This window comes from Erinaceus europaeus, chromosome 20 (assembly GCF_950295315.1).
Source record: "Erinaceus europaeus chromosome 20, mEriEur2.1, whole genome shotgun sequence".
NCBI classification, from domain to species: Eukaryota; Metazoa; Chordata; class Mammalia; order Eulipotyphla; family Erinaceidae; genus Erinaceus; species Erinaceus europaeus.
In genome coordinates this window covers 26,801,856-27,090,213 of record NC_080181.1, presented here as the reverse complement: position 1 = coordinate 27,090,213, position 288,358 = coordinate 26,801,856, and the positions used below count along the sequence as shown (strand labels likewise).

The 288,358-nt window shown below is 39.5% G+C and overlaps 2 long non-coding RNA genes and 1 pseudogene across 2 annotated transcripts in view; 2 read left to right on the top strand and 1 right to left on the bottom strand.

Annotated features, from left to right (window-relative positions):
- LOC132534914 (uncharacterized) overlaps nt 1-39,192 on the top strand; it is a 119,525-nt gene extending 80,333 nt beyond the window's left edge. Inside the window, exon 4 of the long non-coding RNA XR_009546671.1 lies at nt 39,097-39,192. This is a non-coding gene — a long non-coding RNA (uncharacterized LOC132534914). The remainder of the gene's footprint in view (nt 1-39,096) is intronic.
- A 25,143-nt stretch (nt 39,193-64,335) lies between these two features.
- Nucleotides 64,336-272,931, top strand: LOC132534915 (uncharacterized). The gene is made up of 4 exons (XR_009546672.1): nt 64,336-64,673; nt 64,797-64,933; nt 67,195-67,270; nt 272,213-272,931. It is a non-coding gene; the product is annotated as an uncharacterized LOC132534915 (long non-coding RNA).
- Nucleotides 226,078-226,169, bottom strand: LOC132535196 (small nucleolar RNA U3; annotated as a pseudogene).
- Nucleotides 272,932-288,358: the final 15,427 nt, after the last annotated feature.

The window sequence follows — 288,358 nt, the reverse complement described above, 5'->3', positions numbered from 1 at the left end:
ATCCCAGCTGGAGAGTACCCTGTGTATTTTGGCACAAAAGCAGGGATGTCTCTTGGAGTCTTCTTGTTGACTCAGATCCTGAGAAAGATCACAGTAATATCTGGCTTTTCTTCTAGAAGGAAGTTTGGGTGCAGGTGGGCTGGCTTAAGTTTGGTGCAAGGAGGAAAACTACTAATAGGATGGCTGTAGACCCCTCACAAGCATCGTTCCTTCATCAGAAGTAAGGACAGCACAGAGGTGAGACTGAGTCTGTGGCATAGCATGCAGTGTAAATCACAGAACTTTCCAAATGTGTAGCCAGGCTTCTCCGGGCTACTTCATACAAATGTGGAGTCTCCTTTTCTTCTTGATCATTCTCAGGCAAGAGGCTGCAGTTGTGAATTCCTCTGTTGACACTGGTGTGGTTGATTAACAAGTAACCTGAGGACAAAGACCATGTCTTAGATACTTTAGGATCCTGAATACTGAACCAGTAATGAATACAGCATCTATTTGTCAAATGAATGAATTGTTGGAAAGGAGGCTACTCCTCCAGGCTCTAATGTGGTTGATTCCCGTCCCTGTTGATTTAGAAAGACAAAGTGTCTTGTGTGCTCCAGTCAGTTACTCAAGACTCTGCCTGTCCAGCTCTAATTGCCAAACACTGGCCCATCGAAACATGTCAATGACAGTGCATCTTACTGGGGGGTCATCTCCTTCAGGGCAGACCCCCATGGCCCACAGGACACTGACAGATTCTGTTTTACATCTGGTTTTACTTCAGGCAGAGCTTTTGAGGTCACTGGCTTGGCCCAGCGACCTCCCTTTTCCCCTTGGTTGCTCTCCAGGTCAGGACAGGGAGACCTTTTCTCTCTTCCCCATCCTCCAGAGCCTCTGTGTGCTTACAGATTGGACTCCACAGGAAGGCTCCTGTCAGCTGGCCCTGCAGAGTCTGCCCTGTCTCCCCGCACAGGGCACAGTTCCCACCAGCTTGACCTGATTCTTGTTGCTCTAGAGAGTCTGCATGCTACTCAGATGTGCTCATCCTGACCTTTGGGTCTTGGAATGTCAACACATACACACACACACACACACACACACACACACACACACACACACACACACACACACAGCAAAAAGAATTCAATCTGCTAGAAGCATTAAGTCTTAAAGAAATCAGGATGAGGAAGGCTTCTTGACATTAGCATTGTGTCATCTGTTTGTTTTCTGAACTTGTCACCCTCATGCCCCCAATCATTTGGGTCATAGTTAAGGCTACATGCAGAGGTACTGGGCTGTACTGTTTTCAGTAGAAAAGGAAGAACATAGGATCCCCTGCCCTTTCATACTTCTTCCTATTCTTTGAACACTTCATTCCAGAGGGTTTGTAAAAATTACATTCACTGAAGAATCTTACTGGCTTGAGGGTAGGAAGTCCAGAAGCTACAAGTAAAGAAACACAATTAGAATAAAAGATGCGGTCTGTGACCTTACAGAGTTGATAATATAGTCATGAAGGCAGAATTAACCAATGATACTAAGTGCCTAACTGGGGAGTAAAGGTCAGCAATGTGACATCTTGGAAATTGTCTAGATCTGAGAATACCGCATGGAGGAGATGAAGTTTGAGGCGGTTCCCTAGAGAGGTGTGGGGGGGGGAAGGGGGGCTGGCTATATATTTTAGCACCCTCACCCAGTACAGTGTCTGGTAGCTCATAGATGACCAACACATTTTGTAGAAATCAATACAATGGAAAGAAAAGAGGGGAATGTGAAGATGGAGTTGAACATGTCATGCTTATGACCCAGCTCCTAGCTGCTGAGTGTAGAAATCTGGCTGACTCGGTCAGGCGAAGGGAGAAACAGGAAACCTGTGCTAGTTGTGCAAGTTTCTGCTCAGCCCTGTCAATGTTGCTGACCATTTTCACTGGGGCAAAGCATGCTAAGCTCAGATCGCTTTTCACTTTCTGAGCCAGTTTTCTCATTCCCGGAGGTTTGAGGGAAATGTTGCTGGTATCACAGAGATCAGAAACACAGGGCTGGAGATAAGGAGGGTAGGGTGACCACAGGTGAGCAGTAAGGGCCACTGAAATAGGCCTTTCTTCCATGGCAAAGCCAAACAATTCAGACCTTCACACTCACAAGCTCAAACCAAAACAAGAGTATAAAGTGGTGGGGGGAGGAGGGCAGTTATGTGACTACTGTGCAGAAATGCAGCTGGACCAGAATAACTGGGAAAGACAACTTTTATTTAATATCACAATGACTATAGTAAGTGTGGGAAATTTTGAAAATGTTTGCCCTACATGTCACATTTAGAGTATAAGCATCAGAATATATCTGTCACACTTGGAGAGTATGTTTGCATTTGTTTGTTTATGCCTTAAATATCTGCGTGTCTGTTATGTACTAACCCTGCATATCTATATAAACTGATGATTATATCTGAACCATGTGCTCCATCTTTATGGAGCTCACAGCCTATTGGGGAGAGATATAATAAACAGATAAATTAAAACTAAGGAGAAAATCGAAAAAATCTATTTTTCCCCACAGATAGGTTGCACTGGCACCATAGCTCACCTGGTAGGGTGCCTGTTTTGCCACATGTATGACCCAGGTTCAAACCCAGTGGGGAAAACTTTAGTGCTGTGGTATCTTTCCCCTCATTCTGTCTCTGTCTTTCTATCTAAAAACTCTGAGCACTACAAAACCCCAGCAATACCAAAAAATTACATGTGTACACATACACACACGAATAAAGGATAGGAAATTTGAGAGTTGCAAAATAGAACATAACTCATTATCCCTTCAGAAATGGGCATTTTCTTGTACTAGAAATAAAGCTGAGATTGAAAACAAAAAGAGACCTTCTAACACAATAAGCTAAGGTATAATGCGATTCTGAGTAGGGCTGAGGCTGCTTTCAAGCAGATTGTTTTTCCAAACTAAATATGAGAACAGGAAGACAAGGGTGAATATGCTTTGGGGGAGGATACTAGGGGGTATTTGAGAGTAGATATGCTTTAGGAAATGTAGCTGTGTTGAATTGGTGGCTATACATGAATGAAAAAGTGAGGGTGTAGGAAGGAGGCAGTCTGACTAGTCAAGTTCTCAGGAAAATACCTGGGTTTCAATCTTGGATTTCCAGCTGTGCAAGTTAGAATAAGTCTATCCTCTTTAGTTAATTTTCTTTCTTCCTCCCTTTCTTCCTTTCTTTTTTTCTTTTTTCTTTTTGCCTCCAGGGTTATCTCTTAGGCTCAGTGCCAGCACTATGAATCCACTGCTCCTGGTGGCAATTTTTTTCTCTTTTATTTTATTTTATATCATTTTATATTGGATAGGACAGAGAAAAATGGAGAGAGGAGAGGAAGATAAGAGAGGGAGAGAGAAAGAGAGAGACCTGCAGACCTTACTTCACTGCTTGTGAAGCATCCTCTTCTGCAGGTGGGGAACCAGAGGTTTGAACCGGGATCCTTGCACGTGTCCTTGATTTTAGTGCTATGTACGCGCTTAACTGGGTATGCCACTGCCTGCCCCCCCCCGAGTTTTCTTATTTATAAAATAAAGACATGAATATCTCTTGAGCAGTTACGTTATAGATGATTATGTACTATATCCAGCCCAGGCCTAGTATATAATGTGTGCATCCATCCAGTTAGTTATATCATTCATGTCTGAACATTTAGACTTCTGATATGTTGTGAGAATTTCAGTTAACTACTGGAATTAAATTGATAAGGAACATAGTGCATAGATATGTCAGGACTGACCTAGGAAAATAGAAAAATCCCCAAAAGATAACGCACAAGTCCAGATCAGATCAGAAGGAAGACGGGAACAAGGCAAGAGATAACCTATGCAAAAAATGTGAATATTTAATACATTTTTTAAAATTATGATAGTGGCTAAAGTGTAGAAATGGGCATTTTAGGGGAAAAAACATAAATCATTATCATTACAAGAAAGAACTTGATCCTTAAATTCTACTTAATTGTACTGTGTTCAGTATCGATAAGGTACTAGTAAGAGACTCTGTTAGCCAGTTTTCAAATTCTATCGTCAATCCATTAGAAAAATTTAACTATAGAATAAAAAAGTAATTGCCATCTACTTTGATGACGTGAGAGAGAAATATGTGAGAAATTGAGAGATAGAAGGAGGTATGAAAGTGGAGAGGCAAAGGTAAGATTAGGGATGCAAATATTCTTATCTGACAGCATAGCCAGATCAAAGGATACTGTCTTGTGCCAGAGTGCTGGCTCAGCTGTTACAGTATCTGCCTGGCATGTGTGAGATCTGGGATTAGACCCACATATGAGAGCAGTAGTTCTCATTCTCTCTCTCTCTCTCTTTCAAATTAAAAAAGAACACACTCTTTAGTTGAAGGATCAAGAAATAAAAATAATGATGGTAATAACAAGTAACATACTTTAATATACATTATGTAGCAATATGACAAGAGTTCCTAGAAAAATACAGCCCAGAACTGAAAGTGTTTGCTCTGGGGAAGACCTGGATGGCAGGAAGGTCCCTTTTTATTGTTTCTTATTTGAATCCAGATGCTCATATACCATTTGTTAATTGAAAATGCACTATAAAGAGTGCTGTAAGGCAGACACGTTGGTGTTATGTGTTGTCTCCCTACAGCTGCAGCGTTAGCATTTTCCCTTGACATTGTATGCCCTTTATAATGATTCAGTTCAATTAAAATGTACTTATTGTCATGATTTCTTTATAAATCCGGATCAGTCAGACTATTGAATAGTTCTCTCAGTCGCTGGGTCTAAGAAACAACAACAGAAACTATATATATAATAAGTAGACCATGCTTGGGGAGAGCTGTCTAGTACCAAGGAAGAGAGCTTTACCCTTTCTCATGAAAGAAAAACAGTCTTGAGATGCCTCTTTAGCAACTGGCCTTAAGCAAGTTCAAAGCCTCAGCAGAGCTGTACAGAGGTGCTTGCTCGTGGCAGTGACTCCGGGTGGTGTGCACACACCCTGAGACCTCCAAGGCCAGACAGCTTGGAGAGCATCAACCCAGGGGCGCCCTTTGCACTGTCACTGCCCTCAAGTTCACTTGGAATGGGGGCTGCTGGAAAGAGAGGCTTCATTTGCAATGCAAGGGTATGGTTTTCATTAGCCTTCAGATCCTTAAGAAAAGCAAAGGGGTGGAGATGGATTTATGGCTTTAAATTCTCTTCCTTGCCTGTTGGTGAAACAGTATTTATCAGGTGTGGGGCACATGGCTGCTCAGGGAAGTGCCAGATAGGATCAAAAGCAAAGCATAAAAACCTTCCCCTTTCAACGTACCTAATCTCCTCCTTCTATCCATAAATGGCTACATTAACCTTAGGGCTCAGAAGAGAGATTCATTCTGGCACTTTGCTGTCTGAGGTATCAGGAGCAAGTGAGAGGCTAGCTTCTGTATGCCAGGCCTGTCTGGCCTCCCCTTTGATGTTTCCCTCAAAAGAACCAAATCCTGGCCAGCAGAACTGGGCAGATGTTCTGCTCCGCCATAGTGTGGAGAGCATCCCTTCCATAGAACAGCATCCACAACTCTTCTACAGACCTGGTATGGGGCATGGCTGGGAAATGGCCATTTATCAAGTGCTCATTCATTTGGCATCTTTTAGGTTTTTCTCCTGTGTCTACCATAAAGTGAGGTTGTGGTAGATACTAACTAATGAAGCCTAAGGTAAAATTTCCTTATGGCCCAGGAGGCAGGTGTCTCAGTGCATGGGGTGTTGAACTCTCAAGCATGAGGTTCTGAGTTTGATTTCTGGCAGCATAATGTGCCAGTGTGATGCTCTAGTGTTCTCTCTATTTATTAGAAATAATACGTTCTCTCTATTACTAGAAATAAATAAAGTATCAAGAAACCATAAAGGGCAACTGATCTCCTTGCTTAGAAAACTTCCATGTTAAATGGCAAGACAGTCTTGCGCACAGTAGAATTGTGGGTTACGAAAAAGTATTGCTGACATTGCTGAGTTTTGGGAAAGAAGATTGGTCACAACATGTCTTTGGGGCTGAACTGGGTTTTGTCAAGAAGGTGTGATGCCGGTTAGGCTTTGTCAGGTTAGCCAGATTTGAATTCAAAAAAGAAAGGTGATATGCCAGAAACCGTAAACAAATTCCTCAAGTTAGCATGATGACAGCATGCATAAGGGGCAAGAGAAATGCAGAGAGCACACACTGGAAACATCTTTTGGATTCAGTGGTTTCTGAGTATATATCCCATTGTCTTCGAGGTATATAGTCTTGTTGACCAACACAGCGGGCAGATTTAGGAGGTATAGGCACTTTGGCATCTAAAGAGTAAAAAACCTTTTCTTGGACTTTTCTGTACTCACTATGCTAGAAGACAGTTTGCTCTCCTTTTTTTTTTTTTTTTTTTTTTGCAAACTGGGTATGTGCCTTCCTTGATTTTAGAGTTTCACAGTTAAAAATATTAGAAGCATAGAAATCTGTGCTGAGAAGTCAAACTTTGTCAAAGTAGGAACTTTGGTTTTATTCTCTTGGTGTCTAGAGCAGCGACTGTCACATAATAAGAGCTCAATTAGTAATAAACAAGAACATCGAAATCTAGCCTCATGTATAGTTCAGAAATATGTAGCTCCTGTACTGGGAATCAGAAGATTCTTACTAATTGAGATTAGGGGGACATCACTATTTATAACTCAGTTTTTGCATCTTTAAAATGAAGATATCAAGACATTTTTTTTATAACCTACAACCATATTTTTTTGTGAGGGTCAAGTTTCTGCTCAGTGTATTTTAACTTAGTTTATATCTCACCTACAGATGCAGGTCTTATTTGCATCAGCTCTGATGTTCTTGTCTTTGTATGCCTTTTATATTATAGATTTTCTTCAAATATCTGACATTCCATGAGTTTCTGTTGATATTTTAAAATGATGCACTCAAAACTACTTCAGGAATATTTTTGTGCTGGAAGTGGGTTCTTGGTCCGGTGAGTTTCACTGTAAGGTAATTTGATTAGCTTTTTTTTTGTTTTTTTTTTGCCTCCAAGGTTATTGCTGGGGCTCAGTGCCTGCACCATGAATCCACTGCTCCTGGAGGCTTCCCCCACTCTTTTGTTGCCCTGGTTATTTTATTGTTGTTGTGGTTATTATTATTGGTGTTGATGTCATTGTTTTTGGATAGGACAGAGAGAAATCAAGAAAGGAGGGGAAGCAGAGAGGGGGAAAGATAGGTACCTGCAGACCTGCTTCACTGCTTGTGAAGCAATCCCCCTGCAGGTGGGGGGCTGGGGACTGGAACTGGGATCCTTACAACATGTGCGCTTACCCTGTTGCGCTACCACCCAACTCCCTTGATTAGCCTTTTTTTTTTAGATTTCTCATATATTAGAATTTCTTTTAGTGGGTTAAACAGTTTCTCAGAAAAGGAACTGGGAGTCGTGCTGTAGCGCAGCAGGTTAAGCGCATTAGACGCAAAGCACAAGGACCGGAGTAAGGATCCCGGTTCGAACCCCGGCTCCCCACCTGCAGGGGAGTCACTTCACAGGCAGTGAAGCAGGTCTGCAGGTCTGCAATCTTTCTCTCCCCCTCTCTGTCTTCCCCTCCTCTCTCCATTTCTCTCTGTCCTATCCAACAACGACGACATCAACAACAACAACAATAATAAAAAAAATAAAGAAAAGGAATTACTGTTCTTTTGTAGGAAATAAATATAATTGATTATCTACTAGAAGCCAGCTTTGGGAAACAGTACAGAAGGTGCGTTATTATATAATATGATTTAATTTTATTCCATATTTTTGTTTTCACTGTAGCATTCCCATACTCCTTGGATTTTATGTCTTCGATTCTATTATGTCTTTAGTTTAACATACCCGGATGATAATCCTTTATTCTCCTGGTGGAAGAAAGGATGGGCAGACACCCCGCTGAGGGTGAGGGGAGAAAGATCCAGGCATCTGGGAATCTCACTATTCTCATAAAACATCAATCATCCCATTTTTAGCATTGTTTCTGTGACCATTTCCAGAGGTATCTTGTCATCTCTGATTCTAGCTGCTTTTTCAGAATAAGGTAAATCTGTCTTTCGTTACTGCCAGAAGAGGCTTTCTCTTTTCTCTGCCATCTCCATCAGAAGTTTTACTTGTTGCCTGCTTTGCCTCTCCTTGTGATGCCATTTATATCTCAAACTCAATATTCTAATAGCAGATTCAATTTTCTCTCCCAAATTTAATGCTCTCCAATCCCCTCATGCCAATAAATGGTGGAACAATCTCCTGCTTACTCAGGTCACCTTAATTTTTCCTTTTTAAAATTTTCTTATATTTATTTTCCCCTTTTGTTGCCCTTGTTTTTTAAATTGTTGTTGTAGTTATTATTGTTGTTACTGTTGTCGTCGTCGTTGTTAGGACAGAGAGAAATGGCAAGAGGAGGGGAAGACAAGGGGAGACAAAGAGAGACACCTGCAGACCTGCTTCACCACCTGTGAAGCAACTCCCCTGCAGTTGGGGAGCTGGGGGCTGGAACGAGGATTCTTACTCTGGTCCTCGCGCTTTGCACCACCGATGCGTAACATACAGAACCCACTGCGCTATTGCCTGAATCCCTTTCTTTGTTTTTAATATCTTTTAGGGTGTATTATTTATTTTTAGCATATTGCTATTCTTTTTTTTTCCACTTTATGGTGGAAATGTTAATTTACAGGACTGTTGTCACAGGGGTATAGTGTCATATTTCTTCAAGATAGGTGTCAGAACACCTCAGCCTCCACCAGACTGCAAAGACTATTTCAGCTCTGATATCTCATCATTTTTACAACTACTAATATGATATATCTCAATATTAAGTCTCATTTAAATTTTCCTAATTGCTAATTCCATTTTTTGTTCTGCCAGGAATGCCTTCTATATAACAGAGTAATTAAAAAAATATGACCATATGTCTGCCACTTAAGGTACTCTACTGATATGCTTTCATCTTTAGAATAAAATCTAAGGCTTCTCTTTGCATTATAAGCTCCATATACTCAGATTATTTATGTCCCATCATGATCTCCTGTACTTGTTCCTTTCAGCCATACCAGAATTCACTGTTTATTAAAGTTATCGAATATTGTCTTTCCTCATCACTTTTGCTAGTTAGGCCTATATCTGAAATTGCCTTCCTATAGGTATTATGATTTTGAAACAAAATTTTTAAAAAATTTATTATTATTATTATTTATTTTCCCTTTTGTTGCCCTTGTTTTATTGTTGTTGTAGTTACTATTGTTGTTGATATCATCGTTGTTGGATAGGACAGAGAGAAATGGAGAGAGGAGCGGAAGATAGAGAGGGGGAGAGAAAGACAGACACCTGTAGACCTGCTTCACCACTTGTGAAGTGACTCCCCTGTGGGGAACTGGGGGCTCAAACTGGTATCCTTAGGCCAGTCCTTGCACTTTGCACTTTGTGCCACCTGCACTTAATCCACTGTGCTGCCGACCAACTCCTTTTTTTTTTTTTTACAACCACTGAAAGGGAAGAGAATCTGAAAAACTCTAGAGAAAGTCAGACACTGTTTCACTTCTCTGAAAGGAAAGAGGAAAAAAAAAAAGGTCACTCAGATGTAGTAATAGCTGTGGGTATGACAGTATGACTTAGAAAGGAAGTGTAGGTAGGGCCGTAAAAGTGAATAAAAAACAGAGATAGATATATATCTATCACCTTGGGAGAAAATATGGCAGTTTCCAAGGGAAGGGGGTGGGGGCACAGAACTCTGGTGGTAGGGAATGGTATGGAATTATACCTCTATTATCCTATGTTTGTAAATCATATTAAATCACTACAAAACATAAAGGCAGAAAAAGCAAAGTAGGTGCTCAATAAATAGGAATAAATGGGTCACCAATGTAGTGATGTTTCAAGTGGGAATGTCATTAAATACATGCTATTAAATAGTTGCCTTACCAATGTGTCCTGGAACCCCACCTCCCCAGAATGCTACCCCACTAGAGAAAGGTAGAGACAGGCTGGGGGTACGGATCAACCTGTCAATGCCCATGTCTACTAGAGAAGCAAGTATAGAAGCCAGAACTCCTATTTTCTGTGCCCCATAGATCTTTGGTCCATATCCCCAGAGGGATAAAGAATAGGGAACATTGCAATGGAGGGGATGGGATATGGCACTCTGGTAGTGGGCACTGTATGAATTGTACCCCGCTTACCCTACAGTCTTATTGATCACCAGTAAATCACCAATAATAAATGAAAAAATAAGTTGAAAAATAAGAAAACATAAATCAGAACTTGGAATGGGTTTGGTGTATTGCACCAAAGTCAAGGACTCTGGGTTGGGGTGGGGGTGTGTTCAGGTCCTGGAACATGATGGCAGGGGAGCACCTAGAGGGGGTTGAATTTGTTACGTTGAAAACTGAAAAATGCTATACATGTACCAATTACTTTATTTTTATTTTTTATTTATTTATTTATTTTTTTATTATTATTTTTTATTTCATTTCATTTTATTTTATTTTATTTATTTATTCCCTTTTGTTGCCCTTGTTTTATTGTTGTAGTTATTATTGATGTCGTTGTTGTTGGATAGGACAGAGAGAAATGGAGAGAGGAAGGGAAGACAGAGAGGGGGAGAGAAAGACAGACACCTGCAGACCTGCTTCACCGCCTGTGAAGGGACCTGCCTGCAGGTGGGGAGCCGGGGGCTCGAACCGGGATCCTGACGCCAGTCCTTGAGCTTAGTGCCACCTGCACTTAACCCGCTGTGCTACAGCCCGACTCCCCAATTACTTTATTTTACTGTTAACTATAAATCATTAATTCCACTAAAGAAAAAAAAAGTTACCTTCTGACTGTGGGAGAACTATTATAGTTTCCAATGGAGGGGGTGGGACACTGAACTCTGGTGGTGGGAACCATGTGGAATTATACTCTCATTATCTTAAAATTTTGTAAATCAATACTTAGTCACTAACAAAAAATAAATTTTTAAATATTTATTTATTTTCCCTTTTTTGTTGCCTTTGTTGTTGTTTTTTATTGTTCTTGTAGTTGTTATTGTTGTTATTGATGTCTTCATTCACCGCCCGACTCTCCACAAAAAATAATTTTTAAAAAGTTACCTTTAGGGAGTCTGGCGGTCGCACAGCGGGTTAAGCGCACATGGTGTGAAGCACAAGGACCAGCATAAGGATCCTGGTTTGAGCCTCCAGCTCCCCACCTGCAGGGAGTCGCTTCACAGGCGGTGAAGCAGGTCTGCGGGTGTCTTTCTCTCCCCCTCTCTACCTTCCCCTCTTCTTTCCATTTCTCTCTGTTTTATCCAACACAACGAGGACATCAATAACAACAACAGTAACTACAACAATGAAACAACAAGGGCAACAAAAGGGAATAAATAGATAAATATTTCTAAAAAGTTACCTTCAACTGAACTATAGGTGTTAATATGTGAAATCAATAACATTAATAAAGAACTATAATCTCGGTTTGTATTTGAATGTCTCAGTCATAAGCATTGCCATCTCAGAGGCAGCTAATTTTACCTTTAGTGAAAGCTAATGATTTTTTTAAGTTGCAATGAGCTTATAGCTCAACAACAACAATAAGAAAATGAACAACTTGATTAAAGATAGGCGGAGGACTTGAATAGACATTTTTTTCCAAAGAAGACAAATAACTGACTATATAAGCACATGGAAGAGACTCAAAATCACTAATCATTAGAGAAATGCAAATCAAAGGCATAATGATTAGCTCATATAATGGGTTACTCATATCCATTAAAATGACTGCTAACAAAAAGAACAGAAAATAGGAACTGTCAGTGGGATAAGGGGAAATTGGAACCCTGTCTAGGCATGTAAAATGGTGCAGCTGCTATGGAAAACAGTATGCTGATTTCTTAAAAAGGTAAACATGAAATCACCATAGGATACCACTGAGTCCTCTTCTAGCTGTATTCCCAGCATAACAATGCAGGGACTCATATCTTTGCATACTCACATGCATAGAAGCATGATTTACAAATGCCAAAAGATAGGAGTAAGCCAAGCTTTTTTCATTGATAAATGAAGGGAGAAATGTATGTATACAATTAAATATCATTCAGTCTTAAAAAGGAATTAAATTAGGATACATGCTACAGTTTGGATGAAAATTAGGAAGGTTGTGCTAAATAAAATAAGTCAGTTAAGCATACTTTGCCATTCTACTTCTAGGAGGGGACTAGGGTAGCCAAATTCATAGAAACACAAAGCTTGCCAGTAACTAAAGGAATAAGGTATTTGGAAGTTATTAAATGGGTTCAGAGTTTCAGTTTGAGAAAATCAAATCTTACTATGTATCCATGGTGGTAATGCCTGAAAAACATGTTAAAAACCATAGTTAAATGCCATAACAATAGTTAAAATTGTTACAGTGGGAATTTTTGTGTGTATCTCGCAATCATTAAAATTGGTGTAATGGTAAGTATTGTGTGTATCTCATATTAATTAAAATTGTTCAATTGAAACCTGCAAACCAGAACATTTAAATTTTATTTATTTATGTATTCCCTTTTGTTGCCCTTGTTTTCCTGTTGTAGTTATTGTTGTTATTGATGTCATTATTGTTGGATAGGACAGAGAGAAATGGAGAGAGGATGGGAGGATAGAGAAGGGGAGAGAAAGATAGACACCTGCAAACCTGTTTCACTGCTTGTGAAACGACTCCCCAGCATGTGGGGATCTGGGGGGGGGGTGTCGAATCAGGATCCCAAACCGGGATCCTCACGCCGGTCGTTGCGCTTTGCGCAACCTGCACTTAACCTGCTGCACTACCGCCTGACTCCTGAAACCAGAACATTTTACTACAAGGAAGGACCTTTATTCTTCTCCTCTACCTTTACCACAGAAGGGACCTTTTATTTAATGGGAACATTTGAATAAAGTAATTGGTGATAGGTCAGAATATTTCAAATATTTTCTTTTCCAAACTTATCCCCTCCCCCCCCCGCCCCCCCCCCACACACACACACGCTTAAAATCTTTTCTTCATTGCCTGGTTTCCTAGTTGTCCTCTGAGTCGCCCTTCTCTGTCTGTCTGCCAGTTGAGGAATGGCAACAGTCCCTAGCAAAGTTCAACTGGCAGCCAGTAACTTTCTCTGTGTTTGTTTTAATGAAATGCTAATATATATTGAAATGTCATATAGTATATTTGGAAATAATGAGTTCTGTGGTCTAATGAGCTCTACAGATAATATTCATGTTATTGCTTTTGCAGAATGTTCCAGAACAGTTAATAGATGTGCACTATTTACTTCCAAGAGTAGGATGGAACATTTGAGGCTTCTTGAGCCCTTTTGTACTCAGTCTTCTTTTTCATCTAAGTTCAGTTTTCTGTGGAATATCATTTAGTAAATAGTTCACTACTATAATTGTTAACTTTGTTGTATTTTCTGAGTCTTCTCAGTTCATGAATTTTCATGTGTCCTGTAAGCACTAAAATTTTTTTCTGGATCTAGGCTGGGATTTTTTTTTTTTTTTTTTTTTTTGGTCATTGGAAAGAATTTCCCAGTAATGTCCTCTGTGAAAGTCATTGTGACATTTATGATACAGAAACGTAAGTGTTGCATATATAGGAGTCACTGCCACCCCAAAAAGACCAAAATAGACTCTTGCCTCAAAACTGACTTACATTATCTTATGTGCCACAAATGATGCTTTGAAATTTTTTAAATTTTCCCATGGCCTTAAAAGCATATTTTATAGAGAGACCCACAATCTCTTATTCAAACCCCCAGATTTCTATATGCATCTTGTAATTGGGAGATTTTATGAATTTAAAAGTGATAATATAATGCCCATACCAGAACATTATGCCCCAGCCCTGCCTAGAGTCATATCCAGTGAACAAATGTAGTGCTTGCTGGGCATTCACACTCAGATATATGAAGACTTTAAATGGATGTGATAGTCATATCAGCTTGTGTTACCAAACAAGTTTCAGTGACTCACAAATTACTTTTAGTTTCAGGTTTTATTTTTAAAGTGTGAATAAGAGATCATAGGCACACTAGTGGAAATTAAGGAGGTTGGGTAAATATTACCAGTCTTTTTTCTAACAACAAGCTCTTATACCTTTCAATATTTGAGTCTTTGAAAGACCATGAAAATGTTTCCAAAGAGAACACACTTTTGGGCAAAAGGTGGGTTGATTACTCTTAACATCTTCCTTCACTGTTTAACTCTCTTTAATATAATATTAGATGAAATTACTTGATCTAGGTCAAAGATTTCAACTGAGGATAGTGAAAACCTCCAGTTATTGGAAAGCAAAAGAAAACAGTCAGGACTGACTAATTGTGGAAACTATGAGCATACAACAAGCTGAGGACAGCAGACTGCTACTGGAACTTTCAAAAAGCAAGCATCAATTAGTTTAGATACTGGAGTAAACCAAGAGCCAGAAGTTAGTAGGTGTGTCTCTGTTACTTACTACTTATATTGCCCTTGGCAATATCCATGCCTTGATGTCTCAGTTTTTCTCTCTCTACAATGAGGATCAAACAATTCTTTTATGGTCAATTTAGTATCTCTAATCAAACCAACTGTATGCACTAACAGGTCAACTACAGGTGAAATATCTGTGTGGTGAACAAACAAACTTATTATGAACAATGGCAACTTTCAGCTCCAGGGGGCTATCCTTTCAGAAAAGCATTCAACTCTTAAAGACATGCATGGAAATTAATTTTCTCCATACTTTAGGACATTTTTCTCTTTTCACTACATATTGTACTACATATTGGATGTCTCCAATAAGGATTTAATAAGTCAGAATTGCAAACGTTAATGAAATGCCACTATAGTGATCAACAACACATGCTTTGAAGTTCTTCAAATAGGCACCAAAAAAAAAAAAAAGAGAGAGAGAGAGACAAGAATTTATAAGAAAAATGCTCAGACATGGAACCTTACCCTGCAGTTTGCTTATGTTTTCTTTTTCAGAGTTGAAATAGCTTTTAAATGCTTGACTCTGAACAAACAGAAAAACAGCAGGAGGGTAAAAAAAAAAAAAAAAAGGCTGAATTTCAGTCACACAGATCTCAGCAAGAAGCAAAAATAAACTCTTTAAATGATGCTCCTTTGCCACAACTCCCAGAGGCAGGTTTGGTAAAAAGTAATTTGAAAACAGACAGATTCATCTTCTCTCTACCCTCCCCTCTCCTTGGCCCCTACTCTGCCCTGGTCTTGAATCTGCTGACTCTGTCATTCTTCCATATTAATTAAAGATGCCTGATTTTGCTTTTTTCTGCTCCTCTCCTGTGAGCTTCTTAAGAATACAGTTGTGGAACAGAAGCTGCCCACTCAGTTTATATTATCCGAATTCCAGGAAAACAGCACAAAATCATCACCTCAGGGTTTACCTGGTCTGAGAATCCTTTCATTTTCATAGAAGTCTAGAGACATGAATGATTGGTGGAATAAACCTTTAGTTTGTGAAGAGAGCTGTGATGGATCAGAGGTCCAACATTAGTACGTTTTCTCCCCAATGATGCATGCTTTCTGCAGTGTTAAATTAAAACAAGATAATTTTCTTCTTAACTCACTGTTGTAATAAATATTAGTACCTTGGGGTATGGCATCAAGTTAGGCAGCTTTAACCATGACACAAGCTCCATGAAGTTGGGTTCTTACAAGTTCAGCACCTGAAAAAAATTAAGAGAACTGAAAATCATATCCAGCTGGGCGTTAGCATGTGTTAAACAGGGTTTTGATGTTAAAGGGTTTTAAGTGTGTGACTGGTACACCTCAGGGCAATGTCCAATCTTCCCTGAGAATCTGTTCTTGCTTTTCTTTCTTTTCTCATCTAATCAGTCCCATTCAAGTTTCAATTCTTTTTCTTACTCTGCAAAATGCCAGACAAATTACGGGTATCCTCCAGGAACCTCTGGTTTCTCTTTTGGTTTCTGAATACAAACCTACTTGAGAATATTTCAGGTTACATCTTGCTGGAGATACACTTAATACAATTTTAGGAACATGATTAAAACAAAGCCTTTAACATAACCTTTATAGCTCTTGGATCTTTCATGTCTTAATCCTTTTCCAGAATTGCAGAGTCCTTTAGTTTCAATACCATGCCTTCTGAATTACAAACTGACGCCAATTTGTGACTGGTGCGCCCCCACCTGTCCCCCACCACTTTGCTTTTTTGCACCTAAAATTTCTGCCCAGGTTTCTTTTAGTAGTATAAATGGAAGTCTCAGCTTGGTGTACAGTTAAGTTGTTCTGTTCAGACAGGATCGGTAACTCCAGTTTTTAGGGGAAAACTTTCAAGCACTCAGTGAAATGTGTTCAAGTCCACATAGTATGAGATGGTAGCATCTTTCTGCTCCAGAGTAGTGCTGGGAGAAGCATTTAAAGCTGGTTCCCTGTTAGTGACTGGGTTTGCCACCCAGATGTGACAGGGTTTGTCATGTCTCCAGTGGTGCCCTGACAGAGGCATAAAACCACCAGGTCACTAGTTGGCAGGAACAATAACAACAAGGGTAGAAAAATCTTTCAGGTGTATGTGAAATGTGTGCGTGAACTAACAGCTGGGTGGGTCTATGTAGATAATAGAATGAGTTAGTGTATGAAGGCTTTTGCTATGGTGATTTTGTTACTATATGAAATAGATCAATAGCCAGACTCTTTTTTAAAAAATCATCTTTATTTATTAGATAGAGACAGACAGAAATCTAGAGGGAAGGGGGTGACAGAGAGGAAGAGAGACAAGACACCTGTAGCCCTGGCAAAGCTTTCCCCCTGCAGGTGGGGACTGGGGGCTCGAACCTGGGTCCTTGCTCACTGTAATATGTGTGTTCAACCAGGTGTGTCATCACCCGACCCCCAAGCTGGACTCTCCACAAAAATGTGACTCTTGGGAGTCGGGCTGTAGCGCAGCGGATTAAGCGCAGGTGGCGCAAAGCACAAGGACCGGCATAAGGATCCTGGTTCGAACCCCGGCTCCCCACCTGCTGGGGAGTCGCTTCACAAGCAGTGAAGCAGGTCTGCAGGTGTCTTTCTCTCCTCCTCTCTGTCTTCCCCTACTCTCTCCATTTCTCTCTGTCCTATCCAACAACGACAACAACAATAATAACTACAACAATAAAACAACAAGGGCAACAAAAGGGAATAAATAAATAAATAAAATAAATATTTAAAAAAATGTGACTCTTGATTAGGGGCCATATAGCCACTCTTCTGTGATCTTCTCGGGTAACATGAAGATCACACATCACCTAATGGACTATTTCCCAAGTATACGTCTTGAGATGATGATGATGATGATGATGATGATGATGATTACTACTATTAAAATATTAGTGAGAAACTATAACGAAGGCTTAGCTCTAGCTACTGATGGTGCCAGGGGACTGAGCCTGGGACTTTTGGAGTCAAAGACATGAAAAGTCTGGTGTGCTGTTGGTTATGCTATTTCCCCAATTGAGGTTCTTATAATATTATTAACTTATTTATTTATTACCAGAGCACTTCTCAGCTTTAGCTTATGGTGGTGTAGGGGGATCGAACCTGGGACTTTGGAGTCTCAGGCAGGAGAGACTCATTGACTATAGCCATAATCTCATTAGTTGGTGATTTTTATTTTTTGCAGTAAACCTTCTTGACAGAAATCAGTTCAAAAGGAGGAAAAGTATCCATGTACTAAGGGCTACATTTAAGTACAAAGTCAAGAAAGTTGATGATGAATATGTAACTTACACAAAACGTTTGTCTATGTTCCCCTTCAACCAGTCACCCCAGAGGCTATGATGCTATCACTGACTATATGGAAACGTGAAAGCACAAATATGCTAATGAAGCATCAGCATTCACCAGAGAATTGGGAGTTTGAGATGACTATTCCTCAAGACAGCGATTTAATAGATTTAATAGCTGTAGTTCTAGAAGATATTTTGCATACAGCAATGTAAATTCTGTTTCTTCAGGTATATTTTGAGAATGATTTCTCTGAATTAATTTCCTTTATTTTGTATTTCAAGTTTGCTAGTGTATATAAAACAGACAAGTGAAATATGAGCCATTGTTGTCTTTGGTGACGTTTACAGTAAAATTATATGCTAGCAGTCCCTTGATGAGAAGTTTGTTTCAATGTAATGGATTACATTTCTCATCCATTGCACAAAGCATCCAAAAGTGATTTGAGACACTTTTATTTCTCAGTTCTCCCCAAGATGGTACCATTCTAGATGTGCAACCTATTTCATATAATAGATGCTCTGAAGCACTTGAACTTCCTTCTTTTTTTTTTTTTTTATTAAAGAAAAGATTAATTAACAAAACCATAGGGTAGGAGGGGTACAACTCCACAGAATTCCCACCACCCAATCTCCATAACCCACCCCCTCCCCTGATAGCTTTCCCATTCTCTATCCCTCTGGGAGCATGGACCCAGGGTCATTGAGGGTTGCAGAAGGTAGAAGGTCTGGCTTCTGTAATTGCTTCCTCGCTGAACATGGGCGTTGACTGGTCGGTCCATACTCCCAGTCTGCCTCTCTCTTTCCCTAGTAGGATGGGTCTCTAGGGAAGCTGAGCTCCAGGACACATTGGTGGTGTCTTCAATCCAGGGAAGTCTGGCCGGCATCCTGATGACACCTGGAACCTGGTGACTGAAAAGAGAGTTAACATACAAAGCCAAACAAATTGTTGAGCAATCATGGACCCAAAGCTTGGAAAAGTGGAGAGGAAGTATTAGGGAGGTACTCACTGCAAACTCTAGTATACTTCTGCTTTCTTACTTTGGTGCCATACTCCAAACTCAGTCAATTTCTGCTTTGCGTTTCTACTTCTTTTTTTTTTTTTTACATGCATAACATTCCCCAGATTCCCATTTAGCAGTACAACCCCCACTATTTCATTCATCATTTTTCATGGACCTGTATTCTCCCCACCCACCCACCCACCCCAGAGTCTTTTACTTTGGTGTAATACTCCAATTCCATTTCAGGTTCGACTTGTGTCGAAAAAAAAAGAACTTCCTTCTTTTAAAGACAGTGGTTGAAAATGAGCAAATCATATGTTTCAAACTGAAAATCACTAGAGATAAACCTACAGTTGTATGACTGAGTAAAGTCTTTGGAAGTTTATTACTGCAAAGGAAAAACTTCTCATTCTATTTCAACTGGCACTGTGAATTCAATTATAATTTTCAACACTGAGATAAAATTATATGTTTTTGATGATAATACTTAGGCCATGTTTGGTTGAGCAGTGTCTTAATGTGACCAGTGTCCTTACTAATTGAAGAAACCTATGAAACAGAAATGCGTGTGGAAAAATTATATTACTCATACATAATACACATAATGTATATAGTTACTATAAAATATAATCTATTCTTTTTTTTTTTTTTGCCTCCAAGGTTACTGCTGGGCCTCAGTGCCTGCACCATGAATCCACTGCTCCTAGAGGCCATTTTTTCTTTCTAAAATTTTTTTTAAAATTTGTTATTGGATAGACATAGAGAGAAATTGATAGAGAAGGGGGAGATCGAGAGGAAGAGAGACGCCTGCAGACCTGCTTCACCACCTGTCAAGTGACTCCCTGCAGGTGTGGAGCAGGGGGCTCGAACCGGGATCCTAACCGGTCCTTTTGCTTTGCGTCACATGCTCTTAATCCGCGGTGCTACCGCCTGACTCCCAAGGCCATTTTTTTTTACCCCCTTTGTTGCCCTTGTTGTTGTAGCCTTGTTGTGGTTATTGTTGTTGTTGTTGTTGATGTCGTTCCTTGTTGGATAGGACAGAAAGAAATGGAGAGAGGAGGTGAAGACAGAGAGGGGGAGAGAAAGGTAGACACCTGCAGACCTGCTTCACCGCCTGTGAAGGGACCCCCCTGCCATGGGGAGCAGGGGGGGGGGGGCTTGAAATTGGGATCCTTACGCAGGTCCCTGCACTTTGTGCCACGTGCGCTGAACCCGCTGCGCTACCCCCAATATAATCTATTCTTAACAGTAGATTTTATAAACGGTAACCATGTAACTTTATCGTATATCTTTATAGACAACTTTGAAAATTCAGTCATGACTTGAGGAATAGCTTCCTTTCTTTTCCTTTCTTTTAGTTATGCCCTCTCATTCTTTTAGTTTAAGCCTGACCCTGTTCACAAAGAAGACCTCTGAATATTTTCCCCCTTATACATTGCTCATCATATCAATCATATTTGAGTTTTTGCTACCCTGCACTATTTTTTTTTTTTTTTGCCTCCAGGGTTATTGCCGGGGCTTGGTGCCTGTATCAAGAGTCCACTGCTCCTGGAGGCTATTTTTTTTCCTTTTGTTCCCCTTGTTTATCGTTGTTGTTGCTATTATTGTTGTTATTGCTGTCGTTGTTTTTGGATAGGACAGAGAGAAATCAAGAGAGGACTGGAAAACAGAGAGGGGGAGAGAAAGATAGACACCTGCAGACCTGCTTCACCACCTGTGAAGCGATGCCCCTGCAGGTGGGGAACCCGGGCTCGAACCAGAATCCTTAACGCCCGTCCTTGATCTTTGTGCCATGTGCGCTTAACCCCCAAATTTCATTTTATATGCTATCTGTGGCTTTTAGGCGGTGTGTATATGTCACATCTCACAACCCTTGTGTCCCTGTACAAAAGCCTGATATATATATATATTTATATATATATTTATATTTATATATGTTGCTGATGACAACATAACTACACCACATCTAAGGAGGACAGGCTCCATAGTGTGGGATCTGATGGAAGGTGGGGAGGCAAACATGAATCACACATGAATATAACAAAGCAGTCATTGTTATAATCCTGTGGCAGCAGAAAGTGTTTTACAACAGCGCTGAACTTACAGATGATAAAACAGACAGGAAACGGAGTGAGGAGTCTGATGTAGCTTTTACTTTAGTTGTAGCATGAGAGTAAAAGGAGGGTATGTAGGAATATTAAATTATTAATAGTCCCTGAGACAATAACTATCTTGTAAACCCAAATTTCCCCCTAATAATTAAATTAAAAATACTGACATTAGATGTGTTCTAGAATAGTAACATCAGTAAATCAGAATCATCATATTATCTTCCCAGCCCTTTACCAAACTTTTTTTCTTTTTTGCCTCCAGGGTGATTGCTGGGGCTCAGTGACTGCACAATGAATCCACCGCTCCTGGAGGCTATTTTTTTCCTTTTTGTTTATTGTTGTCATTGCTTCTGGACAGGACAGAGAGAAATGGAGAGAGGAGGGGAAGACAGTGAAGGGGAGAGAAAGATAGACACTTGCAGACCTGCTTCACTGCTCATGAAGTGACCCCCCCCCCCCACAGGTATGGAGCCTGGGCCTTGAACTGGGATCCTTAAGCTGGTCCTTGCGCTTGGTGCCATGTGCACTTAACCCACTGCGCTACCGTGCAACCGCCACCAAACTTTTTAAATATCATGATTCCACAAAAAGACTTTCATGCCTGAGGCACCAAAGGTCCCAGGTTCAATCCCCACCACCATCATAAGCCAGAGCTGAGCAGTGATCTGGCAGAAATAAATAAACTAACTAAAAATAAGTTAAAAGTATGGTAGATATAAGAAAGTTCTAGTCAAGGGCATGGAGGAAAAGGAAAAATTTTATTGTGGAAATATGAAAGAGGAAAAATGAAGGTGAATATAGAAAATGTGTATTTACTTTGACAGTATTTCACCACAGCACAGTCTAAAATATGTTGTGTTAATACTCATTAATATTATAGGTCCTGCTTGATATGGTAAGTTTTCAGTGTAATAACACTGAAGAGAAGAATGGATTGGTATTAGAAATGCTACACTGAAGTAATTGTCAGCATTAGCTTTCCTCCTCCCTCCCTCCTTCCCTCCCCTCTCCTTCCCTCTCCTCCCCTCCCCACCCCTCCCCTCCTTTCCCTTCCTTTCCCCTCCTTTCCCCTTCCCCTCCTCCCTCACCTCCCCCCTCCCTCCCTTTCTTCTCCTTTCCTCTCCTATCCTTTTTTTTTTTTTTTTTGCCTTCAGGGTTATCAATGGGGATAAGTGCTGGTATTATGAAACCACTGCTCTAGCAGCCATTTTTTCCCACTTTATCAGACAGAACACAGAAATTGAGAGAGGAGGGGGAGATAGAGAGGGAGAAAAAGATAGACACCTGCAGACCTGCTTTATCACTTGTGAATAAAGCAGGTGGGGAGCATTAGCTTTCAATAACAGCAGAAACTATAGTAAAATATCTCAGTGGTTATAAAATGAGATCACTGCTGTAGACATATACTGAAGGTCATGAGACAGTTGCTGTTCAAACTTTACTTTTTTTTTCTTTTTTGTTTCTTTTTCAGAGTTGAGGTCTCACGAATGCATGATTTCACTGCTCTAGGTTACTTTTTCATGCAGATACACAGAGAGAAAAAGGAAGAAGGGACTATCTCTCTAGCTGTCAGAGATCTCTTATTAGGTTAAGAGCATTTTGAACCAAGAGTATCTAATATACATGTAAGATAGTGTCTTAGAGGAACTGTAACTTCCCATTTACAGCATGTGGGGCATGTACCTTAGAAACATTAATTTTATGATATCTTCATACCCTAATAATCTACAGAGACATTGGAAAAATAAAGACATAAAGGAAAGAGAGAGAAAGAGAGAGAGTTACAACCTCATTTAAGCATGAAAAACATGTAAAGAGAGACACATGTTTCTTCTAGGCCTTACATTTTAGATTAAGCATATTTAGAGTCTTATAAATTTTTCAATTTCTCTTATATTTTGGATAACTTTTAAGAGGATATTAGGAAGCCTTAATGTGGTGTACAAAGAAGACTGCTGCATTTAGGAGACCTTTTTTTTTAATTTTTTTTTTTCTGTGCTCAATGCCAGCACTGTGAATCCATTACTCCCAGTGGCCAGTTTTCCTTTCCTTTTTTTTTTTTCTCTCATCCCTCTATTTTTGACAGGACAGAGATAAATTGAAAGGAAGGCAGGGTTGGGGTGGGGTAGAGAAAAAAATAAACACCTGCAGACCTGCTTCACTGCTCCTGAAGAGACCTACATTTAAAAAATCTTAAACAAGTAAGTGGCCTAAAGACAAAACAATTTACCCCTGGGTCTCAGACTCTCCCCAAAGGGATCTGTTATGAGTGTCAATAAAGATATGGTCTGATATATCATTTTAAAACTATTGTGATAATATGACCTATTTATCCCAATGGGAAGTTGGCAGGTATTGGATTGATGAGAACAAAGGAACTGTCCAGGGTGCTTAGAAAGATTTGGTCCTATTTCTTCTCTGGAGTTTTGACCAGTAGCAACAATATGGCTCCATCTGTTATTCACCTAGCATTTCCACTATGCTAAAGATACGGTAAGCTAGTCTGTAGATAGCAAGAGGATATAACTCAATATAAGATCAATTTCTTTTTGCTTATGAAGAGAAATTCTATATCTGGAGCCATCTCTGTTCTATCTCCAACTATGTGTTGGTCTCCAGGCCAATTAGTCATTTTTTCCATTTCCTATCTACAGCACCATATAATAATAACTTTCATGGCCTACTTGCAGTATTGGTTTTCCAAAAGTCATCTCAAAAGATGAAGGAAAGAGGTAGAAAGGAAGACTAGAGAGATAGCTCATTGGTCAGAACACATGACTTGTCATACAAGAAGCCTAGGTTTGAACCCTGGCACCACCTGTGCTAGAGCATTAGCAAAATTTCTGGTGCTGTGGTGTCTCTCCTTGTCTTCATATATCTCTCTGAATGAAATATTAGTGAAGTTGCTCAGGCATGAGGTCTCTGCTCTGAAAAACAAAGGAGGCAAAGAGACTTTGAAAAGCACACCATGGTACAAAAATGAAGATAACGGAAGGAAGAGGAAGACATGAAAGACAAAGAGAGGAGCTAGTCATAATGAAGCAGCCCTTGCTTGTTTGAACAGGCTACATTGAAAGAGGTTGGTCCATGTGTGAGTTAAATGGCAGTTAGCTCCTTACAACTTAACCTTGTATTCTAACACAAGTTACCACAACTTCTTGTTGATCACTGACTTTCTGGGGGTGGAGAGGTTTACGGAGAATGTGCTGCTGGTAGATCTTAATGTGAAGTAGATTTACTGAGTAGAAAGAGGGAGTGGTGATAAATCCCTGAAGCTAAGAAATTTGAACAAAGTCTGCATCTTCAAATGCCACTCTTGTGTTTATTACTTTGAGTTGGATTTTCTTGCATCTCAGGTCACCTGACCTTTCTTCTCTTTCCTATTCTGTGCTGAACTTACAAGTAGAGATTCCATCCCATGACCTCTGGGGTATTCAATTATTGTGAGAATCATTGGTTTCTTTCCCAGTCAAACCCCCCACTTACTCAGACTGGAGATGACTTTTTTCATATTTGAATACACAAGAGGGCAAACAGGAAGTCAGCCTGGTAATTATTACAGTGCTAGAAGTCTTTTAACTCTTCACTTCATACTTCAAACTGACACACTGTCCCTACAGAGGCCACACCCAGTATTTCATGGGGAGTGAAATTGATTTGGGGGGGTTGATATACAAGAACCTAGTGCTTTGTCAAACTCAAGGGTTGTTACTTCTTTTCAGTGTCCAAGGACTTATCTCTTAGTCTATATTCCCTGCCTTCCTTCTCTGAGATGTTAACCTTTTGTTAAGATGCTTATCCCTGAGATGTATTTTCCCTAATATTCCCATCTGATCCCCATGCAAATGAACTCTGGGCAGGTACAATCAGACCCGATATATTCCAGCTCTCTAATACATGCCCAAGAATACTCAAGTCCCAGTAGTTGGTGGAATTTAAATAGATGTCGTAGTTGTCTCCCTATAGGTAACAAATATTCCCATCAGAATAAAGGAAGTAGTAATTGAAAATACTATTTAAAACTGATAAATTTGCTGGTATCAGTGTCCAGGATAAGGGTGATGGATATGTCACTCTAGGCTCAGTATGACAGTAAGATATTTAGAACACTCAGGACAACATGGCAGTTTCTCTGACACAGAGGATTCCATAGAAGGATTTGGTAGGAATTAGTGTGTCAGAATTCCTACAAATCACAGAAGGATTTGGTCTCTGATGAAGGTTTGGAGAATGCTTAAGATAATCAAGTATAGAGCCCAGACATAAGGACTTAAATATGAAAACCTGATAGGAATCAATTGTACAGACACAGGGGTTCTAACGCTGCACTCCAGTTTCCCTGGAGAGTAGGTTACCTAAAAACTGAGGAGAAGGATGAGAAAAGAAGGCTCAGAGGTTTTGGTAATGACTGGCAAACCTGTGATTCTATTTGTTAAGCCACAGAATAGACAAGAGGGCTATTATGGAAGAAAAATGCTTTGTCCCTTTTTTCAGCATACAGAATTTTTCAGTTTTTAAAATTTAACGAGAGGCTGCTGGCAGTCAAAAATGGAAGGTTGGATTCTGCTAAAGAAGAGGGGTCTCAGGCATATTTAACACCCGGCATACCAGTTTTATTTTACTCCCATTATCATGTCTTTAGGGGGCTGTTTTTCCTTTATCTAAATAATTTTTTATATGTTTATCCAGTGCTTTAAGGAATTTCTTTTATCTGGGAGGTATTATAGATTCTCAGTTTGCCAAGTTATCAGAGGCTGCCCTGGCATTATTGAATACTAAGAGAGCATGATTAGATGAATAAATGAACTGAAGTTGTAGATAATGAGTACATTTGATGGGAAAATTAAGGTAAAACTTTCAAGGAAATAAGAGTGGAAAAGTCAAACTAAGTGGCAGGGAGCCCAGTGATGGGTTAGGTGACAGAAAATGATGGGAGAGATGGTGAAGTTGTCTCTGTGGAGGGTTTGTAAGCGGTGGGCTGGGATAGGCTTACAATGGGGGGTAGAGCTCAGGGATTTTTCAGTCCCTTCTAAGAAATTGGCATCTGCGGGAGAGGAGAGAACTCAGGTTATCAGGGGTTAGGGAATGTGTGGGAGGAGAACAAGAAATGTGAGTGTGAAGGGAAGGTGAGAGGTAAAACGGTAGTTTGAGTGGGAAGCAAATTTCAAGAGTGTTTCTTTAAGATAAGGTAGATCATGAATTTGAAGTTTTATTCACACCTCCACTAAGTGTTATCTAGAGTTTCAGAATAATTAAGTTTCAACTTAATCAGGTGACTTCTCTGTTTAATATTGGACTTGAAATTATTCTTAGAAGTTTGAAATAGTTTGTATAAAAATATAAGACACCCTGGGAGTTGGGCGGTAGTGCAGTGGGTTAAGCGCAGGTGGTGCCAAGTGCAAGGACTGGCGTAAGGATCCCGGTTCAAGCCCCCAGCTACCCACCTGCAGGGGAGTCACTTCACAGGAGGTGAAGCAGGTCTCCAGGTGTCTGTCTTTCTCTCCCCCTCTCTGTCTTCCCCTCCTCTCTCCATTTCTCTTTGTCCTATCCAACAATAACATCAGTAACTATAACAATAAAACAACAAGGGCAACAAAAAGGAACAAATACATAAATAAAAAAAACTAAAAGAAAAAAAAAACACCCTAAGTCATAGATTAGAAAATAGTAATTATAGTCTAAAACCTGTAAAGCTTTCTATCATTTAAGAATACTATTGGGAGTCTGGTGGTAGCGCAGCGGGTTAAGTGCAGGTGGTGCAAAACGTGAGGACCAACGTAAGGATCCCGGTTCGAGTCCTTTGCTCCCCACCTGCAGGAGAGTCGCTTCACAAGTGGTGAAGCAAGTCTTCAGGTGTCTGTCGTTCTCTCCCCCTCTCTGTCTTTCCCTCCTTGCTCCATGTTGTTGTGTGCCACGGAGAAGAGAGAGAGGAGGTCCGGAGTGAAGAGGGAACACAAATCTTTATTTGCGCTGGCACCTCAGAGTTGGGTGCTAGAGAAGCAGGTTGGGCCACGTGGAGGTAGCAAAAATGGCCGCCTCGCGCAGTAACCTTTCCTGTATCTGAGCACCGAAGTGAAGCACTGGCAAGAGAGAGAGGTGCAGAAGAAGAAGGGTTTTTATAGGAGCAGCTTTCGTGAGAATGGGAAGGGGGAGGAATAACCATAGCACTCCAGGATAGGATAATAACTCTCATGAGAATGGGAAGGGGGAAGAGTGACAAAGCACTCCAAATATTGCGGGGAAATAGACAATGCCCTGAGGGCACAACATGGTGAAACAGGCACTCTGAGAATGTCCCAACTCTCGCGGGAACTAGCAGTAGCCTGAGGGGACAACATGGCAGATGTGACTGCATCTGCACAATTTCCCAGCATCTCCCCCTTTCCTTTTATCTAATGCCCAGGGCAACAGTGTGTAAAGTCTATGAACTACTCAGGGTCAGTCTATGAAAAACCAGCAACATGAAGGGAAGGAAGCTGCTGTAAAATTGTCTAAAGTGTCCAAAGGGTATACCAGCAAGTCCGATAGAAGTCTCAGTCCAAAGTAGGTGACTAGGGGGGGAAATGGCAGGGGATGAAATGCTTCATGAGGAAGGTCAGGCTCTGGAATTCTGCTTTTCTGTAGAGAGTGAGCTGAAACCGCCAAAACGTGACAGGTCAAAGCAGAAGCAGGAAAGGCAGACAGGCAGTAAAAAAGTTCTGTCCTTGGAGTCTGTGAATCAGGTTCTTCAGATCGCGTCAGGTGACATCTAGGGTTTCGGGGGGGTGTGCCACTGTAGTCGTGCCATCTAGTGGGTGATGTCAGGGTGTGCAGGGGTCCAGATGTTTTTTTTTTCAGGATTCCTGTGGAAGAAACACAAACAATCTGCTTCTCGTGGTTAGCAGGGCATCTGATTTGAATGCTTTATAGAAAAAGAGGTTTGGTGTCTTAGCCAACTGAGTATTGGGGGATTTATATTTCCTATTCATTTATTATTATTATTTTATATTATTTGTCATGGTAGTCAGCCGTTATCTGGAAGGTCCTGGGTGATTCATGGGGAAAAAGAACTTATCTTTTAACAAGGACTCTAAGGTGTAGGGAAGCGGGATCTTTTTTTTTTTTTTTTTGGTATTTTGCCTTTTGTTGCCCTAGTTGTTTTATTGTTGTAATTATATTGTTGTTATTACTGATATTGTGGTTGTTGGATAGAACAGAGAGAAATGGAGAGGAGGGGAAGACAGAGAAGAGGAGAGAAAGAGACACCTACAGACCTGCTTCACCGCCTGTGAAGCGATTCCCCTGCAGGTGAGGAGCCAGGGGCTCAAACTGGGATCCTTAAGCTGGTTCTTGCACTTAGCGCCACCTGCGCTAAACCCGCTGCGCCACCGCCTGATTCCCAGGAACTATCTTTTAACATAAACTCTATGGCCATGCCAATAGCAACCTTGAGGGCACATGTGGCTACCCACATGTCCCCCTTTCTTATATCATGTTTTGATGTTTGGTGGACTTTGCTTTGTGGCAGGGCGGAGTGTGCCTGTCTTAGGTTGGGGATCAGCCTTCCATCTTACCCGTCATTGGAACACCTGGTTATTTTTGCCCAGTAGAACCAGGTGCCCTGTCTTAGGTTGATTGGATAGCGCTAGTTTCCCTTTTACCCGTCATTGGCTAGCCAGCCCTCTACATGGTGGATGTTCTTATGGAGGGGGGCAAATCCTCCACAGCAACTCAATATTCTGCCATGTCCAGCCTATGATAGTGAGTTTGTATAGGTTGCATCTTTATGGCATCAATCTGTTGTTGCAAAAAGGCCATGAGCTTATTAAAAATTATAGGACCGTGGTCTGGGAGGTGTCGCAGTGGATAAGGCATTAGACTCTCAAGCGTGAGGTCCCAGGTTCAATCCCTGGCAGCAAATGTACCAGAAAGATATCTGGTTCTTTCTCTGTCCTCCTCTCTTTCTCATTAATAAATAAATTTAAATCTTTTTTTTTAAGAAAAGAATTATAGGACCTATTGTGAAAAGAAGTAAAACAAGCTAGGGTCCCACAACTAAGGGTAGACATGTAAGGAAGGGGGAATGTATCCATTGGTATGAAGAGGTGGGATCATATCTCAAGTCTAAGGGAAGCAGTCAGTGGATGTGATGTCTAGGGGAACAGCCATTTGTCTTTGGGGGTAGTAAAGGATGTCCGTGGCATGGGTGATGTTATAAAGGGAAACATCTTTAAATTGTTGGCTGACAAAGGCATGGCTTATGGTGGCAAGACAAGATACCCCAGTTAAGTTTACAAGAATATGTGAATGTTGTTAATTTACATAGGCTGTGTATGGAGGAACTTTTTATAGTTTAATACCTTACCATATGAACAGATGATTCTTCAAATGAAGGCTTGATAGCTGTACTCACTTACTTTTAACAAGTTAGAGGTTTACTATAATTGATACCTCGATGATTATAATTAGTTTGAATATCTTTATGATTTTGTTAAAAGGTCATCTAATGTGACCTCCTGTAGCAGTCTCTACAGCAGGATATTTAGACCAATTATAGTTAAAATATATATTGATTTTTAACAATTTTTACTTTGGAGTATAAACAGACTCAGGTTACTTAGAGAGTTAACGTATGTTAGTGACAATGGTTTTAACATTTGCAGTGCCAGATTGATGCCAGATCTGTTGTGAATTAATTTCCACAAGATAGTTTACAGGGCACTTTTGGGGGCCCTCCAAAAGCGTCCTGTATACAGAATTTGCATTTTAGTTTTGGGGCTATATTGTCATGTTAAATATTTAGACTTTACCTTAAATAGTTAGTAACTTTAGCAAATTAACTTTACCTTTCCTGGTAGTGATATAGCTTCAAGGTTACACTTTTAACCGTTAAGTTAATGTTTTACCAAACTTGAAACATACATATAAACATTTAGTTATAACACACAGGAGGAAAAAAAAACTTTTGTTATAAAAACATATCATTTGAAAAAAAAACAAATTTATATCTGTCATTACTCACACAGTTTAAGACTAAACACTTACATATATACCAAAACTTATATATAAAATCAAAAGAGAGAGAAAAAAAATTTTGGAATTTTTCTGGACATCTCCAGAAATTTTGGCTGCATCCAGCATTTTTATATAAAATATAAAATTACCTTATAGAGTACTCTGTGCAGATGGGTCATGCAAAAATTTTTGGTCATTCAACACACTCACTCACAAAACACAACTGGCCAGTCATAACATAAGACATTCAGGGGTGGGGTAGGAGAGAGGGCTCTGTGAGCCAACTTTTGTAGGTTCTGCCATGTCATATTATGTATCCTGGGATGTATCCTGCGGCTAGTCCTCTTGTATTTCTTGTTCTTCAGGGATAACAGTGCCATCATGAGGGTATTGTTAGACATGTCGGGCAGGAACCCAGACAGGTTTAGAGTAATTATGTGGGAAAATGCATGCAAAACCTCTTCCCATGGTCAATAGAGGGTCAGGCCCTTTCCAAATTTTATCAAGTGGGTCTTTCCATTTGACCTTAATAGATGGGAGAGTAGATGGTGTTTGTCAGTGAAGAATAATAGGAGGTAGGTCCGAGTTATTGTAAATATTAAAGAGATTTAATGTAGTTAAGGCTTTTTCTAGCTGGATATTGGGGGTACATTCCTCCTTTATCTTTATTTAATTGAGCTTTAAGGGTTTGATGGGCCCTCTCGACAATGCCTTGTCCTTGTGGATTATAGGGAATGCCTGTGGTATGCTGAGTTCCACTTTCAAACTCTCCTACTCCAAACAATGTATCAAAATTCCATGCTATCTATTTGTTACTATTTTCCTGCGATTGTCTAGTGCCCCGACCAGCAGGGCGGTGAACAGGGGCTAGGAACCCAATAAGACCTGGAAAGAAAGGGACACGAGACACGAAGAATGACAGCAAGACAGGTTTCTGATCAAGCTGCAAAATTTTATTGTGTTCACAGGCATTATAAGGCTTTGGGGAAGGAGAGGGAATGCTGGAGGAGGGAGGGGAGGGAGCAAACTTCAAAGCGGAATGTTCCTTACAACAAATGGCGGAAACCCAACTGTGTGTTGACTCACTTGTGTTGACTCACTTGATTACTGATAAATGGTTTACCTAAGGGGAAATGGCCTGCCCAGGGGGGAATTAACACTTGTCTTGAGGGGTTCCATTGTCTCAAAGCTTATCATCTATAAAGCAGAGAAATGGCTCCTGGCAGTCTAGAGCATTCGTTGCAGAAGCATGCCTTCCATTGTAGATAGAGGGGGTCTGGCAATGCAGCACAAACCAGGTCTTTCCAGTCCTGGGGTGTATTTAGATGCTGGTAAAAACTCCTTAAAATGGACTTGGTCCATGGAGCATGAAATCCGTCCTCCTTCACGGCTTGTCTGAGTTCCCTGAGATGTTTGGAGGAGTATGGGTGCCACACCTGAGGGTTTTGTCTATTGGGGCCACATTTACCAGGAAGGTGTAGACTTGGTCTGATGACGCGGGGGAAAGAGTTACAGAAGTGAAAGCTGCCGTAGTGGTTACAGGGGAAACTGAGTGCGTATCTATGGGGACGGAGCTCTTGGGACAGACTGCAAAAGGTTTAAGGTCTCTAAACGCTGAAAACATATCCTTTAACTGCTGTATCTCCACCACAAGGTCTCTTAATGATGAGGTATCAGCAGGGGGCGGGGTTAGAGAACCGGAAGCCTCAGGGGAAGCCGAAACCATGGCAGCTGGGGGAGGGGTCAAAGGAGGAGCGTCTGAACACGTGTATGTGTCTGTGGGGACAGAAGTTTTGGGACTAGCTGCTGATTGCTTAGGGCGTCTAAGTCTTAAGCACATATGCTTTAACTCTCGTATCTCAGCCTCAAGGTCGCTTATCCTCATGGCAGACCACGTTGTACATATCTTGTAAGTAGTGATTATAGCTATGAGAACCCACAGTGTAATGAAAATTAAAGTGTCTCTGAGAGCGAGAACCTGTCCCAGGAGAGAAGGAGATAATGTCTGGGACACCTCCTCATAAAACGAAAAAAATCCCATGGTGAGGGGAAACGCAGGGCGTTTCAGAGTCAGGCGGCTGCCACTTAACCTGTAGTCTGGGCGGCTTTTCTGGACTTCAGGCCAGGCGTGAGTGCGGGACATGTCGGGCGCCAGATGTTGTTGTGTGCCGCAGAGAAGAGAGAGAGGAGGTCCGGAGTGAAGAGGGAACACAAATCTTTATTTGCGCTGGCACCTCAGAGTTGGGTGCTAGAGAAGCAGGTTGGGCCACGTGGAGGTAGCAAAAATGGCCGCCTCGCGCAGTAACCTTTCCTGCGTCTGAGCACCGAAGTGAAGTGCTGGCAAGAGAGAGAGGTGCAGAAGAAGAAGGGATTTTATAGGAGCAGCTTTCGCGAGAATGGGAAAGGGGAGGAGTAACCATAGCACTCCAGGATAGGATAATAACTCTCATGAGAATGGGAAGGGGGAGGAGTGACCAAAGCACTCCAAATATTGCGGGGAAATAGACAATGCCCTGAGGGCACAACATGGCGAAACAGGCACTCTGAGAATGTCCCAACTCTCATGGGAACTAGCAGTAGCCTGAGGGGACAACATGGCAGATGTGACTGCATCTGCACAATTTCCCAGCATCTCCATTTCTCTCTGTCCTATTCAACAACAATGATATTAATAACAATAACAACTACAACAATAAAACAACAAGGGCAACAAAAGGGAATAAATAAATAAATATAAAAATAGAATGATATTGTTGCTTTTGATCCTCTTTGGCATAAACTAGAGATAATTACAATGAAGTCAGACACTTTAGTTAATGGAGCTATAATAAGTGTAAGCAGTCATCACTTTAACTTTAGAAATGCTTAAAGCACTGAAACAGGCCCTGTACATATATGGGTCTGGAGATTCCTTGTGTGTATTTCTTTTTTTTTTTAATTTTTTTATATTTATTTTATTTATTCCCTTTTGTTGCCCTTGTTGTTTTATTGTTGTAGTTATTATTATTGTTGTCGTTGTTGGATAGGACAGAGAGAAATGGAGAGAGGAGGGGAAGACAGAGAGGAGGAGAGAAAGATAAACACCTGCAGATCAGCTTCACCGCCTGTGAAGCGACTCCCCTGCAGGTGGGGAGCTGGGGTTCGAACCGGGATCCTTATGCCAGTCCTTGTGCTTTGTGCCACCTGCACTTAACCTGCTGCGCTACAGCCCGACTCCCCCTTGTGTGTATTTCTATAGAAGCTTTCAAGGACCATGGAACATTTACTCAAAGAGATGCCATAACTTGATTTTGCCCAGGAATATTTAGCTCTACTCACTGAACTCATTAAACAGCTGTTTTTCTCAAAGGACCAGCTGAAGGAAGTGGCAGAAGTGGTGACAGAGAGGTAGAAATATAAGATGAGAAGAGGTGCAAAAGCAAAGTGCAGAACAGTTTCACACTGTTTACCTCATTTATTTACTCTTGAATTCTCAAAATGGGTGATTTATTAAGTAAGGCCCTTTGCAATCACACCACCAAATTCTTCACTAATAATAGGAACAGGCAGGTCTGAGCTTCTTATAAATTCCATAAAAAGCAACGTGGGATACATTTGCTGCTCTCCTGTGGTGTAGTTTCTGACTCCCTGTCTCCCTGGCTGTAGAGTCAGTCAGTACCCTCATTAAGACCCATCTGTCTGGCAGGCTCCCTTGGGGGCAAGGCTCTTTTATGAATTGTGGTGATCCCAGCTCTGGTGATAAGCAAGGCACTTGCCACAAGGACACACCAACATTCCACATGGTTGCCAACTGCTGTGAAGCATAGAGATGTTTGTGGTAGCCTGCTGTTTGCTAGGATGAGATTAATTAGGGAACAGGATAAACATGCGTGTTGCTTTTAGATAAGTGGAGGGCAGCCAACTGAGGCCAGGCTTTCAGCCGGCTTCACAGAAATATTTACCCTCAGGGTCCATGTAAACACATGCACTCACACTTGCTTATGAAAACTTTCCTCCAACCCATATATAGCCAGTAGACAACACGGAAGTTCAAGATAGAATAAAAATCACTTGCCTTAATTTCTTGTAATTCTATTATGCTTATCTGAATAAATGGATCCTAAAAGTTGGACAAGGTTCTGAGAGATAACTGCCCTGGTAGGGTATCTGCCTAGTTATGCATATAGCCCAAGTTTGACTTCTGGCACCACTTGGAGGGCACTACATTAGCAGAGGAAGCTCTGAAGCAGCAGTCTCTCTCTCTCTCTCTCTCTCTCTCTCTCGCTGTTTCTCTGTATGTATCTGAATGAAAAAGTGGCCCAGAATGGTGAAATGCATGCATGAGGTTCTGCTCTGAGATGGGGCAGGAGGAAGGCTGTATGTTCAACTGACAAATGCATATCTGCTCAGGATGTTAGAAGACAAATCATTACAAAAAGTATACCTGGGAAACAGGTATAAATAGAAACATTGGACATATGACTTATTTCAAGATTATTAGACTAGTACTGAGACAGAGATTTCGAATGTTATTTTATAGGACTGTTCTTTCTGTGAAGCTCATATGTGTCAGGATAAGAAATGATAGTATAGGGAGCTGGGTGGTGGTGTAGCAGGTTAAGCACACATGGCACGAAGCACAAGGGCCGGCATAAGGATCCCGGTTTGAGCCCCCGGCTCCCCACCTGCAGGGGAGTCGCTTCACAGGCGGTGAAGCAGGTCTGCAGGTGTCTGTCTTTCTCTCCCCCCTCTCTGTCTTCCCCTCCTCTCTCCATTTCTCTCTGTCCTATCCAACAACAAGACAGCAGTAACAACAACAACAACAATGATGATAAACAATAAGGTCAACAAAAGGGGGAAAATAAAAATAAAGAAAAAAAGAAATGATAGTATAGCATATTAAGGAAAATAGTAAGCTGCAAAATCTGAATATGTAGTGAGGGTTCCCAATTTGCCAGGAATTGCATTAAGCACTAGACTCATTCACAAAAACCCTTCAAACATTCCATTATATCTGGTTTACAGATGAGACCATTGAAGCTAAAAGAAACTAATGTTAAAGGGAAAACAGAATTAAGAGCCCAGATCCTGCTGCTAAATTCTTTGATTTCCAATCCTAGGTTTCCCCCCTCCCCATTTGTCAGTTAGAGAATTCTGGGCAAGTTTCTCATCCCTTTGTGTCCCAGTTTTCTCAGCCAGGAGTGGGGATAATGATGGAGCTGACTTCATCTTATGAAGATTAAATAGTACAAGACATGCCAAGTGCTTAGAACACTGACTGGCACATAGTGAACACTAAATAAATATTTGTTGGAATGGATGTTAGGGCTTAAGATCACAAAGCTGGTAAACAGATGAACTGGGAGTCCAATCAAAATTCTGTCTGGATGGAGTCAGTACACTTCTGTCATGCCATGCAAGGCTTTTTTTTTTTTTCTTCCCAAATTTGTTTTACATTTGTCTTTCGGCCAAGTATGCAATGTTTCCAAATTTCAGTTTTTACATCCAGAAGATATAGATGATGGTAGTCATACTAAAAGCTCCCTACTTTATTGGGAGGAGTACAAAAAACAACAATAAAACAATAAGTACAGGTTAGGAAACTGTCAGGTACTGTGCCAATAGCCATTGCCATTGTGTTTGGTGATTAATGATATCATCAGGTTCAAAGGGGTTTGCATTATCACATCTACACTTATCTCTGTCATCACGGAATTAAATTTTATCACATGTACTCACCCCAATTTATCTTTTTGGAGGATGGTCACATAGCTGAAAAGGAGAAATCTACTATTTTAATGCCTCTCCAAGTACAATTTAAGTGAAAGGTTCATCACTCCACCAAATAACGTTTGCCTAAGGTAGGAAGAAAAAAAGTGTTTTTATTAAAACAAATGTTTGGGAATCACATTTACGTTTATCAGAAAACCAAGAGCATAGCAGGAGCCAGCAAGTTCATTATGTTGGCACAGAAACTTACATTTTTTTTTTAAACACCAAGTTCATTGTCCTCAGCTGGAATGCATGATTTCAGTTACTTTTCGAAAGGTCAGTTTATTTCTGGGAGTAATATTTCTGCAATGTTAAGAATCAGAGGCTAAAAGGGCAAAGAGGACAGCGCCTGTGGAACAGATTATATCCCTTTTTGGATCCCTTCGGGAAACTTAGAAACTAGAGCTGAGCAGTCCTAAAGTAAAAACTTCCACTGCAGAATGGAATTATGATGTTGCAAGAGCTTTCGTTAATAAAATTTAGTTCCATCTTGTTCACAGAGTACAATTCCCAAGACATCAAATCAGGTCTTCTCTCAGCCAATTCATGTCTATCAGCTCCTTTAAATATAATTCATGGTGTAACATCAACTGACCAAATGTATGTCAAGTTACTAATACATATGATGCCTGTACAATAATCCACCATGAAAGATGTGGTTTCTGTACTGAAATTATTTGGCCTAGTGGAGAAGATGGCCCTGCTAAATCTCAGCTCAAGTCTGGCATTGTGCTAGGTGCCCAGTAATTGCCGGTGGGAAGGGTGAATTCATCAAACAGAAGTACATGGTGTGGTCAGAGACGTACTGCTAGGAAAGTTTCTCTTCTTGTGGTTGGAGGTGGTTAGAAAAGAATACCCGAGGAAGTGACGTTTGTACAGCTTTGTTGGAAATAATGGGGTTTGCTGGATGGGAAGTTAGCGGGAGCTGCATGGGAAGAAAACCAAACTATGAAGCTTCTGGGTGGACTGAGGTCCCTCAGGGAGCGCTGCTTTATCGAGGTGTTGCGTGAGGGAGGAAGGGAAGGACAGTGAAGAAGAGGCACAGCAGGGAATTGCCAGTGCTTTAATATTCTACATACAAGGGTGTCATAATTTACTCTGGTCTTTGAGGAGCTCCAGAGCATTTCACTTAAGTTCTCTCTGTTTTTTGTTTGTCCTCTCTGTGCTTTGCACTCACAGAAAATTATCAATATTATGCCCATAAAGAACAGACAGCTTTGTAATGAGTGAGGTTATGTGTCTGGCTTTTTGAAGACTGTCTGGGGCCAAGTGGTGGCACATTTGGTTGAGCGCACATTTACAATGTTCAAGGACCTGGGTTCAAGCCCCCAGTCTCCACCTGCCGGGGGAATGTTTTGCAAGTGGTAAAAGCAGTATTGCAGGTGTCTCTTTGCCTCTCGTCCATCCTCGCTATCACTCCCTTCCCTCTTGATTTCTGGCAGTTTCTGTCCAATAAATAAATAAAAAGATAATAATAAAAATTTTTGAAAAAACCCACCCTGTTGAGTCCAAGAACTGAGTTCACACCCTAGTGATTTCTTCTCTAGGAGATATTTTATTGTTATGTTTCTTCTTACATGATGGCGACAGGGGCTCCAATGTCAAGTGGCTGATGCTTGCTGGTGGTGTTAACAAAGCTGGGACTAGCTAACAGCAAGCTATAGTGTAGCTTCTGCCAGCACTCACTTGAATTGTGGGCAGGTGACTGCTTTCACTGTTAGTCTGAAGGAGTGCTAACTGTTAGTTTAAGCCAGGAGGATGAGTGGAAAAGGAGATGAAAGACAGAGCTGTGTAATCAAGACTTATAAGAGGGTTCAAGGAGATAGTAGGGGTGGAGGTTTGGCAAAGTAGCTCACTTGATTAGTTCCTTGCTTTCCCATGTGAGAGACCCAGGTTTGAGCATAGCCCTCACCACATTAAGGGAAGCCTTGATGTTATGGTCTTTTTTTTTAAATTTTTTTAAAAATTTTTTAAAATATTTATTTTATTTATTTATTCCCTTTTGTTGCCCTTGTTGTTTTATTGTTGTAGTTATTATTGTTGTTGTCGTTGTTGGATAGGACAGAGAGAAATGGAGAGAGGAGGGGAAGACATTGAGGAGGAGAGAAAGCTAGACACCTGCAGACCAGCTTCACCGCTTGTGAAGCGACTCCCCTGCAGGTGGGGAGCCGGGGTTCGAACCGAGATCCTTATGCCGGTCCTTGTGCTTTGCGCCACCTGCGCTTAACCCGCTGCGCTACAGCCCAACTCCCAGTGTTATGGTCTTTTTCACTTTCTCTTTCTGCTTCTCTTTCTCTATCTAAAAAAAAAAAAACAGAAGGGGGAGAAGATGATGATATTGAGGAGGGATGAAAAATTTGGAGGAACTTCCTGACTTGGTTTTAGACACCTGAAATGCCTTTTGAAGGCTTGTCTGTTGCCTCCTGAGGGGATAAGCTGTGACTGGAAATCAGTCCATGTGTCATGTGTACTGCTAGTTTAGCACATTTCTTTTCTTAACTTTCTTTTCTTCCCTTCCTTCCCTCCGTTTTCTTTTTGTATAATTTCATGATGCAGCATCCTGTACAGGTCTATTAAGTCTGTTTAGTTATTGTGCATGCTGTATTTCAACTTTGTAAGTTTCACATCATGAGTTGCAGCTGCTGCTCCTTTGATGTTGATCTTAGTAACTGGCTTAATAGGTGCTCAATAAATGATACTGACAGGATCCTAGTATGGTGTGTGGCTGGACTTGCTCTCCTCTCTAGTCTTACAGGGTATGTACTTGGTAGTTTTGTTCAGTTGAAAATATTGTGTGAATTTTTGACTAAAACTTGGACTCATTAGAGTTATTTCTCTGAAGGAAGTGTTGTGACACTATTCTTTTGAGGAAGAGTTGTTGCCTTGAGAAATTGTACCTGAGGGACCCATTACCCACTCATCTACCAGAGAACATGGTTCCCTCATGAACTTCCTTTTTCTGTGCATCATACACTTGGGAAATACCTGACTTCTTGATGTGCTATACAAGAAAACAGTTGAACACTGCAGATTTGGAAGCTGAATTATGGCACACCTGGTAAAGTATATATGTTCTCATGCACAGGGGCCCAAGTTCAAGTCCCCATCCATATCTGAGTAGGGGAAGCTTCATTATTGGTGGAGCAGTGCTGCTAGTATCTCTCTTTCTCTCTGTCCCTGTCTATCAAAGAAAAGGAAAAAAAAAAGACCACAAGGCGTGGTGGAGACATAGCGCAGTCACAAACCCCCTACAATATCCCTGGTGTCAAACAAAACCAACAGCAACAACAGCAACAAAGAAAGACACTTCATATTTTTCTGAAATAAAGCAAACAGTTTGAGAAGAGCCATAAGAAGGGAGAAGGTTCATAGAGAACTATATGAACAAACTTAGATTTGGAAGTTAGTCCTGTGCTCATTTTTTATATACAGGGACCCTGAGCCCCCATGGGAAAAATGTTCTGCTCATCTGCGCTCATACAGTGGACCCAGTAAACCAAATGCTTGTCCCCAACTCTGTCCTCTCCTGATGAGGAGAAAGAAGGTCAGCACACCTGGTCCCTGAGTGGAACTCACAGACTGAAGATGCTGAGGCAGCTGAATAAAGAATCCCAAGTGTGCACCTTATTAGCCTTGATTTCATCTTAACTTTGAAGTTGTTTCCATGGCTTTGAGAGTTATTTTATTCACACACATACAGCTCTGTGATTCCAGACAGCTCTCTGACTATACACACACATCTCTGTACTTTCTACACACAGCTTTGATGGATATCCGTAAGACCACATGTTCCTCCATTCATGCTTTTTCTTGCCCTTAAATATTTATAAAGGTTCACAGGCAGAAATAAAAGTCCCTCAGATTCAGAGCCAACTAAAAATAGCATTTCTTCTCCTTGCCAGGCAATCTGGCATCAATCAAGGCCATCGGAAAGATGCGAGGGAGGAAAGAAGAGGAGCTGATAACCTTTTAATCTAGGTTTTTTGTTTTTTTTTTAAAGTCATCCCTCTCTGTTATTAATAAGCTTGTGAGATTGACAGCTTGTTATGCAACACAGATGTTTGGGGGCTCCTGTTATTGAAGATAGCTTCATCTTCATAGATTCTTTGATAAAATGTGCCCAGGATGAGAGAGGGCTTTGAACTAGCTATCTGTCAGAGAACTCTAGTTGATGGGGAAGAGGATGGATGGGCAATTTGGGTGGGGTAGAAACTTCATGGAATTTATCAATAACTACCATATCCACTGGAATTAGAAAACATGTACATGGGGAGTCGGGCGGTGGCGCAGCGGGTTAAGCGCACGTGGCACAAAGCGCAAAGACAGGCGTAAGGATCCCAGTTCGAGCCCCCGGCTCCCCACCTGCAGGGGAGTCGCTTCACAGGTGGTGAAGTAGGTCTGCAGGTGTCTGTCTTTCTCTCCTCCTCTCTGTCTTCCCTTCCTCTCTCCATTTCACTCTGTCCTATCCAACAGCAACGACATCAATAACAATAAAATAAAACAAGGGCAACATAAGGTACTACATATACATACACATACACATACACACACATACACATATACACACACACACATACACATACACATACACATACACACACACACATACACATACACACACATACACATACACACATACACATACACACATACACATACACACATACACACATACACATACACACACATACACACATACACATACACACATACACACACATACACACATACACATACACGCATACACATACACACATACACATACACACACATGCACACATACACATACACACATACACATACACATATACAAAAGAAAACATGTACATGGGGGACCATTGACTCAGACACCCACAAGGAATTATTTTATAGCTCAGGTGCCAATAATGGTCTTTTTTTTTTTTAACATTTATTTCTTTAGGAAGAAAAGAAACCAGAACACTGCTCAATTCTGGCATCTGTGGTGCCAGGGATTGAAACTGGGACATCAGGTTTGTAAGTCCTGTCCTCTACCATTGAGGTATCTCTCCATCCAGCCCTAATGACTTTTTAAATCTCTTAACTCCCAAGCCTATAACATTGGGAAGCCAGGCAGTCACTCCTTCTGCTCTAGAATTGCCGCCCCTCCGCTACCTTTAGGAGACAGGCTTGAAAATTGGCCAGGCGATTCTCATCCCTTTTTCTCTCCCTCAGTGTCATTGCAAGAGGTGGAGGGTGGGGGGTCCTTTTCATAGAACCACAATATTGAATTCTGGTTACATTTCTTTGATTCTCTCTTCCTACCTGTGGTCAGATTTTTATCTTCTTTGGGGTGGAAAGATGGTTTTAAATCATAATGCCTTCTTTTCTGGTTTTCCTCCTGCCTTTGAAAACATTGGTTTATAATGTCTTTGACTAGTTATTATGCTTTTACTACTGATAAGGATTTTATGGGGAAATCTTTAAATTTAACTCCCTGGATTTCATTTTTAACTGAACCAACTGCTTTCTACAGAGCAGTATATTCTCCTGATAGAATGGTCACAACAACAATGAAAAGTGGTGAGGGTAACACATGCAAGAGAGAACCATGGGGACCACCTCATTAACAGTTCATAGTTTCAGCCTGTGATACAGTGCATTGAAACTTTCTGTCATCTATTTTTTTTTCTTTTAAATTTGGTTATAGTCATTTGGAAAAGGGAAAGAAAAGAAACAAAACACTTATCCACAAACGAATTTGCAGTGGGGAAAAATCAGGATATTTGAAAAAGAATCTAAATCTGGACGAGTGACTTTTTTAGTATCTACAGCCTACATATTGTGGACATTGATCCCTCCCCCCCCCCCCCAGAAGCATTCAGATCTTTTGGCTTCCGTTAAATTGGGTGAGTAAAAGAAAAAGAAGTGTGCAGCTTCTATTGGGAATCAGTTTTTCCAGAAGATTTCTTTATTTATTTATTTATTTTTCTTTCTTTCTTTCTTTCTTCCTTCCTTTCTTTCTTTTTTTGTTTAAAGAAGAATGCCTTTCATTGGCAGAAATAACTGACAAACAGAATAGACTAGAAGCTCCTAATTATGTCCACATTCCACTTTCTATTACATAGTTTTGTTTTTTTTTAAGAGTCAACAACTTGTGGACAGCTCATTTTTGTGTTTTTTTTTCTATTTGGTTTTCCACTACTAAGACAGAATTGGATTATGATATTACCAAGAAATTTAAAGAAAAAAAACAGATATGAAAGTGCACCAAAAGTGCTGAAGTACTCTATCCATGGAAGAAAAGTAGTGTGATTATTGATATCATTGGCGAGGATGATAAAGAGAGGGATGAGGTATATGCTTAGTATTTTTGAACCATTTCACAATTTTACCTCCTATTATCTGACTCTTGCCAGCCCATACTATGCAGTGTTCTAGTGTAATTTCTCAGTCTTCACACAAGTAAGCAGGTAACTTTTATGTTTTGAAAACTGGTAAGACCTCTCAAATTCCTGAACAATCAACTGGCATCAACTTATTCGGGCATCTCTTGGACCCGTAAGTACTGCCGTTTGATTACAAGAAAAGTGCATAACCCCAGGCCCTCCACCCCCCATTCCCTCAGCCCTATGGAGACATCTAGTCACTCAACAGTTACACAATAATGAAGGTAGGCTAGGGTCTATGTATCAGTGAAGCTATAGAAGACACTTATAATGCAATGTTTCACAATGTGTGTGTGAGATTGACTTTCCTACATTTCTTGGTGTTCTATTCTCAAAGGAGACTTAAAATTTGAGATTACTATCATTTCATATGTACCTGTGACAAGTAATGTAGAGCAGTACCAAATAAGTCCCTTGTATCCTTTATACAGATCTTCCTAGTGGTGACATCTCAGAAAACTGGGATATTGACACTGATACAGTTCTGGCCACATATGCAAAGATCCCATTTCCATTTGTTCCTTAATTCCTGCAATCATTAAGGTTTTTCTCTATCTTGGTTATTTAAGAAATGGTCTCACAGGGGATTAAGTTAAATTCTTTAAGTTTCAAATTCAATGGGGCAGAGGGAGATAAATATTAAAAAAAAAGATAGCTAACATCATTGTAAAGTATAACACAGTGTGCTATGAAATAGCATTCAATAGTGCTGTTTCTTTTATAGCCTAGACTCACAGATCTAGGAATTGAAAAGTGGAAATGGGAGGGGCACCACTCACTAGTATCTCCAGTGACCCACTAGTTAAATTGTAGCTTCCTGTCTCTATGACTTTATGTCCTGCTGGCCTAGATATTTTAGGTCCAAAGGGAGGAATTCTTCCATCACGCAATATAACAATGATTTTAGTGAACCGGAAATTAAGACCTCCACTTGGTCTTTTTTGTCCACCTTGTGCCTCTGAACCAATAGGCAAGGAAGAAATTATTACACTGGCTGGAGAAATTGACTCTGACTACCAAAGGGACATTGGTGGTGGATGAGTATGTGTACAACACTTGGAAGGTCCTTAGGATTTCACTATGCCCTGTGACTAAGGCTAATGGGGAACTAACAACCCAGTTTAGGCAGGGTCACTAACAGCTCAGAACCTTCAGGAATGAAGGTTTGGGTCAACCTGCCCATCAAAGGAACATGACAAGTTGAGACAAGTTGTCAAAGACAAGACAGAATGGGTAGCAGATGGCAGAGATAAACACTACACTAATAATACTACAACCACATGGCAAGTTATAGAAATAAGGACTATTTGCCACAAGTATGTTATTTGTACACATTCGTGTGTATATCTACGCACAGGGTTATTTTGTTTCTTATACTCTCACTAAGTAATATAAAAATATTGATTTCATATCAGCACTTACATTTTAATATTACATCGTAGTTTCTAGGCTATGGGCTGTCAAGAGAAGAGTAAACATCATTCAAGGACTCTTGAATGAAAAATTTGTTAACCTTTAATAGGTTACCTTCTCTTGGTGAGGAAGGAATAGATTTTTGGTTATATAAGATGATTGTTCCATGTTAGGCAGAATTACTGTCTGGTTATTGTTTCTACTTGGAGTAGAAGTATGGTTTAAGGAGATGCATATTGGTAAGAAGTTAACGAGGTAGATTTACAATGGTCAGTTTTATGTGTCACCCTGATTGGGGCTATTATTTCCAGGTATGTGTGTGGATGTTTCATCAAAAGATTTATATTTAAATAAGAAGACAAGAGAAGTATTCTCACCTAATGTGGACCAACATTATATTCAATCCCTTGAGGGCCTGTCTAAATGGAACAAAAAGGCTGTGAAAGGGCAAGCTTGCTCTTTCTGCTTCAGCTCTTGGACACTGGTGCTTCAGACTCTAATTAGGTACTATTTACACCTTTCAGGTCTTTGGACACAGATTAAATTACAACAAGGCCTCCCTGATCTCTAGCTTACAAATGGCTAGTTGTGGGACTTCACAATCTCTACAATTGGGTGATCCAATTCTTATAATAACACTCCTTTAATGTAAATATCTATATATACTCTTGATTCTGTTCTCTGAATAATTCAAAGTAGTACATCTAATTAAACGCTATGCAGAGTTACAAAAAAAAAGTAAATAAATTAGAAAAATCTAGCTGGAGCCAATTGAAACATTTTATGGAAAAGGTGAGATTGAAAACCCAATTTTTGTTAGAGGTAGGTGTTTGTTCAGAGACAAATCCCACTCAAGGCTAAGGAAAAATGTGACATGTGGTAAGACACTAACTACGGAAAGACTTACAATGGTCTATTTTGTGTGTCAGATTGACTGGGGCCATTATTCCCAGGTATGTCTCAGGGTGTTTATGGTGAATGCAGTTATGAGGAATATATCAGTAAAGCTTTCCTCAAAAGTGTGAATCATAAATATTTTAAACTTGTAGACCATATAGGATCTGTTTAAACTACTCAGCTCTGTTATTGTATTGCGAAAGCAGGCACAGACAATCTGCAAATGAATGTCTTCTTTTTTTTCTTAATTTTTATTATATTTACTTATTGTATAGAGATAGCCAGAAATCAAGGAAGGGGGAGATAAAGAGAGGAAAAGAGATAGAGACACCTGCAGCGTTTCTTCACCACTCAGAAAGCTTTCCACCTGCAGATGGAGTCCTGGGGCTTGAACCTAGGTCCTTGCAAATTGTAATGTGAGTGCTCAGTCAGGTGTGGCCACCACCTGGCCAGTGTTTTTTTTTTTTTTAAACAAAGTTGCATTTATGGAAATGCCTGAAAAAGGCTTAACTGTTATGCAGATGAATTTCCTGCATGAGGCTACAAAGTTCAATCCCCAGCACCATCAGAAGTCAGAGCTGAGAGGTGCTCTGGTCTCTCTCTCTGATAAGACACAGACACACAGACACACACACACAGACACACACAGTGATTTGGCTCAAAGACTAGTTTGTCAATTTTTGGGATTGCAGAATTAAGAGTAGTGTACCTTGAATAAGCTGAAAATTAATTAATGAAGGATTTGAAATCTGAGATAAAATTATTGACATTTTCCTTTAAAGATCATTTATTTAGTTAGCTATGCTTATAAAAGAGAGAGATATACACAGAGACAGAGATAAAAACCAAAGCAAAGCTTAGTTCTGGAATAAGGGGATTGAACCTGTGACCTCTGGGTCCTCAGGCATGCAGGCTCTGTACACAAATAAGCTCCCTAAAAGTCTACTTTTTTCCCCTATGGTAATGTGATACAGTTAGAGGATTATAATGCCGTAAAAACGGTAAGAATGCACAAGGACCGGCATAAGGATCCCGGTTCGAACCCCGGCTCCCCACCTGCAGGGGAGTCGCTTCACAGGCGGTGAAGCAGGTCTGCAGGTGTCTATCTTTCTCTCCTCCTCTCTGTCTTCCCCTCCTCTCTCCATTTCTCTCTGTCCTATCCAACAACGACAACAACAATAATAGCTACAACAATAAAACAACAAGGGCAACAAAAGGGAATAAATAAAATAAATATAAACAAATTTTTTTAAAAAATGGTAAGAATGGACAGAAATAGAATACACTAGCTTATGAAGTTATAAGTAGATTCTAATTTATCAAATTTCTAGTTCTTCTCAACAGTTAAATGACTAACCTCCCTTGTATCTCCATCTGTCAGATATCTTATCAGAAAATATCTCCAAACCCCTTAAATTGAGCAATTATTAGAGATTATGAGACTACTTATAGAAATGTGGGCAGAGAATGGGGAAAGCACAAGGAATTGTGTAATACTCCTAACTTAAACTGGAGATTGTAGGCTTACTTAAATGAGATCAGGGGTCCTAGTAATTCCTTGAACCTGAAAGAAAGAGCTCAAGTGAGTAATGATAGGACCTCAGTCCCCACCCTGGCTATAACACAGGAATAGAAAAAAAGAAATCGTGAGGGCTGGGCAACGGCACACCGTTAATCATGTGCAAAGACCCAGGTTCAACCAGTGAGGGCTCATCTGCGGGGGGGGGGGGGGGGGGGGGGGGGGGGGGAGCTTCCCAAGTGGCGAAACAGTGCTGCAGGGTTCTCGCTCTCCCTCTATCACTTTTTAACTTCTCTCTGTGCTAGCAAATAAAAACAGAAAAGAAAAAAGAAAGGAAAAAAAAAAGGCTGCCAGGAATGGTGGCTATGTCATGCAGGTACGAAACTGCAGCAATGGCCCTGATGACAATAATAATAATGATGATGATGATGATAATAATAATAACCTTATTTTGACCTTGTTCTTCTCTCCAGCAGTCATCAGAAAGTAGAGCATTCCTGTAAAATCCTTTTTTCCTCTTAGTAAAATGTTGCTCCCTATTTTCTCCCTTCCCCAGCTCCTGCCCGCCCCCCCAAAAAAAAAGTCTGTAAAACTTTCTTAAAGCTGAAATGATTACACCTTGAAAACAATTATGAGGGCACACAGACTTGTGACTCACATCAAGTAACACCTGAAATCTAAAACCACGCAGGCACACAGCGCCAAGCAAGAATGGTTTGAAAACTGCACACCTGTAGGCTATGGTTCCCGGGATGGAGCTCGGGCGCTCGTGTGTATGCTCGTCCGCACGTGCCGGTGAGCGCACCCTTTAAAGCGCCAAGCGCCAGTTTAGCTGTCGTCTTCGCTCCTGAAAGAGAAATCCATTGTGACTTCTTAGGGTTCACAAGCACAGCAGTTGCTGTGTGCCTTTCATGAAAACAGGGATTTCAGAAAGCGGGACATACCAGGACGCACAGTTGTTCCAGTACAGCACAGGTGAGCATTTCAAGCGGCCTGCGAACTTCAGTCTCCTGGGGTGCAAAGGGAGGAAAGAGGCTCCTTGACAGAGTAAAAGAAAACTCCATTTGTTTCGTTTGAAAACATATTTTATTAGTGACATAGTATCGATTTATAAAATTATAACGGGGACAATTCTTCTAGCGTTTGCCCTTCTTTCGTAGCCAGTCAACAGCGTCAGGTTGAGCCTGATATAAAGTTTCGAGACCTCCTTTGAATCTGGAGAGGTGGCAGTCGTTGACTATGTGGGTCATAGTCTGTAGCCGCAGGGGCAGTTCGGGTCGTCTCGGGCTCCCCAGCGATGGAACATAGCTGCGCACCGGCCACGGGGACAATGATAGCCAGGAGCAGTAGATTCCTAGTGCATTTTTTTCTTTCTACTTGTTGGATAGGACAGAGGTAAATGGAGAGAGGAGGGGAAGACAGGGGGAGAGAAAGACAGACACCTGCAGACCTGCTTCACTGCTTGTGAAGCGACTTCCCTTCAAGTGGGGAACCTGGGGGCTGGAACTGGGATCCTTGCGGGGGTCCTTGCCCTTAAAGCATCACCACCGCCACCGCCACCGCCACCCCCCCCCCCCCGCATAATGAACCCATTACTCCTGATAGCCATGTTTTGCTCCCCCCCCCCTATTTTTTTATAGTACAGAGAGAAATTGAGAAGGGAGGGGGAGAGAGACATCTGCAGACCTGCTTCACCAATTGTATAGCTTGCCTCCTGCAGCTTGAAGGGCGAGGGGCTTGAACCCGAGCCCTTGAGCATGTTAATGTGCAGGCTTGAAGCATTTATGGTTCAACACTTGATTCTGTGTTTTTTTTTTTTTTTTTTTTGCGGTGGCATCCCTACTGCCATGGATGGTGGTAGTGATAAATTAAGAAGCAAATTGCTTCATATGTATCTTTTTAAAAGAACATCTTTTATTTTTATGTTACAGAAGTACATGTCAACAGGGGTTTGAATCCACACCATTCCCACCACCAGAGTTCTGAATCTTCACTCTCCCCACTGCAATCCATGACAGTTCCCCTAAGGTTGTAGCCATGGGCCAACCATCTTCTCTACAACTGTCTGTCCACATTTATACATAGTTTTCCCTTCTTCTGATTCAATCCTCTTTCCCTCTAAGCCACTCATGACATCATAACTACCTCCATATGTCCCTCTCCTTTTCCTTCTCTCTCTCCGGGTGCTGATGGAGCTGGAATGCAGAGCCCTTGTATCTTCATCTTATCACTTCTCCCCCACTGTGAGTATGGATCAAGGTTGTTTATTGGGAGCAGAAGGTAGGAGTTCTGGCTTCTGTAGCTGCTTCTCTGCTGAGCATGGGTGTTGACAGGTCGATCCATACCCCCCTGTTACTATCTTTCCCTAGTGGACCAGAGCTCTGGAGATGCGAGGGTCCAGGACACATTGGTGAGGTCATCTGCCCAGAGAAGTCAGGGTGGAGTCATGGTAGCATCTGCAAATTGGTGTCTGGAAGGTGGCATAACCTAAGTCGAGACAAGATGGTTAATGGACAGGAACCAAAAAGTAGGATCAGAGCAGATGAGCTTAGGGATTTTAGGGTAGAAGAAAGCTAAGGAGAACCATTTTAAGCGTGTTCCTGGGGACAGACAGCTATAGTAGTTTTGCTTGAGTTTGGTAGCTAACCTGAGCTTCATATGTATCTTATCAATGAAAATTGGCCTAGAGAACTACTGGCCTGCTGGAGATAGAGCTTAGTGAGAAACAAAACTTTGTTGTTGTTGTTTTAATTGAGACTTTGAGGGGAAAATTCCCCTTCCACCCTACCCCCCCCCCCACACACACACAGTATAGCCTAACTGTCCTGACTAATGCAACTAGGAAACACTCAACTTTGAACTCTCAAATGTGTAGTTGGCTATTGACCTTTTGCTGATGAAGAGTTTAAGAGGGTGGCTTTCCTACTAGTTACTATGTGTAGTGGTCCAGTTCAAACCCCCCAGGCAGGAAGTTTCAGGAACAGCAGAGCAGTGTTGCAGGTACCTCTCATTCTCTCTCTCTGTCTCTGTCTCTCACTCTCTGTCAGAAAGATAAGGCCCCCAGGAGTGGTGGAGTCATGTAGCCACCAAGCCCCAAGATAGCAGAAAAAAAAATGCAGAAGGAATGCCAACCACTGCTACCTGGGTAACTTTTTAATTAATTTTTCTTTCTTCCCTCCCCCTCTTTTCCTTTCCTTCCCCCTCCTTTCCCAGGGCTTTACTGGAGTGTGGTGGTATATAAGACTGCACCATTCCTGGTGGCTTTTATTTATTTTTTTAGCTAGCTTGTGAAAGGCAGAGAGGAAGACACAGAAGAGGAGGCTTCACAACACTGCTTTACTATTTGTGAAGCTTCTTCTTTAGCTAGTGGTGGCTGGAGGGCGGAACATGGATCCTTATGCATGGTAAACTGTGCTTGAGCCCATATGTATTTTCTTTCTTGTAGGAGTGTAGTAGGGACTTAGGGATCTGGCATCCTTGTCACCCCACTTGATTGATTCTTCTATTTCTGACGGTTCCTTTCCCAGATATCACTTCTCTATACTTTCTACTCATATATAACTAACAACAACTGCCTGTGGAAAGATAGAGACCCATTTGTTGAAGTGCTTGATATGACTGGAACCCAAGCCACCCATTTGGAGTCATGGAATCTCCCTTTGAACTGTGGGAGTTTGTAACCAGACATCCCTGTGTTTGAGTTCTCTCTGGTCACTTACTGACCGTGTACATATTGCTTCACTTTTCTCATCAAATGATAAACACCTACTTTTCACAGGGTAAGCATAGCATTTTTAAAAGATGCATGTCAGGAAGAAAGCACAGTGACTGCCTAGTACATAGTAGGAAACAAATGGATGATGGTCTTATTTTGGGTCTGTGAAAATTCAGGTAAGTCTGTGGCTGACAGTACTTGAGTTAACCATAATAACAGTCTCAAGTCTTCGTGTTTGGTTATGCGGGCTTGCCCTCATTCTCATAGACTTTGTGAGGTTTTTGTAAAGATCAAAATAGACATTTTTGTTTGGAGAGTGTTCTGCAAAGAATAATGGTCAGTTGAAAATGCAGAATATTATTTTTTTTTGTGAGGCTATTCAGAACAGTGGATCTGAAATTATTCCAAGAGCCAAAAGATGTGGTTCCTGCTCCCATCTACCATGCCATATAACCACTGTTAATTATTCATCCTCCCTAATTTATATATCTTCACTATTAAATGGGACCAGGCATACTTGGCCTGCCTGTACCCACAGGGTTATTGTGAGGCTCAAAGAGAATAACAGATAGAAAAGGCTGTGGAAATTTTTTTTAGCTGAGTACAAGTTATTACAGCTGTTTCCATATCTAACACAATGTCCTACATTGGACTAAATATTTGCTGAATGGTGATGGATGAATAAGTAAAGCCAAATCAACAGAAAGCAAAAAGAGATTTGGGCTATAGTCATTTTTTCTGAGGATGGAGATGTGGACATCGAAGTTGACTGTCTTAGAATACTGGAGTCATAGTAGCACAACTGGACTTAATGACTTAGCTACAAAAGTTCCAACTAATAAATAATTTTAAAAGTCAATTAAAAGATTTTGAAAATCCATTGAAGTGTCTCCTGATAAGGAAAGTGAACATAGAAGTGGAAAAATGTCTCACAAATAGGGGAACAATTAGATTCCCACCATTTGTCTTCTAAACTCAAGATAGAATATTTGCCTTCTACCAGGAATCATTCTTCCTAATTCAAGCATGTCCTCTTGTGATTGTGCAGATAATAGGGAACTATGTGTGGTCCTTAACTTTATTTTTATTTATTTATTTTCATAGATAGAAGCAGAGAAAGAGTGAAAGAGACCACAGCACCAAAGCTTCCTTCAGTGAGGTGGGGGTCAGGCTTGAACCAAGTCATGTACATGTCAAAGCAGTGTACTATCTAAGTGAGCTATTTTGCTGGCCCTGTCTGGTCTTGTTAACTCACACATATATGAGAGCTGATTCAGATGCTTTACTTTAAATACTCAAATATTATACACTCACCAACTTACATACTTTCTCCTCCGAAACAAACCCTGAGTGTCTTTACAGTTGTGTTAGAATAATTCAAGTGACAGGTTAGTTTTTTCATTCTCTTGGGCTCTGCCCACGTGCCCACTATCCTGAGGTACCTCTTCTATTGAGCGGAGGCCTTTACAAATCAAAGTAAACATGCCCCGTGTGGTCTTGCATTTCTAGGTGTAGGTAGAGGCATAGGGTATCTGCCAGTAGTTCTGGCATACACACATCTTCTATGTGAACTGTTCATGTGTTAAGGATCCTAAGGCAGCAGAGTTTCTTTTCTATAGTCCAACCTTGACCTATAAGCCCAAAATGTCTCTGCTAATAAAGGCTGCTGAGTAGCTAAGAGCATCATTCTTGTTGGCAGTTTGACTGCAAAGTTAACAGCTTCTGACTCACCAGTCTCAGTCCAGAAGGTGTGAGAGTACACGTGGGTGTAGACAAGTAATCATTTGTACTATGACTGGAAGTGGGATATAAATAGGGTGATGTTCTTTTCTTGCTTTTGGTGGATTTGTGGCATAAATTGTAAATATACAACAATGGGTTTTTAGTATATTGGTTATTGTTTTCTCAAAAAAGATCTTGTGACTTGAATGTAGAGATTTTTACCTAAATATATGGCTTGAACTTGTGTTTCTTATTCAAAAGGCAAACTGAAACAATTTCAAACATCCTTGTGGCAAAAATGAGATTCAGTTTCATTTACTGAAGTCAGCATGAGTGTATTTAATAAAAACTGCCTTAAGTCAAAAAACATGCAGACAACTATCCTTACTTAGGACATGGGTCTATTTAGTAAACATGTCCTGAGGTGAAATTATACAAACAGCTACTTTTGGTCATGTAATTGTAATAGCTCCTTAGGTAGACAAAATAACCACTACCTGGGTCAAAGTTCCTCCTTAATCATTTTTTTTAAAAAGATTTTATTTTTTTAAATTAATGACAAAGATAGGAGGAGAGAGAGAGAGAGAGAGAGAGAGAGAGAGAACGAGAGAGAATGAGAACCAGACATCACTCCTGGTACATGTGCTGCCAGGCATTGAACTCAGGACCTCACGCTTGAGAGTCCAATGTTTCATTCACTGAGCCACCTCCGGGACCACGAGTTAATCATTTTGACATGATGGACATATGTTGTTGTTTTTTTCTTGTGTACATGTATATGTTCTAGGGCAGACTTAAAACTGAACATTGGTTGAAAAATTGGTTAAGGACTACTGGGTGGTGGCACACTTGGTTGAGTGTACATGTTACAAGGCACAAGGACCCAGGTTCAAGCCCCCAGTCCCCACCTGCAGGATGACAGTTTCACAAGTGGTGAAACAGTGCTGCAGGTGTCTCTGACTCCTTCTCTATCATCCCCTTCCCTCTTGATTTCTGGCTATCTCTATCCAATAAATAAATAAATATAATTTAAAAAAAGGAATTTTTAAAAAAGAAAAATTGGTTAAACATGAAGAATAGGCGGTGAGGCCAAGTTATTCATTCTGAATTCATGCTTCTGGTTTGTGGTGTCCCTCACCTCACAGAGAGGAGCAGTGGGCTGTAAAAGTGTGACATGTTGCTTAGCATTTTAGCTAAAAACTGCATTGACTGGAGGCAGATTGTTGGACCATAATTTTCTATTCCCCATGTGAATTTTATGAAAGCACCTTAATATCAATCACATGTTCACCTTTTTACCTAGTTAAGAAAAAAACCTCATTATTATTTCTAACCCTTTAATCTGTAAAGTAACTAATGTATTTGAGATAAAGATAATGAAGTGATGATCTTTGCTTTCTTACTGTCTGTGCGTCTAGGATATGGTATCTATGAATTACATTTCCCACCTTAACACCCTGTCTATTGGGGGATCTTTAAGATCAGACTAATGAAACTAATTTACATCTAGGTGTTAGATCCTAAGAAATAGCAAATTTCAACATTTCCTCCGACAGATAAGGTTGAAAGGAAGCAATTTCACCATACACTTATCAGGGAAACTGAATATATAAAGGCAAAATCAGTAAGAATTAACAGAGATGAAATAGTGGATTGAATCATTTTTAATTCTAAATTTTCAGAAGTCTAATTTGAAACATTAAGTGAACGTGCAAGTCAGTGCTTTTGATAAAGACAAGCAAGAGATAAAAAGACCAGAGCACGGCGAATCTCTTTTGATGAGAAAAAACAAATTCAGGTATCTGTGGTAACAGTCTGTTTGTCTCCTTGTTTATCTCCTCAACCATCCCTCAATCTACACAGAACCACCAGAGAAAAACCGCTGCAGAGTCATCGGGTTGCCCCAAATATGTCTTAAAAGACTGACCTGAAAATCAAGATGGAAACACTGTGTAATGAAGCACCACATTGCTCAGAATGTGTTCCTAGCCTTTGCTGAATGGCCACCAGTCTTGATGTACCTTCTGATTTAAGTGTCTTTGATTTTGAAAAGCTCTCTGGAGCCCTAATTCAGAATCCACTTCCTTTAATCTTGAAACCAGGCCAAGGAATTCTTCGAAATAAATCCTGAGATGAAAGGAATTTAAAAATATTAATTATTCTGTCTAATAAGTACAGTTTGGAGAAATACCTAAATTTCTCTGAAAGAAGCTTGAAAAGACGTTTCCTTGAAGGGCTGAAACTTTGAATTCTGCCCTCATATTGTAGATGGCATGTGGAAATGGGGAGTGTAGTACATTCAGTGTTTTTTGAGGAGGAAAACTGATATTTTAGAAATAAATACTGCTAAGGTCTTAGAAAAGTACATTTGAAGCCCATTAATATTCAATTCTGTCATACTAAATCTTCCATAATTCTGAATTTTTTATGGCATCAGCATAAGGGAAGATTCTAGTTCTAATTTGGATTCTCTCAGTACTGTTTTGGAAAACACATTAGTTTACTTACTATTATATAGTAAAGGACATACTTTTTCATTTTTATTGGAGAATTAATTGTTTATAGTCAACAGTAAAATACAGTAGTTGGTATATGTATAACATATCTCAGTTTTTTGCATGATATTCTAACCTGAAATTTAGGTTTTTTGGTAAATTTTTAAAATTTATTTTCCCTTTTGTTGCCCTTATTGTTTTTTATTGTTGTTATTGATGTCATTGTTAGGACAGAGAGAAATGGGGAGAGGAGGAGAATATAGAAGGGGAGAGAAAGATAGACACCTGCAGACCTGCTTCACAACCTGTGAAGGGACCCCCCCCCCCCCCGCAGGTGGGGAGCCGGGGCTTGAACCAGGATCCTTACACTGGTCCTTGTGCTTCACACCACATATGCTTAACCTGCTGCACTACCGCTTGACTCCAATTTAGTTTTTTCAACTACCCAAGTGGATTATTTTTTCTAATTTCTCTGAATCTATAAATCTTTAATCCTATCACAGATATCTAATTTATGACTATTCTTTATTTTTAAAATTATTTCAACTATTTATTTTAATGAAAGTGGTGGGGAAAAAGAGAGGCTAGTGCTCTTAAGTTGTCCCTGATTAAACCCTGACTCTGTGAGCCTTGGGCATGAAAGTGTGGTGTACTATTGCCTTGCTCTGTCCCTGATCCTTTATAGCTATAGTTTCACGCATTGGCTAGGTAGTGGGTGACATCTTCTCGGAGCTTCGAGTCTGCACTGTGTTCTCTGACAATCCATAGCAGTTTCTGTATTGCTCCTTCTCATGGTTTTCTCTTTGTCTCTTATGATACTGGCCATCACTGTGTTGCTAAATCTCTCTTTGGACTTTGAATGAATGACTCTGAAGCTGTGTTCTAAGATTCCCAACTTCTGCTTTACATACTTGCATGTATTTGAAGCTCAAACATTCTGACACTATCCATATAAACCTTCCCTTTTATTCTGCCAAAAAACTCATCAGAGCTTTCTTTATGTCTTCATGGCACCCCTATTTGAGTATCCTCTTCTCCCCTGGGTCCTTATATACAGAATGTCAGTAGACCTTTTAGTTAACTTCCCCATTAGCTCTTCTCTTCCCATGGCCTCCCCACTCTAATCTAATGTATCATTATCTCTTGCCTGCTCCAGGACTCACCCAGTTGACCCCCTGCTTCCCAACCATCTTAAACATCATGCATGCTTCCTAATTTCATTACATCCACCTCTTGCTCAAATACCTTTATTGATTCCCTTTTGTCTACAAATAAACTCTAAAATAAGTAACGCTTTCTGACCACAGTCTAATTCTGTGCCGATCACATATGATTCCATTAACAAATATATCATACTTATTGGTCTAGAAAGCCCCTCTCTGTAAATAAGTATTCTGATGTGCTATATTTGAATTTGTTGCTGTCAGAAATACTTGTTCTTTTTGTCTTTCCCTCAAGTTCCAGTCTAAGTATTGGGGTCCTTGTAGAATGTATAATAGACTTTCTGTAACAACCATTACTTGTGAGGTGGGTGTCACATGTCCTCACAGTATTCTTTTTTTCCATTATCTTTATTTATTGGGTAAAGACAGCCAGAAATCGAAAGGGAAGGGGGTGGTTGAGAGGTAGAGAGACGATGGGGAGATACCTGCAACACTTCTTTACCACTCGAAAAGCTTTCCCCCTGTGGGTGGGAACTGGAAGCTGGAACCTGGATCCTTGTGCATTATAACATGTGCACTCAGCCAGGTGTGTTACCACCTGACCCCCTCTCTTAATATTTTTTTAAGACTGAGCTTACTTTCTGCTTTTGTATTCAGATAGACTTGAGACAGAGAGGGGAAGAGATATTACAAAACTGGTAGTTCTCTTAGTGTCATGGGACCTTCCTATGGTGTTGAAGCTCAAACCTGGACCGTGTACATGGTGGTGGTGGTGGGGGTTGCACCCTTCCTGGTGAGCTCTCTTTCCAGCCCCCTTGTAATGTTATTATTTGGAAATACAGTGAGTTTTATTTTCCTCAAGATCTCTTTAGAGCTGCTCATAAAAATGGTGTTCTCTATTGTCATCCATAGAAATGATACACTATTTCAATCTGTTTATTTACCACAGCACTGATCAACTCAGGGGATTAAACCTGGGACTTCTGAGACTCAGGCCAGAAGAGTCACTTTGCATAACCATTATGCTATCTACTATTTCAATCTCTTGAGTCTTTTTTTTTCCTAAATAAATGAATATGACTACAACTTTTCAAAATCCTTTACTGCAGGGCATTTTTATTCTCCCTGCACCTGGCTCAGATTTTCAGTGAGGGACATCAGGCCTCTCAGTACAAGGCTGCCTCCCATTGCCTCCTGCTGCCAAAATATCTGCTCTCAGCCTTGCTTAGGCCCAGCCCAGGAAACATCTGCAAGGACCAGAGGTTTTGGAGGGACACATTCTCAGCATCACAAAGCCTGGCCCTGAACAGCCTGCTACTCACCTCTGCCAGAATGCGTGTTGGGAGGCTCAGGAAAGAGAACTGGGGCTAGGACTTGTCACCTGGGTACAGAAAACTCAGATAATGCGACCCTATTGTCCAAAGGCAGCTGCCTATTGCTTTGTTCTTTTTAGTAAAATAAATAAAACCTGTTTCTATAGTAATGCCTGGGCTGCCTAGCTAGTGCAGTCTGATGGACCCACCTGGACCTATTGCCTGGGCTCTCAGCCTAGGAGGGTTATGGAGTAAGTGGGAGACTAATTACTTGCACAGCTCCAAGCTAATGAATAGCTTTGGACAGGGAACTTCCTGGAGTCGACAGGGGAATACTCCACCCATGAAACTTGATTGCAGGGGCTGTTTTGAAGTTCATTTTTGGACTCTTCAGAAGGGTAGGTCTTTGGATAGAGGCAATTTTTCCTTGAAGGGCAAGCATGGCCTACCCACCTTACCCCTGATCTCTCAACAACTGGCTAGTGCCTTTCCCACCCTGTCGCCAGTTCCCCAAAGGGAGCCATATTGAGAATCTCTAAGTGATATTCTCAGTTGTTCACTTTCCCAGCCCTGTCCTATTTCCTACTTGTCTTCCAGTTTTTCTCATTTCTGCTGTGAATGGGTTTAACTCTGATTGAAGGTAAAGAAATATTTAAACGAGTTGTGTCCAGAAAACATATTCTCTCTTTCTACCTTTCTTTGCATTTGAATCACAGAAAAATCTCCCAGTGGCCTAAGGAGCCACTAGTTTTCCTTCCATACCCCAAAGGTAGACCACATCTGCTTTCTGGTATTTTATTCTATTAGATTCATGGCTTAACCAAGAGATTCTGACTTGTATTGCTTAAAGGGGATAAATGAAAGGATTGTGGGTAGTTGGTGTGTGTTTTGATGAACGGGTCAATAGATGATATGTAATTGGGAATGAGAAAAAAGTGAGGTCTGAGCTGCTTAAGCCTTCATTTTCTTCCTAAATGGGTGCCAGTGATCCTTGTTCTCTGACTCAGGACTCCTGTGGTCAGTTCAGTGCCCTTTGATATGGAGATGCAACACTGATCTGCTGTTAGACATGGAGCTCCAGGAACCCACAGCTCTGTGGAGGCCAGTCTCAGGTTGAAAGTAGGAGTGTGGAATTCATCTGGTCTCTGTTTCCACTTCCTTCCTCCGTACTTCTGTCTGAAGTTTTGTTTCTCTTCTGGTGTTTCTTTCCTATCTCACATTCCTCCTAGAGCTTAGGGACAGCTCCTTCCATTTTTAAAAGCAAAATAAACGAAGCCATAGTACATTTTGCCCTGTACTTAAAAATAGATGGGGAGGGGTAGTGTTAAAATGTATGAGTCTTGAAACTGAAGTATGATTTGGGAGATGGGTGCTCTGTGTCCAGCCCATAAATTATTCAGCATGACTGGGAGATTCCATCTGCTACTGAGTGGCTTTTAGATGAATTGAACTAAGACATTGGACAGGGTTTCAGGCAGTAGAGCCAAGGATGAGGAAACTCACCCAAGATAGCCCCCAGGGACTTGCTGCTGCATTTCCTCAGAATACATCTGTATTGTGAGACTTTGAAACAATGAGACTAAAGGCTGTTTTCAAAGTATAGTATTCATTTTGGGAGACTTGTATACTTTTTCTTTTAGTGTCTTTTTAAAAATTTTTCTTTTACTGTGGAAATCAGAATCTTTCTAACTTAAATATACAGACAAGCCATTATAGTTATTTAATCCAAAGTTTTCCAGTCCCTAATATTATTTGAACCTGGAAAATAATTTTTGGCTTCCAAATTAAAAGTTAAAAACTATATGTAGGAATAGTAAATGTTTATTACTTCTTATGGGAACTATTTATAGAAATTTTACACAGAAATTATAAGACATATTAAGGCTATAGGTACATGGTTGATGTGTTACACCATATCAAGTATACACCAGTAGGTCCCCAGACAGAGTGCTTAAGTTGTAGGAAGGTTAGACAATGGTCCTGCTGCAGGTATAAGTTATGAGGCATCACTAAAAATATACATATTTATTTTGGATGGAGACAGAAGTTGAGAGGGAAAGATGGGGAAGAGAAAGAGAGAGCTGTAGCACAGTTTCACTGCTTTTGAAACTTCTCCTTGCAGGTGGGGAAATTAAACCAAGGCCCTTGTGCACTCAGCCAGGTGCTCCACTGCTTGCTTGTCCCTGAGGCATCATTTTTAATTAATTAACTATATAACTATAAAATAATACGCTGGGGCTCAGTTCCTGCACTACAAATCCACTGCTCCTGGAGGTCATCTTTTCCCATGTTTGTTGCCCTTGATGTTGTTATTATTGCTGTTATAACTGTTGTTGGCTAGGACAAAGAAAAATTGAGAGAGGAGGGGAAGAAGAAGAAGAGGGGGGGAAGATAGATACCTGCAGACCTGCTTCACCACTTGTGATGCAAACCCCCTGCAGGTGGGGAGCTGGGGGCTGGAACCTGGATCCTCGAGCAGGTTCTTACGCTTGGCACCATGTGTTTCACCTGCTGTGTCCCCTTCACCTGGCCCCCGAGGCATCATTTTTAATCCTTGTGTTTATCTAGGTTTCAGTTTAGAATATCTATGTGACCCAGTGCAGGTTGTTTACTTCTCTGAACTTTTTAAATCCATTAATAAAGAAAGAATGAAAAGCATTGTATTTCCCTCTAAAGATTTCTATTAAGGACAAAAGTCATTTTGTCCAGTACTTGGAACGCAGAAAGCTCTTGACAAACTTAGTAGCAATTATGAACCTTCTGTGGCTGTACACTATTTGTCTTGCTCTGTTACTCTTGATGTTCTTCATGCTGAGTCTAAGTAAACTATTCACAGAAATCAAATTTATACCTAAAAGAATACAGATGAACCACTATTAAGGGGATTTGGGACAAAAGCCCAAGGTCTTGAAGACAATTCTAGATAATAAAGTGTCAGATGATCCCACGTAACATGAATGCTACTGACTAATGCACAGAATCTCTTCTTGGAGCAAAATCCTCTCACTTGACTGGTTTATTCTGGTACATTTGATGTAAAGAACAAAATTTCATGTAAGAAGTAAGTTACATTTTTCTCTACCTGGAAATATCATTAGGAATGAATGCTATCTCCAGAGAGTCTGGTAGTCTTCCAGAAGTTTCCCAGATCCACAATGTTTTATTTTTTATACCTGTCACTTGTGGCAACCTTCCTGGTACTCCCCCCCAATAACTTATTAGTGATTTAATAATGATTAACAAGATTGTAGGATAACGGGCACAATTCCCACCACTGGAGTTCTATGTCCCATCCCCTCCTTTGGAAGCTTCTCTATTCTTTCTCCCTCTCTGTGAGTATGGACCAACGTTCTTTATAGAGAGTAGAAGGTGGAAGGTCTGGCTTCTGTAATGGCTTCTCTGCTGAACATGGGCGTTGACAGGTTGATTAATACCCCCAGCCTGTTTCTTTCTTTCCCTAGTGGGGCAGGGCTTTGGAGAGGTGTGGTTTCAGGACACATTGGTGAGGTTTTCTGTCTAGGGAGGTCAGGATGGCATATGGTAACATCTGCAAGTTGGTGGCTGAAAGGCAGTATGATATAAAGCAAATTGTTCAATAAACAGACACCTAAAGGTAGGAATAGAGCAAATGAAACTAGGAGTCTTTGTATGGGAAGAAGCTAAGAAACCTATTTTAGGTATGTTCCATGTGGCCCATAACTTTAGTAATTTTTAAAATATTTATATATTTATTTTCCCTTTTGTTGCCCTTAGTTGTTTTTTGTTGTGGTGGTGGTTATTATTGTTGTTATTTCTGTTGTCCTTGTTAGATAGGACAGAGAGAAATGGAGAGAGGAGGGGAAGACAGGGGGAAAGAAAGACAGACACCTGCAGACCTGCTTCTCTGCCTGTGAAGCAACCTCCCTGCAGGTGGGGAGCTGGGGGCTCAAATCAGGATCCTTACTCTGGTCCTTGCGCTTCACACCACGTGCGCTTAACCCACTGCGCTACCACCTGACTCCCAACTTTAGTAATTTTTTCATGAGTCCAATAGCTAACATGTGGGTGGACAAGTATTGTCTAGGAAGATGGTGTCAGAGTTGAGAATAGGACTCAAAAGCTAGATTAGGGCAAAGAGTCGCTCAAAAATATGAGAAGAGTATATAAATACCATTAACTGTTAACCCCAGTGATCTGACCTTGGGCCCATGCCTATTCACATTTAGCATAGGGGCCTGTGTAACCTCTGGTCTTTGTCAGTCGTGGTGGTGGCTAGGAATATTTGAGGCTGCTCTCATTTCAGGACCAATTTTCCTTGAGTGTCAGAGTACATTGACTTAGCCTCCCTTCAGAGAGTGGGGCAGTCCCTACGATTGCTATTCTGTAGTGAGGGCAAGGTCCTAGAGAGGCCCACAGTAGGGCTTATGATGACATTCCTGATGGAAGTGAACAGTGATGGTAGAGAGAGGGATCTATGAGAGGTCTAGGCCCATCATGTCTATGTGGGAATCCAAGGATTTCCTGACTAGGACTCCTGGAGCTCTTGCACTAAATTGCCTCATTGCCATCCTTATTTTTTTGTCTGCCTTCTTTCCACCCTTCCTAATCCAGTTCAGCTGAATCTCCAAAGAAATCTTCTGTAATTCCACCAATTTTCACTAGGCATGTTGTTTGTCTACTTCCTGTGATAGAGTGTAATTTGTTATATCTCACTGCATCTGAAGTGAGTGTGCAGTCAAAGCTAGCAGATGCTTAAGGATGTGCAAATTATTACATCATCTAAATCTTGTCTACTGCAACTTGATCCACACAGTTCTACTAGTTTTATATTTAGTGTGTGATTTATAGGTATTTTAAAAATTATCTTTACTTCTTGGATAGAGACAGCCAGAAATCAAGAAGGAGGGGGGGGTCATAGAAATGGAGAAAAAGAGAAACATCTGCAGCCCTGTTTCACCACTCACAAAACTATCCCCCTGCAGCTGGGGACTGGGGGGCTGGAATGTGGGTGCCTGTGCATTGTAATGTGTGCTCAATCATGTGCGCCACCACCCACCCCCTGATTTATAGGTATTTAAACATGAACTCTAAGATCGGTCTGTCCCAAACAATTTTAGTGGATTTGGTATTTGTGCACATCTCTATGTTATCACACCAAGCTGTAATGTTTGAAGGTGTCTATTATCACTAAAAACTGTATGTACCAGTATATTACTCTTCAGAAGGATTCCCCTCTCCCTAGTGTCTAGCATAAAGCATGTTAGGAATCAATGTAGATCACACTCTGATACTTGTCTGGTAAGTGAAGGAGTGAATGAATGACTGGATAACCTTATATGTCTGTAGTAATAGGTATAATTATTTTATTAGATAAAAATAAAATCTATTTACTAATCTTATAGGCAGTGTACCTAAGTACAGGTAGAAGGATGAGTGTTTTGTCTACATGTAGCTATGGGTTTAACAAGGTCTACTTGATCTGTCTTTGTTTTTATACTGCTTATTACCTTGAGTCTATGACTTTAGTTTTGCTTAGAATATGTTAAAGTGAAATGTAGAGAAGAAACTGGTCCCTGTCTCTTTCCCTTACTTACAAAAAAGAATGTGTTTGTTGGCTTGGGGAGTACACTAGTGGAATTTTGCTCTCTATTATTTCAAACTGAAGCTGAGAAATGGAGATATCCTTATATCTGTAACTCATACTTTTAATTTCTTCCTCCCACCTTAAGGAGGCCTTTCCCAGACAGGAAACTCAGTATAGTGCTGAGGTCACTGGATGGGCTGGAGTGTTGGGTGCAGATTCCAGCAGATCACTTGAGCCCTCTGGACTTCTGTTTCCTCACTTACTAAAGGAGAGGTTGCTATGATCTTCTAGCTCTATCATTCTGTTATATGATGATGGTGGTACTGATAAAGATGATCTCCTAGTGGCAATAGCAATAGGAGAGAGTTAGTGGTGATTTTAGGCTCTTTGGACAAGTTCCTGGCCTCTGTGGCATAAAATCAAAGAGGGCACATTTTACTAATGTGCTTTATCTTGCCCATCACATCTGGGAACTAATTCCAGTGGGTGATCACAGTTATTGGGCCTCATCTAAGGAGATGCAATCCTAGGAGCAGCTGCCCTTTGACCTGTTGGCTGGCCTGTGCATTACTCACCCTGTCACCAGGCCTGAGACTGGCCCCTTGCCTGCTGGGAGCTCTACACAGTCTGGAATAGCAGCCTGGCCAGAACTGAGACAGGATGCCTGCTGGGAGAGGGAGCAGGGTGGAGACCGTTAGGCAGAGAGGATGATATAGCCCAGACCAAACACACAAACACACACATGCTTGGCTTGAGTGCACAAGGGAAGGCAACTGCATCACAATCAGGGACAAAGAGGGTGGTCAGCTGGCCCCTGGGACAAAAGTATTTGGCTGCTGATACCTGGATGCTAGGAAAAGATTATGGCTTTGCCAGACCAAATAGTCAAGGCAGGAGGAGCTGATATGCCAGAGCTCAAGTCACCTTTTGCCTGTGTTTCCTGTTTAATGCAGAGCTCTGCCTATAATAATAAATAAGGAGCAGCCAAAATCTCAGCTCCTGATAGGCTTCTTAGTGGGCACAATCACACACAACAAACAAGTCATACAGAGTCTGATTTAGGCAGGAATTGTTCAGCACTGTAGATGGAACCTTGGAAGGGCTCTAATGACTGTGATTCTCAAGGAGTCAACAGTGAATTCTTCTTACAGCCCAGGAGGTCACAAAATGGTTAAAGCAAGCCTGAAGTCCCAAGTTTGCTTCCCAGCATCACATATACTAGAGTGGTGCTCTGGTTTTATCTTTCATTAATTAAGAAATACAATCTTAAAGAAAAAATATTATAGAGGGTTTTCTTGGCAAACATAATCTCATGCATCCTACCTTGTTCTTGAATGTATGCATGGTGAAAGGAGGAGATGGGGAAAAAAGTGGGAACTGAAGTCATAGGAAAGATTTGATTGACTGTGCCAAGAGTAAGTAAATGAGCAAAGCTCTAAACCATAGGGCCTGTAAATGGGAGGAGGGCTTTGAAACTGGCTCACAACCTTGAACATGTTGCTTAATCGTACTGACTGGGTTCTTGTGCACCTGTCTCCTATGGGGAATGGAATAATTTCCTATCAGATTTACAAACACAATTCCCTCAAAGCTTGAAGTGTTACAGTCACAGATGATTGAAACTAGAATATTTCCCTTTCACAATGTACTAACTTAATGTTCTAATTCCACAACAAAAGATACTTTGAGGAGCAAGGCAGGAATGAAAGGGAACAAAAACAAATCTAGGAAATGACAGAAATGTCATATTTGACATATTTTCATTCCATGTTGTTTTTCTACAAGGACAGTGGTTTTTGTTTTAGGTTTATAACATCCCTGACCATATATTGGCTTAGGCCCTGAACTCAAGAACACCTAAAAGATAGAACCTAGATTGCAATCACCATCACATCCATATGCTAGAAAGCATAGAGAAAGAGGCTGTGTGTCTCTAAGCCCCACATCTCACCAGAAGCATCATCCAGAGGCTAAGACACCCTTCAAGGGAAGACCTGGCCCATTACGTGGAAGCCCTTCACCCTGTGGGCTGTTTTACTGTAGACAGACTTGTAGATTGGAATGTACTTTCTCTCCTTGCTGCTCACGCTGGGATAAATCAGTACTCAGGGACTCTGCTTGAGGAGTGGCCAGAGAGAAGCTTGCAGAACAGGGTAAACAGGACATGGAGGAAGCTGGGAGCTGGACTCAGGCTGTTAACAATTCACCCCTCATTGTCAGGAAATGTGGGGAGCTGAGGGCCACTGAGCACACAATGATGCTGCAGGAAGTGGCCTTTATAAATACCCAGGGGTCAGGGCCAGGCCCAGCAAACAATAGGGGAAATGATGATGGAGGGCAGTGGGTGTGCATTGGGGTGGGAATGCAGAGAAGGCCAGGATGATTCCATCAGCGACAATAGCTGAGCAGGCAGTTGGGGGTGCAGTGCATGGGGCGGCCCGGGGGCTGTGAACCGAACAATACAAATTGTCCAGAGACTCAGTAGTCACAACAGAGGGCAGTGCATTCTGTAAATAGTCTACATCCCATTGTTTTATTAAGAACTTCTCACTGAACCTACTTGTCAAAGAGCCCTGTTTTACTCCACTTAACTGGAAGCTACTCTGGCACCCAAAGGATGCCATTCCTCACCAGCTCTGAGAAAGAGACAGAGGACTTTCAGTGCATTAGGCAATGCTCTGAGACCCACACCTTGGTTTAATCTCCTTGGATCCATCTGGTATAGTGGATAGGGAAGATAGATTAGGATATCATCTTCATTTGACATGTAGAAAATGCATCTACAGAATATAACTTTGTAAATAAAAGCTAATGTGAGGATCTATGAGAAAGGTAATAAACCAAAGTAGGATTCACTTGTTTAGTGTGAATTATACTTGGTCACTGTATCATCAGCACAAATAGGTAAGCTCACCAGATCAAATATCCTAGTGCTCAGCATAAGATCTCCCATGTTAGTGACTATTGGCATTTATATAAGATTTGTTGAGAATTTTTTCTTATGGATGGATTCTTTCCTTTGTACAGTTTCTCTATAAGGAGTCTGCTAGACACTGGCTGGGCAGTGCTTACTGCAGAGACCTCAGCACCATGCTTCAGGCCTGGGAATGGCTTTGTCCTGTGTGTGCCCTCAGAGTGCCCTTGAGGATGACAGGGTGTGGCAGGTGAGTCTGGTGGCAGAGGAACTATTCCCTGAATACCTCATGGCATATATAATAAAGTGTTGTCCAAATCAAAGTGAAACAAAAGATGTAGTACATTTGAATGGAGTTTAAGCTGCTTTATATTCATTTTAGTATACTAATTATTAAAAATATTTTAAAAAATAAAAGCACAGACCGTTCTTTTTTCTTTTTTTCTTTCTTTTTTTTTGCCTTCAGAGTTATCGCTGGGGCTTGGTGGTGCCTGCATTACGAATCCACTTCTCCTGGAGGCCATTTTTACATTTTGTTGCCATTGTTATTGTTGTTTTTGCTGTTGTTATTGGATAGGACAGAGAGAAATGGAGAGAGGAAGGAAAGACAGAGGCGGAGAGAAAGATAGACACCTGCAGACCTGCTTCACTGCTTGTGAAGTGACCCCCCTAGAGGTAGGGAGCCAGGGGCTTGAACTGGGATCCTTTTGCAGGTCTTTGCACTTTGTGTCATGTGCACTTAACCCATTTTGCTACCGCCCACCTGCCACCCCCCCACCAGGCTTTACTTTTCAATGATAAAAAAAAAATGTAAGTTTAGAGCTTGCTAAGGTGCTCTGACTCTAACCTTGTTTTTTGAAATACTGTTTGTGAAAATATTAACTGGTATATTCTTTCTAGTGAACAACTATGTATTGAGGCTTATAGAGTTGTTAAAATAGCCTTATTTGACTTACCACTGAAAACCATTCTAAATTATGCACAAAAATATAATCAGATTATGTGCATCATAACTTTATAGTAATAATTTAAAATACTTAAACATTTTATAATAATTAAAAGAACTACTTTTCTAGTAATGGAGCATTTAAATCACTGGTATAAAATAGAGGACTATTATAATGCTATTGAATTAAGTTAATTTAATTGTATCACCAAAACTACTTAAATTTTTTTTTCAGAGCAAAGTTTTGTATTTCACATAAATAGAACTGTATATCACTTTTCTCACAAAAGTTTTCAGCAAAACTACTTTTTTTATATAATTTGGATAAGTAGCTATTATTTCATGGATAAAAAATGTAGAAGACAAAATTGTATATTGAATATGTTCTCTATAATAATGAATGCATAAATGTAAAAAATAATGTTATAAAGCTATCAGTAATAATGTTTTCCAAATGTTGGAATACTAGTTTCTTGTTTTATATATTTCTTTTTCTAGGATTAAGATAATAAACATATATATGTTTTAATTTAATTTTTTTCACTGCTACCATTATTATTATTAGGTCTTGCTTGGTGCCTTCATGATGATTCCACATCTCTCAGTAACCTTTTTTCTTTTCCTTTCTTTTTCCTCCTCCCTTCTTCCTGTGCCCCCTCCCTTTTTCTTTGATAGAGAAATTGAGAGTGAAGAGATAGACAGATAGAAAAGGGGGAAGAGAGATACCACTGCCTTGAAACATCCACCCTGCAGGAGGGAGCTAGACAGGGGCCTGAACGGTCTTCCATGAGTATGGTTATTGTGTGTGCTTTACTGAGTGCACCATCATCCAACCCCAATAAACATGTATTTTATAATCAATTAGAAATCTTTGCTTTGGTGAGTTTACTTGTATAATTAAAATGCATCTTTTTCTGTTAATTTCAAGGAGAAATGAAGATGTAGCAAGCAGTATATCTCTTTTAAAAGGACAAAGAGAGGACTAGGGAGATATTTTAACAGTAAAGCATAAGACTGAGGTTCCAGATGTGGTCTCAGTCATTACATGTTTGAGAACTGACTAGTGTTCTGGGCTCTTTTATATTCTCTCTCATAAAACAAAATTACGTAAAAGTATGGAAAAAGAAAGAAGAATAGAAGACAGAGATTCAGTTTTGCTGGAGAAAATAATCCTCGGGGGCTGGGCAGTGGCATACACATTACTTTGTACAAGGATGCATGCAAGGACACAGGATGCTTCGTCTTCACACACGTGGTGAAGCAGGTCTACAGGTGTCTTGTCTTTCCTCTCCCTCCCCCTCCACTCTCAATTTCTCTCTGTCCTCCTATCAAACAAGATGGGGGGGGGGGAAGAAAAGATAAAATAGCCACAGGGAGTAGAGGATTTGTAGTATGGGCACAGAGGCCCAGTGACTGGAGGCCAAAAAACAAACAAACAAACAAAACCATAAAAATAATCCTCTTGGTTTTGAGCAAGATGAATCACAATTGCAATATACAAAAACAACTCTTAAGTATCTATATCTGTACTCTTTTTTTTTTTCCCCTCACTGTTGACAAATTAGAACAAGAGAGAAGAGAAGAGGAGAGAAGAGAGAAAAGGAGAGGAGAGGACAGGACAAAACAGGAGAAGGAGATAAGGTATGGACACTGTCTTTAGTAAAGGCAGTAGAATATGGTGTACATGTGGCAACTGGAGGTGAGGTAAGTGCTCACATTTACTATTTCAAGACATTATGGCCAGTAATACTGTATGTACAGTACAGTTTTCATAACACTGAGTAAAACAAAAAAACTGGTATTTCTACATGAATATTTCAGAAGAGACATGTTCACAATGTGTGTCTTGCCAGGCATGAACCCTGGATTCTAGCGCTGGGACCACGGGGGTGTATTATGGTTGGCCCCGTGGGAGCTCCATGAATGATAAAGTGGTTACATGGTATGTCTCTTCTTATTCTGTTTCTCTTCCTAAAAATAGAAGAAAGAGGAATTTGACCCAGGGAAGATTGCTGAGTGGTGGCATATTAAAATAATCACAGTATTAAAAAAAACTAGGAGAAAAATGCATTCTGGATTGAGAAATTGCCTAATATTGTTGATGTTAAGAGGAAGGGGCATTTGCCATCTCTAAGCTTGATGGACAACAGGAAGGTATAGGTTTCTGCACACTAGAAAGGAATATGTGATGGGACCTGGCCCATTATCTAGGGTGCTGCCAGTGACCCCACATGGAAAGGGTAGAAGAATAACTGTAGCATATTAAACTTCTGGCCTTCTTCCATTCTCTTACCATTGCTCATCAAAGGCCAAACCCAACCAGCAACCAGAAGGCAGGAATTCTTTTGTTAATATCACATCAGCCAGTCTCCCTGGGCATGTGCTTGGGACAGATTTCTGTCCGGAATACATTTTTAAAGTGCATATGACAAATTAATGTAAATTTATAATAGGGAGTTATTACATATTCAACTGTGCAGAGAGGGTGAGAGATAAGGAAAATCTTACAGTTACCATTAGCTTATGGAGGTGAGAGTTGAAACCATAGTGGCAGATGAGATAAGTTGGGGAGGATATGTAGAGTGATTTGAAGAGATGACTAAGGGCTAGGGGAATCTCCAGTTGTGTTAAAAGCAAAGGGACCCAGAAACATAGTCTGATCCAACTCCATCTAACCTATTCTCTTCTTGTGTGCCAGGAAATTTAGGTCTGTATTTGTTTTAGACTGACTCCATTCCCAAAGTCTCAAGGGGAAAATACAGTGGTTGGAATTAGAAACTTCAAAGTTAAGGACCCGAGATTGTCTGCTGCGCCTCAGAATAGAATAGACCCTGGAACCATGACCTTTCCTCTTGAAGCCTTCCTTACCTTTCTGGGGTAGCATTTTTTTTTTTTTTAACCACATCCTACCTCTCAGTATATTTTCAAGGATAAATGAGATAGTGTCTGTAAAGCCCCTGGAGGGGAAGTGCTGATGCAGATAAGCCCGTGCTCTGGTATTTTTAGCAAAGAGTGTTGGGTGTTCAGGATATGCCATTTAGCAATTCCTGGAGCCCTGAAAAGGAAAGAGAAAGGGGTGGGGAGACCAGCAATCTGCAGCATACAAGTGTTGTTTTCGAGAAATCCCTCCCACCCCAAGTGTAAGAATCCACGTCAAAGGAAGTAAACACCATGTGTAGATAAAACAGGAAGGTGACAGGCTTGCTTGCTGGCAACCAAGTCAGGGTGATGCCAAAGAGTCAGTCCTAGCTCTTGGGTCACTCTAAGGGGTGGAGGTCCAACTGCTGGCGACTCCACTGATAATGAAAGCAAGGTTAAGTGACTCTCTGTCCTGTGCAGAATGGCAGGAAACATCTTCCTCACCCATGACTTCTGGAGAGAGTGCCCAGGCTGGGGTGAGGAGGGTGCATTTCCTGCTACTATTCCAGAAAGAGTGCTCCCACTCTAAGGAGGTCGAGTGCTGACCTACCAGGAGCGTGGCTACTGAATGTCCACAGTGCCTGGCCTGGCCTGGCCTGTCTTTCACAGCCCTGTATGCTTCATAAGCACAAAGCCTTTTAGAAAGTAATAACAGGAACCTTGGAAAGATAGCTTACTTAGACAGAGGTCTTAGAAGAGGTCACCCAACTGCTTCATCAATGCTTATTCCCCCCCACACACCGTATTTCATAGTGAGAAGGTTTATTTCTTTTTTTTTAAATTTTTTATTTAAGAAAGGATTAATGAACAAAAACATAAGGTAGGAGGGGTACAACTCCACACAATTTCCACCACCCAATCTCCATAACCCACCCCCTCCCATGATAGCTTTCCCATTCTCTAGCCCTCTGGGAGCATGGACCCACGGTTGTTGAGGGTTGCAGAAGGTAGAAGGTCTGGCTTCTGTAATTGCTTCCCCGCTGAACATGGGCATTGACTGGTCACTCCATACTCCCAGTCTGCCTCTCACTTTCCCTAGTAAGGTGTGTCTCTGGGGAAGCTGAGCTCCAGGACACATTGGTGGGGTCTTCAATCCAGGGAAGCCTGGCCAGCATCCTGATGGCATCTGGAACCTGGTGATTGAAAAGAGAGTTAACATACAAAGCCAAACAATTTGTTGAGCAATCATGGATCCCAAGCTTGGAATAGTGGAGAGGAAGTGTTAGGGAGGTACTCACTGCAAACTCTAGTGTACTTCTGCTTTCAGGTATATATTTTGCAGTAGTTTATGGATACGTGTGCACATAAGCTCTCTCTCACAGAAACTGGTGTATATCTAGGTTATGGGACTTTGTTAGAAAGTGAACTACCTGAGATGAAATTAGAGTGTACTATAAAAGGAAAGGTCTCACCCGAGTAATGAAGCTGAAGGGTTGTCATTCCACACGTGAAGTCTCTGGACACAGTCTGAGGTGAAGCATGTTGAGGTGGCAATCGTTGCGTTGGTTAGGTTGTGATCGGCGGATGCAATATTATTTGGTTTGGATTGGGAGATGCATACGGGAAAGTGGGCCCTATCCAAGGGTTCCAGGACTGGGGAAAGTAGGGGCTCTATAGTGGAGATGTGAGGTTCCTACTGTCTTAGGGTTCAAAAAGACAATCGATAGTTAATGTTATCATCACATTATTTGTTAATTGGGTTAACTTTGAAAAGTCCCTTTGTTATGGTTTGCTGTACAGTACGCAGTATCTTGTATATAGCTGTGCTATTGGGTGCTTCTAATCTACTTGGTCTAGGCTTTTGAGAGAGTCCGCATATCAAATACACAGCCTATATATTAAAAAGATTCAGTTTGTGTTTTGAGAAACTTTGAGACATACAATTGATTTTCCTCCTCTCATATTAATTAACTACTGATTTATATGTCTACATTTTGCTAGGAGTGTACATAAACACCATTCCTACCACCAAAGGACTGTGACCCATCCCTCCCGCCCACTCCCACCCCCCACTGGCCCAGGAAGCTGCATGTCTACCCCTCACCACTGGGTTTTTACTTTGGTGCCCTACTTACAATTTGATCAGGTCCTGCTTTTAGTTTCCCTTTCAGATCTTCTTAGTCAGCTTCTGTTGATGAGTGGGATCATCCCATACTCATCTTTATCTTTCTGACTTAGTTCACTTAACATAATTCCTTCTAGCTCTGTCCAAGATGGGTCAGAGAAGGTGGGTTCATTGTTCTTGATAGCTGCATAGTATTCCATTGTGTATATATACCACAGCTTTCTCAGCCACTCATCTGTTGTTGGGCACCTGGGTTGCTTCCAGGTTTTAGCTATTATGAATTGTGCTGCTATGAACATAGGAGTACACACCTCTTTTTGGTTGGGTGTTATGGATTCCTTGGGGTATAACCCCAGGAGAGGAATTACTGGATCATATGGAAGGTCCATGTCTAGCCTTCTGAGAGTTTTCCAGACTGCTCTCCACAGAGGCTGGACCAATTTACATTCCCACCAGCAATGTAAAAGGATTCCTCTGTCCCCACATCCTCTCCAGCAGTTGTTACTGCTGTCCTTTTTGATGTATGCCATTCTTACAGGAGTGAGGTGGTATCTTAGTGTTGTCTTAATTTGCATTTCTCTGACAATCAGTGACCTAGAGCAGTTTTTCATATGTTTGTTAGCCTTTTGGATCTCCTCTGAGGTGAATGTTTTGTTCATATCCTCTGCCCATTTTTGGATGGGGTCATTTGCTTTTTTGGTGCTTAGTTTGCTGAGCTCTTTATATATTTTGGTGATTAGTTTCTTGTCTGATGTCTGGCATGTGAAGATCTTCTCCCATTCTGTGAGGGGTCTCTCTGTTTGTTTAATAGTTTCTTTGGATGTGCAGAAGCTTTTCAATTTGATGTAGTCCCATTGGTTTGTTTCTGCTTTAGTCTTCCTTGCAATTGGGTTTGATTCATCAAAGATGTCTTTGAGCTGTATGTGGGAAACTGTTTTACCAATGTTTTCCTCTAAGTATTTGATTGTTTCTGGTCTGACATCTAGGTCTTTGATCTATTTGGAGTTGATTTTTGTTTCTGGTGAGATAAAGTGGTTCAATTTCATTCTTCTGCATGTTTCTACCCAGTTTTCCCAGCACTGTTTATTGAAGAGAGCCTCCTTTTTCCATTTAATCCTTTGGGCCCCCTTATCAAAGATTAGATGCCCATAGGTGTTGGGATTTACTTCTGGGCTTTCAATTCTGTTCCACTGGTCTGTGTGCCTATTTTTGTTCCAGTAACATGCTGTTTTGATGATGATGGCTTTATAATATAGTTTAAGGTCTGGGAGTGTGATGCCTCCATTTCTGTTTCTTTTCCTTAAGATGGTTTTGGCAATTCTAGGTGTTTTCAGGTTCCAGATAAATGATTTTAGTGTTTGTTCTATTCTCTTAAAGAAGCTTGGTGGAACTTTGATGGGCATTGCATTAAATTTGTATATGGCTCTGGGGAGAATATTCATTTTGATGATATTTATTCTTCCATTCCATGAACATGGGATATCTTTCCATTTCTTGGTATCAGTTTCTATTTCCTTGAGTAGCGACTCATAGTTTTCAGCATACAAGTCTTTCACTTCTTTGGTCAACTTTATTCCTAGGTATTTGATTGATTTTGCTGAAACAGTAAATGGGAGTGATTTCTGGATGTCTTCTTCTTCTTCTTCAGATTTAGTGTTTGCATAAAGAAATGCCACTGATTTTTGTACATTGATTTTGTAGCCTGATACCTTGCTATGTTGCCTAATAACTTCCAGTAATTTTCTACTGGATTCTTTAGGTCTTTCTATGTATACTATCATATCATCTGCAAATAGTGAGAGCTTGACTTCTTCCCTTCCAATCTGTATTCCTTTGATTTCTTTCTCTTGCCTGATTGCTATGGCAAGAACTTCCAATACTATGTTGAAGAGTAACGGTGACAGTGGACAGCCCTGTCTAGTCCCCGATCTGAGGGGGAATGCTTTCAGCTTCTGTCCATTGAGTATGATGTTGGCTGTAGGTTTGCTATATATAGACTCCACTATCTTGAGGAATTCCCATCTATTCCCATTTTTTGTAGAGTTTTGAGCATGAACGGGTGTTGGATTTTGTCAAAGGCTTTCTCTGCATCTATTGAGATAATCATGTGGTTTTTGGCTTTGCTTTTATTGATGTGGTGAATGACATTGATTGACTTATGGATGTTGAACCAGCCTTGCATTCCTGGGATGAATCCCACTTGGTCATGATGAACAATCTTTTTGATGTGTTGCTGTATCCGGTTGGCCAAGATCTTGTTTAATATTTTGGCATCTATGTTCATCAGAGATATTGGTCTGTAGTTTTCCTTTTTTGTTCTGTCCCTATCAGCTTTTGGTATCAGGGTGATGTTGGCTTCATAAAAGGTGGAAGGGAGTATTCCTGTTTCTTCAATCTTATGGAATAGCTTAAGAAGTATGGGTATTAACTGTTTCCTGAAATTTTTGTAGAATTCGTTTGTGAAGCCATCTGGTCCAGGACTTTTGTTGTTGGGGAGATTCTTAATAACGGTTTCAATTTCTTTGTCTGTGATTGGTGCATTTAGATTTTGTAGTTCTTCTTGGTTCAGTTTTGGAAGTGCATAGGTTTCTAGGAATTGTTCCATTTCTTCCAGATTCTCTAGCTTGGTGGCATATAGTTCTTTATAGAAGTTTCGCAGGATTCTCTGGATTTCTGTGGTGTCAGTTGTGATATCTCCTGCATCGTTTACAATTCTATTAATTTGAGTCTTCTCTCTTTTTTGTTTGGTGAGTCTGGCTAGGGGCTTGTCAATTTTATTTAATCTTTCAAAGAACCAACATTTGGCTTCATTGATCTTTTGTATGGTTCTTTTATTTTCGATGTTGTTTATTTCTGCTCGAACTTTAGTGATTTCTGTCCTTCTGGTTGCTGAGAAGGTTTATTTCTATCTTCCTTACTTCCAATCCATATCTCTTGTTGTATTTGAGAAGAAAATGATTGAGTGCCTATTATGCCACCAGTTCTGAGTTAAACATTTCTTTTTTATTATGTTGTTTAACCTTCTCTACAAAACTGTGGTTTAAGTGTCATTGATCTGTTTATTTAAATCTGGGACAGATTTCTAAGGTTGAACAGTAATTGTTAAATCTGGGTTCAAATTCTGTCTCCACTGTGCACAAGTAGCAGGTATTAGAGGAATAATTGCCAAACTCACTTTATCTATGAATTGGAGGACATTAGCTTACTTCATAGGATTGTTATGAAAATTAAATGAGATAGAACAGACAAAATTTGTTGTCAGAAAAGTCATGACATATTTTTCTGTTTTCCTATGCAAAAAAAGTGTCATGAACTTCTCTGAAAACCCAGTATGTCCTTTCCACGGTATACCATGTTTCGTTAAGATGCCAAAAATAACAGAGTAGGACCAACAAAATACCTCACTTGCATAGTGGGCTTGCTTTTTCATGAGCACAACCCGGTGTTGCAGAAATACTGGTCCTGGGTCTGAGAGGCCTTAGAACCAATTTCCTTCTGGGAGAAGTTGGGTCTCCTCACAGATGTTGCTTCAGAAGAATCACAGGTGACTTGATGATCAGGTGTGCAAAGTATGAACTTTTATTTCAAAGTAGTGAGTTAGACAGTGTGCAGAAACAGAATAAAGGGACTGGAGAGAGCATGATGGTTCTACAAAAGATTTTCATGCCTGAGCCTCCAAGCCCTCGGGTTTAATCCCCATCACCACCATAAGTCAGAGCAGAGCAGTCCTCTGGTCTCTGAGTCTTTTTTTTCTGTATTTCTCTCACTAAAATAAACAAAATATTAAATAAACATAATTAAGGTGTACTGATAGCTCATGTAATAGTTACACAAAGACCATTAAGAGAAATTGTCCCTCCCTCATGTGTCCTCCCCTTTATGATAGTCCTTATTTTTGTCCTACCTGGAGCCAGCTTCCCATAGGTCTGCTGATTATTTATTGATTGATTGACTGATTGTAGAGCAAGAGAGACATTGAGAGGGAATGGAGTGAGAGAGAGATAGAGATAACTGTGTTACTGCTTCCATCCCACCTATAGCTAGGGACTGAGGGCTTGAACCTGGGTCCTCATGCACAATAATGTGTGCATTCTACAAGATATACCACCACCTGGCCTGGAGATTCTGTCTTTTTTATTGGACTTCTGTCTTCCGGGTATGGTTACCTTTCTCAAGCTCCTTCCACAATGTAATGTGCTTCCTCTTGTGCGCTTGCAAACCTCTTCTTCAGTGCTACCTTAAAGTTCTTCCCCACTTATAGGGGAAGCAGTTGACAAAACAAGACAAAATGACCATAGTCTCAGACGGTCCTCGCTTACTAGGATTCTAGGCCTCCTATCCCTGTAAGCAGCTCCTACGTCTAGCCCCCACCATACAGTAAGAAACTTCAGTGTTGTAGTGCTTTTCTTTCTGCTTCTATCTACCTTAAAAAGACAGTCTAGACAGGTGAAGCTCTAGTGATGACTAAAAATAAAAGATGAAATAAAAGGCCAGAAAGGGAAGGATGAAGTACAATTAGATTCCTTTCTCAAGCTGTTTTGCCTAAACTATTCAAGTTTATTTCATAGTAAAATTAGTGGGAAGAGATTGTTCTCTTTTGGCTTTGGTCATCTTGTTCATTTTTGTCTTCTTAGAGCAGAAGTAATATGTCCTTTGTGAATACTTAGAGATTTCTAGACATGTTGTTGTTGTTGTTGTTGTTGTTGTTATTACTACTGAGTTAGATTACCCCTTGATTTGTGAAGCAATGGCAGCATATTTTAAAGAGAAGTGGTGTGATATTACCATTGTCTCTGGGTCTCTCCTGTTGAGGGGCTTCCTATCATCCTGACCTGTGCAAGACTGCAGAATGAGCATGGCACTTGGACTCATTAGGCCAGCAGTCATCTGGAAGCTGAAGTATAGGAGGATATACAATTCCCTCAATTGGTGGGGAACTTCTGGCCAGAAGGCTGGATATAGCACATGAAATCATTTGATTTGGCCTTGCCAAAACAACTGGAGTTGTTTTAATAGTAGCATTAGTTTAAGTCTCACAGCTAATTTTTAAGTTGATAGTTCTTTTTTTTAATTTTTTTTATTTAAGAAAGGATTAACAAAACCATAGGGTAGGAGGGGTACAACTCCACACAATTCCCACCACCCAATCTCCATATCCCACCCCCTCCCCCGATAGCTTTCCCATTCTCTAGCCCTCTGGGAGCATGGACCCAGGGTTGTTGAGGGTTGCAGAAGGTAGAAGGTCTGGATTCTGTAATTGCTTCCCCGCTGAACATGGGCGTTGACTGGTCAGTCCATACTCCCAGTCTGCCTCTCTCTTTCCCTAGTAGGGTGTATCTCTGGGGAAGCTGAGCTCCAGGACACATTGGTGGGGTCTTCAATCCAGGGAAGCCTGGCTAGCATCCTGATGGCATCTGGAACCTGGTGATTGAAAAGAGAGTTAACATACAAAGCCAAACAAATTGTTGAGCAAGGTTGATAGTTCTGTATGATCTGCAGTGATGGTCTAAATATCCAAATGGCCCTTGGCAAAAAAAAAAAAAATTCTTATCCCTATCTTAGAAGACATGGGTAGGTTTTGTTCACATTAAGCCATAAGACCTAAGCTTTACAAATAATTCATTTATGTTCATTACAAATGAGGAAATCAGGAGCCAGTTCAGTCTGGCTCAAATTCTTAGAGTCAGGTGATAGTAGAACTATTAATAAAGAGTGGTGTCCCCGACCTAACTTTACTACCTTATCATCGCTCTTCTTTGCATTTGATATGTCTTCTCTTAGCTGTTTGCTCTTATCTATGAATATTTACCACCTAAGACAAATGAGAACTTTAAAAAAAAATTTTTATTTATAAAAAGGAAACACTGACTAACCCATAGGATAAGAGGGGTACAACTCCACACAATTCCCACCACCAGAACTCTGTATCCCTTCCCCTCCCCTGATAGCTTTCCTATTCTTTAACCCTCTGGGAGTATGGACCCAGGGTCATTGTGGGATGCAGAAGGTGGAAGGTCTGGCATCTGTAGTTGCTTCCCGCTGAACATGGGCATTGACAGGTCGATCCATACCCCCAGCCTCTCTCTCTCTTTCTCTCTCTCTCTAGTGGGGAAGGGGTCTGGGAAAGTGGAGCTCCAGGACACATTGGTGGGGTCATCTGTCCAGGGAAGTCTGGTCGGCATCATGCTGGCATCTGGAACCTGGTGGTTGAAAAGAGAGTTAACATACAAAGCCAAACAAACTGTTGACAATCATAGACCTAAAGACTGGAATAGTGCAGATGAAGAGTTCGGGGGTCTTCCATTTTGTAGCTAGCTAATAGGCATATTTTAGTTATATTCCAAAGGGCCTGTGGCTATACTAGTTTTTTTTTTTCTTTTTTCCCCTGAGCCTGAAATCTGATATACAGGTGAATCCAAGTTGTTGTCTGGGGAGATGATGTCATGGTTGTTAAAAGGAACAGAAAGCTGGATCAGGGAAGAGAGTAGCTCCTTAATATGGGAAAGGGGTATAAATATTGTTGACTATAAATCCCACTGATTTGATTTGGTCTGGGGCCCGTATTCAGTTTAGGAGCCTATGTAACCTCTGCATCCCTGTAGATCTGAGCTCACATTCTGTGGTCATGAGTAGGAACATTCCAAGCTGCCCCAATATCGACCCATCTTCCTCAGATGTAGCATAGAATATGCTGTCCATTCTCCCTTGGGAGAATGGAACAATCTCTACCATTGTTGATCCAAGTTGAGGGCAAGGTCCTATGGGAGCCCACAAAGGGGTCTGTTGTGTTGTTCCTGATAGAAATGACCGGTAACAATGGAGAGAGGGATTTATTCGAGTTCTAGGCCCATCATGTCTGTTTGGGAATCTCAGGACTCCCCGATTAGGGCCCCAGCTGATGCAGTGGCCTGATAGTGACTAAAGAGTCATCATCACCAGTCTCTTACCCTTATTCAGCTTTTGCAATGGGAACTTGTAAACAGTATCTTCCCCTGGAGAATACTCATAAAAAGTATTTGTAACATAAATTTGAACAATAATATACCTAGATGCATTGTACTCAAATGATTTCTTAATCTTTGATTGGCTCTTCTTCTTATAAGAATTTGGTTTGAATCAGTTCAGTGAGTGTAGACAGCACATCACTTGGAGTTAGAGAATAAAGAGTGAATTTTCCTCTTTCTTGTTTTTAATGTATTATTGTTTTCTGTATTCCTGGGATTATACCTCATTTGAGGGCAATTAAATATTAAAATTGCTATGATGTGTAAGTAATAATTCTCTCGGTGATAAGTCTCTAGCATTGAATGCTTCTGACCTATGGAGAATTAGACAAAGTGACAGGGTTAATTCCCAAAAGGACAAAAAGGTATCGGTGGCGTGAAACTATTGCAGCTTGGGGAGACACATCAATTATTGCTTTGACAGTCTGAAAGGCAGTGGAGAAAGGGCTTCATCTGTGTGTAGAATATTACCTTCTTTCATCACTCATCAAGACCTTTGATGCTCTTCATGAGCTGTGTAGGAGGAAATCGAGGTGCTTTCTTCAAACCTGAGTTTGGAAATTCCATTTAAACGAAGTTTGAAAGTGACTGGGAGAAATGAGCTCCTAATGTGTAAGGTTGAGATGAGCATCAGCATGCCCGCTGGAACCTGAGTCTGAGTCTCCTCCTCCAGCAGACCTCAGCTAGACTCATCAAACTCAGAGGGAATGATAGGCCTATTGAGTGGAAAGGTTAAATGAGTTTTATCATCTCACTGAAATGACAATTCCTGTGTCAAGTTTCATTTGGATGATAAATGTCACTGAGGGGAGGGACAGCAGCTTGCCTGCAGCGCCTCTATAAGACGGCTGAGTGGGAGGACTTGGAAAAGAAAAGGCTGTGAAGTGGGGAGGAAGGCCAGTTGCACATTGTATTTTCTGAGTATGGTGTATGCTTACCTGAGACCACTCCAGTGATCCATAGGCTCAAAACATAGCCATGTTGAACTCCAAAACAACTAGAAATATAAATGTTCATAGCAAGTTATGTCATTTACTATAATGGTTCAGAAATCTTCATGCTGTCTCTGGCCTCTTGGTTAATTCCTCCTACAGATCTTTGAGTACTTACACTATATATGAAGTGGTTTCTCAGATTCCACATAACTGCATATTTTTCAGGCTATAATTAGTGAACACTTAATATTATTTTTTAATAGAGGACTGGCTAATGTTTAGTATAAACCAATTTCAAAGCGTTTCTTAAAAGGGTTTGACCTTCTAGACAGTAAGGATCATATTTCAGTTTGCTTCTATCTCTGTAAATTCACACAGAATAGTGTTTTATTTTAATTTTTAAAACATTTATTTATTTATTGGATATATTGAGAGAAATTGAGAAGCGGGTACAGATGGGAGGAGACAGAGAGACACACACCTGCAACTCTGCTTCACTGCTCATGAACTTCCCCCCTTGCAGGTGAGGACCAGGGCTTGAACCTGGGTCCTTGCACACTGAAATGTGTGCGCCTAAGCAGGTGCACCACCGCCTGGCCCCTGTTTTAATTTTTTGACCAGGTTTATCAGTGAGGCTTGGTGTCTGCATGATGAATGCTCCACTCCCGATATTCATTTTTCCTTTTTCTTTTTCTTTCTTTTTTTTTTTTTAGGATTGAGAAGGGAGGTAGCGATAGATATCTATAACACTGCTTCACCACTGGTGAAGCTTCCCCTTTCAGGTAGAGACCAGGGACTTGAAGCCACATTCTTGTGTGTGGTAATGTATGTGCTCAACTGGGTGCACCACTGCCTAGCCCTCAGAATAATTAGCTTAAAATGCTTAGTGATCAGACAGAAATGTCCATGTAAAAGTAGATTACCTTTTTCATAGCGTTTTTCGTAATTCAAAACATCACAATTTGTAATTTTATATTTTCAGGATGTATTTATTTAGTATTTATTCCCCTTACTAGTTCTTTTTGTTTGTTTGTTTGTTTAATATTTATTTTCCCTTTTGTTGCCCTTGTTTTTGTTGTTGTTGTTGTAATTATTGATGTCATCGTTGTTGGATAGGACAGAGAGAAATCAAGAAAGGAGGGGAAGACGGGGAGAGAAAGATAGACACCTGCAGACCTGCTTCACCGCCTGTGAAGTGACTCCCCTACAGGTGGGGAGCCAGGAGCTTGAACCGGGATCCTTACACCGGTCCTTGTGCTTTGAGCCATGTGCATACATAACCCGCTGCGCTACCGCTGGACTCCTGTTGTTGTTTTTAACTATATGGAGACAATGTTTTTCTCATTCATTCTTATATTATATCTGTCAGATAAATGAATGCTTACTAGTAATGTTTTCAAGGCTTATTTGACCAAGTCATAATTTGCTCTTTTATTTTGAGAAAATAATTCTTAATACGTGTTCTTATACAAAATTTTACTTAAATAAGAATAATTGTAAGATTTATCAAGAGCTGTCAGTTCCTGCCTGCTTCACTGTTTACCAGATTTGAAATCTGCCATTATCTTTTTGAAGGATCCTGATTTGGTCTTTCTTTGCTCCATCTACTGTCACCTTCAGAAAGAAAATATTTTCAGTTCTTCAGAAAGAAAATATTTTCAGTTAAGTCACAGCTCTTAGTTTCAAGCCCCAAGAACTGTCAGCCCACCCCCACCTCACCCCCCACCCAGTTCAAACAAAACTCTGCAGCACTCATATATACATTTTGTACGTAGCATAGGTCTGTTCTTTAACTCTCTCAGCTCAGCCAAACTTGACATTTTTTTTCTTCTTTTTCGACTTCCCTCATATCTCGAGATTTTAGGTTTAAACTTTTATTGGGGTGTGTATAGATGTGTGTATGTGCTTCTGTGTTTTGTGGTGTTTCTTCAGCAGCTTTTACCATTCTGTGGGTGTTTTCTCAAACTGAAATGGAACCATTGACGCTCAACAGCTGCTACTGTTTGTGCAATTCTCTGCAAAAATGGCTTCAAGTGTTACCTTGCCTGCTCTACTTTGGGGCAACCACAATGATGAATAGGCACGAACCCCTTGACACATGCACTTCACGTCTCTGACAAGGCCTGATAAGATCAGCCAACAGGGCTGCATGTGGTCTGGTATGCTCAGTGCACTGCACCCAGTGGAGGTGAGCACTGCACACCTTCCCTGGGGGCTATTTCCACTGCCAGATGAAATTCTGCTTCCAGGGGGACAGGTGGGGCTGAGTTTCCAGAGGGATCTCTTGGAAAAGTGTATTTCAGGAATGGACCTAAGAGACTTTTGATGTTTCTTCCTTGTTCTTATCATGCATTTTTTACCCCATTCCTCTCCATTCTTGGCTTTTTCTCTCTTACTCAATACAATAATCAAGAAGACTTCTCATGTGGAGTGAACATTTTCCCAGAGCTAGGTCCTTAGGTTAGGTAGTTCTAAATAAATGTGTTCTCTCTAAAAGGTTTCTGTCTCTGAGCTCCCAGGTAGAGTCCCAACAGTAAGATTGTCAGGATCAAAGTGAGACACCCTATACCCCTGCATCGAGTGGGGTATGTGCTTATGTGTCATGGCTGATGTTTCTGATTGACTTTTCACAATTTTATTTTTCATGCAATAAGGATTTCTTGTGACTCGAGAGAAAAGTAATCTCGACTGAGATAGGATTAGATCAGACTCGTGCTGTTGGAAGGGAGTATTCAGAACCTGCATTTATTGCAAAAGTCAAACAGTAACTTCTAACTCCCATGACCTGATAGCATAACACTTGATCTCAGGCATCTGACCACCCCAAACCTAAGGAACATGTGGAAATCATTTGTGTGCAGGAGAAGATGTGAGATACAGGCCTGTTCTGGTAGGATGGACAGATGAGGGAAATTCTTTTTAGCTGAACTGAAAGTGGTTGAAGGAGAGGGAGCTGTGTTTTTTACATATGAGGGATGCACAGTGGAATAACCAGCACAAAAGAGATAGCATAGTAAGGAGATATGTCACCCCTCCCCCTAACTATAAATGCTATGCCTAAGAAGAAGCTATGCACTTTGATTTTTTAATGTGGAGCTGAGGTAGAACCCAGGGTCTCATGCAAGTATAGCATGTACTCTACTCACTGAGCTTTACCTCTATATCCCATTTTTTATTGTATTTATGAAGGAGATAGAGTAGGAGAGAAAAATGAGAGAGATCAAAGTATCTTTGCATCTACTTCAAAATCCACTCGATTAGTCTTGATTTCTCTCATGTTGTGCCTGGGAAGGAATGCAGAGCCACACGCATGGAAAGCCTGTACTGTACTACTAAGATTCCTCCCCAGCCTCTTGTTTCAAAATTTCCCCCAGAAAAACAATGAATAACAATTATTGTGGGTTATTCAAAAAAAAGTTGAGAAACACCTTTGTGGAACAATTTTTAATTTCCTTAACTTTGATTAAGGTATTTCAATTTTTTTTTTAATAGAGAATTTAAAGCTTGGAAAGCTTAACTGTCCACAGTCACTAAGCAGTCAAATCATGGGTGTCAGGGAGAACACTATTGCTTACAGCTCTTTCGTCTCTGTTGCATTCTCTCCCGAACCCTTATCTGGCCTGCAAAATAAGTAGATGGGGTAGAACTCAAGACAATAGAGTCTCTGAATGACTCTGTTCCAGAATGTGTGCTGAGTCCTCGTTCTTTGGGGTGGGAAACTATGACCATCCCTGTGAGGGGTGTGCTGATGCCTTTTCTCCACTGGCCACTTCTCCCCAGCTTTATTTAGTCACTCTCTTTAGTTACAAGACTGTTGGTCCTTTTGGTCCCCAGAATCAGGGAAACGGTGCACTCCTGAGAATGCCTTGCTATTAATGCTGAAAGTATTCTTGCCCATCCCCATCCTCCCAAGGAATGCACCAGCCATCACAGTAGCCTTAGTAGTAATGGGAATGAAATCAAGGCCCCATAAGCTAGAAGACTGATATTTCATTGCTGAAGGAGAATCCAGAGAGTGGGCAGAGTAACAGGCAAAGTTCTGTTAGATTTATTGCACTGCTTACAAGATTTCCAGGGCCTAGAAAGGAGAATTGGGGGACATAATGAGGACATAAAGATGCCTCTCTAGATTGGACTAATAGAACTAATTCCATATGGCTGAGGGTTACTTTGGGGCAGTTCATTATTGCTGAATCAAGAACTCTCAAATATTTAAATATACAACTCTGGACACCTGCTGCCACCAAATCTCAGAATCCAAGATCCCAAAGACGGGGCCAGCTGAATCAAGGTCACGAGATGCCTTAGGGAAGCGTTTCTTGAAAAGGAGTTTAGGGCATCGAAAGATAGCTTATCTGTAGGAAGCCCTAGATCTGAGCTCAGTACCATGTGGAAGCACTATGATTGGTGCAGGGGGATGGTGGGGGATTGTAGTAGTGGCTCTCCTCTTTTTCTTTCTCTCTCTCTTCCTCCCCTCCCTTCCTCTCTCTAAAAAAAAAATACGAGGACAAGAGGGGAGGAGTGAGGCACTATAGTTCAGGAGAAAAGTAAGAGAGCAGCTGCACATGTAACCAAACCTTCCTCCATCTTGTCTGACCCCTAACTTGTTCTTGACTCAGTTTCCTTCTCTTCTCTATGTGATACGAAATTATACAGAGACCATTTGCACACACATGAAAGCACTTTTGTCTCTGAGTCACTTTCCTCTTTTCTCTAAAAACTCCTCCCTTTCAGAGGAGTTGGAAAAGTTGACTAAGTTACATGATTTTCTTGCTTTCAGAAGCTTATTTTGAGTCATCCGAGGGTCAGAGTTTTATTCAGAAATTTCGAGCTGCAAACACTGTTGGCCTAGGGTTTGGGTGGCGGCTCACTTGGTAACAGGTTCAAGTCCCTAATCTCAACCTGTTGTGGTGAGTTTCACGAGCAGTGGATCAGAGTTGCAGCTGTTTCTCCTTTTCTTTTCTCTCTCTCTCCCTCCTTTTCTACCTCTTTTTGTTTCTCCCCCTCTATTCAAAAGAAAGATAAAGGAAAGATGGCAGCCATTTTTCATCATACATGCACGAAACCCCGATGGTAGGTGATAAGCCTGATATGAAGCAAAATGGCCAATCTCAGCCCATGAGTTAGATGCCATTAAAATGTATTAGGTTAAGATGGGATGGCCTTCTTTTCTTTGACGCTGAAGGTGACCTAAGAGTGTCTCTCTTCTGTCATTTTACAAATGGTAAATGGGGGCACTGAATAGTGATGTGACCTGGTTTTCTAGAAGGAAACAGAGCTTTCCTTCAGAGCTCCCATCCCATGGCTTTTATAGCAGCCTCTTTCTTTTCATTGAGTAGCAGAGGAACTAGATGGGTTTAAAGCAGTGCAACAGGACTTGATGCTCTTGTCACCTTTTTTTTTTTTTCCTCCTTGTTGTTCTTGTATTCTGTTACAGATCTGGCTCTGACCCTTGTGAAAGGGGTCACTGAAAGTGGAGAAGGAAAGGGAGAGAAATAATCTTGGTCATGACCCAATCAGTCCATGGTTACCAAGTTTCTCAGGATTGAAGACTTATTTTTAGAAGGTTGAGAAGTGGAAGTAGAGAGGAAGCAAGAGTCACGGAGACAGGACCCAGGGAAGGGGCAGACACCTAGCAACACCATTAGTTCTGGGCTTACATTTAATTCTAGGCCCTAGCTGAGCTTCAGCCTGATCAGAGAACAATGGCAAGACCACATCTACACCAGAAATTGGTTGCTCAGGCAGCCTTTCTGCTACAGAATTTACTCCAGTGCATTTAAAAAAAAAAGGCAAGAAGAAAGGTAATATGTAAAAATAGTTGATAGAAATAGCCTTAAAAGGAGCTGTTCTTAACTTTTAAGGAAAAATTAAAAATAGGGTTTTTATAAAATTTCATTAAGAATGGAGATTCTTAGACATCTTTGTATCCAGATGTTCTGATACAGTTTTCTTTTCTCTTTTTTTTTTTTTTTAGCAGAGCCTTTTTTTTTTTTTTTTTAGCAGAGCCTTTATTTTGGGGGGAGGAGGTAATTTTATATTAACAAAACTAATTTTGCAAAACTAGTTTCAAGAATTATATATATACACCCTTCATATCATTTCTCCCACTGCTTATTTACTTATTTATTATTGGATAGAGCCTGAGAGAAATTGATAGGGGAGTTGGAGATAGAGAGGGAAGAGACAGAGAGACCCCTTCAGCTCTGCTCTACCACTCGTGAACTTTTCTCCCCGCAGGTGGGGACCAGGGTCTTGAACCCGGAAACTTGTGCACTGTAAAGTGTGCACCTAACCAAGTGTGCCCCCACCTGGCACCCTCCTGTTGCTTTTTTTAAAAAAAACTTAAGATATGTGTGTGTGTGTGTGTGTGTGTGTATCAGATTTTATTTATGAGTTCTCTCTTTGATGGACTATTTGATAACTCTTAAATTTTGGCTGTTGTGTACAGTGCTGCTACAAACATGGTATACTGTATCTGTTTAAGTTTATTCCTTTAATTATTTTGGGTATATACTCAGAAATCTAATGCTAATTTGTTACATAAGCATAAGCATGAAATACTGTTATTCACTAAGGTACAGACATTACGCAGATTACTCTTATTGTTTTCCTGCTATAATACAATTTTTTTCTGTGTGCCCCAAGAGACTTGGGTTTATTTAGATAATTATTATTTTAGATAGTTATGATTTAATAGAAAATTCAGTTCTGGCTGTTAGCAAAAGAGATCCCCCCTCAGACTGAAGGGTTGAAAGATGTATCAAGAACAGACTCAATGGCAGCGTTATCAAAGTTTATCACCTTTCACTTGGACTACTTTTCTCCAACTAGTAAAGAAGTATGGATGGGCTGAAAATTATCTGGAGATTTTCGAGAGAGAGGAAAATCTAAAATACAAAGTTGTTTTCAAGGTAGTAGTTTTCTAGATAGCTGCCGACAAAGAGGAAAATGGCCATTGTTTCCAGAATCTTCAAAGTAGACTCAGTAACATAAGAAAGGTTTAAAAGGACTAGAGATTTTCTGCATCTCTTGTTCCTCTAGTTCCTCTTGTTCCTCTAGTATTATCAAAACATGGGGTTCATTCAAATATGACATCTCTCTTCCATCATCGATGAACAAAAGGTCAGGAGGAATATTTTTTGCCTACAGCTGATATTATATTAGGCTTGAGGAAATACTTCCTGATGTGACAGTGGGTGACTTGAATCTTCAGTGACCTGGTTTTACTTTATCAAGTGAATGAATCTGCTGTAGTTCCTCAGGTAACTCCTACTAATACTTCACTTACTCAACATACATTTGTTTAAAAACTATGTATCTGAACTCTACTAGGCAATAATGGTGCCGAGATTGGGTAGTAGAGCCTTTACCCTTAAGACATTTGCAGTCCACTTACGGGCATAGATAGACACACATATCAGTACACGAGAGAATGGTTACTTCTATTTGTAAATTGTGTTCGCATCAGTTAAGTGTGATTCTGACTAAATATCAAGAGACCTAATATGCTGTCATAGCAGCATTAGCCATTACAAAGGGAGATACTTTTCTGCAGGACCCAGTCTGCTACAATCCTATCAAATCGAGCTTCTGAAGACATGAATCAAGACTAATTATAGTGGAGAAGAGCTTACAGGTCTGTCAACATGTTAAGTGGCCATTTTTACTGCTGTCCCAAGCATATAATATTCTTCAAGCACCCTTTTGAGTCAGTCTCCTTATGAAAAAATGAAAGTCAGTGAAAATTAACCCAGGGGACATATTATGATGTTGCATGGGATTATAGCACAGGAATGTGCCTTTTGTGTCATAAGCATGTGATATCAAAACTGGGCAAGTCCAAAGAAGTGTGAGAAGAGGGAAGCAAGGGGGAATTGTGGGTGAAGGGAGTACTTGGACTGAGAACTGGTTTGGAATCAATTAATCGCAGTGACTTAGGGGAAGCCTGAGAGAGCTCTTAACAAAGGGAGAAGTGGTCATGACCTCAGCACTAACATCTTTTGCATCTTTTCAGAGAGCAGTCAATTCTTGGGGACCCCCTAGTAAGCCTTGACTCAGAAGGAAACTCACCAACTACTACATCACATTACTACAGACCACTTCCTGTAGGGTTTTGGGTTTTCCCTAGAAGGCTCTGGTTCATATATAGATCCTGCCAGGAACAGATTGAAGACTAACAGCTAGGCAGGCCAATTTGAAACTGAGACATTCTATATATAAGCAATCTACATATAAGCGATCATTAAGATTAAAACAGCAACATAGCAGAAATTGTAAAATTCTGTAGATTCAGTGTGTTTTCATACATACACAGACACAATCAGAATTTGTCTGATTTACAATGCATAGGTAAAGGGAAAATAAAGTACACAAATATCTGTAGAAGGGAGAGGAGAAAGACATCAATGACTTGGGATAGCCTTTTACTAACCATGTGCTTGGGTAACAGGTATTATGCAAATAATTATACAATCAAATGCATTTAGGAACAGCTGGGTAAAACAAACTCAGATATTTAAATATTGCTGGATCTCTTGCTTAATAGAAATAGTGTGCTAGTAGGATTGTAGATCTCTTCTCATACCCATGGTCCTTAAACACATTTTTTGAAAAGCATCTTGACATAGAGCAACCTTTGGGAAACACTGACCCAGACTGATGCGGTTACTTTGAACATTAACTTTTCTTGGACTATCTGACAGGAGAGGCCATTTAAGAAACATGATGAACTATAATGTTTCTCTCGCTCTCTCACTCTCTCCTCTCTCTCCCTCCCATAGCAATTCAATATTGATTTACCAAATTGCATGTTGATAGGAGTATAATTCCACACCGTTCCCACCATCAGAGTTTTGAATCAAGCCACCACGGTTCTCCCAAGGTTGCAAACTGGGTTGTCATCTCCACAACTATCTGTCTGTATTTGTACACAATTGCCTCCTTTTTCTTCGAGGTCCAATCCTCTCTTCCCCTCCAAGCCACATATAACCCTATTACTACCTCCAAATATCTCTCCCCTTTCCATCCTCTCTCTGAGAACTGATGGAGCTGTATTTCAGAGCCCTCTTAGCCTCTTCCTCCTAGCACATCTCCCCCTCTGGGAGTATGGCTCAAAGTGTTTTGGGGGTGCAGAAGGTAGGAGTTCTGGCTTTTGTAATTGCTTCTCCCCTGGAGTTGGGCATTGGCAGGTCGATCAATACTCATTTCTATCTTCCCCTAATGGGGTAGAGCTCTGGAGAGGTGAGGTTCCAGGACACATTGGTGAGGTAGTGTGCCCAGAGAAGTCAAGGTGGAATCATGGTAGCATCTACAACTTGGTGTCTGGAAGATGGCAGGACATAAAGTGAGACAGAATGGTTAATAAATAGGAACCAAAAAATAGGAACAGAGCAGATGAGATTAGGGATCTTAGGCTAAAATAAAACTAGGAAGTCCATTTTAGGCATATTTCTAGGGACACATGACTATGGTAGTTTTCGCTTGAGTTTGATAGCTAGTATAAAGTTGGGTAAAAACATTGTCTCAGAAAATGGCGACAGAGTAAAGGGCTAGAAAGTTGATTAGAGCAGAGAGTAACTCCCATTAACAGCTTCTTAGAAAGTGAAGAAATGCAGAAAATCTTTTATCATAGTTACTGTACCCCTTTTATCTCTCTACTCCTTATTAGCACAGACCATTTAGAACAGTTACACTTAAGAGTCTCAATAAAGAGAAAGTAATCACTGTTAAACTAATCTAGTGTATCTATCATGTGATAATGTTATTAACAAGGAGGGTCTTGTTATTAATAATTATTTGTAATTAGAGATACAGCTTTAGTTCTACTATGACTATTTTCCACCACCCTCCAACACACACGCACACGCACACGCACACGCACACGCACACACACACACAGTCATTCCATAATCTGTGTCTGGTTCCTTTATTTGGTGCACAGTGTGTTTATCAGAAAAGTTACCACATGAATGTTGAAAGTAACTGTTTATGTGGCTTCTCTTCATTGAATTACCTATTCCTCAAAGATAGGTTCAATTTACTATCATCTAAACCCACAGTGACCAGTGTAAAAGGTGTTTAACAAATATGTTGAGTATGTTACCTCTAGATTAATTCCAAGAACTCATTTACACCATGTTCACTAATGAATTGAACCAGTATTACCATTTTTAAAGTTGAATTTAGGGGGTCGGGCGGTGGCGCAGAGGGTTAAGCACAGGTGGCGCAAAGCGCAGGAACCGGCTTAAGGATCCCGGTTCGAGCCCCCTGCTCCCCACCTGCAGGGGAGTCGCTTCACAGGCAGTGAAGCAGGTCTGCAGGTGTCTATCTTTCTCTCCCCTTCTCTGTCTTCCCCTCCTCTCTCCATTTCTCTCTGTCCTATCCAACAACGAATTGCGTTAACAAGGGCAATAATAATAACCACAACGAAGCTACAACAAGGGCAACAAAAGGGGGGAAAAAATGGCCTCCAGGAGCAGTGGATTCATGGTGCAGGCACCGAGCCCAGCAATAACCCTGGAGGAGGAAAAAAAAAAAAAAGTTGAATTTACTCTTTTTAAGATGAGTGGCTCATGAAAAATAAACTGTCTTAGTCTGACTATCGAGATAGAGATACCACCTTTAAATCACTTACATGTATTACCTTTTTTTCAGACAGCATGACTTTGAAATGTAAGCATAATATAAATTAAAGGTGGGGCTAGGTGGTAGTTCATGTGGTTTAGGACAAGTTACCATGCTCAAGGACCCTGGTTCAAGGCCTCAGTTCCCATCTGCATGGAACAAGCGTCACAAATAGTGAAGCAGTGTTGCAGGTGTCTCCCTTCCCCTCTTCCTCTCTATCCTCCCCATCCCTTCTCAACTACTCTGCCATAAAAATATTTTTTTTAAGTTGGATAAAGTCAGTTTAACTTGTAAATCCATTCAAATCCCCAAAGTCATAACAAATAGTAATTATTATTAATAAATAATTCTATTAACCTAACTTTAATTTAGGGTCCTGGCTCATGCTATTTTCCACTAAATGCCTTCATTTCTTCTCTGAGTAAAAAAATTAAAAACCTAAGTAAACAGTTTACTTTAAAGATTTTTTAAACACTTCAATATATAAATTAATTTCTTTTTTAAAATTTTTATATATAAAAAGGAAACACTGACAAAATAGCATAAGAGTGGTACAACTCCACACAGTTCCCACCACCAGAACTCTGTATCCCATCCCTTCCCCTGATAGCTTTCCTATTCTTTATCCCTCTGGGAGTATGGATCCAGAGTCATTACGGGGTGCAGAAGGTGGAAGGTCTGGCTTCTGTAATTGATTCCCCCACTGAACATGGACATTGGCAGGTCGATCCATACTCCCAGCCTGTCTCTCTCTTTCCATAGTGGGGTGGGGCTCTGGGGAAGTGGGGCTCCAGGACACCTTGGTGGGGTCATTTTCCCAGGGAAGGCCGGTTGGCATCATGTTAGCATCTGGAACCTGGTGGCTGAAAAAAGAGTTAACATATAAATCCAAACAAATTGTTGACTAATCATGAACCTAAAGGCTGGAATATCACAGATGACGATTTGGGGGGTGGTTTCCATTTTGTAGATAGTAGGACTATTTTAGTTATATTCCAAAGAGCCCATGGCTATACTAGTTTTTCTTTTCTTTTTTTTTTTTTCTTCTGAGCCTGACATCTGCTATGCAGGTGGATCCAAGTTATTGTCTGGGGAGATGATTTCATGGATAGAAAAAAGACCAGAAAGCTGGATCAGGGAAGAGAGTAGCTCCCAAATATGGGAAAGATGTATAAATATTGCTGACTATAAACCCCATTGATTTGATCTGATCTGGGGCCCATATTCAGCTTAGGAGCCTATGTGACCTCTAGATCTGAGCTCTATATCCCTCTAGATCTGAGCTCACATTCCGTGGTCATGAGTAGGAACATTCCAAGCTGCCTCTGTTTCAGGACCCATCTTCCTCAGGTGTAACATAGAGTATGTTGTCCAGCCTCCCTTCGGAGGATGGAACATTCTCTACCATTGCTGATCCAAGTTGAGGGCAAGGTTCTATGGGGGCCCACAAAGGGGTCTACTGTGTTGTTCCTGATAGAGATGACCAGTAACAATGGAGAGAGGGATTTATTTGAGGTCTAGGCCCATCATGTCTGTTTGGGACTCTCAGGACTCCCTGACTAGGGCCCCAGCTGATGGGATGGCCTGATAGTAACTAAAGAGTCATCATTAAAATATGCCAGTCTTTTGCCCTTATTCAGCATTTGCAGTCCTTGCTTTGATAAGGTTAGCTTTGGAGTGAGTGAGGGAAGTGTAATAGGAAGTAGGTGAGGAGGGTGTCTAAGTCTAAGTAGACACTGTTTCATTAGAAACCTTATGGCTTCTTTTTAGGTCTTTCTACTTGCTTGCTATATATACAGACTCACTGCAGACTATTTTGCACTTTCACTTCTCTAAAATTTTTATCCATTATTTGTAAATAAGATGAACTTCAGTAAAGACTAAGAGATTGGAATCTTCATACTTTTTACTCAACTTTTTCATATTAACATTTTCCTCCCAAATTGTTTTCAGACACTGGAATACTATATTGTGTAACAGCATTTCTCATTAGAAATCTGCAAACTACAAGGACTATTTTTAATTCCTAACAGCCTCATAAAATATGCGGACTTGATTTTAATAACATTTTATTTAAACCGACATATCAACATTTTATCATTTCAATATATAATCAGTGCATGAGATATTCTTGAGATATTTTGCATCATATCCATACTAATTATAAATTCAGTGTACTTTTTATACTTAAGGTTTATCACAATTTGAAGTTATCACATTAGGGATCCATAGGTACAGGTGGAAGGGAGCAACTCAGTTGATAAACATCATCACATCAGAAAAAGTTATCTACTTTTTTTTTTTCTTTTTCTTTTTTTTCTTCTTTTTCTCCTGCTACCAGTGCTATCTCCAGCCCTCGGTGCCTGCATGACTGCCACTCCTGATGGCCATGTTTTTCTTTTCCTTTAGAGGGTGAGAGACAGAGAGGGAGGGATAGTGACCAATAGAGACACTTTTGCACTGCTTATGGATCTCTTGCCCCCACATCTGCCACATACATTCCAACGTGATGGCCCAGAGTGGGGACCTGGGTCAACCTGAATGGCAACGTGTACTCTCTTTTTCTCTCTTATTTTTATTGCTGGGGTTTGATGCTGGCATTATGAATCCACTATTCCTGGTGGCCATTTTTTTCTTCAATTTAGTAGGACAGAAAGAAATTGAGAGGGAAGGGGGAAATAGAGAAAGAGAAAGGTAAACACCCTTAGACCTGCTTCACCACTTATGATGAGTCCCCCCTGCAAGGGTGTTGGGGAGCAGGGGCTTGAACCCAGGCCCTTGCGCTTAATACTATGTACGCTTAACTGGGTGTGCCACTGTCCGGCCCTGTAATGTATGCTCTCTACAGGGTCAGCTACCAAGCTCCTGCCACATCTGCTATCTGTTTTTCTTATGATATATATGATTTTGTTGAGAAGATCTTAGCACCAGAACTGATGGGTCTAATACTGTTGAGCTGAGATATAGTATTGGGTACCAAATATTTGAGTTATTAATGTATTTGAAATTTCCATGATAGTGGCACTGGAAATATTGGTGTGAACATAAAATTCAGTATTTCCTTCTTTATAGAGGCAACATTCTAGTAGTGAGAGGCAGAGATTTAAGTTTTAGAAACAGTTGTCTGGAAAGGTCTCATCAAGATAGTAATATTTGTGTGAAAAACTGAGAAATGCTATGCATGTACAAACTATTATATTTACTGTTGACTGTAAAACACTAATCCATCAATAAAGAAAAAAGTTAGTAATATTTCGTTATAGACACAATACTAGTAGTATTAGCAGAAAAAAGTTTTTGTTTCATCTGCTTGTTGTTTCAAAGGGTAAATTTCTATGTTTATCCCCAGGCTATTTTTTAATTGAAATGATTTCCAGATTGTTTATTTTGAAACTCTAGGTTATATCATGTCTGTGCTATACAAAAAAAAAAAAAAAAAGGAAAAGAAGCATCATTCTGAAAGTTTTACAGTTATGTGGTGATGGAGAGAAAAACATGGTTTAGTCAACTAGGACAATTAACAGAAAAAAAAGTTTGTGGTAGAAACAGACTTGTTAAAAGTAGAGATGCAGATGTAAAGTACCTCACTTTACTCCTTTCCTTGGGAATGACGTTAATAAAATAGTGTCTTATGATTCCTACTGCCTAAAAGTTACAGGGAAAAAAATCCCCAAAGGGAAGCAAGTAGGGCATACAAACTTAGAACTCTTTTAATAGCACCATCATAGGGAGGGTGAAGACCAAGGATTTAGAGCAAGGAAGGCTCTGCTGATGTCAGCAGATGACATGGATTGTACTTCTTTCTTTCTTATTTATTTTTGGATAGAGACAGAGAGAAATTGAGAGAGGAGGGGGAGGTAGAGAGGGAAAGAGACAGAGACACCTGCAGACCTGCTTCACCATTTGTGAAACTTTCTCCCTGCAGGTGGGTACCAGGGGCTTGAAACCTGGTTCGTGAGTGCTGTAGTATGTGCACTTAAAACCAAGTGCGCCATCGCCTGGCCCCCATAGATTGTACTTGTAACCTCAGTCTTCTCAAATGATGAAAGTCCTTAGAGATTTCCTAGGTTTAGAGTTGAGTGCTAGCTGAGTTCAAAGAGTAACGAAGCTATTTTCTGCTGGAGCTGCTACCTCCTCTTCTTAAACATTTATTAAAAAGAGTTATTGAGTTGGCCATTTATCCATCACTCGGATGACAGGGAGATTAAACCACAGTTTGTAAGGAAGGTAGTGTTTCTCATTGGAGTGGCTGATCATGCTCTTTTCCTGCCCCTAATAGTGCTCCTCCCCTTTACTTTCTCTCATGGGCATATGTGACTGTATGGCATGATGTCCTGGTAACCTCAGCATTGATTCTTTCAGAACAAAGAGCCCTGTGCCCTCAGACTCTCAGGATTTATCTTCAAAAATAAAAAAGCAGCATGGTACCTTTGCCTGGGTTGTAGGTAAGAATAGGGGGAGACCTCCAGGGCCACCTGTTTCTACCATTACTACTACTACTACTACCACTACCACCACTACCACCACTACCACCACTACCACCACTACCACCACTACCACCACTACCACTACTACTACTACTACTACCACTACTATTACTACTACCACTACTATTACTACTACCACTACTACTACTACTACCACTACTACTACTACTACCACTACCACCACTACTACTACCACTACCACTACTACTACCACTACCACTACTACTACCACTACTACCACTACCACTACCACTACCACTACCACTACTACCACTACTACCACTACCACTACTACTACTACCACTACTACTACCACTACTACCTCTACTACTACCACTACTACTACTACTACTCCTCTTCCTTCTCTTGGCCCAATATTTATTTCACTTTTATTTACTTTTCTTCCCCTTTGCTGGGAGTTGCTCTGAGCAGTAAAGGGCCATTTTGGTGTCTTTGAATGAATGTATGTGGAGTTGTAAAGTAGAGACACATAGAGATAGACTACCAGGACACATTTGATAAGGAGCAAGAAATGAATGAGACTGTCCTGTTTCTGTCACTTTGTCCCACACTATGTTGCCTGCCCCAGAGATGGAAAATTGTTCTTTGGTGTCACGAGTCACCTGGCTCACAAATAACCATCTTAAGAGACTCCGTTGATAATGATGATCTTTAAAAGAAATTCTAAGCTCACATGGCCGTACTGAGAAAAATTGAGGGCAATTTTCAGAAGGAAAACAGCAGCATGAGATATTGAAAGACCTGCGGATGCAAAGTGAAGGGCAGAGAAAACTGTTTGCATAGAGTGTGGCAATTAATTGGTCTGGGACTTTGTTTGAAACCAGTATTTAGTCTAACGTACTTTACTCTGCCAGTCCTCTGTCTATAGACTTCTCTTACATCAGCTAATGGCTTGATCTTTCTGATGGCTCTGCTCTTCTCAGTCCTAGACATTCTCTCTGTCTCTTTTCCTCCCTCTCCCTGTTCCCTTTCTCCCCTCCCTCTCTCTCTCTCTCTCTCTCTCTCTCTCTCTGTGTGTGTGTGTGTGTGTGTGTGTGTGTGTGTGTGTGTAGGCCACAAAGAATGGTGGAAAGGAGTTGATCACTTGGAGGAGATAAGGATGGGGGCCTTTGAAGCACATGGAAGTAGTTAGCAATTTCTTTACTCATTTTTATTTTATAGGATTCTTAAGCCAGGCCCATAAGAGCTTTTGTAGAGCTTGTGTAATAGAAACAAACCTTCAGCTTCTTTTCTTCCTCCCTTGCTGAGATATGTAGGTATAAACTGTGTCTGGGACTTGAGGCTTGCCCACCCCACCCTCATCTCTGGACCTTGGTTTGTTGAACAGATAAAGGCGAGTGATAATATCCTGCTTTTAGATGTTTAGTATTGTATTCCAGAGAGGAAAACCAGACCCGCTTATTACTAGCCTAGTCTGAAGTGCTGTTCCTTACCAGTACCTTTATTTATGCATTTATTCATTAAACTCACTTAATCATTCAGCAGATATTAACTGATTGGTCTAGTCCGTGCCAGATTTTAGTTTGGGTCTCCTGCTAGAGTAGGAAGCAAGACAGAGTTCCATCTGTATACCTTTTGCAGCCACACCCAACATTCATATCACGTAGCAGCTTTCATCCACATGTGTCAACACCCCAGGGGATGCCCTTTGCAGAATAGCTTCATCCTCCCACCAGCAATTCCTTAGCTTTAAAAACTCTTGAACGGGAGCAGGCTGTAGCGCAGTGGTTAAACACAGGTGGTGTAAAGCGCAAGGACCGGAGTAAGGATCCTGGTTTGAGCCCCGGCTCCCCACCTGCAGGGGAGTCGCTTCACAGGCGGTGAAGCAGGTCTGCAGGTGTCTGTCTTTCTCTCCCCCTCTATGTCTTCCCCCACTTTCTCCAGTTCTCTCTGTCCTATCCAACAACAACAACAATAATAATAACCACAATAATAAAACAATAAGGGCAACAAAAGGGAATAAATAAATAAATATTTTTTAAAAACTCTGTTGAAATGTCCAGGTTTTCTGTTGCTCTCGCTACATTCCTCCTCAGTCTCCTCCCATCACTGTTCCAGCTGTCTTTCACTTCTGTGATAACTGTCCCCTCACTCTGTTAGAATGTTCTCCCTTTTGTTTCTTTATTCTAGTTCTTGATGTGTGCCTATAATTGGCATTTTTTCTTATGCATAGCATTATGTCTAGCCAGTTATACTGAGAGCTTCCTGAATGCAGGGTCTAAATCTCTTTATTTTAACAGCTAGAGCCTTGGAGTTTTATTATACAGCCTCCTGTCTCCTATGATATTTTCAGTTCCTTATTCTGCTTATCAGGGTATACCTAAAAAGTTGTATTTCATCTCTTGATACTGTTTGATGATTTCTGTTAACAATGTTTGAACATCTGTATTACTCAATACCATACCCCTTGCATGTTGTACTGAGTGGTTGGGACCAGAATAATAGTTCAAACATTCTGTGGTATAACCAGTCATTAGAAACATAGTTGTATGTTTGAGAACAATTATGAGGTCTGTCCATAGCATTCCACACCTGCCCACTGACTTATTTGTAAACATCGAAGCTGGAGAAAAAACTTCTCCTCTCAGAGAATGTTGCTAAATATGAGTTTTAAAGGCCATCTCCTGCCCTATAGAATTTTTATTTTATTTGGAAGGAATATATGTATATGTATATGCATATGTATATATACACAAACATTTTGTATAATTTGACTATAAAGTTAAAGAAGAGAGGGAGTGAGAGAATGAGTAAAGAGTTAATAGAGGCAGAGAGTGACATCACACTGAATTCATACCCGGGCAAGGTAGGCAGCTTTCTGTTCTCAAAGTTTTATAAGTGATTACTTTTCTTTTTGACAATTTACCTCTTTTTTAATTGATTTAATAATGATCGACAAGACTGTAAGATAAGAGGGGTACAATTACACAAAATTCCCATTACCAGAATTGTGTATCCCATCCCCTCCATTGGAAGCTTTCCTATTCCTTATCCCCCTGGGAGTATGGACTCAGGATCATTATGGGGTGCAGAAGGTGGGAGGTCTGGCTTCTGTAATTGCTTCTCCACTAGACATGGGCATTAACAGGTTGATCCGTATTCCCAGCCTGTATCTTTCCCTAGTGGGGCTTAGTTCTGGAGAAGTGGGGTTCTAGGACACATTGGTGAGGTCATCTGTCCAGGGAAGTCAGGCTGGCATCATGGTAGCTTCTGCAGTTTGGTGGCTGAAAAGTATTACATTAAAAAGCAGAACAAATTATTTAATAATAGACCTAGATACCCTCCTCACCTACTTCCTATTTCACTTCCCTCTATCACTCTTAAGGCTAACCTTGTCAGATAAAGACTACAAAAGCTGGATAAGGGCAAGAGACCCAAATACTTTAATGACGGCTCTTCTGGTCACTACCAGGATACCCATCATCTGAGGTCCTATTCAGGGAAGCCTGGGATTCCCACATAGATATGATGGGCCTAGACCTGTAGCAGATCCCTCTTTCCACCATCACTGGTCATCTCCATCAGGAATAGCATCATGGACCCTTTCATGGGCCTCTACAGGAACTTGCCCTCAAGGTGAAACAACAGTGGTAGGGATTGCCCCTCTCTCCAAAGGGTGGCTGGCTCAATATACTCTGCCACTTAAGGAAGACTGGTCCTGAATTGGGTGTGGCCTAGAATGTTCCTAGCTGTGACCATGGAATGTGAGCTCAGACCTACAGCGATGCAGAGGTTGCACAGGCTCCTGTGCTGAATGTGTCCCCCAGATCAGATCACTGGGGCCTGCAGTTAATGGTATTTATAGACTTTTCCCATATTTGGGAGCTACTCTCCTCCCCATCCAGCTTTCTAGTCCTGTCTCTAACTCGGACGCCATCTCCCCAGACAATACCTTTAGCCCACTGGCAAGTTAGCTGCTGAGCTCAGGTCAAAATTAGTAAAGTCACACCCCCCCCCTTGGAATATAACTAAAATAGATTTCCGAATTCCTTCTAACATGAAGACCCCAATTCTCATTTGCTATATTCTTACCAGTTTCCCACTTTGTATGAACTCTCTGCAAAGAAAAATCACTCCTTCATGTAAGACTGCATTCCTGCAGTTCACTTTTTATGCCCAGCGCAGACACTTCCAATAGGTATCTTGATGAATGTTAGTGAACACGACTGGTTTGACAGGATGTGTTCCTAGAAAATTATGGCATTAAAAGAAGAGGGACCACATAAAGGTTCTTGGTAAAGAATCTAATGTCATATTTGGGCCTGAAATACTGAGCTCAGGCAGAGAAGGAAGGCCAGGTGTAGAGCTGTGTTATGGAGGCAGCTCAAAATCTCATCTGTCCATTAGGAAAAGAGGAGAAAGTAGAGGAAATTGAATTAGCTTCTCAGTTTTGTCCTTTGTGGCCCTGTTCACCCCTAAACTGGGCTTTAAAGATTAGGATACATTTTTCTTGGTGTTTACAGATACCTTGTTTTCTCTATTTTCTTGAGACTGTGTAAAGCTCCCCCCCTCTTTCTCTCTTCCTCTCCCCTCCTCTCCTCTCTACCCCCCTCTCCCCCTACCTCCCTCTCTCCAGGGTGTGTCTTGTTGTCACAAATTAGAAGTGTAACATTTTGACAACACCTTTGAACACAGAGTGAAGCTTTGTGGCTGTTTATCTAATATAGTAGTGCTTATGAAAACAAAACACAAAGCAGTAGACTATGTGATGCAGAAAAAAGTCAAGTTGATCCACCCAATAATTATTTGCAGAGATAAATTACTATTGCAAGGTCACACAATTTTCTTTTCACAAGCATGAGAAACTTTGTTGACTTCTTTGCTGTGACATGCTTTATCTCTTTCACTGGGGTAACTTGTGCTTGCCACTCTATACCATATGGAACTTTGATGACTACCTTTATAGTTGAAATACTCATGGGATGTTCTGTCTTATCACTAATAACCACTAGTAATTGAAGCATGGGACTTGATACTTCAAACCTTCATTATCTGTCAGTTTTAAAATATGTTACTTTAATGGTTCCCTTTATCTAAAAAAAAAAAATCCATCCATTCTTGCCATCCATCCTTAATCTGTTTGATTTAAACTGTGTTTAAAAAACATAGTTAAGACTTTGAGGAAGACTTTCCAGATATTCATATTCTGTTTCACTTAGAATCAAAATGCATGTTTTCATCAATCAGTTGCATTTTTGTAAAATTTATTGGAAAATTAAATGATTCTGAGGGAAAAATGTCTAATGCAAGGAGTAAAAACCAGAATTTTACACTGACCACAATAGGCAGTTGAGAAAATATGAATAATAGTGGTAGATTTTGAAAGGCTCTTTGAAGTATTAAATGTGTTTTCACATGTATTGTCTCATAAACTCGTGAGACTGCTTACTCCATTTCAGTAATGTGAAAAAGGAGGTTTGTAAAAGTGAAGCAGGACGCAAAGGGCGGGCCCTGCACCTGACAAGTCACTGAAGTGTGACCAAAACTTGACTGCAAAGTGTATATTTTAGTCTTTATCAACCAGCAAGACAGAAAGTCTGTTTGCTACCCAAATGTTTACTAAAATGTATTTTTTAATTCCAGGCCAGCAAGCAAACAAATCCCCCCCCCCCCCAGCTAAAGTTCAAAGCATCCCCAAATTCAAACACCCAGGGGGAAAATGATTTGTTTTCCTTTAAGGAGGCAAATAGAGATAACCACCTGCTGTTCACACTCAGCTCTGAGTGGACTTGTGGTCTGCTAGATCATTCTAAAACTAGACTTTGAGGCATTAATTAATAAGATTGAGAGTCTAGGAATTTATCTACTTTCCATTACTATTTCTGATAGCAGCTGATTTTAAGGTGGGAACCCACTTGATTATCTAACAGCTAGGGAGAAGTGACAGACCAAAGTCCAGGACAATACCTAATACTATGATTGGCAATTAATTAGCAGATAGCATCTTACATTTGGAAAAGACCTTAAAGGTCCAATCCAATCTCTCTGTTACTTTAAGGATCCTTCCACAGCAAGCCTGACAAATAGTCATCAAACATTTGCTGCTTGGGTCAGGAGTTTTCACTTATCTTGAGATTGTCATTCCAGTATTAGATGGGCATTTGTCATTAAAATGTCTTGCCTCCATGGAATTAAAAGTCTGTCTACTTTTAAACTTTAAACCTGCCTTTTTAACTTAATTTTTTTCGGCAGGCACCTTAGTAAATATGGACACTTGTACATTCAGTGTATATTTTTCCCAGTCTTTGAAATACCTCCTTTAGTCTTCTTAAAAATATAACTTCTCATGGTTAGGGTGTGTGTGGGGGGCATGGAGGCAGCTAGATTAACTACTCAAGCACTCGACTTGCATGCCTAATGTCCCTGGTTAGATCCCCAATGTCACATATACTGGAATAGTGCTGTGGTTTACTTTTCTTTCTCTCTGTCTTGTGCAAAACTCTCTCTTCTGTGTAATACATAAAGTTAATCCTTTTTTTTCCCTTAAAAACAAAGCCCTCTTTTATAGCAATATACATTCCACTTCCTTACCCATGTTCACTGACTTTCAGAATTCTCTCCATATAGTCACTTATTTGTACACTTTTTTGTTAGTGACATGACCATGGCTGAACAGGATCTGTTCTTCCTACTTAACCTTCTTAATTGGTCCCAACATTAACATACTTTCAGTACATTAAATGGTCATGAACGCCATACATTGATGGGGGGCTATGTGTATGGTGGTCAGCAACAGTATCAGTTCCCTCAGCTCTGTAACCCACCGCCGTTTACCATATGAGAACTGGTTTTCTTCATGCCATTGACCTCAGAAGCCACACCACCAGGAGAGAACCAAAGTGAATTGTCAATGTTCAGGCCACAGCTAACACACAATTGTCATTTAGAACTAGTCTTAGCTTCAGTAAGCTTTTTTCATCCTTCAGTATTGCATTTCTTAAGATACAGAGCAAAAACAGTAAGAGACTCATTTGCCAGCAATTTTGTTTGACAAATAGACCCTGAAGAGAGAATGAGTGACATTTAGAAAGCTGGTAAAAGCCACCAGAGTCAAAGCAGCATCTTAAAAAAAAATTGTGGCTATGCTATGTTCAGCGAGGCCACACCTGTTTTCAGAAACCACCAAGTGTTCTGCAGATAAACAAAGATGCCAGGTCTGACAGTCTCTAAGGCAACAAGATACTGATCATCACTGCACATGTAGGAGGCAGAAAGGCACCCTGGTGAGAAACAGTAAGCCTGGTTTTCTCATCTACTTAATAGAGTAGCAGCAGTGGGAGTAAGCTCTATCTGGAGAACCCATCCCATATCCAGTCTCAATCCCCAAACTCCACTTGTTGTGGAGGAGATCCTGCAGTTGAGAGAGGACCCTGAGGATTAGAGTCCCACCCAGTAAGTAAGTAAGTGACCCTGTGATTTAACATGGAGCTCAAAAAAGGTCTCTGGAAAGAAAATGGAAGGGAGGGAGGCAAAGAAGGAAGGATGAAAGAAAAGGAAGGGAAGGAGAGAGAAGGAAGGAACTATGTAAGATGTGCCTCTTCTCTATGTACTCATTTTCTCACCTGCAAAGTAAAAGAACAAAGTGCTTATTGTGACTCAGTCAAGAGTACAGATACTCAGTGCATTTGGATGACTTAAATTGATCAGTTGTCCAGTTTGGTCTCCATAATGAATGGGCTGTATTTTATATAAGAAATCACCATTAAAAATGTAGCCACATCTCTCTTTTCTGAACATTTACATTTATTCAAGTTGCAAATAACACACAGTGCTCATTGGTGCTAATTTCACTCTGATGTCATGTCCTGCAACTCCTTGGTACTCAAGAAATAATTGTTGCAACACTGTGTGGTTTTAGGAGGCATGGCCTGAAGATAAGCAGATAAAATAAAATCTTAAGGCTTAGGAAATGGAAAACACAGTGAAAAAGTAGACTAATTTATAACTTAATGAACCTCAAGAAATTAATCATGGGACTGCAGGGATCTTTCCTCAGGTAGGGTGTCTGTCTCACCTTGGGTGTAATCTAAGTTAGAGCTTCAGCATCACACAGGACTGCCACACACTGGGAGCAGCTCTGGCGTTGTGCCGCCTCTCTCTTTCTTTCTTCTCCTGCACCCCCTCTTTCTAGGTGAATAAAAAAAAGCATCTGTGGAGCAGAGAAATTGCTCATATGTGAGGTACTGACTTGTCAAAAAAATTATAAATTCCAATTACAAACACTGGTATGTGGAGCCTGATTATAAACACCAGAAGAAATAACTTCCGTGATCCAGTTAGTCAGATAGCAAGCATCTTTCTTAAAAGGTCTGGTCTCCCTGGGCAGACAACCCCACCAGTGTGTCCTGGATCCTCACCTCCCCAGGTCCCTGTCCCACTAGGGAAAGAAAGAGACAGGTTGGGAGTATGGATTGACCTGTCAATGCCCATGTTCAGCAGGGAAGCAGTCTTATAGAAGCCAGGCCTTCCACCTTCTGCACCCCACAATGATTCTGGGTCCATACTCCCAGAGGGATAAAGAATAGGGAAGCTATCAAGGGGGAGGGGATTGGATATGGAGCTCTAGGGGTGGGCATTGTGTGGAAATGTACCCCTCTTATCCTATGGTCTTGTCAATATTTCTATTTTATAAATAAAAATTAGAAAAAAATGAATTTTTAATTAGAGATGGATAAAGGGACAGTGTTTAGAATTATTACAGTATAGTAGAGACATAAAAATCAAATTCTTAACATAATCTTGTAAATATATTTTATAAATTTTATTGTCAGAAACTTATAAAATGTGAGACAGCAGAGATGACCCCAAAACCACACAGCACTACCACCAATAAATAATTGTTTTATTATTATGTGTGTATGCACATATGTGCACACATATGCCATCTTTGATAACATAACATTTACCACATATAGAAGCGCAGACATACTCTTTTTTTTAATATTTATTTTTCCCTTTTGTTGCCTTTGTTTAACATTGTTGTGGTTATTGATGTCATTGTTGTTGGATAGGACAGAGAGAAATGGAGAGAGAAGAGGAAGATGGGGAAAGAAAGACAGACACCTGCAGACCTGTTTCACCTCGACTCCCTTGCAGGTGGGGAGCCAAGGTCTCGAACAGGGATCCTTAAGCCTGTCCTTGCGCTTCATGCCGCATGCACTTAATCCGCTGTGCTACCGCCTGACTCCCAGACATACTCTTGATAACATTTCATTTGACAGTGGAGCAGTGTTTCCATATTATTGAATCTTCTATTTGTTATAGCTACATCTTGTTTCACAATATTTATCATAAGTATATATTGGCTGACTCTAAGGTATATTCGCCCTTTATTTCTTGTTTGTTTTTTGTTAAGGCTTCTATTAATAATGTTTTCTGGGAAGTTAATACAATGTATTTGTAAGCAAGTAGTGTATACATGGGACCTTTTATATTCTAATTTTAAAGGAAGTGTGACTAGCTGAAAGTGGAATGACATATCTTCCTAACAATTAAAAAATACTTGCAACTGGCTAGGAGTATGGATCGACCTGCCAACATTCATGTTCAGTGGAGAAGCCTTCCATCTTCTACGTTGTTGTGCGCGGGCCGCGGCGAAGAGAGAGAGGAGGGGTCTGGAGCGAAGAGGAAACACAAATCTTTATTTGCTCTGGCACCTCAGAGTTGGGTGCTAGAGAAGCAGGTTGGGCCACGTGGAGGTAGCAAAAATGGCTGCCTCACGCAGTAACCTTTCCTGCGTCTGAGCACCGAAGTGAAGCGCTAGCAAGAGAGAGAGGTACGGAAGAAGAAGGGCTTTTATAGGAGCAGCTTTCGTGAGAATGGGAAGGGGGAGGAGTAACCATAGCACTCCAGGATAGGATAATAACTCTCTGAGAATGGGAGGGGGGAGGAGTAACCAAAGCACTCCAAATATCCCGGGGAAATAGACAATGCCCTGAGGGCACAACATGGCTGAATAGGTACTCCGAGAATGTCCCAACTCTCGCAGGAACTAGCAGTAGCCTGAGGGGACAACATGGCAGATGTGACTGCATCAGCACAATTTCCCAGCACTTCTACACCTCAGAATGATCCTGGGTCCATACTCCCAGAGGGATAAAGAATAGGAAATTTTTCAAGGGAGGGGATAAGATATAGAACTTTGGTGGTGGGAATTGTACCCCTCTTATTCTATGGTCTTGTCAGCCATTATTAAATCAATAAAAACATAAGTAAAAATGCTTGCAATTAAAAAAGGATTTAGAAGAAATGACTTGTGAGATAAAACTGTATCGTTTAAATGCTCGAAGTTGACAGTACTAGTACTGCAACATTTTTTTAATCCTAAATGTTAGGATTTTAGGATTAGGTTTAGAGTAATATTATCTGAGAATTTTAATAGATTATCAAGAGTTAATGAATTTTGTAAACTATGAGAAAAAAAATCTCTAAAAAACATATTAAATGCTCAGCAGAATGAAACTGGATAGAAATCCTGAAATGCAAAACGACTTTGGTAAATGAATTCGGCCTTATAACGTGACTCTCCAACTGGTCTTACATCTGCTCTCTTTGAGTTCTTTGCATATGTTTTCTTTTACATGTTTCATATCTGAGAGACTATAGCTTCTCCATTTTCACATGTTTCTTCGCCTCTTTTCCTACAAAACTCAAAATGATGGTTCAGCTAGTAAAAACATGGAATTAGCTAGGGCTAAGTTGCCGTCTATAGACTATTTCGTTTTGACTAGAAGAGAATAAAAGTCTCCTCCAGAGACCTAGCTCATTTGTCACCCACATCTAGTCAAAATGGGAGTTGGATGGCTCAAGGGTGCTGGCCCCCACCAGGAGAAGTAATTAGCAAAGAAACCTGACTGGCTTTGGGTCTGGAGTATCATCATGATAATGCAGGACACAGCAGCTTTTTCCACACAACAGCTTCCTACCAGTCTGCAGGCAAATCCTTTGAAAAATGATAACCCTGCATTGTGGCCATAAGCACACTGAAACAGAAACATGACCTAATTGTTTCTATAGCATATCCCCACTTATAAAGGAAGGTATACTTTATTTAATTAGTAGTGACAGGGCTAATGTAAAATAATTACTCCTAACACTGTCCTTTATTCATTCTTTTAAAATTAATTAATTTATTTATTATAAGGAGAGAAATTCCAGAGCACTGTTCAAATTTAGCTTATGATCCTGCTGGGAATTGAACCAGGAACCTCAGAGCCTCGGGCATGAAAGTCTTTGCTTCACATTATGCTATCTCTCTAGCCCCTTGGTCTATTCTTTTTTTTTTTTTTAACTTTAAAAAAATATTCCCTTTTGTTGCCCTTGTTGTTTTATTGTTGTAGTTATTATTATTGTTATTGATGTCATTGTTGTTGGATAGGACAAAGAGAAATGGAGAGAGGAGGGGAAGACAAGGGGAGAGAAAGACAGACACGTGCAGACCTGCTTCACCGCTTGTGAAAGGACTCCCCTGCAGGTGGGGAGCCGGGGATTCTAACCGGATCCTTATGCCGGTCCTTGTGCTCTGCACCATGTGAGCTTAACCTGCTGCACTACTGCTCGACTCCTGGTCTTTGGTTTGTTTGTTTTTTTGTTTTGCTTTTAAAATTATCTTTATTTATTTGATAGAGACAAACAGAAATGGAGAGGAAAAGGAGATGTAAAGAGGGAGAGAGGCTGAGAGACACCTACAGCTCTGCTTTACCATTCATGAAGTTTTCCTCCTGCAGCTGGGGACTGTGGGCTTGAACCTGGTTCCTTGTGCACTGTATCATGTTCACTCAAGCAGGTGCCGCCACCACTGCCCCTACCTGCCCACCCCCGGTCCATTCTTGATATCCTGAAAAGAGGTAGAACTTTAAAGGTTCTGAGTTCTGCCTGTTCAGGTCTGAATCCTAATCCTTCTATTTTCTAGTTGTTGTTTTAAGCACTCTGTGCCCCAGTTTTCCCATTTATCAGAAGTGGATAATGGTTGCACTTAACCTCCTCCCATTGTTGCATGGATTAAGCCAGCAGCCATAAGTGTGATCTGAACTGTGCCTGCCATGTGGTGAACGCTTACTAAATGTTGGGTGCTGTTATCATTGTCATTCCTCACTTCTGGTTACTGTCTGGACACAAGACTGTGCAAAGTATTGTCAGGGCAGACTTAGTGCGGCTTCACTACAGTTCCTGTGAGGGAATCTAGAAATATTTACCGAAAGCTGTAATTCTAAACCATGGAGAGCCCCAAGGCATTAGCAGACTATGGGAAATTTGTAGAGGGCACCAGAGAGTCATTGCTTTCACTTAAGTGATTATTGCTCCACTAGCCTTTTCCCACCCATCAGTGCAAGACAAATCCACAGAATAATAAGAAACATGCATGGCAGTTGGGTCAGGAAAGCAGAGTGGAGCCGAAATCAGCAACAGACCAGGCCATGCTTTTCAGCCTTTACTATGAAAACCCTGAATTACCACCCCCACTCCCTTCCTTCTGTGAACAACCGAGTGTGCCACAAGCATGTGAACACATGTGCAACCTCTTCCCACAGACACTTAAAGGAGCCCCTGTCCTGACCAAAGAGAGCTATTTTTTTGGACCAATGGGGTGATCTTCCTGGTCCCAGGCCCTGAAAAATGCAAGAGGAGACATGCCTTTAAGGCAGGGACCAGATCACAATCTTGCCTGAAACATGTAAGCCTACCTTGTCACCCTCTCACTCCCTTATTCTTCTCACAAGCACATGTAAACCAGGTCACCAGACAGAATAGTTGGCTTGCTGGGTTATAAACCCACTGAGTTGTGTGTAATTCCCTTCGTAGCCCACATGTCATACATTGTATTAAGCAATTTCCCTAGTGACCAGTCCAAATATGTTTAAGAACATTTTGTTCCTAGATTTATGGTGGCTGCAGTAAATCAACTGGAAGGAACCCATTACATTAGATAACACAGTTGGGAATTCAAATCTCTTCCCTTAAACATTTGTCAGGTCAGTCTCTTCTCACCTATGTCTAGCTTCCTTCTAGATAGTAAATGAGACAAATTAGCATTCCATTTTCAGCCAGAATTGGCAGGGAGCTGATGAATTTTTTTTTTCTTCTGTGAAGGCCAGCATTGACAGGAGCCAGCTTTTCCAGCAGAAAAAGAAGCAACTTCCAAGTCTAATCATAGAGTCAAACAGTGCAGTCTGACCACTTAGCATGACTCGTCTTTCCCAGCCCAAGCAGTGATTTCTAATTTAGAAATGTGAGAGTCTTGATGAGCTTTAGGCCTAGAGAGCAGACGTATGTTAATGTTGGAGTTTCAGCTCTACATTTTCTGTAGCCTAAAGCTGGATATAACATATCCTCATCTTTTTTTCCCCCCTCCTGTTGTTATGGAGGTTTCATTGTTCCAGGCCAACTTTTTCAGATAAAAATGGAGGTGGGGGAGTTGGGCGGTAATGCAGCGGGTTAAGCACACATGGCGCAAAGCACAAGGACCTGCGTAAGGATCCTGGTTCGAGCCACTGGTTCCCCACCTGCAGGGGAGTCGCTTCACAAGTGGTGAAGCAGGTCTGCAGATGTCTATCTTTCTCTACCCCTCTCTACCCTCCCCTTCTCTCTCTCGATTTCTCTCTGTCCTATCCAACAACGATGACAACAATAATAACTACAACAATAAAACAACAAGGGCAACAAAAGGGAATAAATAAATAAATAAATATATTTAAAAATGGAGGTGGGTGGGCTGTCATATTGATTACCTGGATAATAGTAGTGTTCCTACAATCTGGGTAAGCTGCCTGGGTTGCCATGTGTACGACCAGGTTGGAGCCCAGTCCCCAGGGCATTAGAGGAAGAAGCTTCAGTACTTTGGTCTCAGGGTCTCTCTCTCTCTTTGTCCCTGCCTCCCTCTCTCAGAGAAAAAAAAGCCCTGGAGCAGTGAAGCCAAGGCAGTGATATATGAGAGAGAGAAAGAGAGAGAGAGGGTGGGAGAGAGAGAGACTGAGACCACAGCTCTAAAGATTCCTCTAGTGCCAGAGTATTCCCTTGTGGTGTACCAGCTGGGTCATGCACATGATAAAGCATGTGCCTCCCAGGTGAACTATCTTGCCAGGATTATTGCTAGGGCTTGGTGCCAGCAATATGAATCTGTAGCCCTCTGTCAGCCTTTTATTTTTTCTTTCTAATTTTTATTAGATAGGACAGAGCGAAGTTGAGAGAGGATGGGGAGATAGAGGGAGAGAAAGATAGACACCTGTGCAGACTTGCTTCCCTGCTTGTGAAGCATCTGGCCTGCAGGTTGGAAGCGAGGGCTTGAACCCAAGTCCTTGTGCTTGGTAGTATGTGTGCTTAACTGGGTGTACCACCCCCTACCCCCCATACTACTGTGTTTGTGAAGATTAGATGTGAGCACATTTTGTAGCTGTAAAGTATCAAAGATTAAGAGTTCTTATTACCGATGTTGTTTATTAAGACATGTAGAATCACTAAGGTTCAGTACTGAACACTACTATCTCTTCAACTTCAAGGTGAAACAAAGTATTATATGAACAGATAGTGAGCATTCTCTTGAACTAAACCTTGTAGTATTATTAGATTAAAGTACAAAAGGCACAGCAGGGAATGAATGCTATTGTGGGAAGATAAAATGTCCCTTTCCACAGCACTTAGAGCTCCAAAGTTCTAATTTGCCCTTTGTCAACAGAGAATAACTTTAGTTTCATATCCTTAATCATTGTCCCTCCTGAATGAAAAGAAATCTGGCAAATGTTTGCTACCTAGCATGTTTCCTAGGAGCTTTGTTCTCCACAAAGTCACTCCGCAAATCTCAGGAAACTTGAAGTTTTCTCAGATTTCCAGTTGCAAATGAAAAATCTACTTAGAAAGTCTCTTTTATGTTATGAACTGCTTAAAATAATAAGATATTATTTTGGTGTCACTCTTTCTTTGTTCTAAATTAAAAAAAAGGGCTTTACTAGGCATTCATCATCTTTACTTTTTGGAGAAATAGTCATAGACCTGACTGAGAAATTGAGGCAAGGAATGTTTAATCAGTTAATGTAGAGATATATATCCAAGGCCATCCAAGCCAGGTAGAAGGGAAAAGGAGCATGCAGAGATCTGATTCAATACTAAAATCCTCTGAGAGAGAAGCATCACTGCATAAATACTGGCATAGCCAGCATTTGCAAGAGCAGATGTTTTATCAAGCCTACTGTACAACAAGGCCCACCCTTGGCTATCTGTTCCTATCTGCTTTTATTATGCTTTGGGGCTCTAGTATGATAAGACCTCCCATATGGTACTTGTATTAACATTAAATAATGGCCATTGTATTGTGTATACTATCACCGTAGAAATATTTACTTAGTGGAACACAGACACCGGTCAAGCGTGGTGATTGAAAACAAGCTAATCATAAAAACCATTCATGCTCACATCTATTTATAAAATCTGTTTCACTTGTGCCAGTTAAGTATAGACTTTGTTCTAAACAAACACACGCAAACCTTCTGCACACCCAGAGACAAGAAAGACACCCTTCCTCCACCTACTCTGTGTGTGTGTGTGTGTGTGTGTGTGTGTGGGGGGCAGTAGGGTGTGTCCCACATTAAATATCAGGCTTGCTTTCTGGGGCTCAGCAGGCTTTCTTTGTTTTCCCCCTCCTGCTGATGACACCCTGTCTAGGGTCTCTGGAGCTCTTAGAGCTCTCTGGAGTTCTTACACTTCGGTGTGCTTAGTAGCAGCCTGGTGTCGGTAATAACTGCATCTCTACTCCAGAGATTCTCTGAGTTACCAAGGATTGGCCTAGAACATGACATTTGAAGAGAACCCTGGGTTGGTTCTGATGCTGGGGCTCATTGTCTCCACTTGAGAAATGCCCCCAGTGGATTAAGCTCTCTGGAGGTTCCTTGCCTCCTGTTCCTCCTTCTCCAGGGCATTTGCTATGGGACTGGAGCTATTATTGCTTTCCATTGGCCTTGCATTTTGCTTCAGTCAATGCCAGTGACTTCTATAAATGCATACAACTGAAGTTATATACAGCAAATACCATGAGCGTCAGGCTTTGGAGTCAGAGGCTTGACTCTGTCTCTGCATCTTACTAAATCATGCATACATGTGCAAACTGTGTCGTTTCTCAAGACATCCTCAAATTTTACTGGTAAGATAAAGATAATACCAGAATCTGACTCATTAAGTTGACAGAACAGTGATCAGAATGCCCACAAAGCATGCAGTGCTCTACATACAGCTGATGCTGCTTCAGAAATAAGTTAAGTCTAATTGGACTGTGCTTTCAGAACAAAGTGTTGACTTGTGGTCTAGTGAAAGGGGCACAGGAGACCTGTGTGATGTCTGGTTAGCAGAACACAGAAAGCAAAGGACTGCTGACTTTGGGCTGATCCCTGCCCTTCTCCAAAAGAATCGATAAAATCTTATCTGCAATGTGCAAGAATAGCTACAAATAGTAGTTTCCAAGCATTAGGAGCAGGGGATTCCTTTTGAGTATCAATTATGAACATTACAAACTTGTAATGTTCATAATTGATACTCAAAAGTACATATTTTGCACATAATATTGGTATTTCATATCTTGCTAATTATTAAAACTGTTTTTAGCAAAATTGTAATTGGCAATTGCCAGTAGTAAATGTTGTTAAAATAACTACTTACGTTTACACTCCGTGTTCATTAACATACAATAATCAAGTGTGGGGTCTGTGATTTTTAAAATGGGTCTATATTTATAATTTTTATTCTTAGTTACTGTTCTATATGGGAAATATTATTTATAAAACAATGAACAGTGTTTGGTGAGTCATGTAATGGGTAACAGGTAATAGGTAATAGGTAACAGCCTGGTAGTTCTGTTCTCCCAGAGTGGCACTCTGATGCTCAGTTTTTTTCCCCTTCTTTTTAATATTCAAAAAAATTATTTACAAAAATTATTTGATAGGATGGAGATATAAGGACAGACGAGGAAAATAGAGAAGGGGAAAGAGAGACACCTGCAGTACTGTTTACAATTCCTGATGCTTCAGTCTCTGCAGGTGGCGACCAGGGACTCAGCCAGGACCCTCATGTGCACTCAACTGGGTGCGTCGCTGCCCAGCCCCTTGATGGCTGTCTTTAATATAGACCTGGAAGTCTGGAGGATAAAACAGACACCTTTCAGGTTACTCTGAATAAATAAGGGTTGGACTTTTTTTTTTTTTGGTGATCCCAGTTCTCTCCCTCACTCCTGACCTTTGTCCAGGAAAGAACTGCAAAGCAGCTCTGTTCATTCAGTTGTACCTGAGCACCATCATAGCTGTTCCAGAGACACCAGGGGACCAGGCTCCATGCCTGTGGAGAGAAACTACACTTTCCTGCCTCTGAGATCTGAGTTTCGAGCCCACCAATCTCTCAGTGATGACTCAAAGATGATTCTCAGGTTAAAGAAGTGAAGCTTTCGTTTGGCAACCTGCTCTGTTTTTCTTTTCTTTTTCTTTTCCTTTCTTTTCTTTTCTTTTTTCCCCCTTCACCTTCTCTCATTTCCAGTTGCTTATTTTATCTATCTGCCTTACCCATTTCTTAAAAGAATAGGAATGGAGATTCTAACAGAAAACAAAGGCCTTTCTCTTTTCAAGTTTTAGTCCATTTGTAAAGAGAGAGGTTGGACTCTATAGATAACCAAGCCCCCCTTATCTCTGTAATTGAGTCTAATTAACTCAATGGAAATAATTGCACCCCATTTAATTCAGCTATCTCATCACCCCCACATAGCTAAATAAATACTTTGTGGTATCTTAGAGACATGTTGAACAATGTTAGCATAAATTCAAAGCTGTATGTTCCAGGCAGAATTTACTACTACTTCTCTCTCTAAATGTTAGTATTTCATTCTCTACAATAGGACACAAGACACCATTTGTTCTTAAACCTCACCAAGAGATTGATGAAGAGTGGGAGCTATTGTGGCCAAGAGCTTAACATCAAGATGCTTCTGAGATGATTTGGTGTTTGATGCAAAACAGAAAAGAACATAATCTTAAATCACACTGTCTTTTATTTTTTTCAAGTTGGAGGCATCTTTGTGTTGGTGGGACTGTGAATTCCTGGTGCATTATAGATGCTCAAGGAATATTTTTTTGAAAAAAAAATAGTAAGAGGACTCTAGATTCATCTCATTCTTATCTTTCTTCACCTTCTCATCCACTTCACTCTCCTCCTCTTCCTCTTCACTTTGACATCAACTGTCTCTGATTTGGTGGGTGGAGGCACAAACACTAGATTGGATAATTTTATTGGTAAAAACGATTGAGTGGACTGAAGTAACCAATTATCCCAGCCCAATGATCTGTACCAGATCACTCTGTGATTCCCTGCCTTTTTGCCCATGCTCTTACACTCATAATTAACTTAAGCCCATCTACTGCAGAGTATCTACTATGGGGGAAAAAAAGTTATCAAGAACCTGTTTCATCTTGACCATTTCTTTGTGAGAAGTCAGCAGCAAGAGAAACTTTAGATGGTGGTAATATGCTCAGTAGGCACCTGTGTCTCCCACTGACTTCTGCCTGCCACCAGGATTGGCGTCTGACCCACATTCACGTGTTCTGCACCTTGCTCTTCCAAGGGAGCATCTCTGAGATAACTCTGCCTGGAAGTGCAACTTGATATACAAACCCATGGAGCAGGCCTAGTGAAGGCAAAGTGGTTACATTAAAGATTGGGGTCCTGTTTATTGACAGGGTCATGGCCTTTCCTGGTTATGACCCCCGAGGGACCCCAGCATGGAAACGGGATTTGTAATGTAACACTAACAATAACACACTAGAGACAGCCGTGACAGGGCCCTTTTCTCCTACACACCACAGCTGGCTCCCCAGGAGCGGGGCGGAGCAGAGAGCAGAAGACAAAGGAGCAGGGGTGCAGTGCATGTGACTGGGAGGTGGGGGCTGGGACTCTGGTGAGGACTTCTGTGGTTCCTGTGTTTGCATCCTTCACTCTCTGTGCCTCAGCTGTCATGGAACCTAGGGACTCCAACTTTTTTAGATGGTGTTGGCTCTAATGACGCCTTCTTTCAGCCACACTTCCAATTTGGATATAAGAACACTCTCCACATACTCCCCTCACCAAGCAGACCTACTTTCTACCCACAACACTCCATCTCCTCATCCTTTGTCTTTTTTTTTTTTTTTTTTTTTTTTAATGTGGAGGAGTTAGTAATGCAGAACAGGAAAAGGGAGAGTAGAATCTGGAGTGTCAGATTTGTTCTTTGGCATCTTTCAAGGCCTGTACCGAGTAGGAATAGGACAATATCCTCCTTATCCGTTACTTTAACAATCTAAGTTTTATTTAGGAAAGAGAGACCAAATACTGCTCCACCATCCATAGAACTCTCTGGATGGTTCTCTCACTGTCCTTGGTTCTCTCATGGAATACTAGGGATTGAAGCCAGAGCCTCACAATGTAAGGCATGCATTTTACCCAGAGACCCATTTTGAGGCCCTTGGGGTGGGACACTTTTTCAGTTTCTGTTATGCCCCCTGAAGGAGTACTTAGGGTCTGTGAAATGTTCTTGGTTTATACAAAAGATCCCTGAAATCCCAGTGAATTGGAAACTCCCCAAGCAGAGGCACCTTTTCTTTGAAATGTGAAATTCCTTTTTTTTTTTTTTTTAAAAAAAAAAAGTATGTATTTATTTTGGATAGACACAGAGAAATTGAGAGGGGATAAAGATTAATTAAGAGGGAGAGAGACAGACATCTGCAGCACTGTTTCATCACTTGTGAAGTTTCCCCTCTGCAGGAGGGGGCTGAGGGCTTGAATCTGGGTCCTTGCACATTGTAATAGGTGCACTCAACCAGGTGTGCCACCACCTGGCCATGAAATGATAAATCCTTATGAAACCCGACTTGAGAGGATTTCCCAGCTGGCAGAAAATCAGAAGGTTTAAAAGAAAAGCCATTATTTGGTCCTTTCACCTTTGCCATCCGGCAGACAAGAAGTCCCAAATGAGAGAATCTTCTAGAATAACCTGGCAGGCTACTGTATGGTAGTTTCCAGAGGAAATGGTTAAGAACCTTTGCTCCATGGTGTGCCCATTTCTGGGAGTGTCCATTTCTGAGCAAATAGATTGTTGGGTAGTCCCTCTATTAGCTCAAGGAGTTCTCCCTTCCTGAGATCCTCCAGTATCTTTAGTTTCTGATAAGTTTTCTTTTCTGAGGCCAGTGTTGAACAAAATATGATGTCTCAGAGATCCTCTGGGGGGCGTCAGAGATTCCTTGACCATACAGTGTATATATATATATATATACATATATATATATATTTTTAAATTAAAAGTTAGGTTACTAGATTGTAGGATTATACATCACACCCACCACCAAAGCTCTGTGTTCCCAACTTACCACATTTACAATGTAATCATCTTGATGGAGAAGCAGTGGTCTGTTCACATAGGGAAGGTGGAACTGTGGCCTGGACATTCCTCACTAGTTGTGGGGCACAACAGGCTTCACATACATGAGAGGAACCTTATAGAATCTAGTCCCCATCTCTTCATCCTACCTCACTCAGCTACCAGAATTTGAACCAAAGAAGGTTTTTCTGGGTCTTCTTCTGGTTTCTGTGTGGAGACTTGAGAGTGGTCAATGTCTGTACTGTCCTTAGTTAAACACTGGTAAAGAGGTAGTTGACACTGAATGTATGGATTTGTTTAGTTACATATTGGTGTTGCAGGGCCTCACACACATACACAATTTCATTGATCTGATCTTTTTCAGAGAGAGAGAGAGAGAAATATTTAGATGGTGTGATATCATAGCACCCTGAGGCCATGACACCTCGTATGCAGTGCCAGGTTCAAAGCAGGGCTGTGCACATGGCAAGACTGTTGCCCTATCTAGTGAGACAACTCTCTGAACCTAAATGGAAGTTTTCACTTCCTTTAAAATATACACATCTTTGCATACACAAACACACCATCTCAGCATTCTACTTCAACATCATTCATGAGCTTTTCCTCCACAGTTATAGCTCTGTGTTTTCAACTTTTAAAAATATAACTATCATAATTTATATCACTGTATTTCTAGTTTATCTTTGTTGAACAGTTTATGTCTATCTCATGTTTTTCAAACACATGTCTGGCACTTGAGGGCAAAGCAATGTTCTCACTCCAAGGGCCTGACTTTCAACAGTTGCCCAAGGACTGTCCTTTCTCATTCTAGGGACAATGCATAAGGGCCACATGGGAGAGTCCCGATAGCTTTAAATGAGGAATTAGTTCAGAACTATAGAGTGGTCTTATCTTACAGTCAGAGGGGGGCAGGTGGTGGCACATCTGGTTGAGTGCACATGTTACAATGCACAAGGACCCCGATCCAGGCCTCCAGCCCTACCTGTAGGGGAAAGCTTCAGGAGTGGTGAAGCAATGCTGCAGGTATTTCTCTCTCTCCCTATCTGTCTCCTTTCCTCCCTAGTTTTCTGTTCAATAATGAAGAAAATATCTTAAAAACCAAGATATGTTGAAAACTAAGACAGCCTAAGCAGATTCCAGATTATTCACAAACCATTTAAATTGCACTTTTTCATCTCAGCATGAAACATACATCACAGCCATTTTATCCTTAGATCAGTTTCTGCCTTCTCTATCCCACTTAGTTTGCTTTCCTCCAATCTTTCCCTCTAATCACTCCCTCCCTTTCTGAAAAAGTAGAAACAGAGTTGCCAGAAGTATCAGTTGTCAGTCGTTTTCAACATTTGACATTTGACAGCACACCCCATCCTCTTCCTCTTCACCCTCATCGTGCTTGCATGGGTACAGGCCTCAGAGAGATAACCATATCAGGCAGAAGAAATGAAGCTTGTTTCCTCCTAAATTTGCTTCCTCCCACACAGCAGGGTTGTGTACCCTGGGGTAGACCTTGCATTTCACCCCAGAAGACTCCCTATTAACTTCTAGGTGTAGACCATGGCAGAGGACTTTACATTAACCAGACAGAAATCATGGACAGAATCTGACACAAATTCCTGTCTAACATTCTCATTTTACAGACGAGGAAACCAAGGCTTTATGAGTTCTATAGATTATCTGAAATCAGAATGAGAGAGTACCAAAGTAGGCTCTAGATGCCAGAGTTCTCTTAATACCTACTCTGGTGTTCTTTCTGCCTGAACCAAAAAACTATATGTATATATTTCAGCAGGAGCAATGGGTGTTCAGATAGTAAACTTCTCCTATATCCAAATGAATTACACTCTGTTAGTTCATCAAGGTAACAGAAGAAGGCTTGCCTCTCTGGTAGGAGACCTAGAGGAACTGCTTTCTGCATGACTTGGGATGCATGTGGGAGGGAGGTTGCTGGGCTCTGTACAAAGTCAGGTCTATGCACCAGATTCCCCAGGGCTCTGGGTGGAATTATCCAGGACATGGCTACTATCTCCAACCCATTATGGACCAGTTAGGTCAGACCCTCTACCTTTAGGCTGTATGATGATCTCAGACTCAAAGAAAAGCCAAGACATTGATGGGTACATGGTTGGTTTTCTGAGGAGAAAGGATGTTCAGCTTCCTTCTGGGGTTCCCAAGAATACTGTCCCAAATACCCTTCAGAGGAATAAACACTTCACTGCACCCCAAGTTCAATCTTACCCCACAGCATTGAAGGAAGCTTTAATGACGTGGTCTCTTTTACTCTCAGTCTGTCTCTCTTCTTCTTATCTCTTTTTTTTTTAACAAAGAATTTTGGGAGTCGGGCGATAGCACAGCAGGTTAAGTGCAGGTGGTACAAAGCACAAGGACTGGCCTAAGAATCCTGATTCAAGCCCCCGGCTCCCCACCTGTAGGAGAGTTGCTTCACAGGCAGTGAAGCAGGTCTGCAGGTGTCTATATCTTTCTCTCCCCCTCTGTCTTCCCCTCTGTCTTCCCCTCCTCTCTCCATTTCTCTCTGTCTTACTCAACGACGACATCAGTTACAACAACAATAATAACTACAACAATAAAACAACAAGGCCAACAAAAGGGAATAAATAAATAGGTATTTTAAAAAAACAAAAAATTTTAAAGATTGTGTATTTATTATTGGATAAAGACAGAAATTGAGAAGGTAAGGGGATAGAGAGGGATAGAGAGACACCTGCAGCTCTGCTTTACCACTCATGAAGCTTTTAAGTGTCCTTGCACACTGTAATGTGTGCGCTGAACCAGGTGCACCACTGCCTGGCCTGCCCTCTCTGCTTCTTTATCTCTATCTTTAAAATGATTCTAAAACATTAGCACTGGTATAGTGACAAAAATATAACAATACTATGCTGAGAGCTAGAAGCTTGGCTAGCGGTAAATACTTGGAGAAGAAGAATGGAAGGAAACTAAAACTTACTTTCTCCACTTCCACCTTCGTGCATATATAGATAGACACAGACATATTCTATTGCACTGTCTGAAAGATCAGCAGCAGTTGGCAAGGCTTCATTCTCATGCTATGTAATTAAATTTCTCTCCAGAGCTGACCCCTGCTTCTGTGGAGCACCTCTTGCCAGCTTGTTACCTCACTTCTATGGTTCAGCAGTGCTGTTCCTAATGTTCCTGCTCAGCCAGCCTTCTGCATCTATGGGTTTGTGGAACTGACCTGCCATAGTCCTCCCACGTGAACTCTTGAGTGACTTTTCGTGTGTTCTTGCCCTACACTCCAGCCTCTGGTTCACTCTGAGGCAGGAGAAACTCCCACCCCCTCACCACTCCGCCTGTGTGTTTCCCAGCTATCAAGGGCAATTTTTCAGAAAACTATTTTTAGAAATAGTAACCTCAGAATAAACATAGCACACCAGATGCGGGTATTTTTATGGGGCAACTGAATGGAGTATCATTTGTTTAAAGAGAAAGAACAGTCAACCTGGATATTCTGGCTTGTGAGGCCTTATAGAAGGTTGGGTTTTACTCCCCCTAGTGGCGAAACACTAGACATAACTGGGCTATGATTCAGGCTAGATTTTATTATGGACAGAATTTTTTTCCCCCACAAATTCAGTTTAGTGTTCATTTAGCTGTCTGGTTTGGCAAAAAGTAAGGATATATTGCATCCTAATTTATAGGTGCAATGTATGTAATAGTCAAAGGTTATTACAACAATTTCTCTGCAACTTTCTCTTGTTCCCAGGAGGATCAATCGCTATTTAAAATGGTACTTTGAAAACTGGATGTAAAAAAAAAACAAAAAAAACCAAAAACCAAAAAACTTCTGGATGTTATCGGGTAGATTAAATGTGTCCTTTAAGCAGAGTATGTATGTGATTCAAGGCATTGTTAGGGTGATCTGTGCATTTACACTCTTTTGTGGTAGAGGTTCAGCAGTCTTGCATTTCCAGAGGATGAGATGAAATGTAACAATTAGAGAATTTGTCAGTCTAGCACTGGGGAAACAAAACAATAAAATAATAGAAAAGAGAAATTTCTGATGTAAGACTTGAGATCAGAAACTGTACCAAAAGACAACAGGATTTTCTCAGTAAGTTTGAATTAGGTTTCTTCTTTTTTTAAAAAAGTTTTTATTTATAAAATGGAAACACTGACAAGAGCATAGGATAAGAGGGGTGCAATTCCACACAATTCCCACCACCGGAGCTCCATAGCCCATTCCGTCCTCTGATAGTTTTCCTATTTAACCCTCTGGGAACATGGACCCAGGGACATTATGGGGTGCAGAAGGTAGAAAGACAGGCTGACTTCTATAATTGCTTCCCCGCTGAACATGGGCATTGACAGGTCGATCCATACTCCCATACTCCCAGCCTGTCTCTCTCTTTTCCTACTGGGGCAGGGATCTGGGGAGGTAGTGCTTCAGGACACATTGGTGGGGTCATCTGCCCTGGGAAGTCCAGTTGGCATCATGGTAGCTTCAGGGCCTGGTGGCTGAAAAAGAGTTAAAATAAAAAGTAGAGAAAATTGTGGGTTGGGCTGTAGCACAGCAGGTTAAGCGCATGGACCCACGTAAGGATTCCAGTTCGACCCCCTGGCTCCCCACCTGCAGGGGGGTCGCTTTACAGGCCATGAAGCAGGTCTGCATTTGTCTTTCTCTTCCCCTTTCTGTCTTCCCCTCTCTCAATTTCTCTCTGTCCTGTCCAACAATAATGACATCAATAACAACAATAATAATAACCACAACAATGATTTAAAAAAAAAGAAAGTAGAGAAAATTGTTGACTAATCATGAACCTAAAGGCAAGAATATTGTGGTTAGAGATTTGGGGTCTCCATTTTGGAAAAAACTAGTAGGTCTATTATAGGTATTGAATTAAGTTTCTTATAAGCATGTTTCTTATTTTAGCACAAATTGCATAGGAATAATAGAAAAAAATAAGATTTTGGTAAAAAAAAATCAGTTCTAGAATTCTATTATACAATAAGTATCATAATATCCTTCTGACTGGAAGAAGTAACAGCAAAAAGGTGCTCACTGGCCTTAGTCCTCAGATCAGATGTGCTCATCAGTTTGGACAATCATCTCTTCCCCTTGTAGGTGACAGTTTCCCCTGCAGCCTGACTAAGATGTGAAAGTGTCTGGATGGCAGAGCAAAACCAAATGACTGTGGTTGAAAGAAAGGAAAACGTGTGCAGTAATTGATCGGTCTAACCCTTATCTTTCAGCTGATTTTGAGTCAGACTTCATAAATTATGGAACTGCATTCACTCATTCATTCATTCATGCATTCATTCATTCATTCATTCATGCATTCATTCATTCATTCATTCAGCAGAAAGCATTCCATTCACAAATAGTCAGACTGACCTGACAATTGGTCCATTATGAGTTCATTTTTCTGAACGGCTGACTGGATTTCCAGAGTAACAACTTCTTTGACTGCACTGACACTCTATTCACAGTCACACACACACAAAATTCTTTCTTGGCCTATTTTCACTCCTACCTTAACTAACTTGTAGCATCTATTCATAGGGAGACCTGCACGCTAATTTTTCCAGTGGCCGTCAGTACCAAACACCATTTGTCCTCTAAAGTGATCAATCAAACAGGGCATGTTGCTGCTGCCTGTGTGCTGGGTTGCCCTTTGTTGGCAGGGAAAGGAAGAGATACATGCCATCTGAGCTGGGGAACAAAATTGTCCCACTTGAGAACCACTGCCCTGTTTATGGCCAGACCACCCTGAAAGTGTCTGAAGCAAAGCAGGGTCGGACATGGGTAGTTCTTGGATAGTAGTATTTATTTTTAACCAGAGCACTGCTTAGCTCTGGTTTATGGCGGTGCTGAGAATTGAACCTGGGGCCTTGGAGCCTCTGGCATGAATGTTGTTTGCATAAATATTATGCTGTCTCCCCAGTTCAACTTCCAAATATTTAACTAACTATAAGTGACGCTTTTCACTGACACGAGGAAATCCACAGAGGAGTTTTAGATGTGAGGACTGGTAGGAAATGAAGGATTCTTTCTTGCCACATGGCAAAAAAAAAAAATAATAATAAAATGGCAAATAGTGGAAATGTTCTAGGCATGAAGAGAATGTGTATGAAGGACAAACTGGCTACAGACAAAAAACAATAGTAAAAGTAAAGAACCTTAGGTTATAAAGTGTATCATAAATATTATCCTTGTTCAATGTGTTTGAGGTTATCACAGATGATGGGAAAATATTCTGAGAAAAATGAAAAAGCAACTGAAATAGCAAGGAATAAGGCCATCTGTTCTAGATGACATAAAAGCCACTGTGTAGTGAGGAAAAGTGTGTGTTTATGCAAAACAGATGAAAATGCCATTTTATAGGGCACTCAACACCTGGTTGAGTGCACATGTTAAGTGTGGAAGGACCCAAGTTCAAGCCCCTGATCCCCACCTGCCTGGGGAAAGTTTCATGAGTGGTGATCTGTCTCTCCACCTATCTCCCCTCTCTTCTCAATATCTCTGTATCTATTCAATAATATGTAAATAAAAATTAAAATATGCAGTTCATAGACTAAATATATTCACAGAAATTGCAACTAAGGGGGGTTGGGCGGTGGTGCAGCGGGTTAAGTGCCCATGTCGTGAAGCACAGAGACTGCCATAAGGATCCCGGTTCAGGCCTCCGGCTCCTCACCTGCAGGGGTTTGTTTCACAGGCAGTGAAGCAGATCTGCAGGTGTCTGTCATTCTCTCCCCTTTTTTTTTGTCTTCCCCTCCTCTCTGTTTCTCTCTGTCCTATCCAAGAACGGGGACAGCAATATCAACAACAATAATAACAACAGCAACGATAAACAACAGGGACAACAAAAGGGGGGAAAAAAAGCCTCCAGGATTCGTAATGCAGGCACTAAGTCCCAGCAATAACCCTGGAGGCAAAAAAAAAAAAAAAAAAGAAATTACAACTAAGCTAATATGCTTGTAACAGAGAATACATAAAATACTAACTGTGAGCAGGCTGAAAATATGATAGTATCATTCTTATGTATTTTCAATAGATACGCAAAGAGGCGTCCTAGAAGATGCACTGTTGAGCTTGGAGTTATGTGTTCTAACTACTACTATTTCTGAGGTGTGGTGGCAGCTTACTGGGCAAAGCTCCTTCACTGCCAACCTGCTATCAGGGTGTGAACCCTGGCACCACAGGGGAGGAGCTACGGTAGTGTGGAGGAAACTCTGGTGCTGAGCCTTCTCTTTTCTTTCTATATCTCTATGTGAATGAGAAGAAAAAGAAATGAATATTATCTTTCTTGCCTCACCTTCAACCTACCCTCTCCCCTTCCCCCTCTGGATGTGTGGTCTTAACACTGTTTTTGGCTAATTCTCTAATTGAGCATGTGATTCTAATGAAATTTGCTGAATTTCAAGCAGCCACATGTGTATGAAAGCTGCCCAAGCTGGATATTTGTAGAATGCTGATTTTTCCATACATACTAACATTCAGTAATTATCATCAGAACTATTCATGAAAGTTTAAAAGTGGAAATAGAATTATGAGAGATTGAACAGGGACCTCAGATGATCTTATGGGCACTCCTTTGAGGTAATTAGTCCTATTGATAAACGCATAATCATGGAGGACTTATCTACTAGGCTGTCTTAGCTCAAATTCTTTTGTAGATCTTAACAGAAATCTCTACTATTCCTTCTTTAATCTTGCTTCCTATCTCATGGGATGGCACCCTCATTAAATGATCAGCTGCAAGCAAACTATATAGTAAGTGTGTTTTTTAAAATCTTAATCCCTCTCCAATTCTTCTCACATAGGTTTTAAATAACAACACTCAAAGCAAAGTATATTACTGATTTCTGTGTAAAATCTAACCTGTGAGTACATAAGATGCTATTTTTGTGTGGGGTTTTGTGGGTCAGGGATCTGGAAGTGGTTTAGTCACATGATTATGACACAGTGCTTATCAGGAGGCTGCAGCTAAAGTGTTGGAAGGACCTGCCAGCATTTTGAGGCCCATTTCATGGAAGGCCCATTTCTGAGATTTCATACACTAAGGGTGGCAGCCCTTAGTTCATTGCCAGTCTCCAAAGCCTCTCCACACGAGTGCCTCAAGACATGGTAGCTGACTTCTTCAAGGTGAAGTGATTCCAGAGAGAGGGGACAAGAACTTGATATGGAGACCATAATCTGTTTACAGCCTAACCTTAGAAATGACCTCCTGTCACTTTCCAGGTATTATGTTCATTAAAAGAAAATTGAGTAACTCCACCCAGTTCTAAAGACAAAGTTGATAGTATATGAATATCCAAAGGTAGGGGCCATGGGGACCATTTCACAGATTGTTAACCACACATAATGAGTTACATTGCCTCATTGAAGATCGGGGAATTGATAATTTGTGACTATTTTAATTTGTCCAAATCAGTAAAATTCATTGTTGGAGCAACAATGAATGTAAAAAAATTCTCAGATATAGGAGTCCGGCGGCAGCGCAGCGGGTTAAGCACACGTGGCACAAGGTGCAGGGACCAGCGTAAGGATCCTAGTTCGAGCCCCCGGCTCCCCACCTGCATGGGAGTCACTTCACAAACGGTGTCTGCAGGTGTCTCTCTTTCTCTCCCCCCCCCCCGTGTCTTCCCCTCCTCTCTCCATTTCTCTGTCCTATCCAACAGTGACAACAACAATAATAACTACAACAATGAAAAAACAACAAGGGCAACAAAAGTGAGTAAGTAAATAAATATTTTTAAAAAAATTCTCAGATGTACCTGATGGAAGACTGTTAGCTAAATATACAAAGAACCCTTAAAACTCAGCAATAAGGAAATAAACGGTGACCCAGAAGGGAGCTCAATAAGGTAGAGTGCTGGACTTGAGTTTGATTCCTGACCCCACATATGCCAGAATGACACTCCAGTTCTCTTTCTTTCTTCATTAATATTTTAAATAATAACTCTTTAAAAAAAGTCAGCACAGTTGAAAAAGTAGGCCAGCGACCTACCACAGAACATATACAGATAATAGGAAGACATTCTCAGATCAATGTCACTGGGGAATGCAAACTAAGTCAACAGTAGGACACTACTACACACCCATTAGAAAGATTTAAAAAACAGTCATATCACCAGGTGGTAAAGGGTATGTGGAACAGCAGGAAATCCCATTCATTGTAGTGAGAATGCAAAATTATAAAACAATCACTTTGGAAGATAGTTAATCATTTTCTTACAAAACCAAACATACTCTTACCATCTATCCCAGTAGTTCTCCTTGATGAACCCAAAAGAGCTGAAAATTTGGGTCCACAAAGAAGCTTGAACACAGATGTGTATAGAAACTATTCATATTTGCTAAAATTTGGAAGAAATCAAGATGTCTTCCAGTCAATGAATAAGATACTAAATTCAGACAACAGTGTATTCACTTCTCGGAAGCAGTGAGCTCTCAAACTATGTGAGGATACGAGACAGCTTAAGTTCATATTACTAAATGAAAGAAGCCTATTTGAAAAGACTGTACAGAGTAGTATGACTTAACAAGATGCATTCTGGGAGAAGCAAAAATTATGAAGACAGTAAAACAACAACTTAAAGCAACTATGGCTATTACTGGTAAAAGAGGAGGGCAGGAGGGCCAGGTGATAGTGCATCGGGTTAAGTGTACAAGGCACGAAGCACAAGGACGGGCATAAAGATCCGGGTTTGAGTCCCTGGCTCCCCCACCTTTAGGGGTGTCTCTTAACAAGCGGTGAAGCAGGTCTGCAGGTGTCTGTCTTTCGCTCTCCCTCTCTGTCTTCCCCTCCTCTCTCCATTTCTCTCTGTCCTATCCAACAGCAATAGTAACAAGGGCAACAAAAATGGAGAAAATGGCCTCCAGGAGCAGTGGATTCATAGTGCAGGCACCAAGCCCTAGTTATGATAACACTGGAGGCAGAAAAAAAAAAAAGAGGGCAGATTCCATAGACAGAGAACAGATAGTTTTTAGGGTAGTGAAAATATTCTGTATGACACCATGTCATTATACTTAGGTCAAAATTCGTACAAGAGTAAGATCTATTATAAATAATGGACTTGTGATGATAATGGGGTATCAGTGTAAAGTCACCAGTTGTAAGAAATGTTCCCAGTGGTAGCAGATAACAGTGTGAGAGCTTTTACCCATGTGGGGACAGCAGTCTATGGGAATTTCTGCACTTTAATTTTACTATGAACAAAAACTAGTCTAAAAGTACTTTAAAAATTCCAAACAATAAAATGAAATGTAAATATTGATTAAACTGATTCAGGGTAGTCCGGTGGTACCGCAGCAGGTTAAGTGCACATGGCACAAAGCGCAAGGATGCAAGGACCGGCATAAGGGATCCCGGTTTGAGCCCCTGGCTTCCTACCTGCAGGGGAGTCCCTTCACAGGTGGTGAAACAGGTCTGCAGGTGTCTATCTTTCTCTCTCCCTCTCTGTATTCACCTTCTCTCTCCATTTCTCTTTGTCCTATCTAACAACAAGGACAACAATAATAACTACAACAATAAAACAACAGGGCGACAAAAGGGAAAATAAATATTTAAAAGAAAAAATGATTCAGAAAACCCATGCTTTCCCAGCACATCAAGCTGAGATTGTATCAGTAGTCAAATACCAAACTGCATCTAAACTGTTAAAATAATTTAATATATAGTTGTGAAAATAGCCTAAGAGCCTACCATTACGGATCTACATGCATTCACTTAATGATTCCTCTGTTTTATAAATCAGTATGTCTGACAGTCACTGGCACTATATATCCTCACTTTAGAGGAACTTAAAACTCAGTGGAGAAAACAGGTGTATGACTGGATAAAATAATAGTACAAACTGATTTTGAGAACAGAGAATTCATGGGTCTTGGGAAGATTATTGAATTAGTAGAGCATTAAAATAAAAAATCTCTAAAGTGTGAAATACTAGTTTGCTTATAGAGGGAGACTATAAACCAACACATAAATAAATCAAATAATGGATGACTGTGAACAGGGCAAACTAAAAGTAAAAAAAATCATAAAGTTGGAGAAAAGGGATGCATTATTTTTGAGAAGATAATGATGACTTTGAGTTATGAGAAATAGCGCAGGCCAAAAGACAGCAATCCAGATATTTAAAGTGCTGAAAGAAAAGACGTTTTCTTGGCATTCAAGTCCGGTGAAAGTGTTAGACACAAAGGCAAAATAAAAATATCTTAGATAAAAAAGTACTGAGAAAATTCATTAGCGGGGCCAGGTGGTGATGTACTTGGTTGAGTGCACATGTTACAGTGTGCAAGGACCCAGGTTCCAATTTACGGTCCCCACCTGCAGGGGGAAAGCTTCACAGGTGGTGAAGCAGTGCTGCAGAGGTGTCTTTCTGTCTCTCTCCCTATCATCTCTTCCCCTTTCAATTTCTGGCTGTGTCTAGCCAATAAATAAATATACAAAAAAAAAAAAAAGAAAAAAAGAAAATTCATTAGCATAGACTTGAACTACCAGGAATATTAAAGGAAATTCTTCCAGGCTGAGGGAAATGGAACACAGATTAAATGAAGGAATGGAGAAAGTTGGGATCGAAAGCTCACAGTACAGATGTAAACTTGTTCAAGTTGACAAAGATAGATAACTCAGGAATATTCTCCAGCATGTGTTCTTATACTGGAGGGGGGGGCAGGGGGAGAAGGAAGGGAGAGAGAGAAAGAAAAAGGTCAACACTAATTCCAAGAAGTAAAATCAGTTACTAATACAGATGTTTAAAAATCCTGTATCTTTATCAATGACGGGTTATATCATCAGATTGCATAGATTTTACTAATTAACAGATGTGAAATTACATATAGTTTGCTTTATAATACCATAATTCTAGTGAGCTTGACATTCATTCAAAAACTTGGTGGTGGTAGGTGTGGTATGGGACTATATATTTTAATCTTACAGTCTTGTAACAAACTATTAATAACAAATAAAAATTAAAAAACTTATTAGCTATTTGCTTCCCCTTCTGAGAAATCAGTGTCTCTTTTGTTCATTTTTTTCCTGTTGGTCTGTTTATCTTTTTACTAAATGATTGATAGGCATTCTTTTTATTAGGCTGAATCTAAGAAAATGAGTTGTCAACATTCTGCCATGTTTGACACACAGTATCAATTTTACAGTATTTAATCAAATCTGTTTTTAAAAAATAGTCTGTGGTTGGTTATATGTTTCTTTTTTAAAACCAAAACCTTATTGTCCAGTTTGTGGATTGTCTTTACACTGCACTCATGACTTTTAAACTTCATATATTTTAAATTACAATGTAGTAAAAATAATGTGCACTATCCTTAAGATTTCCTCTCTAATGCTGTTTGTAAGACTATTCTCTAACATATAAATATATATATAAAGATTTAAAACTTTTAAAATTTAAATTGAGAGGGAAGTGGGTAACAGAGGGGGAGAGAGACAGAGAGACACCTGCAGCCCTGCTTCACCACTCGCGAAGCTTTTCCCCTGCAGGTGGGGACTGGGGGCTCAAACCTGGCTGGGTCCTTGTACACTGTAGCATGTGTGCTCAACCAGGTGTGCCACCATCCGGCCCCGAAAATCAATTTCTTTGTCTCATTGAATTGTTCAAACTTATCTCACTGATATTAAACATTTTTTAAATTATAAGCATGTCTCTATAAGTGTGGATCTATTCTGTGATCTTGACCCTGTGCAATTTATTTTTTTGGCCAATTAACTTCTTTTAATTAACTCAATTATGACTAGTAGTATATCTAATATCTGTAAGGATGTTTCCTAGTCTTGTTCCTTTTAAGGAATGTTTTACTTAATCTTGACATTTACTCCTTCAGATAATTTTAAAGTTATTTTTCAATTTCTTAGAACATTTGCTGGTATTTACTTAGGATTATATGTAATCTGTAGTTACATTATTGAAGAAGCATATTTATAATACTGAACCTTATTAAATGTGGCCAATAAAACTTGAAATGTTAATTCCAAATATTTTCTTGAGTATTCTTGGGGAGCCTATTATATCCATTTTTAAAAAGTATATTTTGTTTTATTTTAATGAAAGAGAATGAGAGAGTGAAAGAGAGAGAGAGAGAGAGAAAAAAAAGAGAGGAGAGATAAAGAGAGACCAGAGCACTGCTCAGCTATGGCTTATGATGGTGGGAGGGGATTGGACCTGGGACTTTGGAGTCTTAGTCAAGGAAGCCTTTTGCATAACCATATGCTATCTCTCCTCCACTATATTCCTTTTATTATTATGAAAATACCTCTTCATCTCTGCTAGTATCTTTTTCTTTCTTTCTTTCTTTCTTTTAGTTTTTAAAGTTTTTTTTAAAAATTTCTTTATTGGGGAATTAATGTTTTACATTTGACAGTAAATACAATAGTTTGTACATGGGTAACATTTATCAGTTTTCCATATAACAATACAACCCCCACTAGGTCCTCTGAAGGACCTGTATTCTCTGCCCCCTCCCATCCCAGTGTCTTTTACCTTGGTGCAATATGCCAATTCCAGTTCAGGTTCTACTTGTGTCTGCTCTTTTGATCTTGTCTTTCAACTTCTGCCTGAGAGTGAGATCATCCCATATTCATCCTTCTGTTTCTGACTTATTTCACTTAACATGAATTTTTCAAGGTCCATCCAAGATTGGCTGAAAACGGTGAAGTCACCATTTTTAATAGCTGAGTAGTATTCCATTGTGTATATAGACCACAACTTGCTCAGCTACTCATCTGTTGTTGGACACCTGGGTTACTTCCAGGTTTTGGCTATTACAAATTGTGCTGCTAAGAACATATGTGCACACAGATCTTTTTGGATGGGTGTGTTGGGTTCCTTAGGATATATCCCCAGGAGAGGAATTGCAGGATCATAGGGTAGGTCCCTTTCTAGCCTTCTGAGAGTTCTCCAGACTGTTCTCCACAGAGGTTGGATCAATTAGATCTCTGCTAATGTCTCTTTTTAAAGTTTCCTTTTTGTCTTAGTGTAGGACTTTTTTTTTTTTGCATCCTTCTATTTACATAACATAAGTTCTATTTCTTGGAAAATACTCAATTTTAATTTACTTTTCTAAAATTCTAGCCTGTCACTTGTTTTCTCAATGTAGTACTTAGTCCATTCACATTTAGTATAATTAAAGATATGACAGCATTTGAAACATCTGTTTTCTTTTTGTCCTATATTTCATTTTTTTCTGTTGCTTTACCTTTCTGCTCCCCTTGTTTTTCATTTAAATTCTATATTAAATTATGATTAATTGTATAGAAATGACAGCATATGAATACTCATGCATTATGCTCTACCTTTAATTATTTTGTAATCTCACAAAAAGTTACTCATTCCTTATGTGGTTGTTTTCATATATCTCACTTTTATGTTTCAAGTCCTAAAATTATGAGTATTGCTGATGAATAATTTTGGAAAATTAATAAACCATATTTGCTGTTGTGTTTGTAATTTTAAATGTTTATTACATGCTTCTTAATTTCTGTTCTCCCTTTAGAGATAAAATATTGCTTCATCCCATCATTTTTGTGGTTTTTCTGGTAATCCACTTGTGTGTATTAAACAGTTAATGGTGCTTCTACTTTGCTCCATTTTTGCTGGTTTTGGATAAGCTTTTAACTATCTAGACTATGGTTTCTATGATATCCACCTATTTATCTTTTTACTTTGCTGAAAATTAGTTATTAGCAAAGTATTCAATAGATCACATTAATTTTTATTTTCTATTAAGTTATAGTCTTTTTATATTTATTTATCTTCCCTTTTGTTGTCCTTGTTGTTTTATTGTTGTTGTAGTTATTATTGTTGTTGTTATTGATGTTGCTGTTGGATAGGACAGAGAGAAATGGCGAGAGGAGGGGAAGACAGGGGGAGAGAAAGACAGACACCTGCAGACCTGCTTCACCTCCTGTGAAGTGACTCCCCTGCAGGTAGAGAGCCGGGGGCTCGAACTGGGATCCTTATGCTGGTTCTTGTGCTTCGCGCCATGTGCACTTAACCCACTGAGCTATTGCCCGACTGACTCCCTTAAGTTATAGTCTTAATTTCTGTCACTTCTAGAGTATTTATTTGATTTTTAAATAATTTTGTTAGTGATTTAATATTGATTTACAAGATTATAAGATATTAAGGGTGCAACTCTGGACCATTTCCACCACCAGAACTCTGAATCCCCATTCTCTCCATTGGAAGTTACAGCAGTTCTCCTAAGGATGCAGATATTGGTTATTATTTTTATGACTGTCTGTCTCTATTTGTATATATTTTCCTATGATCCCATCTCTTCCTTTCCAAGTTACACATATACATCCAAATTCCCTCCCTTTTTCCTCTTCTTTCTCCTAGTTCAAAGCCCTTTTCTTCCCCTATCCTTCTCCCATACTGGCAGTATGAACCAAAATTCTTTTTGGAGTACAGAAGGTGGGAGTTCTGGCTTCTGTAATTGCTTCTTCTCTGGACATGGGCGTTGGCAGGTCAATCCATACCCACAGCCTGTTTCTATCTTTCCCTAATATGGTAGGGCTCTGGAGAGGTGAGGTTCTAGGACACACTGGTATGGTCATCTGCCCAGGGAAGTCAGGATGGAATCATGTTAGTATATGCACCTTGGTGGTTGAAAGGCAGTAAGATATAAAGCAGGACAAAATGTTTAATGAATAGGAACCAAAAAGAACTTCTTAACCAGAACTTAATAATAATTGATTAAGAACAATATATCAAAAGATATATCTGGAAAGATAGAGGTAGAGATTTATTAAATTTTTCAAGAGAAAACTTAATTTTGGAAATAACTAAAGACATTTCAGGGAAATAAACTGATTTATTTGCATAAATTAAAGATTATAGAAAATAATGCAAAAATGACAAAAGCGATATGCTTTTTGATATTTTTAGTAACGTGTCACATAATAGATATAAAATATGAAATACAAATTGAAAAAAAAAACTTTGAGTGGTGAAGAATTACACCCATATCTTGTTAAATCACTAATAGGATTATTTTTAAAAGTTCATTTTTTTCTTTTGAAAATAGATTATGTTTGTATCCCTAAGACTATAGAGACATTGTAATTTGGAAGATTGCAGACTGCATTTTTACCAATTACACCTCCATAGGTTTTTTAATCTCTGGAGAGAAATTATTGTAGGCCTAATTCTACTAACATGAATATATGTTTGTCATTCCTTGCCTTCATAATTTATATTTTGTATTCATCTTAATGACTTTTTTTGTATCTTTCTCAATTTGAGCACCATTTATCCTGAAGCACCATGCTATTTATATAATTTGGCTTTTTTTCCTGCCATCGGATAAGATTGTTTCATTGCTCCCAACTAGTCACCTTTCAAGTTCATCTTCCTGTTCCAAATATATCTTTAAAAAGTCCTTTTTGTTTCCTTTGACCTTAAATTTCCTGACTCTGTTATCAGTTTCTGACATGACACCATCCATGATTTTGAACCATTCATTGTTGGTGTATACACTTTATAATTTCTTTAAAAGTAGTTTGCAGAAACACATTATGTTTGTTCAGTATCTTTCCTCTTCTTAATTATACTTAGGCAGCTTCCTAACATTCTCAATTTTTTAAAAAATAAATTTCAGGAATAGACATGAGATTCAATTTTGAAAACTTTAGGAAAGAGGTTTTAATTTCCTTAGAGGAAACCAGTTATCAGTATAAATTATACTTTATTTATGAAAGAATAATAAAGAGCAAAACAGCATTATTACCATCTTTTGTATACTTAAGGCAGCAATGTATACAATCCAGAGGTGATATAAGAACTTACAGTGAGGTTTTCCAATATCACTTATTTCTTACTAGCATTCTAATGCAGTGAATTCTGCATTTGCTTTGAAGTCACCTACCAACTTTTTCCTCTAGCAACCACAAGGCAGGCTGATTACAGGTAAAGTAATGACTATTATTTATAAATATTTTATATCCCAAAAATACAACTTTTGGTTATTTTGAGAATGTCTATTGACTCTGACTGTATGAAAAGCAGTAAAGTTTTGTTTTTTTGTCTGCTGCCCACATCTTTGTCTTCAAGAAATGTTTAGCTCAAAACAAAAAGATACTCTCTGACCATAACAAGATATGGCCTTGATGTTTAAAGAGCTCATTCCCAAGGAGTATATTCTATTATTTCTTCTCCTAACATAAACTCCCTGAATTGAGCATTTACTTAATAATAAATATATCTCTAAATATGAAATATTTTATGGGAGGAGTTTCAAAAGATCTTTGTGTAGGCTGTTTGATACATTATGGTATCCAGAATGTAAATGTAACACAAATGCAACATAAATCTTAAGTAGAATTTAGTGACTTAGTGCTATGTCCTTTGTTTAAAATGCAGTAAGTTGTGGGATAATTTTTACCTCTATGCAGCTCTGACCTTAATTTAGTTTCTAGTAATCAGATGCATTATTTCACCCCTTTAAATTTGTAGGCAAGGAGGTCAGTACTTAAGTAATACTGTACTTTAGAACATTGAAACGATTATATGATAGTTACATGTAAGAAGAACCTCATAGCCAGAGATGTTGTATGGCAGGATGGCTAAGAGTTAAGTAGATTCACTTCACCCAATAGTGCATATATTTCTGTGTATGTGCGTGTAGTTACAAAAATATTTATATCTGCATGCTTAGAAGATTATCTTTGTCATTCCTTAGAGCAAATGAGGGACAATTTCTTTTTCAAATTTTTTATTAGTGATTTAATATTTATTTATAAGATAACAAGATAACAGGGGTATAGTTCCATTCTGTTCCCACCATTAAGAGTTCTGTGTCCCCATTCCCTTCACTGGAAACTGCAGCTGTTCTCCCAAGGTCACGATATGGGTTGACTATTGTCTCTATAACTGTCTATATTTGTATATATTTGCCCACTTTTATGGGCCTTTGTTCTCTTCTAAGTCACATCTACACCTATTGCTACTTCTGAATGTCCTTCCTTTTTTCCTCTTCTCTCTCTGGGTCTTGATGGAACTGGAGTTCAGAGCCCTCTGGCCATCTCACCCTAACATCTCTTCTCCTCTGAGGGTACGGAACAACATTCTTTTTTAATTTTTTTTAAACATTTATTTGTTATTGGATAGAGACAGAGAGAAATAGACAAGGAAGGGGAAGACAGAGAGAGGGCAAAAGACAGACACCTGCAGCTGTACTTCACCATTGGTGAAGCTTTCCCCCTGCAGGTGGGGGCCAGGGGCTTGAACCTGTATCCTTGCACACTGCAATGTGTGTGCTTAACCAGGTGCTCCACTGTCTGGTGCCCTGGACCAAAACATTTTTCTTAAAACTTTTTTTTTTATTATTAACTTTGTTTATTGGATAGAGATCGCCAGAAATTGAGAGGGTGAGGAGAGATAGGAAGAAAGATGGAGACACACACAGCCCTGCATTGTAATATGTGCACTCAACCAGGTGTGCCACCACCTGGTCCCCCAAAATTCTTTATGGGTGCAGAAGGTGGTGGGACATTTTGCATCTATAGTTGCTTCACTGCTGGATATGGACTTTGACAGCTTGATCCACACCCCAGGGCTGTTTTTATCTTTCCCTAATGGGATAAGCCTTTAGAGAGGTGATGTTCTGGGACTCATTGGTGAGTTCACCTTCCCAGAGAAATCAGGATGGAATCAACTTGGTGGCTGAATAATGGCAAGATATAAAGCAGGACAAAATGTTTAATTAACAGGAACCAAAAAGTAGTAACAGAGCCAATGAGAACAGGGATCTTAGGTTGGAAAGAAGCTGTATATTCCCAGGGGCCCATGATTTTAGTAGAGGGACACAGGTACTACTTCTCACGGTGGTCCAGGAAAGGAAGAAAAATAAATGTTTGCTCTTTATGAAATACCAGCTTTTAAGTGTCACCATAAAATATCCAATAGAGACCCCATTCCCCATTACCCCTAAAGAGGAAGTAGAGAGCCTTCTGCTTGTCCAAGGAAGTAAGGGAAGGGAGGGAATACTGAACTTACATCTCTTTAGGAGCTCCCTGGGGTTTTACTAAATGAAGAAAGATGTACAAAGGTTGCTAAATTAAAAAAAGAGGAAAAAAAGCACATCAGAGAATGCAGGTGGGCTTTTCTATTTATTTAGCACTGCACACACCAAGTACCCTTCCTGTCGTAGAGCCTTCCTGTCCTTCGAGTGGCTGCAGAGGCAACAAGCTGTACCAGAATTAATCATCAGACTGACTCAGCAGGGTAATCCCCAAGGAGTGACAGTTGTTGCTTCTGTTTATCAATTTTAGATTGCTCCTTAGACCTATCCATTTTCCTGATAACTACAGTTGAGTTTATTTTGTAACATGGGCTTCACAGTGCCTCAACCCTGTATTGCTTCACCAAAAACCCCATCATTTTTCGTTCTTTTTCCTTTGGCTGGAAGATTAATAAATAGACTCACAATATCTTATTAGAAAGGAGGAGTCAAGAATTGATCTACTTAAATTCAGTTGATTTAGAACAGATGGACCTCTATCCCAGTCTGGTGAGAAGTTTATCATGACCTCACTTAGAAATCTTAACTTGCGAAGGCTCAGCGGGACTACACGAGAGTAGAAGCTAAGTAAAGAGAGTTTTGATCAACTGTCACCTGAGCTACAACAACAGGAACTTTGTTGCTGCCCCTTGGCTTCCAGCATGCCTCACATTGACAATGACATCAAACTGGATTTCGAGGATGTCCTGTTGAGGCCCAAACACAACACCCTTAAGTCACGAAGTGAGGTGGATCTCACTGGAGCCTTTTCATTTCGGAACTCAAAGCAGGCATACACTGGGATCCCTGTCATTGTGCCAATATGGGTACTGCAGGCACTTTCGAGATGGCCTAGGCTCTCTGTAAGTTCTCACTCTTCACTGCTGTGCAAGAGTTTGCTAGCCAGAACCCAGACTGTCTAGAGCGCCTGGCTGCCAGCTTAGGCACAGGCTCTTCTGACTTTGAGGGGAAAAAAAGAAAGAAAGAAAAATCTAACTTGCAAGATAATGGACTAAACATAACTGAGGATGAGAGTTTACTGGCAAGCAGAGCAGGGAGTTACAGGAGGGGTATGTGTGCCTCTGTGTGTGTATGTGCTGGCGGTTTGGCACTCGAGTTTTCAGTAAATGACTTGAAAATGGTACTACCTATAGGAGGGTTAGGGCAGTCAAAAATAGTATGTAAAGTTATCAAGAATCATTTTCATTGAGTTGGAAGGAATGCAAGACTCATCTACTATAGATATGATTGGAAGGAAAGTAAAATCCATCTTAACATAAATATTTTCAAATGAAAAATAACTACAGCCCTGAAAAATGTCTTGCTCACTTTCACTGAGCTTGGTAACGCCAAGACTAGAGCTCAGTGCTTTTGACCCTCAGTCCAGATTTCTTTGTGGAGTATACCCTTATTCATCTACAGCAGATGCCTACTGAGCTAACTCCTTCTCAGTAAAAATTGGGATGTAAGTCCAAAAATAATTTCAGTGAATGATTCCAAAATCCAATTTGTGTTCAGATGCATTTTGCAGATGGAAGAGTATCCATACAGATACCTTTCCTACTATAGAACTAAATCAACATTAGAGCAAAGAAGAAGCAAAAATGATGAATTGCTAAGCAACAGAGATCCTGTTTTCATGCAAACATTGGTAGTAATAACAAAAAAAAAAAAGAATCAGAGTGCAAGAATAACACAGGAAGTATGATCTGAGAGCAAAGTGGCCTGTAATAAAATATTTGGGTTTTGTTTTGGAGTGCTTTGGTTTTCTACAAGTCAACAGCTATTTATGTTGACACCATCTGAATTAATCTGCCCCAACACTAACCTGACATTTAGTAATCTGCCATCTGTCTAGGAAGGAAGTTTCTTCTGACAAAGACAAATACCAAAAAGGTGTTTGTATCAAGTTATCTTTTCAAAAGGCCTTCACAAGTTTTGTGGTTCTTAATTCTCAAGTATTTTCTCAATTCCCAAAATAAAAGAACAGAAAACTACTCAGAGTCAAGGCATGGCATAAACATTTTGATCATTGAATTCTACTAAACATTGAAAGAGTTAATTTAATTCCTTACAAACTCTTCCAAAAGTTAAAATAGAAGCAAGCAGTGACTTCCTAAATCAATTTATTGTCCTCGAGTCAAAATCAAAAACTTTATTTTATAAAATAAACAAACTATAGGAAAAAAGTCTTATTAATGTGAAAGCAAACTTGTAAAATAAAGTATTAAAAAACAAATTCAACAGCAGCAGTAAATCTTCACCACAAACAAGTGGGATTTGTGTTATTGAGACAATATTGTTTCAACAAGGAAAAACTGACTTTGCATATCTTGAAATAAACAATGTGTTCACTTCTACAGATGGAGAGAAACATCTGAAAAAAAATCTAAAACTCTTCCATAATACAAATAATAGACAAAATGAACCTATGGAGAATGTCTTCAGTCTGATAAAGAGCATCTGAAAAATTCACAGCTAATGTTGAAAGAGAATATTTATTTATATAGTTGAGACCAAGACAAAGCCATCTACTCTCAGTTTCTTTCTTTCTTTCTTTCTTTCTTTCTTTCTTTCTTTCTTTCTTTCTTTCTTTCTTTCTTTCTTTCTTTCTTTTTATTTAAGAAAGGATAAATTAACAAATCCATAAGGTAGGAGGGGTACAATTCCACACAATTCCCACCACCCAATCTCCATATCCCACCCCCTCCCCTGATAGCTTTTCCCATTCTCTAGCCCTCTGGGAGCATGGACCCAGGGTCGTTGAGGGTTGCAGAAGGTGGAAGGTCTGGCTTCTGTAATTGCTTCCCCGCTGAACATGGGCGTTGACTGGTCGGTCCATACTCCCAGTCTGCCTCTCTCTTTCCCTAGTAGGGTGGGTCTCTGGGTAAGCGGAGCTCCAGGACATATTGGTGGGGTCTTCAGTACTCTCAGTTTCTTATAAAGTATCATACTGAAGTCCTAGGAGGAGAAATTAGGCAAGAAGAAAAAAAAGCATTCAAATTTAAAATAGAAAGTACAATATTAAAAATTCCTTTTTCTACTTTAAATGTAATAATGTCCAATTTTATTGTAAGTCACTTTATAATGATCTCCCTTTTTATTTCAAATGCATGTTTCTGTGAGTCACAAAAGTTTAATTTTATTTTTATTGTCATCAGGATAATTAGCCAGGGCTTAGTGCCTGCATGATGAATACACCAGTCCTGATAGCTCTTTTAAATAGAGGCAGAAATTGCGAGGGAAGGGGGAATAGAGATGGAGAGAGAAAGCGAGACTATTGCAGTGCTGCTGCTTGTGGGGATCAGGGCCTTAAGCTGGGTTTCTTGCTTGTGGTAGCATATATGCTCACTGGGCATGCCTCTGCCCAGCCACCTTATTAAAGATTCTGCCAAATCCACTAAATGGTATTAGAACTAGTACGTTTAATTCAATTAAGTATTTAGTTCAATTTAGTTTCAAGATAACCTGTTATACCAATTTCATTTATATTTCTATATATTTGCTTTGAATAATAAAATGAAATAAATTAAGATAAAAATTCTCTTGAAAATAAATTTTTAAAATAGTGAAGTTGGGAGATAACTCATATGGCAGTATGTGCACCTTTCCATGAGTGAAGCCCTGGGTTCAAACCCCACTATCACATGAGCACCGCTGACGGCACTGGGGAAGTTCCATGTATCAGTACTGTGATGTCTCACCTTTCTATCTTTCTGCCTCTTTCCCTAAGATAGAAGGATGAGAAAATTGCTGCTGAGAGGTGGTATTCCTCTCTCTGTCTTCCCCTCCTCTCTCGATTTCTCTCTGTCCTATCTGGCACCACTAGCAGCAATAACAAAACAAGGGCAACAAAATGGGAAAAAAAGATGGCCTCCAGGAGCAGTGGATTCAGAATTTGTAGTACACCAGGTCCCAGATAACCCTGGAGGATATATATATATATATATATATATATATATATATATATATATATATATATGTGTGTGTATGTATATACATATATATGTATGTATATATATACATATATATATGGAAAAGGACTTTTAGAAAGAAGCATAGGGATACATCTTCCAATCTTGAATCTTAAAAAAATTTAAACATGTCTTTTTTAATTTTTTAATATTTTTACTGGACAGAAACAAAGAAATTGAGAAGGAAGGAAGAAGATAGGGAAAGAGACAGAGATGTACCTGCAGGCTTGCTTCAGCACTCTTCATGCTTCCCCCCTGCAGGTGGGGACCAGGGGTTTGAACCCGAGTCCTTGTGAACTATAATGTGTGCATTTAACCAGGTTCTAGACTACCTGGCCCCTTTCATTTCTTTATTGAATAGTTTAGCTCTCCAGTGCAGCAAAGCTCTGTGTGTCTACAGGTTAGGAAACACAGACACATTTCCAAAGTGTAAGACAGCCGGTTAGCAACTTAGGGAGCTGATGACACCTATCTGACATGAGTGCCTTAATGCAGCCTGTTTTCTGCTTCCTTCAGTTCAGGAAATCAAAACTGAGTTTAGGACCTTCCTTATTAGCGGTCTTAATCCCTACACCCTTTAGTTACCACAGATAGCCAGACCAAAATGCTTCGCCTGTGCAGTCTTTCTTATGTGTCAGAAAAATCAAGGGACATTAAAACATGAATTTGAGGGAGTCATTTTACTCTGAAATTTTTCCCCAAGCTTGTACTATATAAAGAAATTCTACATCTCATTTTCATGGACTATTCTGGGGGTGGGTGGGAGGGCATTGCTGACTCAGCACTTGCCCTAGGTGTGACCACATTAAAGCTGTATTTCACTTTAATAGGGATGACTGGAAGGAACTTAGGGGAGGGTGGTCCCTCTTGATACATGAGGCCTCTATTTGGACTTAGAAAATACCACTTAGCTGGGAGTCGCGTGGTAGCACAGCGGGTTAAGTGCAGGTGGTGCAAAGCGCAAGGACCTGCATAAGGATCCTGGTTCAAACCTCTGGCCCCCCACCTGCAGGGGAGTCGCTTCACAGGCGGTGAAGCAGGTCTGCAGGTGTCTTATCTTTCTCTCCCCCCTCTCTGTCTTCCCCTCCTCTCTCCATTTCTTTCTGTCCTATCCAACAACAACGACAACAACAATGACATCAATAACAACAAGAACTATAGCAATAAAACAACAAGGGCAACAAAATGGAATTATATATATAGAAAGTACCACTTAGCTATAAGGGCTTATTACAATTAAAGTATCTCTAAATAGTTGGTTGATTGGTCAGCCTCAAGAGTTGAACAGCTGGAACATATGTAATAAGGGGAGCTGATGTCTTCCCCTGGCCCTGGAGTCAGCATGTATTACATTGATCCTTAGACGTAAGTCTAACTGATGGGGAAGTGCTGCTGAATGTGCTTTCAGTCCTCAGCAGAGAACACTCAGTCAAGGGATGGATCCGACCAAAGTTGAGTATAACCATTTTTTCCTTTTCTCTGCATTGTTATCTGATTCCTGCCTTCTTTCAAGGTAATTCTAGCATTGTTACAGAGCTTGAGGACTGTTTCTTTCACTTTCTGGAACAATTTATAGACCGCTTACTCTCTGATAGTTTAAATGAATTTATCATAATTGTACACTGTGGACCTTATAGCAATTTTAGTTTTTGTTTTAAATGTACAGTTTGATCTTTTGACATGTTTACCCACAAATCTCTTATCATGATCAGGATACTAAATAAATAAATAAAGTCTGCAATATCCCCCAATTTGCTCCTTTTCTTCATTATTATTCTCTCTGATTACTCCAAATCTTTTCCCCAGCCTGTGAGTTTAATAATAAAGCATATGCTCTTTATTGTCTGCATTCTTTAAGTCAACTTATTTTTTCTTTTATTATTTTATTAGAATGAATGGAGCTTAAAGAAATAATGTTAAATGAGATAAACAAAAAAGAGGAGGAATACTAGATGATCTCACTCAAGAGGTAGAACTTAAACAGGACAATTAAAGTATCTCTAAAGAGAGGGACAACACATCATAGTGCTAAGACTGCATTTGGTGTATTTAATAATGTTTATAGAATTATAGGTTACAGGGAAATAATTCCTTTTTAAAAACTGACCCTAAGAACTTACTTTTTTATTTTTTAGTATTTTATTTATTCATGAGAAAGACAGGACAGAGGGAAAGGACCAGGCATCACTGTGGTATGTGTGCTGCTGGGGATTAAACTTGAGACCTCATGCTTTAGAGTCCATTGTTTTATCCAGTGCACCACCTCCTGGACCACAGGAATTATTTCCATACTGTGCCCACCATCAAGGTTCTGTGCCTCCCTCCTTCTCTCACACACACACACACACACACACACACACACACACACACACACACACACACACACACACACGCCAGCAATCACCACCATAGTTCTCACAGAGCCTTAGAAACAGTTTGGCTTTCTTGGGGGGTGGGATGGGGTGGGGGAAGTTAATGTAGTAATTTTTTTCTTGATAGATGGACAAAAGAAATTTGTGGTGGGTAAAGGAAAGGCTATTACTTGGTCTTTGATGATTTTATGGTGGTGTAGTGGAGATATGTGGCAGTGTCTACAGTTGTGTGATTAGGTTTCAGTCTTCTAGTGAGTTTCTAGACTCACATGTAAAATTTAGTGAATTTATATGGGTTTGTCAACATTTTTCTCCATTCCCCAGGTGGGACCATATGGCTAGAGTGGGCTGACCTTGGGGATTTCTTTTTACAGATTAACTAGACCCTGATAAAGCCCCAGCAGGGGAGGCTCTGGTTAACTAGTTTCCCTCAGTCAAAGTCTTGTTAAAAAGAACCTGGTGTTCTGGTGAATTTCAAAATTGGTTTCTTTTCCCCTCTCCTACCAGAAGCAGGAGGGATTATTTTTCTCTGAAACTTACTGTAGGTAGATTTTTGAGTTTCTGGAGGTAAACTTCATAATATTGGTAGGCTTCCTGATCATTGCTTCCTTGGAGATTTAAACTTTCTTGAGTCATCCAGCAATGTGTTCATTATAGTTTAGGTTTTTCTACATGATCCACATCTCTTATCATTAGGAAATTCAAAATTTAAAACCACAGTGAGATACTACCTTGCACCTGTGAGAATGGTTTACATCAGCAAAGCAAGAAATGGCAAATGTTTGCAAGGATAGAACTTTGTTATACTATTGATGGAAATGCAACCTCTTATAGCCTCTGTGGAAAACAATATGTAGAGCCTTTAAATTAAAATAGAAATAATGTATGATTAATTAATACCACTAGGAATAATTAATTAATACCACTAATAATTAATTAATACCACTAGGAATCTATCCAAAATGCTAATTCTATAGGACCTATGCACCTTTCATAGTTGAGCTATTAACAATAACTAAAATATGGAAGCAAGCTAAATGCCCATAGACATGTGGATAAAGAAGGTATGGGATATATATATATATATATATATATATATATATATATATATATATACACACATGTGTACATATATATATTAAATGGAATAGTACTGTGTAATAAAAAAGATTAGATTGTATCATTAGGGACAAAATGAATGAAACTAGGAGTAATTATGCCTATTGAAATAAATAAAAAGGTAAAAGACTAATTATAGATGGATTAACTCATTTGTGAGACATAAAGAACTAAAGTAGATAACCTTGTAAAAATCATGGTAACCAAACTGTGTTTTAAGACATTGTGAGAAGTGTTGTGTGTATCAGAGCGGGACATGAGACTTTGGTGCTGGGGATGGTGATTTACACCAAGGGTGGGCGTGAACTGAAAATCTTATACTTTTGTAAACCACTGTTAAATACTTAATACTTTTAAAAGTTTTCTTTCTTGATATTCAGATCACATAGCAATTCAATTATTTTGTCACAAGCTGGCCTGTTTACTGTTTGCCTTGCATATGCATATAAAGAGTAAGCCGGTGCCTGAGAGCTCACTTAGAAGGTGCCTACTTTTTCATATATGCAACACAAGTCCAGTACTTTGACACTCACATAGGAGTGTTACTGCACTCGGGAAGTTCAGTGCTGCTCTGTTTCTCTATCTGGAAAAGTCAGCCTGCAGTGGTGAGGCACCAGCAAAATAAAAAATCAACAACAACACTATATAAACAATTAGTCAGAGCCTTGACAGAGTTAATACACAGAGCTGGGGTTTTCTATCTAGCACTTTATTTTCTGTATGTCTACCTTTATAAAGCAGCTCTTTAGCTCATAATTCTATTTAGTTGTTCCAATAATTTTTTTTACAAGTGTCTAAATTTTCTAACATACTGTAAAGACTGGAACTGCCTTCAGTCTTCAGCAGTAAATATACCAGATTTACCCCGTTTTGGTCTTCTCTTCCAGATTTTTGTTTCATTTAAAATTCTGTTTTCAGGTTAATTTCAGTGTATTGCTCATATTTAAACTTCTGTAAGCATGATGGTTGGCCATAATTAATTTTATTTATTCTTCAGAAATTGAGAGGGAAAGGGGGTGATAAGGAGAGACAGAGAAACTTCACCACTCACAAAGCTTTCCCCCTGCTGGTGGGAGCCAGGGCTTGAACTCGGGTCCTTGTACATTGTAACATGTGTGCTCAACCAGGTACATCACCACTTGACCCCTTAGAAACAGACTTTATAAGCGGAGTATTTTATTTTATTTTTATTTTTCCCTCTATTGGAGGATTAATGTTTTACAGGCGACAGTAAATACAATAGTTTGTACATGCATAACATTTCTCAGTTTTCCACTAGGTCCTCTGTCAACCTTTGCCGGGACCTGTATTCTCCCCCTACCTCCCCCCAGTCTTTTACTTTGGTGCAATATACCAACACCAGTTCAGGTTCTGCTTAGTGTTTTTTCTCTGATCTTGTTTTTCAACTTCTGCCTATAAGTGAGATCATTCCATATTCATCCTTCTGTTTCTGACTTATTTCAATTAACATGATTTCTTCAAGCTCCATCCAGGATGAGCTGAAAACGGTGAAATCGCCATTTTTAATAGCTGAGTAGTATTCCGTTGTGTATATATACAACTTGCTCAGCCACTCATTTGTTGGACACCTGGGTTGCTTCCAGGTTTTGGCTATTATAAATTGTGCTGCTATGAACGTGGGTATACACAAATCTTTTTGGATGGGTGTGTTGGGTTCCTTAGGGTATATCCCCAGGAGAGGAATTGCAGGGTCATAGAGTAGGTCCCTTTCTAGCCTCCTGAGAGTTCTCCAGAATGCTCTCCACAGGGGTTGGACCAATTGACTGTCCCACCAACAGTGCAGGAGGGTTCATTTATCCCCACAACCTCTCTAGCATTTGTTGCTGCTATTTTTTCTGATGTATAACATTCTCACAGGAGTGAAGTGGTATCTAATGTTGTCTTTATTTGCATTTCTCTTCTAAGCACTGATTTGAGAGCATTTTTTCATGTGTTTCTCTGCCTTTCGGATCTCTTCTGTGGTGAATATTCTGTCCATGTCCTCTCCCCATTTTTGGATGGAGTCATTTGTTTTCTTGTTGTTGAGTTTGGCTAGCTCTTTATATATTTTGGCTATTGGGGGCTATGGAGCAGCAGCAGCTGTGTTTCTCTCCTCTCCTGGGTCAACTAGGAATACCAAAGGAGATAATCTGGGACTGCAACAAGACAGGACTAGAACAACTGCAGGAACCCACCAAATCACCAGTGAGTGCAAACACGTATGGCTTGTGGACAGAGAGGAGCCATGGGAGAGATTAAGTGTCTGGTAACAGTCTGGCAGTTTACTAGTTGAGACTCCACCTCCAGTCTGTTTCACCAACAAAAAGATGGCTGAAGGGAGGAGAGGACTCCCCTAAGACTCACCAAATGCAACTGTGAGTATCCATTGCTGTTGCCCTCAGAATCTGAAGCAGATGGGGGGAGGCCCTGTGCTGACACCAGGGGACAGAGATCTAATGAGGAAACTCAGGAGAAGATCTATATCTCGGTGGCTGGCCTAGTGGTGGGGCTGTGAGAGTCTCTTTGCATAACCACTGGATTATCTCTGCCTCACCCTGCTTTATCTCTTGGTCAGGAGTCAGTGATTAAGCTAAGAAGCATATTTATAGTTTAAAAGACCTCAGGCTCCCATAGCCTACAGGGAATAAAAAGAACAAAAGGGGCTTTTTAAGCCAGTGCTCCAATTCAGGGATTAAAATAATATTGAAACAACTGTCATTTTCCACAACTGTGAACCTTTTAATTACCTTATTTAGACACAAGTCAATCCAAGCAAGAGTGATCAGTAATTTGAAAAGTACTGAGAGAGGGACATCATAATATACTATATAAAATGGTTAAACCAACAAGAAGAAATATTGGAGAAATGAACCAGGACAAGAGTCCAGCTAAAAGCCCCCCAAAGGTTGAAGCACAAAATAATGAGGTCAACATCCAAACACTAGTTAAGGAAATAATCACAGGAGTGAGTAAAGAGTTTGAAAGAATTGTCATCAGAATTGCAGAAACAACAAATGATACTCTGGAAGAAAGCATTATCTCAAGGTTATTAGAGAGATGAAAGCTGAAATAGCTGAGCTAAGAACACAACTAGCTGAACAAGCTAAAACAGTATCAGAACAAGGTAACAAAATAGATGAACTCCAGAAAACAGTAGAGGGGAGAGAGAACAGAATAAATGAGGCTGAAGACAAAATTATCAAGATCAAGGATGAATTAGAGACAACTAAAAAAAGAAGAGATCTCAGAAAGAAATTAAGAGATACTGAAAACAACAACAGAGACCTATGGGGTGACTTCAAAAGAAATAATATACACATTATTGGCTTACCAGAGGAAAAAAGAGAGGGAGGGAAAGAAAGCTTTCTTTCGGACATAATAGTTGAGAACTTCTCTAGTCTAGACAACATAAAAGACATAAAGGTATATATTTTGGTTATTAACCTCTTGTCTGATGTATGGCATGTAAACATCTGCTCCCATTCTGTGAGGGGTCTGTTGGTTTGGGTAGTGGTTTCTTTTGCTGTGCAGAAGCCTTTTAATTTGATGTAGTCCCATAGGTTTATGCTTGCCTTAGTCTTCTTTGTAATTGGATTGGCTACATTGAAGATGTCTTTAAAATTTATGCAGAAAAGAGTTCTGCCAATATTTTCCTCTAAGTATCTGATAGTTTGTGGTCTAACACCAAAGTCCTTTGATCCACTTGGAATTTACTTTTGTATTTAGTTCAGTTTCTTTCTTCTGCATGTTTCAACCCATTTTTTCTAACACCATTTGTTGAAGAGACTCTGCTTTCCCCATTTAATAGTCTGTGGGTACCTTTGTCAAAGATTAGATGTCCATAGGTGTGGTGGCTTACTTCTGGGCTCTCAATTCTATTCCATTGGTCAGTGTGTCTGTTCATGTGTCAGTACCAAGCAGTTTTGATTACAATGGACCTATAATACAATTTGAGATCTGGGAGTGTGATGCCTCCAGTTCTGTTCTTTCTTCTCAAGATTGTTTTGGCAATTCTAGGTCTTTTCTGATTCCAGATAAACATTTGTAGCATTTGTTGTATTCTCCTAAAAAATGTGGTTGGGATCTTGATGCAGATTGCATTAAATTTGTATATGACTCTGGGTAGTATATCCATTTTAATGTTAATTCTTTCAACTCATGAATATGAAATATCTTTCCACTTATTTGTGTCTTTTTCAATTTTCTTGAGTAGTACCTCATAATTTTCAGTATACAAGCCTTTTACTTCTTTGGTTAGGTTTATTCCTAGATATTTTATTGTTTTTGTTGCTATAGGAATTGATTTCTGGATTTCATCTTCTAACTTAGTGTTTGCATAAAGGAATGCCACTGACTTTTGTATGTTAATTTTTTCAAAAGCTTCTTGCTGGATTTTTTTTTTTTTGTCTTTTAAGTAGGAAGTACAAGTTTTTTGTCTTTTAACTAGGAAGTACAAGTATAAGTTTGAGTTAACTCCCTCTGTCTTACTGTGTCTGGGTCCTTAAGGGAAGAGCAGTTTTTGTTTTGGACAGGGTTCTTAAGTTCTATTTCAGGAGCTTGTGACTCCAGTCAAACAGAAGTCAAACTACTGAAGTACATTGAAGGCATCTTCTGGTGTCACAGAACAATTCATTAATCACAACAGTCCCCTAACAAACTCCCCCACATCAGTAAGAAGAAAAAGTAAAAGAATTTTAGTGAGAAACCTATGTGGAAAAAAAAAATCATCTATCATGATTTGGCTTTCAATGAATTCCACAACAACTAGCATCTGCTTAATCAAAAGCCATTGCTATCTGAAATACATGTTTATCCATCTCAATTGTCCATGGATTTTCCACTTACGTATGTAACTTTTTGGTGTCTCATATGGAATCTATATGAACCACAATACTTTTTGATTTGAGGTGTGGGAGGGGGACATTCTTATTTCAGGTATGAAGAACCTGAGGTATTTTTGTTTTACAAAGTATAGAATATTTTATATCCACTTCTAGGTAACTTTCACATATTTCTAGATGGCGATCTACAATAATTTTGTAACTGTTCATTCCATAGTATCCTTCACAACATTCCAGGGTATGAACATTTTATTTTTCTGTATATTTTTCACTAAAATACTTGTGTACATATAAGTATTTCTTTGCTGGCAGTTGTTAGAAAGGAGTTGATTATTTAATGCATTTTTAAGATATCAAAGGGGAATCTATAGAAAGTAAAACAGAGCATTAGAATGATATACTTCAGGGTGGTTTTAAAATGCTGGATGTGGAGGGCCCAGGGTACATAGCAGATAGTTCACTATATTCCATGAACTATGATGGCAAAGTTACTTATGTGTAGAATTAAGGCTACTTCTCACCCTGGCTTGTATGATATGAATGTTTTATTTTATGAGATGTTATTTAACTACAACATGGAATTCCTTTCTATGTCTTTTGTAATTCTGATAAATCTATTATGCAGTGGATAGTAGTGTATGTTATTATGAGAGCTTATAGACTTGGGAGAAATTTTTCTTAGCATTACCACAGATAGCTGTGTTTTTGTCTGTACAACTATGGTTTCCTTTTTTTTTTTCTTTAAAACCTTACAGACATACATTTATCAGAAAATAGCTACTTAATGCTTACTAGGTGTTGTCAGCTGCTGTGATAGATTCTGAGGGTGTAACAGTGAGCAAAACAGCAAAAATATCTCTTGGGAAGTTTCTGTTCTATTGAAGGAAATAAACCAGATAATAATAAATAACAAACATGAGTGTTTACATGTAATATGTCAGATGATGATAGGTGTTGTAGATAAAAAAATTAAAAGGAAAAAGATGAGAAGGAATGGGTAACTTGCGGGATCAGAGAAGTCATTGCTAAGATCATGACACTAAACCAGAGTCTAAGAAGCAGGTAGCATGTGCTTAGTGATGCTTAGACTGTATAAGAGCAGAGAGAAAAAAAGTATGTGCCTATTAGGAAAGAGTTTTTTAGGTTGAGAGAAGAGCAAGCAGAAAAGCTGTGAGGTGGAGAAACCAAGATCACGGTTGAAGGTCAGCAAAGAGTCAAAAGTGACTGTAGTCAGACAAAAGTGAAATTAAGTGTGAAGTCAGAGGATTCTTCAATCTCAGTTTACTGCCAGGCAGAAAACACAAGTGATTTGAATGGGAGAGTTAATATAAAATTGAATTGTAATAGGAAAGTCTAGTAGTAGTAAAAGGAAGGACTAGAAAGGATAGCTAGGGCAGGGGTAGGCAGTTTGCATAATGGTTATGCAAAGAGTCTGTCCTGCCTGAGGCTCCAAAGTCCTAGGTTTAACCCCCTGCACCACCATAAGCCAGAGTTGATCAGTACTCTGGTAAAAAAAAAAAAAAAAAAAAAAAAAAAACACCAAACAAACAAACAAAAGCAAACAAACGAAAGAAAGAAAGAGTGAATGCAAATGAACATAGAAACCACAATTTTTTGGAGCAACTTCTACTCACTGGGCTAAAGGACCCAAGAACACACACAAAAACATCTGCAGAGAGACATTCATTCCTTTGCTTAGATCAGGCCTCACTGTTTGCCTCACAGTGTTTCTGATGTTCTCTGATCTTCCTAATAAATTTCTATGGGAAGAAATGGGGTCCACCAATAGCAGAGTACAAAAGACCGGTTTTGAATCAGATTTGCAGCTTTCTAAATTGCAGCTTCAACCATCTATAGCTCAACAAATAAGCATCTTGTCCAAGATATTTAGCCTCTTTGTGCTTCTGCTACCTTATCTGAAAATAGGGGCAGTAATATTTCGTCACATATGTCCACCACCACAGAAATTAACAACACCTACAAAGTACTCAGAGCAACACCTGGCATGTAAGAAGTTATTTACTTTTCACTATTATTAGTACTTTTGAGATTTCGCATTACTTTTGCATTTCACATAAGGGTTGGACTTTTATTGTTTCTACTGCTAATTAGATATGTTGAATTTGTTCAGAAAGGAATCTTCATCATTAAGCCTTGATGCAGGACAAGTGCGACGTAATGCAAAGTTGACTGAAAACAGCCATTCTCTCCCCCACCAATTAGAGCAAATAAGTATAGGAGCATCTGGTATGATCTGAGCATGTGAGTACTCCCCTAAATTCCTTCAAGGCCTGGCATTCAAGCACAGTGACTGCTACTACTTCCCACTGGGAGAGCATATGGGAAGATGGTCTGGTCTTGTGTCATCAAGGATGGACTGAGGAATAATCACTATTCTGGAAAAAGTGACTGCATAGTCATGAACTCTGGCTTCAGCCTCTTACAAGGAATAAACACTGAACCTAAGTGAATTAGCCTTTCTCCACGCCTTTCCAATCAGAACTGCAAAAATAAACAATTTATACATTTAAAGTAATCCAGAATACCCTCGTCAATTATTTTGCAAGTATGCCTTGATATACAAACATTATTTCCCTTGTTTTTCTGTCCATGGTAGCTATTTGAAGACCATGAGCTTCTGGGGTGGAAGAACAACTATTTTGAGGAATAAGGTCTCTTTAAATTTACCAGTCACTGGAACAGTGTCCTAGCACTTTAAACTTCCTCTCCATACAGCCCTCCCACAAGGCAAAAGTGGTCACTTGGGTGTTGTGACTGCTTTGCCATACATGTAACCTCAGTTTTAGTCTGATTGCACTGCAGTGGAGGATGCTTTGATGTTGTGTTATCTATCCTTCTCTCTCTCTCTCTCTCTCTCTATCTGAAAAAGTCATCCTATTAGCAGTGAAACCCTTGGGTAATGATTACCTGCAATAAAACCCCAAACAAACAAGTAAACAACAGCAACAAAAGTGAATCCAGCTACTGGTTTTCTGTTCCTGGAGTATTTCAGCACTGGTGATTACTCAGGAGGTTAACTGAGGGTGTCTAGAAAAACAGTAGTAGAACTACTACTATGACTTCTCCCCTGTGCTAATCTATGAGAATAATGAAAACATTCCTTTCTGTGGCTGGGGAGGTTGGCACAGTGGTGGAGCACAGGACTTGCACGTATGGGGGTTATACGTTTGCTCCTCAGTATTACATATGCTGAAGTGATATCCTCTTTATCATGTTGATAAGTAAAATAAAACACATAAAGTCCTTTTTAAATGTCCACCTCTAGTGAGAATATACTAGAAATCTAAAACTGTCCTGTATTTTAATCCATATTATTATAATTCCTGGCTGCTAATTCCTGGCCCTTTAAAATGAGATAGTCATGCCTAAGGTTTTTTCACTAGATCATGTTTCTGCAGTGACACATACCTAATTCCAATGCCATACTTGTTTATACTATATGTTGAGTCTGGGGAGTAGATTTTAGGTTACTAATTAAACCAGAAATTATGTGAGACCCGAGAAAGTAAGTAGATAAAGATGAAGTAGTAGTATTTATAGAAACACTTCCCATAATCATCTTTTTGCCTCCAGGGTTATTGATGGGGCTTGATGCCTACACTACGAATCTACTGCTCCCAGTGGCCTTTTTCCATTGTTGTTATTGCTGTTGTTGGATAGGACAGAGAGAGAAATTGAGAGAGGAGGGGAAGATAGAGAAGGAGAGAGAAAGATAGACACCTGTAGACCTGTTTCACTGCTTGTGAAGCGACCTCTCTGCAGGTGCAGAGCTGGGGGCTTGAATTGGGATCCTTATGCGAGTCCTTGTGCTTTGCACTATGTATACTTAACCTGGTGTTGCTACTGCTTTAATCTTTTTTTAAATATTTATTTATTCCCTTTTGTTGTTTTATTGTTGTACTTGTTGTCATCATTGTTGGGTAGGACAGAGAGAAGTGGAGAGAGAAGGGGAAGGCAGAGAGAGGAAGAGAAAGATACCTGTAGACCTGCTTCACCGCTTGTGAAGTGTCTCCCCTGGGAGGTCACCTGCCTTTCCATGTGTGCAGTCCAGCTTTGAGTCCCTGGCAAACCACATGGAAGAGTCAGCAGTTAGAAGCTTCAATGCTGCTGTATCTCTTCCTCTCTGGTTATCTGTCTAGGTCTGAAAAACATAGCCTGGGATGATGATATCAGTAATGCCTGAGGTCCTGCTTGTAACATAACAGACACACACACACACACACTTCAATTAATGTAGTTAACAGAATTTTATTTATTACTTTACATTTAAGGAAAGCATGACAGATGGGATAAGTAATTTGTAAGATCAAACAGATTTTTTTTTTTTTTTGCCTCTAGGATTATTGCTGGGACTTGCTATGGGCACACACATCTTCTGCTCCTGGAGGCCATTTTTTTTCCATTTTATTGTTTCTGTTGTTGGATAGGACAAAGACAAATCAAGAGACGAGGGGAAGAAAGAGGGGAAGAGAAAGATAGACACCAGCAGACCTGCTTCACCACTTGTGAAGCGACCTGCCCGCAGGTGGGGATCTGGGGGCTTGAACTGAGATCCTTACTCTGGTCCTTGAAATTCATGCCATGTGTGCTTAACCTGGTGAGCTACTGTCTGGCCCCCGTAAACAAGATTTTAACTTGCTAAATTGGGTACTGAATTCAAACTCTAAACTGTGAATAAAAACTACTTTAACAAATAATTGCTAAATAAATACCAAAGTACATATTAATACACCAAAGATCTATATATAATCCTTCAGCATATTTGTATATGCTGAATATATAAATAGTTTATTTTACATTAAGGTTGCTATCATATTATATAGTTTTAATATTCATTGAATAGATATATGGTGGTAGTTATTTATTACCCACTTTATAATTATTCTATTAGAATTATTTCATAAAAAACTTATCAAGGCATATATATATTGTTACATGTAACATATATAATGAATATTTTATGATTAACATACATTATCTAATATGTGGACATCAAATTAATATATTTCATGCATAAATGAATGAGTGGATAGTACCTGTGGTCTGCTTGGCCACTGCTTTTCTTACTTTCATCTCCACCCCCTGGTATGATTCAGGGACAAACACATAGGCTGTCCCATAGAAAAGTGATGAAATAGAATAAATTCCTGAAGGAACAAATGCTCTTTACTATGGTAACTTCCTAAAACAGGGGTTTCCTTTTTATAATGATAAAGCAAAATTATTTACATAGGATATGCTAGTCTCCAGAACTTTTCCTTTAAATTTCTCCTCTCCATGACTTAGCAGGGATATGTAAGCCATAGGTAAGGGTCACTTAATTATGGCCAAATGCATTTTTCAAGAAGCAAACTAGATTCACCTTCTACAGAAGATTATTTGTTTTGCCTGAAAGATGAAGAGGCTACTCTTATTACTAAAATGACATATTGTCTAACTCTCTTATTTTGGTTATAACCTAAGAGGTAAAAAATGACAATAAAATTATGTATTTCTATGTGGAGAAAAATAGTTTTGAGTAAGAAATAAATTGACGACTGAGAGGAGATTGGGAACATTGACTCTGTTGATAAGATTGTGAAATTCAGGCAACATCCCCAGACTGGAAATTGGGCAAGATCAGAGCATTAGAACCAAGAATGAAGGAATTAGGGGTCTATGAATATGTATTACCTCACTTAAGTACTAGAGAAGACAGATCTTCAGTGAAATAGCTTCAGCTTGGTATGGAAGAATCTGTCTCTTTGCTGTATACATAGATGATAAACAGGTAGTAGTAAATAATAATAGATATGTATTACATATGTATACACATACATACACTATTTATATACACACATATGTGTGTATATATCTATCTATCTATATATATATATGCATTTCTTTGTTGCTGAAGTTAAGTGGTTTGTGTTCATGCTGTTGCTTTAAGACCCCAGTCTTTAGTGAGAGCTTCCATTTTCCCAGAGCAATTCAAATGAACATAGAATTGAAAACAGATGTGGGCTCAAGCCTGTTATTGCACAAGGGCGAATGGGGCATAGAGAGGGAAAGGAGGGGGAGGTGGCAGGGACTGCAAGAAGGGACCTTCAGCAGCCCCAGGACTCTCATCACTCGAGGGGGTCTGAGCTCCAAATTCCACCAGCCTGCACTCTGAAAATGAACTCCTAACAGAAAACAGATGGGAGTGGATCTCTAGTTGGGGGAAGGGGTAGAGATGCCTGGTGGGGGAAAGTGAGGTGAGGAAGGTTAGGGAATGAGCAACATTAGCGATGTGCGCAGTGTGGGCTTACTAGTAGTATTCCTTATGTAAGGAAGTAAACGCATTTAGGAGGTGGTGGGAGATGGAGTGGGACAACCCAGGACACCTAGAAAGTCCTGTAAATGGCTGTCCTGGTTTATGCCATGCTGAGAGCCAAGGGCATAAAGATAGTTCAAAAGCAGGCATCCTCAAACTGGAAACTAGACTTTTTTTTTTTTTTTTTTTTTTACTCCTTTTTGTCTGGGAAACATTTCATCTAAACAGACCACTTGCTTTTGCAAAAGTCAGTAGTCCTGATAAATCAAACTCACTGGAGTCAGCACAGTCCTCGTGTTTCTTTCCATAAGGGCTTTGTCTGAGCTGAGACATGCCAGGGAGCGTCTGGGCTGGGGAGGAGGGGCTGGTAGAGTGTGTAGTCTGGACAGTAATTCCTCCTGGATCTTTCCATCCTGGGAACCAGAGCTCATTTACCTCTTGCCTTGGACTGGCTTATCAGAGATCTGACAGCTCCCACATTTGAATGAAACTTTTCATCACTTCTCTATTTAAATAATAGCCTGATCTGCCCTCCTTCATAAGTGCAAAACAGAGAACTCCAGGGCTCTGCTGCTTCCAGGCATGATGCCATTTGGGGGACTGAGAAGCAGAGTTTTGCGGATTTTGAGCTAACACTATATACCTTGGGGTGTTATTTAGTCCTTCATATACTTTAGCAAAACAGCTTTCAATGTTCATATTATTCTATATAACCCTAAAGCACTGTTTTTCACTGGGAATGTGGAGTGAGTGAGGGTTTTGTTTTTTGTTCCTTAGGAGTGTTTGGCTAATTCCAAAGTCATTCTTGGTTAGCATAACTAGGGGAGGGTTATCTTTTCATGGGTGCACATCAGGAATGCTGCTGAATACCCCACAACCCACAGGACAGCACCCCACAGCAATAATTTAACTGAATGAAATGTCTGCCATTCTAATGTAGAGAAAACCTGACTATAAAGGTTTTTGTGATTCTTGTGATACTGACGATAAAGGTGCTTTGGACATATGAAAATTCAAAGGTCATCATTGAATCTCATTTTAAGGATATGTTATTTATAAATTTCATTAGTTATTTCATAATGATTGACAAGATTATAGGAAAGGAGGGGTACAATGCCACACAGTTCCCACCACCACAGTTCCACATCCCACCCCCTCCATTAGAAGGTTCCCTATCCTTTATTCCTCTGGGAGTATGGACCAAAATTCTTTATAGATGAAAAAGGTGGAAGGTTTGGCTGTTACAATGGCTTCTCTGCTGAACATGGATGTTGGCATGTCGATCCATACCCCCACCCTTTTTCCATCCCTCCCTGACGGGATATGGATCTGGGGAGGTGAGGCTCCCAGGACACATTGGTGAGGTGGTTTGCCCAGGGAAATTAAGATGGCATCATTTTGGCATCTGTAACTTGGTGGCTGAAAAGTAGTAAGATACAAAGCAGGACAAATTGTTTAATAATCAGGAACCCAAAGGTCAGAGTAGAGCAGATGGAACTCAGGGTCTTCATGTGGGAAGCTAGAAGTCTATTTTATGTATGTTCCAAGGGGCTCATGACTTCAGTAATTTTTGCATGAGCCTGATAGCTAACATGCAGGTGGGCTAAAAGCACTTCCTGGGAAGATGGTATCAGAGCTAAGAATAGGACTAGAAAGCTGGATCAGGGCAGAGAGCAGCTCCCAAGTTTGGGGAAAGTATATAAATACCATTAACTGTAAATCCTGATCTGCTCTATTAAGGATCTATCTTTCAAGCCCTATGCAACCCCAAACAACTTTATAATGATATAATATTCATCACAACAACTATTAATTTTATTGTGTTATGTGATGTGTAGTATTTTATTTTTTGTTTTTCTGGACTTTATTATCTCTCCAAAACATAAATTTGATAGGTAGTATTTTAAAGACTACTTACTACTATAATGATTTTCACAACAGTTGTGTAAAAATGTGATTATTTTCTGAATTTATAGAAAAAAACTCACAGAAAGGTTAAGTAAAATGCCTGAGATCTCATACTTGGTCAGTACAGGGTGGGTTTCAGTCATACAGAAAACCATGTTCTCAGGGTGCTGTGCATGGTTGAATATTCTGTATTAAAATTCTTAATTTTACTTTTAAACTTATGGGATTTTTTTATGCAGGGTCTTATTCATGCATTCTATTGTTAAACCACCTCCACAGTCCATTGCTGTTGTTGGTGTTGTAGTGAAATGGAGATAGATTACACAAAACATTGATTGAAGTTCTACTTGTTTTGTACTTGTTGCTTTTGTATGGTGCTAGTGATTAAACTTAGGACTTCTGCATGCATGCTCAGCCATATCCCTGTCTCTTGTACTTGTGTTTTATAGTTGAAATTCAGTGGCACAAGAGTATGCTTTTGTGAGAGGAAGATGTATGTGTAAAATGAGAATATTCTGTTCTTTGCTACTTAATTCACATACATATTCATGAAGTCCCATGAATACAGAGTTGCAGGGGCCCACCATATGTGAGAATTCAAAGAACTCAAATCATATACAAAGTAAACATGGTGCAGCTATGACTGAGCTAGGGAGGGTTAACAGTCCTACGAGATCACACTTTCACTTCCAACCAGTACTGTTATTGAACAATAAAGTAGGTGGTGACATTCCAGGAACCTCAGATGGGCAGGCTTCCTATCATAAACCTTCTTATTCCTGATACTTCCCTGTGTTAGCCAACTACTCAGCCTAGAATGAATGGCCTAGAGGTAAATAAAGGCAAATAAAGGACAATCCATACTTCTTTTATTTCTTTTGTACTTTATCAGTAAGCCACATAGTGCTGATAGAATATTCACATTGTCAAAGAGTGAAATGAAAACAGTTTGGTATCGTGCAGCATTTCCATTCTTTTACTAACAACACAGTGGATATACACCTGAGTTTGGAATGTGAATTATGCGACTTCAGTCAATTCTGCATGCAATTCAAATGCTTATACTTCCATTTGAACCAGCATTGCACAATACAGACATGAATGGTAAAACATGTGCTAATACTTTAAAGGATTAATTTTCTTTACTTAAAGTCATACAAAGTAGTAAAGAATGCACTGTAACAACAAGTAGAGACTGAGGAAGAAAGAAGAACATTTTGCATTTTAGTACCTTTAATGATACATTCCCCTGATTTCTGGAATAGGGATACTGACTGCATTTTCAGCTTGAGTTTAAATAGACAGACCTGAAAATACTGTAGCTGGATTTTAGTGACAACACTCCTGATGTGAATTCTGGCTGTATGATCCTAGAATGTTTGCTCTTATCTCTAGAAGACCCATTTTAATGGAAGAATCCAAACAATAAACTCTAGCTTGACTTTAAGAAGAACATTTTTGGGGCCGGGTAGTGGCGCACCTGGTTGAGCGTACATGTTACAGTGCTCAAGGACCCAGGTTCAAGCCCCTGGTCCCCACCTGCAAGGGGAAAGCTTTGTGAGTGGTGAAGCAGGGCTGCAGGTATCTCTGTCTTTCTCTCTTCCTATCACCCCCTCCCCTCGAAATTTCTGGCTGTCTCTATCCAATAAATAAATAAAGATTTAAAAAAAATTTAAAAAGAAGAACATTTTTATCTATGATAAGATCTCTCCTAGGGCATAAATATCACCAATCTGTGTAGTGATAAGGATAGGATTTGTTTCCTCCAGAATTCAATTGTTTTGTTTTGTTTAGGTTCTTATTAGAGATTTAATGTTGATTTACATAATTATGACACAATGGGAATAATTCTGCACCATTCCCACCACTAGAGTTCTGTATCACCCATTCTCTCCATTACAAACTGCAGTAGTTCTCCCAAGGTTAAGATATGGGTTGACTTATTTCTATAACTATATATTTTTGTCTATTTTTCCTGTGTTTCCCCCTTCTATTCTTTTCTAAGTCACAGCTATACCAATTAGTACTTCTGAAAGCCATTCCTTTTTTCCTCTTCTCTCTCCAGGTCCTGATGGAATTGGAGTTAAGAGCCTTCTGTCATCTTCCCCTAACACCCCCCTCCCCCTTTATGGGGTCAGACTGTAGTTGTTGATTTCCATAGCTATTGAGTGGCCCCAGAAGGTGCTACTTCCTAAGCAGAATACTCAAAGCTGCTTGATGGAGAGTAAAATTCTTACATTTCCCACACTGATGTGTATTCAAAGTGTTCGTATCTTAGTTTCCAGTGATTTCTCTTTAATTTTTGATGTGGGGCCTTATACATGTACTACTTCAACATTCCCAGGTGGAATTTTTCATTATTTCTATTGTAAATAGAGGGAAAGGAGAGAGAGAGACAGAGAGAGAGAGAGAGAGGAAGAAGAAGAAGAAGAAGAAGAAGAAGAAGAAGAAGAAGAAGAAGAAGAAGAAGAAGAAGTAGAAGAAGAAGAAGAAGTAGAAGTAGAAGAAGAAGTAGAAGAAGTAGAAGAAGAAGAAGAAGAAGTAGAAGAAGAAGAAGAAGAAGAAGAAGAAGAAGAAGTAGAAGAAGAAGAAGAAGTAGAAGAAGTAGAAGAAGAAGAAGAAGAAGTAGAAGAAGTAGAAGAAGTAGAAGAAGGGGGAGGAGGGGGAGGAGGGGAGGAGGGGGAGGAGGGGGAGGGGGGAGGGGGGAGGGGGGAGGGGGGAGGAGGGGGAGGAGCCGACGACGACTATGGGGGGTATTCGAGCAGGAGGGGGAGAAGGAGAGGGAGAAAAAGAGCCTCAGTGTGCCATGTGGTACTGGAGGTTTGCTTGTGATAAAGCATGTCCCCTACCAGGGAGGCAATCTCTTAAGTCCTCCAGTGTAAATTAGTTTACAGTAACTTTTTAGATTGCTTATTAATCCCTGTGATCACTGTCATAGATATCTTACACGTTGTCTCAAATCTTCCCCATATCTTGTTTTTTAAATTGCCTTCAGGGTTATTGTTAGAGTTCAGTGCCTGTACTGTGAATCCATTGCTCCTGATGACATTTTTTCTCTTTGCTATACTTGTTAGGATAGAGAGAAAATGGGGGTGAAGGGAAAGATAGAGCGGGAAAGAGAGAGAGAGAGAGGGAGAGAGGGAGAGAGAGAGGAGAGACTTCTTATAGCACTGTTTCATTACTAGTGAAGCTTCCCCTTACTGGTGGGGACCGGGGGCTTGAATCCAGACTACTGCACTTGGTAACATGTATGCCACTGCTTGGCCCCTTCCCCGTATCTTTTAAAAGCTAATTTCCCAAATAAGTGATCATCAGAGGTCTCACAGAAGGAAGATGTTGAATCTTTATTGGAACCCAAGTCTGAGAGATGTCCACAGCTCATTAAGTTGTCACAACTCCCCAGCTTCTGTACCGGTGTCCCTGTGTGAGCATCCTCTGCCAGATTTTCAGTTGAATGTATTTTTCAAAGTGAAAATTTTTGGACTTTTTTTTTTTTTAACTTTTTACAATTACAGCAAGATGACATATTTGGAAACAGGTATATGTAATCTACTTATTTTGTAGGGTCTTGGCTTAAACTCAAAGATAGTGACTTATAGACTTCAAGAAAATAACTCACTCAGTAGTATATTTCTGAAATAAGTACAAATAGTCCAAAAGTGCTCTCCTTTTAAACAGATGGTGGTAAAAAATACTTTCAAGAAAACCATGCTTAAATATATTTGTTTAGGGCATCTTCATGTGTTTATGAAACCACAGGTCTTATTCTAGGTACAAACATAAATAACATTGCTTAGTGTTTACTTTGAGTCATTTAAAAATTCCAGGAGAAATGGTCAAAAGATGTTGTTTTCTAAGAAAACTTAATCTTGAGAGTCAGGCGGTATTAAGTGCACATAGTGTGAAGCGCAATGACTGGCAGAAGGATCCTGGTTTGAGCCCCCGGCTCCTCACCTGCAGAGGAGTCGCTTCACAGGTGGTAAAGCAGGTCTGCAAGTGTCTTTTTCTCCCCCTCTGTCTTCCCTTCCTCTCTCCATTTCTGTCTGTCCTATCCAACAATGACATCAATAACAACAACAATAATAACTACAACAACAATAAAGCAACAAGGGCAACAAAAAGGGAAAATAAATAAATAAAATTCACTTAAAGAAAGAAAACTTAAATCTTTATATGCATACTGTTCAGTATTGTAAGAATGACATATTTTCAAGAATTATATCTGTAGTAGTCTTTGACAGAGTATATAAAAGTTATGAGTAAAAGGCATACAACTTTCTTAGGATCCATGGGGGAGTATGTATCATATCTGCCAGACTCAGATGTTTATCCAGCTTACACTGCTCAAATAGAAGAGCAAAAGAGAGAAAACTGGGAAGGTGTTGTCAGCATCTTATACTCTTCAAAGATGGCACTTCAACTTTTCTGCTGCATTGCATAGCAGCATAGCCCTTTGAAATGTGATTATCCCTTTAGTGTAGTGCTCAGCATACTCCTTTGCATGCTATCTCTTTGACTTTCTTTTCTGCTATCTATGTAAGCACAGTAGTAGCCAGGAGTCATAGTTAACTGGTTTGAATTCCTATCATTTCTACTGAGTAGTTTGCCTATTTATTTATTCATTTATTACTTGGGTACATTTACCTAATTTTTCCAAACATTATTTCTTCATCTGTAAATGAATAGAATCATAATTGTGGGGGATGTGAAAATCTCATAACAAATATAAATTGAAATTTGATAAATGTTCAAAATGTTCAGTAAATCAGTGCATGGCATTTACTACATTGTGGGCTTCTAGTGCTAATACAAAGATAATGATGTAGCAAATATTCAATTCTTTTTAATTTTTTTAATTATCTTTTTATTTATTGGATAGAGACAGCCAGAAATCGAGAGATGGGGGAAGTAGAAGAGGGGAGAGGGAGAAGGGAGAGAGACATCTTCAGCCCTGTTTTACCACTTGCAAAGCTTTCCCCCTGCAGGTGAGGACTGGGGCTTGAGCTCGGTCTCTTGCACATTGTAGCATGTGTGCTCAACCAGGTACACCACCACCTTGACCCCTGCAAGTATTCAGTTCTTAAGTATCAGGAAGTGCTTTGCTGAAATGCACCCACTTCATTGACACCAATATTCGACAATTACCAAACACAATTGGCAAAATATAATAATGATTTTAATACCATATTTTGCTTTAAAGTGATAAATCCGGGGAGATAACAGACTTTCCTGCCCAAGGCCTCAGAGGTTTAAGTTTTAGTCTCTGGTACCAGCATGAGCCAGAGCTGAGCAGTGCTCTCGTTTGTCTCCCACTTACTAGATGAAATGTATCTTTAAGATGATTGGCTTATCAGGACACATGATTTAGAGTTATTAAACTTGTGCTTTTTTTAGTTTGAGATTTCACTGGTGAGGGTCTAGAACTATATAAATCTCCATATAAATATATATATTTCAAAATATTTATATATATTCTATGTTTCTATTAAATACCTCACTACCCAAGTGATGTATTTAACTAGCTGTAGAACTTGGCAAATTAAGAAGTAAAATGAATACATATACATAAGAGTGTAATTTGTGATTTCTAAGTTCATGGGTAAAGCACTTTAAATCTCTGCTTAGGGACCTTTGTGATTGACAGTAAGGATGTGAAAAGCAACATTCACATTGAATGGAGCTGTTCACATCAATATTTTGTCTTTTATATCTGATATTAATGTAAGGTATATGGCAATGTATATGGTGTCACAGTGTGTTAGTGTTAGTGTAGTAGCGTTACTGGCAGCTTTTAGTTGAGAATGATGAGAGGGAGGAAAGGCTTCCAGAGGTTTTCCTATAAACTACTATTTACACCAGCAAAAGGATCCCAAACATATGAATTTAATTTTATTTATTTCAGTCAAGCATATGTCAGGTTTGATTTCAAGAAAACTGAAGTGGGAAGACCAAGTGCGTAGTACCTCTTGATAGCTGAAATAAGAGGATCGTGGAAATTTAAGCATAAAGTATTGCATTTCCTTTGATGAAATTATGAACATGGTTATGCCATTGATTCTTTTCTTCATTTCCTTTACTAGACATCACCAACTGTACAAAGTCCTAGTTCCTGACTGACCATGACCTATGTTCTGAAGCACCTGTTCTTACAAAGAAGTACTAAATACTATAGGTCCCTAGAGACCTTACAAAGTTTCTGAAAGGCACTGTGAGTTACCAGTTTTGAATGCTGCTTAAGAAGGTCCAAAATAAAGCACTACTTTTTCAGTGTTCTGCGTTTTGTTTATGAGTAACCTAGATATAGTTTTTTTCCCAGCTAATGTGAAACTCAGATGTTGAATACCACACACACACATTCACACAAGTATATTGCTGAATCAGCTAAGCTAAATGATGCATTGGAAGTGAACTAACTGCCTTGTCAGTCACACATCTGATAACTGATGCTCTCTAAGATAGAAAAGAAACTGGGAACTGAGAAACTCAGAACAAAACAGTTTCCTTGGAATTGCACTTCTGTTTTCTTTGGAACAAGAAAGGGAGCCAGTGACTCAGTTTGGCATTACACTGACCTCATCAGAGAGAGCAATACCAGATCCTGGGGCTGAATTTCTACAAAGTAAATGTAATATTAAAACATATTTCACAATCAACTGTTTCCTGGCAGTCAGGTTCAGCTTAGGAAGAAAGCAGTGGACAAGTATGAACAGGAAGGGGAAAGATTGAATACAGAATGACTTTTAAATCCCTTTAGTAAAATCAAGACTCATATCAACATTAAGAAAATTACAGAATACTGCCAAGAGTATTGTAAATGCACTGTGATGGAGATTCTGTATGACTTTGCACTATAGATCACAGAATGCTGACCATACAGTGTAACCCATAAGACTACAAAGAGAAGTTAGTGATGAGCATAATGATCATGTATTTGTACCTCCTATGCTTTCAGATATCTTATTAGTAAAAACCAAATCGCTACAGTAGCATTGAAGTCTAACAATTCTCCTTGCAATTGTAGAATAGAAGGCTTGGAGATGATTAAAAGCAAGAAAAGTAATAAAGGTATCTATATACTACTGTTCTGTGGTTGATCAGCTCCATCAGTGGGTGGCATATACCTGACTAAGAAAGCTACCAGGAACTGTAAGTAAGTAATGGGAGGCATTCAGGGAGAGATAACAATTTGAGGCCAAATAGAATTCTAATTTGATAGCCATCCTTTGGAACTGAGAACACAGATTAGAAAAAATCAGGCCAATATATATAAATATAGATACTTATAGATGGTAATAGTCAACCCATATCTGTGATCTTGGGAGAACTACGGCAGTTTCCAATGGAGGGAATGGGGACACAGAACTCTGGTGGTGGGAATGGTGTGACATTATACACCTTTTGTCTCATCATTTTGTAAATCAATATTAAATCACTAGTAACAATAACAACAGCAATAATAATAATATGTTTGTTCGTAGGGGTTGGGGAGATAGCTCAGCTGCTAGGCTGTAGGTCTTACAATGTCCGAGGCTCCAGATTCAATCTCAGGCACCATATGTGATGGAGTGGTGCTCTGATGCTGACTTCTCTCTATATATAATATGAAATAAAATAAATTTTAAAACTATGCCCTGTAATCTTACAATCTTGTAAAGCACTGTTAATCCTAAAATATATACATAAATTTATATAGAAAATAAGTAAATAAAAAATGAGATATTGAAGAACTGAAAAAAACCGATGTTCATAAGGACATTTAGACGTTGCAGCTTGTGTGTTAATGAACCTAAGAACCTCTGTTTATGTATGAGGGTATATGTGTGAGAAAATTATGTTTTTCATTTTAAGAATTCTTTCTTGTTTGGATAGTTCCTTATAGAGACAAACCAACTGTAAAGCAACTCACTTCAGAAATTTGAGAACACTGATTTGAATGCTATTGAATTCTTGAATTAGCTCTTACTGTTTTTCTTTGAATGCATGTATCTGCATGTCTATTAGTGTTTTTTTTTACATTTTTATTGAGGGATTAGTAATTTACAGTAAATTCAATTGTTGGTGCAAAACTTTAGTTTTCTGCAAAACATTCTCACCCCTAGCCTAAATCACCGTCCACCATCATGCACCAGAGTCTAAAAGCTACTCCCCCTCACCCCAGTCCCTTACTTTGGTGCAATATATCAAACCCAAACTATTAAATGGAGAAAGGAGAGTCTCTTCAACAAATGGTGTTGAGAAAATTTGGTTGAAACATGCAGAAGAATGAAAATGAGCGTCTATATTTCACCACACACAAAAGTAAACTGAAAATGGATCAAGGACTTGGATGTTAAGACCAGAAATTATCAGATACTTAGAGAAAAATATTGGTGGAACTCTTTTGCATCTAAGTTTTAGAGGCATCTTCAATGATACAAGTCCAATTGTAGGGAATACAAAAAACTAACCCAATGGAACTACATCAAATTGCAAAACTTCTGCACAGCTAAAGAAACCACTACCCAAAGAGACTCTTTATAGAATGGGAGAAGATCTTTACATATGTCATCATCAGCAAAAGGCTAATAACCAAAACATATAAAGAGCTCATGAAACTCAGCAACAACAATAACAATAACAACAACAAACACACAAATGTTCCCACCCAAAAGCAGGGAGAGGATATGAACAGAATATTCACTAAGAAGGGATCCAGAAGGCCAACAGACATATGAAAAATCTCTCCAAGTAATTGTCAGAGAAATGTAAATGAAGAAGACAACATTCACTCCTGTGAGAATGTCATACATTGGAAACAATAGCAGAAACATGTGCTGGAGAGGTTGTGGGGACAAAGGAACCCTCCTGCACTGCTGGTGGGAATGTAAATTGATCCAACTTCTGTGGTGAGCAGTCTGGAGAATTCACAGAAGGCTAGAAATGGACCTCTACCCTATGACTCAACAGTTCTCCTGGGGCTATATCCTGAGGAATCAAACACACCCATCCGAAAAGATCTGTGTACACCTATGTTTATAGCAGCACAGTTAGTAATAGCTAAAACCTGGAAGTAACCTAGGTCTTCCAACAACAGATGAATGGTTGAGAAAGTTTTGGTATATACACAATGGAATATTATGCAGCTGGAAAAAATGAATTCACCTCATCTTAGATGGAGCATAAAAGGAATACTATTAAGCGGGAAAAGCCATAAACTGTGTATGCATTTGTACAGAGAAATTATTTCCTTATTCAGTGAGAAAACTGGATCCAGTGTAGATATTGAAATTGTCTCTGAGTGTGAATGATAGCAGTGTCAGTGGCAGACATGATTGATCCTGCTGCTTATATCTAGCATCTACTTTTTCCCCTGAAATGATCTGCTTTTAGCTAGTATCTCAAGACCTCTGTATTCCACTACTCATTGGTGGGCTTCCCTTAAGGAGCATGGTGGCACCTCTTCTGCATGTGAATGACTGGGGTGGCACAGAAATAGATAGGGACTGTCCCCACTGGTGACTATTAGCAGTAAAACAATCCACGTGTCACAAATATTTCTCAATATAGTGATATTTTTGCTGTGTTTTGTCTCAAATCTGGACATCATTTACATAAGTAAACAGTTTGGGGGCAATCTAATAATGGCCAAAAGGTCATGATGATTTCTATTGCTTCTGTTTCATGGTTGGCACTTAAGAACATATTCCTATTTAATTTAATATCCCTAGAAACACATGATAATAGGTTTTCAAGTCCCCCCTTTTTAAAAATAATAAATGATCTTTATTGAATAGAGACATAATCGAGAGGGGAGGGGGATATAGGGAGAGAGAGAGAGACAGAAAGAAACCTGCAGCCCTGCTTCACCACTCGCAAAACTTTCCCCCTGCAGGTGGGAGACTGGGAGCTTGAACCTGGGTCCTAGCGCATTGTAACATGTGTGCTCAACCAGGTGCACTACCAACCAGGTGCACTACCACTCGGCCCCTCAAGTCCCTTTTTATGGACATGGCAACTTAAGTTTATGAAGACACGGGGCCAGGCAGTGGCACACCTGGCTTTGCACACACACAAGTGCACAAAGAGCCAGGTTCAAGTCCGTGGTCCCCAATTGCAGGGGGAAAGCTTCAGGAGAGTTTAAGGAGGGCTGTGGGTGTCTCTCTGTCTCTCTCCTTCTCTATCTCCCCCCTCCCATGTCAATTTCTCTTTGTCTCTGTCCAATAATAAATAAAAGATTAAAAAAGAAATATCCAGCCACTTCCAGAAGACAGGTAGAAGATGTCAGAACATTGACTGCACCAAATTCTGGTCAGTTCCACTTAAAAAAAATCCATTCTGTCTAGCCTCAGAACTGCTTGCTATGAACTTCATGAACTGCATATTAAACAAGTTATGTATGGAGCATACAACATCGATTCTTTTCCAGTCACTGGGATACAATCATGAGTAGGAAGACAAAATTGAGATTCTCTGCATAACTGAATTTCCTACTGAAAATACTGCACCACATTACCTCTGCACTTCTGGGGCACTCTTAGCAGTGCTCAGACCTTATTCTAAGTCCTTTGCTAAGGATTAGCAATCACCTGTGATTTAAATTCAGTAGGTTTGATTTCCCGTCAGTGTCTTTACAAGAAGATACCATCATTCCCACAGGGTCCCTTGAATTTCCACTTCCTCCTCACCTTATGATAGTAGCATACAGTTCTGAACAAATTATGAATGGTTCTTCCCCCATTCATTTTTACTCCTCCCACCTTCGCCTCCCAGCCGGAGCAGCTGTTTTCTATTACAAACTAGGCTGACAAGGTGCTGGTCTGGAGCAGTGTCTCTTTGGCAGGTAATTTTGATGAGGCCCAGAGGTTAGGGGGTGGGTGTCTTTGATGGGGTTCTGGTCCTGTTATCAGCCCCATCCAGCACCACCAGACATGGCTGCTGTCTGAACATAGGCTGATTTCTGGCTTGGGGCCCACGCCTTTTCAGAGTATCAGTCATCTGTCAGAACTAATCCATTAACTTTTTTCTACTTTAACAAAGAAGAAGTTGGAGATGAGGCTAGCATCCAATCTCCCTCTGTCAGACAACTTGGGCCCTGTGCACTGAACAACTCTCAGTTCTGGCTAGCTACTTGTGTTTTTATCTTTGTTTCTTCTGGTATTTATTTTTGTTCTTGATTTATGAAAGTAGGATTCTAAAAACTAAGAAAAAGACATACTATGTAAAGAAAGCAAATGTCATGTGAGAAAAAATTCCCTTTCGTGCCAAATTATCTGCAGAAGAGTGGACACAGTCACATTCTTGCATAGGGGAGTTTAACCTGTACCTTGAAATCAGACTTTGTATTGGCTTTCAGGAAAACTAGGTTCTTCAGGAATAAGGCTTAGCTGATCACTGAGCTTTAAAACGCAGATCTAGTGTAGTTATTAACTTATTATTATTATTATTTTGCCTCCAGGGTTATTGCTGGGCTCAGTGCCTGCACCATGAACCCACTGCTCCTGGAGTGGATTTCCCTTTTGTTGCCCTTGTTGTTGTAGCCTTGTTGTGGTTATTATTGTTGTTGTTGATGTCATTTGTTGTTGGATAGGACAGAGAGAAATGGAGAGAGGAGGGGAAGACAGGGGGAGAGATAGACACCTGCAGACCTACTTCACTGCCTGTGAAGTGACTCCCCTACAGGTGGGGAGCTGGGGGCTCAAACCAGGATCTTCTGCCTGTGCCTGTGCCTTGCGCCATGTGTGCCTAACCCACTGCACTACCACCTGACCAACCCCCCTTATTAACTTTTTGTTGAATGTTTCCAGGAACTGATTTGCCCTTGCAAGTCAATTTTACTGTTTAGATGCAACAAGCAGAGCTGGAAAGTCTAATATGATTTATCATTAAGAATAAAGATTGTCCTTGACCTTAATTGGCTTTTCTAGATTTAAAAGCTTTCTTTTTAAGAACACTGAGTGTCAGGAGATTTGGGTGATTATTCCAACTGTGACTAATGATAATGCTAAAAATTAAATGAAACAGAAGTAGTTACGGTTCAGTAGTTTTGGGCTTGCTAAATAGCTCACTTGGATAGTCTGTTGTTTTGCCATGCATGTGACAGAGGTTTGAGTCTGGACCATTCTTTGTTGAAAGATGTTTTGGTGCAATGGTCTCTCTCTTTTTCTCCTCCCCTCCCCTCCCTTCCCCTCCCCTCCCATCCTCTCTTCTACTCTTTCCTTTCCTTTTTTCTTTTCTTTTTTTAATTTCTTATGCCATCAGGGTTATCTCTGGAGTTCAGTGCTTGCATAACAAATCCTCTGTTCCTAGTGGCTTTTCCCTTCACTTTCCTCCCTTTCCCTTCTCCCGTCTCCTTTCTCCCTTTCCCTTTTTATTTTTTATTTTCCCTTCCTTTTCCCTTTCTCTTTCCTTCCCCCTTTCCCTTTCCCTCGATAGGACAAAGACAAATTGATTGGGGAGGGGGAGATAGGGAGAGAGAAGGAAAGAGACGCTCAGCATTGCTTCACTGCTAGTGAAGCTTCTCTCCCTACAGGTGGGAACTGGCAGCTTGAACCTGCTCACACCACTCTATGGTATGTTGTTATAGCAGCTTGAGCAAACTAAGACAATTACCTTATTCAATTCTCAAAATCACCTTCAGCTTGCTGAAGTGGATAGACTGGGAAATGGTATCCAGTTTTAAAGCTTTAAAGATGAGTTAAGTTTAGCAGTTTATGCCCAGAAAATCACTATCTATAAGTGTGTTAAAATGCTGCTCCTACTCAAACTTTAACTCCGCCTTTCACTGTCCAAGATTATAACCAGTAGTATGATGAATTCCATGAAGGAACAATTTTAATGAAACTTCATACTGTTTTTAACTAAAATTTTTTAACTAAAATTTTACAGACATGCACTCTGCCTTAGAGCTTCCCTTCTATATACAAGTACCCTGTTGTTTATTTCAAATAGAACTCTTACTGGCATACTGACTTCAGAAATGACCTATAATAAATACCTGGGTTAATTAATTAGTTTTTTTTTTACTCATGACTTTTAAGTTTTGTATAATTGAGAAGAGCTCTTTCTCAGCTTTAGAAATATAAGATCCAGGAATTATTTTCTCCCGATCGTTCCTTCGCAGATTCATAAAACATCCTGTACCTAGCTTTAGGAACTCTCAGCTCAGCACAGATTCCTGCTAAATGAAACCTTTCCACTCAGTAGAGCAGCACTGAGCCTGATATTAGACCAAAACAATCCAGACGAGATAGGGCATGTTCAGGGTGGTATGGCCATAGACCAAAACAATTCAAATGTGCAGATTTTATTTTTGAACTCTCTGAGTTCTGGTCAAGTGGCCACTACTGGGGCTGGGAAGATACCATAATGGTTATTATGCAAAAGACCTGAGGCTCTGCAGTCTCAGGTTCAATCCCCAAATCCACTATAAGCCAGAACTGAGCAGTGTTCTGTTTCTCTTTCACATCATCTCTCCTTCCTTTCCTCTCTCCCTCTCCCTCCTTTCTTCTCGTGCTTCCTCCCTTTCCCTGTATCTTTCTCATTTTATCTCTCTCATTAAATTAAACTAAACAAAAACTTTAAAAAGGATGCCTGTTTGGAAGCTGTGTCTAAATATGTATTATTTTGAAATCAAATGTTTCCGGTCAAATCTCTATCCTTAGTATATCTCCATATAGTCATACTTATTATTGATTAAAAATACATAATTTTATTTCTCCTTTTTGGTTAGGACTTTATTAGAAAAGTCATTTGAAAGGTCTCTGACATATCCCAATATCTTGATTCTGATGGATATGAGCGGGAGGAGAAAAGGCATGAAACAGTGTTAGAGGCAACTTCCTTTCTGGAATAAAGTCAAGCACATCAAGAGCCTGAGAGATTTGCTCTTGCTCCCTATCTGTCCTCCTTCAGACTCTCCTGGAAAACAAATGATGGACTTTTCCACTGAATGTTGTTGAAATGTGACTGACTCTGGCATTACCATCCTGTTATTCCTCCTTACTGTTTTATCTCTTACCCCACAAAACATTTGGCAGTAAGTTGTGGGTATGACCCATAACCCCAGACTCTGAGTCAGAACACATTTAATACTCCATGTTGTTAGAAGAATCCAACACAGCCAAGAGGACCTAGTGGTATAGACAGTTGCTGGTATGCTCTTAATTCCTTTACAATTAATCTCCTCTGCTTTGACATAGTGTCTTTGGGGAAGTGCCTCTCTCAACCGGAATAGACATTGAGGCTAAATGGACAAATTGCTTGTCATCCACAAATGGTTCCCCAGCTTGGGAGGCATAAGCAAAACTTGCTTTGCAAACACCCACTCATCTTCTCATCTTTTCTAGCACATGTTAAAATTTTGGTGCTTTTTTTTTTTTTTTCCTGGCTCATTACTTTTAAAGATAGAGATAAAATAAAATGCCTGGCAGCCAGTTAGTTCTGTGGGAAAAGTTTAGCTGAGGTTAGGAGAATCTATAGCAGATTTTGCAAGTGATAAAGAAAGAGCATGTGATAGGACTAGGCTAGGGGATACTTCTGAAAATGTGGGCTTTGTGTGGTCCTGGGGTCATTGGGGAGAAACACACACACACATTCTCTCTCTCTCTCTCTCTCTCTCTCTCTCTCTCTCTCTTTCACTAGGCCTTTTCTCTCTTTATAGTAACTGCTTATACTTTTGATATACATATCTTTGATTTTATCACGTTTTTTTAACTGATTGTACAATCATTTGCACCAAGAGCTTTGAAACTTGACTTTTGGAGACTAAGTATTATGCTCTGAAATATAATTTTAAGTGCTTTGTTTTCAAGGAGTCTAGATAGACTCAAGCATTTTCAAGACATTTATCCTTAGTGTGTCTTAAATTTCACAAATATAAATTCATTGATTTCATAAATCTTGATTTTCTGATGATAATAAGCTTTGTTAAGTATTGAGGGCTTTGAATTAGATTAGTCTGGATTCAAATCCTTCGCAGTCATTTACCTTTATTGAAAAACAGGTCCAAGAAAATAGTAACAACCTCGGGTTATTTATTTATTTTTTTTCCTCCAGGATTATTTCTGGGCTCGGTGCCTGCACCATGAATCCACTGCTCCTGGAGGCCATTTTTCCCCCTTTTTGTTGCCCTAGTTGTTGCAGCCTCATTGCGATTATTATTGCCATTGTTGACGTTGTTTTTGTTGTTGGATAGGACAGAGAGAAATGGAGAGAGGAGGGGAAGACAGAGAGGGGGAGAGAAAGGCAGACACCTGCAGACCTGCTTCACCGCCCGTGAAGCGACTCCCCTGCAGGTGGGGAGCCGGGGGCTCTAACCGGGATCCTTACGCCGGTCCCTGCGCTTTGTGCCACGTGCGCTTAACCCACTGCGCCACCGCCCGACCCCCTACCTCATGTTATTTTAAGGGTACGAAGATTTAATGTCACCAGTACTTAGGACAATTCCTTATGATGAAGTTAGTCAGTATCATTATTGCCACCCTCATAATTAACAAACTACAAATCGTGTTATGTCTTGGCCAGATCTGAAAGCCATCTTTATACACATTTTAATCACCACTGACCAGGTCTTGCTACTACTTCCTGAGGTTGCCAAAAGCTTTTTTAGAAAATTGTTGGAAATATTTTTCTTAAGTTGAGTCAAATATGCCTCCCTTTAGCTTCCATATGTGGATTTCAGCCAGAACATTTAAAGACAAAGAATAAAAGTGACAGCTCTCACAGTATTCAAAAGACTTCATATTGCTTCCAGTTCGAAAGGTGTGCAAAAATCTCTCACTTCTGAGCGGGCAAAATAGCTACCTTGGTTGTCTGGGAGGTGGCGTAGTGGATAAAGCACTGGACTCTCAGGCGTGAGGTTCCAAGTTCAATCCCCAGCAGCACATGTACCAGAGTGATATCTGGTTCTTTCTCTTTCTCCTCCTATCATGAATAAATAAATAAAATCTTAAAAAAGAAGTGTGCTGCTTTGTCATGTGTGCCACCCATGTTTAAATGTTTAATTTCACTCTTTTACAGCTGTCTCTGTGAAATAATAAATATATATTGATTTGGTCAGGCTTCTTTTGCTCAATCTTATGTTTACAACAGTTATGTATATTGCGTCTACGTGTAGACATCTTATTCTGTTACTCTATAGCAGTTCTATAGTTTAAAAAATTATAGTTTGCTTATCCATTTGGATAATTCATAGCTTTGATTCTATATGTTTTTGGTGAACATGTTTGCATTTCTGTTGGGTACATAGTTGAAATGATATTTTGAGTAGTAGAGTATGTACATATTTATTTTCAGTATGTATTGCTACTCAGTTTCATGCTATTTTATCAAATTAATCTCCCAACAATAGTATATGAGTATTCTGGTTACTTTACCACCTTGTTATGCTTGTTATTTTTCTTGAAGTTAATGTGTCATGTATGTTGTAGTAATATATTATGGTTTCACTGATTATTTAACAATAACAAATGAAGCTGAATATGTTATTGTCTATTCAATCCTTTTGTGCATACTTTTCTATTGGATTATTTTTTTAATCAAGCGGTTATAGTTCTATTTGTATTCTATGTATAAATCCTTTCATATATATTTATTATAAATACTCTCCCACTCTGTGGGTACCACTTTCACTTAATTGTATATGGTTTTTTATTTTCAGAATTTCCTAAGTTTTAAATAGTTTCAGATTGATTTCTATATATAAATTATAATTTCATAGAGGAAAAGGCTTTTAGGGACTAAACAATATAAACTTTCATTTCTCATCTGGCACACATACATTCTGAAGAGAAATCAACTTCAGAGTGACCTAAATTAATCTTAATTTTTAAATTATTTAATTTCTGTGATATAATTTATTATTATTACCTTAGTGGTTAGCACTGCTGTGTCCTATTTAAAAACACTTTCCTATTTGAAATTACAAAATTTTATAGAATTACAAAATTCTATAAAAATTCTTGTCTTAGAAATTCAGCCTATGATCTTTAATTCATATGGAATAAAATATTTTATTTGTTGGCTGGTTTATAAGTATGATAGTTCTGTCTCTTTCTTTATATGTAGGCATATAAAATGTATACAGAGAACAATATAGACATTTATATTTGGAAATATGTAGAAATAGATGTTTACATATATATACACCTATTTTCTGGAATACATTATATTTTTTAAAATATTTATTTATTCCCTTTTGTTGCTCTTGTTGTTTTATTGTTATATTGTTGTTGATGTTGTCCTTGTTGGACAGAACAGAGAGAAATGGAGAGAGGAGGGAAGATAAAGGGGGAGAGAAAGATAGACACCTGCAGACCTGCTTCACCATCTGTGTAGCGACTCCCCTTCAGGTGGGGAGATAGGGCTCGAACTGGGATCCTTACGCCGGTACTTGCACTTTGTGCTACCTGCGCTTAACCCACTGCACTACTGGAATAAATTATCTTAAACTGTGTTAAGGTAATTTGTCACTTTGGTATTCAGAATCAAATTACTAGAGATTTAAAAAAATACTCTACTGGTATTTCCATCTAGATATCTAAGATTTAGGGGCTGTGTGGTGGCACACCTGGTCTAATACACATGGTACAATGTGCAAAGGCTTCGTTTCAAGCCCCTAGTCCCCATCTGCATGGGGAAAGCTTTGCTAATGTTAAAGCAGTGATGCAGGTGTCTCTCTCTCCCTCTCTATCGTTCCCTTCCCTCTTGATTTCTGGCTGTCTCTATCCAATAAATAAAGGTAATACAAAATTTAAAAAAGAAATTTTAAAAATAGATGCCTAAATTTTATAATGACTTGGTTTTTAAAATTTTTTTTTATTATCTATAGTTATTGGATAGAGGTAGCCAGAAACCAAAAGGGTGTGGGGAATAGAGAAGGAGAAAGAGAGACACCTGCAGCCCTGCTTCATCACTTGCAAAGCTTTCCCCCTGCAGGTGGGGACCAGGGACTGGAAGCTGGGCCTTGTACACTGTAACGTGTGCTCAACCAGGTACACCAACACCTGACTCCAAGGCTAACTTGTTTAAATTTCACACTTTACTCTGTAATTGTGAGATACCTTTTCTAGGTAGTTTAATGTAAATATTTCCAACTAAATTTATGAAATAGTTTGTTTTTAGCACTGTGAATAGTTTATTCTCTTCCTCTTCCTCTGCTCTGTTACCATGGTTATTGCTGGGACTTGGTGCTTGCATGTTTCTGTGATTGCCAGAGGTCAGTTTTTTTGAGAGGAATGAGGGAGGGAGGGGAAGAGGAGAGAGAATGAGAGAGGTATAAAGGAGAATCTTTGTGTATAAATTTACTAAATTTTGGTCTGCACAAAGTAGCTCTATAATTTTTCCCCATTTAGCCATAAAGTAAAAGTAATTCCTTTATCAGTGTTTGAAAAGCAACACATTTTAGCGGTGAGAGCTTCTGTCAGTGTTCATTTCATTTTGTGTCAATTACTTCTATGATGTTTGATTTCTAAAAATACGTTGACTTGTGAGAATTTTTAACATTTTTAGTCAATTATGACTCTTGGATCAATTTAAAATTGTTGCAAGGAAACCAGAATTCTTTGGTGATTAAGTTTGACTTTCACTGTTCTATATCTGCATTAATATTGTCCACAGTTTTTAAATAGAAATCTGTTTGCTGTGGCTTAACAATCTCTGACATCTGGTCTCCAAGTCAGAAACAGGCAGGATCAGTAAGATTGTGAAATAAGGACTAGTTTCAAGAACAGAGCATTTCTAAGAGTAACTAGAGGATAATTCCAGGTGGTAATAAGTGCTAAATTTGTTGTGGAATCTTGCTAATGTCTATAGCCAATGCTAGTTAGGTGCTGAGGAGAATCAGAAGGAGTATTCCCTCTCTTTAGAGGAAGTATGGGTGTATGTCACTGGAGGGCAGAAGTTGTACCCAGGATCCACAGTGATGACTGGGGAAAGCCAGTGAAATAAAAAATCTGTTGTACAATACACAGTAGAAAAGAGTCCGGAAAGCTCAGAGATAGCTAGGGGAAGACTTATCATGAGATGCTAACTTAGTAGGTAAGTAGATGTCATAGTTAAATTGGCTGTAAGACCAAAATGAAACTTACAAAGGGCAAGTCCCAATGACTTGATAAGCCAGTTATAGGGGAGTGCTATGTAGGAGAAAGTAAAAGGGAAAGTTCTAAGTCTTCACACTTGTAATATCAAGAAATGATATAACGCCTGGGCCAGAGAAATAGCTTATCTGTTAGGATATCAACCTTGCTCTACCTGAGACCCAGTTCCAAGTCCTAGCACCACATGAAGAGTGTTAATGACACTGGGAGAAGCTTCTGTGCTGTAGTCTATCTCTCACTCACTGAAAAAGCTGGCTGGTGCGACAAAATTAGTCATGCACATGAACTTGATGATACAATAAATAAACAAACAAACAAAAGAGGAGACAGGAAATCATTACTTTTGTTGTTTTATTTTCATGGAATGGACAGGAGAGGGTAGAAACCCCCCCCCCCCCCATTAGATTGTCTCCTAGGCTAAGGCAATCCTCCTTATTTCCTCTTAAATATGTGTTATATCCTGAAGGAGGAATGCTTTGAATTCCACTTGCAGCTAAGGGCTTACTTGGGCACAAGAGAAGTTAAATCTCTGGACTTAAGGCTTCCTTGTGGTTATTTGGAGAAAAGCATCTCCTTGAGCTGAGAAGACTGACTTTCCAGGGAAACATCCAGAGTCAAATTTCTGTTCTGGACAGTCTTTGCATGACTTCCCATGACCAGCTGCTATCTGAAGAATTTTCAAGTACTAGAATGACTGCTTGTTTATAATCAAAGGGAATGCCTGACTTGAGGGACTTATTACTACAGGCTGAAGGAGAAACCTCTGAATTCTTCATTCAGGATAAGGGCTGCTTTCCCCAGAACGTCTCAGCTCTGCTGATCTCCTGGGCCACATGCTGCTGCAGTAAGCTTCTGCTGGATAGATAAGGAAAGATTTCTCTTCACATTGGCCTTCCGAAGAGATAGGTGGCAGGTCCTGCATTTATATGGGTTCATAGAAACAATACATCATTGATTGATTAATTTGCTGTTTAAAAAGCAGTTACTGTGTCCTTTTTATTTTCTCCATTTCTCATTACCACCAGGGTTATTGCTGGCACTTGGTGCCTACACAAGAAATCTACCACTCACCAATTTTTCTATTCTTTCTTTTTACTTAATAGGACAGAGAGAAATTGTGAGGTAGGGAGGGAAGGAAGGATGGAGAGGGGGATGGAGAGGGAGAGGGAGAGTCAACTGCAGACTTGCTTTATTGCTTGTGAAATTTCTCCCCCACAGTTGGGTCTGGAGGCCTGAACCCTGGTTCTTGCATATGGTTCATTGTGTGCTCAGCCAAATGCGCCACTATCCACCCTCCATGGCACTGGCTTTTCATATTGTGAAAAATACAAAACCAACCAATCATAATAATATTATTTTCTTTCTTCAAAGAGACCATATAAGAGGAAAAATATGGGTATTATATCCCAAGTCAGTGCTACAGTTACAGCCATGTCAATTATCATGGGAAATGCTGAAGCTTTTGGGGGGGGGGATCTGAACATGCAAGTATGAGTGCCACCACAGAGGAGGTTAAAGGCACGGCGTCAAAGGCATTATGTTTGATAATCCAACTGGAACCTATAGTATTCATGTTGAAGAGAACTGGAAAATGAGAATTAAGGTGGAAAAAAGTGAACTGACACACTATTGTGCTTTGAAGGCAGAGGAATACTTTCTATTTTCTGATGAACACTTACAGGTTTCAAGGAACTGGGTTCTTCTGTTAACTGCCAAAATTCTGAGGACCAGATGTTTTTCATCATTCTGCCTAAAGAGAATGTTCTTTGATTATACAACAGAAGTAGAATTTATGAATAATCTGGGGAAATGGGCAGGAAACCAGTAAGACACCATTGTGAAAAATCTTATATTATGCTAGCTAACCTTCACAGCAGCCCTATATAATGTAAAGTATTAGTAGATGATTTTATAAATAAATACATTAAGGATAGTAGCTGAAATGACTTGTTAAATTTGACATGTGAGATAAAATGAAAATCTTTACAAAGAGTCAAGTTACTTCAGTGTTTTTGCCTTCAGCATAACAAATTCATTCTGTTCTAAAGAGTCACAAGTCATTAAAATTATTATATTCTAAAATAGTTTCTAAAATGTTAACTTATATGTATAAGAGTGTCTCTTGTCTTGGTGTATGTAGAATCAGTGGTGAGTAGGGAGGATTATGTAAGATCCCTTTGCACAGACTTATGAAAGAGTAAAGGAAATGTCTGCTGACTTTCTGAATCCCACGCCTTAAAACAGTTCAGGGCATTTCAGTGTCTTATGAAGAAGAGACTTTACTTGACACCTCGTCAAAATATAGCCATTGTCATTCAGTGCTAACTCTGCTGTCTTCTGGTGAGTGCATGATTTTTAAAGTCAACTGATTTATTTCAGGCCTATGAGTGATGGACTGGATAATCATTATAGCATGTCTATGTTCATAGGTCTGTGGCCAGAGCTTTTCATATGATCAGAAGTGAGATGTCCCAGATAACCAGGCTATGCTACCTTTTTGAATTTGGTTTCATGTATAATACAAGGATCCTTGGAACTTTATTAATAAACAAGCAACAAACCAAAACAAAACAAAAAATCCCACTTAGCAGCAGATTCTGAGTTCTCTTTGGGATCTTAGGGTTCTTCTGAATTGCTTCTCTTAGCATTCTTGGTTGTAAGATTAAAAAGTGATTATGATAATTCCATTTACTCTCCTCATCGCAATTCTACACTGTGTCAGCCATCACTAGGGGTATATAGATGTAGCCCATGCTTTGGCAAGGAAAGCTAAACCAAAAAATAAACCAATGGGACTACATCAAGTTAAAAAGCTTCTGCACAGCAAAAGGAACCACCACCCAAGCAAAGAGATCCCATATAGCATGGGAAATCTTTACATGTCATACATTAGATAAAAGGCTAATATAAAGAGCTCACAAAACTCAGCAACAAAAAACTAAATGACCCCATCCAAAAATAGGGAGAGGATATGAACAGAATATTCACCAAAGATTTCAAAAATTCTAATGAGCACTCCTAGAAGTAATCAGCAAGTTTTCAGAATATAAGATATTCAAAAAATCAATTGCTTTTCTATATGCTAATAATAAATAACCTAGGATCCCAAAATTTTAGACACAATTGAAAACATGAACTTATACAGCTACTTCAAATAATACAGTAAAGAGCCCTAACTAAACATGTATACACTATACTAAAGACCATGGGCCCATACTCCCAGAGGGATTAAAAAATAGGGAAGCTATCAGGGGAGGAGAGGGGACACGGAGTTCTGATGGTGGGAATTGTGTGGAGTTGTACCCCTCTTAGCCTATGGTTTTTGTCAGTATCTCCTTTTTATAAATAAAAACTCTTTTAAAAAAAAAAAGCATTGGTGAAAGATTTTTTTCTTGCTTTTAAAAATATATTTTATTTGTTTTAGTAAGAGAGAAAGGAGGAGAGAGAGCAAAAGAGTAGAGCACTGCCTAACACTGGTTTATGGTGGCATGGGGGATTGAACCTGGGATTTTGGAGGCTCTGACATGTAAATCTTTTTTTAAATTTATTTATAAAAAGGAAACACTGACAAAAACCATAGGATAAGAGTGGTACAACTCCACACAATTGACACCACCAGAACTCTTTATCCCATCCCCTCCCCTGATAGCTTTCCTATTCTTTATCCCTCTAGGAGTATGGACCCAAGGTCATTGTGGGATGCAGAAGGTGGAAGGTCTGGCTTCTGTAATTGTTTCCCCGCTGAACATGGGCATTGACAGGTCGATCCATACTCCCAGCCTGCCTCTGTTCATAGCAGCACAATTCATAATAGCTAAAACCTGGAAGTAACCCAGATGCCCAACAACAGATGAGTGGCTGAGAAAGCTGTGTCTATATACACAATGGAATACTATGCAGCTCTTAAGAACAATGAGCCCACCTTCTCTGACCCATCTTGGATGGAGCTAGAAGGGATATGTTAAGTGAGCTAAGTCAGAAAGATAAAGATGAGTATGGGATGATCCCACTCATCAACAGAAGTTGAGAAAGAATAACAGAAAGGGAAACTCAAAGTAGGATTTGACTGAATCTGGAGTAGGGCACCAAAGTAAAAACCCTGGGATGAGGGTGAAGGTGGATGTTTGGCTTCCTGGGGTGGGGAGGGATGGGATGGGACACAGTCTTTTGGTGGTGGGAATGGTGTTTATATGCACTCCTATTAATTTGTAGTCATATAAATCACTATTTAATTAATATGAGAGGGGAAAATAGATCGTCTCAAACATTTTGAAGCACAGACTGAGTCTTTTTAATACATAGGTTGAGTCTTTGATACGGTGAAAGATCTTAAAGTAGAATTAGATACACAGAAGTGCTGTGCTTATGAATATTCAAAATTTTCAAAATAGCAGTTCTCCCAATTGATCTAATAGGCTTAAGATACAACTAAGAGATACTGCAGATTTGATTCTAGGTCATTCAGTTAAAGTAGATGTCACTATAATGCTAGTAACACAAAGCTTTTGGTTTCTCAGTACAAATAAGTCATGTTTACACTATATTGTAGTCTACACAGTGTCTAAAAGCAATGTGCCTGGGAAAGTACATACCATTATTAGAAAATGCTTCTAAAATAGTGTCGTCTGACCCTACAGTGATCTTTTTGGTTGTGGAGGGACTTTTCCTTGATATTTATGACTACTGACAGATCCTGGTGTTTTTTTTTATTAGTGATTTAATAATGATTAACAAGATAGTAAGATAATGGGTACAATTCCATATAGTTCCCACCACCAGAATTTTGTGTCCCATCCCCTTCATTGGAAGCTTTCCTATTATTTATCTCTCTGCAAGTATAGACCAAATTTCTTTATGGGATGCAGAATGTGGGAGTTCCGGCTTCTGTAATTGCTTCTCCTCTGGACATAGCTGTTGGCTGGTCAATCCATACAACCCCCCACCCTCAGCCAGTTTATCTTTCCCTAGTGACGTAGGGCTCTGGAGAGGTGAGACTCAGAGCACACTAGTGAGGTTGTCTGCCCAGGGAAGTCAGGATGGAGTCCTAGTAGTGTCTGCAACTTGTTGTCTTAGAGGAAGTAGCAGGGTAGATTGTGGGTTTTTAAAATAAGACATCAATGAAGATTGATGCATGAGTTGACTCTTGACCAAAAAAAAAAAAATTCTTTGTATCTTATGATGCTGTTTGATCACATTCTATCCACAGCAGAACTTTTAGAAGTGGAGTGAAACCTATCATAGCTTTACCAACTAAGTTTATGAAGTACCAAACCATTTGTGATTGTTTCAATAGATTCATAGCGTCTTCATCAGGATTTCCAAATCAGGAAACCACTTTTGGGACTGGAGATGGCTAACTGGGTAGATTATTACCTTGCCATCCTTACAGTCCTTGTTTGAGCCCTGGCACTTACTTGGACCTACTATACCACCAGAAAGCGCCTGTGTTGTGATATATATTATGTGATAGAATAAAATATAATATACTACATATGTATATAATAGGCAATCTGTGCCTCCAGCTGAATGAAAATGTGGTCTCAGAGTGGCGAAATTATGGATACCCAAGATCCTGGCTATTCAAAAATAGAACTTTATTTTTCTGATCCATAAGAAGCAACTCTTCATCCATGATAACTTCATCATGGAATTGCAGCAGTTTAATATGCACTTCTGATTCTTTGGCTGTTTCCATTATATCAGCAATTACTTCCTACATTGGAATTTTGAACCTTTCAAAGACATTCATAAAGGTTGGAATCAAACTTCTAAACACACGCTCTAAATGTTGTGTGTGATATTTTGACCTCCTCCCAGGACTCATGTATGTTCTCAATAACAAATCTCAGAGTGGTGTTTTTCTTCCTAGATCTTTATTTCAGAAATCTGAAATGACCCCTTGATCCACAGCTCTCGAATAGGTATGCTACAGGCATGAAGACAATATTCATCTCCATCAGTGCCCAGGGGTGACTAAGTACCTTGTCAATGAACAGTAGTACTTTGAAGTGGATATATATGTATTTTTTTTTCTGAGTAGTAATTCTTAGCAGTGGACTTAAAATATTCAGCAATCCATGTTGTAGACAGATGTGCTGCCATACAGGCTTTGTGTTCTATTTATAGAGCACAGTAAGAGTGCATTTAGCATAATTCTTAAGTGATCTAGTATTTTCAGAAAGGTAAATGAGCAATTTCATAAACTTAGTTACCAGCTGCATTCATTATTAGCCATCAACAAGAGAAATCATTGGATACTGTGAGGCTTTGGAGGCACTGACTTCTCCTTCCTAGCTATGAAAGTCCCAGATGGGCATAGTTATTCCACTAGCAGGCCATTTTTTTTCCCCCATTGAAAAACCATTTAGTGTAGTAACCTACATCAATTTTGTTGCTATGGCTTTCATGTATTTGGTGATTCACCTGACAATTACAGAATTTACTTCTTTCCTTAAATTTCATGAACCAAACCTCTTTTAGCTTCATTTTTCTCCTGCAGCTTCCACACATTTTTTTCAGCATTTATAGAATTGAAAAAGACAAGATTTAACTCGGGATTAGATAATGGTTTAAGAAAATACTTTGCTTTATTTGATCTACCTAGGTCACTATAACTTGTTCTATATCAGCAGTAAATCTGTTACACTTTTTATCACTTGCATATTCTCGGAAGAAATACTTTTATTTCTTACTTTTTTTAATGCCACCAGGGTTATTGGTGGGGCTTGGTGCTTGCACAGTGAATCCACTGCTCTGGCAACCTCTTCCTCCCCCTCCCCCGTCTTTGACAGAGACAGAGAAATGGAGATAGAGATAGATACATTTTATTCATTGTTTCATCGTTTAAACACACACACACACACACACACACACACACACACACACACACACACACACACACACACACACACACTGCAGATGGGAACCTGGGGCTTGAACCAGGGTCCTTGCATATGACTCTGTCCACTGCATCACTGCTCAGTCCTTGAAGTAGCACTAATAAGTTCTGCCAAGAACTTATCTTTCACATTAATAAATCAGTTAACTGATGCAAGAGGTCGAACTTTCTGCCTGAATTAGCTTTTGACATATCTCCCTCAGTATGCTTAATCAGTTTAAGTATGGGGAAGTTGAGGTGGTAGAAAGTTGTAAGCACTCTCTCTACTGTCCTCTCCTTTAGATCCTTCCTACTCAAGTGTCCTGGACAGACCATTTTGTAACTAGTTTTTGGCTGAAGCACATTGCCTCTTTTCATAAAAGAGGTCTGGACTGGAGAGGCCCACAAAAGTGCTTATGATGACATTCCTGATAGAAGTGATTAGTGATGGTGGAGAGAAGGATCTGTTAGAGGTCTAGGTCCATCATATCTATGTAGGAATCCAAGGATTCCTTGACTAGAGGCCCAGATGATGGGGTGGCCTGGTGTTGACCAAAAAGGTCATCATTAAGTGAGCCAGTCTCTTGTCCTTATCCAGTTTTTATAGTCCTTTGTCTGATGAGGTTAAACTTCAAGTGATGAGGGAAGTGAAGTGTAGGGGGTAGGAGAGGAGGGTGTATAGGTCTAAGTAGTAAATATTTCACTAGGTACTTTATGATGTCTTCAAGTCTTTCTTACTTGCTTGCTGAACTTACTGAGTCTGAGCCTACTCATAGCAGACTATTGAGCACTTTCACTTTGAGGTATATAGTTTTCCCTCACTTAATGGATATACATATATAAGTACCCTGTCCTGTAGGTGCTGGTTTTTATCTATGGTCTGTAAATTTGGTAGAGAATGCACCATTTGAAATGAAACTAGGTAGTCTCCTGTGTTAGGAAAGGCCTCACCAGATTATGGGTGTTGGAGGGTTGACATCTCAGGCTTGGCATCTCTGACATAGTGGGAGGTGGAAGTTGACATAGAAGCACTGCTTGCATTGAATTTAGTGGAGGTCAGCAAAGGCAGTATCAAAGGGTAGATGATCAAGAGGGAAAACATGAGGAAAGGAAATACAAGCGAAGTCCCAGAAGTTCCAAGACTGGGAGATATATGGATTTTAAAGAGAATGAGGAAGGTTCTTTGCTGTTGTAGAGTTTAAGAACGCATTAGATAATTATCATTATAACCAAGTTATTTGGTAGCTTGTTTTACTTTGAGCATCCTATGGTTAGGATTTACTGTACCATACATAACCTCGCCATGATTTATGTCATTGAATGCTATTTTCAAATAATTAAATCTTAGATTATTATTAATTATTTCAAATAATTAAATCATAGGACCAACTGCTTCTGTTTTAGTCATATAAGATTTCAGGTAATTTAGTATTTTTTATAAAAAGTTATTTTAAGAAATGCTTAAACAATTTAAGCTCACTGTCCAAATTCAATCATCTTACAAATTTGAAACACTGAGTACTCATACTAAAGGAATATATACTCAGGACTGAAATCTATGCATTTAAAGAATCTGGACAATAATTTTTGAATGGAATTAATGAGACAGAGTGAAGTAATTTTTCAAGTGGCAATCTACTGGCCACAAAAGGATTCTAATAAAATTTTCAAAATCAGGCTTGAGTACACTGCAACATCAGGTAGAAAGTTAAACCTCAGGGGCTGGGTGGTGGCACACCTGGTTGAGCACACATTATAATGTGCAAGGACCCAGGTTCGAGTCCCCGGTCCCCACTTGCAGGAGGAAAGCTTCACAAGTGGTGAAGCAGTGCTGCCTGTATTTGTCTTGTCTCTCTTTCTATCCCACCCTTCTCTCTCAATTTCTGGCTCTGTCTATCCAATAAGTAAAGAGAATTAAAAAAATTTAAAAAATAAAATCTTTCTTAAAAAATAAAGTTAAACCTCATTATCTTGAACTATGCTCTTCTAATTGAAAAATCTTAATTTAATGAAATTTATATTAAGTTTGCACAAATATGGACTTAATTGCTTTTTTCTTTTTATTTGAAATAATAGAAACTGAGAGGGGGTGGGTATGAGAAAGTGGAAGAGAGAAACAGAGACACTTGTAGCACGGCTTCACCACTAGTGAAGCTTACCCCTGATGGCTTGAACTCAGGTCCTTGTGCATGGTAAAAGTGTGCTCAACTGGGTGCACCACTGCCTGGCCCTGATTACCTTTTCCATAGCATATTACTACTGAAAATATGACACATGTCCAATCATTAAACCATTTTGATTTCTCTCATGGGATAACAATAAGATTCAAGAATGAAACAATGCAAAATCAACTTACCTGATTTTCCAATCTACCATGCTGACCTATGAATTTCAGACTTCTCAGTACCTTCAATTATAAGTTATTATCTTTTTTAAGATGGGGAAGATGGGAAGATAGCATTATGGTTATGCAAAGAGATTCCTCATGCTTGAGGTTCAAAAGTCTCAGGTTCAATCCCCTGTACAACACACATGTGGTTGGTATATATGTTCTCTTTATTCTGCGTCTTTGGAGATTCCTGACGAAGGCACTAATTTGTATATAGCCACTAAGGAAATTCTTCCTACCACAGAGTAATATTATATATTTATTTGTTAGATACCAGAGCCCAACAGAGGAAAAAATTCAATATTGTCTTTAAAAGTTATAACTCTTTGTTCTTCTCTTTATATTTACCTGTCTTCTTACTGACTAAATGGCTGTAGTTACCCATAGCATCCTGATTCAAGAATATCTTTGAAATAGAAAAGATCTTAGAAATCTACTAAAGGAAGATAGGTAGCAAAATTAGAAATATTAAAACTAGAGGAGATATCCATGTATCCTCCTCTTCCTCAGCATTTCCCTTCCTCAGATCATTAAAACAAACAAACAAACAAAAAAAACCTTGAGTCAGCTACCATAGGGTGAGTAACACTAGCTCCTGGAATGAGGACAGATAATTGTGAATTGGGTAGAAGAAGCCATGGGGAAAGGAAGTTGCTACGTTTAGTCTGAAATCCTACCATGAGAAAAAGCATCAGGTCTCCCAAAATTAGGGTAGCTAGCCACATTCTCTGACTTTTGTAGGCCTCTAGGAACTCTGGCACAATCAAAACTAACATGTTCCACTTAAATTCACATATGGTTAAAATATGCAACTTTCCCCATCCAAATAAAACAAACCTAAAACATTCAAGAAACAGAAAGATCTTTGCTTCCAACAATGACTAGTAGAATTTGTTTCTGCTCTAAACATAGTTTTACTTTCTAAATCAAGCCTGAAGAGATTAATGTACAGATTACAAGACTTGCTATAGAGAAAGTAAAATACAGTTTCAGATTTGGCACTAATTTGGGACATTAGCTTTCTCCTGGGAGTATAACCTTTACTTATGTATAGTTACCTTCTTTTAGGTGCCATTGAATCCTCTAGTATTAGTGGATATTTTGTATGGGGAGGTTGAGAAATGGGTTATGAAACCACTATTTTATTTGTTCCTAATGCCTAGAAACAAACAGAATTGTAATACATCAGAGCTTAAACATTTTAATAAAAAGATAAAAAACATTTGGAGTTTTCAGATCAAGTTTTGAGATAGGTCTTTTCTCCTAATTTTGTACACACAGTTCTGGATAAATGGGTAGGTGTCTTATGGGTATGGAAAACTGCCGAGCACATGCTTCAAGAGATGTTGGTGTGAACTCCAGGGCACATACTGGGCAGTAGAAGGGAAATTGAAGACTAAAGAGTGGTGTCTCATTTTCCCACAAAAACTGACTAGGAATTGACAGAACTGGTTCTTAAGCTAGTTTTTTTTTTCCAATTAACAATTTCATATCTTTTCACTATGGATGTTCTGGCCACATCAGTAATAAAATATCAGGTTAAATATCTCTGCTACTCTTTCTTTATTGTGGTCCAGGAAAGATCACAGTACTAAGTAGCTAAATTTAAAAAATTCTAATGTTTCTGTATTCTGTGGAATAAATGTTTGCCATAAATGTTGGCTTATAAATAATGATTATGAAATTCAAGTGCTTACATGATTTATATGAGTTTGTTGGCATTCACCCATGACTTAAAACTCCAAGTCAGCCATTCTAACAGTCTCATGCGAGTCTCACCTCTTACTGGAGGGGTTCCCAGAACTAAGGGGCTTCAGAACCAAAGAATTAGCTCTGCAGGCAAACCGTTGCTCTCTGGTAGGAAGCTTGAGGACCCTCCGACTTAGGTGGCATCTATTTGACAATTGAGTTACCGGAAAACACAAAATGAATGAGTTCTCCAGCTCAGCCACTTATGTGAATTTTAGAGAATCAGTGAGTGTTTAATCTACAAAATTTGAATGATATCTCTAATTTTTTTAAAAAAGTTTCAATTTTTATTTATTCCCTTTTGTTGCCCTTGTTTCATTGTTGTAGTTATTGTTGTTATTGATGTTGTTGTTGGATGGGACAGAGAGAAATGGAGAGAGATGGGGAAGACGGGGAGAGAAAGATACCTGCAGACCTGCTTCACCGCCTGTGAAACGAGGTGGGGAGCTGGGGGCTTGAACCAAGATCCTTATGCTGGTCCTTGCACTTCACACCACATGCGCTTAACCTGCTGTGCTACCGTCTGATTCCCGATTTTTTTCAACTAATTTCAACTAATTTTTCTCAACTAATTTTTTCCAACTTCAGTATCATTTTATTGAGAAAAATATTGACTTAAGAATTTTTGTGGTTACAAGGGTACATTCTGCATTTTCCAAAGATAAGTGTCAGGATATCTCACCCTCAACCAAACCATTGTTTCTTTCTTCCATAGGGAGTTGGTTTCACAACTTTCCCTTCCCACTTCTGAGTCCCCAGATCTGCTGTGATATATATATATAGTCCACTGAGGATTCACCCTGCACTATCCTTTGCTTTATTTCTTAGAGCCTGTGAGTGAAATCATCTAGTATTTATCCTCCTACTTGCTTATCTTGCCTAACACGAGTTCTTCTAGTACTACTCAAGTTGTAGCAAAGAAGAGTATTTCATTGTGTACCTCCAGTTTAATCACCGTTCAAAGTAGGACTTCTGAAAAACAGTGTTGGGAAAGCAAGTTGGTTTGTTTATGACAGTTGATTTGTGCTGGCAGGAGGATTAATTTTCTCCCATAAAGTAGCTGAAAGCTGGAATCAATCTGAATGTCTAGGACACCCCTTAACACTGGTGCTGTAACTATTATTTTCATCTCATCATAATGAGGTGCCATATTTTTGCTTAAGTTTCAGCTCTTTCATCTTCACTAATTAGTACAAATACGTTTTCTTGCTCTAAGGAAAAAGGGAGGGAAAGCCATAGCAAAATATATCTCAGAATCATTACTCCTAATCAAGAAGGACTTATGAAGCATTATTTAAAAATATTTTTAAATTTCATTGCAAATAAATAAGAACTCACCAATGGGTTGAGTTTGCATTTTGGCAAGCCTAAAGCAACTTAGTAAGAATTTATAGTCTTTGTTGAACCATATTGCACCTTGAATAAGTATTCTGAAGTCCTTTTTTTGTTTCTGACCTTATTGCTTTTACTTCTGGCTAAAAGTTATCAAATGCTGGTTTAGAAATAGTAACAAAGACTACTTCATTTATAAAAATCCATTCTCAATAAAATAGTAAGATGTTTATAAATAATGTAAGATATAAGAGATAAAGGACAAATCACTGACAGTGCAAAGCAGGGATTGCATTTTTTCTCTCTTGAACTCCAAATTTTATCTGAGATTTTTATTCTCTTGATTTTAATGATGACATAGATGGTGTTAAAAGTGACACATATGGGGTAGGGGTAGATCGCATAATGTTTATGCAAAGAGACTCATACCTGAGACTCTGAAGTCACAGGTTCAATCCCCTAGCCCAAGATAAGCCAGAGCTGAGTAGTGCTGTGGTATAGGGAAAAAAATAGTAACACATATGATGAAAATATCAATAGTATTAGATGTGTTAGTGCAACCCTAATGAAATAAGAGAAAGCCACTATATCTATGTTTAGAAATGCATTACTTGATGATTCAACAAAATAAAATTCTGTGAAATAAAATTCTAAACCTGAGAAATAAGAAAATCAACTTAAAAATAAAGTATCTGGGGTCAGGCGGTGGCGCAGTGGGTTAAGGGCACATGGCACAAAGCACAAGGACTGGCGTAAGGATCCCAGTTCGAGCCCCCGGCTCCCCACCTGCAGGGAAGTCGCTTCACAGGCGGTGAAGCAGGTCTGCAGGTGTCTGTCTTTCTCTCTCCCTCTGTCTTCCCCTCCTCTCTCCATTTCTCTCTGTCCTATCCAACAACGAACAAACATCGACAATGGTAATAATAATGACCGCAACAAGGCTACAACAACAAGGGCAACAAAAGGGGGAAAAAATGGCCTCCAGGAGCGGTGGATTCATGGTGCAGGCACCAAGCCCAGCAATAACCCTGGAGGAAAAAAAATAAATAAAATAAAGTATCTTCTGGAGTCATACTCTCAAAAAAAAAAAAAAACAATGGTGTTAAGAAATAATGGTCTTAAGATTATTCTAGCCATTTTCACAGTTATGTACAAGTAACTATAGACTATATTAAGTTACTTTACTTGTTCTGGATAATGCTAGACAAGATTCTTGAGAAGGATTGGATAAAACAAATATTTTTATTTTTACAATGCATTTTGAGTCAAAGCCAAGACTTAGAGGATTTTGCTTGGAATTACATTCTATTATTTGTAAGCAAAGAGTTCCCTAGACTGTTAGATTGGCAGAACTAGTAAAATACTGCTCATCAGAGGCTATTTAATTTTAGAACACTGATTACCGCTGCTAAATTTAACCTCATGTGAGCCACACCACTGGGGCATGAAGTTCAGCATTTTTCCCAGTACAGAAAATGAAAGTTCTTTCTGTACTTGGTGTTGTTGGCATGCTCAAACTGAATCACTCCTGTGAAGTTTGTCCTGATGAAGCTAGTTCTTTAAGTTTTTGCTTTTTTTTTCTTTTCCTTTTACGTTAATGCTGGGGCTTAGTGCCTGCACTATGAATCCACCGCTCCTGGAGACCTTTTTATTTTTCCCATTTTGTTGGCGCTGTACTATGGCTGTTGCCATTGATGTTGTTGGATAGGACAGAGAGAAATGGAGAGAGGAGGGGAAGACAGATAGGGGGAGAGAAAGATAGACACCTGCAGACCTGCTTCACTGCATGTGAAGCGACCCCCCTGCAGGTGGAGAGCCAGGGGCTCCAACTGGAATCCTTATGCTGGTCCTTGTGCTTTGCACAGTGTGAGCTTAACCAGCTGCGCTACCGCGCAGCCACCATTCTTTTAAGTTTTGTTTAAGTTATTTCTATAATGATACTGTGTGTTCAGACTCATTGTGAGGTTCTGGAAATATTTCTAATTCTAGGGACCTCAGAGTTTAGTAATAGGAGAAATGTATAAGCAAATAGTCATGCTACAATATCTTATAGGAAGAATATAACAAAGTGATTTCAGAATGCCTAGATGTCTGAGGCAGGACTTGTGGTGGCACAGTACCACTAATCTATTGCTACACAACATGCCATTTCGCTAATTGAGCTCAAAACATTTGACATTTATTTCCTCATGATTTGCTTTGGACCTTGACACAGTTATTTTTTGGGGGTTTTCACATGGTGATTGATCTAGTACCAGGAAGTCCAAGAAAACCTGGCATTTAAGTGGGATTTTCAGCTGAGCTTCTCCATTCTTCTCTGTGTGTCCTTTCCAACAGAAGATGAAACAGAAGGTGAAACAATAGTTGAGTATATATCTATGGATGACTATAGACTAAAACGCTGCTACAAGGGGGCACTGAAAGGAAAGCACTGAAAGCGTACTGAAAGGAAATTTGCTCAAGAGTGTGATGAATGTGAGGTTGGGAAGACAGGTATACAAAAATCATTAAGGAACTTATATGTAAGTCTGCATGGTTTGTAGTCATTGGGTATAGCCAGCAATCATGTCATAACTTCTGGTTTTAAGGCATGGTAAGTTTCTGGGTTAATAGCTAATAATAGCTAATAGAGTTTAAAAGTGTTTTCTATAAATTTTCTACAGTGATTTCAAGAACATTTCTAAGATGGGAAAATATATACAGATATAGACAAATAGTTGTAGCAATAATTATGTTAACCTATATCTAACCTTAAAAAAACTGGTGGTAGCACAGCGGGTTAAGTGCAGGTGGTGCAAAGCACAAGGACCAGTGTAAGGATCCCGGTTCGAGCTCCTGGCTCCCCACCTGCAGGGGGGTTGCTTCACAGGCAGTGAAGCAAGTCTGCAAGTGTCTATCTTTCTCCCTCCCTCTGTCTTCCCCTCCTCTCTCCATTTCTTTCTGTCCTTTCTAAAGACGGCATCAATAACAACAATAATAACTACAACAACAATAAAAAAGACAAGGGCAACAAAAGGGAAAATAAGTAAATAAAAGAGAACTGCTGTAGCTTACAACTGAGGAATTAGGGATTCAGAACTCTGGTGGTTGCTATCAGTGTGGAGTTGTACTCCTGCTATCTTGTAATTTTGTAAATCAGTATTAAATGATTGATAACAAACTGAAAAATCATTTGTAAGAAAGAGTTTAGTGTAGCAATGTAACTAGAACATAACAGTGGTTAGGAAAGGATAATGAAAACCAGCTTTACTTTGACTCAATAGTAAGCTTGTTTGGGGTAGAGTTGAAACTACTGAAACTATAGGTGAAGCCTTGAAGGCACTTGCAGACTACTAGTTGGCACTCCAACTTCTTCTCTCAGATTTAAGTTGCTTTGCATCTAAAGTTTTTTAGGTCAGCAATCGAAAATTAATGTTTATTTTAATTATTGAATCATAACAAAAACTTTCCATAACTAAATATTTTATAACATTTATTTATATAATAACAAAATGTTGAAAATGTTTATAGGATCTACCTGTATGATTTAATATCAATGAAATTTTACTGTAACTGTAATATTGATACAGTATCAAAATGAAGAGTTTAACATTGGTATCACTATAAGCTAAACAAAGTATTTTATTTAGTTGCCACTGTTTTGACAGGTATTTGTGGTTCTGTGTATCTCTGTGTATATATAAGTTTCATGCAAATCACTACCAAACTGAGGTGCAGAACTCTTTCATCACTACAAAGACTCTCCATGTGGTATGGATCGACCTGCCAATTTCCATGTTGAGGGGAGAAGCAATTACAGGAGTCAGAACTCCCACCTTCTGCACCCCAAAAATAATTTTGGTCTATACTCCCAGCAGAGGAGAAATGATAGCAAAAGATGACCAAAGGGCTCTGAACTCCAGCTCCATCAGGACTTGGAGAGAAAAGAGGATAAAAGGAAAGACATTCAGAAGTAGTTGTAGTGACTTAGAAAGGAAGAGAAAGTAGGATCATAGGGGGAAAAAAGACCAAATATATACAATTATAGACAGATATAGAGATAATAGTCAACCCATATCTGCAACTTTGGGAAAACTACTGTAGCTTCCAATGGAGGGATTGGGGATTCCAAACTCTGGTGGTGGGAATGGTGTGTAATTATACCTCTGTTATCTTGTAATTTTGTAAATATTAAGTCACTAATAAAATTTTAAAAAGCAGTTGCAGTATGGTAGACAAAAAAGTCTCCATGCTACTTTTTTATGTTTGAATATTCCTTTTTTTGTTGTTTGAATTCATGAAAGAGATGGTATTAGGATCGTTATACTGAAGAGAATATCCCTTAAGTTGCTATGTTCCATTTCAGAAAGAGCTCTGTGTGTTATCTATTATGCATTACATTTTTTTTTTTTTTGCCTTTCAGGCTTGGTATTAGCTGCTAATGTGCATGGGTGAGGAATTTGAGAATGAAAGTTTCAAGTTTTTTCCCCCTTATCTCTCTCTCTTTCTCTTTATGAAAACCACCTTCAACTCCTTCCTGTCTTCACCTACTCAAAAAAGTACCTATCTCATGATTCATTATCTCTCCATTGGTAGAGGTCATAACATCAAACTTTGGGGTTTTGCACATGAAAAATATACTGTACAGTTACTTTTCCACAAGCTGCCCACCCATCCAATGTGTCATTTTGAAAACCTTGTAGTGTAGTGGCAATGGGCTCTTAAAATAGTTAATTTATCTTGCAAGATAAATCCTAACCAGAAATGGAATTGTATTAGGAAGTAAGGTAGACTGAGCAGAGGTTATACATTTGGAAACAACTGAAAAACAAGTCTTTTATATTTTTTTCCTAAAATATTTGAATAAAATTTAATGGCTTTTAGTTTGCTTCAAAATTATATTTTCAGGCTGAGTCCTACGTAGAGAGTTTAATAAGATATTGAGAGATGCATGTGAGTGGGCTTAAAAGGCCATAATCCTTGGTAAAGGTTGGGTGTGAATCTCCAAATATAACATAAAATTTTCATAAAGGTGTTAAATTATTCCAAACATGGAGGAGTCATCATTAATAATTTACCGAGTAGTCAGTGTGCTGAAAGTAGTCTCAGCTCATTAGATTCTGGGCGTCAGGAGCAATTTTGGTTAGCGGGGCGGGCCCCACCCTGTCCACAAATCTTGTAATTGTTTATGTGCAGTAAATGAACAGCGTCTATTAGGAGGACAGAGCCCTTCCTCATCTGTCAGCAGAGAAATCTCTAGCTGCTTTTTCAAGGCTGAGGACATGGCATTGCCTAGAGGTTAAGAACTTTTCACTCAATAACTACCAAATGTGTTGGTCAGGCAGGAATTCTAGACTTTCTCAAATTCACTGATCTGCCTCTCCTTTTTATTCATATTCATAATGAAGGACTATTGCTGAATTGGGCTGATTCTTTTTTTTTCCCTTAGGATCTGTGTATTGTGTGCAGTATATTTGCTGTTGCAAAAAGGCTTGAATTTGATTTAGAATATGATTAGGAATGAGTTGTGAAAAAGAGGATAGAAAAGTCACTCTGCATCCTTGCTGTCCTCAACTCATATTTGGGGGCTAGAGAGTTAAGAAGCCTTCTGCTGAGAAATTCCCCAAGTTAAAGTAAGTTTCTCTTCAGTAGGGTTATCTGGACTATAGACTGTGGACTAAGGATTCTCTTCAGAGTTCACTTCTTTTACAGCAACCAGTTCTTGATTTCATTGTGTCTTCCAGTTCCAAGTAGAATTAACACCACTACACTGATCTTCCTTAGTATCTTGGTTGTCTTTTTATTATTTAAGTTTCTACATACCATTCCATCATTTTTAAAAAGATATATCTCTTATTTTCTAAACACTTTACTTACTCATATTAGTATCCCCAGCTCCTAAAGAGCAGTTTTTTTTTTTTAATTATTTATTTGGTAGAGACAGTCAGAAATCAAGAGGGAAGGGGGAGAGAGAAATAAAGACACTTGCAGCCATTCTTTACCACTCGCAAAGCTTTCCCCCTGTCGCAAAGCTTTCCCCCTGTAGGTGGGGACCAGGGTCTTGAACTTGGGTCCTTGCTCATTGTAACGTATGTGCTTAACTAGTTGTGTCACTGCCTGGGCCCCCCAAAGAGTAGTTTATACTTCATAATGCTTAATAATATTTGGTGTTCTGTTAATTTATTGGATTTTTAAATTGAATTTTATTGAACTCATTTTAAGGTCAGGATATTAGGAACATAGGAACTTTAATTTCTCGCCTAAGTTCATAGCCTAACTATACCTGGGGGTCAAACCAAGACCTGACTGCAGATCATCTGGGATTAACAGTATTAAATGTGATCTTGCAATATTTAACCACTGGGTTCTAACACTTTACTGGGAGAGACTTAAGAGATACTGAAAATTTGAAACATTTATATAATTGCCATTGTAGCAATAGTCAGCACTATTTTATATCACATTATTTTAATTCGTACTTAGTACTTGGAATAGTAGTTCTAGTTTCCTTCTTTCCTTTCTCCCTCCCTTCCTCTCTCCCTCTAGGGTTAGCACTGGGACTCTGTGCCACGAATCCACTGCTGGTGGCAGCCATTTTTCTCGTTCTGTTGGATAGGAGAGAGAGAAATTAAGAGGAGGAGAGAGGGAGAGAGAAAGAAAGCTGAGGGCTTGCTTTGCCACTTATAAAATGCACCCCCCCCCAAAGGGAGACAGGGACTTTAATCTGGATCCCTGCTCAGGGCTGGATCCCTGCTCAGCCCCATAGAAGTTCAAGTTTCTTAGATAGTTTGAAGATAAAAATTTTTTAAATTTCTGAGCACTGGGTCTTTGTATGTATTCATTGCAAGTTTTGTTCATTTTAACAACATCTGTAAGCATATTACCCAACACAGACAGAAAGACAGACACCTCATTATCTTCTTCTTCTTGGGCTAAGATCAAGCCTTGCCTTATTGAATGTAGACCCAGACCAATGGTAGGCTCCATTATTCTGCTATTTCATTTTAAAAATAATTTTCAGTATCTCTTAAATATCTCCCAGTAAAGTGTTAGAAACCCAGTGGTTAAATATTGCAAGATCACATTTAATATTGTTAACCCCAGATGATCTGCAGTCAGGTCTTGGTGTGACTCCCAAGTATAGTATTGGCTATGCACTTAGGCAAGATATTTAAAGTTTCTATTGTTACCAATATCCTAACCTTAAAATGAGTTCATAATTACCAAAATTAGAGTTTTTGAGAATTAAATGATTAATATTTATGAAACTAGTAATATAAAACACTGGCTAATTATAAGCTAATGGTGTTACTATTATTAAATCACCTATAGGACATTATGACTCTTATTTAAATTTTTTTTTTTTTAGGGCTTCCTTATCAGCTTACTATCTCTGGTGTTATGGCTGAACCTGAGGAAAGTAGATAAATTGGCATAGTCTCTCTAGTCTCTCTTTCACTTAAAAGAACTTTTAATTCTTGTGAGAGGTTACAGTGTAAAGCTAAGAAGTTCTAATTTGTGGCACTAAGAATAGCTCCAGCAGTTTAAGTAACAGGGATCCCATCAAGGGTTTTAACAGCCTTTGGAAGGCAGTATTTCCAGACATTTATCACGTCACCAGGAAATTTACTTTTCTGCAGCAGAGGATGGTAATGTACTTAGCCATAAGGCTTTTATTTTCAAACAATTTGCATCACATTCATCTGTGTTAGGAAAAATGGAAATAAAAAATTGAGTCAGCTAAAACTGATTGTCTCCTTTCATTGGCTTATAGGGTTCTTTTCCACACAAACAACTAAATAATGCCATCTGGTATTTCAGCTGGAAACATCTGCAGGACCCTAAACCCTTTCTTGCATCATTTTGCTCCCATTAAATTGAGTTTTATTCCTTGTCTGTTGATGATTACACTCACTGAAAAAAAAAAAAAGAGCTTGGGAGAGACAGTCATGACCACAGTGGAAATAAGATAATAAGATAATGAAAGAAATACAGAAATAAGGTGATTATTTGATAATGAGGGGTCAGAACTATACTTAATTGAAATTTCATGTAATCAGAACTAAAATAGCACAACGAAGTCAAATCAATATGATATATAACACTATAGCCATATAACAATATAAATGCATTATCACACTTCAGTAATGAATTTTTAGTAATAGGGTATTTATGGTGAATTAATATATTAAAATATTAATTTATTAATGTTAATGGATGATATATAATATGGCATGTAACAGTATAATCATATAATAATATAAATATGTTTCAGTAATGAGCTTTTAGGGTATTTATGATGAATCCCGCTTACTTCCTGATTTACACATTAGAACAAAATGAAAGCTAATCATCCAAAGCATCCTGGGAATGAGAGTAGTTGATTTTCATTGGACAGTGCTTCTTTTTTTTAAAAAAAAATAGAGGGTGACATAAAGCACTATAGCAATGAGCAGTACTGTTCATTAATTAAGAATAAGCATAATTTATTAATTAAGAATAAGAATAAGCTTCCTGTTGTTTATCCCCTGAATATAAAAATAGAGTTCCTAGGAGAGAGAAGGTGAAATAAAGAAATAGCCTTATAATTATAGTGTTGGTAAAAGAGAGCTTTGTAGGCCATCTGCATTTGAATTGTTTATGTGCTTGCTAAAAATGCAGGATCTCCTGCACTTACCAAATCACTCTGGAGCATTAGTGTTTGAGAATATTACCTAGAAAATCAAACAATTGGGGAGGGCAGGTATGTGAAGTTTGCTAAATTATAGATCTATAAAAAGTGAACCTGAAAAAAACTGTTTAGAACTATTAGTATTGACTAGTATATATCAATACCAAGGACTTTCCATAACTATCTTCATATCTAGTAGGAAGGTAAAAAAAAAAACTGTATTATTTCTGTTTTTACAGTTACCTCTCTTTGATAAATGTCAAGCAAACATATCTTGGTAAAATGGGCATTATTACACTTAAATTCATTTATACAATTATTGGGCAATGTCACTTGTGAATAGTTATTATTTTTCACTGCATATCTCTGTTAGGTTCTTATATATATTATAAGTCATAGGATTCAGATACATTTTTTAACTCTTATAGAATTCAAATCCTAAAAATATATGGAACATATTTCTTCCCAAATTAATGAAAAACAGTCTTCTACAAACTGTGAGTCCACATGTGGGAGCTTGGGAGTTCAAATACAAGTGTATTTGGGGGCGGGGGAATGGAAAGGGAAAGAGATTGTGCAAATAATTAGAAACTATTGCCAACATCACCTAGTTGATGTTGACCACCAAGATCCCAAAGCCCTTAATAGTGCATTTAAAAAAAATTACATTACCATTAAAATTATGTGTTGCATTATTCAATTCTAGAAGAGTTCTGTACCCATCAAAGTTTAGTAGAGATTGATAACTGATTTGGAAATTTGTGGAGGTATTCTGTATGAAACTTCACTGCATTTTGTTTTTGTTATCTGAAGAATCTTGCATGAGTCTGCAGTGCATTAGGAGTTCAAAAAGGGAAGGTGACTGCAAATGTGCTTTGCAGTTTGACCAGATGTGTAGCCAGTGTCATGAAATAGATTAAACTATGCTATAAATAGAGGGCAGAGGCATACTATTTACCATTTGGTAATTAATAAAATGTGCTGAATGCTAAAACATATCTCACTCCCTATTACTCAATTACTATAACCACTCTAATCCAGCAGAGTCAAGCCATGTTGATGTTATATTCATAATCAGGTTCTTTTTCTAATAGCACGAGAAAAAGCAAGTCGAAACTGCAAACCAGAGGAGGTTAGATTACTTTTCTTTTACCTCTCATCTCCTCAAATAATAAAAACAGAGCTAGAAAAGATATATAGATGAAGAAAATAATTTCAGATCTAATTAAATAATTCTTAAAGCTGAAATTAAAATGCCACAAACATTGTAAAATTTGTTCTTACAGTTGGGCTTTCAAAATTTTGTAATATGTGAAAAATATGTGAATCTGCCCTTACATATAAAATTGCCTGTCTAATTTGAATGTTTGTTTACCACCACCACTCCCATCACCCCATGGTTTCAGGTCAGATGGTAAGGGTAATAAATTAATCAATTAATTTGGTAAGGATAATTTATTTGTCAGTTTTCTTTCTTTCTTTCTCCCCCCTCCTTCTTTCCCTCCCTCCCTCCCTCCCTTCTTCCTTTCTTTCTCTTCTTTCTTCCTTTCTTTCTTCCTTTCTCTCCCTCCCTCACTTACTTCCCTCCTTTCATTTTTTTTATTGTGATAGAGATTGCAAAGAAGATAGGGGAAAATTCGACACCTACAACACTGCTTCTACACTCACAAAGCTTTCCCCCTGCAGATGGGGACTCAGGGCTTAAACCCAGGTCCTTGTGCATTGTAACATGTGCACTCAACCAGATGAACCACCACCCAGCCCGTTTTTGTTTGTTTGTTTGTTTAATTAGAGCAGTACTCATCTCTGGCCTATGGTAGTGTTGGACATTGAACCTGCGACCCAGGAACCTCAGATAAGAGAGCCTTTTTGCATAACCACTGTGGTATCTCCGCAGCCCTTATTTGTCAGTTTCTTATGGGATTCATGCAACAAAATGTAAACTATTTCCAGTATTATAATCATTAATTTAATGAAAGGAATTAATAATTTGAAGAGGGCAAGACAAGCATGTAATAATATACAATCATTTGTCTAAAGGGCACTGAATATCCAGGGAAATAAATGTTGCATATTTGGTTGGCTGAATGTATACACTTTTCAACAAAGTACTTTCTAATATAAACTTTAAACCAACCACTAAACATATGTCTGCTTCCACACTGTGGGAGCCAGGGCAAACATGTAAACAGAAATGCAAACTTCCCAGAACAACATTCCTACTAAGGATGCAGGGATTATTAAACTCAATTTAAAATAAGTCCAGTGTATATGTTTCTCTAACAGCAGGCACTCACACAATCTCTCCTGTCTTTCTCCCTTTCTCTTTGCAAACATAAATAGTGTCATATTCTGAACTTGATGATTGATTTCTAGGTATATCTTTCCTGTGGCGGGTCTTGGCTATACCAAACTCTCATTTCCCCCAGCTGTTTCCGATGTTAACTGTTACATAAGCTCACACTTGCCTTCCTTATTACTGGGACTGTTGTGGTTCAGTTGTTCCCAAATGTATTTCAGGGCAAAGTAGTACAATAGAAGCATGAATATGTGGCTTTGCGAATTTGTGTAGTAAAACTATACAGAAACTTAAGAAATTACGTGATAAATTTGAAGCATGTTAAGAGATATTTTGTCTAAGTCAGGACTAAGGAAAGCTATTTGCTTATTCAACAAATGCTCTAATCTCATTCACATTGAATTCAAATGTTCTTAGATGTCTGTATGTTTAAAAAGATTAATCTGGTAGTGAAGACCATTGTCATCTTGTTAGATTTATGTACCATTTCTATTTTTAGCTATTTGACAATACCATTTCAATTTTTGTGTATTCTTTTACTAAGAACTCTGTGAAATTAACCATTTAGCTGTTCATTTATGACTGAGACTGTGTGCAAAGCCCATGTCATTCTTTGAAAAGTGATGATAGGAGGGAAAGAATTATTGGAGTTCTCATGCACTTCTGAAAACAAAAGTGCAAGGTACAAAAAGGGAAGAGAAGGAAAGAGAAAAGAGAAAGTAAATAAATGAAAGAAAAGAGGGAAGGAGGAAAAGGGAAGAAAGGGCTCGGTATCACTTGTTTCTTGACTAAAGTAACTTATGGAAAAAATTTCCAGAAATAACTATCATATGTGTTTGCGTGAACCATTCGTGGGACTATAGTCATTAGGTCCCAAAATGAATGTTACTTGAATAAGACATAAAATCTCAAGTTCTAATTCAGTGAAATGGTTGCCACCACAATATACATTAACTCATGATGTTGCCTTCTCATAAAACAATACAAAACAAATGATCTCATAGTATTGGCCTCTGGGACTCAGACCCCTCTGATTTCAAAATATTCCAAGTCTGAAGGCTGCCATCATGTCCCCCAGAGACTATTTTATCATCCAACTGATCTTAGACATAAGCAAGCTTTTCCAGTTATTAGTCCCTATGTTCCTTTTTTTTTCTGAATGTCATCCCATTATTCACACTACATCACTACACCTCATTTTTATATGTTGGGTTTTATAGGCTTTAAGGTTGTCATCTAACCCTCTTTACTCATTCTGTGACCAGGAAAACACAAAAGAGTTAAGTTGTGTGTTACTAGAGGTTTTAAGACTCTACTTGTAAATCAAAAATCATAATGTCTTATGGAAAAGTACTTGGTACAAGAAAAGTTTCATACCTCTTTTTTTTTTTTCTTCAGTTTTAAATCCTGTACTCACTAAAATTTTCACCGAAGTTTTGATCAGTGAAAATCCTAGCATGCGTGTTGGGGGTGGGGGGGGGGGAGATTCTCACTGTAAGAAGGAATCATCCCAAAACGTGATCTGGACCAGTTCTTCTTATATTACAAGAAGCTTATAAAATAATACAAAATAATACTTTGGGGGGTTGGGTAGTAGCACAGCAGGTTAAGCGCACATGGCACCAAGTGTAAGGAACAGCCTAAGGATCCATGTTCAAGCCCCTGGCTCCCCATCTGCCTGGGAGTCTCTTCACAGGCAGTGAAGCAGGTCGGCAGGTCTTTCTCTCCCCCTTCCGTCTTCCCCTCCTCTTTATTTCTCTCTGTTCTATCCAACAGCGATGACATCAATAACAACAACAATAATAACTACAATAAACAACAAGGGCAACAAAAGGGACAATAAACACATATTAAAAAATAAAATACTTTTGAGTCATAATTCAACCTTCACTAGAAAGAGCACATTCAACCTTCACTAGAAAGAGCAGAACTGAGCCAGGTGGTGGCACACCTGGTTGAGCGCACATGTTACAATGCGCAAGGACCCAGGTTCGATCCCCTGGTTCCCACCTGCAGGGGGAAAGTTTCACAAGTGGTGAAGCAGGGCTGTAGGTGTCTTTCTCTCCCTCTCCCTCCCTGTCACCCCCTTCCCTCTTGATTTCTACCTATCCAGTAAATAAAGATAATTTTAAAAAATTTAAAAATATATGAGAAAAAAAGGAGCAGAGCAAGATAACTTCTACTGAGTATATTAAGCAATTTTTCACATGCAAAGTCATGATTCACATCTACAATGAGATTGAACTACCATTTTTTTTTTTTGCCTCCAGGGTTATCCCTGGGGCTTGGTGTCTGCACTACGAATCCACTGCTTAAGGAAGGCACCTTTCTTTTTGTTGGCACTTGTAGTTGTTATTATTGTCATAGCTGCTATTGTTGTTGGATAGGGCAGAGAGAAATTGAGAGAGGAGGGGAAGACAGAGAGGAGAGAAAAATAGACACCTGCAGACCTACTTCACTGCTTGTGAAGTGACCCCACGCCCTGCAGGTGGGGAACAAGGGGCTTGAATGGGGATCTTTGCACCCATCCCTCTGCTTTGCACCATGTGTGCTTAACCCGCTGCACTACCGCCCAGCCCCTTGAACTACAACTTTTTAAGGAGATTAATATGTTGTAGAGAAAGTTTCCCATGAGAGAAAGAGCGAAGCCAGAACATCCTCTGAAGGGGAGCTGGACAACATACTCTATGCTATGCCTGAGGAAGATGGGTCCTGATATTGGGGCAGCTTGGAACATTCCTACTCATGACCACAGAATATGAGCTCGGATCTACAGGGATGCAAAGGTCACATAGGCTCCTAAGCTGAATATGGGCCCCACATCACATCAAATCAATGGGGTTTGCAGTCAACAATATTTATACACCTTTCCCATATTTGGGAGCTACCCTCTTCCCCAATCCAGCTTTCTGGTCCTTTTTCCACCCATGCATGACATCATCTCCCCAGATAATAACTTGGATCCACCTGCATATCAGATTTCAGGCTCAGGGAAAAACAGTATAGCCACAGGTTCTTTTTTTATTTTATTGGGGAATTATGGTTTATAATATAGTTCTTGGTACATGGATAAAATTTCTCATCTCACCATGAGAGGTGTCTGCAAAGCACACTTATTTACAAATCATTTAATTCTTTTCAAATCATTTAATTCTACATAGACTACATTATCATTTTCAAATGAAGAAATACTATTAGAAAATTAATTAATTTTCCCAAATCCTCATATTTATAGGTTGTAACTGGAATCACAGTTTATAATAATTCAACCAGTATGGAGACCCATTTTTAAAATTTTTTATTTATAAAATGGAAACAATGACAAGACCATAGGATAAGAGGGGTACAATTTCTCACAATTCCCACCACCAGATCTCTGTATCCTATTCCATCCCCTCCTCTGATGGCTTTCCTATTCTTTTACCCTCTGGGAGTATGGACCCAGGGTCATTATGAGTGAGAACCCATTATATCTTTCATTATATCACACTATTAAGATCATGTCTCAAATCACTGAATTCTGTCTATTCAATTAACTTGGCTCTTCATGTAGAAAAAATTTTTTTTCAAAGGTTAACATCTAATCCACTAATTTAGTATTTTGAGAACCTAGCATATGCCCAATAATCTTTTAATACTGGAATATGCAGTCATAAAGCAGAAAAATATCTTGTTCTCAGGAACTCAATTTTAAATGAAACAAACACAGATGCACAGTTTATCAGTTGCAAATAGAGTAGCAAAATTGGGAGGATAATGAAATTATTAAGAAATAAATATATAGCCTAAGATAATTTTAGGTGCTAAGGAGGAAAAAATGAAGAAGGATAAAAGGGCTGGAAAAGTGAGAGAAATTTTAAAAAGTGGCACGTAAATCAAGACGTAAAGAAGGTGAAAGTACAAGACATTCCAGGAAATCAAGTGCAGTGACTCTGAGGAGGAATATGGTTAGTGTATTCAAGGAGACAAATGAGCCAGTCCAACAGGAGCAAAGTGTGTGAGGACAGAGCGGTCGACCGTGCTGTCAGAGAGCGATCCGGGGAGGTCCCAGGGCTCCTTGTAAACTGCTGGAAGAAATCTGATTTCTATTTTGAATGAGATGAAAAACTACTAGACAATTTTGAGTTGAGTGACATTATCTGATGTACAACATTATCTGACTTCTGTTTTGAGAATAAGCTATTGGAGATCAGGTGTTGAAAAATAGGCCAATCAAATCCCAATATTTAACAATAATCCCTCATCATAATAGACATCTATTGGCATGCCCAACTGTGTTGTCTTAAATGAGGGATGTAATGATATGGACGGGTTTGTTACTGTGAAGAGGATTTCCCATGCCCCCACAGCCCTGCCTTTAACCCAGACTGTTTATTAAGACACTGCAGATAATAACTTCTTGTCAAACTGGTGCTAGGCAATAGCTGAATGAGGTTAGGGAAATTCAGGGCCATGAAGTCAGAAATAACCACAGGAAGGGGCAATATTTTGAGTTTTGTGCATATAGTTATATTCTAGAGGGAATATTCTTCAATGGTAGAAATGTTTTTTTCAGTGAAGACCAAATGCAGTAACAAACACTGTCGACAGTTTCAAAGCTTAATAGAACTAAGTTCTAAATCTTGTTCTTCTGTTCTTTCATTCTTTTTCTCCTTCCTTCCTTCCTCCTGTCCTTCCTCCCTGACTCCTTATCTTTCTTTTTCTCTGAGAAAAGAGAGAGGGAGAGGGAGAGAGAGAGGTAGAGGAGAAATGCTTGCAGCATGCATCCACCCCTAGTGAAGCTCCCCCCTTCAGGTGGAGGCCAGGGCATGAACCTGGGTCTTCATATCTGCTCTACCAGCTGCGTATCAACTTCTTTCATATCAATGTGTAAAGTGAGTCCATGAGGATCCAGAAGTCCTCTACCTGGCAGTTTCTAGACTCTTGAGGTGTTATCATTCTCTGCCAACATCTTTCCGAGTCAAGAGCAAAGTGAGAGCAGAGAATCATGTATAGGATTTCAGAAGTCAGGCTCAAAGTCATTATATATAAATTTACCCCTGTATCACTGACTGGAACTCAGATCTAATGCCATCTAAGGCCAAAGGGGAGAAAGTGCTTAAAATGACTTAGCACAGGGGCTCAGCAGTGTGTGACTAAAGGTGAATATTTCAGAATAACTAGAAATTATTATTATTTTTTGTGCCACCAGGGTTATTGCTGGGGCTCAGTGCCTGCATCATGTAGCTACTGCTCCTGGAGGCTATTTTTTTCCCCTTTTGTTGCCCTTGTTTTATTGTTGTTGTGGTTATTATTGTTGTTATTGATGTTGATGTTGGACAGGACAGAGAGAAATGGAGAGAGGTGGGGAAGATGGGAAGAAAGATAGATACCTGCAGACCTGCTTCACCATTTGTGAAGCGACCCCCCTGCAGGTGGGGAGCCGGGGGCTCAAACTGGGATCTTTACACTGGTCCTTGTGCTTTGCACCATGTGCACTTAACCTACTGTGCTACCACCCGACCCCCAAGAAATTATTTTAAAAATCTAAAGCAAGGGAGGAAGGAGGTGTCTTGCCTGGTAGAGCCCACGGCTAATCAAAAGCAAAGCTTTGGGTTGGATCCCCAGAGCCACAATGAGGCATCGTGGCTGTGCAGAGCTCCACAGGTGCTGGAGTAGTGCTATGGTAGCTCCCTCTCTGCCTGCCCCTGCTCCACTTGGCACAGAGAGAATAAAGATAGCCATGCTGGCAGTTGTGGAGTTTTGTATGTGTGAGGCTGTGGCATCACTAAAAAAGGTAAGATTCAAACTGAAATATATGTAAGCGATCATGGGTAATTGTCTTTTCAACAGAGTCTACAATGTACAAGTAATTTTGTCAAAGATAAAATAAGTTGACCTTGGGGAAAAAATCAGGTGGGAAGTACTGACTGCCAGAGGGGTAAGACACTGGTACCTGAGAAAATGAGCAGAAAATACCTGAATCATAAAGAGGTTAGAACCAGGGCCAGAACCAAGTTGTGGGGCAAGTCCTCAGTATACCTGGGACACTGACTCAGTGTCAGGCAGTGAGCACAGACTTGGAATTCTTTCTGGGGTCACTGTTACAGCAACAAGATTAGATATTGACATCAAGGGGGAAGTGAATGAGGATATGGATATTTTATTTTTTCTCAACTGTAAACAGTGGAGTGGGAATGAAGGAGCAAATATTTAAGCTAGTTTCCCGTTAACTCCTTTACATCTTCCCATGATTTGGACTCACCTGAAACCTTGTCATCTAGAAACTGGTTCTTGAGAGTATCTGGAGCTGGCTCATCTGGGACCAGACCATAAGCTTGTCCTTTGATGCTGGTGGGTGGAGGGAGGGAGTGTGGTTCAGAGGCTGTGTCTTCACTTGCTCTGTGCTAGTGAGAAAACCACAACTTGCCTTTTCTCAGAACCATCTATGGACAAGCATCATTGTAGTGTACTCTAACCAGCTTATCTCTTTTTACTGCAAGATGGACAAATTTGCCACTCCCCATAATGAATATTATAATCTCTCTCTCTCTCTCTCTCTCTCTCTCTCTCTCGGGGGGGGGGGGAGAATTGTGGGAACCTAACTTTAAAACCCTTTTTTGTGAGAAAAACTTAAAGAACATCCAAATATGGGCTATGAGAGTCTAATTACCCCATTATGAATGAAAATATTGTGCTGAGTCTTGTACCTCCCTACCCATACCCTTTGCCTCACTTTTTATTTACAACCTACTTTTCAAGGTGGAAAAACCCAGCTAGCACCCATTAGGCAGGGATCAAATACTAGTTTAATATTTGTGCACATTTTCTCAATGATTCATATGCCTCACCCTATGCTTTATTAATATTTTCAGTCATACAAATGCTCTGACTTATAGGTTTGGAGTGTAAAAAGAAAACCACTGTAAATAAGAAAACGAGTCTAAAAGTGAAAAAGAAAGTTTCAGACTCTAACGGATATTAACATTCTTTTTCATCAGTCTTTTTTCCCTTCAGTTTATTGGGTGGTTAATGGTTTATAGCATAGTTGTCTACACATGACACAATGTCCCAGTTCTGTGTGATGGGGGTCTGTCTACAAAACACTGTCACCCCCCAACTCAGAAGCCCAATTCTCATAGGCATCCCTCTCCCACACTCCCCCAAATACCTTGCTTGTTCAGTACACTCCCCCTCCCCCATTCAAGATTGGCCTGGTGCTTTCCTTTTCTGTCCCTGTCTCCCAAAACCCACCTGTAAGAGAGGCCAGCCAGTATCCATCCATCTCTTCCTGACTCATCCTGCCTACTACTATTTCTTCAGGTCCTACCCACGGTGAGGCAAAGATTGGGATTTTAGAGATTCTGGTTAATTTCCAGGTTTTTTTTTTTAAATCCATTTGATCTGCTTTTAGAGCAAGGTGTTCAGTGGTGGCACAGTTTCACTTTTCTAGCTGTTGATGTTAAGCTTTCCCATCAGCATTTATTGAGGGGAACTTTATTCCCTTTTTAGTGGTTTTGGGCCCCTTTGTTATATATACATTAGGTAGTTGTAGATATGCGGGCTCCTATCTGTGTTCTTTATTCTGTTCCAGTGATCCAGCTGTCTGTTTCATTGTAATAACACACTGTTTAAATTACTGGTCCTCTGTAGCATAAACTCAACTTGGGGAACATGCTACTTCCAAGTACTCCCTTTTATTCTTTGAGGTGCTTTGGCAACTTATAGTTCTTTTGCAGTTCCACATATTTTTTTTCTTTTTTGGACAAGTTGTTCAATTTCCTTGAAGAACTTCATAGGGATACCATGAGTATTCTAATTTACAGTATTTATGACAGTCTTTTTTTAGTTTAACAACATTGGTCCCATCACTCAGCCAATTTTGCCTTCCACTTTCCTGTCTTTGTTATCTCCTTTGTTATTTATGTTCTTGGTTCTATTCCACCACTGTTCACCTCTGGAATTGGAATCCCTTTCCTTCTTTTCACATGAGACTCCTTTCAGTAGTTCTTGTAAAACAAGATTGGTGGTGGTAAACTCCTTAGGTTCTGTATGTTTGGGAAGATTTTTACTTCTCCCACATAACTGGAGGATAACTTGGCAGGGGAGATAGAATACTCCACTGTGTAGCTACCAAAATGGTTTTGGCTGCCAGCTGCAGGCTCCTGGTTCAAGCTATATATATATTTTTAGATAGGACAGAGGAGGGGAAGACAGAGAGGGAGAGAGAAAGACAGACACCTGCAGACCTGCTTCACCGCCTGTGAAGGATTCCCCTGCAGGTGGGGAGCTGGGGGCTCGAACCAGGATCCTTGTGCCCGTCCTTGCACTTCTTGTCACATGCGCTTAAGCCACTGCGCTTCCGCCCAACTCCCGGTTCAAGCTGTTTTATCTTGAGAAATTCTCCTGCACCTTTTTCCACATGCGCTGCACCCACCCTCAGTGAATTTCTTCAGAAGTTACAGTTGTAATGTTATGTCTTGTTACTGATTATGTATCTTTTAAAATAAAATTTCTTTATTGGGGAATTAATAGTTTACATTCTACAGTAAATACAATAGTTTGTACGTGCATAACATTTCTCAGTTTTCCACATAGCAGTACAACCCCCACTAGGTCCTCTGTCATCCTTTTCTTGGACCTGTACTCCCCCCCCCCCCCCGACACACACACTTCAGAGTCTTTTACTTTGGTGCAATACAACAACTCCAGTTCAGATTCTACTTGTGTTTTTCAACTTCTGCCTGAGTGAGATCATATTCATCCTTCTGTTTCTGACTTACTTCAGTTAACATGATTTCTTCAAGCTCCATCCAAGATGGGCTGAAAATGGTGAAGTCACCATTTTTAATAGCTGAATAGTATTCCATTGTATATATATAGACCACAGCTTGCTCAGCCACTCATCTGTTGTTGGACACCTGGGTTGCTTCCAGGTTTTGGCTATTACAAATTGTGCTGCTGTGAACATAGGTGTACACAGATAATTTTGGACAGTTCCTTAGGATATATCCCCAGGAGAGGAATTACAGGGTCATAAGGTAGGTCTATTTCTAGCCTTCTGAGAGTTCTTCAGACTGCTCTCCACAGGGGTGGGACCAATTGACATTCCCACCAGCAGTGCAGGAGGGTTCCTTTGTCCCCACAACCTCTCCAGCATTTGTTGCTGCTACCTTTTCTCATGTGTGATATTCTCACAGGAGTGAAGTGGTATCTCATTGTTTTTATTTGCATTTCTCTGACAATCAGTGACTTGAAGCATTCTGCTATCCAGTCCTCAAATGTGAAAATCCTACTGTGTGTAAAGATACTCTGCTACAAACAATCACATTTAAAGATCAGTTCAGCTTCTACTATAGATTCAGTTATAAATACAGATATATACCATGTAAAATCATAATATGTACCAAATATATTTATGTACACTGTAGGTTATCAGCTGAGAGTATTCAGAAAAATGGGTGGAAACAATGAAATCATGAGTCAGATGAAATATTTCAGTCAAATACTTTAAAATTTTATTTATTTATTTATTTATTTATTTATTTATTTATTTATTACTGGATAGAGACAGGAGAGATATTGAGAGGGAAAGAGGAGGTAGATAGGGAAAAAGACAAGAGAGACACCTGCAGGTGGGGAGCAGAGGCTTTTGTACCTGCATCCTTGTGCATTGTAATGTGTGACTTAAGTAGGTGCACCACTGTCTGGCCCCATATAGCTTTTTTTTTTTTTTGCCTTCAGGGTTATTGCTGGGGCTCTGCCTGCCCTATGAATCCACAGCTCCTGGAGACCATTCCCCCCCTCCATTTTTGTTGCCGTTGTTGTTGTTGGATAGGACAGAGAGGAATGGAAGGCAGGCGGAGAGAAAGACAGACACCTGCAGACCTGCTTCACCACTTGTGAAGCAAACCCCCTGTAGGTGGAGAGCCGGGGGCTCGACCCAGGATCCATGTACTTCACACCTGTCCATGTACTTCATGCCATGTGTGTTTAACCCACTGTGCTACCGCCCAGCCCTCAGCTTTTTTTTTAATAGTGATTTAATAATGATTGACAAGATTGTGGTATAAGAGGGTAAAGAATCGCTTGCAGGTCTGTTTGCAAGACTCTTCCTCCCTCCTCCTCTCTTTCTCTCTGTCTGCAGAAGTGCCCCTGCTGTGAAAAGGGCCTTTGCAGACTAGAGTGACTTTCACAGCAGGATCCAGGCCAATGCCTGCCCCTAATAATATAGAAAGAAGACTCGGCTGAGTTCAAAGCTAGGGAACATCAATCCTTGATAACACACATTTTTTTAAGGATGGTGTGAGGAGTCAGGAATGTGTGACACGATGTTTAGAGCAAGAAAATGACAGATGTGGTTGCTGACAGGCAGGACTTATATTACAGGGTAAGCAGGCCTCTGCCCCAGAGCTGGGAGGGAAGCCCACGGCTAGAACTGCTCTGTGGGATGGGCATGGGCTCATCTCATTGGAACACTCTGATCAGTGCAAATCTGGGATTTGGAAAAGTCTCAGTCCCACAGCAAATTCAGTACTGCAGTTAAGGTCCCTTGAGTCAGGGACTTGCACATGTACGCTTTCATTGCTCCAACTTGGTTTTCATTGAGTTAGAGAATCAGAGGGAGGGAGAGAGATGCCAAGGAATACTGTAGCAGGAGGATTTTCTCCTGTGCAGCAAGGTATGTGGTCCACTTGGTAAGCTATCTTTCCAGTCTAGTTTTTATTTTTAAAGACCTACTGACTGATTGAGAACCACAACATCAATCAGTCATTTGTGGTGCTAGTCATCAAACTCAGGACATATGTGAGCCCTGTGCTCTACCACTGGGCTGCCTCCCAGGCTACAACAGCTGCGGTTTGAAATCAGAGGAGTCTATGTCAGAGCTATATCATCAGCAGGCATGGAGTCCAGGCAGAGACTACTGTTGTCAGAAAGCTGTGCTCTTCTAATCTTTTTGCCCGCCTGACTTGCTTGCCTTCTGGCTCTGAAGAGCCTCAGAGATCCCCCTCTTTATAAGGCTATTTTATTTATTTGTTTGTTTATTTTTCATGACTCAGAGCTTTGCTAGATTCCCATCCTCTTACTAGAACAACAGTGCACAATTACTATAGAATAGCATTTTTCACACTGTCATTTTTGTATGTCTGTTCTAACCTACAACTTTTTCCTCTGGGGGGCAGTTTAGATTGTTTCTCTAATGTCTGACCTAGTGCCAGGTAATATTAACTCTCAATGATGCTGGTCGACCATCAGATAGCTCACCCCCCCATTCCCCCAATGTATTTCAGAGCTCTGGTCAATGCTAAATAGGAGGTCTTCTGGGAGCCCTTGCTTCTAGTTCCTATGGAAACAGGGGAGCTGCATTTCACATAATGTGGAACATCTGAAAGCAAGCCTGTGTGGGAGAAGCTCAGAATGCTGGACAATGAATGGCTCATTAGTGTCAGTGAAACTTCCCTCCATGTGCAAATGCACACACCATTAACATCTGGTGCCGAGTAAGTGGGAGATTCCAACAGATGTTGTAAAGGCTTCATGGCCAGCATCTCTCCATTCACAAAAATGTGTTTCTTGCTACTCTCTTATCTGTCTGGAGAAAATGGTAGTGCCATTCTCAATAAACTTACCTGTACACTTATTAAACAGTGCCTTCACCTCAATATGGCTCTGGACTGGCAGATGAGTTGTACTGATAACACTAGATGGACTAGATGCCCCAAGCCTCTAGGTGTGTGTATTAAACATGATCGTAGCTTAATGTTTCCAGGAGGTAGCACCACTAACTGAGCCACTTAAATGTACATTTATTGTCTCATTGTTCTTTTTTTTACCTACTTATTTACTTATAAAAAGGATTGTAAAAAATTATCTCATTGTTCTAGAGGCAAGAAGTCTGAAGTCAAGATAATGGCACACTGGTTCCCTCTGAAGAGTCTGAGAGGGAAGCTGTTCCAGCATTCTCTACTACCTTCTAGTAATTTCAGATAGCTGTCTTCTCCACAAAGCCCCACCTCATTTTTCTCACTGCATGTGCCTGTCACTGTGTCCAGATTGTCTTTTTATAACAACATGGGTACAGTGGATTTGCATTCAGCTTAATGATATCATCTTAATTCACCAAAAACGCTTTATTTTATTTTATTTAGGTAAAATTCAGAGATATGAGGATTCAGACTTTGGCATCTCTTTGAGGAACAAAATTCAAGCATCAACCTATGTTAAGATACACGTGGTCATTTTAAGGTAGACAAAAAAATGAAACAAAGAATAGGTAAAAAATTTACAATGCAGTGATCAGAAGCCATGACTGTTTAATTTTTACTATTTCTTCTTCTAGGAAAGAGAGATTGGAAAGGAAATGTATTCTTCAAGAACTGTTATCTTTTCAGAAAATAAGCAAAGTCAAGTAAAGTAAATGAATACATTACCCATTGTTATACTTCTTTTATTAAAGTTTGTATGTCAAGCCAAGATAGACACTACTGTTTCTTTTTTTTTTAACTTTTTAAATTTTGATTTATGAATTTATTATTTTAGGTAGAGACAGAGTGAAGGGGAAGGTAGGGAGAGAGACTGCAGAAAGACACTTCCAGCACTATTTCACCCTCCTGAAGCTTCCCCGCTGTAGGTGGGGGCAGAGATTTTTTAACCTGGAGCCTTGCCGCTGCCCAGTCCCAACACTACTGTTTCTGATGAAAACTCATTTCACACACTCATTATGTAAACATCTGAGTAATCGCCTAGACCCTCCAATGGTCAGTGTTCACTGTTCACTGGTTAAGAGTAGGGCAGGAGAACAGGACACATCCTTGAGCTAAGGGAACTATAGTCCAGTGTGTAGACAGACAGTTAGTTTACTGATAATTATTTACTTACATTTGTCACTGATATACAAATTTATTTCCTGATGATAAAAAAAAATCAAATAAGGTTAAAAAGAGCTACTAGGACTGATAATAACATAGGCTGGTTAGAGAAAAGAACTCTAATGACACTCTAAAGGTGAGAAGTCTCACTAGTAAGAATGTTTCAATATAAAACCAAGAACAAGAGCAAAAAAAAAAAAAAAAACTGAGGCAGGGTTATGCTTGTTATTTTGATGAGTCTAGAAAAAAAAAGGTTAGAGAAAACCCTTGAACACTCATTTAATTCATCAATGAGTAGGAAGGGACTGATGTAGCCAGGAGGCAGAGTCAGAAAAACACAAGACAAAGTTAGGACAAGGAAGGAAAAGTCATGTCAGTATAGCCTCTAGCAGAGAATAGAAAACAGGCCAATAGCAGTGCCCATCCTCATTTGTCATGATCAGACTATCTGTTATCTTTGTATTTCCCTTGTCTTTGGACTCATAAATTGGCCCTGATAATTAACCAGTTTTGCTCTAAACTTCCTTTCTTGTTCATCCTTTCTGATGATGTATACCAGTTGATTCTCAAACACAGTTTCCAGCTATTAAATGTAGTTCCAGTTCCCAACAACATTCTTTGCTCCCCCCCCCCAAAAAAAAAAAGTCTGTTCTTTTTTTGGGATTTTGAGCCTATATTCATTACTCTGGTGGGCACTTTTCATGGTATTAAAGCATAGATGCATTTATACCTTTTCATGGTATTAAAGCATAGATGCATTTATGCCCTTTCACTTTTCTGCTTCCCTATTCCAAATTGTGTTGTCTGGATAATCTTTGGGGATGGTATTTACACACCCATCTGTGTGTATTCATTGGGAGTGAGTGCAGAGTTGGATCTACAAGTGTATGACTTCCATCTCAAGTGGTACTTTTTGGTGCTGACAACGTTTAATAACTAATGTGGTGAAGAATCTCCATCTCTTAGTAATATTACCAAGTAAGACACTGAAAGTATGTGGCTCCCCTAGTTAAGTCAGTTTGCAAAATTATAGTGGCTCTAGCTAAATCTCCCCAAGAGTGTTCCTAAGAACAAATACTTTCTGTTTCAAAGACATGTATAAACAAAAAGGAAAAGCTTCATGACATTTTCCTTGGCAATGATTTCTTGGCTATAACAACAAAAACAGACCAAGAAAAAAAAAGGGTACAGTATACAAATGGGACTACACCAAGTTTATAAATGTCTTCACTGAAGAGAAAATAATAAACAGTGAAAATGTAATCTATAAAATCATAAAATATATGCAAGGCTAATACCATAATAAAGGTATAGATATAGATTTATGTACCTGGTGGAGAAAAATGGACAAGAACCTTAAATAGACATTTTCCCCAAAATATAGAGAAATTGGTAACAAGCATAGAAAAAGTTTAGTATCACTATTTATGAAGTCAACGATAATTATTAAGTCAACAATAATTAAGACTACATTAGAGATTATACACATCTATTAAGATGCCACTATTAAAACAGAAATAACTCTTAGCAAAGAATGGAAAATTGGAATCATTAGGCACTGTTGGGGAAAATACAAAATAGTGCAGCTATTATAGAAGGCAGAACAGTTTCCTCTGAAAATTGAATTGTCAGATGGTTTGTTAGCCTAGGTTTGTGTGTCTTTCCCAAAAATTAATTCAGGGTATCAAAGAGATACAGACTCAAGCTCATTGTAATACTATTCACAGTACTCAAGAAGTAAAAGCAAGTTAGCTATCCACGAGTATATAGATGTATAAAGTAATGGTGGTATGTACATACAATTGATTATTGTTGAGCCTTAAATGAAATTCTATTATATACTACAGCATGAGTGAACCTTGAGAATTTTGTGCTTAATGGAATAAGCCAGAGCCCCCAAAGACAAATTAATATTGCTAGATTTTAGTTACATGAGGTATCTAAGAACCAACTCTTAGAAGCAGAAAACAGAATGGGCTGCCAGGAATTGGGAGAAGATAAGCATGGGAGTTGTCCAATGAGTATTAAATTCCATTTTCCAAGATTAGAAGGACTAGAGATTTATTATACAACATATGGGTAGCTAACATGTCTGTGGAGTATACCTAAAATTGCTGAAGTAAATTTTGTTATAGATATTTTAACCCAGTAGAAACGTGGTTGAAAAAGAACTGGCTTTTTAATTGTGGACAGTGACAGGCATGTAAGTTTGGGATCTCAGTGAACCACATGGCTCAAAGATGATGTGGACCTTTCCCACTTCTATGGTTCTGGTTTTCTCCGAGGGTAGTTCTTTTATTTTATTCTTTATTTGTGGGGGGGATGGATTACAGTTAACAGTAAAATACAGTAGTTTGTACATGTGTATCATTTCCCAGTTTTCCACATAACAATTCAACCCCCTCTAGGTCTTCCTCTGCTATCATGTTCCAGGACCTTAACCTTGCTCCACTCCTATCCCCACCCCAGAGTCTTTTACTTTGGTGCAATACACCAACTCCAGTTCAGGTTCTGCTTTGTGTTTTCCCTTCTGATCTTGTTTTTCACTTTCTGTCTGTGAGTGAGATCATCCCATATTTGTCCTTTTGTTTCTGACTTATTTCACTTAACATGATTCCTTCAAGCTCCATCCAAGATGGGGTGAAAAAGGTAAAGTCAATATTTTTAATAGCTGACTAGTATTCCATTGTGTATATAGACCACAGCTTACTCAGCCACTCATCTGTTGTTGGACACGCAGTTTGCTTCCAGGTTTTGACTATTACAAATTTTGCTGCTAAAAACAGTAACACACAAAAAATTATGCTGTTATGAACATAGCTGTACACAGATCTTTGAGGGCAGTTCTTTCATTGTGTTAGCTGCAGCTGTTGATTGAGCTTGGGTCACCTTTGGTGTTGAACTGAGAAGCAAGTGGTCACTTTGCTGCAGAGCATAGTCATTGCTGTGCCTGACCAGAAGATTTACATCTTGCAGGGCAGGGTTTAGACGTGTGGAAGCAGCTAGGATGAAGTATTTTGAGTAATGCTTGTAGAGTGAGAAGGGCACTAGAATTCTAGGCAAAATGTGCAGGTTGAAGGCCTGACTCTGTCACTTCACTGTTGGATGGCCAAATAATCTGAGTCATAACAGGAAATGGGATTGATAATGAAGTTTAGCATGAGCTTGATAATCAAAAAGATGTGTTTAAAAATAATTGATACAACGCATGTTCCAGTCATTTTCAATGCCTGCGATCTTTATGAGACTATAAATTCCTAGGTTCTGATCTCTCTCTCTTATAAAAATAAAGAAGCAACTATTTTTTAAATGAAAATATAAAGTATAATGCATGGCTTTGTGGACTTTTTTCCATTCCTTAAATGTTAGCTGGTTAATTTTACTCACAAGAGAACGCATCTGACTCAAAGTTGTTTACAGAAAGGATGCTGATGAAGCACATCACTAGTGAGAAAATAGACTCGACTCCCTCCCCTCCCTTCCCCTGCGGCTTTCTGCAACCTCTACCTCATCATAGGAGTATGACATCTAGGAAGCAGTCCCCCCCCTTTTTTTTTTCTTTTTAGAAAGTAAAAATTCTGTCTCTCTCTTTCTCTCTTATCATTACTCTGGCCCTCACCCTTTTCCATTCACATCTCTCTTAACCCCACCATGTCTCTAGACTACAGCTTAAAGTGTGAGCACTCTGCCTTTTGTGATTTATGGGCCCAGTGACACCAAGGTCAGAACACAGATTGTTTTGCAGGCGTCCCTGAAGACTCTGTGAGTATTGCAGCTCAGAGGGACAGTTCACAGGATATAGGGCAGGATATAGGGCTGCCTTTGCAGCAAGTGGTATAAAGAGACACAGGACATCCATCACCAGAGAAGCAAAACAGTCCTTGTTTTCTCTCCACCCTATGACCCAGGCCTAGACCTATAAAGAGACAGCAGTTAGAGTCTTGATTGCCCTGATAAGCACTGCTTCAAGGACAATATCTTAGCAGGAAAGCAAGGTGCTATGCTGCAAGTGTGGGTGGTTGCTTCTATTTCAGAGGCCCCATTTGTGTCTGGAGTTATGCTTACCTAGTTAATGTGAGCAAATTGAGCTGGGAAATTATGAAATTGTGAGCCTATCTCTCTACAGACAACAGCCCTGGTATTTACCAAGGAGCTGCTCTGCTAAGCACAGGACTAGGGCCTACTGTCTTTAGGGATCCTGGAGCCATCATCAGTTTAAAAAACTTCCTGTGCCATTCTAACACATAGCTAGGATCGAGGATAACTGTTTGACAAAGTAAAAATCAACATGTGAATATTTAGAGAAATGTTTATCACTGAATGTCTATAACAGTATTCAAATAACTTTAGTCCTGATGGCAACAGTCTGAGTGAGAATCCAGAAGAATTTTACAAATTGTATACAGACTCTGAGCATTTAAACACCACATCGAGGCTTTTTCTGAACTCTCTATATACCTTATTTTTTTTTAAAGTGTCTCCCTTCTTTCTAGTTAAAACATTGACCTCTTTTTCTTCTCTTTTTGTTTCTGGTAAACAAACAAAAACACTTTAGCCTTTTATCTCCAGAAGCACATTCCAGTATTTTATCTATAGTGTAATTCCCATGAAAGTCAAAACAAGGAAAAGGGGGAGGAAGAAGTAGAAAATATAAAGTAACTCTTACAAACATCCTAAATTACTTTTTCCTCTTACCCCTAAACAAGCTCGGCAGATTCCCTTTACACCTACCACACATTAGTATCTCTAGTTTGGGCACCAGGAGACAGAGTAAACCCCACAGCCATGTTGTTACTGCCCAAAGCACCAACCAGCTCTGTCTGTCCTTGAATATTGAGGAGTGCATAAACATCCACTGTTTACATGAATGTTTCATGTCAAGGAGACTTTTTAACCATCACCCTCCTCCAACAATATCCCACTTTCAAACCCAGGAAATAAAAACCCTTAACAAATACCAGAAAACTAATTTTCCTGGCAGGAAAGTGAGACCAATGAATTGTAAAGATGTAAGTAATTATTCCAGACTAGCACAAGGAGAATGAGGTGTTCCTCTCTCCATCTCTCAGCACAAGGCCTAGCTCTCTATTTGCAGAGCACAGTGTTGCTGGAATAGCCTAATTGATTTATAACGTTTTTTCTCCATATTGAGCCATGTGTGCAATTAGTTACTGAAAAGGAAATGCAGCTCAGCTCACACTGCATCTGCTGCTAGTCAGGGACATACAATTTCATGCCCTAATTTCCAGATGGCTTGATTAACATTCAGGGAAAAACTAGTGTCTTAGCCAGTAGTGCAAAAGAAGCTGGGAGAGCTCAGGTATAATTGGACCTGAGAGAAGTACCCCCAGTGGGAGGGAAACAGCACACTCAAAATACAAGTCAAATAGACAGTTTTGTGAGAAAAAGTAGAAAACATGGGTTGCTCTCCCTCCATGTGATGGATATGTTCATTCATCGAACACTTAATAGGTGCCAGTTTTCTTTGATTATCTGATAATTGGGTTATGCTCCATGTTTTGACAAGAGCTACAGTCAGATGGAAGAAGGACTTAGTAAATATATAACCCCCAAATTGTGGAAGTGATAGTGTTAAGAGGAAAGTATGGTATTTGAAGTAAAGGTAAGTCTTCTCCAGTAAGAGTTGTTAAATAGAGAATAGCTCCAGAAAGAGGATACAACAGATTGGTGAGTTCCAGGAAGTCTAGTCTGTCTACAGCATAGGAAGATGTGCAGTGAGATAATTGAAGGCTCTAATGTTAGTAAGAAATGTAATATGGAGCCAGGGAGATGTCTCAGCAATACTTGCCTTACATGTGTGAGGTTGTAAGTTCCATCCCCAGTACATCTTATGAGCAACAAATCCTTTATGAAGAGAACTCCAGGAACCCAGGCAGTGGTGCACCCAGTGAAGCGCACTTAGTACTAAGCACAAGGACCCGCTCAAGGATCTGGGTTTGGGCCCCTTGCTCCCCACCTGTAGGTGGGATGCTTCACTAGTGGTGAAGCAGGTCTTCAGGCTTCTATCTTTCTCTCTCCCCTCCCCTCTCAATTCCTCTCTGTCCTAGCCAATAAAATGGAAAAAATGGAACCCAGAAGCAGTGGGTTCATAGTGTCAACACTGAGTCCCAGCAATAACCTGAAAGAGAAAGATAAGAGAGGAGAGAGAGAAAACTCCATGGATGATGGAGTGGTGACTTTTCATTCTCTTCTCTTTCTCTAATAAAGATAAAATTAAAATTTGGGCCAAGGAGGTAAATCAAAAGTACAATATGTGTGTGAAGCCCTAAGTTAGCACTCTGGAATGACACTTAAAAAGAGAAAGGAAGTACAGATGTGAAATTTTTTAAGTTAAATTCATACAAATTTGAAATTTGAGGAGTAGGGCATCATTGGTAAAAATAATAAAAACTTTCTTCTTTATACAAAGATGAATAAGATATAAGAACCCAAAATATAATATGTGAATTTAATTGATAAAACTGTATTGCATCATTGAAATCTGATCTTCGGTGTCACTACACACACCAGTTTATAAATATGTGAGATTAAAGGCTGGCTATCTTAATTAATTTGGTGGGAAAATATTCTCACATTGTGTAGCTATTTAAAATAACCACAGTGTACACTTTATATATCTTAAAATTTATCAGTTAATAGTTTAATAAATTGAAAGAATAATACTGTATTTTTATTCTCATACCATTAATTTAAACCTTATACAGTAGTTACTATAAAGTGTTAGAATAAAGTGAAATAAATAGAAATTCATGAGACAAAATCAGTAGGATATGGTGGCAGAATGAAAATGGGCAGGAGAGAAGATGGTAAAAATGTCCTGGTTTTCATTTTTAAGCAACTGTATGTATGGTGAAGACATTTACTGATCTAGGAAAGGGCAGAGTGAGTGGGTACATTAATTTGGAGTCCTTGTCAAAGAGATGAAATTTAAAATAGGAGGGTAAAGAGAAAGTGTAGGCTAAGAAGAGAAGATTGTTTAAAAGTGACACTTCAAACTCAAACTGGAGTAGGGCTTTGCAAGGAAGAAGTAACATGGAGGAAATAAAAGATCAACCAGGAGAATGTAATATTCGTCACCTAAGAAAAAGATATCAATCAGTGTAGGAGTAATTAGCTTTGCTGACCATGGAAGCCTTAGATGCCATTAGAACTGAATATGTCTATTGGGTTTAGGAACATGGGAGTGAGTAATGCCTATAAAAGTCTGGACAGAGTCATGGCATACTTTCAAAGATGACACCACACTGAGAAACACCAGGAGACTGAAGAGCTTTTCTTTTTTGAAGTCCTGAAGGAGATGAATGAATAGAGACTGTCTGCATCTCAAAACTATTTTTGCATTTTCAATTTCCTAAAGTCTCTGGTTTGTCAAAATATAACAAGATTGTAATGAGGTAACTAAAGAGATCTAGAGTTGGGAACTATGATTTTGTTACAAGAGGAAAACACAGAGAAGACGGTTAAGAGAGGACAATCCTAACATGTGTCTCTACTAGTTTTGGCTTCAACAAACCAGGCAGTCCAAATTTGCCTTCTGTCTTTTAATTTTTTTGCTTCCAGGGTTAGTGCTGGGGCTTGGTGCCTGCACTAAGAATCCACCACTCTTGGAGGCCATTTTTCCCATTTTGTTGCCTTTGTTGTTGCTATTGTTGCCATTGCTGTTGTTGTTATACGACGGAGAGAGGAGAGGGGAGACAGAGAGGTAGAAAAATATGACACCTGCAGACCTGTTTCACCACCTGTGAAGCAGCCCCCCCCTGCAGGTGGGGAGCCAGGGCTTGAACTGGGAACCTTACACCTGTCCTTGTGCTTAGTGCCATGTGTACTTAACTCACTGGGCTAACTCCCAATCCTTGTCTTTGGTAAAAAACAAATAGACAAAAAAAATAAAAAACAAGTCAGTCTAAAATGTAAATGATGGTCAGAATGACACCTGTCTCTGAGTATTCTGTAATGGTTTAGCAGGCATGTGCTTGGGCCGAGTGTTATATTCTGAGAGATTCAAGCAGCTTCTAACAGTTATTCAGAGAACCACATGTCAGTCAATACTTGATTTTTAATTTTATCATATTGCTCCCAAAAATTCCACCAAAGAGCATCATAACCTCACTCTTTCCTTCATTTTTTATGAAATACAGAACACAAAGAGGACATAGCTTTTATTCACAAGTAGTGCCTAGAAATGTCAAAGAATTGATTTTGCCGCCATCAGCAGAAATCATAACTAAGAAATACGTGTAGTGTAGTCATTCACATACACAGGACACTCAATTATCAAAAGTCCTGTAGTATTTAGGAATTAATATTAAGACACTATTATCAGCTCCATATTTCAGAGGAGATTGAGTCAGAGTTGTTAATGATAGTGCATAATAAAGCAGGGACATAAGTCCAAATGTTTCATGTCCGAACCAAGTTTTCACTTTAAAGTATTTATTTTTTATTTAAATGAGAAATATACAGCCACACCCAGAATACTGCTGGGGTTGAGCGTGGGGTCTCGGTTTCAGGCATAAAAGTCTTTTGACATAGCGATTATGCTGTCCCTACAGCCCCCAAGTTCATGTTTTGATATAACCATTCTGATTTTTGAAGTGCAAATATACTTACAAGAAGGTGATCAGTCTGTTAACTAGTAGTCTGACCCTTAATAAGTATTTAAATATATACACATAGTTTGAATGGCTCTGTATCAAGCATGAAAAAAATAGCTGAAACTCTCATAATCTCTATTCTTCTTCTTCTAGCGTTTGCCCTCTTCCGTAGCCAGTCAACAGCCCTCTTCCGTAGCCAGTCAACAGCGTCAGGTTGAGCCTGATGTAAAGTTTCGAGACCTCCTTTGAATCTGGAGAGGTGGCAGTCGTTGACTATGTGGGTCATAGTCTGTCTGGAGCCGCAGGGGCAGTTCGGGTCGTCTCTGGCTCCCCAGCGATGGAACATAGCGGCGCATCGGCCATGGCCTGTTCGATAGCGATTGAGGAGGGCCCAATCATAACGTGCTAGGTCAAAGCCGGGTTGACGCTTGCAGGGGTCTGTGATGAGGTGTTCTTTACCTCAGCTGACTGCCAACTCTGTTTCCAAGAGACTGGAACAGAGAAGTTCAGTGTAGGCATAGGGGACCAGATTGGGTGACAAGACGTCAAGCGTTGGACAGGGTGGGCGAAGATATCCGCGTATATTGGCAGGTCCGGTCGAGCGTAGACATGGGAAATGAACTTAGATGATGCCACATCCCGACGAATATCTGGCGGGGCGATGTTGCCAAGAACTGGCAGCCATGGAACCAGGGTGGAACGGATGGTTCCAGAAATTATCCTCATGGAGGAATATAATTTGGAATCGACCAAGTGGACATGGGGGCTACGGAACCATACTGGGGCACAGTATTCTGCAGTGGAATAGCATAATGCCAGAGATGATGATCGTAGTGTGGAAGCGCTCGCGCCCCATGAGGAGCTGGCCGGTCTTGCAATGATGTGATTCCTCGCGCCCACCTTTGCTGCAGTTTTTATGAGATGTTTGTGAAATGACAGAGTACGATCGAGAGTAACGCCAAGATAGACTGGCTGGGCTTCATGCCGGATTCTCGTATCGCCAAGCTGCACATTAAGCTCACACGAGGCCGAGGCATGGTGGAGATGGAAAACAGATGATACCGTTTTTGCAGTGCTAGGGATTAGTCGCCATTTTTTACAGTAATCAGATATCAGAGACATGTCTTTCGTGAGTGTTTCCTTGAGGATGTCGAACTTGGATGCCTGAGGTGCACAGCAGATGTCATCGGCGTAGATGAACTTCCTTGAAGAAGTTTCTGGGAGGTCATTGATGTAAATATTAAATAGCGTAAGAGCCAGAACAGAGCCCTGGGGGAGGCCACTTAAGACAAGTCTCCATCTGCTAGACTTGTCACCCAGATGTACCCGGAATCTTCTGTTTTGGAGAAGAAACGATATAGTGTTGGCCACCCATGGAGGCAGGCATCTTGAGATCTTGACTAGGAGACCACGGTGCCAGACCGTGTCATAGGCTGCTGTGAGATCAACAAAGACAGCACCCATCTTTAAATTCTTCTGGAATCCATTTTCAATGTAAGTTGAAAGGGCCAGGGCTTGTTCGCAGGTAGATCTTCCTGGGTGGAAACCAGCTTGGGCGGGTGATAGGAATTTCTCTGTAAGATTGTACTTTAAAAAGTTGTACTTTAAAAAGTACAATCTCACTGACAAGGTTAAAGACTTTCGTTTTTATAATAGCACAAGGCTAAGAGTTATTAAATATCAGATGGAAGTGGATTTAATGTATCTTATGAAAGTCAGTTCACTTACACAAAAATGTTGAGATTGACTCAATCATCATGTCCATATGCTCAAATATATTTGTGAAATGTTAGATATTTTTTGTTTTTTTTTTAAAATATTTTATTTTATTTATTTATTCCCTTTTGTTGCCCTTGTTGGTTTTTTTTATTGTTGTAGTTATTGTTGTTGTCATCGTTGTTGGATAGGACAGAGAGAAATGGAGAGAGGAGGGGAAGACAGAGGGGGGAGAGAAAGATAGACACCTGCAGACCTGCTTCACCGCCTGTGAAGCGACTCCCCTGCAGGTGGGGAGCCGGGGTTCGAACCGGGATCTTTATGCCGGTCCTTGTGCTTTGTGCCACCTGCGCTTAACCCGCTGCGCTACAGCCCGACTCCCAATGTTAGATATTTTAACTGTAAGCTACTTTACTGTCTGTTTTGAAGTCAACTGCATCTCTTGTCTTATTTGTAGTCCTTTTTTTCCTAATAACTTAGGCTTTCTCCCAGCATTAGGTTTATAGAGTCTGCCTTCTTTAGGCCTGTTTACTAGATTGCCAAGCTTATTCGATAAAAGTCTAATCGGTTAGAGAATTTATGATGCACTCTTTATACTCTTTTACTAGGATCACAGGGTTATTAGGTCTAAGTGTAAACAGAGGGCTATTAAGTTACATACTTTGAGTTATATAATTACCTGTACACCTGTACCCAGTACCCTGAGCCCTAGCCTGTATCTAGTATTTGTAACTATGTTAGATAACATACCATATGAAGTGGAACTAGGTAGTCCCATGTGTTAGGAAGGATTTTCTTACCAGATTAGAAGGGCTGGGATGTTGATATCTCAGGCTTGGAGTCTCTGGCGACAGTCCACACTTCACAAGTCAGTAGCAGCATAATGTGACATGGCAGCACTGGTAGTGTTGATTTAGTTGAGGTCAACAGAGGCAGTATGGCAGTAAAGGATCAAAGAGAAGAAGCATCAAGAAATACGGGCATACTCCTAGAGTTCCAGGACTAGGAGAAATAAGGATTTTAAAGAGAATGGGAAGGGTTCCTTATAGTCTTAGAAAGATGAATGAGTAATGTTTAATTGAAATGTACGTCTTATTATAAATAAAATGTATTTATGATTAAAAACCCTTTGGTGGGGCAGGGGTAGATAGCATAATGGTTATGCAAACAGACTTTCGTGCTTGAGGCTTCAAAGTCCCAGGTTCAATCTCCTGTACCACCGTAAACCAGAGCTGATCAGTGCTCTGGTAAAAAACAAACAAACAAAAAACCCTTTGGTTGCTTATTTGGAATTAGAATTTGACTGGATGTCTAGTACTTTTATTTGCTAAATCTGGCAACTTTATCCTAAGGGTAAAGATGGAAATTCTGAAATGCTATTTTTTAAAAAAATTTTTTTTGGGGGAGAGAGATATATAGAGAAAGATAAACTAGAGCACTGCTCATCTCTGGCTTATGGTGGTCCTGGAACCCTAGAAAATTACTTTTGTGAGCCTCCTCAATTGCACCACCACTCAGCTGTGTCCAAGGTAGCATTTTGTCTTATACAGAGTAAAGCAAATCATTAAAAAATGAAAGAGGGAAAATGAACTTCACCCATTCCAAGTCAATAGCAAGGTTTTCCTCTGGGAAGCAAATGTCAGAGAAGTAAATGTGTTTCCCAGTGAAAATGACTATAATACTAAGTGCAAGCCAAGAGTGCTTTACTTCAAACACATATTAGGGTTGAAAGCTTGAGTTTGTATAAATCCAGGGAAATTAGGTTTGGTTAATTACTATTCTCTGTCTTATAAATAACTTTTAGAAGTTTTGAATACAGCTTGTTATACTATGGATAGACTTAAAAATCCATAGCTTGATATTTTCAAAACTCACAATAGTGTGTTCATCTATAGTCATACATGAATTTGCTGTTGTACCAATTCGGATCACTGGGTTTAAAAAGTTAAAATACAGAATTCCTAGCTCATTTTAAATTACTGATAAATATAACGTCAGTAAAAGGGTGAGTTTTCATTTATTATCTGCCAACAATTCAAATTTAAATGTGTGCTGTGCTTTATTTGACTACCCCAAAGAGACAAAATCTGATATTCCTTATTTTGAAGCCACATATAGATGAAAGAAGAGAAAGTAGAGGTGAAAAACGATTGTAGAAGTATATAAAGTACTATTTTATCAGATGTTAGCAATAGGGATATTTGATGTTTCCTAAAGAGACTGGGACAGTCATTTCCCTCCCCACTCTAAAGTTACTATTGCTTTATGACCTAATAGGTACCTGAGAAGCCCAAGGATTTGCAAAAGCAACTGGGTGAGGTATCCCATGCAGCACAAAGACCAGAGTGATGTCGGTTTCTCTCTCTCCTATTTTTCTCATGAATAAATAAAATCTTTATATAAAAAAGGATAGCTTCTAAAAGGCCATCTGCTATAACTTCAGCAGTTTCAAGATTACCTGTTGGAGTTAGCACCGTCAAATTAATGTGGCAGTAGAGGGCTTGGGGTGTGAAGACAAGAATGGAGTTGTAACTCCAAAGCCTCTGGACTTCTTCTTGTATATCTTTCAGCTCCACTTTAAGATACTGTCTTTCTTTGAGTGTATGAGTACTTTCTAATAGAGGAACTTGTCCAAAGGTGAACTGCCTTCTTTATCAGGGAGTGAATCCCTCATGTTGGGAGACTGGGTGAATTTGGTGGGCATGTCATGAATGTGATGTACATTTATTTGGGTGCACATATGAGTTGAGTGGACTTGATGGCATTTTTTTTCTGGTTCTGAAAACTCATTTATCATAGCACTGGCTTTCAAATCATTTACATTCACAAAATCTGTTTTTTATTGACTTAGAGTAAATTGTTGAATTTTTCTAAGCTGATTTTTCTTTACTCGCAAAAGGAGGCCATTCTAATAAGCTGTTAGAATGATGAACAAGGGATGAGAGGAGTGACACAGCAGATAGAATACATTCCTTCCATGAGAACCCAGACTCACCAGCCCCCATAAACACACTGTATATTCAAAAATGATGCTCTGCCTTTCTCTTCCTCTTATCAGATAAATCTTTAAAAATATTAAATAGAATGTACAGAAAACATACCATTATTAAATAATAACAATAAACCATAGTGATGTGAATGTTAACTACTATTCAGGGACCTTCAAATTATGAGAGTTTAGATTTAGATGAAGTTCAGCCAGTAAGACACTAGGGATTTGGGTATGTAGAGAAAGCTAACTTAATTTAGCATCATCAGGTCTTACCACTGGTGATGATCAAAAGCTGCAGTGGGGTTGTTGTGTGTGTGTGTGTGTGTTGTGATGGGGGAAGGCTCAAGGTGAATGAATTTGTGTTCTACTTTTCTTCCTCCCTCCCTCGCTTTAGCGCTTAGATTTTAAATGGCTCTTCTTTTTTAGGAAGGTGCAGTCTAAAATGTTTCCGGTGAAAGTTGCATGGTTATTTTATTATCCCAGATTAGTATTTCTAACCTCTAACTGCATGCTCAGATACTTCTCAGTACTTTGCAGAAAAATTTACTTACTTATTTACAAGTCATTGTAATTTGATCCTTTCTTCTAAAATAGCACTACTACACAGGTCAGCAGATCTTAATAATGAATAGATTTGACACAGAGTTTACCAAAATCAGTTTATTTCCTGCTCATATCAGGAATGTGTTGTGTTTGCATAGTAAACCGGGAAAAATTAGCTTGTGAGAATTTTAGGTCCACCCAGCGTGCACAAAGATAAGTTCTAAAAATAAAGCTGACTCTCTCTTTTCCATCCCAAGGGTAAATGCTGAGCGTAATTCTTCCAGAGACCTGAGATTAAAGTAAAGAAATAGGCCATCCTTCTGTGGGCTCACACTGCCACCTCTTGGTACACAGTCTCTCTTGTTTTCTAAAGATGAATCCCAGGCAGCTGGGTCCTTGGGTCATTTTTACAATCCAACTTCCTTGGTTATGGCTTGACATAATTTCCCTGGGGAGTTCAGGATTAGGAGTTGATAATGCCCCTTGGATCTGCAAAGCATTAAAAGGGAGGATATTGTCAGATATATGATCTAGCCATGGACACAGGCCAGACGCATGTGTAACTAAAAGAGAAGGCACTCTCATCCTGGCTGCTCCTGACTGCTTGGGCTTTGCTGTTATCTATCAGCACCTTCCTTATTTTTGCAGAAAGGTCCAGTTAATTTCTTTCATGGTCTTCCTGTTATGTTGTTGGGAGCTTGCGTATAGCCATAAATAACAGGTGACAACATTATCTTTTCAGAGAGGTAAAATAGAGAAAGAGTAAGCATTTTATTTTTAATCAGGATTGTTCTGCTGGGTTGTTTACCCCATAATATCAAGGAGGCCATAATGAAATATGGATAGATGAGGCAGACTTTATTTATATGTAATTTATATTTTGTAGAGTTGGCTGTATTTTTGGAGTTAATTGAAATTAGATTTAAGATATATAGTAGTATAGGAAGCCTGCTGGAGAGAACTTCACAACAGCCAAGCGACCACAGGAAGGTGTTTCAAACGTGGCTTCTAGTTGGGAAGTAAAGGCAGAGAGGTACTGGCTGAATTCTCTAAAGTGAGCCTTTCTGACTCAGTTTCTAAACTTCACCAACAGATATAGTCAACTCAATGAAAACATAACATGTTGTTTGATGGCATGCACCTAACAAAAACAGTTATGTTTTGCCTTCTTTAATTTGCAACCAAAATTTATGGCTTGACAAAGATTTTGTGTGAGTTGGTTCCCCATTCTGGAACACTTACTTATTTTGATTTCCATAAAAAAAAAAATGGGTGGAGAGATGTTAAACTGTCTTCTGGATCTGACAGTATCTCACCATCTGTACTATAATCATCCTTCCCAAACTGCCTCCTTAAATGTTCATTAAAGAGTCCACCTCTACACTTTGGAGCCATAGTGGTCTTTTTATAAAATAAATCAGGGGATCTGGGGGGGGGTTTGCACCAGATTAAGTGCACATAGTATGAAGCATGAGGATCCTGGTTAGAGCCCCCGGCTCACCACCTGCAGGGGAGTTGCTTCACAGGCGGTAAAGCAGGTCTGAGGGTGTCTCTCTGTCTCTTTCCCGCTCTGTCTCCCCCTCATCTCTCAATGTCTCTCTGTCCTATCCAATGGAAAAAAATAAATCAGATCATCCTACTTTCCTGCTTAACAGCTGTTAGTGATTTTCAAATACACTTTGAATCAAATTCAAACTTTCCCCCAACTTACCCATCCCCACATTATCTGGCCTTGCCAATAGCTCCATTCTGATCTGCTCTGGCTAACTATGACTCATTTATAGTCTGTTCTGTGTCCTAAAGTTGTCCAAAACATCTATATACCATGGCATTTGTATATTATTATCCTTATTTTTAAATTCATTGATTGAAGAGAGAGATAATCACATAAAACACAGAGAAGAGAAAGACATACTCTGGCACACCATGCTGGTACATGCAGTATGGGGAGCCTCTGGCATGAAAGTCAATTGCTCCACCAGTTAGGCTACTTCCCTAGTTGCCATATTTCTCTATCTTCAATGAATGCTTTACATTGATTGCCACCCTTTAGGTCGCAGTTCATGTCTCTTCCTCGTGAAGAAGCTCACTGGTCTCTCTTCTTAAAAAAACTCATATTATTTTAGTCCCTCTTGTCAAAATTACCCCATTTTAATTTTTCTTCACTTAACTCATTGTATTTGTTAATTTATTTGCATATATATTGTCTATCTTCTCTGCAATCTCCATGCAGGTGGAAATTCTACCCATTACTAAGTATTGTGTTTTACATACTCTTAGAAAATAGTCACCATATCACAGAATCTCTTTCTGTTAACTGACAAGTCAGTCAAGCTTTCCTATAAAAATGTGTGAACTTCAGGGTAAAACAAAACAAATAACTGATTAACAAAGTCCTGGTTGCTCTCTTCCAAACAATAAAAACCACTTTAATAAAAAAGGAAACTTGTAATGTATGGATAGAAACAGAATATCCACAAGGTTTTTTTTTTCTTTTCTTCAAAGTTTTATATAGATATTTATCAGAGTGAGAATCAGAAATATCTAGACTCCCAAATAAAAATAGTATACAGAAATTGAGTAATTAGAGTAAAGTTCAGTAAAGAGACAATTTACAAGGATGTGAACAGGATTGAGGCAAAGAAATAAGGAGGGACCATGGTACTAATAAAAGACGAAAATCACTATTTCCTCCATTCTTGAGAGAGAAGCAATTACCTGGGCCCAGAGACATATATAGAGAAGCTGCTATAGAAATATGGAGCTAAACCAGAATGACTTACCCAAAATGGAATTAGGGAGTAGCTTTCCCAACAATACTCTTCCTGGCTGCTCTCTCTTGTAGGCAAAACTCCATAGCAGTCTGGATCCTCTAGACTCTGCACCCAGGGGATCAGTCCTACACAGCACAGAGCAGGGTGGAGAGACTGCAGCATATATAAAATGTATGGAGGGGGATCCACTGGATCTAGATCTAAAATAATTAGAAATCAGATGATGGAAACTATTGTTCCCAAGGTTTGCCAGACTCTGAACTAGAAATTTCCAACCTTAGAATTATCTGTAGAGCACAAACAGAAACTCATTTAGGTAAAAGAAGGTGAAAATAAGTAAGGAAGTAGAGGGAAATTAATAAAAGAGGGAGAGGAACAGGCAGAGATGGGAGCAAAGAAAACAGAACTCCCCTAGGAGCAGCCTGTTCACAGAGCAGACAGGTTCTACTGCTTTGACTTCTTCCAGGCACAAGCCAGTTGTAGTTTTCAGTGGTGGATTTTGAAGGTAGTTCTTTGTGTCTCTTGGAAATTTTGCTCAGCAAAGAAAACCAAATTTATTTTGAGAAAAAAATGATATTAAAAACACACTGAAGTCCTGAATTATGAGCAAGCATGGTGCAAACACTTTCTGTACCCAAGTTATAAAATAATCACCTTGGTAATTTGCAGATATTAATAATGCAATTTTAACATACTATAGAAATGATCCCTGAAAGTATAGTTTTAATGCAATTTTAAGGAAAGGACTTAACAGCAGCAATAGGCACCAAGTAAAACAAGTCAGGATGAAGGGAAGGACACTTTTCTCTGCTTTATTTGCTCACAGAAAACCCTTTATGTCTATACACTAGCAACGCTACTAGTGCTAAGAACTGTGCATGCTCTCTCACACACTAAACACAAATCTTTAGTGTGTATAACACAACACAAATCCTTTTAGAGGAAGAAAGCTTTTAAGGAGCTAACGTGGGCCACTATGTCATTTAGTACATGGGTGTTAGTCATTATTGCCTGATGGTGTCACCAAAGAAACTGAAGCTTTGAAGTTCAAAATAAGCAGATTTCTTAGGCTTGCTTCTTTTTTTCAGTATTTCACCTTGTGAAAGAAGGATAAAAATACTATGAGTGACCTGTCTCAATAAGGAATTCTTCTTAAAAAGAGCTTTGGTTAAGCAGTAAGGTCTCCTTTTCTCTGTGTGGAGAGTCAGGTTCCCAGGCATCTCTTTCTGCGTGTTAAGATGTATTTTATAATGATCAGGTTTAGCATCTTCTGTTTTATTTACTTATTCCCAATTGTACTTCCAGAGCTTGGAAGAAATGTATTTTATCTATATGTTTAGGGATGATAACAGTAAATGAATAATCAGACATGTTGTTTTAGCATGTTTTCCTGGAGAAACACAACGTGGCTTTGAATGGGAATAAGCTTGATTATGTACAAATGCAGCACAAATAAGAAACATGTTAAATCGGACCTCCACATAGTCCAATATATACACTAACTGAACACACTATGGGAAGATCTTTGGGTTAACCCTAGGAGGCAGAAACTAGATAGTAGCTTTTAAATGGACCTTGTATTGAGTAAATATTATGTTCATAATGATACCTTGACTAGTATCAAAACTCAGTTCCTTGCCTAGAATATGCCATTAACTCAGCTATTGATTCCTTTTCTTTTGGGTACCAGTTTGGATTTCAGGTACAGTGGCAATTTTGTCAGATTTCTGCTTTCAAAATTATAACTCAATAGACATGTAAATATATCTTTAATCATCTAATAAAAACCATCTTCTGGGGGGGAGTGGGCAGTAGCACACCAGGATAAGTGCACTTAGTAAGAAACAGAGATCCCAGTTTGAGCCCCTGTTTCCCCACCTGCTGGAGGGTCACTTCACACGCTGTGAAGCAGGTCTGCAGGCATCTGTTTTTCTTTCCCCCTCTTGATCTTCCCCTCCTCACTCTCTTTTTTATGTTCCTCCAGGGTTATCTCTGTGGCTCAGTGCTTGCACTACAAATCCACTGCTCTTGGAAGCCATCCCCCTTTTTTTGTTGTTGGATAGGAGAGAGAAAAATTGAGAGAGAGAAAGAGAGACCCTCCACTCTCAATTTCTTTTTGTCCTATCCATTAAAATGGAAAAAATGGCCTCCAGGAACAGCAGATTCATAGTGCCAGCACAAAGCCCCAGAGGCAAAATTTAAATAAAAAATCATCTTCCAGACTAAAAAAATGTGAGAGAAAAATGGGAGCTTGCATCATTTTCTAGAAAGGAATTTAATGATATTTGTTTAAACTTATAAAATTGTCCTTAGTCTTTGCAGCAAAGACACCATCCTATGAAAATGACTTGAGTATGCCCACATATTGGCATCATTTGCAGGTATATGTACCATTGAAAAGTAAATGTTGGAACTGAAGCAATCAGCAGTACAGTCAAATATCATTAAGGTGGCTTAGTAGGTAGGGTGAATATTTTGGATCTGTGAGGCCCTAGGGCTTAATCCCACCAGACGCTACATAAAAGCAAAGAAAAACAAAACAGCATAAATAGTGGAACAGTGCTCTTTCTCTCTTGTTATTTCTCTTACAAACAATAAAATTGAGTAAATAAAAAACTATATGGAAATGTCTTTTGAATATAATTTTAGAAATTGTGTGAGACATAATATCTTTAAATATGTAAAGACAACTATAAAATCCTATTACAGGTCCAGTCTGTGATCCAAAAAAAGTAACAAATTTAGTCCAGAAGTTGATGTGTAGACCAATTTATCCCCTATAGAATTAACCTTTTCAATTTGATTGAGACTACCCTGGAGGGCATCCAGTCTTTTTTCACATCTGAAGTTCTTTTTTCTTTGAATATTTTTTTTCTCTCAATAGAAGAAAAAATAGAGAAGCAGCACATATATCTTTATTACCTAGGCATCACACTTAGCTCATCTTGAAAGGGTAGCATGCTTGTGGAGCTTTAAGATTAGATGAGGTCTGACGTGTTCAGGGTAGTATGGCCATAGACAGGTTTTAGATTTTAAAGATCTTTTTCTCTACCTCTAGAGCTTCACTCTCCTGGCTAACTTTTTCATATATAAAGAGAGGGACAGAGATGGTTGGAAGGAAAGATACCATAGCACCAGAGATCAGGCTGGAACCTGGATTGAACTCATGGGAGACAAGGCATCTTCCCAGATGAGCTAACTTGCTGACCCATTTATAGACTTTTTTTTTTAAAGAATTTGTCCACAAGGCACACACTGACTTTTTTTGGCCAATAATGAGTGCCTCTAGCTTTGTTAGTAAGAATCCTAGTTCACCTGGGTGAGAGATACAAAGGTAAGACAAATGAGAAATATTTTTCTAGAACACACACACAAAGGTACAGACTCAAAATATCAGTAGTTATTCTTGAGTATGAGGAGTTTGGTTAACTTAAGTTTTACTTTCCAAAATGAAAATCTTTCATAACCTATAGCAAACTTTTTTTTTAAGGAAAAAAGCCCATTAGAAGGATATGAGAGAGAAGAGAGTCAGTTAGAGTTAGTTTAGCAGTGGGGCACATGCTTTGCCATATACACAACCTAGGCTTGACCCTTGGTACCACATACAAGGCGTACAGCAATGGAGAGAGCTCCAGTGTTGTGATCTTTCTTTCCCCACCAACAGAGGACAGCACATCATTTTTATGTTATGTTTGCTGCTCCAGGCTCACACATGCTCAGTTTCATCACTCTCAGGCTTATTTTTTTCTTTTCAAATTCAGATAAAGGAAAGAATGGGCTTCTGTTCTAAAAAGAAAGAAAGAACGCTGACTGTATATAATCTCCTTTTGTCTTGAAAGCTAAGGTCTCATTCCTGAATGGTTCCACTGCTCCTGACATTAAAAAACAAACAAACAAAAAAGCAGCCTGAGAAAGACAGAGAAACTGCCACAGTTTCAGTTCCACCATCCATGTGCCGTCCCTTGTTGGTGCACATGGTGCTCCCTCCTGTGTGATACTAGAGCACTGACACTCATCTTCTTCAACAGCAACAGTTAAAATTCTACTTGATGAACTATCTTCTGGCTCCTAAACATTTGAAAGATAATGTTGAGAATGTTTAGGAGCCAGAAGATAGTTCATCAAGTAGAATTGAAGGTGTTGTTAAGCTTTTTAAAAGAGTATTTGTTCATTTGGACAAAACTCAAATTCTAATTGTGTGAGGTAGTGGAATTTGGAGAGTCGATCAAGTGATAAAACTACCACTTAATCATAAGTCTCTCCTGGGGGTTGTAGAAGAGTGGTGTCTAGAGCCAACAACCTCCAGCAACTATTTAGAGTTCTTGGAGTTGGAGTTCTTGGCTTGGAGTTCTACCTGCATCATTCACCATCAATTAAACATATAAGTTATATAGAATTTGGTAAGTTCTGTTTAATCGATCAGTCAGTCCTTGAGAGAAACATTTAAGGTGATGCTGTAAACTTTGAGGATCTGTCATTTAAAGGTGTTACTTATTGTGACAAAGACTGAAGAAGAATATTGGCTTTGCTTATTAAGATGTTGCTGTTACATCTACTTTCCATTGACCTGGGAAAACCCAGTTCGATGAGACAATAAACTAGGCCCAACACTTGAGATACTCTTTCACAAATCAATGTATTGTGAATTCAGTCTCATGATGAATGTGTCTTCCCCCTTCCAAAGCATCATCTGTATCAAATCGTACAATTTGGCATCTGCCTTGACAACTATAGCAAGCAATCATTTTGACAGGAGGCCATCTGTGTTGAACAATACATGCAGTGTCTACATGAAACAGAAAGGGAAAGAGCACTGCCTAGCAACAAATAATTTTCTGAAATGACCCTGGAGGTTGGTATTTAGAATCTCTGGGGAATATATATGCCAAGAATTGAACATTTGAGACAGATTCCTGTCTAGAAGGGTTTCAGGGACTCAAACTCTCCCTTGGGTATTAAATTGACAAGAGGGAAATAAATATTTAATAAATAACCACCAGCCTTAGATTGAGAAGTAGACTTTGATTCTTACACTTCCACTAACTAAACCTATTTCCTGTGGTAAGACACTTGGTCTCTTGATACTCTGTTCCTTCATCTGCACTAATTAGTTGCGCTTCCTTGTCTAAATCATTAAGTATTTAGTAAGTCTAATAAGTCACACCAATTCTTGAAAACTTTGCTCCCACACTTTTCATGAATTCTCTAAACTTTACTCCAAACAATGGGCCTGCACCTCTCAACTTTACCAAAATCCATTGCTCCAATATTTTTTCTGCTTTGTGTTTAGAATAGAGACTAAGATAAGAGGCAACTGAGTCTCTTGAACTGAGACATAAACTTGAGATCTCAAGAGATCATCAACTTGAGAGTTGCTACTTCCCATCATGTGTACAAGGAAACAGAGAAAAATGATTCCAAGTGAAATAGAACAATAAAGTAGGTAAAGGAAGCAAAAAGCAAACATTTAAATGCCATGCATGTTCTCAAAACCCAGTTTACTCCTTCCCCTTGAAATTTAGGAGAAATTCTAGTATCCTTATTCTTTCTTTGCTTCATTCATGTTGTTTTTCATTTGTAGCAAAGATGACTGTGTTATGAATCTTTAGTTCTCAGGAAGATATACATGATCTGACTCAAAGCAAGTATGTCAAATTATGTGAGCTCTGCCATCTCATTCTTTCCTAATTTACTATTTGTAATGCCCTTTTTATTAATGTCAAAGTTGAGGATGTGAACAGGTAAACTTTGTAGGAAGACTATATCATCTCTGTCTTCATGGGAAGAATAGTAGAATAGTTGTACAAATATCTGTGAAATCTACTAGCTCAAGGACAAGCTAGAGTAGATATGCCTGCCCTATCCCAGCTTTACTATGTGCCAATTAATTGTAACTTTAGAAAAGTCAGAAATCACAAATAAAATATAAAATTTAAATAAGTGTTCAGACTACCATGCAGTTGGTATGATTTGACTTACTCAGACCCAAAGTTGTCCTTGCTAGGAGAGTGAATTGTCTGAGTGTTGTACTAAGAGACCTGCCTCAGGTGTATCTCCTTGCTTGTGATCATAATGAAGGAAATACAATAGACAAATTAAAGGTGTGCTTACAGCCTCTGGAGTCAAGACTCCTATGGTACTCTGGGACAACTTGTCTACTCTTTTGTTTCTGTCTTCTTTTCTAGTATCATTCCTCCTGCAGGGGTTTGGGCTCTCATTCTGTATTCCAGCTCCCTTTCTTGAAGGAAACTTTTGTTCAACTTGACCCTACAGTAATTAACTCCTCCTCTGAAATAAAAATTTTCTCATTATATCTATTTAATTAAAAATGATGTGGTGTCTTTTTAGGGTAATTATATCAATTTAAGTATATGTTCTGATGTGTTATTTGCCTAGCGCAATAGAAGTTTCTTTTTTTTAATTGGTGGGATTGATGATTTACAGTCAACAGTAAATACATTTGTTGGTACATGTGTAAAATTTCTCAATTTTCTGAAAAACACTATTATCCCTTTCCTAGATCCTTCTCCACTATCTTGCACCAGGACCTGGACACCCCCAACCCACCCTGCCCAGAATCCTTTACTTCGGGAAATACACCAAACCCAGTCCATGTTCTGCTTTGTGTTTTCCTTTCTGTGCTTACTTCTCAACTAATGTCTATGAGTGAGATCATCCCATATTTATCCTTCACTTTCTGGCTTATCTCACTTAACATGATTCCTTCAAACCTCATCCAGTCCAATATGAGGTGAATTCATCATTTTTCATAGCTGAATAATACTATCTTCTGTATATAGACCACAGCTCTCTTAGCTACTCATCTGTTGTTGGACACCTGGGTTGCTTCCAGGTTTTGGCTATTACAAACTGTGCTGCTATAAATGTAAGCGTACACACATTTTTTTTTTCTTTTTGGATTGGTGTGTTTGGTTCCTTAAGATATGTCACAAGGGAGGTCCATTTCTAATCTTGTGGGGGTTCTCCAGACTGCTTTCCACAGGGGTTAGACCAATTCACATTCCCACCAGCAGTGCAGGAAACACACATAACTTCTCCAGCATTTGTTGTTATCATTTCTGGTATATAACATCCTCACAGGGATGGAGTGGCAGCTCACTGTTGTCTTTATTTGCATTTCTCTGAAAATCTATGACTTGGAACATATTTTCATATATCTGTGGGCCTTCTAGAGCTCTTCTTTGGTGAATATGCTGTCCATATCCTTTCTGGGTAGAGCCATTTATCTTTTTGTTGCAGAGTTTGGTGAACTTTTTTTTTTTTTTTTTTTTTAACCTCCAGGGTTATTGCTGGGGCCTGGTACCTGCACTCTGAATCCACTGCTCCTGGAGGCCATTTTTTTCCTGCTTTGTTGTCATCATTATTGTTATCATTGCTGTTGTTGTTGTTGTTGGATAGGACTGAGAGGGGGGAGAGAAAGACACCTAAAGACCTGCTTCACCGCCTGCAGGTGGGGAGCCGGGGGCTTGAACCGGGATCCTCCTGCTGGTCCTTGCACTTTGCGCCATGTGCTACCGCCTGACCCCCTGGTGAACTTTTTATATATTTTGGCTATTAGCCTTTTGTCTGTTGGATGGCATGTAAAGATCTTCTTGCATCTGTAAAGAGTCTCTTTGGGTGGTGGTTTCCTTTGCTGTGCAGAAGCATTATTTATTTATTTATTTAGTCATTGGCTAGAGACAGAAAATGATAATGGAGGTGGATGTAGAGAGGCACAGAGACAGAGAAACACCTGAAGCCCTGCTTCACCACTCATGAAGGTTTCCCCCTGCAAGTGGGGACCAGGGGATTGAACCTGGGTCCTTGTGCACTGTAATGTGAGCACTTTACCAGGTGTGCCACCTCCTGGCCCTGTGCAGAAACTTTTTAATTTGATGTAGACAGACCCATTGGTTTATTTTTGCTTTTGCCTTCCTTGCAGTTGGATTTATATTATTGAAGATGCCTATAAAATTTAGATGGGGAAGAGTGCTGCCAATCTTTCCCTCGAAGTATCTGACAGCTTCAGGTCTAACATCCAAGTCCTTGATCCATTTGGTGTTGACTTTTGTTTGCAGTGAAATATAGTAGTAGTTCAGTTTCACTCTTCTGCATGTTTCAACCCAATTTTCCCAACACCATTTATTGAAGAGACTCTCCTTTTTCCATTTAATTGTTTGGGGGACCTTATCAAAAATTAGATATCCATAGGCTTACTCTGGACTCTCAATTCTATTCCAGTGGTCACTGTCTCTATTTTTTGTTCCTATACCAGGTAGTTTTGATTACAGTGGCCCTCTAATAAATATTTTAGATCTGAGTATGATGCTTCTAGTTCTGTGTTTTTTTTTTCCCTAAAATTTGTTTTGACGATTCTAGATAAAATTTTGTAGCTTTCCCCGCCTGCTCTATATTGCTTTTTATTCTTAAATATTTTATTAGTTTTATTTCTAGAGATATGTAGAGAAAGACACACACACAGAGAGAGAAGCACCAGAGCACTGCTCAGCTCTAGTTTATGGTAGTGCAGGAGACTGAACCTAGGATTTTTGAAGCCTCAAGCATGAGAGTCTATTTGCATAACCATTATGCAATCTCTCCTGCCCCAGCTTTTTTTTTTTCCTATTAAAAAACGGTGGGACCTTGAAGGGGATTGCACTGAATTTTTTTAAGCACCCCCTTGTTAACGTGATCACAGCACCTGGAGTGTTAGTGTGGCAGACAGAAAAACCATTCACCTGGGACTGCAGCCAGGTACAGTTGCATTAAATTTGTATATGGATTTCTTCCTCCTCTTAAGTGTTTGCAGAGAGGAAATTATGCCATACCGACTTTGGTATGTTAATTTTGTAGGCTGACACCTTACTATATTGCTTGATAATTTCCAGGAGCTTCCTGCTGGATTCTTGAGTTTTTTCTATGCATACTGCAAATCGAGTTTGACTTCTCTTCTAATCTGCATCCCTTTAACTCCTTGCTCCTGTCTGATTGCTATGGCAAGAACGTCCAACACTATATTGAATAGTAATGGTGATAGTGGGCAGCCCTGTCTAGCACCTGATCTAAGTGGAGAAGCTTCTTCCTTATTCATGATAGACTCCAGTCTCCAAGTTATATGATAATACTTCCTCCATACAGTGATTCATTGAGGGACCAGATTCCGTCCATTGATGTCCATGGACTAGGCATCTTCTCTGTTCAAAATATCAGAGATGTCATATCAGCCTGGCCTAGAAGTGGAACATACATTTTGCTCATATTTCATTGGAGACAAATGAATCACAAGGTCTTACTTTGAAGTGTGATGTAAGCATAGACCTTAGCGGGATAATTATCCCTTTATGAATGCAACTCTGATCTACTGAATTAGAAGCTTGAGGTTTTGTTAATAATCAGTTATCTTTTCACAGATTTCTTAATACTTAACTTTCTCTCTGTGTGAAATATCTCCTTGTCATTTCAGTTATAAAAATTCCTGATGTTGACAATAATTTAACACAGCTAAACATATATATCACCTTAGGAATACTTTATTGTCATTAGCTTTGTCTTGGTTGCCTTTCACCAAATGAAGAAAGTATCTAAGAATTACAGTAATGCCAAATTATCTCAGATTATCAAGAAGTTATCTGGTTTAATAAACCTAGGAACAAATGGACACATAGAATAGAAATGCTCTCTTCAGAAACATGATAATATCTCTCTCAGTGGTAGAGCATAAGACTTGCAGATCTGACTTCCCAGGCTCTATCCCTGATGGTAAGGTGTACTGCTTATGCCAGAGCTAAGTGGTGTCTCTTCCTCATAAAAATACATTATTTTAAAATATGGCATTGCTCTTCAGTCAGTATAACTATTACACACAATGTGTCTAAACATTAGGGCAACTGCTTTGACAGAGTACATGAATATTTCAGTTTGTGACAGTATGAGTTTATAGTTAAGACTAGTCAGACAAATCAGCTAACAAGCACATAGAGTGATAAATATACAGATACATGTGTAGGCAGTCTTCAAGCAGACCACAGAAGTGAGGGGTCTCTCATTTTACTGTCTGGTCCATAATCAGCATTACTAATAAATATATGAGACTGGCAATGCACGGTGTCAATAACTATCATGTATATCACATTATTTACCTCCTCTGTAATCCTCTGAGGCAGGCATAATTATTATTTCACTTGGGAAAACCTGCAACTTAGGAAAGCAAAATGGAAATCCCAAGGTTGTAAAAATGATCAGTATTAAAAATAAAAGAAACAGGAGGTTGGGCAGTAGTGCAGTGGGTTAAGTGCACATGGAGCAAAGCTCAAGGACTGGCCTAAGGATCCCAGTTTGAGCCCCCGGCTCCCCATCTGCTTCCCAAGCGGTGAAGCAGGTCTGCAGTTGTCTGTCTGTCTCTCCCCCTCTCTATCCTATCCAACAACAACAGCAATAACAATATAACAATAATAACAACAAGAGGGAAAAATGGCCTCCAGGAGCAGTAGATCTATAGTGTAAGCACCCAGCCCCAGCGATAACCCTGGAGGCAAAAAGAAAAAAAAAGATAAAAATGATCAGTAATATATAATAGTTTGTCACTGACTCTATATCTGTATATCCTAGGTATCTAAATAAATGAGTTCGAGTTAATCAGTGGATGGGCATTTTACAAGGGTACATGTGCCAGTTTAAATCACTAGGTGGAGACTGGCAAATTGCCCCTGTACTAGGTGTGCTAACCAATAACTTGACTGTATATTTTCCTTCAGATTCCAAAATATGAGTCCTTGACTTAGGATTCCCACTTACTAGTTTTCCTTTGAAGACAGCAGACATTCTTATGGAGACAGTGTTCACTAAGTGTCCACAGAAACAGTGTGCCTACAGACCATCTTGCTGATAAGAAAACAGTGCTGAAGTTGAGTAGTGTCACAGCTCCACCTACTGCTCTTTCTCTAAACCACAGTTGGATTTAGATAAGTAATTCTGTATACTTTTCTTAGAAAAGTATACATTCATCGTTCTCTTTAAAGTATCTGCACTTACAACTGTGTGAAATAAGATAACTTCCCACATGACTTGACATTAAATGTTCAATTTTATAGTCTAATAAAGTAGTAAAGTAAAAAAAAAAAATCTCTATTTTATCAGCCAGAGCAGAAGTGGACTTATCAGTGATAGAGAACTGCAGCAACATCAGTCTGTAAGTCGGATTGTACCTAAAATACATTGCTCTACAGAGTATTGTTTTTATATATTAATGTATTTATTTATTTAAACTGGAACACTGATGACCTCTGGCTTTTGGTGGTGCTGGGGACTGAACTTGGGACTTTAGATCCTCAGTCATGACAGTCTTCTTTACATAACCATTATGCTATCTACCCCCGCCCCAGAATATTCTGTATCTCATTCTTGTGGCTCCAAACTAAAGGTCAATTTTAGTCTTTGGTGTAACTGCCAGTAAAGACTTTCTGAAGTTCCACAGGTCACCCCCAGTCAGAATTCAGTTTTGCTTCCCCCCTTTCTTCCATCAACCCTCATTGTGTTCCCTGCCCTTGGGTAAACCTGGGGCAAACTCTAGTTTATGAGCAGTGATACCAGGCACAGCATCTTGGATTTGTTAAGTTTTTTGCAGATGAGCTCAAACTCATATTTCATCTCATTCCTGAAGTCATCAGACCTAAGCTTGTCACAGTTTCTGGACACAAAGCTCTAGGCATGTTTTATTCATTATCTGTTCTCATCTTTGAGACAAACACCTGCAACCCATCTTGGAGTCCAGAGACATCTATGAAACATCAACCTGTCATGCACAGGAGTTTGTATCTTTCTTTGGGCTAGGAATCCCAGCAGCCATTGGAGCCACTTGGTACACCATTAAGTACAAGCATCAATTACCCATGAGGGTGTCTTCCTCTTGGCAGTTAAGGACAAATTTGAAACTAACATAGGAAAATTCCTTACTAGCCTTTTACATCATGTAAGAGGAGCTCTAAACCGTTTTTGCAAAAACACTTGAGGATGGTGACAGTAAAACTGATAGAAGACAGCTGACATGACTTGGTCCAGTGACCTACACACAGTCTCCTGACTCACTGACTAGCGATCATCAATGAACAGAACACTGGCACACACAGGAGTGCATCATGAAGCCGAGTTCTGTCAATCTTTCCGGGTAATCTGGAGACTTGTTCCCTTTCTCTGCTTTGGTTTATCTACTGTGGAGGGAGAATTCTGCGTTGGATATTGAAGGGACAAGTAGGAATTTAATGGCAGAAATGAGTCCAGTTTTGGTAGCTAGAAAGAAAACTAGGGCCAGGGAGATATTGCTGCAGTGGAGTACAGTTACATGGGAGCTGTTTCAGGTTCCATCCCTCATACCACCAATAGCCCAACAATGTTCTGGTCAACAAAATAAATAAACAGATAAAACAAAAATCAAAAACCTAGTTGCAAGAAAAAGCATGCATGGGAACAGAAGGTAATCTAGCTGGAGTCCATAGCTCAGACTGGCCTGCCCATAGCCCAAAGTTTCTGGTGAACCTCAACCTTCACCTAAGCTGGTTGCTGGTTAGCTTTAAAAATCTGCACTTATGCTTCAACGTCTTCTTTAAAAAAATTATTGTTCTGATCACTGGGCATAACAGCAGCCAAGTCATTGGAGGATGGCACTGAAACAGGATAATGGTCTCCAGCTTTGGAAATAACTTCCCAGCTTCTCTGAGGCCTCTTCTTTGGCAGCAGGAGACCATTAGCTTGTCTCACTGTCCAGCCCTGTGGACACTGTCTTTTAATTGGCCCCAATACCCATCTCCTAAGCAGTGAGTCTGAGATTTCCAGAGCACTTGGCTTTTTGGACTGACTGACATCCCAATCCATTTTATCATCTAGCTTCAGAAAGTCTGAAGGGGGGGGGGGGTAAAGATCAAAGGCTTTTAAAAATGGAGAAAATAGTGTGGGCTGGTGTAAGTTAGGCTGCATGGATGGCGACAATGACCAAGTGAAGGGGCAAGAAGAGTAAATTTTTCTGCAAGGATTTTAGGGATAGGCATGTGTTGGCTAACCGTAAGGGCAAGTACATCATGTTAAATAGGATACTAAGGACACGATTTCTGAAATAAGTGTTTTTCTAGTTTTGTATAGGGCGTAATTAGAAAAGCCAAATGCTGCTAAGACCTGGACTATTTTCTCTGCCCTCAACTTTTCTTGTCAGACAGCTCTTTATGTCTGGGTGGTCCTTCCTGCTGGCTTGATTGTTTCTGTCAAGTGTCTAAAGTGTTATTATGCCCAACCCAGAGGTTGGCCAGCTGTTCCCTATCTCCACTGAGGGCAAAATAAAATAAATGAGCTTAAACTATATGAAGAAGCTAGGTGATAGCCAAAGAGGAATTCTTTGTTAATAGCTCCTTCACTTGGGAAGGTTCAAGTGTGGTTGGTTGGGAACCTTCAACTATGTGTGAGACTTAGAGGCCAGAGTAGATAGAGCTTCTAGTGGTTTAGAAAGGGATGAATGCTATGAAGAAAAGCACAAGAGGGGGAGGTCGATTCCATTTCTTTGAGGTTTGTCACTGCTTCAGACCTAGGATTCAGCTATCATCATCTTAGTAGCTACTCTGGAGGTTACTGGTGTGCCAGCCAAATGAGCTCTGCATAAATGTGCCAGTCCCTGCACAGACCTGAGACCCAACTAACAGTAGGTCAAGTTTGTTCTGTGGGGATGTGTACTCTTCCTCGCCCAGCTCTAGCCATGAGGGCTCCCTGCCCATGTTCTAGCTCTTAACAGAATCATGGCTGCCAGCTTCTGATTAAAGGCCTCCCAGGGGCCTCTGCCCATTGGATTGCCCTATAGCCCCCACCCTCTCCCACATTCCAGAATCTCTTGCTTCTTCCTGTTATTGTCCTGCTCCTTTCTGATAAGATTACATTTGTCCCCATGAAGAGGACTTTTTCTTTCCTGTACGTTAATGCTTTTCAAAGGCACACTAATGAAAAGATTGCTATCCTAGGGGGAGATAAGTTATACAAAGTGTTACAGGATCTAAGAGACCAATAGGAGGACTCACTTATGAAACATCTGACAGACTATCAGCAAGCTCCTTTCCAAATGCAGTTTTGTTTTGGCTACAGGGAGAGGACTTGCATGCTACATACTAGAGCTAATAATTCAGCTGTGAAGGAAAGTCAGGAGAGGAGAATTCCAGGATTAACTTCGCTGCTGTGCTTATTCGCTGACAGGTGGCTTGGAAGCAAATCAGTTCATAACTACCCCAATTTCTTATTTTTTAAATGGGGTCATTACTCTCTCCCCAGGCTTCTTGTGAGTGGGAAATATAAAATAATCAGTTCAGCTAAACATCTCATTTGTGACTCTAGTGAGCTGCATTACGTCTGGGAAACAGGCTCCATAGAGAGTTTTAATTTTTAAAAGATATGTAATGTTAGTGGCTTCAGGGCTTAATGTAGGATGACTCCATTACTCACTAGGCTCAATTTTTTTATTCTTCAAGAAATTAGAAAGAGAAAAAGACGGAGATGCATCGAGTCTCAAACCTAGGACCTTGGTCAGAGATGCATGCTCTCACATGTGAGCTAGCCCCTGATCCAAGAGTTACTGAGTTTGAGAAAGAGACAGAGGGCACAATCCAGAACATCATTCCAGCATCTATGTGGTTCTGGACAGCAAACTCAGAACTCCACAAGTGCAAGCTCTATGTTCTGCCCATTGAGCAATTTCCCTCAGAAACCAGAATTTTTTGGGGGAAAAACCTGTACCATCTTCATCCTTCTATCTAGCCCCTGCAAGTTCTCTGTATTCAAACTTGGTTTAGAAATATTGTCCGGGTCTGTTCAAGCGCTACCAAAAGGAAACATGTTCCCTAACCATCATTTTACAGATCTATCCCAGAAAGAGGAGGAGAATCATTTGATTTTAATATTTCAGCAGCAGATATAGCACTAGAATTCAAGCCAGCACTGAGATATCTGGGCTGAGTTCTTTCCAGTCTACCGTGTGCCTTCTCCCCCTAAGAATATATCTATGTGGCTGTCCTTTAAAGTCAAGTTAGAGCACAAACAGGTCATACACCCACTGTGCACTCCCTAGCATGGATGTGAAAGGGCCCAGACTGAAATTTATAGCCCTTGTATTTCAAGGCTGTTGCTGATTTGTTAGTCTGTTAGATTGTTCCTGACTCAGATTCCTGGTCTGTTGGCTCTTGACTTATCAAGATGAGGTTGATATGGAAAAGTAAGGGGGGGCAGAGGTGATAGCTTTGATACCTGAGCCAGTTACAGTACCAAACTGTATGTCTGAGGCCTCAATGGCTGCAGGTTCAATCCCAGCACCACTTTATGCTAGAGATGAGCACTACTCTACTTCATTCCCTCCCTCCTCCTCCTCATAATATATATATAATCTTTTAAGGTGAAAAAGTGGGAGGTGGCATTTGTAAGATAGAGAAGGCAAGTTCACGATTTGACTTTTGTCTCCTTGGGCTAGGATGGCACATTGGTCAATGAAAACACTAAAACAATACCACTAGAGGCTTGAAAACAGGATTTTGACTAGTCAATGATATTATTAACATGATGTATTTTTTCCTTACTGGGGGAGATTAATGCTTTGCAGTAAAATATAATAGTTTGTACATGTGTAACATTTCTCAGTTTTCCACATAATAATTCAAATCCCTCTAGGTCCTCCTCTGCCATCATGTTCCAGGACCTGAACCCTTCCCCCACCCCAGAGTCTTTTAATTGGTACAATACACCAACTCCAGTCTAATTCTGCTTAGTGTTTTCACCTATCTCTATAAAGCAAAGTCCTGATGTAGATTATACCAAATCCCACATCCTTCCTGTTTATGTAAAATTTCTATACATTGAATTTACATATGCAAAAATTAAGTTCCTTGATATCTAGTAATAAGCCCTTCTCTAAAATTTTTCATTCTTTAGTAATTTTCCAATTTTATTGTCAGAAGGTCCCCATTTTTACCAACTTTGGTAATTAATAGTATTTCAGCAGACATTTTCAAACAGATAGGTAACAACTGGAAGTGATTGCACTATTAGATATTTTTAAGGTAGAGAGTGAAACAGATCATAGCACTGAAGCTCCCTTCAGTGTGGTCGAGGCCAAGCACAAACCTTGATCGTGTATATGGCAAAGCGACACACCAACCCAACAAACTACTTTGCAAGCCTCTAAACCACATCATCATCATCATCATCATCTGTCTTATTTTAATGAAAGAGAGTCCAGAGCACTGCTCAGATATGGATTATGGTGGTGAAGGGGATTGAAACTGGGAATATAGAGCTTCAGGAATGAAAACCATATTTATTTGTAACCAGATATGATTTCTACACAAACCACATTTGTTCTCAAACCCATTGTACTGGACAACCTTTACTCAAACCTTAATTTAGATCTATTAATACACCTAGTTATATTTCTTCATGTTCCTATTCTCCCTCTTTCGCCACTCTGCATGCTCTAAGTGGGTGCAGGGAATGTTGTCCTCCACAACTCTTTGTGTTTTGGAAAGAAAGCAATTATTTTCTCCTTAAGCAAACCAGTACTTGTTTTCCTCATTTCTCTACTGTACTCCACCTATGTCCTCAACTACCTCATCTCCCAATTAACCTAGGCATCCTAGACTCTGGGGGTAAAAGGCAAAATAGTATTGTGTAGACAATATATAATACCCCCACAAGGGCGTCAGAATTTGACAGTCTTCAATAGGTTAATTTTTCAAAGTGGTAAGCTGATATTTCTGTATAAAATGCACATCTGCAGAGTAAATGGTATTAAGTGTTGGTGAATTATGGTCCCAGCTAAGGGGTCACTTGAGCTTCAGTGCTACAAGCACCTTAATGCTTTTTTGAATGAAGGCTCCACTAATTGCTTCCATATGATTCTGCATTGCCCCAGCCCCTCTACAGTGCTGCTCTGGCACACACAGGAATAATGAGCTAGGAAACTGTACCATATTGATTGGGGGCTCATGTTAGAACTGAATCTGCAATTTTTCCCTGGATTTGCTTTGACTCTTGAAGTTCAGACAGCTTTGGGGTCAAGTCCCAAAGGCCCTAAGTCCTCCCCCTTACTCCTCATGTCCCCATTCCTTTAAACCACTGGGAGTGCACACTTGTGAAGGGGCCAGCAGACCATTAATTAGCTTGACTGTTATGCTGTCTGGTGGAAGCAGGATCTAAGGGTATTTTAAAGGGTGTGTTGGCATGTTGATGGGGAGGGGCTGAGGATGATGGTGGAAGGAGCAGTAAGCATTACTAAATATGCCACTTGAAGGGGGTCCCCTGGGTGAGGCAAGCCTATTCATAAAGAAGCCTTTGGAGGTATGCCCACTTCCTGCCCAGATCATCAGGCTAAACTGAGCCCCAGTATGTATAAGAAGGACTACCCAGGCTGGCCTCCCAGATGGAGGCCAGAATGACAAACATTGTGAATTTAGCTAAAAAAAATAACCAGTAAGTACAAAGAAAACGTCAACCAGTAAGGGAGTAGAACATAGGACTTGCATATGTGAAGCTCTAGAAACAATTTCTGGCATTGAATGTGCCAGAGTTGAGTGGTGCTCTGGGCTCTTTCTTTCACCATAAGAATTATTATTTCTCAAACTGGGATCCTTATGCCGGTCCTTGTGCTTTGTGCCACGTGCGCTTAATCTGCTGCACTACCGCCAGACTCCCTCACCATAAAAATTAAAATAAAAATTCTTTACTAAGCTTATTGAAGGAATAAGTTTCAGTGCTGTGGTCTCTTTTACTTTCTCTCTGCCTCGCTATGTCTATCAGAAAATAAACACTCTTAGGAAAATGCAGAGATAAACCCTCCATGTTTATCCATGGGAGGCGTAAGTGGCATCTGCAACTGAGTAAGATATAAAGTAGGACAAACTGTTTAATAAACAGGAACCTAAAAGTAAGAGTAGAGAAGATGAAACTAAGGGTCTTTGTGTGCAGAGAAGCTAGGAAGTCTATTTTAGGCATTTTCTAAGGGGCCTATGCAGGTGGGCTAAAAGTATTGTTTGAGAAGATGTTCAGGGTTGCGAATAGAACTGAAGGCTGAATTAGTTCAGAGAGTGGCTCCCAAATATGAGGAAAGTATATACATATTTTCATTAATGCATAAAAATATTTTTGACAACTTTCATTTATTTATTGGATAGAGAAAGAGACATACAGCACTGCAGGTGGGGGTGGGGTCTTGCACCCTGGTCCTTATGCACTATAGCATTTGTACCACTGCCCAACACTATAATGTCTGTTTTCCACTACTATATTGATATGTTGAAGTTATATTTCATCTTTGCATTCAGTGGATATGATAAATAATTTTATATGCTATTGGGAATTAATTTGCTAGATTTTCTTGAGATTGTGTCCATATTCATGAAGGATTATGGTTTCTAGTCTTTTCTCTTGATATGCTTTCTTGGCTTTGGCATTAGGGTAGTATTTATCTCAAAGAGTAAGTTGAGATTTCTCCTTAGGTAGGGTGGTAGTGCACCCACAAGGACCTTGGGTTTGAGCCCCTGGCTCCCACTCTGCGGGGCGATGCTTCATAAGCAGGTCTGCAAGAATCTGTCTTTCTCTCTCTCCTATCCAAAAAAGTGGCCACCAGGAACTGTGGACTCATAGTGCCAGCACCGAGCCCTGATAACTCTGGAAGCAAAAAGAGAGATGGTATTTCTCCTTAACAACTTCCCATAAATGTTCTATAAAATATACTTGGCATTTAATTTTTGTTTGTGAAAATTTATTTTTTTACTGGTATAGGTATCATTAAAGTTCCCCTTTATGAGTCAGTTAGATAATTTATGTTAATCTATCCATTTAACCTACATTGTCAGAATTAATTGTAGGGAAAGGCTGGGAGATAAGGTGTGATTTACAGTGTTCAAGGCCCCATAGCATAAAGAGAAGACTCAAAGCCCCATGGATGGTGAAGGAGTACTGTGGTACCACTTCTCCTCTCTCCTCTCTGTGTATATATAGTAAAACAAGATCTGTAGTGACAGCACTTGTTTTTCTTGGTTTTGTGTTCCTTCCGGGTCAGAGTAATGAGTGCATGTACCAGGTGCATCACCACTTGGTCCCTATTTGGGTATTTTCAAATGACCTCTTAGGAATTTCACTTATTGTATCTCTATTTAATTATTCATATCTTCTAAACTAATTATGACAAGAAAGGAGAAAAATATACTTATAGACTCTTTTACACTCACCCACCTGTTTGTTATTTCTTACTTTGGATTCTAATTCTTGTTTTATGTAATCATCTTTTTAGTAGGAATAGATAAAATATATACTTCTGCCATTTTTAAACTGTAATTGCTTCTGCCAGTACTATTTTTTCAATGAATCCATGTTCTTTCATCGTGAAGAAGGACTCCCTTTAGCATTCCTCTTAAGGAAGACTTCCACCATGAAGTTCATGTACTTCTTTTTCTTGTATTATATCTTACCTTAATTTTTGAAACGGAGTTTTCTTGTTCCCCTTTTGACTTCCATTTCTTTCACTGAGAAAGAAGGTCTGACTTTATTGTGATTCCCTCGTACATGGCAAGCCGATTTTTAATCACTTAATATTGTATTGTATAGATGTACAACTGTATCCATTTAACTGTTGAAATGCATCTTTATTGCATTTAAATTTTGACAGTTATGAAAAGCTGCAATACATATCTCTGTGAAGATTTTATGTGAACCTGCTAATTCAGCTCACTTGAAAAATAACAAGGAGTGCTTCCTGAATCATTTTGTGGGACTATGTTTATTAAAAAAAATTGCTGTCCTTTATTAGATATGAAATTTTCAGTTATATTGTCTTAAGAGTATCTTTGACAGATGTTTAAAAAATTCAGATAGAACTTTTAATAATGTTCAATTAGTTACTATTTCTTTTCTTTTCTTTATTTATTTTTGAGAGAGAAAGACACAGAGGAAAATACCAGAACACTGCACAGCTCTGGTTTATTGTGGTGTGGGGGATTGAACCTGGGACTTTGGAGTCTCAGGCATGAGAGTCTCTTTGCATAACCATTATGCTATCTACACCCACCCCAATTACTTACTATTTCATTCAAAAATCCCCACAGCCACTATTATTAAATCTAGGCTCACTACTAAATCTAAAGTTACCCAGATGTTCTCTTATATTATCTTCTAGGAGTACTATGGTTTTCCAGTTTATGTTTGTGACCTATTTGAATTAATTTTCACATAGGTGTGAGGCCTGTGTCAAGAATTATTCCTTGCAGGTGGATATCTAATTGCTCCACTATGATTTGTGGAAAAAGCTTTTTACACTTATGAAATGCTTTGCTCCTTTGTTATTATTTTGTTATATTTGTGTGGGTCTATTTCTGGGCTCTCTCATCCTTTCTATTAATCTTTTTGTCTATGCTTTCAACAATACCACTTTGTCTTGATTATTGTGGCCTTCTAATCAATCTTGAAGTCATATAATGTCAGTTGTTTGGCTTTTATAAATATTGTGTTGATGATTTGATTATTCTGGATCTTTGCCTTTCTTTTACATTTTCCTATTTATTATTTAGAGTGCTTTATGTGATATCCTTACAGTATAGTAATATCTATATTGTACTGGGTTGGTATAAGTTTTAATGATTTTATTTTACTATGATCCCCTATATATATATATATATATTTTTTTTTTTTGCCTCCAGGGTTATTACTGGCATCCTTACCCTGGTCCCTGAGTCATGAGCACTTAACCCGCTGTGCTACTGCCCACCCTCAATCCCTTATCTTTTGGAAATATGTTTCTGATCTATATAACTTCCCTCCCCTTTGAAGAATGACTTTTTATCATTCCTGCTAGGTAGGCCTGTTGGCAACATATTCCTTCAGTTTTTTTTTTTTTGTCTGAAAGTCTCTATTCTTCAAAATCTTCAAAATTTAAAGAATAATAAAGTTTACTCCACACTGAATCTTAGCTTGATTTATTTCTTCCTATAATTCAAATATCTCACTCCATGTTCTTACAAATACTCCAACCCAATATCTACTTTTATATAGATAAAGTAAGGAAGTCAGGAATAAGATGGAAATATTCTGTTTTCACTTCTACAATTTGAATATGGTATGTTTAGATATACTTTTTTTTCTTGGTATTTATCTGACTTTGTCTTTTCTGAGTTTCCTGCATTTTCTGGTTTGATGTCTGTCATTAGTTTCAGAAAATTCTAATTATAGTATCAATACCTCTTCTTATTTTTCTCCTTTTGAATTATTCCAAAGATCTTGAGTATGGCTTTCCTTTTTTCTTACTGATTTCCAGCTTAGAAAATTTCTAATAACAAAATTTCAAGATCAGTGATTCTTTCCTAGAACATGTATACTTGATTTCTAACATTCCTTTTGATACCATCTTAGATTTCCATCTCCTAACTTACATCATTTGATCTTACATATTGCTCATTTTTACTTTAGAGTCCTTAGAATATTAATCAGTTTTTTTATATTCTCTACTCCATAATTAAAAAATTTCTGCCATATCTATGACTGATTTTGATGCAAGTTTTGATTGTTACTGAAAGAAATATGATGTATTAGATAAATCAATCTTTATTATGAGATCTTAGCTAGATGTTAGACTGTGTTTACAAAACCCTGTTGATCTGGTTAACATGCACAGAGGATTTTAGATTATCCTCTAAATCTAAGACTTTTTGGTAAGTCTGTTCTTCTCTCGTGGCCTACACAGTGCCTCTTAGCTTTTCTTCCCATGATAGCAGAAAGCAAGCTAGAGAAGAATGAAGATAGATAGGATTGACTAGTCCTCCACCTGGAAGGCTAGATCAGACTATTGTTAAGTTCTCCTAAAAACCAATGTACTTAGACTGTGTTAAAGAAGCAAAATGCCTAGATTTTTATTGTTGGTTGTTTCCTGAAGACAATCGATTCATTTCCCCTCTTCTTTATAAGAACCTAGTAGGCCTCTAGTCACTTGAGATTTAAAGTCTCAAACTTGGTGTCTCTGGAGTTCTTAATTCTCAAACTTAGCTCTAAAAACATATCAAATACACTTTAATTTCTCCTATCTTGTTATTGGTTTCAGATCTGGAAACTTTATATCTACCTACCTGCCTCTATTGGGGAGGGGGTGCTGCAGTTTGTGCAGAAATCATCTAGAAGATCCCAGGATAAGTCTCAGAGCTCTGAAGGTATGGAAGCCGAGAGAGAGTAGAGAGCACCTAGTTATTTAGCTAAGGCATCATATATCAGGGATATTAGAAAATAGAACAGTTAACCATACATAGAGATAGATACCTCAAATGGCAGATACCCCTGACATAAAACCTGTGCTTAGGAGGAAGACCCCTTACTTCTGTCTGTGGAAATCAATAAATCACAAAGATGAAATCAGACCTCACAATCATGAACAGTGGGGGTGGGACTAAGATCCTCAGACCCGTATGCTTGATCTACCGTTCTGTTAGGCTTGTTATTCTTCATCAGAATCATCTTCCTGGGGGAGGGACTTAGGGGAGACTTATACCACTCTTAAATTTTAATAACTTTTATTTTAACATATTAATGCATCCTATGTTTGGTGAATTTTTCACTTGCATTGGAAAGAACCTGAAAGCCCCAAGAGGGGAACTCTCACTTGCTAACAGCAACAGAAGCAGTATGTCCCTGACAATTCAGTATTTCAAGATGACACTGAGGCAGCATATAAGTCTTAGGTGAAATCAAAAGTCATTAATAATGTTATTTTGGCTACTTTTTGCTCAAGAACCAGTGCTATGTTGCTGCCAGGAGGGCGTGAAAAGAAGATTTAATCTGATTGAAATTTCCAACTCAAAACATCTTGTAAATATTATAAGAACACTAAGTATATAATGAGAATTAGGGATAATGATCGTGCAGTAGAATATGTTGAATTTCTGAACTTAATTTTTTAGGGCCATCTGGGTTCTTGACTACTTATTAAAGTAAGAAATGGACCATTATATTTTATCTAGAACTCGATAGAGGGATATTTCACTTGAAGAAAAATATGAAATGAATGTAATTCTAAAAAATGACTGAAGTCAAGTTACAGTTATACTTTCATCATAGGCTTTGTATTTATGAGAGTGACAGACATACAGGAACCAAACCTTTTAGTTAAATCAAGATTCATATCAAAGGAATTGCTAGTTTAGTTATAGGACAGTGATACTATGGATTAGGAGGTGCCATTTGTATAAAATTTGAGAATACTGTATGGTCCGAGTAAATATGTAAGCACAGACATCCGTGTTTTTTCTATATAGAATGAAAAGCAACTTAAATTTAAAATAAGAAAACTCGAAATTTAAAAATTATGTGAGACATTAGATAAGTTAAAACTTAGTGCTTCACAAAGGTCAGTAACTATTTTCTGGAACTTTCTTTTCATCTTTATATTTAAGAACTTTTTTCCTATTTAAGAATTATAGAAAATTCTGAAAACACAAAAGAATATGATGGTATAAATCTCACTTAATCCTGGGCCTCAAGGTAATATCTGTTCCCATTTCAGAGTATAGCATTACATCCTTCCAGCATTTCTCCACTAATAATGGAGCTTAAGTCAGGAGCTTCACAGTAGACCTCCTAGTGGATTTAAATGTTGGAGCCAAAACCTGAATGACATCTCAGTGCTAGCAAAGGAGGTAACACCAGCAAAGGATTTCAAGGATTTGATGAGACCTTGATTGAGTGTTCATAGTGAAGGGATATATTTGGACCTTGATTATCTATGAGGTCAACTTCAATTTAATCAGTGCTCTTGAAATTTGAGCAAAGAAAGAGCTCTTACATAACACACAGAATTCTCTCACTGGTACTTTTAGAAAGCATTTTTCATCAACAACTAGTGCTAACAGGTGTTAATTAATGTTTACTGAAAACAGAGTTTTATGATCTACTAAGTACTGATAGTTGAGTAACACTAGCTAGGTTTCCTTTGCTGTTTAGTATATACTATTATGCAATGCTAAGATCCAAGGTAGGAAGTAAGCAGTTTCTTAAATACTGACCAAGAAGGTGATCAAAGGAAAAGTTCCCCTGATAACCTTTTGGAATAATGCATGCTCATTTTCTAGAGATGTAAAAGGGCAGATCAAATACCTGGGAAGGCGAGTGGACTTTGGTACAACAATTTCCCTTGTGTCATAAGTCAGCAAGAAGGCTTTGATAGTTACAGAGCAGGCACTTTGGGGGGGGATTACACATGCTCTCTAGAGTTTACTGAGAGAATCAGTGGGTGGGGAAGGAGGCGAGGGGCTCCTGCCCTGAAGAGAAAGTAAGCAAGGTATTTGCAAATGAACAGGGTCATCTCACTGGAACGAGAGGTAACTTTCAGCAGTGGAAAGTATTCACAGTAAAGGTCCCTTCCTTAACACGTCTTGGTAAAAATTACTTTCCAAGTTGGTTTGTGATGATCCAGTTCACTGCCCTCTAGGAGGCTGTGCTGATTTTCACTTGCAGTTACTGTTTTACTACTGTGATACATACACATGGCAAATTATGCAAAATTAGGAGAGAACTTAAATGAATGAAGTTAAGATATTATCAGTATTAAGGCACTGCACCTGAAAGAGTTTCTAGCTATAATTTTCTGACTATATACTATTAGAGATCTAAGACTTGGGAAGAGGTCCTGAAGAAGCTTTTGGTCAGGGTCAATTCATAAAATGTCCCAAATCATTTGCATCCTGCTCCACCATGACTCATTAGCAATGTGACTTAGGGAGTTTATCTTTTTGCAAAGCCTCAATGCCTCAATTTCTCATCTGATCTGTAAGATACAAGTGAGGTAAAACTTAAAGTATCTGGTCAAGCTTAAAAGTGACAAAAATTTTCACGAAGTCACAACTAGGTCAAACAAATCTTGCTTCTTTGGTTTTCAACTTAAAGACGACCTAGACTGACAGGCTTTTTCTAAATGGCAATAAAAAGCTTTGATTATCAGTCACTCGTGATTTGATACAAGATTGTTTAATCTGAGATGGCTGTATAACTTCAGGAAAATTATTTACATCTTTGTATTCTGTCACATATCATTGGTACTAATTCAATATTCTACCCCATCTTGGTGCAAAATAGAGTTTGAAGTGCTGGCTAGGAGGTTCAATAATTTGAAGCTTTAGACCACATCCCTTCACATGTCTGAGTCCCAGATTCCTCACACTTGTTCTGTGTTTGAGAAGTAGTGTATACTCTATTTCCTGTCTCAGAGGTTAGCATTGCACAAATGCCAATGCTACCTTCCCACTCTTTCAGTAACATATAGGAAGAATTACTGTAGAGTGTGGAAGTACTATGTGAACTGTCTAAGACAGAATATATCTCTAAGCTGCTATGGAGGAAATTAGTTCACACAGATCTTTGCTGCTGGGGTTTCCATTTTCAGATGCCTGGAACTTGGGCTAGGACATCAGAGACCATGGAGCTCATTCTCACTGCATCTGCCTATGTTAGTTTAGACTTGTAAGCTTACTTTGTTCTTCATTTTATCATCTGTAAAAAAACAAAATGAGGCGTGGAAGAGAATTAAGATCCTAAGATTTTTTAAGTATGTTAATTTTCCCTTTTCTGCTGCCATTGTACTGGATGGAGCCACATCAGTTAACCTACTCAGATTCAAATGCTTGTAGGACACCTGCTAGAAGAAGTTTAATGAACTTGATGTGTTCCTATAAAAAAGGAAAAAAGTAGGTGTCGGAAATGAAGTAAATGCAAATAAAAGACTATTGAATGTCTAATGTAAATCATGAAGTGAGCCCCTATTACATTAGGAAGTGCAGAATAGGTGGGACCCATTCCTATATTTGGGGAGATAGAGGCAGTGCTTCCCCACTCTTCCCTTCCCTTGTGCATGATGATGGGTACATTCCAGCAGGCGCCCTTTACTAACTTTATGTGGCGATGAGTATATACAACAGAAATGCCACTTTAATAGGAATAAGTGTCCAAAGTAATATAAAGTTGGCTATTTCAAACAGGAGACAGTTAAAAAAATAGTAAGTGTACATATATTGCAGTAGACCTAAAATTTTGGAGATATGTGGTCACATGATAAGCTGGAGAGGATAGGTCATGACAAAAGGCATTAACAAAATAAAATAGAAGTCAAAACATAAACCAATTTGCCATCCTAAAAAATTACATAGGGGCTGGGTGGTGGCACACTGGGTTAAGCACAAGGACCTGGTCAAAGGTCCCGGTTTGTAAGTTTACTTCTTACTTGGCTCCCCAAGTCAGGGTGGTCCCTTCATAAGCGGTGAAGCAGGTCTGCATCCTTCTCTCACCTTCCCCTATAAAAAAAAAAAGCATCTTGTCCAGTAAAAAAGGATATGCCTCTAGTTTAGGAAACAGATTCACCAGCATTTAGAAAAGGAAGACTCACTTGAAGGCTGGCGTTTTCAGAAAGCCACAAAGAAGTATGGGATGCTTAGATGACTCTCCTAGAAATGGAAGTACTGAAATAAACTGCAGTGAAATGACCAAGATCATTTACTTTAAATATATCTGAATAGCCAGAGGGTTTATATATTAATATCTGAAAGGGTTAGCTCAATTCAGTCTCATTAGATTTGGTTCTAATCTGTTTAATAGACGTGCACATAAACGTGTTTGAGAATTTTTTTATTATTTATGTGCTTAGTTTTGTGCTGTATGTTGAGGAGGCCAACAAAAAGCACAAACCTGTATTCTTAGGCTCACAAAATTGGTAACTGAATTTTTACTATCTCTGATTTTTATGTCCTAGCTAGTATTGATATGAAGGAGAAAAGTCTAAATCAGTCCTGCGGGTGGAATTTGCTACTTCAGCCTGTTAAACAACCCTCCTTTCTTTGTCAGCTGGTGGCAGGGCTTCTACATCTAAGACCTTGCTTGCCTGAAGTGGAGCAAAGACGATGGCCTCTGTCTTCAGTTCTTCCTGGGGTGGGAGAATTCTGCTCCCAGACTTAGCAACCATTCCCTGGAGGGGGAGGTGCAACTCCAGCTAAATTAAGGCAATGCTGGGAGTGACAAGTAAATGAGCGCAGGGCTACCCAGCTCTGTCTTCCCTTTCAGAAAGTAATCAAGTCAAATTATCTATGAGAAGAAGCTAGGTTCGTGGCTGAGGGGGCGTGGGGGCGTGCAAATGAAAACCAGATTCAGACAGAGGCTGACTTGAGAAAACCCAGGAGCTTTATAAGAATGGGAGAATCTCACTCTAACTCCAGATCAAGCCTTGTGACTTTTAAATACTTAATTTCTCTACAGTTCCTTTCTCCCCCTTCTGTCTCCTTCTTATCTTATGAGATTAGACTGAGCACACAGGGAAGGAAGACACTTTAGAGTGGGTACTCTGGCATCAATAAGTAGAAAGGATGGGAAGGGGACAGAACTGGGTTTGATCAGAGACGGCAGCTGTTGGTCCAGAGTGTGGGCTACTTGTGGGCCTTGTAAAATGCATTTGAACTGTGTCACTGATTCTCTGCTGAAGTTTTACTCCATGGGACATTTGGAGGCATTTTGTTGTTGTAACAGTGTTGAGAGATTTTTGCCACTGGCATTTATTGCAGAGGGCAGGGATGCTCTCCCTGTGAAACTGGAGGCATAAAGTCAGATTAGCATAAACCTCTCTTAGAGAGGTCAGTGATCTCTTGCATCTGAAAACAGAGCAGCAGTAATGTTTACACTGACCTTTGGGGTCGTTCACTGGGCTACAATCCTTGTCCTGTCACCTATTGGAGAAACACACTTCCCTTTCTGAACAGAACTAGCTTCAAGAAGCACCAGTCTTGTAAGATTCTGAAAGCCCATCACATCAGCCGCCACATCCTCCCCTCTTTATACTTTGATGTAACTCTAGGAAATATCAGGAGATCTATAAAGAAACATCTGGTCGTATGTGTGGAGTGGATGGGCAGAGAGTCACTGCATTTAGGCAGAATGCCACTTGGCAAATGGAACTATTAGTGGAAAAGCTTCATGAATGGTGAAGCAGTTCTTCAGGTGTCTGTCTCTCCTCTGCCTCTAAAAATTAAAAAAAATGAAGCAGAATTAGAAAAATTGGAAAAATAATACTAGTACTATTAATTCAGTATTTTCCTTTTCCTTATATTCATGTATAAATCCACCAGCAGCACTTATTTATTCAATACATTTATTGATATTTCTTTTTTTAATTTTCCCTTTTGTTGCCATTATTTTTTTGTTGTAGTTATTACTATTGTCCAGTAATAACTATCTGTCGTTAGATAGGACAGAGAGAAAGATAGACACCTGAAGACCTGCTTCACCTCTGGTGAAGCGACCCCCTTGCAGGTGAGAGTCGGGGGCTCGAACCGGGATCTTTACGCCAATCCTTGAGCTTTGAACCATGTGCGCTTAACCCACTGCACTACCGCCTGACTCCCAATTTATTGATATTTCTAAAGAAAAATGGACCTTTTAATCCCTGGCACTGCTAGCTAGTCTGGTCGCAGCAGATTTCCATCTGGGGAAGTACTGGGTTCGGGAGCTTGAATGAGATGTTGTCACCATTATGCCGGGTGGAGCCTGATTCACTTTTGTGGGGGAGCAAACATCCATCACCACCTCCACCACCCAAAACACATCTTTGAGAAAAGAATTCATTTCATGGCAAGGGCACTAGAGGCAGAATGGAGAGGAGACTCCTTCTGAGGTAGATTTATCCTAGGGAGGCTTTGGTCTGTGAATGTGGAAGAGCTTAGATTTTGGCTTGCACTTTGCCCATATTTGATAACCTTTGTACCTAACTGACCCTCCCCTTCTTCCTGGAGAAGGAAGAACATCTGTATGGCATATGGTTTGTGCCACTCTGCTTTCACTAACCAGAGTCCTCTGCATTGCAGAGATATTTAACAATGACTCTAAGAGCATGCTTTACCCTGATCTTCTGGGTCCCTCACAAGTGTTTAGAAAGGGACATCTTACTTCTTTCTCTTATTAATCTGCCTCAGACTTGAAGATGAGTCTGAAGAACCCAGGAGCACAGGATGATATTTTTTCACACCTTTTCATAGTCTCTGAATTGATTCATGTAGTCACTCTCTGCTTCTGACTCTATTCATGTGAAGGGCTGCCTGCCCACTATTTCTAACAGAAAACTGCAACACAGCTGAGTTGATAGTGTCTGGAATTCAAAATGACAGATAAAGGAGACCATTGGTCTAGGGAACCCACTCTGAGTTTGTTAAGATTAAGAAGTGAGTACAGAGGAAAGAAATGAAGCTATGTGGGGAGTCAGGTGGTAGTGCAGTGGGTTAAGTGCACATGGCGGGAGGCGCAAGCACGGGGGTTAGGATCCCGGTTCGAGGCCCTGGCTCCCCACCTGCAGGGGTTCCCTTCACAGGCAGTGAAGCAGGTCTCCAGGTGTCTATCTTTCTCTTCTCCTCTCTCCATTTCTCTTTGTCCTGCCTAACAATGACATCAACAACAATGATAATAACATACCAAGGGCAACAAAAGGGGAAATAAATATAAAAGAAATGAAGCTGTATGAATGGTCCTGAGTGGCAGGATCCATAGTTAGTTTAACAACACAAGATACCATGGAAGGGCCAATGCTCAGAGTTTCCTTTACTCTCACTAAGCTGGGAGGGACAGTCTTTCCCATCACACTTTATCAGGGTTTTGGAGGGGGCACATGAGAAAACAAACTGAATTTATTATGCCTTGATAACCTGAGGCTGCTATGACTATCCCTGGTACTACACCTTTTCAGATAGAGAGGGGAAGATAGCACAGCTTCTCCCAGTGAGATGGGGGCTAGACCAGGCACTCTTCTCTGGTGAGTTACCCTGCAGGTCTGACATGCTTTTTTATGGTCTCACTAAGGAAAGACAGCACCGCTAAGAAACCTTCCTGGGGCCAACTCTTTTTTCATTTAGAGAGAAAAGCCAGCATAACACTGCTGCACTACCTCTGGAGTTCTCCTGGTGCCAGTGTTTGAATCCACAGCCTCACACACAAAAAGTCACATGCTCTACAAGGTGAGTTGCTCTGCCTCTTTGACTATTTCCTTTTCCATTTTCCTTTCTCTCTGTCAGTTCAAAGGGATTTTACTTTACCATGACAAAATACCACTTCACATTTCCAAGATCATTAACTATGCCAAAATAATTAAAAAAAAAAAAAAACTTCAAGAGTGGCACAGAGCACTGAAAAACTAACAAGATGAATTTTTGGATTTAGTGAATGTAATTAATTCAGTCATGGGGGATATATCTCTTAATTTAAAAATTTTAAATGAAAGGCGTTAAATTTTGTTCAACCTTGAAAGACTATGGGAAATTGTTCACCCTGCTTGTTTTGGGTTTTTCATCTGTAGGAAAAGGGCACAATTCTAGGTCCTCCTTCATGCCCATGACAACTCTGTCAGTCTAGTTCTCTGAATCATAATATATCCTGTTCAGCCACTCACTCAAATTTGACTTTTATGGTTGGAAAAGGTTTCCTGCTCCTGCAGGCCACTGAATTTGGGACTTAAGACTAGGCTTATCCAGTGAATGACTCCCATTGGTCTTCACTCACTATTACAACAAATGAAGCCCTCAAACACACAGACCATCTGGACTTTAATCTTGTTTCATTCTCAAGGTGGGGAGCAGTGATGATTAGACAGTCCAAAATAGCTTCCACAAATTCTGATGGGGCATTAGGAAATTGCATTGTTTTAAAGGGCTGTGAGCTGTATTATACTCAGTTGAATGAAAAGCACAAGATGAGGAATTTACACCACATACCGCCCTGTAGACTTTTCTTCAGCTAGTCTCTACTCCCTTGCAACGGATAATGACATGAATGATTGCAAACAGATGCAGAAAGAATAACGGTGTGGTCTGGATAGGGGAGTAGATAACACATAAAACTACACTTTTATGGGGTCACTCAAGGCCTTAGGAGATGAGAAGATGATGGAGTTCTACTTTCCTACAACCACTCAAGCATGCAAGAGCAGATGTTGCCTGTCCATGTGACCTCTAGTAACTAACACAGCCTCAAACAAGTAGCTACAATAACATAATCATCAGTTGCAAACAGTTAATCAGCTATAATATGAAAATTTCTTGTATTCACTCATTCGTGAAGTAATTATTCAGTGCTGTTACATGCCAGGCAGTGTGCTCAATGGTGGGCTGCAGCTGGGAATAAAGTAGATCACTCCCTACCCTCCAGACATTCGTAACAAACTAAAGACAAACATTTCAAGACAACATGTGGCATTTGTGCTAGGTTAGATACACCACTGACTCACTTAATCTTTTCACTGAAATTCGAGTCTTTAAAACATTGTTTTTGTTGAACAGATGAATATTCCTAGAGGTAAAGTTATTGTTCCAATTCCATTCCGCTTGTCAATAGTTTTCAAATCTCTTAAATCTTTTCAGCCTGTTAATCTGTCACCCACGACAAGAATTTAGGAGCTCGCTTTCGACATTTAGTTTCCACAACTTGATAGTAAAGAAACTGGAGATAATCATTTATTTTAAGGTGGTTTCCTGAAATGATGCTGTTGCCCCGAGTGTCATCCCTTTGGACAGATAATTAGTTCCCCTGTTCTCATGATTCCAAGAGTATGGATTCACATGTCCTATGAATATCATATCTTATAACTTAAGTAATGCTATTAACTTTCTCTGGGACATGCTGAGGACTTCAAATAAAGACAGTTATTCCAACAACATGGTCTCATATGGAAATAAATATTGGAAAAGAGCACTCTCATGATGAGATCCAGATTCAAGTCCTTAAATCAGACTTGTTGGGGCTTGTACCCTTGTCCTTGTGCCATCATCTAGCCCCATGGTCTTAGTTTTATGTCTGGCTTCCTGTCAGTATCTGGTCAGTGGCTGTGTTGAAGCTCTGCTTGCTGTGAGTCTGTGGGCTGCTCGGGGAACACTTTCCAACAGGCTCTGCTCTAATTACTCCTCTGTGTAGATAGCTTGTAGTGTGCACTCTTGACCCTAATCTAGTACTGATGAGACAGCTTGTCTGCTCAGGCTAAGTTGCCTCCCCAGACTCCATGAAATTTTTGCCCACTACGCTAGATCTGGAAGCGAAGTATTCTTCCTGGAGTAGGATCCTTTCTCTGTGAGTGGATACTGGGGCTTAGAAGCAGCCCTTGTATTTCTTCTTTTGTATGTGGCACTCCACTCTACTAGTGAGCATGGGTAGAAACAGTCTTTGATGCTTCCTCGTCTATTTGTAATGTTGGATAGGAGGACCTTTCCCTTCTGGGTTGAATAGGTCTAGGTCAGTTTTTCCCTTCTTAGGAAAAATTCTTAGGTTGAATCTAAGCTGTAGGTTATAATCTGCCAGGAGAGGGAGCTCATGCTTTGTTCACCTCTGCTGCCCAGAACAGAAATCTCAAGATACACAGAAAGTAAGAGGGAGATGTGTGTGGGGAATGAACAGGTCTTTTGCTCAAATAACATAGACTCTCCTTACTCTTACTAATACTTAGCAGGTTTTTAAAATGAGTTTTCTCCATCAACTATATGCTCTCAATGTAACTTTTTTTTAAGTATTTATTTTATTTTTGAGAGAGAAATACCAGAGCACTGCTCAGTTCTGGCTTATGGTGGTACAGGGGATTGAACCTGGGACTTCAAAGCCTCAGGCACGAGAGTCTCTTTGCATAACCATTATGCTATTTACCCCCACCTTCAAGGTGACTTAAGTTATTATCATCATTGTTAATATTTTTAGATACAGAGTGAAAAAGACCTAAGCTTCAGTACATGCGTGGCTAAGCTGCTCACAAAGTGAGCTATTTTTCCAGGCCCTTAAGTTACTTCAAACACTATTTTAATTGCATTTTTTAACCCACAGACATTATATTTTTTATCCATGTTATGAATGGCAGAATAATTCCTGTTGTAGGATCTGTTGGTAGAATGAACACATTCTGAGAATTTTTCTTTTTTATGTTCGAAAAGCTTATGTTTTGCATAGAAAAACACATCATGACTTTTCCAAGAACTCAGTAGAACTTTCATACCCTTTCCTGGCATCCCCACATCGTCACTGGTCCAGAAACACTCCAGCCTTCTGAGGTCTCATGACATACGCAGGGGTCTTAGATCACTGATAAGTTCAACTACCAGTTGTTCTCCACTGGCCAAGAGGCCGGGCTGAAAATTTTAACCTTCCAAGCACATGATCGGTGCTCCTGGCAGTAAAGCCCTCATTGTAAAGAGTGTTCCAAAGGTACCTCATTAATATAAACCCAGTTGTGGAAAAGCTTTTGTTACATTATCAAGGTATCCTTTTCACCTTTGTAAGTCTGAAGTGACTTTGAAGCTGAAGGGACCAAAGATAGAGGGGAAATGTAGTTTGGTCATCTGAGGTGCCAGGTGCATATTTCTTACATATCACAATATTGCACGAACACTTGAGATTGAATTAGCTAATAAAAGCGGTAGCTATGCTATACTTACAGAGTAATGAATATTTCAATAAGCTAAATCAAGGTCAAAATTCTTTCTGACATTTACTAGGTATAATAATATAGTGTTTCAGGCTTTTCCATTTGTAAAATGAGGATTATAATGAGATCTATCATGTATGATTAATGTCAAGATCAGAAGATACAGTACATTTAAAGATATAAAACATCTAGTGAAATAGTTGAAATTTTAGGAGATTTTTACTATGAGGTTCTTAGCTCTAATTACCAGCTGCTCAGAAATTGGAAACAAATAGGTAGAATTTGTCAAATTAAGTTCAAAATCTACAAAGAAGAATGGTGACCCTCTGGAGAGTCAGACTGACACTATCAAAGTGAGGAACTCTTGACTGTGTGAGGCTGATCTTACCCATTCCACAACTACTCCAAGACTCACCTAGAAAAACAAAGTACCTAATGTCTAGGATTCCTTGAGCAGTATGTTCATCTCATACAAAGGACTACTGTGACAAGTGTGAGGTTCTCTCAAGAAGTACCTAGCTGATGTTTCAGAAAGTAAGTGAAGAGTGTGCTTTAAAGGGTCAGTGGTGTCAGGTCAGAGGGATATCAACTAGAATGGGTTAGTGGGTACGTGCATGTAAAATTATGGATGTGTGGGCAACACAACATGTACCCACTAACCCATAGCTATCATGTTGTGTTGCCCACACATCCATAATTTTACATGCACGTACCCACGAGTTGATATCCCTCTGACCTGACACCACTCACCCTTTAAAGCACACTCTTCACATACTTTCTGAAACATCTTATTTCTTCAGGGACTTCCTCACCAATACTTGGCTGTTGCTTCCTTCCCATTTTTCTTTGCTAACCTCCCTTCTCTTCTCAGCCTGACTTCTCTGAGCTCAGTCACTAGTCAACAGCTCTCTGTATGCACTTTTCCCTCATGCAGCAACTTTCTTATCTCTATGATGATGTCCCCCAGAATTATGCCTCTGGCCCTAGACTCATAAATTCAGACTTGGAAATGTACCTGCCTCCTTGACATTTCTACTTGCTGTCAAGTAGGCATATATCAACAAACCTAATGAGAACAAAATTTTGTCTTCCCAAACTTGCCTTTGTGTTTTCAAATCAATAGTTACAACCATTATTTCTCTAACTACTCATTTCAAATGCAGCCTTTAGTTCTCTAGATCTAATTCACCAGCAAGTGCTACCAGCATTTCTTCTGAGTACTCTAATAACAATACCTTCTCAGCAGCTCACAGCTGTGACCCTACTCCTGACTATTGCTTTCTGGCCTGGGGCTACCTGATACTATTCTTGGCACCCTAGAGATCTTCCTACACACAGTGGGTATAATTACCTTTTTTGACCAATGTTTATTTATTGGATAGGAGAAAGAGAAACACCTGCAGTACTAACCTCCCCTACAGGTGGGAACCCAGGTCCTTGTGCATTGTACTGTGTATTTTACTAGGTTCACCACCACTCAGCCCCCTCTTAATTATCTGTTAGTAATGAGCAACATGCATGTTTTTGCTTATTTCATTTTTTTTATACCCAGAGCACTGCTGAGGTTTATGGTGGTGTGGGGGATTGAACTCAGGACCTTGTAGCCTCACGTATGAGGGTCTGTTTGCATAACCAGGATACTATCTACCTCTGTCCTCATGCATATTTCTTTCCTTCACAAAATACTCCAATAGCTTCCCCTTACATCTCTAGTGAAAACTTTACCTTTCCTAAAATAATTCATGGGACTTGTCCCGGTTATTCTCTCCCCCCCCTTTAAAAATGTTTTTATTTATCTATTATTGGATAGAGGGGAGGGGGAGAAGGAAAGAAACACCCGAAGCCCTGCTCCACCACTTGTGAAGCTTCCCCCTCCCCCCCTGCAGGTGGGGACCAGGGGCTTGGACCTGCAATGTGTACACTTAACCAAGTGTGCCACCACATGGCCCCTCTTTTTATTTATTCTTCAGCCACATTAAACTACTTGATGTTCCTTGATTAAGTCAAATCTATCTGCATTTTAAATCCTTTACATTTGTTTCATCTGTCTAGTATCTTGAACCTAAGCCTTTGCATGACAGAATTCTCTTTCGGATTATATAAGCTCTAGAGTCCTTCTGTAAGCTTATTTAACATGTAGACCCCTTTACTCATGATGCTATCTTCACTTTCCCCCATTACCTTGATTTTATACACATTGTATTTGATTAGTGTGCATCATCTTTTCAAACTGCATTACAGACTATTTTAGTAGATTGCCTACTTCTTTAGAACATTACTCATAGGCGGTGTAACAATTCCACACAGTTCCCCACCACCAGAGTTCCATATCCCATTGTATCCATTGGAAGCATGGACCCAGGATCATTATGGGATGCAGAGGGTGGAAGGTCTGGCTTCTGAAATTGATAAAATGAAGCCATTTCTTTTCTAAAGGCACTATAGACTATACTAGTGATAGCACCAAATTGATTATTCTGATATGTAAAGTATGTGAGCCTCACAGTCTTTCTGCTCCAGAGAAAACACTCCCACTCCTTTAGTGCTACTCAGAAAAATTGGCTTAGCCTTTAAGTTCTGACTGTATCCCTGGACAGTAAAATCAGCTGGTTCTTATCTCTCCCTGGGACGAATATTTTCCAACCTAAGTACAATAAAATTCTTTATTCTCCTCCCACCCCCTTCTACTTCTTGGGACACACTGAGGCAGAGTTGCTTAGTAAAGTTGGAAGTTTTTTTTCTCATCAGTCATATTCTGGTTTGGATTAGAAGGCGAATTTATGCATGTTCCCTGAACCTACTAGAAATCAACTTCAATGCTAACTACTTGCAAACTGACAGCTTAACCTAAATAGCTCAGAGCTTAAATTGTGGCTCTAAAATGTCTTAATGTTTTAGAAATCTTAAAAAAAAATAAATATATATATATATATATATATATATATATATATATATATATACCTTTGTTTGTTGCTAGACCAAACATTGGATCCCCTAAGAAAAGAAGTATCAGGGTCAGATTTGAGCCCCCCCCCCCTCCCCGGTTCCCACCTGCAGAGGGAAAACTTTGCAAGTGGTAAAGCAGTGATTTGTAGTGCAGGCGACAAGCCCCAGTGATAACCCTGGAGGCAAAAAGGAAAAGAAAGATCAAACCCGCTAAAACCTAATCACATCTTTCTTTCTTTCTTTAAATGTTTTGTATAAGTATCCTCTGGATAATTGTACTAGTTCAGAATGGTAGGCAAAGGACACTTACTTTGTAGGGCAAAATTTTTACCACAGTTAGAGTTCAAAGCTACTCTGTAAAACTCATACTGTTTAAATATCTAGGATTGTTGAAGGTCATATAAAATGGCATTAACAAATACAAAGGACTAGAAAAGAGGTAAGAAGGGAGGAAGCTGAATATCAAAGGCAGTCTACTCATGAGATTTTTTTTTTTTTTTTTTTTTTGCAGAAAGTGGCATTGAATCCTACCTCTTTAAAGCATCTAGGGCCTCAAATATGTGAGGTTTCATCATTTTCAGACATTTCTTCCACATTCATATAGGGAGACACCATAACATCCAGTCTTCCCCTGGTGCTGTGGCATGTTCCTGTGGTGCTAGGGCTGGAGATTCTGGATAATGCACATGTCCCATAGCTGAGCAGTCTACTCACCCTCCCCTTCGTTTTAAATAGAATTTTCAAGTGCACGCTCCTGTAGCCATCTCTAATGTGATCTTTCTGAAATGTTCCTGGAAAGATCTGTAACAAGTATACAATTAATCTTCCTTTACAAACTTTACAAACATTTATACTACTCTGTCCTATTCTGGTTAGTAACTACATTCCTGAGATCCAAACATCTCTTTGGAAATAACTGGAATCACCTTAAAATAATGTCATTGACAGACAGTATGATGTTTGGTGAATGAATCCTGTTATACATATAACATGTATACATGTCCATCCAGAAATACGGAGTATACTCCTTCTTCTTATTGGATAGAGAAGGAGAAAGAGAGAGACCTGCATCCCCTGTGAAGCTTTTCCTCTGCAGATGGGGGCCAAGGAACTTGAACCTGGGCCCTGGATATATTTCTTATCAAAATAGGCAGATATAAGTTAGTTCTTTTTTTAAATTCTAGTTCTGCCATGAGTTTACATTTGAGTTTTGATAAAAATATTTGACTTCTTTAGAAGTCCCCTCTAGGAATTTATATATATTAAATCTAACATTTTTCCTAGAATGTATTTGGCGACAGATATACACGATACAAACTCATATACCCTCAATAAGTCCATGCCCAGAGAGAGAAAGGGCACATAAAATTGCAGAAATAGTGTAATTAATGGGAACTATGTGAATCCCATCAATGAGATATCTAAGCTGATTTTTTTCGTATGAAACAAAAAAGCTCTAACAAAGGAATAGAATCAGATATTAAAGAAACCATGGCACTAGAATAGTGAGACTACTTCTACAAGGCTTTAATGTTGGTTGGAAGTAAAGAAATGGAAAAATCAAGAGCTCTCAGTGTTCCAATTAAAATATGAAAGTATATACAAAGCAGGGTTTAAAACAGTGGAGGACTAGTGAGAATTGTGGCAACTGGATATTCCCTGGCAGAAAAAGGCACTTATAATTAATGTAGTAGGCTAGAGAAAAAGCCCATGAACTGGTTGTTGTATTTCTTTAAGATGAAAGTCTGTCATGGAATGATAAATCATGTATTTGGGCAATAGAAATCCACTGAACTTTAAATAGGCTAGGAACATATAATACTTATTATACAAAAATTAAGCCCAAGAATTTAATGGTGGCAACACAAGAACATATATCTAATGTTTCATGCTCGGTAATAATCATCAATGTAACCAGGAACATAGAAGACCATTGCACTGCTCAACTCAAGTAGAAGGTGGTATCAGAAACTGAACTGCAAAAAAAAAAAAAAACAAAAAAGAAAAGAAACTGAACTGCTACCTCTTGAGCTGAAGGCATGCAACTTGGTGTTCTTATAGGCTGAAATATCAACCCAACCCTGTAATTCTTAATTTTTCACTATATTGGAAAGTCAGAGGTAGTCTGGTCACTATCCACTGAAGAAAGAATATTTTATCTTAGAAGTAAACACAGGAGGCCCCATCAATATAGCACTTATTTTCAGAGCAGCAAGGCTTGTCAGTATCATGTATGGATCTCAAAGTCATCCCAGAAAATGTGAGAAGTTTTATTAGCTCCACAAGTAAATACTTGCACTCCAGTAAACATAGATAATCAGGAATGGTTAAAAAAAAAAAAGTGTAACAGAGCACTATTTGGATAGACGGTCTCATTTGGTAATACCACTGCTTCTACTTGAGGTCTCCCTCAGATAGAAGCAATGGTGTTTCCTCCACATTATATGTATTATATATGCAGAACTTTTTTTTTTTTTTGCCTCCAGGGTTATTGCTGGGGCTCACTGCCTGCACCATGAATCCACTGCTCCTGGAGGCCATTTTTTTCCTTTTTGTTGCCCATTATTGTCATTGTTGATGTCATTCATTGTTAGATAGGATGGAGAGAAATACAGACACCTGCAGACCTGCTTCACTGCCTGTGAAGTGACTCCCCTGCAGGGGCTCAAACCGGGATCCTTACCCAGGTCCATGCACTTAACCTGCTGTGGTACCCCCTGAACCCCTAGAACTTCTATCTAAAATCATTAAGAATTGTATGCCTTCTGTACAATTTACCTTCTTTAAATATAACAAAAAAAAAAAAAAAAACTACTGCTGTCTTGGAAATATAATACAGTTCAAAAGATCTATTTGTCGAGTCAGAGAGACAGATCATAGAACTTGCCTGCCTGGAGGTCCAAGTTCAGTCCCTGGCAAATTCCAAAGTTAGCAGTACTCTGGCCTACCTGTCAGTCATATAAGAAATAGATGTATTAAAGATCTATTAAAGAAAATTTTTCTTTAAACACTTAAATTGTTGTTCTCATCCTTGCTAGAAAATAATTGTCATTTAAAGTAGAAACCATCTGCAATTATGAGAGATTTGTCATTAAGGCAAAAAATAGGAATTTGGATTTTTATTAAAATTGAAGCTATAACATACAAAACTTGAAAAAATGTTTGGAAAGCAAAGAAATAAAGGGGCAAGGACAGAACATATAAGGTTCACTTGTTTGGGGATATTTTACACTAGATTAGAATTTCAAAAGAGATAAATAAATCAAGGGGTTATAAAATTAGAAAAGCTTTCCTATTCTAAATGAAGATGTGAACTATATAATGAAGTAACTATCAGATTTATAGAAATGGAAATTGTTATAGCTTTCATGTTGAAGCTTTTAAGAGAAACAGCATCATTTAAGAATTCAGAGAGGGGAAAATGTATGATATTGAAGGTAAGAAATTCAGCTGCTCTCACTTTGCAGTATGTTGTTCCAGAAAACAATGGAGCAATCACATTCATCTTTCTTTGAGTAGAAACCTGATGACATATTCTACATGAATTGAGTGCATAAGTGAGGGCAGAGTGGGGGTAATTCTAAGTTGTAGTGATTCTTAGGAAGTTTCAGAATTGAGCAGAAATTTCTAAGTCAACATTCTCAACTCTTTGAGCTAAGGAATGGGGAGATTGTGCCACTGCAGCATTCAGAATGAGCAGTCATGTCAAAATGTTTGCACTAGTGTGTCAACTTAATAGTGTGCAAGATCTAAATTAACTGCTAATAGTAACCAAGATTGAAAAGTAGTGCTAGGGCAGTTGAATGTATTACTGAACACTTAAAAAAGAATAAAAGAAAAATTAAATATTTGGGAAGCCATTTATACTTAGTTTCATGAATATAACTTTAATTTCTGAAGATTAACACATTAAATGTACTGTCAGATTCACAAATACATATCAATAAAGTAATTGCAGTTAGGGTTAGTTTTCTTTGTGAAATAGCCTCATACTTGAAAGTAGATATTGATTGATAAGTTCAAAATGGAGCACTCACTAAAAATCAGGAAATGATAAATACTGGAGGAAATTGATTTTTAAAATTTAAAAGGATACATAGGAAAGAGGAATGAAAAATTGTTTCAACCAATTGGTTGAAACAGGCAGTAAAGCAGGTCTGCAGGTGTCTGTCTTTCTCTCCCTGTCTTCCCCTATTAAACAACAAATGACATCAACAATAACCACAACAAGGGCAACAAAAGGGGAAAAAATGGCCTCCAGGAGGAGTGGATTCATGGTACAGGCACTGAGCCCCAACAGTAACCCTGGAGGCAAAAAAAAAAAAGCCAGTATGCAAAGTGAGAAAAGTAAAATACCACTGGCTAAATACTAAAGGACTCTCCTTACTTGAAGGACATACTAAGTACAGTTCTGGTCTGGGGTCATAAAAAATGTTCAGATGATGGTGGGTTATAGCCACTGAACTATACACCAGATGGTTAAAATGATACATGTTATGTCGTCTTCTACCATAATTGAAGCTAATATAGTACCTGGGAACTCTCATTTAGTAATTCTACAGGAAGGAACAATTATTCTATGCAGTTTCATAGAGTTATTATTTATATACTCCCCAAAACCTCATTTAAAGAGAGAAAATAATTGCTTTATTAATTTATGTAGTTGGAGTGAGATGTGCCAGAGACAAGGATGACTATGGAATGATCTCACTCATGTGCAGAAGTGGGAAGCACAAAGTAGAACTTGGACTGGGTTGGTGTACTGCACCAGAGGGGAGGGGAGCGCGACAGTGTTTCACAGAAACTTGAGCAATTTTACATATATACCAACATCGGTATTTACTATAAGCCATTAATCCCTAAATAAAAAATTTAAAGAATATTACGTAGCTGTACAACTGTCATCGTAAGCCAATTTCAGAACAGTTTCACTACTTCAAAATGTGTGAATTACTTGTGCCCGCCCTGGCTAAAACAAATCAACATGTCTCTAGTTGTATCTTTTCTACAAGTTTCATAGAAATCAAACAATATATGGTAACTTTTCTCTGATTTAGAACAGTGTTTTTGAAATCCACATTCTTGCTAATATTAGGTTGTTAGTTCTTTTTCATTGCTCACTAGTGTTCCATGCAAAGACATCATGATTAATTATCAATTTACTTGTCGGTTATTTGTAGATTTATTTCTAGGTTTGAATGGAAGCTCTGTTGCAGTGTATGTCCAAGCTCCAGTCAAATCAAATGGAAGGTGGAGAAAGCACAGCATCAGAGCTTCCTTCAATGTGTGGGGACTGGAATTGAATCTGGGTTCAGCACACAGTGCAAGTGAATTAATTTGCTGGCCCTGAGTTCTGAAATCTGATGTGAGCGTTGATGAACTTTAGACAGAAGATTTCATTTTTCTTGAGTAGATAACTAGAAAGCAATGGTTGGGTTCTGAGTAGTTTGTTGCTTATGAAAATGCTATTTCCCTCCCAAATTATCTGTGCCATGTTACAGTCTCATCAACTGTTCATGCAAGTTCTTGTTTTTGAGGTTTTGTTTTCATTTCAGAGTATCTGATGAACAGCTGTGTGTGTAGACAGGCATAGATGAAAATCAGTTGATCAGGGTGTTTCATTATTGATTAAAATGTGTGCTATATATCTGACTGCTGAAATAGAGATTCATATGACATCCTCAACTTTTCAATTATAAACAAGAACTTTTGTATTTAATAGTATGAGCTTTTCCCTAGTGCTTGCAGACACAATTTTTTCGCTTCCAGGATTACAACCAGGACTTGGTGCCTGCACCAAGTCCACTGCTCCCGGCAGCTCTCTTTTTCCCCTTTGTTGTTGCTGCTTTTGTTGGATAGGAGGGGCAGAGAGAGACAGACACCTGCAGACCTGCTTCACCACTTGTGAAGGAAGCCAGGGGCTCGAGCCAGGATCCTTGTGCCACCCCACTGGCCCCCAGCATATGTTTTAAATAAAAACATTTCATTATAGAGGGTCAATTAATTTATTTCAAAGAGAGACACTAGGGAAACACTCTGGTGCACCTGGCACCAGGATCAAACTTGGGGTCTCACACTAGGAAGTCGCAGCCCTACTACTATGCTACCTCCCTGTCTTTTAAACAGCTTTCGTATCTCAGATTTTAAGATTCTCTAAATTTGGGTAATGCCAATTGACACATAAATATTTAATAGCCAAAGAGCTACCTCGGGGCTATCATTTCTATGTACAGCTTATTAAAGGAGGCATGATCAAGAACAAAAGTTTAATCTGTAGGAGCGATTAGTCAAATTACAGGAAGTCATTGGAAAATTTTAACTCAGTTCACTCCTTGTGTAAATTTCTACAGGGAACAGAGAATGGAGGTAGAGTACCAGTGAAGCCCCCATACATGCAGGGACAGAACAGAAGGCTGCTCTGAATCCCTAATTAGTCTGTTTCCACACTTCTAGGCTCCTGCTTCCCTGCTACACACACAATGTGGAAAGATTCAAGGAGAGAAGTGTATAGATGATGGCGGAATAGTTAGACATTCTGAGCTTATTCTCTCTGGATATGAGAAAATTTGTAACATGTGAAGAGTCAGGGAAATGATTGGGCAAACCCCTCCCCCACTCCATAGCGCTTACATTAACTTTGCAAGTATCTCAAAGAAAACAGAGAGGGAAAAGACAACAACAACAAAACACCATCACAGTATAAAACAACTCCCACTCAGGGATTTCAAAAACTAGAATGTCCAACAGTCCTTTAATGATGGGGGGGGGGGGGCAACCCTGAGGTCTAGAGAAGCTGAATGGTTATTTTGAAAAGACTGGCATTCATGGAACAAGGACTAGGACCCCAAAAAAGTACGAACCACTAAACTTTGCTGGATCAGCCACTCAAGTTTCTTTAAACCAGAGGGATAGTCATGTGAAAGGAATCAGTATTTGCTATTTTCTTAAATGCCACAGGGACTTACATATGTCAGCCTGTCACTTGTACTACATCAGTTTGCAAGCACTCTGTCAAAGAATAAAGGCCATGCTTTTACTTTGGGGACAGGCGCTCCTCCCCCCAGAAACCCAGTGCTGATGTTGCACCCAGATAGAGCTGTGGAGCCCTCTTTAAGCCCACACTGCAATAATTAGGCCATTCTCGACTTCTGACCTGCCTTCATTCTACTCCGCTAGGACCACCTTCTCCCTCACCATCTCCCTTATTCCCCAGCCTCCAGAACACTAAACCCCTAACATCAAGGGGTTTATGAGGCATATACCTCTCTCAGACCCAATCTTGAACTTGGTTCAAGGCTTCTGTGAGAAGTTAAGTGTGATCAGATGACAAAGACAGGTGACTCAAGGCTTGACTTGAAATGTTCCTCCAAAATTTTTTTTTTTAATTTTATTTTCACTTTTGTTGACCTTGTTGTTAGCCAGGACAGAGAGAAGGGGGAGAGAAAGATAGACACCTGCAGACCTGCTTCACTGTCTGTGAAACAACTCCCATGAAGGTAGGGAGCTGGGGGCTCGAACCGGGATCCTTACACCAGTCCTTGAGCTTTGCACCACGTGCACTTAACCTGCCCAACTCCATGTTCCTCCAAATTATGTGGAGATAGTAACAGTGGAAAATCACACTGGTGTCATCAAACACTTAGCAAAGTAATTGGTAGCATAAATGTCAAAGAGTGTTTAGGCATCTAGTGGTCCTATAACACTATATAGAAGACATAAAAAAGAAGGGACTATATTGAGTTCTCATTCATAAAGCACTTAAAATATGCCACTTTTCAAAATCCTTTACATGTAGCTGCTCATGTACCCTTCACATGCTTCTGTCTCCATTTACAGATGAGGGAACTGAAGTTGTTTCCAAGTATGATATGAGCTCAGGACACAAGGCTCCAGGGCCTGTGTTCCTAGTAGCAACAGTCTGTCATTGACGCCATGGATACCATTCCATGCTGCTATCTCTGCTTGATTTTTACAACCAATACAAGGCTTATTTTCTCTCTCTCTTTTTAAATTAAACTTCATTGCAAAAAATAATGCCATTAATAGAGGTCTATCACAAATGACATCTTAATTTTCTCTCCTTGCTATTATCTCTGATATATTTCCCTTTTAATTCCTTTATTTTTCCCCACTACTATGATGTTAATAAACTTAGTTATTCTTGGGATTTACAGGCTACTCATTAACATCTGAATCCGTTTTTTGAAAGATATTTATTATTGGGTAGAGAGAAACACCTGCAGCCCTGCTTCACCACTTTTGAAGCTTTCCCCCCGCAGGTGGGGACCAGATGCTTGAACCTAGGTCCTTGCACACCGTAGTGCATGCACTCTCCTAGGTGTGCCACCACCTAGCCCCTGAATCCATTTTAGATCTTTTTCAGTAACCATATTTAGATATTTCTCTATCCTACCCACTAAATATTTTTTTCATCTGTCTCCTTACAAGATCAAGTTAGACAATATTTAAAATCTGAGTTAGATCAATGGTTCTCACAGGGGGTCAACTTTGGCACCTGGAAAGAACATTTATAGACATATCAAGACATTTTCAGTTGTAACCACTAGGAAGGTCAGAATGAATGTTCTAGTGGCATGAAGTATTCTAAGGCCAACAAGGATGATCAGCATTCTTATTTTATTTTATTTATTCCCTTTTGTTGCCCTTGTTGTAGTTATTATTGATATCATCGTTGTTAGATAGGACAGAGAGGGAGAGAAAGATAGACACCTGCAGACCTGCTTCACCACCTGTGAAGCGATGCCCTTGCAGGTGGGGAGCCTGGGGCTCAAACCAGGATCCTTACTTGGTCCTTGTGCTTAGCGCCACCTGCACTTAACCAGCTGTGCTACCACCCGACTCCCGATGAGTAGCATTCTATAGTTGAGAGGGTTCAGAGTTAGAATCAAGTAGATGCATATAAGATGTTTGTGAGAGGAGGCAATAGCTCCAGGCTTCGCAGGGGATGACACTGCAAAATTGAGTCTTAAAAGCTTGAGAGAATGTAGAACGCTGATAATGCAAGAATGGGGTAAAAGCACATTTTTTAGATAGAATACTTGGGATTGTTGAAAGACAACAGAAACTTTATGCTCCATATTGAAAGTTTCCCATTTATGTATAGTTCATGGAGAGTCATCACATGAACCAAGCTGACAAAATGGCAGGTTTTGAAGGACTATTAAGGTCTAGAAGGTAGACTTCAGGGGGGAAGAAAAGACAGTGCAATAGAAGAATACTGGACTCCAGAAATTCATTAGTCTAGCAAGATATATATATATATATATATATATATATATATATATATATATATAGCTTTTTCTTTTATTTTATTTTAATGAGAGTGATAGAGAGGCCAGCTACTCAATATCTGAGTTTTGGTGGTGCAGGGGATTGAACCTGTGACAGCATCTCAGGCATGAAAATCATTGAGTAACTATTATGCTATCACCCTAGCCCTAGGAAAATAATATTGGAGACATATGTAATGGTAACATAGTTTAGAATGGTGATAGGAGGTGAAAACATAAAAAATTTAATGGACAGCTTCACTCACACATAAAACTTAAGGGTACTGAGAAACTAATTGAGTGGTTCGGGAGGTGGCGCAGTGGCTAAAGCATTGTACACTCAGGCATGAGGTCCTGAGTTTGATGTCTGGTTCTTTCTCATAAATAAATAAAAGAGAGAAAGGGAAACTAATCGACAAACTTCCTTGGTTTCTAACTTGGAAAATTATAAACTATGAAATCCCAGTTGAAAGAGAGGAGCTAGCCAAATAAGTGTATATCTTGGCTCCAGGGTCTAATCCATGGGACCACCCTAAGACAGCTGAGCAGTTAACTGGAAAACAAACGAGAGGGGAGGGAGGAGACTACAAGAGAAGCTGGTGTAGTAGGTTGAGAACACCATTGAGTTTTGTAATGACTGTGATGTTGAGTGGAAATGGTAACTCATGGAAATTGGAGCATTAATTAAGATGTTGAATAGCTGATACTAAAGGGACAAGCTGCACAGACGGGTGGAGCACAGTAGAAGACATAACTGGTTGTGGGGAGTCCCTGAAGACAGGGGCTTGCTATTGTGTGAGTTGAAGGAAGGAAAAGCAAGATCTGCACTGAGTGGCATTGATAGCAATGATCAAATCCTGTCAGGCTCTAGCAGTAGGGGTTTCAGATGTGGGAATAAGAACAGATGCTGTGATTACGGATCACGAGTGAAATGGCAAGAATTAGACTCAGGCCTAAACAAGCAAGCTGATTCGAAGTCTGAAAACCCCAAGTCTCACCTGCTATATTCTCACCCTTAGATTCCTAATTACTAAACAATTTTCTCTGCTTTTATGTCAATGCTTTTCAGCCATCAAGTCGCAGATGCTACCATGACGCCAACCTGACACACTGGACAGGCGACTTCACTGATGAATTCTGGAGCCCCACTAGGGAAAGACAGAACAGGCTGGCGTATGGATGACTCACATCCAGTGGAGAAGCAATTACAGAAGCCAGACCTCCCACCTTTAGCACTGCATAAAGATCTTTGGTCCATACTCCCAGAGGGGTAAAGAATAGGGAAGCTTCCAATGGAGGGGATGGGAATATGGAATTGTACCCCTCAATCTTGTCGGTCATTATTAAATCACTAAAAAAAAAAAATTAGGAGTCTGGGTTTAACAGGAAATTAAAAAGAGGGTTAAGTGTACAAAGATGGCAGTGTGCACAGAGCAGGTCTACATTTATAAAACTCCCCTAGAACCATAAGTTTATAGGTGGAAGATTATTTCTTACTCTGTTGATAACTGGCTCACATACTGAAGCTTAGTAGGCCTGAGAAGGCAGAATAGCATGAGCCAGCCACCCAGCCAAACCATTGGAACCAAAGGTTAAGCCTGCATCAGAACTTCTTTAAGGTGTCCATTCCAATGTGTTTTATCCTTATTATTTAAACTATGCAATTTGGTGGTCTCAAAACCCATTCCTTTGAGTCTCCACTCAACCTCCTAAAGGCTGTCTGCCAACTCTGGGCTTCAAATGATTACTTTTTTGGGGGACTAACTTCTCCAATATGCCCTATATGTTTGATGGCTCTGTTGCTTTGGGTATAGTGAAGAAAATCAATAAATCTTAGCAAAATATAATGATCTCTTCATTTCTGATACATCTTTATCACTGCACTTTCATTTGTTGATCTTTCTTACATTTAACCTCTCTAAAATTACTAAGTTTTGCTAGAGACATTTCATAAGTTTGGCCCTTGTTTTAATAAGCTGTCTCTTAACCATCATCCTAATCTTATTTGATTGAGTGCATTCAGGGGATGGAAATATTTAAGCTTCAATTCTCAAATTACATTTGGCAGGATGTAACATTTCCCCTCTCTCAGCACTGAATTAAAAAAAATCTGATCAAATTTCTCAAATAATGTAAGGGTTGAGAAAATAATATCGGGAGTCAGGTGGTAACGCAGTGGGTTAAGTGCTCATGGCACAAAGCGCAAGGACCGATGTTAAGGATCCCGGTTTGAGCCCCCGCCTCCCAACCTGCAAAGGGAGTCGCTTCACAAGTGGTGAAGCAGGTCTGCAGGTGTCCATCTTTCTCTCTGTCCTATCTAACAGTGAAGACATTAGTAACTACAACAAGGGCAACAAAAGGGAAAATAAATATTTTTAAAAAGAAAAGAAAAAATATCAAAGTGGTTTTGGATTGAGTCTGAGTGATGACCACTACTGGAGCTCAGACATTCCTGGGTGTAAAGGGCAAGCCAGCAGAGTGAGCAGCACCCACAAGCTAACTGCACTAAGTGTGGACCATCTGGAAGACCAAAGTCCTTGCATGAGCACAAGTGACGCATGTGTAAGCCCCTGGCAGATAAGGCATAACAATAAGATAACCAAGCTCGTGGACAACAGCATGATATCCCGGGGAGACTCTGGAGCACTACCAGTTTTGCATTGGTGACAGATTTCTGAAACTATGTGTAGCTCAATTTCCTCATGAGTAATGTGGCAGTGAAGCACGAGGTGCATGTACCTGCACTCACTTGCTTTAAAAACATTAAGTACGTATTTTCAATGTTTAACATAGAAATTTTCATTAATTTTACCTTAGTAACTAGCTTCATTAATACATTAATGCTGATATGTCAAGATGCTAAGAAAAGCAAATTGAGGATACAGAGGAGTAAGGCATGCTTGGGGGAACTGTCAGAATTATCCTTCCAATTTTCTTTACAGTAAATATTCTCTAAAATAAAATGTATCAAATTAAAAATTACATTCACAAGGAGCAGTCAAAGTAAGTTGTGGTACATATGCAGAGTGGAGTACCATGCAGCTGTTAATATGATGAGGTCATAGCTGTGGTCAGAACTTGCAGGCACCATAGTGCTGAGTGTGACAAGCCAGCAAGACCAATATCAAATTATTTCAGTTATGGGTGGAACAAAAAAATGAAGGTGATGAGGTGAAACCTGATGTCTCATAGACTAATAAAGAGGAGAAGGGAGGCTATGCCTGTGTGTTCAAGACAATACTGAAAATCATTAACCCACAGGTTTCTTGTTAATGCCCCCAAACATCATTTTATATAATCCCATGTTCCAGCTGCCAGATTCTTAATGGTCCACCACAGATTTTCTAGTCTCCTGTACTTAACCATTCACCTTGTTATGTTTCATAATTATTACTGAGCTGTGTGTTTGGTTAGATAGGTGGTTAGAATAGTCTTTAAACATCTCTCACTATTCAACTGAAGTCTTATAACCAAATAAATAAAAAAAGTAAAATGAGAACATTAACTATGTATTTTCAGTGTCCGACATATGTATTCATTCATTTTACCTTAACTAGCTTCGACATTGCCAATTATCACATGCACAGCATCACGCCTTGTTTGGTGAGGAGAGCAGGAGTAAAATACTCCAGCCCTTGTCAAGAGCCTTTTCACCCGGAGACTTTTTTTCCTCCCCAAGTATCATATTGCCACTGAAAGACAGGCTTCCTATTTCTGACTCCTTTTATAGAATCCCTCCAAGGCCTTTGTGTTTACAAGCAGTGAGTCAACTTTGCTACTATCCTCAACATAGTTATGGCTATACTGCTTGTTATTTTGTGTCCCAAAGTTCCAACCTGCCAACACCACTCCAGAGCCCTACCCCAGTAGAGAAAGAGAAACAGGCTGGGGACATAGACTGACCTGCCAACACCCATGTCCAGCGGAGAAGCAATTACAGAAGTTAGACCTACCTTCTATATGCCATAAAGCTTTTTGGTCCATACTCCCAGAGGGATAAAGAATAGGGAAGCTTCCAATGGAGGGGATGGGATACAGAACTCTGGTGGTAGGAACTATATGAAATTATACCCTATTATCTTACAATCTTGTAAATCATTACTAAATAATAAAAATTGCAGACATATTCATACCATCATAATTCATAATTGATAAATGGTTAAGTAGAATAACTCAATAAGAAACATAACTTAAGACTAGAAAGGCATAGCCCAGTCATAGAGGGACAAAACTGACGTCCTAGGTTCTATCTCTGCCACCACATACAGCAGAGGTGAACTATATATACTCTGGTCTGTCTTACATAAAAATAATAAATAGGGAGTCGGGCGGTAGCGCAGCAGGTTAAGCGCATGTGGTGCAAAGTGCAAGAACCGGAGTAAGGATCCCAATTTGAGCCCTTGGCTCCCCACCTGCAGGGGAGTTGCTCCACAGGCGGTGAAGCAGGTCTACAGGTGTCTATCTTTCTCTCCCCCTCTCTGTCTTCCCCTCCTCTCTCCATTTCTCTCTGTCCTATCTAACAACGATGGCATCAATAATAACTACAACAACAATAAGACAACAAGGGCAACAAAAAGGGAAAATAAATAAAATTAAAAAATAAATAAATCTTAGAAACAGTTATGGTAGAGGTCTAGGCCGATCATGTCTATGTGGGAATCCGAGGACCATGTGTCCTGGAGCCCCTCCTCTCCAGAGCTCTGCCCCACTAGGCAGAGAAAGAGACAGGCTGGGAGTGTGGATTGACCTGCCAACACCCATGTTCAGTGAAGAAGCAATTGCAGAAGCCAGTCCTTCCACCTTCTGCACCTCATAATGACCCTGGGTCCATACTCCCAGAGGAATAAAGAATAGGAAAGCTATCAGGGGAGAGGATGGGATATGGAGTTCTGGTTGTGGGAGTTGCATGGACAGGGAGCCACAGCGAACAAGTATCGAATCGCTTTGGGGTATGATGGAATGTTCTAAGATTCATGTTGGTGATAATCTTACAACTCTGAACATATCAAAAACCAATGAATTATATACTTTAAATGTGTGGACTATCTGGTGTATGGATTAGTGTTTGATAAAGCTTTGATTTAAAGCCATGGACCCAAGCAATGTAAGGTGGTACCCTACATATGCACCCCAGCCAACACACTACAGTGAACCTCAAACAGTAACTGGGGCATGTCAAAACTCTGTCCTGAGAGAGAAGGTGACTGCTGTATTACAAAAACAAGTATGGATGGTTAATTTAGGGAAAAAAAAAGAAGAAAAGGCAAGCTCTAATGTCAAACTACCTTCTAATATATGATATATATATATATATATTTGCTTTGAATTGCTCAGGGCAGTTCCCCATCAGATATGCTGCAATCATCAGCTCTGCTGAAATATTTCTATTTCTAGTACAAAACTGTATTAGGAGAGGAATATTTTGTAAAATGGAGGAATGCCCAGGAAAGAACCCTAGAATAGCCTGGAGGGGAAAACATGGGGTTATTTCATCCTGCTTGTCAAAGGTCTCTTAGATCCTGCAGAGGTGGCAGTCACTAGGGGGACGAGGGACAATGCAGAACAATGGAATCACGTCAGACAGAAGCAAAGCTTCTCCAGAAGACACTTCACCTTCATTCATCCTGAGACAAAGGCTCAGTGTAGAGAGTGTTTCCTAGTGAGAGCCCTGCCCAGGTGGAGGCTATGATTTCTGAGCAGCAAGTCCTGGGTTCTTTCCACCTGGAAATTGAGGGCCTGCTGTGCTGGTCTGGGAGCTCTCAGGAGGAACTAACTGACAAGGGAAAAATAGGACATGTTTTCCAGTCAGTCTGCTAGGCAGACTTATCATTTTGTGATAGTATGATGAATCTATTGCTTTCTACACAGATAGCATAAGGATGAAGGGATCAAATGAGAGCCATCATGCTCTGAGCAGAGAGGAAAGAGAAAGGAAGGAGGTGGCCATGCACTCTTGTCCTTTCAAAGTCACCTCTTAAAATGCCCCCTCCTCAAAACCAAGCTGTGGCAGGCACCTGAATGTATGTTAACTGGTTCTATAATTACAAAATCACAGGCTCTATTTTATCATTGATTTTAAAGAGAGGTAAACATGAGTTCCCAAGGTCACAACATAAGGTGACAATGCCAGGGCAAGGGAGACTGCTGAGTACTAAAGCACTGGGCTTGTATACCTGAGGCCCAGAGACTCCAGATTCCAGTACCAGAATCACCTGATGAGAGAGCTGATATGCACTGGTCTCTCTCTTTCTCAAGATAAATATACATACTTTAAAAAGGTGACAAGACCACTGGATCTTAGTCCATATGTTTTGGTTTACACTCTTATTCTGTAGTTGCTGTTTCTATAACAAAATGCATGCTAGATTTCTCTGAATGTTTATAATGTTTCACATTTTTTACTGTGAATTTTAACAATCATTCCCTTACCTGAATTCTCAATCTAGGGGTTGGGAAACTTTTTTCTTCTGCCAAAGACCATTTGGGTATACATAAGATTATTTGCAGGCCATACACAATTATCAACTTAAAAATTAACAGCAAGGGGGTCGGAGGTAGCGCAGTGGGTTAAGTGCACATGGCACAAAGCGCAAGGACTGGTGGAAGGATCCCGGTTCGGGCCCCCGGGTCCCCACCTGCAGGGAAGTCACTTCATAGGAGGTGAAGCAGGTCTGCAGGTATCTGTCTTTCTCTCCCCCTCTCTGTCTTCCCCACTTCTATCTCCATTTCTCTCTGTCCTATCCAACAACAACGACATCAATAACAATGATAATAATAACCACAACAATGGTAAAAACAACCAGGGTAACAAAAGGGAAAAATGGCCTCCAGGAACGGTGGATTCGTGGTGCAGGTACTGAGCCCCAGCAATAACCCTAGAGGCAAAAAAAAAAAAAAAACCCCAGCAAGATAGCTCACTTGTATAGTGCCCTTGCCTAGCCATGGGCATAGCACAGGACAGGAAGTTTCTGCGATGTGATGTTTTTCTCTCTTTTTAATTTTTTATCTTTATTTATTAGAGACAGAGAGACACCTGTGACACTGCTTCACCACTCACGAAGCTTTCCCCTTGTCAGTGGGGACTGGGAGTTCAAACCTGGGTCCTTGGACATTGTAATGTGTGTGCTCAACAAGATCTACCACCCACCCATATTTCTATTTATGGCTCTGTCTTTATATCTATAAAAATAAAAACGGGGGTCGGGAGGTAGTGCAGCAGGGTAAGCACACATGACACAAAGTGCAAAGACCAGTGTAAGAATCCCGGTTCCAGCCCCCTGCTCCCCACCTGCAGGGGGGTCACTTCACAGGCGGTGAAGCAGGTCTGCAAGTGTCTATCTTTCTCTCCCCCTGTCTTCCCCTCCTCTCTCCATTTCTCTCTGTACTTTCCAACAACAATGACATCAATAACAATAATAACCACAACAATGATAAAACAACAAGGGGAAAAAAAGTAGCCTCCAAGAACAGTTGATTCATAGTTCAGACACCAAGCCCCAGCAATAACCCAGGGTGCAAACAATAAACAAGATAAATAAATAAAGACATTCATGCCTGATACTCTGAGGTCCCAATACAATCCCCAGCACCACCAGAAGCCAGAGCTAAATAGTGACCTAGTATCTGTCTGCATCTCTTTCCCTCTCCATATTTCTATCCTTTAAATGAAAAATAAAATAAAAACAACATTGACCTAAAGAAATGAAGCCCAGATAATGACAAATAAGTACTTAGTCCAGTTTACGGAGGTTATTTTCATAGCATCACTAACTCCTGTGAGGAACAACTCATGCTATTTCTTAGAACACAAGAAATGAGCCTGCCTAGAAACTGGCAACTTTTCCCTTGGAGTACTATCCAATGGAAGCAAAAACATCTGTCCAACCTATGTTCATAGTAACACAATTTGTAATAGTCCAAATTTGGGAGCAACCCAGATGCCCAATGACAGATGTCTGGCTAATTAAGTATATACACAACGGTCTGGTGTGGCCAGACCAAATGATGTTGCAGGTCATCTACTTGTTGCTTGTATGCCCTGTCCTAAACTCTTGTTACATTTACTCAGATATTTTGCTATTTCATTTATATTTTGTTTTTCAATGAGAAAAGTAGTATATAGAGAAGGAGCTATACTCAGGATACTCTTCTCTTTCCAAATACCATAAGCAGGATTAGGTAGGTAGTTCATCAATACAGTTCATACATTACTTACATAAGACCCTGGTTTTGTCCCATAGCATTGCACTAATAAATAATAACCTTTATTCTTTATTTAAAATAAAATGAATCCAGGAGCTACCTCATTCAGTAGAGTGTCTTACCACCTACCATGTGAAGACGCTGGGTTTTAACTCAGACACCACATGGGAGCACCACATAGGAGCAGAGGAACCCCCCTGGTAGTGGTATGTTGCTGTCTTTTCTGAGATTCACAGAGAAACAGTCAGCCAAGGGAGGCTGCTTGGCTGTGGCACTGTACCTGTCACAGGCCCTAAGTACATTCCTGGATGCTAACAGCAACAATAACAAGGAAAGCACTGGGATTTCTGATTCATAGTAGATATTCAATCAACATTTCTTTTTTCAATTTTTTATTATTTTCCCTTTTATTACCCTTGTTGTCTTATTGTTGTAGTAGTTATTGTTATTGTTGATGTAGTCCTTGTTGGATAGGACAGAGAGAAATGAAGAGGGGAAGACGGGGAGAGAAAGATAGACACCTGCAGACCTGATTCACCGCTTGTGAAGCAACTCCCCTGCAGATGGGGAGCCGGGGGCTTGAACTGGGAACTTTATGCTGGTCCTTGCGTATTGCGCCATGTGTGCTTAACCCGGCTGGGCTACCGCCCGACCCCCACAAACATTTTTTAAAACAAGGCATTCTCTCAAGCTGTATTTTAAGTGGCCCTTTTTCTATTTGGATTTTTCTCATGTATCAGACACTGTTTTACACAGTTCTGAGTACTTCCTTTAGATGAATCCTTATCAGTCTGGGGCGAGGAAGTGGCCCATCCAGTGGAGCACACACAAGACCCTGCTGAGGATCTGGGTTCAAGCCTCCAATGTCCACCTGGAGGAGGAGAACTTTATGGGGGGTTCAGGTGTTTCTTGACCTCTCTGTGCCTCATCCTCTATCAAAAAGAAAAAAAAGTGAAATTTAAAAATATACTCCAATAACTTTAAATCTTAAAAAATATTACTATCTGTGTTTTACAGTTAAGGACACTGAAGAATAAAACTATGGGGTAGGGGCTGGGCAGTAGTGCAGCAGGTTGAGCACACATAGCAAGACTATGGGGTTAATTTTCATGAAGCCACAGATGTGTTGTTTTCATTTAATCACACCACCATTCACCCCCAGACCACACAACAATGTGCTCATGGTTCCTAAATTTGAACCTAAGAGCCCTGGTTTCTTGGTTGCCAGCACCATCATTAGATCTCCATCAGGGGACATCAACTAGTTTAAAGGCTACGCATTCCCTCCCAACTAGCTTCCTCCACCTGGACTAACATGAGCTCCCCAGGGGCACTTTTTACCTTGGCACACAATTACAAGAAAACAAGCTAGAGCATCAAACGCCAACATCAGCACCGTAAATACTCCAGCTAATCGCCCTCCTAAATCATCAGACTGAACTTCCAGCATGCAATTCTCTCTCCATTCCCATGTCTCTGGAGGCTTTCATTTGAGCCTTTCCCTTCCAACTAAAACCAGATATGTAAGGATGGCATTGGATTTCTTCACAGCTAATAGCTAGACTATGAAATCATTCAGCAGGCAACTCCCAAGCCATGTGAATCAGTCGTAACAAATTTCCTTCATTTTTTATAAGCCTGAAGATGGAAGAGGGGCCAGAAGGTGGATGAAGGAGAGAGAGATTGCTAGGTACTGTTAGCTTTTTCCCTGGGTAGTTGCAGTGAGAGCAACCCAGGTCAGATTAGAAGCACGATCTCTTTGGAAAAGCTGGGACATAACAGGGGCCTGGCAGACCCATATTGGATTGATTATGACGAAGGAAGTGAAATCTGACATGGCTGACACTTAACACCCTCACCACATCCTGTCTCCTAGACGATGAGAATAAAGATATTGTATTTTCAGTGGCACTGACATTTTTATACCTCTTAATGAAAAGGGAAACAACTTTTTGGGTCTGGTTGAAAGGACAAGGAAACAGAGAATGCCTTCACAGCTTTTGGGAAGATAGGGGATTTGAGTAGGAAGTTGTATAAGGAAGGAAACATCAAGTCCTGTATTTTAGGTGAACAAAGCAAACTAATCTGCTTTGTCTGGGCAAAAACGTGGTTTGGGTGAGAGGGGAAAAGTGAAATAGCAATTCAAAACAGAGAAATTCAATATTGATTTATTACCTGAAATAATAGTTTTTTTTCCCTACTGTTCTCACTCCCAACCATTTCTTGTGCTAAAATTCTTTAAAATTGCATTAAATAGTTAAGGCTGCTTGCAAACACATGGAACAGAAGCACATCTGCAAGTGTCCAGACTCACAACCCACCCTGCCTCCTCACACTGATAAAAACTACAATTATACACACTGGAAACTGAGACAGGTCCCTGGAGTTCACAGCCTTCCAAAACCCAACCTCACCTCTGGTTGCCTTTCTTTTAGGCATATGAAGGCACACAGGAAATTACTTTGGCCATCTACAGCAAAGAGACAACAGAGAGTTGGAGAGTCCTCCATGACTTGTTTCCATACACAGATGTTCCTGCTGGTTAGAGATGAAATACTCCCTGCCCTGTGTGAGCACAGCTTTACCTTCCAGATTGGGTGGAAGGAGGAAAGCACAAGTCTGAAGTTTCTTCCATGGTCGGAAGTTTTCCTGGCTGCAAGAGCTGACTGTTTCCGTCCTACTATCTCCAAAGGGAGTGGACAAGCAGCTCTTCTCTACTAAGGGCATCCATGGTTCCAACAGGAGGAAGCTGAGCAAGTCACTGGAGTGGTCAGCCAGGGATAGGATGGCACCATCAGAAATGCCACCAGTGGGGACCAGCAAAATAGCTCACTTGGATGCTGCCCTGCTTTGCTGTGCCGGTGACCCAGGCTTGACTCTATTCCCCACAGCACTGAAACTCTGGTGCTGTGGTGTCTGTTCCTTTCTTTGCCTCTCAGTCTCATTGAGCCCAGAGCAGTGGCGCCCTGGAGGTTAACAACAACAACATATTACTACCAGTGATAAGACTTGAAAAGTAGTAACTCAATGTTCTTTATAGATTTTAGAGCTTCTTTCCTATAAAGTCATCTGACTTGATAGTCACTTTGATTATTCTCTTCAAAATAATTTTAACTTAAAATTCTTGCCTCACCATCATAAAAGTCACTTAAAATTACCGAAGTAGAAATAAAGTTTTCTACAAACTCAGGATACTTTCAAATGGTATTATTTATATTTTGGGAAATAATAATAGATTTCAGTCTTCTCCAGAATTATGTCAATTCTTTGTTTGGTTCTTTCCTACATTCATATGATCCTCAGGGATCTTTTTTTTTTCCTTTTCCATTTTTGCACTTTCACTGTAGAAAAACCTCATAATTTTAATCTTACTGAATGATTCTTCCTGTTTTTCAAATATTTGATTTATTTATTAATGAGAAAGACAGGAGAGAGAAAGGAAGAACCAGACATCACTCTAGTACATGTGCTGTTGGGGATTGAACTCAGGACCTCATGATTGAGAGTCTAGTGCCTTAGCCACTGCGCCACCACCCGGACCACGATTCTTCCTGTTTTACATCCCTTATTATCATTAAACCTTAAACCTGACATTCAGCTCCTCCCAAGCACATATACCAAAAAAAAAAAAAAAAAAAAGGAGCAAGAAATAAAAAGACATAGGCAAGAAAATTTTGATCAACTACATCAAAAGATACTTTTTTAAGAATCACAGTCTTTTGGTGGTGGGAATGGTGTTTATGTACACTCTTAGCAAAATGTAGACATATAAATCACTAGTTAATTAATATGAGGGGGAAAATCAATTGTATGTCTCAAAGTTTTTCAAAACACAAACTGAATCTTTTTAATATATAGGCTGTGTATTTGATATGCAGACTCTCTCAAAAGCCTAGACCAAGTAGATTAGAAGCATCCAATAGCACAGCTATATACAAGATACTGCGTACTATACAGCAAACCCTAACAAAAGGACTTTTCAAAGTTAACCCAATTACCAAATAATGTGATGATAACATTAACTATCAATTGTCTTTTTGAACCCTAAGACATCAGGAGCCTCACATCTCCACTATAGAGCCCCTACTTCCCCCAGTCCTGGAACCCTTGGATAGGGCCCACTTTCCCGTATGCCTCTCCCAATCCATACCAAATAATATTGCATCTGCCGATCACAACCTAACCAACACAACGATTGCCACCTCAAAATGCTTCACCTCAGACTGTGTCCAGAGACTTCACGTGTGGAATGACAACCCTTCAGCTTCATTACTCAGGTGAGACCTTTCCTTTTATAGTACACTCTAATTTCATCTCAGGTGGTTCACTTTCTAACAAAGTCCCAAAACCTAGATATACACCAGTTTCTTTGAGAGAGAGCTTATGTTCACATGTATCCATAAACTACTGCAAAATATATACCTGAAAGCAGAAGCACACTAGAGTTTACAGTGAGTACCTCCCTAACACTTCCTCTCCACTATTCCAAGCTTTGAGTCCATGATTGCTCAACAATTTGTTTGGCTTTGTATGTTAACTCTCTTTTCAATTACCAGGTTCCAGATGCCATCAGGATGCTAGCCAGGCTTCCCTGGATTGAAGACCCCACCAATGTGTCCTGGAGCTCAGCTTACCCAGAGACACACCCTACTAGGGAAAGAGAGAGGCAGACTGGGAGTATGGACCGACCAGTCAATGTCCATGTTCAGCGGGGAAGCAATTACAGAAGCCAGACCTTCCACCTTCTGCAACCCTCAATGACCCCTGGGTCCATGCTCCCAGAGGGATAGATAATGGGAAAGCTATCAGGGGAGGGGGTGGGATATGGAGATTGGGTGGTGGGAATTGTGTGGAGTTGTACCCCTCCTACCCTATGGTTTTGTTAATTAATACTTTCTTAAATAAAAAAAAATTAAAAAAAATTATTTACTCTAGCCCCACTGGAGAAAGAACAGGTTGGTGGCATGGATTGCTCATATTCAGCAGAGAAGCAATTACAGAAGCCAGACCTTCCACCTTCTGCATCCCATAATGATCCTGGGTCCTTACTCCCAGAGGGATAAAGAACAGGGAAGTGATCAAGGGAGGGAATGGGATACGGAGCTCTGGGAGTGGTAACTGTGTGGAAATATACCCCTCTTCTCCTATAGTCTTGTCAATATTTCTATTTTATAAATAAAAATGTAAAAAAATATTTCTATTTGTTTACTATTGAATAGAGACAGAGTGAAATTAAGAGAGATATCTGCAGCTCTACTTCACCACTCCTGAAGCTTTCCACCTGCAGATGGGAACCAGGGGCTTGATCCCAGGTCCTTGCACATTGTAATGTGTGTGCTTAACCAAGTGTGCTACCCCGTGACCCCCTAAAGAATCTTCTTATGGTGCTTTCAAACAGACAGTATCTATGATGAGTTCTGTTTCACCTCACTTATTATTTTAGGAAAGAACTGCTTTCTGTTGATTTCATTGCTGTTTACTTTTGCTCCAGTTTCTCCCACCACCCTGCCTGTACACACAATAATCACATGTTGTGTGCAGGCACCAAGCCCCAGTAATAACCCTGGAGGCAAAAAAACCACAAACTATTTCCCTTAATGGTTTACTGCGATTATATTACTAGTTAGTGTACATGAAACTTTATAACAGTATCTGATAAATAACAGATTCTTTATAAAGTCATTTGTTATTTTGTTATTATCTTTATTATAAAATCATTTCCACCATTTAAATTTGAGTCTAGTTCTTTCACTACAAAAATCTTTGTTGGTCTAGTTCAAATCCAAATGAGCTATTTTGCTGACCCAAATTTGAACATTTTATCTTACTGTGTTTCAAGATTACTATTATGTAGTATTTTTACAACTATTTGTAGTACTTTTGTAGTAATAGTTGCTACAATTGACGTGCATAATTATTTTTATTTTTATTTTACAAGTGAAGACCTCCATGGTCTCCATTTTAGTCCCATTATACTGCATTTGGTAAATGATTATTATTGATCAGTATTGCCAAGATACAGAATTATACTGGAGAAACTGTAGAATGCTACTGAGTGATTTTGCTGGTTTTGTTTTACTAAGAGTAATGTTCCTTTAATTAATGTGCTTTTTAATTTTTCAGACAGCACTCTGGAAGATGGCTCAGGAAATAATGATGGTCTGCAAGTTCACCACTGTTCAACTCGACTCTCATCACAGAGCCAGAGAGAAGAAATTCAGAACTTTTTACAATACTTAAGTCATGCTTTATTTAACTATAGCAATCTTTACTATTTTTGTATCATAGAATGAAGCAGTTGATTTGTGTCTTGTCTGAGGAGCATTTTGTTATTAAACCTACTTTCAATGAACAAAACTGAATTGTAAATTTAATTTTCTTTTTTTGAAAAAACTATAAGTAGAGTATAAAATGGAATAAGTAGAGAAAGTGGTACCATGTTCCCAATTACAGAGTTAGGTTTTAGGGGAAATAAAATATATAGTGCATATTATAAAGCTGTTGTAAAGGACTGTCTAGGACTATTCTGGTTGATGTGCCAGTAGCTGAGTGTCAGAAGATTATACTGGGTTGCTAAAAAAAGTTATGATGCGTTTTTGTATAGAAAAACATGGAAAGGGGCCAGGTGGTGATGTGCTCAGCTGAGTGCACATGTTACAATGCACAAGGATTCAGGTTCAAGTCCCCAGTCCCTATCTATAAGGCGAAAGCTTTGGGAGTGCTGAAGCAATGCTGCAGGTGTCTATCTCTCTCACTCTCTATCCTTCCCTTCCCTCTTGACTTCTGGCTGTGTCTATCTAATAAATAAAGATAACAAAAATTTAAAAAAAATAATTATTAAAAAAAGAAAAATGGGTAGGGCGGTGGCGCAGTGGGTTAAGCGCATGTGGCGTAAAGCGCAAGGACCGGTGTAAAGATCCTGGTTCGAGCCCCTAGCTTCTCACCTGAAGGGGAGTCGCTTCACAGGCGGTGAAGCAGGTCTGCCGGTGTCTATCTTTCTCTCCCCCTGTCTTCCCCCCCCTCTCCATTTCTCTCTGTCCTGTCCAACAACGAACGACATCAACAATGGTAATAATAATGACCACAATGAGGCTACAACAAAAAGGGCAACAAAAAGGGGGATAAATGGCCTCCAGGAGCGGTGGATTCATGGTGCAGGCACCGAGCCCAGCAATAACACTGAAGGAAGGAAAAAAAAACAACATGGAAAAAATAGGTCATACCTTTTTCAACAACCCAGTATTTCTAGAAACCATGGATCTGAGAATTCTTATGTTTTAGAATAGGAGTGGAAAACTTCACCAAGTTGTGAATTCCATAATTTATGAGGGACACTGGGAGTTTCATTCAAGGAAGAACTTTTCACAAAGGTAGCCTATGAGTTAACCCATAGCATTTTTTATTATTAACAATTATTAGCTAACAATTATTACATGCTCACTTGGTTCACATACAAAGAATTTGTTTTAAATATATTTCCCCATACAGTCCTCAGAATTACTCTATGAAATATCCTTAGTCTCATTTTTTTTTTACTATCTTTATTGGAAAGAGATAACCAGAAATTGAGAGGGATGGGGGTGATAGAGAGGAAGAGAGACACATAGACACCTACAGACCTGATCCACCACTTGTGAAGCTTTTCCCCTAGAGGTAGGGACCAGGGGGGCTCGAACCCGGATCCTTGCACACTATAGTGTGTGCACTTAAGCAGGTGCGCCACCACCCGGCCCACTTAGTCTCATTTTGTAAGGAGTCTGAGAGGCTTAGAGAGTTTAAGGAATAAAGTCGTCTACTTAGTGAATAGAAAAATATCCCACTAAAAATGGAAACAGTCTTTTCACCACCACACTGCAGACTGACCTTTCTTCTTGCAAGTAGGCCAAATCATGGCATTTACTGGGTTAAAATTTCCTAGCAAAGTAGGAACATTTTGAGTGGGAGTGTGGAAAAGTGTGTTTTTCTATACGTTTCCACAGTGAGCACAACCTACTTCCTGTCATCCTCTTCAGCTTGCACTGGACTGTCATCCCCCGACCTTCTATTATCATACCACCATTTAAAAATCTTGTATAGCACCATGACAAGTTCAGAGTAAAACACTTTTTTTTTTCCTGCCAGCTTAACAGTTCCTAAGATTCATGGAACTACAGTGGCTTTTTGTTTGTTTATTGCACCATGACCCCTCCCAAAGGAGTTATCCTGATTTGGGGGTTTTAAAGTAAAAGCCAGTAGTGATTACAAAGCTAATACTGTTTTAAGAATGTCATTATACTCTTGAGATACTGAAGACAAACAGGGTGAAATTGTCTGCTAGCACAGTACCTGACAACAAGGAAAGAATGAGATGCATAGAATGAAAAATGCATTCTTATAAAAAAAAATCAAATCACAAAAAGCACACTAAAAAACATGAGCTATTTTTCAGTATATGGGCTTTTTTTTTTCCATCTAGGCTACAAGTTTTGTTTTGTTTTTTTTTTAATGTCTGCATCATGGAATTTCTAATAGAAATTATGTTAACCAGGCTGTTATTTATGTTCTAAACTATAAGTATGAATTAACTAAAGAGCTTCTGCTTTCATAAGAACTTGCATCACAGGGAAATGCTGCCTCAGGATCGGTGCTGCTAAGAGTAATTTTCAAAATACTTAACTAAATCTTCACACAAATTATTTTAGCCGTTAGAATTTACAGAGAGGGGGAGTCGGGCTGTAGTGCAGCAGGTTAAGTGCAGGTGGCGCAAAGCACAAGGACCGGCATAAGGATCCCGGTTCAAACCCCGGCTCCCCACCTGCAGGGGAGTCGCTTCACAGGCGGTGAAGCAGGTCTGCAGGTGTCTATCTTTCTCTCCCCCTGTCTGTCTTCCCCTCCTCTCTCCATTTCTCTCTGTCCTATATAACAACAACGACAACAACAATAATAACTACAACAATAAAACAACAAGGGCAACAAAAGGGAATAAATAAATAAAATAAAATATTTTTAAAAATTATTTAAAAAAAAAAGAATT